At 34.0% G+C, this 251,661-nt stretch overlaps 15 protein-coding genes and 1 long non-coding RNA gene across 26 annotated transcripts; 7 read left to right on the top strand and 9 right to left on the bottom strand.

The window, feature by feature from the left end:
- Nucleotides 1-2,239: 2,239 nt before the first annotated feature.
- On the top strand, nucleotides 2,240-18,093 carry LOC124360763 (prostatic acid phosphatase-like). The gene is made up of 7 exons (XM_046814642.1): nucleotides 2,240-3,325; nucleotides 4,870-4,974; nucleotides 8,906-9,145; nucleotides 9,585-9,812; nucleotides 11,313-11,439; nucleotides 14,140-14,360; nucleotides 17,913-18,093. The coding sequence occupies exons 1-7, from the start codon at nucleotides 3,146-3,148 to the stop codon at nucleotides 18,060-18,062; spliced, it is 1,251 nt and encodes a 416-aa protein (XP_046670598.1). The 5' UTR covers nucleotides 2,240-3,145; the 3' UTR covers nucleotides 18,063-18,093.
- Nucleotides 18,094-27,930: 9,837 nt separating this feature from the next.
- Nucleotides 27,931-53,905, top strand: LOC124360764 (lysosomal acid phosphatase-like). Its single transcript, XM_046814643.1, has 7 exons — nucleotides 27,931-28,432; nucleotides 30,046-30,150; nucleotides 31,316-31,555; nucleotides 31,993-32,220; nucleotides 33,803-33,929; nucleotides 52,103-52,323; nucleotides 53,562-53,905. The coding sequence occupies exons 1-7, from the start codon at nucleotides 28,253-28,255 to the stop codon at nucleotides 53,709-53,711; spliced, it is 1,251 nt and encodes a 416-aa protein (XP_046670599.1). The 5' UTR covers nucleotides 27,931-28,252; the 3' UTR covers nucleotides 53,712-53,905.
- On the bottom strand, nucleotides 37,221-43,063 carry LOC124360765 (1,5-anhydro-D-fructose reductase-like). Its single transcript, XM_046814644.1, has 6 exons — nucleotides 42,906-43,063; nucleotides 40,251-40,418; nucleotides 38,567-38,764; nucleotides 38,192-38,448; nucleotides 37,886-38,045; nucleotides 37,221-37,461 (listed from the first exon to the last, which is right to left on the bottom strand). The coding sequence occupies exons 1-6, from the start codon at nucleotides 42,984-42,986 to the stop codon at nucleotides 37,327-37,329; spliced, it is 999 nt and encodes a 332-aa protein (XP_046670600.1). The 5' UTR covers nucleotides 42,987-43,063; the 3' UTR covers nucleotides 37,221-37,326.
- Nucleotides 53,906-57,125: 3,220 nt separating the features above from the next.
- On the bottom strand, nucleotides 57,126-62,125 carry LOC124360761 (1,5-anhydro-D-fructose reductase-like). Its single transcript, XM_046814641.1, has 6 exons — nucleotides 61,947-62,125; nucleotides 59,502-59,669; nucleotides 58,410-58,607; nucleotides 58,042-58,298; nucleotides 57,729-57,888; nucleotides 57,126-57,367 (listed from the first exon to the last, which is right to left on the bottom strand). Exons 1-6 carry the CDS (start codon nucleotides 62,025-62,027, stop codon nucleotides 57,233-57,235), a joined length of 999 nt encoding a protein of 332 aa, XP_046670597.1. The 5' UTR covers nucleotides 62,028-62,125; the 3' UTR covers nucleotides 57,126-57,232.
- A 2,008-nt stretch (nucleotides 62,126-64,133) lies between these two features.
- Nucleotides 64,134-65,854, top strand: LOC124360760 (testicular acid phosphatase homolog). The gene is made up of 2 exons (XM_046814640.1): nucleotides 64,134-64,431; nucleotides 65,671-65,854. The coding sequence occupies exons 1-2, from the start codon at nucleotides 64,240-64,242 to the stop codon at nucleotides 65,818-65,820; spliced, it is 342 nt and encodes a 113-aa protein (XP_046670596.1). The 5' UTR covers nucleotides 64,134-64,239; the 3' UTR covers nucleotides 65,821-65,854.
- A 3,321-nt stretch (nucleotides 65,855-69,175) lies between these two features.
- On the bottom strand, nucleotides 69,176-74,199 carry LOC124360759 (1,5-anhydro-D-fructose reductase-like). Its single transcript, XM_046814639.1, has 6 exons — nucleotides 74,020-74,199; nucleotides 71,549-71,716; nucleotides 70,457-70,654; nucleotides 70,089-70,345; nucleotides 69,776-69,935; nucleotides 69,176-69,414 (listed from the first exon to the last, which is right to left on the bottom strand). The coding sequence occupies exons 1-6, from the start codon at nucleotides 74,098-74,100 to the stop codon at nucleotides 69,280-69,282; spliced, it is 999 nt and encodes a 332-aa protein (XP_046670595.1). The 5' UTR covers nucleotides 74,101-74,199; the 3' UTR covers nucleotides 69,176-69,279.
- Nucleotides 74,200-74,417: 218 nt separating this feature from the next.
- LOC124361331 (putative acid phosphatase 5) lies at nucleotides 74,418-78,087 on the top strand. The gene is made up of 3 exons (XM_046815379.1): nucleotides 74,418-74,421; nucleotides 76,284-76,504; nucleotides 77,743-78,087. The coding sequence occupies exons 1-3, from the start codon at nucleotides 74,418-74,420 to the stop codon at nucleotides 77,890-77,892; spliced, it is 375 nt and encodes a 124-aa protein (XP_046671335.1). The 3' UTR covers nucleotides 77,893-78,087.
- Nucleotides 78,088-81,022: 2,935 nt separating this feature from the next.
- On the bottom strand, nucleotides 81,023-96,510 carry LOC124360758 (1,5-anhydro-D-fructose reductase-like). 2 transcript variants are annotated; one of them, XM_046814636.1, is made up of 6 exons: nucleotides 96,354-96,510; nucleotides 83,404-83,571; nucleotides 82,310-82,507; nucleotides 81,940-82,196; nucleotides 81,627-81,786; nucleotides 81,023-81,265 (listed from the first exon to the last, which is right to left on the bottom strand). In XM_046814636.1, exons 1-6 carry the CDS (start codon nucleotides 96,432-96,434, stop codon nucleotides 81,131-81,133), a joined length of 999 nt encoding a protein of 332 aa, XP_046670592.1. In that variant the 5' UTR covers nucleotides 96,435-96,510; the 3' UTR covers nucleotides 81,023-81,130. The 2 variants fall into 2 exon arrangements, with proteins under 2 accessions (XP_046670592.1, XP_046670594.1); XM_046814638.1 differs by lacking the exon at nucleotides 96,354-96,510 and adding an exon at nucleotides 86,923-87,045.
- On the top strand, nucleotides 88,080-98,511 carry LOC124360757 (venom acid phosphatase Acph-1-like). 3 transcript variants are annotated; one of them, XM_046814634.1, is made up of 8 exons: nucleotides 88,080-88,138; nucleotides 89,152-89,356; nucleotides 91,360-91,464; nucleotides 92,778-93,017; nucleotides 93,790-94,017; nucleotides 94,514-94,640; nucleotides 97,459-97,679; nucleotides 98,289-98,511. In XM_046814634.1, exons 2-8 carry the CDS (start codon nucleotides 89,177-89,179, stop codon nucleotides 98,436-98,438), a joined length of 1,251 nt encoding a protein of 416 aa, XP_046670590.1. In that variant the 5' UTR covers nucleotides 88,080-88,138; nucleotides 89,152-89,176; the 3' UTR covers nucleotides 98,439-98,511. The 3 variants fall into 3 exon arrangements, with proteins under 3 accessions (XP_046670590.1, XP_046670591.1, XP_046670589.1); XM_046814635.1 differs by lacking the exon at nucleotides 89,152-89,356 and having other exon boundaries at nucleotides 88,108-88,138; XM_046814633.1 differs by lacking the exon at nucleotides 88,080-88,138 and having other exon boundaries at nucleotides 88,978-89,356.
- Nucleotides 98,512-101,170: 2,659 nt separating this feature from the next.
- On the bottom strand, nucleotides 101,171-142,449 carry LOC124360756 (testicular acid phosphatase homolog). Its single transcript, XM_046814632.1, has 7 exons — nucleotides 141,569-142,449; nucleotides 138,270-138,374; nucleotides 135,530-135,769; nucleotides 105,456-105,656; nucleotides 102,652-102,778; nucleotides 101,443-101,666; nucleotides 101,171-101,341 (listed from the first exon to the last, which is right to left on the bottom strand). The coding sequence occupies exons 1-7, from the start codon at nucleotides 141,737-141,739 to the stop codon at nucleotides 101,192-101,194; spliced, it is 1,218 nt and encodes a 405-aa protein (XP_046670588.1). The 5' UTR covers nucleotides 141,740-142,449; the 3' UTR covers nucleotides 101,171-101,191.
- A 3,286-nt stretch (nucleotides 142,450-145,735) lies between these two features.
- Nucleotides 145,736-158,240, bottom strand: LOC124361534 (prostatic acid phosphatase-like). The gene is made up of 7 exons (XM_046815597.1): nucleotides 157,812-158,240; nucleotides 152,916-153,020; nucleotides 151,074-151,313; nucleotides 149,515-149,715; nucleotides 149,291-149,417; nucleotides 147,706-147,927; nucleotides 145,736-145,915 (listed from the first exon to the last, which is right to left on the bottom strand). The coding sequence occupies exons 1-7, from the start codon at nucleotides 157,971-157,973 to the stop codon at nucleotides 145,839-145,841; spliced, it is 1,134 nt and encodes a 377-aa protein (XP_046671553.1). The 5' UTR covers nucleotides 157,974-158,240; the 3' UTR covers nucleotides 145,736-145,838.
- Nucleotides 158,241-162,439: 4,199 nt separating this feature from the next.
- LOC124361533 (lysosomal acid phosphatase-like) lies at nucleotides 162,440-176,000 on the bottom strand. 3 transcript variants are annotated; one of them, XM_046815595.1, is made up of 7 exons: nucleotides 175,675-176,000; nucleotides 174,178-174,282; nucleotides 173,860-174,099; nucleotides 172,335-172,547; nucleotides 169,226-169,352; nucleotides 163,803-163,999; nucleotides 162,440-162,785 (listed from the first exon to the last, which is right to left on the bottom strand). In XM_046815595.1, the coding sequence occupies exons 1-7, from the start codon at nucleotides 175,849-175,851 to the stop codon at nucleotides 162,624-162,626; spliced, it is 1,221 nt and encodes a 406-aa protein (XP_046671551.1). In that variant the 5' UTR covers nucleotides 175,852-176,000; the 3' UTR covers nucleotides 162,440-162,623. The 3 variants fall into 3 exon arrangements, with proteins under 3 accessions (XP_046671551.1, XP_046671550.1, XP_046671552.1); XM_046815594.1 differs by having other exon boundaries at nucleotides 163,803-164,023; nucleotides 175,675-175,997; XM_046815596.1 differs by lacking the exon at nucleotides 163,803-163,999 and having other exon boundaries at nucleotides 162,623-162,785.
- Nucleotides 176,001-183,994: 7,994 nt separating this feature from the next.
- Nucleotides 183,995-194,548, bottom strand: LOC124361532 (prostatic acid phosphatase-like). Of its 4 annotated transcripts, none has more exons than XM_046815590.1 (7): nucleotides 194,215-194,548; nucleotides 189,383-189,487; nucleotides 188,526-188,762; nucleotides 186,435-186,653; nucleotides 185,011-185,137; nucleotides 184,356-184,573; nucleotides 183,995-184,266 (listed from the first exon to the last, which is right to left on the bottom strand). In XM_046815590.1, exons 1-7 carry the CDS (start codon nucleotides 194,413-194,415, stop codon nucleotides 184,114-184,116), a joined length of 1,260 nt encoding a protein of 419 aa, XP_046671546.1. In that variant the 5' UTR covers nucleotides 194,416-194,548; the 3' UTR covers nucleotides 183,995-184,113. The 4 variants fall into 4 exon arrangements, with proteins under 4 accessions (XP_046671546.1, XP_046671549.1, XP_046671548.1 ...); XM_046815593.1 differs by having other exon boundaries at nucleotides 194,211-194,332; XM_046815591.1 differs by having other exon boundaries at nucleotides 184,102-184,276; nucleotides 184,355-184,573.
- Nucleotides 194,549-205,034: 10,486 nt separating this feature from the next.
- On the top strand, nucleotides 205,035-231,688 carry LOC124360754 (ubiquitin-conjugating enzyme E2 J2). Of its 2 annotated transcripts, none has more exons than XM_046814630.1 (6): nucleotides 205,035-205,409; nucleotides 221,599-221,759; nucleotides 223,543-223,668; nucleotides 226,010-226,118; nucleotides 227,897-228,025; nucleotides 231,377-231,688. In XM_046814630.1, the coding sequence occupies exons 1-6, from the start codon at nucleotides 205,407-205,409 to the stop codon at nucleotides 231,608-231,610; spliced, it is 762 nt and encodes a 253-aa protein (XP_046670586.1). In that variant the 5' UTR covers nucleotides 205,035-205,406; the 3' UTR covers nucleotides 231,611-231,688. The 2 variants fall into 2 exon arrangements, with proteins under 2 accessions (XP_046670586.1, XP_046670587.1); XM_046814631.1 differs by having other exon boundaries at nucleotides 205,036-205,379.
- A 327-nt stretch (nucleotides 231,689-232,015) lies between these two features.
- LOC124360755 lies at nucleotides 232,016-236,749 on the bottom strand. Its single transcript, XR_006922273.1, has 2 exons — nucleotides 235,141-236,749; nucleotides 232,016-234,072 (listed from the first exon to the last, which is right to left on the bottom strand). It is a non-coding gene; the product is annotated as an uncharacterized LOC124360755 (long non-coding RNA).
- Nucleotides 236,750-239,893: 3,144 nt separating this feature from the next.
- On the top strand, nucleotides 239,894-251,329 carry LOC124360753 (leucine-rich repeat-containing protein 34-like). 2 transcript variants are annotated; one of them, XM_046814627.1, is made up of 6 exons: nucleotides 239,894-240,148; nucleotides 241,464-241,596; nucleotides 242,922-243,056; nucleotides 247,741-247,970; nucleotides 248,898-249,063; nucleotides 251,078-251,329. In XM_046814627.1, exons 1-6 carry the CDS (start codon nucleotides 240,027-240,029, stop codon nucleotides 251,273-251,275), a joined length of 984 nt encoding a protein of 327 aa, XP_046670583.1. In that variant the 5' UTR covers nucleotides 239,894-240,026; the 3' UTR covers nucleotides 251,276-251,329. The 2 variants fall into 2 exon arrangements, with proteins under 2 accessions (XP_046670583.1, XP_046670584.1); XM_046814628.1 differs by lacking the exons at nucleotides 239,894-240,148; nucleotides 241,464-241,596; nucleotides 242,922-243,056 and adding an exon at nucleotides 245,448-245,675.
- Nucleotides 251,330-251,661: the final 332 nt, after the last annotated feature.

The raw sequence follows: 251,661 nt of genomic DNA, 5'->3' as shown, positions 1-251,661 counted from the left end.
CTGTCAAACGACTTTTATTTACATTAAATTGTATAAATGGCAATAGCCTTATTTTATTTCAATTAACATTGAATCACAAAAAGTACTTGCTCCGCCGGGAGTCGAACCCGGATCTCTCACTTGCCGGGTGAATGTGCTACCATTACACCACAGAGCGCTTACTTTTTCCGATTCAATTATTTTTGTATTTGGCCATATCTGTCACATATGCGTTTAAATAAGCAAACTAACATATGATCTTATTTACGTTAAATTGTATAAATGGCAATAGCCTTATTTAATTTCAATCAACATTGAATCAAAATATATATAAATCAAATAATTCAAGTCCCGGCGGAGCATATTTGTGTGTGTGTGTGTGTGTGTGTGTAAATTATTATTGTTTTATATATATATATATATATATATATATATATATATATATGTGTGTGTGTATAATCGGCTATGTTTTTCACTTTATCAATCAGCTTACAATTTGTTAACATAAAAAATAATATTGTTTTTATTTTAAATTTGCAAATCCGCCTGTTTAAAATGTACAAATGTTAGTTTGATATAATAATTATTCTTTTCGTCTTGTATTTTATAGATTGTATTTTATAGAACCTGAATTTATAGATTTTAAGTAGCATTTCAAAAAAGCTTGTTAAATGTGTGATTCAAGGTATTAAAACTGAATTACACTCAAAAACTTATAATGTCCATATCCCTGTCTGAATTAAGTTATATGAAGTTAAGATTAAACTTATGATACAGTAAAAGAGTTTATAGCTGCCAAGGCATTCCCAACTCTATGAAAACTATATGAAATAAAGAGTGCGGCTGGGACTAAGTGCTCTAAATCCCAAAAATGCGTGGGCCTCACGCCAAAAGTGCATTTGATTATCCCCCCCCCCTCCTAAAAATCACCTGATCCAATCCAAATTGTTTGTATTTGTAACTTTATCCTTGAATAGGATAATATAATCCTACTCTCATATGGCTATGTTTGTAGGACTGATAATAGAGACGGTAACCGGTAGGTAGTACAATTAGGCAATGTTTTCTGTGCGAGCGACCGGTGCTGTACTAGTCATTCACAAAACATTTACCTCGCTTATTTTGTGATTGCACCTTTGCCTCTATGTGACCACCTTTTATTTTAATATAACCAATAGATAACTGAACAGATCAGTAAATATTCCAGTTCTTGCTCCTTGGGTTACGGAAAAAAATACCGAAGCTCTAAGGGAAAGCCTGATGTTTTTGGAAAAAACGACCTACCATTGTTTGGTAAAGTTTGATTTTTTCACATCATTTAGATATAACCAATAAGGTTATTATTTGTAGGTATTCAGTTATTTGAGTACCAAATTAAGAGAGCTGGCTACCGAGCATTTGAGAATTCAATTTTATTATGTGATTAAAGTTGAAACTGTGATATGTTTAAGATCCATAAATTTATTGTAAAAAACTGTAAAAATACAACTGTCTGTGAGTACTAATGGTTTATAATTTATATTCAATGTGGAATTTCTTACGAGAAAGTCTATAGAGAACATAAATTAGAACCAATTATTATTACCCAATAATCGTATTTTTTACAAGTGATTTACGAATGAGGCACTAATATCAAGGTTGCTGTAGTGAATCTTTAATGGATTTCAGACACTTTTATACTTTTGCCCCATCTTAAACAGAGCCTCAGTTGTAGCCTAGAGCTGGCTAGCGATCTTCCTGTTTAGCGCTCAAACGCTATTAATTACACACGACATTATATAAAATAATTAGCATCAGAAGTAACTTACTATTTTTTACTATTCCATCATCTAGCCAACAATTATATGTTAACACAAAACACAAAATAAAATCTTTGTGCTAGTTACCTAATGTAATAGCCTTGACCTATCGATAATGATGATGCTTGCAGATCAGTGGGCCAGGGTTTGAATATAAAGTGATAACAAGAACAGCGGCTTGATTCATATAACTCCATGCAACCGACATAAGCGCAAAGGGTGAGGAATCTACCTTGGGGATGCAAGTTGATGGGTCACCAAGTCAAATTTACTTTTTGGTAAAAATCTCCTTACTTTGAACTCCTAAGATTCATTTCTGCAAACTTCAAATACAATCATAAAGGGTTATGTCGAATGTTTCTTTATTTTCAGATGAGTCTAAAGTTCGGTACACTATTTATTATAACTATTTATTTTATTTATTTGTTCCAAAACCATGAAAATACGTAGCTAAATGCAAGTAAAAGTATAAATATTATAAAAAAACGTACAAGACCGTATTGGATAGCATATTGTTATTTATCTCTTTAAATATGATGAAACTCCACCATATTTTCTGATTTTATGAACCTATACTATATTATGTAAAGTACTATTTGGTCAAGCTATAAAATAATGCTGTTCAGGGGAAAAAAGCTAAACTTATAGAATATTATACCATTTATCTTTCCTTTCATTTCGGTTTAGCAACCAAACAGCTTACTTTCACTAACACTACATTTTCTAACACTTATTATATTTTAAAATTCCGATAATAATTCAACACTGTCTTATAGCATTTATTTACACTTCATTGGAACAAATTCTTTTCATAAAACTCCCTGACCAATTATATTGCCATAATATTATAATGGTTTTTTTTTTAATTAATATTGATGACAAGGCAAAATAATGGTTCTCATTTTGATGAAATTTGTCCCTCATCAAATATAGTAGTATGTGTCCTTTAACACATGTAGCATGGTCAACCAGTCCAATATGAACTGATAAATACAGATACGGTGGTTTTTTTTTTCTAGAATCGTTTACAAAATCAAATTCAATGCGGGCATAAATTTTATCACACACAACATCCTAATTAAACCCATGGATTTCACACCAAATTAATTAGTACAATTTAACAAGCGAAACGACATGACCTTACGATAAAATGAATTCAACCGATAACAAAACAGTATTGTGTTGTCCCTTCAAAGAGTTCTGGTACACGATTACATTTAATGTTTCAATGTAGTTTAAAAGTTTGTACAATACGACTGTGTTACTTTACTTGAACTTTCTGATTGTGTGAGAATTTGTGAGACTTAGTACTTTTGTCTTTCGTGTACACTTGACGTGCCATAAGTGTCAGAGGTGGTGAAGAGACGATGTCGACCTATTTATATTACTTATCCGGTGTAACTCTGGCAGTTCTGGTGATCGTGTATCTCTTTGCTGGTGATCAACAATGCTATTTATATAATATGTCCTGCAGTGCTAATTCTACCCCAACTGGAAACCAGCGGTCTGGATCCAGGACTGTCTCAACGTTGCAGTTTGTCGCTGTTGTAAGTTTTGATCTCTCATGTCTCTACTTAGGTTAAATTGTAGACTAGACAAAGTATTTCTAATTTAAGTAAGGTGCCAAAACTTCAAGCTGTGGTTTAAGAGATCGAAATTCAAAATATGCTCTCTATTCAAAAGTCCATTATTAAAGAACTATTATAGCGTTTAGTGTTATGTCAATTTTCCTTAAAAGAATCGGACTTAACAATATTAATGAACAATATTTTACGTTTATGGTAAAATATTTGTAATTGTAAATTATAATGTTTATTAGCATACACGTAGATTACTTATAATGATCTAATTAGAAGAAACTTAACAGAGTGAATGTAATGTAGTTATCACAAGCAATTAAAACGATGAATACGATTCGACTGTGTTAAAGCCATAAGACTTTACTACTATTACTGTTTATCCCATGTTTTTCATAACACAAGTAACTAAATATGTTCTAGTTTTATATTGTTTATGTAGCTTTGCATTGTACTGTTAATTTCATAGGTTTAAAGAGGATTCCTCTTTTTTTTTGTTCATATTTGAATAAGTTTTCAAAAGGTACAAGCTAATATAAACCTACAAAACAGAAACTTTTCTGATGTGTTCTCTCTTTTGTTATTTATAAATTAAAAAGGACCATATACTGTAAATACTAAAAGAGTGATAAGACAAATCTCTACTGAAACTTATTAGTTTATTTGATTTCCCAATGTTTAATTGAATGTCTTATTTAAAGTTCACGAATAATTGACGATTGTTGGACGTAAGAACTACTGTCTGTCTCGTTCTTCACCAGAAAATTTTTAAATGATATGGTTAAACTTGTAAAAATGTAAACAGTACACGAATCAATTGTAACGAATAATAATAATTTCAATGAAAATTTGACTGTGGCAGAACTCTTTTATATAAATTCCAATAATAAACGGGTATTACGCTAGGTAACCCGATCATTTATATTAGATTACATGAATGTGTAGGTGAGGAGGTCTCATAGGCTACTATTACGGAATTTACAGAGTCCAGGAAATAATGTAGGCTGGAATATCATGGAGGCCCAAAACCTTCCAAATAGTAAAACATCGTAGTAGCCGTTAACATTCAACAATCCAAAATCTTCCATCTTTTGGATTCTAACACAAGAGGTTTTAAACTGCGAGACCATATTGCGCCTCAAACTTCCAAAGAGTAGCGAGGAAATTTTATAAGCCGAGATAATCTGGAATGCTATGAGGTTTAAGTGGCCAGAAGGACCTATATAGAGAGACTTAACTCCAAAAACTTTAAAAGAAAGGATCACTGATAAGCCGAGAGGCTGAATAGATTTTGAGGCTGAAGAAAAGCAAACGCAGATTTCCCTAGAAGCTAAAGCGGTTTTTTTATATTTTCAAAAATTAACATCTTGTTATCTTAAATATTTTAATTTAATTTCTTCACAATGCTTGTGTTGGCATAATTAGATACAATTTTAAATTTTTAAACCGATAATTTATTTTACACTTTTTATTGCATACCTAATATTTTGTAATACTATACACTATTGTTATAGTTTAGCCGACACGGAAGTAGAGCTCCAGTCTTCTCGTACCCCACGAGTGAGTATCAAGTGAACGACAGAAAGGTTTGGCCACACGGAGGAGGTCAACTCACAACGGTAAGTTTATATTTGAGTCAGTTGTAAACTAAGACCTCGTGTTATTCCGCTATTGTTCATTCCTTTCGCCAAAAATTTGGAAAATTATTTTTTTGGCAAGTTAACATTGTTAAGTAACAGGGCGTCAAGAAGTTGTTATATAAGAAATTGGCAAGCAATGTAGGAAACATCAATCAGAAATATACTTGTGACAAAATCCTTTCAGTAACTATGGTTTGATATTTTCATGTTTTAAACGGATGATGCGGAACGGAATAGTTAAGCGGCCAAAAACATGATTTTAACATTTTATAAATTCAGTCTACGGAATATTATTTCTTGTTAGCTTAAACCCAAATTTTTCACAAATTATTTTTGCTTAAGACTTTTCAAATTATTTAAAGGTCAAATAAATGTTATGTTTTTAAGTGTTAACTGACATATTTTCCCACACTTTATCAACAATCTTGGTGAATCCCTATAAAGTTAGTGTTAGTCTTAACCAGTATATTTTCACTTACCTCCTAGACAAATGTTACATATTTACCATTGCGAATAACCGTTTACCATTATCCTAGTTGGAATCCCCACACGTTTGTGTCCACGTTAATATACATATATGTTTATTTTGGCTCAGTCAAACTGTATATATATATACTCGCCTTCGGCTCGCTGGGGGCTACGCCCCCAGGCCCCCATGATGTACGCTTGCAAATTCGGGGATAATGTGATTTGGTGATTGGTAAAATTCGGACATGAGGTCATGCTAGGAAATTCCCGGGGGGGGTGTTTAAATGTTACCCAGGGGTTAAGGCATCAGGAGTTTATCTGGTTATACTAGGAAATTTCCGGGGGGGGCTAATGTTACCGGGGGTTAATGACACATGGGTCTATTTTAGAAGGTGTTGTGTCTGTAAACATAATAAAAATTCACTTTGTCTCTATCTACTATTGACGCTTAGCTAACGTTCAGCCAAATTTCTAATGTGGGGTGTATTCACTCGTTAAACTGGATTAGCGGTATTCGGGGAAAGTTTATGTCTGAACATCAGATTAGGGATCTTGGGGTTAAAAGAAGACCCATTTTTATCGAATTTTCCAGATTTAACCAAAGTTTTGACTTCAAGGGCATTTTGCGGCTTAACCGTTAGAGATACGAGAAAAAGTGACTGGAGCTTTCTTGTCGGAAATTTAATTTTATCTTTCGACTCTGATCTCGGATTTTGATCTACGACCTATGGTTTAGTCGGTACAACGCTTGGGATAAAAATCTGCACTGGTCAGCTGTTGTGTAAACAGATATAGTGTAAATAAATTTAAAACTACCTTTATCCGATTATTAAGTTGATCAGGGGGGTTTAATTTTATCAGGAGTTCATCAACCAGGAAAATTCCCGGGAGGGGGCGGTTTATGTTCTCGGGGGTTAAAGAACGCGTGTACTTTTTCTAGTAAATTTGTGTCTGGGCACGAAGAATTTTTATGGAAATAAAAACGTTGATAAGGGGGTTTAAAATTACTTTAGATATTACCATTCCACGCCAGAGTTTTTTGACAATGAATTAATATTTCATAAAAATTAAATAAAAAAACACTCTGTCCCTATCTACTATTGAAGCTTCACTAACGCTCAGCCAACTCCCGAAGTCACTGAACCTTTTTTGTAGATCACGTGATTTCCTAAATCCCCGTTTAAAAACTTGTTTTTGAGTTACGACCAATACCGTTTAGCCGCTATCAAGCCCGGAATGTAAATTTTTAGGCGAAAATGTCCAATATTTTCACTTAATCACGTTTTGCGGTCAAACTAATGGAAATATAGTAAAAAGTCACTTGACCTTTTTTGTAGGTCATCTTATTTCCTAAATAAAACGTTGGTCTTATTTGACCTCCGACCAAGCCGCTATCGACCCCAAAAACAAAAGTTTCACGTAAAAAGTTACAACAAAATTGTACATAATCACGTTTTTTCGGCCAAACAAATGGAGATAGGGCAAAAAGTCACCGGACCTTTTCTGTAGATCGCGCAATTTTCTAATTTGATGGGTCAATCAGATTTGAGCTACGACCAACGGTTCGGGCGCTATCGGGCTTGAAACATTATTTTTATCGAAAAAATCTCTGGAATTTCAAATGTTCGAGCGTTTTGTCGCTTAACCATGGAAAGATAGAGCAAAAAGTCACTGGACCTTTTTTGTAGTTCACTTCATTCCTGATTATGAATTTTTCGTCAGATCCGAGCTAGCTCTAACGGTTTCGCGCCCGCTATTGGGCTTACAAAAAAATGCCTGCAGGGGTGAAAAATGCGCGAATTTTCTCGAATTTTTTGAGGGGTTTAAAAGTAAAAAAAAGTCCGGTTTTTCAGACTTTTTCCTCCGGGTCATATTGTGAAAGGTACCTGCATGCCAAATTTTCAAGTTTCCAGCACTTCTAGAACTATGTTAGAATTTGTATATATCTGTCAGTGAGTGAGTGAGTCAGTCAGTCAGTTACACATGCGGCTGTATATATTATAGGATATATATACATACTAGCTGTTTTCCCGCGGCTTCGCACGCTTTTTCGTAAGTTTTGCCCGCGTATGAGCATTTCTGGTTGAAGTAAATTATATCTCCAACCCCGATGTAGATTTTACCTTGATGTCACGATCAAGAAAATATGTCAAAAATGTATTGTACATGCATAATGTATTTTTATTACAAAGTGGTCTACCACTCAACCTTTAAGTTCAACCAAAAATTTAGTTTAGACAATTATACATCATAACTTAGCGCCTTCAAATAGTGTTTCACCTTTTAATATACGTATCTATCTCGTAATTGCAGGTTATAATGTGCAGGCGCTTTGAAAACTTTTTCTTCATTTTATTCGTTTATAATTCACGACATAAGAGAATAATTCAGATAATAACTATCCTATCTTCTAAGTTAGACTAAATTACGGATACATGTGAAATTTGATTGAAATTGGTTCAGTCGTTTTGGAGTTTATTGGCAACATACATCGTGACTCAAGATTTTTATATATATAAGATATATATATCATGTGACTCAAGATTACTTTTGTAGAATGACATGTCTGTATACTTGGGAATCATGTTGTCTGTAGAATGATTATAACAAGAAATATACGTAATCAGAATAAAAGTATTGCGTTTCATATTCCTGTATTAAGAAAATGTTCAAACTATAAAAAAACTATTCTGTAGCCTACTAGTTATTTTCAAATTTCGTTTTTTATCATTTACGTTTAGCATGCCTCTTCATAAAAATATGTTTGCGTCTTCGTTTGGTACCTTTTGTCATCGTATTTGTCCCTTGGTGTATCAACAAAATGAAATTTACTTGTTGCATTTTAGCATAGTAATGGTCATAAACACCTATTGGTGTACATTTTTAAACGTATAAATAAATATGCCTTTTAATATATGAAGTTATGTTTATAAAAAAATAACTTATTACTTCTGGGAAACGAACAAATGAAGTGTACCCAAATTGGCAGCACTGCACAAGGGTTTGTGGGAAATTTTGCCTTCATGCAACCGAAATCCATTTCAATTTTGTTAACCCTATTCCGGTCTAGACAAGAAAAATTGTCTCCAGTTTCTTTGGAGCTACAGGCCCACAACCACCTCTAAGCGCTGCCAGCGCATGCGCACGAGCCAATCTCCAGTCCAAGCAAAAGCACGTGGTACAGTCAGAACAAAAATAAGTGACTGCAGGGCGGACTTGTACGTGGATTTCGTAACGGTCGTATTCCGTCGAACCACAAGAGGGCGCTCCTATTTGCGGGTGGTGGGAGGCGAGTTATCTCCCCGCGCCGCGCTTCTTGCTAAATGGTTCGGTCTGTACTAACAGAAATAAAGTCATACGGAATGTATTGTATTTCTACTAAACTCGGTGATGTTTATTTTTTAAAAGTTCAATATATTTATGAATGGAGTTTTGTTCGCAGAGAGGTCGATTCCGAATGTACCAACTGGGTGAAAAGCTTCGCTCTCTGTACAACGGGTTCTTGGATGACCTGTACCACCCAGGGGATATCGTGGTCTACAGCACTCACGTGGATCGATGTTTCGACAGCGCTCAGCTGATCCTGGCTGGTCTCTACCCACCACGAGATTTCCAAGTGTGGAACCGCAACATACCCTGGCAGCCTATCCGTATCTTATACACTAACAAGGACCACGTTTTGGTAATTTCCTAGTAACTAAGCATCGTGATTATATTCATTTATAACATTTTGTATGATACTAATAAGATTATTTATTTATAAAAAATAAATTTAATATAAATCCATAATTTGAAATTACGAAAATATTCTTAAAATTTTATTTTGTTTTGTTCTGCGTTTAATAGTATTAGATTCATACTCAGAATATTGATTGAAAAATATTCGGATCACAGAGTTTAGTATGATTTGCTCATGGAATTGATTATGATAAATACTTCATTTTATACAGTCACGTGATTATTGCAGTATCCATCGTGAACCAGTTTTAAAACTACAATGACTAATTTTTAAACGTTCAAACTAATTACTACAAGATGTGATTATATTTTCAATAACACATTCAATTAATTTACTTAGTTTCTGGAATAAATTTTGTTATTGATATGTATTTGATTTTCAGTTAATACTTTCTATGGCGACAAAATGGTCAAAAATGTGTTCCAAATTTCGCACCGAACAAGAGAAGTCTTTGGCCAGACTAGAACGAGATTTTGGCTCTAATTTGACACGAATGTTGGAATACTCGCTGCCTTACACGTCTCTGGACGCGGGCAGTCTTACGCTGAATACCTCAATCGGTTCAATGTGGATGGACACTTACACTCTGTGGGAGTCGATAGTCAACCCGGTAAGTTGTACAGGTAAAATACCATAAAGGATGTGGCTTTAAACTTAACCGAATACTGAGGCATGATGGGACAGATGCATAGCTTTACAGAAGAAGACGTGTTAAAAGGGCTAGAAGCTTTAACTTCACCTGGTGAAATAAGACCTGGTAAAACTACTTCACTATACTCAATATATGCAAATTTTTAAACTCCCTGGAAATCTGAAAATAGCCCGATAAGTTAAATTTCACCTAAATGTCAATATATTGAAAATAAATCATGTTTTTTTGACCAGACACTCATTTTCTAATCAATCTAGTAAATATAAAAGTACCTGCTGTATATTTAACTGGCTTTTTGGCGTGTAAATTCAACCTAACTCGATTTCTGAATTCATGATTCATTGTGTGCATTAACATCATGAAAAAATATTTATCAGTTGATGTTTGCAGATACCTCCAACCTCTGGGAGCCTAGATAAAATTCAGTTAGAGTTAACGACACCATCAATTTGTGTAGGATAAAAGTATAACAGGTTTTTGGATATATATCATCGTTATATGTTACAGAGATAGATTACTTAATTTAGAATATTAAAATCTAATATTTTCTTTTGCTGTTTAAAATCTTGAAGTTAAATGCATAAGAAATATCAAACCTTTACGTATGGTTGAAAAATGATTCGATTGACAACCAATCAATTCACTTTTTCCCAGGAGGACTCACTTATGTATTAAATAGATATGTCATATAAATCTGGGCACCTTTTGGATGTCCAGAAGCGGCACATCACTAATTGCAAACGTCTAGATATTGTGGTGCAAGGGTAGATCGATATGTTTAGTCTACTGCGGAAGATTATTGATGGATTTGGTGGGACTCCCTAAATTTTAAGAGCTGTTGCTAGCCTATAAGGGCATAAGTGCATGTCTTCCCCTTCCTAATTTCACTGGAGAGGCTGGTTCAAAGCTGGCTTCCCCTTCTTTCGAGGAGGCATGACTGAGATTAATGGAAAAAATCGTTCCTCGTGGACCTTGACAGGAGACGGCTCCTACCCGAACCCTATCCATCCAAAATATCCTGTCACTCAGGAAGCAGCGTAAATGTTCTTTTAAGAACAAGTGAAATTTCTCAACTTGTTTTCACAAGAGAACAAAAAACATTTCACTGTACAAAACAGTTGCACTGAACAGTACATATATCATACACCAGAGACGTTGAAAGACTGGTGAAAACTCGATACCTACTTGTAATAATATATCCTGAAAGGAATATCATCTTTCCCTAAACAATAGTTGTATATAATCCACCGTTTTAGTGTTCACAATGTGAAAAAACGTGGATCCGTTTGATTTTTTATGTCCTCAATATACTTTTACCACAAATTTAATTTAACCCTTATTTTTTTGCAAGCAATGGAACTATCTCAATCAATTTTTACATTAAACCGTTATTTGAACATTTCTAACAATGCAGTCAATACATACTGTCCAGCATGTATATTACTATTTGTTCTACAGAAGATGGAGGGTCTCAAACTCCCATCCTGGGTCTCAGAGATATATCCTCAGCCCATCACCTCCCTCATGATAGAGGCGTTCAAGGCAGGAATATCCGGGTCTGACACCATGCTTAGACTCATGGCAGGTAATATACATTACACTCCACAGTATATAATTGAGGTTTGTTATTGTTTCTATATCACTTTAAAGTGGAATTTTAACATTTTGTGCATTGTATGAGATTATTCTTGTGTCATTAAAGGTTGATTCTCACTGTATTTTCACTATATACATGTGATTAAGACACCAAAAGAAAACAAGACGTTTAGGCATAAAACCACTTGAGTACTGGTAAGGTTATGAAAAACTTTGCCACATTTTCACAATTTATACTTGAAGTACTAAAAATTATTGGATATACTGCCTTGCAATATACATAAGTTGTTTTATATGTAAAAATAAGTGTTGCGACTACGTGTTCTTCAGTCACAGACTAAACTATGTAATAGGGAAGGCGTTAAAAGTATCACAAATGATTCTATTAATTTGAGATTTTAGCCTTATTGGGCAAAATATTTGTATACTAAATACTTTGCCTGGACGACTATGATTACGCGACGTTATTTTCAATATTTCCGAATACAAATTCATTGTTGTTTCGTGAGTGGAGTGGATCTTTAAGAAATACATCATCGGTTTGGATGAAAAAAACTATCAATTAATTGAGGAATACACCATCATTTAATGTTAAATACTGTATAGCATGACGCTAGTCAAATTTCTCGGAACAACAGTCCGAGTAGACGAATTGTGCAATTCCAAATCAAAAGCCATCGAACAAAATAAAAAATTATCAAAATCATGCAATAGCCGGCTAAAGCAAATGTCCTCTTCAATACACTATTGGAAAGTGGTAAAGAACACACCTTCAACAGACTCCTGTCGATTCATCTTCATCGAATGCCAACAAAACAACAGCTCCTAGATCAAAAAATGTTGACTCACAATCGGGAACAGATGGAATGGGGTCAGAACATTGTCATCACATCTACATAAATTATAAATTGCTTAAAGACATTAGAGAACATTATGGTGCAATTCCCAACAGCCTTGACTGTAACTGTAGTACCTTGTTCAACTCAACTATGGTTTTATCAATAAGTGTTAAGTGGTTTACAAATTGTGCAGTTTATTTAGGTAATAATCGAGATAGTATTACACTTATTAGTCTACTGTTGTGATAACAACAAACTATTTCTTCACCTCCGCTGAATAGCTTTTTCTTTGTTTGTCTTACAAATTATCTGATGCCTATTTGTTATGTGGACAAGATTGTAAGTTAAAAATATGTACCCGGCAAACTATATAATAAAAGATAATATTGATGATGACCTTAAACCAGGATTAGGTGGCACATTGTTACTGATTACCTTTGAATACGCTATCGTCTGAAAGAATGCGATAGTAATGTTACTAAACAAGATAAATCTTAGAGGCATAGAATCAGAAGGTTGATAGATTGTCTCATCAAACTCAAGAACCATAAAACGGTACATTTAGTTTTGTCGTCATCTAAGCGTTGGTTTCTATGTTTGGTATTTGGTGCTCAGTTCCAGTTAGAAGCTTTCAATCTTATGTGGACATTATATACTTATTGGTTTGACCGAAGATCAGTGTGTTACTAAGGTATAATTCCAAAGGCTTGCTTAACTGGAGTCTATTCTTCGTTTAAAGCTTGTTATTAATGATAGAAGGTTTTAAAGTACAACAGTATTTCGGACATTTTCTATCATTATGTTACAAAAGGTATAAAACAACGTTTCGAGGATTGCAACTTATCCCCTTTGTCAGGTGGGGGAGGACATTCCACTGTAGCATGTGCTGGTGTGATTGTTATTCTCGTACTCTTGAATTGTGCTCAGGCCTTGTACCTGTGCAGTGACAACGCCTGGACTGGGCTCCAAGCAGCTTTTGGGTATGGTTGAACCCTTTTCTTTCCGTTCTTTATTTTTTATGTATTAATACCTCCCCCACCTGACGAAGAGGATAGATTCCAATCCTCAAAACTTTATGTTATACCTTTTGTAACATATAACGATTAACAAATGTCCGAAACCTTGTTATCCTTTGCAGTTATATAATTCGTTACCCATAGCCTAACTGCCTATTAAAGCTATGCTGTTCTTTGTTAGAGTTCGAGAATATAAGGTTTTATCGCATATGGTCTTGATGATCGCGTGTAATTTTCCAAGGTACTATCAGTTTGTTTACTCGTGTTGGCCTAGGTCAAAATTGGTTACTCTCGTCTTGCTACTTTTCTTCTTGATACGATCAAATCCATTTATGTTTATTTTACGTTTAATTTAAATACAGTTAACTGTCTATTCAAATTTATGTTTTCAAATGTATGCTTTGAAAAGTTTTATCACTATACACTATACTCGTACAGTGTGTTCGTGAACTCTCTTGAAATATTTAGGATAGTAATTCTCATAATATATTTATATATTCTATCATGTAGAGAATACATATATTATCACGTATGAAGAGTATTATAAGCAATGGTTTAGCTCCTATACCGTCTTAATTACTCTAATGAAGAATCAAGATTTGCCAATATAAACCGCGTCAAAAATGTCTGTTATAATTCAAATCTTAAATCGTTTAGTTATACCTATTTGTGGAGAGCCATCTTGAGTGAAAAACGCTGGGCTATAATTTAGACGCTGCGCTAATAGAAAGGTGTACGGGAGCTAAACACAATCACACCTAATTTGGTTTTTAGAATGTTATTCAAACGGTGCATATCACATTAAAATTTAAGCACAAACTTGCTGATTTTTAGGAGAGTTATTTGAGGAAGCGGTACGTTTTATGGAAGCCAGACTGAAAAATGAGACCAGTTTGGCGAGACAACTCTACCTCTACGTCGGCCACGACTTCACAATAGTGGGTCTTCAGCGTATCCTGGGTCTGACAGACACTTGCCACTGGGTGGTGGAGCCTAGCTCCGCCTTGATCCTAGAACTTCATACGGACCCAGCCACACATGGATCCTACATTAAGGTGAGATCTCCACAATATCATCTAGATATGTTGGAATATAATTATACAGAGTCCCATTACGAGTGACCTTTATTTGAAAAGTTCGTTAAAAAGCATCTAAATAAAAATACAGATAGGAAATATGTCTAAAAATGATTAGTTTTCCACCTATGTGTGTTAGTAGGAGACAAAAAACACACCATTTACACTTTCAAGATAATGGAAGTCTAAAACTCCACTTCATTTAGCTAAATGTTTTTACTATATGAGAAATCAATAAAATATTGTAATTTAATAAGAATAGCAATCATAAAAATTGGTTAAAACCTGTATAGTACTGACTGTGTTATTATATGTTGTACTAAATTAAGGCGTTCCATCATTATTGGAAAATCTTGATATTGTTCTACTACAAACTGTACTGATGGTTGCCGAAGGATTAATACACTTCCTGTACTTAGCATCAGTAGAGAGACATGTTACTATTTCACTTTTTAAACAAAAACTATATGTACGCTCTAGTGAAGTAAAACTATTCATCTCCATAACTTTTCAATCTACAAATACCACAAAATAGGAAGATAGTACATTGTACCAACATTGAAAGCTATGCAAATTTTGAATTTAGGTCCATTTTACATTTTGCTAAGTGCAGAGTCTAAAATCAGGCAATGTCACAGATTGGACCCTGGATTCTAAATTCTATATCGGCTCAATACTCGCTTATACTTTACAGATTTTGACTATTTTTGTATCATTCATGTTGTGATTACATTCTACATATTTCAATGTAGAAATATGTATTTCTACATATTTCTACATATAAAAATTCAGATGTATTTTTTTATTATTAATAACCTTTAGTTTCTATAAAATGTTATATATTGAAAGTTGAAATATGTCATCAGTTTTGGAATTGTTGATGTTATTTTGTATAATTACTCACAAATATTGATAATATGAATGAAATTTCAATGGTGCGCCTTAAAGAGATTTAGAAATACAAATATTCTACTATAAAACACGTTAAGGCAGACACACAGAAACTTTCATTTAATTTCGTGAATAAATCCAGAAATACTGGTACCTAACTGTTTATGAGACACCTGTAGATATCAAAGTTAATATAAGTAAGTAAGTAATAATTCCAGATGTCATGAATGAGATTAAATGCCCTAAATTCTTTCTCATGGATCTCGATAGCAGGCAGCTCTACCCCCCCCCCTCTCAAATTTACCCTTGCCGAATATCACTCCGAAAGCAGCGTCAAGGTCCTTATAGGAATATTTGCAGTTTATAGCTTCTAGTTCTAAGTGAACAAAAAAGTAAGTAATGCTTTGTAAGTTACTAGATAAAAAGTGTCTATAAGTATGCAATTCATGAATAACACATTTTTGTTTCACAAAGATGTTCATGACTTACTTTATAGTAATTGTGTTTTTATTAAAACGCCGATTATAAAATAGTGCACAGACGCGTGAACGATTTTTTATCGGAATAAATTATAATGTTTAAATTAAACCGTTCATAAGGTTTTTCGTCTATTATAACAGAGATTTTAAGATATGAATTTCTTCTTATGACACCAAACTCTAATAAGCTGCTAGTAACACTATCAAATATATACGTACGGTTTTGTACACAAGAAGTAATAATGATTAATTATTATATTATAATAGTTTTATGAACATCGATTTCATTAAATTAGTTTCTTAATTGAAAATTGAGTTTTTTATATTTATAGAAAATACAATTCAATGTTTACAAGTAAGAGTGCACTTATTAGCTAGGTATACAAAACTGCACATCCACTGTTCACTGAAAACCGTATTTTAGCCTTATTTTGATGTGAAATCCGTTTTAAATACCTCTTCCCCGGGAAAGCGAATCGCATTAAGATTAACTTCTCAAGATAAACGTTTAGTTTGAGTTACAAGTTCGACAAGTACAAAAAGATCCAAATTATTTATCAGTCAATAATCAACATACATTCTACTGTTAACTTTAAGTTTATAAATTTAATATGATTTGTCTTTTATGTTTTTTTTATAAAAAGACAGAAGTATAAACTTTGTAAAAAGAAACTAGCACTTAGATATACGTAAATAACTTTTCTTCAAAACATTTGTCTGCCATATTGTTTTTTACCGTTTAATTTTAGAGATTGTATTTTTAATTAATATTGGCATTGTTTTGCCGTAGCATGAGAAACTTAAAATTCTAATAATAATATAGTTTCAAGGTGGTGGACAATTAAATTTAAGTTACGAACTTTCAGTTTCAAGAACACTTGTTTAATTGATTTAATGTTGATATACGTTAAACCGCTTAAAACCCAAATAGTGAGATATATAATTCATATGTTTAACTGAAATCAGAAATATTATAATGAAAAGGACAATAAAAAATCATATTTTTATCAAAGATTTTAAAACCTTTATCCTACGATTAGTAGTGCTAAAAATTCTAATAAAAGTGCTACAATGCGTCTGATGATTTTCCATGGCGAAAAGATCTAATTAACAATCATGTAAAAAATCAAATGATAATAAAGATGAACCTACATTGAGTGCATCATAAATCGATTTCTTACCATGATGTCCAGGCATATCACTAACTGCAAATTTCGTTATATGAGAATGGCTACAGTATAATAAGAGTCCAACATTCGAGTGATCGATAAATCGAATCATTAATTAGAACTATTTAAATGTTGTCAGACATGTTTTGTTTAGCCTGTTAAGTAATTGTACCTTCACAAACTTAGTATAATGAACATTGTATTATTTTATATAATTTAAATTCATTTATTTCTAAGACATATAAAACTATAGCTTCACTTTAATACAATCTTAAATGTCTATAACGTAATTTATTTCGCATTATTGTTCTAAGTAATTAAAACAAAGTTAAACCATGTGTGTGTGGTATTTCAGTAATGGCCGCTAGATACAGGATATACTAATGTTTGTCAATACCTATTACAAAGTAACGTGCTGAGATATTACGTTCCTGTGCCCTGTTACCATGGTAGCATACTTTTGTTTGTAAATACCTATTACAAAGTAACGTATTGAGTTTTACATTCCTGTAACCTGTTATCATAGTAGCATACTGTTGTTTGTCAATACCTATTACAAAGTAACGTGTTGGGTTATTACGTTCCTGTAACCTGTTACCGTAGTAGCATGTTAGTATATGAAAAGTTACCTAATTCACTACAATGTAACATAGAGTGTTAAACTAATAAGTTTTATAAACGGGCTACTTCAAATTTGACTACACAAGACAAAATTATTGGGTACTAAGAAGTCCTTATCTACTTTTTGCTATTATGCTATACATACGAACGTATTGAAAATATAAAAGTTGAATTAAACTTAACAAGTGCTCTCGTGATCTGAACTTGAATTTGGGTGTTATCTCGAGATACTTTTCTTTTCCTGCCAGAAGTGCGGGTGGCGCCGAAGGCATAAGTTCAATGGGAGTTCCCTCACCTTCTTGTTCTAAATGAAAAAAAGTCATTTCAATCATATCTGTAGTCTGGAAATACTAAGTGAAGATATTTTACAGGTCCTCTACATAGACGGCATTTCGAAGGACTTGGAACCTGTTGAGCTTGCCATCCCTGGTTGTGACTATCCTTGCAGCCTTTACCAATTGAAGAGCATGACAGAGAAGTATTTTAATGTAACAGACTGGCAAAAAGAATGTGAAAGTTGATGTTCTGTAAATATATTTAATAATTCAAAAAAGTAAACGATCAGTGTATTAATTTACCTTACAAATGCACATTCATCAGGAAATAATTCAGCATAATAAATTAACTAACTTTTAAAAATGTCATCCCTATTATTTTTTATTTTTTCTATATCATAGAAGATCATCATCTTTTCTGACATATTAATACGATATAATATAAAATCTCAATGAAATACAGTTTTCATCAATTATTCAACTAATATTGCAATATTCAATGATAAATATGCAAAGCGACGATATGTCTAATTCCAAATTTATTTACAATACTACTGTGTGGACAATTTGGGAGGGTTTATATTTAAGGACAATTAAAAGACTTTAAAATCAAGAGGAAATTTCAAAATGTACACATTTTATCATCCTAACTTTAATACGGTTAGAATCAATTTGATTGTAATTTCAAAAATATTTACACGTGTAACACTGTGCACAGATTGCTATATAAACACATATTTTTACACTTTATAACTTTTGTGTCATCTTTTGGTTGGGTACAGAAAATATCTGTTGGGGAGTACAAAGTGATTTAACTGCAATTCCTTTTGCAAAAGTTCTATAAAATATCAAATACTATTTTAACATTTTAAATGACAACAAGGATATTTATGTATCTTTATAACATTACCACTCATACTTTTTTTAGATGATATTAAAAACAATATGTTAGTACTTTAGCTTTTTTTTAACCTACCTTTGTCTACCTACGTGTACAATTATTACTTTTATGAAAAGCGGTAACTTCCATGTTGTAGATATTCTTAGATATGTGTTCTCAGCCGAAAAAATTATGAACATGCAAGAAACCACTTTTTTAGGTCTAGAAAAGTGTATAAGGATTTCCGACATTTGCTATCGTCAACGTAAAAAATGTTAAACGCCACGTTTCGAGGATTGAAATCAACTCTTATTAGGGGTTTTTTAGGTGTTAAAAACCTCTAAGACATCAAGAAAGTGGAAAAATAAAAAATATGTGGCAATGGACTTCCACTCACATTTAAAATAATTAAGCTATACCTAATGAAGTGTATTGTAAGGTTGGTTTTGTTTTGTTTAATGTTGTGAAATATATAATGTATTATGAGCGAAGGCTGTTGTGAGAGGATTTAAATAATAGGTTCGATTGGCAATACAACACCCTCAAATGAACCAACACATATTTTATTTGTAATAGCATCTCATTATATTGATTAAAATTTTTAACTAACAATGGATATCATCGCCCGATATTGAACACAAACTTTAATACCAATAATTATGTTTAATATTAAATTATTCATGAAAATTTATGTTTAATTTATTTAACTATAACATTTATTATTAATTTTTGTAGTGTTGCAATAAATATGTGTTCATGAACTACCGTGAGAAAACTTTATTTTAAAATATCTAAACATTTACATAAATTTACATGATTGTGAAACAAATGGGTGACTTTTCCAAATTGAGCACATTTAAATAAAATATATGAAATAAGAAAATATGAATTTCAATATTAAACTATTCATTTGATATCTACACATTATAATCTTTTCTTTTCATTACTTTAGGTACAGGTACCTTGAAACTGTAAATGAGACGTATTAAAATTATTAATGAACCCTGATATACAATACTACGTTCCTAAAATTAAATACAAGATTTTCTTAACTTACATTTTTTTTCACTTGACACTTAAGGCGCCTAAAAGATCTTTCCCCGCACACGAACACAAGCACTGGCACTCCCGAACGTCGCTTTTCGAATTCAGTCCTCGACTTCTTGCCTCCCCTCGTTGTTCCTCATTTCTGATGTTGTTCTCCCCCCAGCTCTCCATGACCACGCCTATGCCGAATCTCTCCATCATAATTGGTGAGTACCAATTTTTCATATCAGCATGGATGTCCCTTACATCGTCCCATGATTTTTAGAAATAAGAATTTCCGCTGCTTAAACAAGCATTTCCTTTTTGTTCATCATCGGTGTCTGGGCGGATGTGCGTATCCACTTACATCCGGAGGATGTTTGTCTCGAATTGTAATACAAGACTTCCTTTCAAACTATCTGTACATTGATTCTATGAATTTTGTTATACTAATAATTACGTATTGGCTTAATGACGATTCTACCTACGAATCGTACTTATTGTCTAATTTAGTTTATCCATTGGGTAGTCACGTTTATGTACTGTAGGCTTCAAGAATATTATTTTGATGTTGTTAATGTGGATTAAGTAGAGGGCTATAAAAAGAAGTAGTGTTAATATAGAAGTCCATGCTAATAAAATGTACAAAATGAGTTCCGTGTTGTTTACTATGTTGTTGTCGTCATGTTTTAGCTGGAAGTGGTGTTATCTTTGTAGATTGTGAACGAAGTAGGTGGGTGTCGATAAGGTCCAGTTTTCATCTAAGATTTCATGGGGGTGTTGGAATTCTTGTATTGTTTCTGATTCGAGGGGTAATATAGTTATAGAGTGAAATTTTGACCAAGAAATGGGTAGAAGATGTGTTATTTGATAGTAGTCAGGGTTTTAGGAACCACTTGGTATTACTGTGTTTATAAGTGTTAATTCTTCGTGGTGTAGTGAACATTCACAGGGTAGGATGATTTCTAGAGTTCTTGTGTTGTTCGGTTTTTGGATGTAGTGATGGGTCTTCTGATGTGAGCATACTACTTTCTGGTTTGTTTGGATGTTTGTTACAAGAAATTTGTTTGGTGAGACTTGTGTTACAAAAGGCATCGGGGTTTCGTTGAAGCAGGTAAATGCGCAGGTAGCTCGGAGAGTAGATAGTGTTGATGTGTTGAGAATGCTGTGTAGACATCTTAAGGACTGATCACTGTTGACTGTTGCCCTGGGAATCAAGCAAAGTGGGAGTGTATTTTGTTACAACCCTTTTCTTCTGAATGGATGGCTGTGGTGAAGTCTTGTGTGCGTATGACGATGGATTTTTCATGTGTAATATAACATAGTTTGTTTTGCAAATGGAGAGGGATGGGTATGTTCTGAAATACCTTATATGTGAGGGTGGATGGTTTTAAGGGAACTTTGATCTTTATAAGGATGTATTGTTGCGTGATAGTGCAGGTAGTGATTTTTAAGTTGTAGTATAAGGATAATTTGGTAATTGGAATAGCTAGGGTTAGGTTTCGTGGTTGTGTGAGGATGGTTAACTTTTTCTGGGTCACTAGTGAGGTTACTTTTGGGTATTAGGAATTCTGGTAATGTGTTAGCAAGGCAACTTCTACGAATTTCCCTCATATTGTCGTGATAATAGTTGTAATATATATAACTCCATGTTTGCTGTGCTAAGGCGTAGTTTGTTTGAGATTGCTGGGTATGGAATTTTTTTATTGATATTAGTTCTATCTGTTCTTCCATGATTTTTAAACTGCTATGAACCTTGTCTGCTAGGATTGATACTCCGTCATTGAAATTCTTTATATTGTTTGTAGTAATTAGGAGGTCTTGGTGGTCGGTGTCCACTGTATCTATAAGTGCATTCGTGTGCTGTGTAATCTCTTTCTCGTTGTCTACCAAGTCATGTATTTGGTGTTCTGTCGCAATGTCACAACACCATTCGAAGAAATCTCCGACGAACGTGAGCGATCTTCTGTTTCTATCTGGTTGTTGTCTTTGGATGAATGGGAGGTGTTCTGCTATCATTTGTTGATGTATGAGGGTTTGTAATGTGGAAAGGTTGTTCTGTATTTTGCAATAGGTTTAGGAGTTGTTGAGGTTTTAGGGCAGAAATTTAGAGAGGGTTCGTTTTTAGGTAAATGTTGCTGTCTGTTGAAAGGAATTTTGTATATGATAGGGATGGAACTGATATAAGGTAGTGTCTGAGGCATTGGAGTAAAGTACGCTCCTGTGATAATTTTTACTGGAGGCTTATTGGGTTCTCCTGTGTTGTGCGTTATGTGCTGGCAAGGGTTGTCAAAATAGGCATGGAAAGTGCTGTCAGTAGTAGTAGGAAGTGCTGTAAAGACTTCATTTGTCTCGTGGATGGTCGGGATCGGTTAGAGTGCTGTAGACTGGTGTCTTGTAGATTAGTGTCTTGTAGACTGGTGTCTCAGGTTGTAGTTGGCTTTTTGGTGTCAAAATTCTAAAACTCAATATCTACAGGTTACATATAAATTTTAGGTTAATATTTTATAATTAATACATATTTACGCCTAAGGTTTTTATTTACAGAAACCTTTTATTGGCCTCTCGATGGTGTGTCGTATTTCCCAAGCTCTATGTAATAATATTTGCTAAGAATCTTAATCTCTAGTGTTCTTAAATAAGGTTCGAAATTATGTTAATTTATTATATTACAAAAAGATACTACGCACCTTTTCTTCTGAGGAATATGTAATATCCCTTCTTTGTGCTTATTTTCCATAGTCATTATTATGAACATAATATATGTTGCCAAATCAAGGCTGTATAGTTTGTTAACAAGCAATATTCCCGTGCTATTACATGCTATGTTAGATATATGTTCTTTCCTTCAATGTTATATTAGCTATGTAATATTTAAACATGTCATATAAGTCATTTACATGTCATACATTGAAGTATTTGTTTACCCTAGAATAGGATTATATAATATAGAACATGAATGTCTTTCTTTGAGATGCATCTCCGGAAAATTGAGTCCTTGTAGGGTATATTAAGTTAACATGGTTATCTACTAACTTAAATAAATATGATATGTGTACATATATTATGATAAAGTGTACATACATAGTACACTTTATCATATTTTATATTCCTTATTACTAGGTGATATATATACATACACATATCCCTCAGGTAAGTCTAATATGTACGTTGTGTCAAGTTAGAGTACGCTTTGTTATTGTAGTAAACGAGTACGTGGGAAACATTACTTGCATACTAAGCTGTCTGAACCACCAGGGCCCTTGGCGATCCAGACCGCTGGCACAAGGCAATGCCCACTAGTCATAGTCACATCACAGTCGGTGTTGTATAGCGTGAGAAATTAGTTGAGTAAGAAGAAAAATTACCTGTCTGGGAGACACACCAGAGTCAGGGTCAAGTCTTACTAGCCAGTCTAAGTACGGTTGCCGTGGGCTACAGACAGAGCCTCGTGTCGTGTAGTGTGTGCTGTGTTAGTGCCCTGTGTTTTGGGATAATCTATACCAATATCTTTGGTACGTGTAACCTATCACTTCACTAATTTACACTAAACTTTACATTAAAGAACAAATTCAGGTGTTTTAATTTTCTAAATTTTTTTATCTCTTTATTCTCTATCGTTTTCCGACACAACATCGAGATTTTTATATACATTTTTATTTCTGTCAGACTTACTTCAGTGACTCTCCAGGATATATAAAGTTATAACGAATCATTCAAACCGTAATCAAGTTAACCGGTCTCTCAACTCCTGGAGTATAATACCTTATTCTTTAAAGCGATTCTTGCATGACTATTTAGTAGCTTTTTACCCTCATATGTTATAATTATTACGAAGATACATCATTGTTTGTGGGTTGCCGTAATCGTAAAGTGCCTTGCTATGTTATTAATACTTTACGGGCATGTCTTCGCAAGCTGAAAGAAATCCCCGTGTAACTTAGCCTATATCCTGTATGTTGACAGTCACGTATTAAATACGTTGACGTAGTATAGCTTATTTATGTTAAGTAGTTGTATTAAGCGTAAATCACGTATCTATACGTGTCTTTCAGTTTACCTTTTCATTCTCTTCAAATTTTACTACAAGGCAGTGAGTGCACAGTAATGTTCATGAGAAATATTGTATATTTTATTCTTGAATATTTTATTATTACTCAAGTCCCTTCATATTTCTCTTATAGAATAATTTCATTCTAGCTACATGTATGGGTTGTTCTGTTAACCTTCCCATGTTGTAAATTTCTACTGCATATGTCACTTCGTTAATTTTTTTTCTTGACGACGAAAGGACCTCTAAATGGTCTTTTGAATTTACTATATTTTTTGTTTGGTCTTTCGGGAAATGGACCAAGACTTCATCGCCGGGGTTTAAATCCAAATGAGTTTTGTCACGGTCAAAGTACTTCGTTTGTGCTTCCTGGGCTTTTTTCATGATTTTCGGCATATCTTTTCATATTTGCTCCAAAATGTCTATATTTTCCAACACCATTTTTTCGGGATTAACCTGTAAATATACAGATATAATCAGATGGTAAGTTAGCTTCGTAACCAAACATGAGATAGTGCGGTGTGTAGCCTGTTGAAATGTTTACAGACGTGTTGTAGGCAAATGTAACTATTTGTACATATTTTGACCAAGTTTGGGGTTTTTCTACAACGTAATGAGATATTGCCTTGATTAGCGTGTGGTTTTATTTTTCAACCGCACCTTGTACTTGTGACATATAAGCAGCGCCTGGCCTTTGTTCAATCCCGAGTGCATTTAGCAACTGTGTAATTACAGAATTCATAAAGTGTGTTCCTCTGTCATGATTAATAATTCTAGGAAATCCAAATTTGCAGAATAGATTTAATAATACTTTTTGCGCTACCGTGTTCACATCTGCATTTCTACAAGGGGTTGCAAATGCCATTCTAGTGCAGGCATCGGTTGCAACTAGGATATATTTGTAACCATTACTTTATGTAATATTACCTACAAAGTCTATTGTTATTCTGTCAAAGGGCGTTATTGAGAGTGTAATAGGTTTTAGTAGGCCGTAATTTTTGTTCGTTTTTGGCCTACGTAGTTGACATTCTTCACAAGTTTTTGTATATTGGAGGATATCACGGTACATATTTGGCCAGTGATATCGTAATTTTATTTTTGAAGCTGTTTTGTAATGTGATAAGTGTCCACCCGTGTAGGGGTTGTCATGGAATATTTTAAATATTTCTTGTGTTTGATTTTGGGGTATAGCCAATAAGTTTCTAGTTTCTTGTCCGTTGAAAGTTTTGAAATATAACAATCCATCTATTTCTTCGTAATGTCTTGAAGCCCGTCTGATTTTTTTATTTACCGCCTCAGGTGATGTCATTGCAAGGCGTATTTGTTTCAAATAACTGTCTTGAGCTTGTAGTAGGGGTATATTTGTCTGTATTAAAGTATTGACAGTTAAACACACGTCCGTGAATTCTTCATCCAAAGGTTGTTCTAAAGTATTTCTGCTTAAGGCGTCTGCTAACACGTTTGTAGCACCACGTTTATGTTTTACTACAATGTCGTAGTCTGTTAATGACAGTGCTAATCTGTTTAATCTAGTGGAAGTGTGCTTAAAATTTGTATAAAACTGTAATGCGGCACAGTCCGTGTAAACTGTTGTTTGTCTACCAAGCGTGAATTCTCTGAAGTAGTTCACAGCATAGGTTAGCGCTAGCATTTTACGTTCAGCATTGCTGTAACGCATTTGGGTATTTGAATATTTTTTAACATGTAATAAATTTGATACATTCTATTATTTTCTTCATATAACTGTACTAACGCTGCTCCGCATCCAATCAAACTGCTATCTACATAAATGTGTGCTTCACTGTTGTCCTTCCAATGTGATAGTAATGGTGGGTTTGTCAAAATTTGTTTGCTTTTTATAAAAGCCTGTTCACATAGATCCGTCCATTTAAATGCTATGTTTTATTTGAATCTTTTATTATCTCAGTAAGAGGTTGTGTTATTTTGGCATAATTTTGGATGAATCTGCGGAAGAATCCTGAGCATCCTAAAAATTGTCTTACTTGCCTTACATAAGTTGGTCTTTTAAGTTCGGTGATAGCTTCTACTGACTGTTTTTGGGGTAAAATGCCCTCCACTGATACCTCGTGTCCTAAAATGTTTGCACTTTTTTGTATTTAGTTTCAAATTAGCTTTTTCTAGTTCCTCTAATATAGTTTCTAGATTATGTAAGTCATTTTCAAATGAGTCACCATATAACAAATTAGGTCATCCACGTAACAGATGACTTTATTATAAAGGTGACGGTTTAATATCACATTCTAGGCTTTACTGAATAATGTGGTTGAAGTTGAAAGTCCCATCGGCAGTCGGCAAAACTGTAAAAGTCTATCGGGTGTTTTTATGGCTAGGATATGCCTATCTTCTTTCCCAACCTCCATGGAATAAAATGCATTTTTAAGGTCTAATTTTTTAAATGTGTGCGCTTTGTTTAAAGAGCTTAAAACCAGGAGTTTAACAGGATGTATGTTTGCAGGAGTTAAATCAATAATTACCTTTGTTGTAAATATGTGTCTGTATTTTTGTAAAACGTCAAGGACATTTTTGTGTTCTTGGAGGGTTAAATATGGTGAGATATCAAATACTATGCCGTCCTTATCTGTCAATATTATTTTTCCTGTATCATTTGTAGTGGGTTGGTGTTTCAGGGTAGGCTGTGGTTCAAGAGTTGGGTAATGTATATGTCCTATCGTAGTATGTGCGGGTATCCTTTTTGGGAAATTTGATGCATTATAAATATTTACAATTGTATCTGTACCATCTTTTCCTTCTGAAAGATATGCATGACATTTCTTTTTTATTCTTAGATTCCTATCTGTTTCGATGGCTGTTCGAGACTCTATACCTTTTAAGGAGCTAATCCTAATGTGCTGATGTGCTGCTATAAATATATCTTGTGGTGCTGTTACCTCTGTTGTTGTGCTGTTGGGTTTTATTCCTGTGTGTTTTTAAAATTCTTGATATCTAACTGCCACTGTTCATTCATAGGTATTACATGTTCAATCTGATATTTGGTATTTTTATTGTTTTATTTTTATAGTTTAACTCCATGCAGTTCTGAAATAGGAATATGTTTCCTACCAATATTGGGCTGTTTAGATCAGGTGTCACATAAAACGTGCCTTCACGTATTACTTTGCCAATTTATATGGCGACTTTTGTCGAACCCAAAACTGTTAATGGTATACAACGTTAGCCGATATCAACGAGGGTATGTTGCTAGTATTTCATTTTGTTTCACAAACTAGGTCTTCTCTAATAATGTTTATGTTACATCCTGTATCTATAATGCAGGGTACTGGATGTCGAGGGTTTGTGGTCAAAGCTATGTTTATTGTTAGGACAGGTATTTTCTTCGTGGTTTTATTTTCGCAATTAAATATGAGTTCATAAATATCCTCTAATAATATTTTTTTTATTTTTTATTGGTTTGTATATCCTGTCTTGCGTTATTTCTTGCAAGTTAGCACAATCTATCATATTCTGTTTCTTCTGTTGCTCTATGTGATTTAAAATCTGTATATCTGTATAGTGTCTATCTCAATGGTTTCTTCCAATCCAGAGTGTGTGTTTACCTCCCCCATTGTACTACAATCTGGGTCCTGTTTTACGTGCGCTACTCCCTTTAATATGCTAGGTTTTATCTGTCGAGTGAAATTTTCTGAGACTGCAAGGTTTCTTGTAAAGCTGGGTTTATTTATATTTGTTGTCCCCTTGGGGATTGGTTTGCTTAGGGTTGGGGTTGGATTGAAAACAGATTAAAGTTTTACGGTGTGTATAGGATTTTGCATAATAGGTTGTTCAATTTCTTGCATCTTCTTTAAGGGTAGGAATTCTTGATTATAATCTATGGCTTTAAATATCTACAAAAATAATGCTTGCCAGGGAATACAAGATTAAAACCGAAACTCCTTGACTGATGACGTTGTTAAAACCTTAAAATGGTGTTTTTATCGATAAGTAAAATTGATGACACAGCAAAATAATAGTTCTCACATTTGATTAGATATGTCCCTTGTTAAATATAGTGTATCACAAGTCGTATGATTAGCCAGTCCAAAATTAACTGATAAGTTGGTTTTTTTTTTTTTTTTTTTTTTTTTTTTTTTTGAGAACTAATTCCACAATAAAATTCAGTCTATACATAACCTGTAGTACACACAACAACCTAATTAATTCCACAGATTTTATACCAAATTAATTAGTATACTTTAACCAGCAAGACGACATGACCTTACGATAAAAATGAATTCAGCCGATAGCATTTAAAAATAAAACAGTATTTTTAATCTCCCCTCTTCAAAGAGATTGAATACAAGTGTATGTTCAATGTTTAAAAGTGGTAAAACATTTTTGACAATTTGACCGTATTAATAATTTTGGCTTTTCTAATTGTGCGAGGATTTCTGGTATTTAGTGTTTTTGTCCTTTGTGTTCATTTGACGTGCCATAAGTGTCAGAGGTGGTGAAGAAGAGACTATGTCGACCTATTTATATTACTTATCCGCTGTAACTCTGGCAGTTCTGATGATCGTGTATCTCTTTGTTGGTGATCAACAGTGCGATTCCTATAATAAACCCTGCAGTGTCAATTCTACCCCAACTAGAAACCAGCGATCAGGATCCAGGACTGTCTCAACGTTGCAGTTTGTCGCTGTTGTAAGTTATAATCTAACATGTCTCTATTTATGTGAAACCGTTGGCTAGACAGTGTATGGTAGGCTAAGTAAGGTGTCAAACTTAAAGTTTTGATTTTTGACCTTAAAATTCAAGATATATTCTTCTCTCAAAATTAATAATTTGAAAACTATTAAAGCATTTAGTGCTGTTCGTCACTTTTCTTTATAAGTATCAGACTCAACACTATTGATGAATAAAGACTTACGTGCATTGGTAAATTAGTTGTCATTTTTAAATTATGATGTTTATTTAAATGAAAACTCAGGTTATTTATTGCATTGTAATTAGAAATTACCTTTACGGAGTAAATGTAATGCTGTTCTCTAGTGCAATAAAAACCATGAATATACATACGATTTGACTGTATTACAGACAAAATAATGAAAAAAATAAACTTAATTTTTATAACACACAAAACTAAACTTTGTATCTTTTATATTGTTTATTTAGCTTCGCATTGTACTGCTATTTTCATTGTTTTAATGGGAATGGCTCTTTTAAACCAGACATCATATCTTTTAAATAACCCCTATAAAAGTAAATGTTTATGTAAAATTTTAAATTTGCAACTTTTCTATAATACTTTCACTACTGTTTTCTTTGGAAATTTCAACAAGCAAATAGATACCAAAAGAATCATAAGGGAAATCTCAACTGAAACTTATTCGTTTATTTTGATTTTCACCTCTCAATTGAGTTCCTTATTTAAAGTTCACAACAAATTGACAATTGTTGGCTTTAATAACTGTTGCCTATCCTTTTCATCACAGACAAATTTTAAATTATATAGTTAAACTTGAAAGACAATAAAGAGTACAAGAAACATAGCGTGAACAGCAATAATTGCAATGGACATTTTAGTGTGGCAGATCTCTTGTATAAAACATTGCTGGTAAACAGGTATTACGCTGGGTGTCCTTTCGATAATTTATATTAGATGACATGAATTTGTAGGTTGGGAGATCTCATAGGCTAATTCAGAAATCCCATAGTCCTGGAAATTGTGTAGGATGGAATACCTTAAAGACCAAAGCCTTCCACTGACTTAAAAAGCCTCCAAAAGGCTAAGGGATCCAGCAAGTTCTCCCAAAACCTGTGCGTTATAAATTTCCAAAACTCTTATGGAGCCGTAAGGAATGTGTAAGCTTTTGTATACCAACACAAGACGTTCTTAGATGCTGACTGCATCCTCTATCATAAACTTCCAATGGGTAGCTAGGAACCTTTATGGGCCGAGATAATCCTGAATCCTGTGTGCTCTAAGTGGCCGAACACACCAAAATAGAGAGACGTAAGTCCGAAAACTTTTAGAAGAAAGAGGTTTCTATAAGCCCGGCATCCCTAATATTTCAGAGGGTGGAGAAACACAATGCAGATTTAGCTAGAGCTATACAGGTCCATAACCTTGACAAATTTAAATCTTGCTATCTTTAAATTTAATTACTCCAAAATAATTGTGTTGGTGTAATTTAGATAACATTTTCAATCTTTAAATAGTTTATTCACATTACGCTTATTATATTTTAATATATGCCCTCTATTTTATATTATATTACATAAATTATATTGTACAGCTATTATAACTGTTATAGTTTAGCCGACACGGAAGTAGAGCTCCCATCCTCTCGTATCCCAAGAGTGATTATCAAATGAACGACACAAAGATTTGGCCACACGGAGCAGGTCAACTCACCACGGTAAGTTTCTATTTCAGTCAGTTGTAAAGTACGAATATGAACTGTAAAGTGTTTGTTCATTTACTTTCGCCTATAATTATGAGAACGATTTTGTTGTCAAGGGAACATTTTTAAGTAAAAGGGCATCAAGAAAGGTGGTAATGAAATTGTCAAGCAATGTATGACACCTCATTAAGCGATACATTTAAGTGCAAAAATCCTCTCAGAAACAATGGTTTTATACTCTCGTGTTTTAAACGCATTGTGCCATAATTAGGTAGCAAAAATGTGATTTAACTCCATAAATTCAGCTTACGGAATATTATTTGTCATTTTCTTAAACCCAAAGTTTTTACAAATAATTAAAAACATTAATTATGGATGCATGCGCACGATCCAATCTCCAGTCCACGCGAAGGCACGTGGTACAGTCAAAACAAGAGTAGAACTGCAGGAGAGATTTGTATTGTCAGTAAATTTCGGATCGGTCTGTACTCGGTCAAGCCGTGAGAGGGGTGTGCTATTTGGGAGTGGGGGGGACCGGTCATTCTCCCCGCCCCGCGCTTCTTACTACATGGTTTGGCCTGTACCTGTAATAAATTCATTCCAGCCGCGAGAGGGGTTTGCTATTTGGGAGTTGGGGGACCGGTCATTTTCCCCTCACCGCGCTTCATGCTAAATGGATCTGTTTGTACTAGCATTAATGAATTCGTGCTACATTTATTTCATTACTAGTATACTCGTATGGCAGCTTTTATTATTTAACAGTACATTATTTAACATTTGAAGATAGCCAATAAAGAAAAAAAGATTCTCCAGTTTCTTAGGAGCTACAGGCCCACAACCACCTCTAAGCGCTGCCAGCGCATGCGCATGCGCACGAGCCAATCTCCAGTCCACGCGAAAACGCGTGGTACAGTCAGAATAAAAATTAGTGACTGCAGGGCGGACTTGTATTGTCAGTTGATTTCGCAGCAGTACTTTTTCGGTCGAGTCACAAGAAGGAATTCCTATTTTCGGTGGTGGGGGGACGGGTCACCTCCACGCGCCGCGCTTCTTGCTAAATGGTTCGGTCTGTACTAACAATAATAAACCCATAAGACATTAATTGTATTGCTGATTTACTATGGTAGTGTTTATTATTTACAAATTCAACATATATTTATAGATGGCTTTGTGTTCGCAGGGAGGTCGAATCCGAATGTACCAGCTGGGTGAAAAGCTTCGCTCACTGTACAACGGGTTCCTGGATGACCTGTACCACCCAGGGGATATCGTGGTCTACAGCACTCGCTTGGAACGATGCTTCACCAGCGCTCAGCTGATTCTGGCCGGCCTCTACCCACCACGAGATTTTCAAGTGTGGAACTGCAACATACCCTGGCAGCCTATCCGTATCTTGTACTCTGACAAGGACCACGTTTTGGTAACTGTGCCAGTAACTGAACGACTTATTAGTCATAAAGATAATATTTTGTATGTTACTAATATCGTTTATTATTTATAAAAAATTAATTAAATATAAGAGCAATCTTTAAGAGTTGGAAAAATCTTCCTAAAATTTGATTTTATTTTCTCTGTGTTTAATATTATGAAATTTGTACTCATAATAAATATTTGCATCGTATTCGCATCACTGATTTTAGTATTATTTGTTCATATAAATTGTTTACGATGATGTGATTATTTTAGTATCCCTCGTGAAACGTTTTGAAAACTACCATGATGTTCAATTGTTATGGTAATTGTTTGGTATAGTAAACTGATTACTATAAGAGATGATCTTTTTTGATAACAATTTAATTTATTTTTTGAGCCACGGAGTTTATATAGGTTTTTATTTATATGTATTTGAATTTTCAGATAATACTTTCTATTTTGCCAAAATATCCAAACATGTGTCCCAAATTTCGCACCGAACAAGAGAAGTCTTTGGCCAGACTGGAACGAGATTTCGGCTCTAATTTGACACGAATGTTGGAATACTCGCTGCCTTACATGTCTCTGGACGCGGGCAGTCATGCGCTGAACACCTCAATCGGTTCAATGTGGATGGACACTTACACTCTGTGGGAGTCGATAGTCAACCCGGTAAGTTGTACAGGTAATACCAACTCGAATACCATAAAGCATGTGGCTTTAACTTGACCGAATGCTGGAGCATGAAGGGACTGATTTATATCTTCACAGAAGAGGACGTGTTAAATAGGGCTGTTAGCTCTAACTTCACCTGGTGAAATAAGGCTTTTATTAACTTTTAGTACTATACTCAAATAGTAACTCTCTCTGGGAATAGGCGAAATTATACTAAAACTTCAATAAACTGAAAAAAATTTGACCAGATACTCATTGCTCTGGAAGTATCTAACCAATCTAGTAAGTATAAAAGTAGCTGCTAATTATTTAAGTGGTTTGTAGGCATTTACCTTCAACGTATCTCGATTGCTGGATCCATATTTCATTACTAATGTATTCATGTAAGGAATAACATAATAGATACATATATTCACCGGATGATTAGCAGATACCTCCAACCTCTGGGAGCCTTCTTCAAATTAAATTACATTATGTAACACCATCAATTTGGGTAGAATGAAAGAATAAAAGGTTTTTGGGCATGTACCATCTTTATGTGTTACAAAGATATATTTCCTCATTTCGAATATTAGAATCTATCCCTTTTCTTAGGGTCAAGAACCTTAAGGTTAAGTACGTGACAAATTAAAAATGAATTAGTCTATGACGATCAACTTGCCATAAACACAATTGAGAAAAATGCACATTAAAAAATGAAGCCTGTACCTAAGGATCAAGAATGATTAGAATAAATACCAACCATATTACTCTTCCCTAGGAGTGTTCACTTCAGTCTGGTTTGTACCATTCCAGTTAAACCTACAATGGATAGAGTAAAATCCTATGTACCGCTTATATTCGGACAAACTTATGGATGTCTCGAAGTGGCACGTCACCAATCGTAGACATCCATATATTGTGGGATGCAGGGTAGATTGATAGGTCTAGTCTACTGCAGGATATGATTGTTGAAGTTGGTGGGGCTCCTTAAATGTTAAGGGTTGTTGCTAGCCTAGACATAAGGGTGTGTTACCCCTGCCTGATTTAACTGTAGAGCCTGGTACAGATCTGGAATTTTCTTTTTCCAAGGAGACTAAGATAAATGCTCAAATTCTCACTCATACATCCTGACAGAAGGCTAACCCCTTACCCATCCAGAATATCCTATCATTCCGAAAGGGGCACAAATGTTCTTTTTAGGGCTAAGGGCAATTTTTCAGATTCTTGTTCTAAGAGAACAAAAATAAACCATGTCACTGTACAAAACACGTGCACCGAACAGTACATACACCACACCCTAGAGAGGACGAGAGATTAGAGAAACCTCGTTACTTCAATGTCATAATATAACCTAAAATGTATCATCTTTCTCTAAATAATATTTTCATATGATCCACCATTTCAGCTTTTACAAATCAATAAATTTAAATACGATTGATTATTTTATGTCATTATACTTTTACCCCGAATGTAATTTAATCCTCATTTTTTGCAAGCAATAGCACTATCTAATCGTTACATTAAACCTTTTTTCAACATTTTTAACAATGCAGTCAATAAATACTGTCTAGCATGTAGATTACTGTTTTTTCTACAGGAGAAGGAGGGTCTCAAACTACCAGCCTGGACCTCAGAGATATATCCTCAGCCCATCACCTCCCTTATCGCAGAGGTGTTCAAGGCTACTATCGCCGGCTCTGACATCATGCTCAGACTGGTGTCAGGTAACACTAAAGTATATAACATCATATTAATGATTGTTTCTATTTCACTATCAACTGGTGTTTTAACATTTTGTGCAAAGACATTGTTTTGGATTAACCTTTTGACAATAGAGATAGATTCTCACTGTATTTTCATTATCAAAATGGAAAAGAGCCCAAGGAAACCAAGACGTTTTTAATAAATCCAGTTAAGTATTGTGATGATTATGTAACATTTTGTAAAGTTTCCATAATTTAACCTTAAAGTAGTGAATCAATGTGATTTACACTGTCTTGCAACATAAATAACTTGTGTAGAACGTTTAAATAAGTTTTGGACATACTAAACGAAGTAAAAGGGAAAGGCATTAAAACGTATAAAAAATATTTAATGATGTATGTGCTTTTAGCCTTACATGTGCATTGGGTACAATATTTTATTTAATCTACTTTCAAATGAGTTAAGTATATATAAATGTATTGATAGTAAAATGTACGAAAATTACATTCTAAATAATGTTATATGTATTGCTGAAATTTCATTGAATATAAATATGACCCATAAAATACGAAATATTCCACTTCAAAATTGAAATAAATATGAAACGTGTTTATGTATGTATAATATTATTGAATTTATTTCCAAAAATTCATATTATTATACTTCAATGAGCCTGGCGATAAGGGCCTGTTATAAAAGGGGGAGCAAAAGCCGTGAAGCGCTTGAGAATCTGAGCGAACCAGTTGTACATGGCCAAGAAAATATGAAATATTGAAACAAAAATATAACAAATTTACCTTGTTTATGGGTTTACTTTCACTCACGAGTTTGAAATTGGAAAATGTAGACATTTATTTTTTTAGTAAGAACAAATTATAAAATAACATAAACAACCACTCTTTTTGTGGTTATGTTCTGTATGTAGGCAATTCGGTAACATTTTTAGACTTGGCTTAGTTAGTAGACTTACCCGTCTAAAAATGTTACCTGAATCACTTTACCAGAACGTTCCTTGTTAAATTGTGCAGGAAAGTTTCGTGGTAAGACGTTTTTCCGTTTCCCTAATCTAAATACAAAACCACTGTTGTTTCGTAAATTAAGTGGGTGGGTCTTTAAAACAGAAATTATCAGGATTTCGGACATTTGCCATCGTTGTAGGTTATAAAAGGTATAACGCAACATTTCGAGGATTGAAATTTATCCTCTTCGTCAGGTGGGGGAGGTATTAGTACATACAAACATAGCGAAACTGACGAATAGGATAGATTTCAATCCTCGAAACATTGTGTTACTTTTTATAACATATAACGATGGCAAATTTTCGAAATCTGGTTATCCTTTCAAACCTTCCATCGTCAATAACAAACTTTAAACTAATAAATAAACAGTTCGGATGAACAAAACATAAAAATAAAATAATTTTGGGTGATAACTTCAGTACTTCATAATTCCATATAAAATCAAAGCATTTAAGGACATAATCAGCAAGGAACCAAATAGTGTGGGCAAGAGATGTCGGGATGGGTCTTCTGGAACTGATTGGTTTGAAATAGTTTAAGTGTTACTGAAACCGTTAGAACTTTCGAAGCGCTGTTGCAAGATGGTGTTGAAAATTCTGGGAGAATAGTAAGAGTGGATTAATTGTAAGAGTCAGTAACAAAAGCCGTCGTCCAAAATCAGATATTATTAAAATCATAAATATCCTGCAAAATAATATGTTCTTTTCGTATTATCTGCGAAAATGGTTAAGAACACACCTTCGACAGACTCATTATTCATTATTATCGATTGACAAAAAAATTATCTCCTAGATCATAAAGTTTTCTTGAGTCACAATCGGGAACCAATGGAATGGAATCAGTCCATCGTCATCACATCTACACAACTTTTAAATTGTTTGCAGACATAGGAGAACTGTATGACGCTACCCACAATAACCTTGACTGTAGTTGTAGTACCTGTCCAACTCAACTACGTTTATATCTATAAGTATTAAGTTGTTTACAGATTCCACAGTTAAAGTAGGTAGCAATCGTAAGTTAGTATCTTATTAGTTAACTGTTGTGATACCATCAAACTATTTTTCACCTCCGCTGAACAGCTAACTCTTTGTGTCCTACGCGTACGCTTTTTGTGGAAAGGATTGCTGGTAAAGAAAGTTCCAACAAAACTATATATAAAGTAACCTTAAACCAGGAATAAGGAACGACGTTTTCGACTGATTACCATTGAAGATTGTTATCGCCTGAAAGAATGCTATTTTAATGTTATTAAATCAAATTAATCTTATCAGCATAGAATCAGAATGTTGATTATTGTGCCATAAAATTCAAAAACCACGAAATGGATCACCATGAATGGTCAGTCTAGTCGTTATCTAAGCTATGGTTTGTACGAGTATCAATGCGTGGCCATGGCACAGTTGCCAAGAGTTTGCGTAACTGGAGTTTTTCTCTACGTGTTTATATATCACCTGTGCTACTTATGGCACTTTTCGGCAACCGGGAAACCTCTTGATATTAGATTTTACTCTTATACTTTTTAAGAGAAATCCATTTGCAAATTGTTATGACCTCTTCGAAAATTTAATTCGTAACCTTTTGGATAGATAACCACAAACATAATCCTACGGTGAAGGTTTTATATTGGAGATAAAAGCAAATACCCACTTATCGATATTTTATAATTGTACTAATTGATCACAGACCGTTATGAACTCCATGACGTTTTATAGTCTTCTTGTTGATAAATAAACTAATGAGGACTACCCAATTAGTAGTGGATATTATGTTATTTGAAAACAAGAAATTAAATCGGCTGCTCGTTATCAGTAAAAAGTTTACTACTTTGACATCACATTCTGTAAGCATTGGCATCAAGCTTCATGCTGATTAACAATGTTGTACTACATTCAGACTTAATGTAGAACTACTACGGTACAATATATTTTGTCCAAGGTTTAAAGAAATATTCCTAATTCACAAACTCTTAACTGCATTGCTATTGAAAGGGATTTATTTTATTTTTAATGACAAATTTCTCAAAATAAAAAACGTACGCAATAAACTACCCCTCTCCACTCCCACAACCGAAATACATGAAAGTATCTGGTTAAACAACTTTATAAGTAATCATTTCTTATAATTACTTCTATTGAATTACTAGTATATTCTCCCAAGTGATATTCTATTGGCTTTCTATCTCAGATAAAACAATTAATTTTTAAAATTTTGTAGAGGGGGGTGTGGAGTTTAATTTTCATTTTGATACCAAGAGGAAGTAATGGGGAGATTAATACGCTATCTACTAAATCAAAGAAAAATGCTTACTTTATTTACAAATGATTAGTGTAATATGAACAAGTTTTTTTTTAAATCAACAAATATAATCAGAACCGTACGTGAAGGGGTTTCCGCCTCAGTTGGGGAACGGGTATTCTGGATGCTTCTGCATTCCTCTCAGAAGATCTCCGCAGAATTTTCTTCCATCTTCTCCTTTGTCCAGAGCATTCAACTCTGCCATCTCCTTGTTGGTCAGCACAAAGTCAAACAACTGCAAAATGTGCCAACCAATTTACTATTCTGTAGTCTCAAGTAAACTATGAAATCTCATTAAAAACTCTTGGAGCAATTGGAAAAATATGTTAAGTGCAGTAAATGTTATGAAAACAACACTTTTTAAATATAATGTATTTCTCGCCTGACAAAGATACCTTCGGTTTGAAAGGTCACGTCCAAAAAGTAAATGATATCGAAAAAATGTTGTTTTCATAAAATTTACTGCAGAATTAAAGCTCAGTAAGACTATCTGTGAACATGGTTTTTATTTTCCTTACTTGTTGATTTTTAAGGTTTAAAGTACTGTCAGAAATTTCCTTTCCAGATAGTACCATACTTTCAGTTATTTTATACCTCTCCTTTGAAAGATATTGTATTTGCGAGTTGTAGGAAACATGGGATATGGTGAATGGACTCACCTGAAAGTTCTGTCGGATACGGTCAGGATTTACACTCTTGGGGATGATGTTGATGCCGGACTGGATGAGAAACCGCAGCAGAACCTGAGCTGTTGTTTTGTTATGAGATTTTGCAATGCGTACCACCACTGGATCCTCTCTTGGATCCTCATCTTTCCCTCTGGAAAAACAAAGCACTTTGTTACATTGACTTTGAGAACACTTTCTTTCCAACATTATCAACTTCATGGAACTTCACATTCAACAATTAATTCTTGTTATCTGCATTACAGTAATTTTAGACAGTGTTCTAAACCAATAACTCACCCTTCTAATGTAACTCCTGCTTTTTTCACAAACGCCACCATACCAGAAGATCCAAGCGGGGCGTAAGCAGTCATGATGATACCATTGTCCTTGCAGTACTTCTGCAGATCCTTCTGCTGCAAGTACACATGTAACTCCACTTGGTTGTTGACTGGTGGAATACGAGATATCTTCTGGATCCTCTCTAGCTGGTTAATGTTGAAGTTGGACACTCCTATAGCTTTTGCTCGGCTTTTGTCTACTTGTTTCTCCATCGCCTGCAAACACCACAAATCAAAGGTTTTTGATGCACGATTTTGAAACACTTGAAACTTTGCTCTCCCTTCCACATAATACTCTACTATCAAATATCGTACGAAGCGAAAATATCTTTACCTTCCAAACAGCAAGAATGTCGGTGGTTGGATCCAATTTAAAGGACCCGTCTTCATTGCGAGGCCTCAGACCTATACCAGACTGTAGGCCGACGGGCATATGTACAAGATACAAATCCACGTATGACAATTGCAATGCTGACAGAGACTGCTTCAGGTAGTCCTCCACCAAATCTTCGCGCATAGCGTTGTTCGGTAACTGGAAAACATATTCGTATATTACAAACTATATAAAAAACAAACAAGAACAAAAGTTTAATGAAGACCAATTTTGACTTGCCTATCTCAAAACCCACAGTTCAGTTCTGGCCTCTAAAAGGGGTATACTTGAATACAGGATCAAAATTGTAAACCCTTAGGTTAAAATTGACACGTTCCTCCGAACCTAGTAGTCAAAGGACACAAAGCCAATGGGGTAGTGAAACGGATACAACGGTTATCGCAAGATAAACGGATCAAGCAACGTCGAGTGTGGTTGCTGCTTGGATGGGTGACCGCTGAACGATCCTGTCCTTGCAAGTACCCCGCATGGCCGGCCGTTGGTAGTGGTTAGGAAGCCACCTTTAAGCCTTTGGTTCCCAAGTCAAGTTTTAGAGAGGTCATGTTAGCCCTAACTTAGCCTTGCAAAATAATATATCTTTACTTCACTTTACTTTTAAGTTCTATACTTAATATATACTATATATAATATACTTTAAAGTTCAATTTATCACTGATGTTCTTATAGTAATTTATTTCACTTCAGTCTCATAATTCAAACACAAATGATATAGGATTGACTAATCCAAACAAACTGATATGTTCTTGCTTCACACTATTTTATCGTGATCATTTCATTATTTACTTTATTTTTATTGCAATATTATTATTTTATTAAAATATGAATAATGTGAGGATAAAAGAATATATCTAGAATCTAGATTCACCATGAAATACTTACTAACTAAGGAAACTATAATACAGTTTAAAACACTGAGAGTGTTTTTAACACAGCAACACAAATGCTGTAAAATGGCCAATCAAAACCAGTTGACTCGATCTTTTTATACTTTATTTTACCGTCATCATTATATTATTTAATGGTTTTATTGCTCAATTACATTTATAAAAAATATGAATAATGTGAAATGAAATATGAATATTTATAAAAGATTATATCCAGAATAACTAAGAAGAATATATAATACAGCTTAAAACTGTAAGAGTGTCGATTGCCGATCGGTCTAAGACGTCAGACTTTAGATCTGAGTTAGAGATAGCGTAGATTCAAATCCATAGACTTTGTCCAAGAGAACTTGCCGAATAAGGCTTAAAAGGGAATGGCTTCTCCTTAAAAAATAATATGTGATGTTTTTCACAACCTGAGAGAACAGTAAGGCTCGCTTGATGTAAAGTGTTTTCAAACCAAAACATCACACAACTGTTATCTTCGTAGTTAATGCTGAAAATATAGTATTAATCCAAGATAAAAGTAAGGCGCTTTTAGGTGCCACTTCATCCAGTAAATATAAAAAAATAGAAATATGAATACGATATTTATAAAATTAAGAAATATTTTATTAAGATTGTCTTTAATATTTTTATAACGGTATGGAATGTGGTATTAATTTGCAGAATTCTCTTTTTCAAAGCAGAATTTTAAAGTTGAACTAACTTGAAAAGGAAGTAAGTATAGTCCTTAGTACCTTGGTAACAATGAAGAGCTCCTCACGCTTGATTTTTCCGCTGTCCAGCCATTTTTTGAGTACGTTCCCGATCATCGCCTCGTTCTCATAGGCAAAGGCCGTGTCGATGTGTCTGTATCCGGCCGTGAGCGCGGCATCCACCGCCGTCTCGATCTCTTCAGGGCTGGCCTATAAGTGTAACAAATCTTGAGGTGATACATGTATTCATTAGATAAATACGCACCAAATGTCAATGCTAATGGCGCAGTGTAATTGGAACGATTATCATCGCAAAATAACCGGATCAAGCTACGTCGAGCGTGGCTGCTGCTTGGATGGGTGACCGCTGAGCAATCCTGTCCTTGCAAGCAGCTCGCCTGCTCGGCCATTGGTGGTGGTTCGGAAGTCACCTTTAAGCCGTTGGTCCTCAGGTTAAGTATTAGATAGGGCTTCTTAGCCCTAACTTCGTCTGGTAAAATAAGACATACTTTACTTTACTTCTTACTAAGTATAAAAATGTACTGTCCAAAACAGCAGTGAATGTCTTCGACATATCTCTTTCTGCTTCTTCGAATGAAAGGTAGTTTTCACATGTGCCTGCCATTTCAGAACATTAAGATGAAGATATATTATCGGTTAGAAACTTAATTTGCACAACACATAGTCAAATTATGTAGCACAAATCCCAATAGCCGCTATATTAAAACTTTTGAGACTAGCTAAGGAACGTATTCAACCAATGAATAAATACTGTTTTATGACCACATTTAGACTAGATATATTACAAATACAAATGTTATAGTTTTAACGAGTTTTATGACATTTTGGTATACTACTCTAAACGTTGTATTCCCGCTATATGGAAAACTTACGAGACTTCACAAACACGTAAAAACAACCACTGTCACAAATGGCCAGAGAATTTATTTTTCTTCTACGACGCGTAATAAAAACCATTCCTTTTCCAGACTTTGAACGGCCGTCTTCTTAAAACCTTAATAAATGAAAAATATGCAACATTAAATATTTTTAACGTATAATTACTGGTGTATATTAGGAAATAACCGTGTGGAAAGTTTGTTTATTTGTATTTGTGATTAATGCTCGCGAACTTGAAACGTTTTACTGTTTGAAACAGGCTAATTGAAACACTCTACGTGCAAATAGTACGTTTGTATCAAGGTTGGTGTAATTCAATTAAATAGAAATAAAAGAAATAGACTGGATCGGGGTTATAGCAAGAATTTAGGCAGGAAAATATTTGGAGGGGAGGGGGTTAATACAACGTGTAATTTCTCAAAATGAAAAGAAAGTAAGACTCCATTTTGTTCCTTAAAAAGTTCTTAACCCGTATCTGTGTTGAGAACGATCTTTCATCAGTGTATGTCAGTAATACTGAATTATTTAAATAATAAGAGTCGTTTACTAAAACAGTAATTGAAATAATTGAAAATTTGGGGGGGGAGTCCGGACCCTCTGGACCCCCTCGCTGGCTACGTCCTTGGACATAGGTTGGCGTCAAGAGAAGCCGGGTCAAAGTGGTATTACCAATTATGTGTGTGTGGGGGGGAAGAGAAATACTGAAGTCATCTATACTAGTGAGCGTCGCGCGCTATTTTTTAAATACTGTAAACTATTCATCTGTTACAATAATGACTATTTCACTCTACAGTAGTAATTTCAATGTAAAAATATGACTCAACTTCTATCAAAAACACTAATACTGCGTCTAAACACATAATTGTCGTAACTAAGGAAAGTTAGAATAATGTTCGTCTGATTCGTATGAGTGTACACATTACAATAAATTATGTACACTTCATCAATACGTAATAGCTAATTTCTATTATTATATTATTCAGTTCTTTTTCAAAAACTTTACCGCTTACAAAAACCCCCTGACCAAGTCAACAAAAACTTTCTCACAAAAAAGCTTTTTATGTTCTGCAATTAAGAAACATTTTGTTACTACGTTTGATAGCTTATTCTAATAAACATAATAAATTAACTATAAATTTTAAAATCCTATATTATTATAACTCTACCCGTGAGTCTATAATTTTAGAATTTTATTATAGTTAACCTAGCACGTTTTACGACAATGCTACTGAAACAAGGTGAGTTAAAACTAAGCGCCAGTTTTGGACTGTATATCAATGAAATTATAACCATCCAGGTGTTTCTTCTGTAATGGCCCTTGAATGCTTATTCTATTTCTTCTTTATAATCTGTGCTAAAAATGAGTAGGAGGGGTAACTCTATAAGTCATCTACGTCCCATATTAAGCTGTTATTGCAATAGAACGTACGAAAGTGCATCTCAATTAATAGCTAATGTAATTCATCAAAACTAATTAGGTTTAGATAGGAGATTTTGGAGTTTCAGATCCACGATAAACTACAAGTAATGAAAACAGTGTGCAACATTACTTGTCATTCCATTTATTATTCGTGATGAAGAAATCAGAAATCTATTACAACAAAAAACTACTGAGTAATTTCTAGTACTTACATTGTAAAACTTATATTCAGAAGCAATTAAAATTTAATATACATATATTTACATCGGTAATAATTGATCATTTTTCCAAAATTGTAAACCTATACTCCATATTTTCATGCTAAAACATACTATATTATTGGAGGGAAATTAAATTGTTACCACGATCACACTTACCAGCCAAGTTCCCAGGCCGACATAAGGCATCTTAATGCTAGCTGCAATTAGAACAGACCTTGCGGTAATAGAACTTGCCATGTTTCACTAAAGTTGCACAATACTCTGAAATGTAAGCAGTAAAACACAACAACACGAGTAGGCACACTATCTGTATAACACTGGCATCAGCCACTCTACTTATAGCAATACTCCCAATATCTTATCTAGAGTGCAAGATAAAGTGGTTTGATTAGTTACTTGACGGTACAATCTATTGCATTGGTATTAATATCAATCTCAGAGCGTCCGGTGTTGTGTTCACTGATAAATCACTTGTCACCGACGAAAATATCGGATATTGTTTCAGAAATATTATTAGCTGATAAAATATAGGAATGGGTAAGTAAATTTATTCTCAGCTTAGATATGGTTGTGTAATAAGAAGTCTTTGCAAATCAAACAAAAAAACTAAACTAGTCATCTACATATTGGATGTCCTTGGAACTAAAGTTAAGTTGTTTACGAGTTACGATGTATGTAATTTATTAAATGCGTATTTTTTCTTGATATAATAGGATTGTTTAATATAACAATGTATAATAATTTATACTGGTTTTATCACGTGATAATAATACACTCCACTGATGCTCCATTAGTGCGCAGAGGCCCTAGAGTTGTAATTCACTAAAAAGGTAAGCCTGAGAAAGTCCATTTGTACTGCTCGAATTCCCAGAATATCTCTAATAAAAAAGAGACCCTTGATACGATAATTCCGATTGCGTCATACGTGTAGTTGAAATACAGTAAATTGTTGATTCAAATTTGTTTTTATATTTTATTACTATACACTACACAGTTTGCTTGTAAACTCTCTTGAAATTTTTACAGTACATGCTCTTATTATATACTTTTACATCCTGTATTTTTTATATTTGTCTTTTATACCCAGCTTATTATCACATATTAAAACATATTATTTATTATTTATAAGCAATTCTTTGCCCGCATATTATTATAATTACTCTAATGAATAATCAAGGTTTTCCATTACAAACCTCATTAAAAATTGTTATTATAATTCAAATCATAAAATTTTCAGATATAATTCCTTGTGGAGAGCCTTCTTGAGTCAACAAATGTTTAGCTGAAACCAAAATATTCTAAGAATTTATTTGTGATTGCATTTTTTTGGCATACTTTCAACGGAAACCCTTGAAAATAGTCATGACAAAAATATGCATAATTTATTATAAGTAATGCTGTACATTTAAACAACAGCAAGATGTTGAAATCTCAAGATCTTGATATTAATAGAAAAGCAAACTCCTAGGGAAGGGCCCGGGATAATCAGGAAAGGTCTGTAAATAAACAAAATATTCTACCGAGTCTACAAGTATTTTACTTCGTTAAATCTGTAAACAATGATTAAGTAAACGTAGGATCACACTTTGTTTTAGACTGTGTTACTTGAACCCCAAACCAGTTAAATATCCTAGACTACCAAACCAGTTAAATATCCTTAGCCTACCATGGTTGCCTCTGTATGATGACATTATTCACGATATCAAATCAAATCATTTCTTTATTGCTTTTAGACAATATATAACATTGTATAGCAGTCGTCATATATTCAAACAGCAAATACTCTACACACTCACACACAGTCAGACTTACATTTCACTCATTCACACTAATTCACACTATCTTTGGATCCAGATTTTAAATTTTGGTAATTTAAGATATTTTTAGATATCCCAGCGACTCATCATAAACTCCTCTAGCGAATAAAATGCTTTTGACACCAACAGGCATTTGAGACGAGTTTTGAATTGGATTTGATTAGTTGCATTTTTTACACTTTCAGGGAGCTTGTTGATTAAGCCGACGCCAACCTGATGCGGTAAATGCTGAGATACCGCCAGTCTATGACTATGGACTCTAAAGTTGTCCCTGGCTCTAGTCTCATACTGATGAAAGTCCCTGCCCCGGACTAAAGTGCACTTCGATTGACAGTACAGGATCACATGAAACATATAGAGACAGGGCAATGTCAGCAAACCCAGCTCCCTAAAAGAGTCCCTACACGACTCTCTGTAATTCAACTTTGCAATAATTCTAATTGCCTTTTTTTTGAAGCCTGAAAAACGCGTTCCATCTTGTGTTTGGCACAGCCTCCCCACAGTCTCAAGCCATACGCAAAGTGCGGATATATGAGACCGAAATATGCCGTCATTAAGACTTCAGGAGAACAGTATTTAGCTAGGCTTCGCAAGGCAAATATGCCAGAAGTAATTCTAGCACATATATTGTTAACGTGGTCGTCCCAGGTCAGACCTTGATCAATGTACATCCCCAGGAATTTCGTGGATCCAGTTTCCTCTAAAAGGACATCGTCCACAAATACAGCAGGTTGCCTTGCAAATTCCCTTGGTCTTAGGCAGAAATTGATGACATTTGATTTTGATTGGTTTGTTTTCAAATTCCTGTCAGTAAAATACTGAATGCATGAAGTCAGTTCCACAAATGATGTGATTTCCAAATCTTGTGTAGTTTTTCCTTTGAAGCAAAGAGTCGTGTCGTCGGCATACTGAATCAGATCACCATGCTGGATCACTGAGTTAAGTCTACAGACGTAAACTAAAAAAAGAATAGGCCCAAGAATAGAACCCTGAGGGACACCGTGGGCTATTTTAATTTTACTAGAGATGACATTCGAAATCTGCACGCATTGATCTCGATTCTTAAGATAAGAAGCAAGCCACGCGTTTGGCAGACCCCGAACGCCACATTTTTGTAACTGGTGCAACAGTGTTTCATGATGCACACAGTCAAATGCTTTGGATAGGTCAAGAAATATGCTGAGCACTTGTTCTCGCCTTTCCAGGCCATCAACAACATTGTTCAAAAGACTGTTTACAGCGTCAATTGTTGATCTTTTTTTCCTGAAGCCAAATTGTTCAGGATTTAGAATTTCATTGCTTTCTAGAAAGCTTTCAAGTCTTTCACAGAAAACCTTTTCAAAAATTTTGCTGAAAACTGGAAGAATTGAAATTGGACGATAATTGCTGGTTTTGCAAGGATCGTCTTTTTTAAAAATTGGTATAACTTTAGCTGTTTTCAGTAGACATGGAAAAGTTGCAGATTCAAATGAAAAATTTATCAATTTTGTGAGTGGCCTCAAAATGTACCTAAAGCAACGTTTGAGTAACCAAACTGACATCCCGTTAGCATCACACGATTTCTTTGAATTTAACCCCTGTACGACACGAGCTAACTCCTCCACACACACAGGGGCCAGAGCCATGGATGCAACCGGTTCCCTAACACCAATTTCATGATATCGAGGTTCTGAAATTGACGAATCAGTTGACGCCACAGAAGAAAAATAATTATTAAACTCGTTGGCAACCTGCAACTGATCGTCAATTACGCGTTCATTAATTTTGATTGATATAGACTCAAGGTTTCGGTCCAAGTTTGATTTTTGTGCCGATTCATTGATTATTTTCCATGCAGTTTTAGAAAAGTTTTCACAATTTCTCAGGGCTCTATTAACGTCATGAGCTTTAGCAGCTTGAATGACTTTTCTATAGACCCTTCGATATGATCTGTAAAATGTTTTAAAATTTTCGTTTTGTGTTTGGACAAATATTGAGTGAAACAATTTGAGTTTATCTCTGGAAATGAGAATCCCTTTAGTTAACCAGGAATTATTTTTGGGTTTAAAATTGTTTTTGGTTTTTTTAAAAGGACACGAAACGTCTAAATAATAAATGAAACGGTCATTGAAAGCTTGATACATGTCATTGACATTCTCAAAGCTGTTCAAAAAGCTCCAGGTTTCGTTTTTTAATAAATTGTTCAAATTGGAAATGTTTTGGAAATTGAAAGCTCTTTTAATTTTAAAAGATGATTTTTGAGTTTCTATTTTACATCCATGTATCACAACCTCCTGCGTGAAGTGATCGGAGACAGCCGTATTCAGAAACAGAGACCGTGACGTTAGGAATGTTTGTAATGACGTTGTCGATGGCAGTACTCGTCATAGCAGTCACTCGTGTTGGGGAGTTCACGGACCAATTTAGATTAAATGAGCTTAAAACATCCCTCCGCCGCTGGGTCAGGGGGTCGGTGGGATCCAAAACGTTGATATTTAGATCGCCAATTATAGTAAATTTCGATGAGTTTAAGAAAAGACAATTTATAAGATTTTCGAGGTTTGTAAAAAAAGATTCGGCACATCCATTGGGTGATCTATACAACCCTACGATTGATATTTTTCCAAGAGTTTTAGATATGATCTTAACACCACTGGCCTCAAAGTTTAGATCGGTAATGTGATTAATTTTGAAATTTTCAAACTTCAATGGTGCTTTCACGAAAATTGCCACACCGCCCCCTTTAAAGTGCGTTCTACAAAAATTTGATGCCAATTCATAATTTTGAATTTTGAAAAAATGTATTGTTTCAGTTCTGAAACCGTGTTCCGAGACAACAAATACATCAGGTTTGAGTTCGTCACACATGAGCATTAGCTCATCTATTTTATTGGTTGCACATTGGGCGTTTTGATGTACCAATATAAACTTTTCAGTTTGTTTTGAATTAGAAAACTTTTGAAATTTTGGCAAATTTTGAGTTGGGTATTTTTCTAAATTTTTAACTGGATCCAAAGTTTCTCCTAACCTTTCTTTAAACAAGTGTCGACAATTGAGTTTTTTTGGTTAGGAGAGCGTCCATTTTCATTTTCCCTTTCAGTGAAGGTTCCTGCTACGGCGTCAGCGTAGGTGTCAAAATTTCCGGGACGAACTATTGGATGATGTGGAGTGTTGTCCGTGCATGGAGTGTCCAGAGAGGGCACTTGAATGGGAGAAAGAGAGCTAGTTGATTGGAAGGGGGTGGAGATTGGTGATGACTGCAGTTTGTTTGGGGATGTTGAATCCGGATTACATTTTATAGGAGAGGGAGGGGATTTAGAGAATGGCAAACGACCCACTTCTACCAGACTTCTCACCAACAGTCCGGCCAGAATCCGCTTGCCCGACAACCTCAGATGCAGACCATGGCGAGTGAACCAGCGCCTTTCTATGCTGTTGATGTTTAGCAGCTGGGCTCCCTCGCATCTGGCACATAGCTCCTCGATATAATGGTTCACGGCGGTGGTTGTCTGGTTCACTATATGGTCGACTGGGAGGTCGTGTCTTTGAGGGATGGTGGCCACAATGACCCGGGATGAGGCGAGGCGGGCGATTATTCGCTGCTCCAGATGTCGGTAAATACTCTGAGACTCACCGTTTGCAATATCATTAGTGCCGGCGAGTATGACACAACAGCTCCCAGGTGGTGGCGGGGCGCCGGACGTAGCATCGAGAAGTCCCGCTAAAGGCTTACAGATCCCACTTACTGTCGTAGGCAGTTTCACACGTTGCTGAACGAGACCGGCCAGATGACGTGCATGGCTGTCCCCCTCGATAATAACGGTCTGGAAGGGTAAATACGTTGTAGGCTGCTCCTCTTGACGATGTTCAACCCCCATCGTATATCCCTCCCGACTAATGGCCTGAGTTGTAGACTTTTTCCGAGGGTTTCTCTTCTTCTTATTCTTTTTCTTCCCTTTCTCCCCTCCATTCCTTGTTTTTGGAGAAGCAGTCTCATCGAATTCAGGTAAGGTGGCCAGGGGTGTAAATTTGTTTTGGGTCTCGATTGGGACATTCTTCATTGGGACGACAGTCCAAGTCTCAGTGCTCTTCCCGCGGTGGCACTCACATCTATCAGCCTCCGCTCTTAAACACAAGTTGTCGGCTTCTAAGACCTGGATAGTATTTCTGAGGCGTGATACAAGACTGTAAGTTTCCACACACCGTGGATCCTGACAGGCATTGGGCACTTGCTCACACTGCACAGCGCGGTCGATCTTGGATACGCATGATGATGGCTCGATCCGCGAAGTATCTGCCACGAAAATCTGATTGGTGAATTGCAGGAGGCGAGTATCTGATTCCACCGAGTGGTCTAGGACATCTTGATATTTTCTTTGAAGATCCGCAATCTGCAACCTCAATCTCATGTTTTCGTCCTCTAATCCTCGTAGAGCCACCGGTGCATGTCCCGCTGATGACGCGAGAGGCGTGGATGACGAGGGAGGTGTGGACGACGCGGCAGGCGTGGACGACGCGGCAGGCGTGGACGACGCGGCAGGCGCGGGCGAGGCAGCAGGCACGGGAGATGTACCAGGTGTGGGAGAAGATGACACACGTGAAGACATAAGGGATCTCATTGTTGACGGGTGAGGTCCAGAATGTTTTTCATTAGAAGAGACAATCGATTCCCTATTTACATCCGTCTTCAGCGTAGCTCCACAAGATCTACCCAAGCAACGCCATATAGTTTCTCCACTTTTTAGTGTATAACTTTCTCTATATTTATAATTATTGTGTATTATGTGAGGTTTGCCGTTTTTTGTTAATTCTATTGAGATACTCATGATTATTTATTTATTTAAATATAGGAAAATTTAAAATTATTAAAAAGTTATGCACACGTCAAGTAAAATAAAATAATACATAAAATAAGCTTTAATATAGTTAATAAAAAGTCGACACAAAAAGATAACTGGTAGTCCTTGGTATCGAACTCGGGTCCTTGAGTTTATCAGTCAGTGAGCGTTCCACTAGACCAAACCTGATTGTAACATTAAGTGCAGACACTTAATGATAAGGTGCGTCCGGCGTGATGTCAACGAGCGTGTGCACCTGTTTGCATGTTTTATACAGCACAATATGTACAGTAGATTTAGAGGTTATAATAAAGTTCAATAAATTAAAGTCTTACCACGCCTAAAATTCTAAACACTGATAAAACACAAACATAGATACACATTTAAAATTCACAACTAAATACATACAAACATTACATTAAATTACAAAACTTTGGTCAATTAAATTAAAATGCCACACGATATAGAGTCGTGTTGGTAGTTTGACAGTGGCGCCGCCAACCGGTATGTGATGTAGTGGTGGGAATAACTGAATGAAAATAACTGGTTAGTTAGGTTATTTTATTTTAACCGATTAGTCGGTTATTTTTGCTGCATCCAGTTAAATTAGTCTATAGACTAATTTTTCTACCGACTAATTTTCTATAAGTTAACTGATTGATTGTGCAGACTTAGTCTATATTTGAATTAATCGGTGATTCTGATCGGTTATTTTAAATTAGTCTTTAGATTAGTTTTTCTACCGACTAATTTTTCTATAAGTTAACTGATTGTGCAGACTTAGTCTGTACTTGAATTAGTCGTTGATTCTGATCGGTTATTTTAAATTAGTCTTTAGATTAGTTTTCTACCGACTAATTTTTCTATAAGTTAACTGGTTGTGCAGACTTAGTCTATATTTGAATTAGTCGTTGATTCTGATCGGTTATTTTAAATTAGTCTTTAGATTAGTTTTTCTACCGACTAATTTTTCTATAAGTTAACTGGTTGTGAAGACTTAGTCTATATTTGAATTAATATTTGATTCTGATCGGTTATTTTAAATTAGTCTTTAGATTAGTTTTTCTACCGAATAATTTTCTGTAAGTTAACTGGTTGTGCAGACAGTCTATACTTGAAATGCTCGTTTATTATAATAAGTTATTTTTATTACTGAAATATCGTTCTTTAGCGATTAACTTTCGGTTAACTTTGGTGATTAGTAATTAAAATAAATTATAATTTTGCAATTTGAACGGTAATTATCTTGTAGTGTTATAAATGATATATGATAATATAACATTTTAAAATGTTATGAGTATAACGTAGGCACAGAAAAAAGTAATAATACAATTACAGAATTTCGTTTTCAATTACGGTTCTGCCAGTGCGGGTTTGCTTGGAATTTTTTGATTGTATATTCAGGTCCGAACTCAGACCGGGTTTTCGTACAATTTCTTCCGGAGCCAGTCACACGTCTATATGAAGGGACTGTGTCTGGTGGGGGGACACGACGGGGCCCGACCGAATATCTTTACCAGGGCTTTGCCAAAGCTAAGTACGGCCGTGAGTAAATTGGCCGCGCCGCGCCGCGTACCTGTCTCAACAGGAATGGTTCATTCCCCCACCACCCCATCCCTTTGACTCTCCATACCTATCAAAGAATATAAATAATCAGTTCAGTTCGCACCTTCTTATCTCCAATAGAAGATCTTCTTTTATCAAACTTTGATGTTTGATTTTTTATAAGACATAAATAAAATAATTGTGTAGGTATTATGGTTAAGGTGTTTCGTGAATAATAGTGTTTTGTTTAAATACAAAAATGAAATGCGTTATATTGAGAGTAAGTTAAGCAGAGCATTAGGCTAATTGTTTAGGTGTAATTGTTATCTGTAAATAAACTCTGAAATTGTGTACTAAAATGTGGATTGAATTTAAAAGGTAATCGGTTATTCATTCGACTAAAATAACCGATTATCGAGAAAAATAACTGACTGGTTAGTCGGTTATAAAATCCATTCGGTTATCCCATCACTAATGTGATGGTATTATTGAGTTTCACGTTCTAATGTAATGCTGCTGTTTGGTTTTTAAATATAGCATACCCGCAGCGTATTGAGAAATTGAAAATGTTCGTATGATTCAGCTACGATTATTTAAATAACTGTACCATGATACTTTTATATGGTAAAGCAACTTATTTTACGAAAATATTAGATCCAATATGAATTTTAAGTTAAGCTGCAGTTAACCTTTCTCTAAGTATAGTATCTGGAATATGATGCTGTCACAGATTTGACTCCTGGAATCTGGAGTCATGTTCGTCTGATGAGGTCCAAAAATGACGTTGACGAAATAGTTTTAACGAACTCTTTGTATTGTTCCGATATCAGAGACACCATTGTCTCAAATTTCTCAATTACACTCATATATGAACCTGATGAGACAGTGAGAATCACCTGAATTATGATATATTTTGTTTTCTAGATGTCTCTAGTAAAGGGACGTAAAGAATTCATTTCTAACTTCATCGTCACCTACTTTTTTTGGATCTGTTCAGACGAAAGTTACTCCAGATTCCAGGATGGAAGTCTGTGACAGCGTCAGACAGACGCTGCACTAAGGGAAAGATGAGACTGAAGCTGATCACATCATTAACACCTAATTTTATGTTTAGTATGTTATTCAACCAATGCATATTAAATCCAAATTTAAGCACATTTCCTTTTATTTTTAGGACAGTTATTTCAGGAAGTGGTCGGTTTGATGGAAGCCAGGCTAAGAAATGAGACTAGTTTAGCGAGTCATTTCTACCTCCATACCGGCCATGACATCACAATAGTGGCAGTTCAGCGTATCCTGGGTCTGACAGACTCTTGCCACTGGGTGGTGGAGCCTAGCTCCGCCTTGATCCTAGAACTTCATACGGACCCAGCCACAAATGGATCCCACATTAAGGTGAGATGTCCAAAAGATCGTCTAGATATTTTTGAATATGATTATAGAGAATCCCATCTAAATAAAAATAGGTATAGAAAATGTATAAAAATCATTAGTGTTATGCCTGTATCTATGTTTGTGTAAGTAGAAAACAAAGAATAAGGCATTTACACTTTCAAGATAATAAAAACCTTAAACACCATTTTATTTCAACTAAACGGTTTTATTAGTATGATAAATTAATAAAATATTTGGATTATAATAATATTGGTGTATGTCTGTATCTCTGTATGTGTAAGTAGAATACAAAGAACACGCTACTTATATTTTATTACTTTCAAGATACTGAAAGTCTTAAACTTTATCGAAAATGAAGGTTTTTAGTAGTGTGTGGTAAACTAATACAGTATGTGAAATATAATCACAATACTATCCATTAAAATATGTTCAAAATTTGTCAAATACGACTTTGATACTACAAGTTTTACCAGATGAAGGCTTTAAAATTATTATTGGAAACTCCTTATAATGTTCTACTAAAAACTGTACTGGCGGCTCGCGACATACATTTGGTACTTAACAGCAGCAGAGAACATTGATATTTCTATTTTGAAACAAATACTATATCTTCACTTCAGTTAAAAACTCCTTAGCTTTTCAAACTACAAACCACACTAAATACCTAAAAAAAATAAAAACACATATTTAAACCAAAGCATAGTATGAGTAATAGTAACCAATAATATGACTAGTTAATACATTCTTGGCAACACTTGGTGCTTTGCGAATTTGAATTTAGGTTTATTTCAATTTCCGCTTAGTGCAACATCTGGAATCTAGCAATCCCAAACACAAATAGGGTGAATCGATAGGATAGTCTACTGTGGATGAAAAATGTCTTAGTGTTAAAGGCTGTTGTTAGCCTAAACATAAAGGAGTATATCCCCTACCCAATTTGTCGAAGAGGCTGGTACAGATCAAGCCTCCCATTATCCTAAGGTGACATGACTGAGATAGACTATACATCCCGCTATCATCTCGATTCACTCATTTGATCCCCCGCCTCAATTGTTCTCGACGAAAGGCGACCCTATCCTACCCATCCTGAAAATCCTATCACCCCGAAAATAAACAAAAATGTCATTTTACGACTAATTGCAATAGGGGGTTTCATCACCTTCTTGTTCTAAATGAACAAAACAGTTATTTGAATCATGTCTGTGGTCTTGAAAGACTAAGTAAAGATTAATTTACAGGTCCTATACATAGACGGTGTGTCGGAGGACTTGGAACCTGTTGAGCTTGCCATCCCTGGTTGTGACTATCCTTGCAGCATTTACCAATTAATGAACATGACGGAGAAGTATTATAATGTAACAGACTGGCATAAAGAATGTGAAATTTAGTGTTTTTTTAAATATATATTATGAGTTTAACAAATCAAAATAATTATTTTATTAATTTACCTTTTTAAATGTATAATGTATCTGGCTATAATAGTTCAGCATTTTCAACCAACTTAAGTTATAACATAAGAAAATTTTATCCGTACTGTTTTCTGCCTTTTTTATGTTTTTAAAAAATAAATGTATTTCTGATATTGGTTCATGATTTGATTAATGGTTCAACTAATATTCCAATATTAAAGAATAAATATGCAAACACGCCATATACAAATTTTAAATATATTTACAAAACTATTTATGCGAACGATTTGAGAGATTTCACATTTAAGAATATTACAAAACTTTAAATGTAATGAGGAACTTTAAAAAGGCTCCCAATTATCATTCTAATTTCCTACCATTAAAAAAACTTTTGGTTGCTATTTAAAAAGTATGTTATAGCATAGTTTTTTTTATCCAAACACACAATTAAATACATACGTGTAACACTATGCACAGATTGCTAAAGAAAAACATTTTTGTCACACTTTATTAAGAATTATAAAGTAAACTAACTAAACAGAAAACATACTATTTTAATATTTGAAAGTGACATCAGAGTTATTTATGTATCTTTATAATATTACCACATGTAACTTTTTCGTCCAAGAAGATTTTAAAAATAAAATATATACTTAATTCAATGAGTTTTTTGGATACCTACCTTTGTCTAATTGAATGTACAGTTATGAGTTTTAAAAGGAGCAGTAACTTACTTCTTACTGATATTCTTAGACATGTGGTTACAGCCAAAGATATTAAAAACACACTAGGTAACAGTGAAACTCCGATATATATGTCGGCAAATTCTAGGAATGTATTAAAGGATTTCGAACGTTTGCCATCTTCACATGTAGTCACAACGTTTAACGCCACGTTTTGAAGATTAAACTCTATCCTCTCTTTCTGGTGTAAAAGCTACCTAAGGCATTAAGAAATTAAAGACCTAAAACAATGTGGCAGTGCCACTCAAATTTAAAATAATTAAACGATATCTGATGAACAGCATGAAGAGAATGATGTTTAGACTTCATGCAATTCGTAATTTCGGGTGTGACGTTATTGTGCTATTTGCTTCTGTGCAAAGGCATCGCTTGGGTTTATGCTTTCCAGTCTATACTTCATGCAGTTCTTCAGGTATCGCTTGATTATTTTAAACTGTGTGGCATACCATTGACAATTTTTTTTATTTATTTAGAGTCTTAATTGATTTTATACCACAGTTTTATACCTGATTTCAAACCCCAGCGTTATACTTTTGTAAAACATAGCAAAGAAAATTGCCAGAAATCCTATTATCTTTCTAAAACTTTAAATCGCCAATAAAAAAGTTTTAACCGTTCTATAACTACCGAATCACTAGCGAATTTAGCTACAGGTCCTGCTTAATAAAACCTTTATAGTTTTTATATTTAAAAATGTATTTTAATTTTATATTACCCATACCAGAATCAACTTGTTACGAGGCTATTCTGGAACGAATTAACTTTAATGAACATCAAAAAGACTTCTTTTGTATAAGTGATCAAACTATCAGATACTCAACAAATAAAGTTCTAAATATCCGTTCACAAAAATATCATTCGGTCCCAGAGGATAGTAATTAACAAACTGAAAGCGGAATGATGTTATGCAATAATTTAAAATGGAAATATGCTAACCTTACTATCCCGTTATGAAACGTATATATATATATATATATATATATATATATATATATATATATATATATATATATATATATATATATATATATACGTTTTTAATTTCTTATATATATTATCTTCTTATTTTGCTTCTATTTTAGTTCATTTTTATTTGAATACATATTTATTATTCGAAATATGTCACACACAAAAATACCATATAAATAAATAATATTTATTTCGCATTTTAAATAATTAGTTCCTTATTGTTTTATTAACCTACATATTACTTGCCATACTATTTATACCTGTCAAAAAATAATGTTTTTAAGGGAAAACAAAATGAAATTGCAACACCTTGTCCAATGAAGTTGTCATAATCGTATAATGGTGTTTTTCTGGAAAGTAATATTGTTTACGCGGTCAAGAACATAGCCAGGAAAATATTTGGCGGGGGACAGTACAGGCAACTGATAATTTCCCGTAGTGGACAAAGAGTAAGGCCCCATTTGTTACTTAAAAAGTTCTTGGCTCGTTTATTAGTTGAGGACGATCTGTCAGCAGTACATTTCAGTAATACTGAATTATTTAAAAAACAATAATAGTTTATTAAAGAGAATATTTTAGGGGGTACATACCCCTTGAAGTCCTCGCTGGCTACATTCTTAGACGCGGCACAATAATAGCACTCATATTTTATGAAATATATCCTTCGTACAACATGAACTGATTAAAAGATACGGTGTTTTTTTCTAGAATCGTTTCCACAATAAAATCAAATCCATGCATAAACTGTATTACACAATAAAGCCTAATTAAATTCTACAGATTTCACACCAAATTAATTAGTAGATTTTAACAAGCGATACGACATGACCTAAGATAAAAACGAGTTCAGCCGATATCACTTGGGAAAAAAACAGTATTTTTAATGTTGTCTCTTCAAAGTGTTTGAATGTACTAGTATGTTTCATGTCTTAAAGAAGTTTTTAAAATTTGACTGTTAATTTATTGATTAATCAGGCTTTTCTGACTGTATGAGGATTTGTGACATTTAGAGTTTTTGTCCTTTGTGCACACCTGACGTGCCATAAGTGTCAGAGGTGGTGAAGAAGAGACGATGTCGACCTATTTATATTACTTATCCGCTGCAACGCTGGCAGTTCTGGTGATCGTGTTTCTCTTTGTTAATATGTTATTTGAAAACAAGAAATTAAATCAGCTGCTCGTTATCGGCAAAAAGCTTAATACTTTGACATCACATTCTGTAAGCATTGGCATCAAGCTTCATGCTGATTAACAATGTTGTACTACATTCAGACTTAATGTAAAACTACTACGGTACAATATATTTTGTCCAAAGTTTAAAGCGGTATTGTAATACTCCTAATTCACAAACCCTTAACTGCATTGCTATTAGATTGAAAGGGATGTATTTTATTTTTAATGACATATTTCTCAAAATAAAATCGTATGCAATAAACTACCCCTCTCCACCCCCACAACCCAGATACATGTAAGTATCTGATTAAACGACTTTATAAGTAGTCATTTTTTATAATTACTTCTGTTGAATACTGATGTATTCTCCCAAATGATATTCTATTGGCTTTCTATCTCAGATAAATCAATTAATTTTTAAAGTTTTGTAGAGGGGGGTATGGAGTTTGTAATTTTCATTTTAATACCAAGAGGAAGTAATGGGGAGATTAATACGCTATCTAGTGAATCAAAGGACAATGCTTACTTTATTTACAAATATGTAGTATAATATGAAAACGTTTTTTAAAATCAACAAATAATATAATCAGAACCGTACGTAAAAGGGTTTTTGCCTCAGTTGGGGAACGGGTATTCTGGATGCTTTTGCATTCCTCTCAGCAGATCTCCGCAGAATTTTCTTCCGTCTTCTCCTTTGTCCAGAGCATTCAACTCGGCCATCTCCTTGTTGGTCAGCACAAAGTCGAACAACTGCAAAATGTGCTTATCAATTTACTATTCTGTAGTCTCAAGTAAACTATGAAATCTCATTAAAAACTCTTGGAGCAATTAGAAAAAAATTTAAAGTGCAGTAAATGTTATGAAAACAACACTTCGGTTGGAAAAATAAATGATATCGATAAAATGTTGTTTTCATAAAATTTACTGCAGAATGAAAGCTCAGTAAGACTATCTGTGAACATGGTTTTTATTTTCCTTACTTGGTGGTTTTTAAGGTTTAAAATAGTGTCAGAAATTACCATACCATACTTTCAGTTATTTTATACCTCTCCTTTGAAAAATATAGTATTTGCGAGATGTAGGAAACACGGTATATGGTGAATGGACTCACCTGAAAGTTCTGGCGGATACGGTCAGGATTGACACTCTTGGGGATGATGTTGATGCCGGACTGGATGAGAAACCGCAGCAGAACCTGAGCTGTTGTTTTGTTATGAGATTTTGCAATGCGTACCACCACTGGATCTGCTCTTGGATCCTCATCTTTCCCTCTGGAAAAGCCAAGCACTTTGTTACATTGACTTTGAGAAAACTTTCTTTCCAACATTATCAATCTTACAACTTCATGGAACATGACGTTCACAAATAGTTTTGGTTATCGGCATTACAGTATTTTTAGACAGTACTCTATACCAATAACTCACCCTTCTAATGTAACTCCTGCTTTTTTCACAAACGCCACCATACCAGAAGATCCAAGCGGGGCGTAAGCAGTCATGATGATTCCATTGTCCTTGCAGTACTTCTGCAGATCCTTCTGTTGCAAGTACACGTGTAACTCTACTTGGTTATTGACTGGTGGAATACGAGATATCTTCTGGATCCTCTCTAGCTGGTTAATGTTGAAGTTGGATACTCCTATAGCTTTTGCTCGGCTTCTGTCTACTTGTTTTTCCATCGCCTGCGAATACCACAAATCAAAGTTTTTTGATGCACGATTTTTAAACACTTTGCTTTCCCTTATACATTATACTCTATTATCAAATATTGTACGAAGCGCAAAAATCTTTACCTTCCAAACAGCAAGAATGTCAGTGGTTTGATCCAATTTAAAGGACCCGTCTTCATTGCGAGGCCTCAGACCTATACCAGACTGTAGGCCCACGGGCATATGTACAAGATACAAATCCACGTATGACAATTGCAATGCTGACAGAGACTGCTTCAGGTAGTCCTCCACCAAATCTTCGCGCATAGCGTTGTTCGGTAGCTGTAAAAAATTCTCTTTTATTGCAAACAATATAAAAAACGAACAAGAAAAATACTCTATTAACACTAACGTTTAATGGATACAAATTGTGACTCGCCGAGTTCAATAACCTGTAGTCAGTCCTGTACACTAAAAGGAGTATACCTAAATACAGGATCAAATTTGCGACCCTTAGGTCAAAATATACACGTTCTTCCGAACCTAGTTAGTTGTCAAAGTTCAATTTTTTACTGCTCAAGTGCATTTATAACACATATGAATAATTTAAAATTAAATATGAATAAATATAAAATATTATATGCAGAATAACTAAGAAGAATATATAATACAGCTCAAAACTGTAATTGTGTCGGTTGCCGAGTGGTCTAAGGCGTCAGACTCTGGATCTGAGTTAAAAGATAGCGTTGGTTAAATCCTGTTGGGACCATCGACTTTTTACTCAATCGACTCTCCTCTTATTCTGTTTTATAGGATCTTCGCACAAACCAGTAGTCCAAGACGATGGGAAGAATAAGGCTTAAAGGGTTTAAATTTTCGATTTTTTCTCCTTAAAAAATAATATTGTAATGTTTTCCACAAATTTATTAAGCTGAGAGATTAGCAAGAATCGCTTGGTGTAAAGTGTTTTCAAGTCAAAACATCACACACTGTTATCTTCATAGTTAATTCTGAAAAATATAGTATTTAGGCACGGTAAAATAAGGCGCTTTTAGGTGCCTATTCATCCAAAAAATAAGAGTATGATATTTTTTAATTAGGGAACATTTTATTAAGAGTTTCTTTAATGTTTTATTTCGCTGTGGAATGTGATATTAATTTCCAGAAGTCTCTTTTTCAGTAAAGAATTTTAAAGTTAAACTAACTTGTAAAGGAAGTAAGTATAGTCCTTAGTACCTTGGTAACAATGAAGAGCTCCTCACGCTTGATTTTACCGCTGTCCAGCCACTTCTTGAGTACGTTCCCGATCATCGCCTCGTTCTCATAGGCAAAGGCCGTGTCGATGTGTCTGTATCCGGCCGTGAGCGCGGCATCCACCGCCGTCTCGATCTCTTCAGAGCTGGCCTATAAGTGTAACAAATCTTGAGGTGATACATGTATTCATTAGATAAATATGCACTAAATGCCAATGCTAATGGCGCAGTGTGATGGGAACGATTATCATCGCAAAATAACCGGATCAAGCTACGTCGAGCGTGGCTGCTGCTTGGATGGGTGACCGCTAAGTAATTCTGCCCTTGCAAGCAGCCCGCCTGCCCGGCCGTTGGTGGTGGTTCGGAAGTCACCTTCAGTCGTTACTCTCAAGGTTAAGTGTTAGAGAGGGCTTCTTAGCCCTAACTTCGCCTGGTAAAATAAGACATACTTTACTTTACTTCTTACTAAGTATAAAAATGGACTGTCCAAAACAGCAGTGAGTGTCTTCGACAAATCTCTTTCTGCTTACTTGAAAGAAAGGTAGTTTTCACATGTTTTCACAAAAAATTAAGATGTAGATTCATTATCGGTTAGAATCTTAAATTGTACTCAAACTATTTTGCCCAAATCTGAATAAAAGCTATCTTAATGTTGAGAGTAACTAACGAAAGTATGCAACCAATGAATAAATACTGTTTTATACCATGTTTAGACTGGCTTTGTTAAAAATACGAATTTTTGTATACTACTCTAAACGTTGTATTCCCACTATATGGAAAACTTACGAGACTTCATAAACACGTAAGAAGAACCACTGTCACAAATGGCCAGAGAATTGATTTTTGTTCTACGATGCGCATTCCTTTTCCAGACTTTGAACGGCCGCCTTTTAGAAACCTTAAGAAATGAAAAATTTTCAACATTAAATATTTTTAACGTATAATTGCTGGTGTATATTAGGAAATAACCGTGTAGAAAGTTTGCTTATTTGTATTTGTGATTAATGCTCCCAAACTTGAAACGTTTTACTGTTTGAAACAGGCTGACTGAAACAATCTACGTGCAAATACTACGTTTGTATCAAGGTTGGTGTAATTCAATTAAATAGAAATAAAATAAATAGACTGGATCGTGGGTATAGCAAGAATGTAGGCAGGAAAATATTTGGAGGGGGGGTTAATACAACGTATAATTTCTCAAAATGAATAGAAAGTTTTTTAAACGCGAACTTTCAAACCGAAACAATTGAAAATTTGGGGGGAGTCCGGACCCTCTGGACCCCCTCGCTGGCTACGTCCTTGGACATAGGTTGGCGTCAAGAGAAGCCGGGTCAAAGTGGTATTACCAATTATGTGTGTGTGGGGGGGAAGAGAAATACTGAAGTCATCTATACTAGTGAGCGTCGCGTGCTATTTTTTAAATACTGTAAACTATTCATCTGTTACAATAATGACTATTTCACTCTACAGTAGTAATTTCAATGTATAAATATGACTCAACTGCTACCAAAAACACTAATACTACGTCTAAACACGTAATTGTCGTAACTAAGGAAAGTTGGAATACCAAATTATGTACGTAATAGCTAATTTCTATTATTATATTATTCAGTTCTTTTTCAAAAACTTTACCGCTTACAAAAACCGCCTGACCAAATCAACAAAAACTTTCTCACAAAAAAGCTTTTTATGTTTTGCAATTAAGAAACATTTTATTACTACATTTCATAGCTTATTCTAATACAATTAAAAAATGAACTATAAATTTTAAAATCCTATATTATTATACCTCTACCCGTGAGTCCATAATTTTAGAATTTTATTATAACTTAACCTAGCACGTTTACGACAACATGCTACTGAAACATGGTGAGTTAAAACTAAGCGCCAGTTTTGGACTGTATATCAATGAAATTATAACCATCCAGGTGTTTCTTCTGTAATGGCCCTTGAATGCTTATTCTATTTCTTCTTTATAATCTGTGCTAAAAATGAGTAGGAGGGGTAACTCTATAAGTCATCTACGTCCCATATTAAGCTGTTATTGCAATAAAACGTACGAAAGTGCATCTCAATTAATAGCTAATGTAATTCATCAAAAATAATTAGGTTTAGATAGGAGATATTGGAGTTTCAGATCCACGATAAACTACAAGTAATGAAAACAGTGTGCAACATTACTTGTCATTTCATTTATTATTCGTGATGAAGAAATCAGAAATCTATTACAACAAAAAACTACTGAGTAATTTCTAGTACTTACATTGTAAAACTTATATTCAGGAGCATTTAAAATTTAATATACATATATTTACAGCGGTAATAATTGATAATTTTTTCAAAATTGTAAACCTATACTCCATATTTTCATGCTAAAACATACTATATTATTGGAGGGAAATTAAATTGTTACCACGATCACACTTACCAGCCAAGTTCCCAGGCCGACATAAGGCATCTTAATGCTAGCTGCAGTTAGAACAGACCTTGCGGTAATAGAACTTGCCATGTTTCACTAAAGTTGCACAATACTCTGAAATGTAAGCAGTAAAACACAACCACACGAGTAGACTGTTGTAGACACACTATCTGTATAACTCTGGCATCTGCCACGCTACTTATAGCAATACTCCCAATATCTTATCTAGAGTGCGAGATAAAGTGGTTTGATTAGTTACTTGATAGATAAACGGTATAATGTATTGCATTGGTATTAATATCAATCTCAGAGCATCCGTCAGGTGTTGTGTTCACTGATAAAGCACTTATCACCGACGAAAATACTGGATATTGTTTCAGAAATATGATTACCTGATAAATATAGGAATGGGTAAGTAAATTTATTCTCAGCTTAGATATGGTTGTGTAATTTGAAGTTTTTTGCAAATGAAACAAAAAACCAAACTAGTTATCCACATACTGTATGTCCTTGGAACTAAAGTTAATTAAATGTGTTGTTTACGAGTTACATTATATGGAATATAATAAATATATACTGTTTTCCATAATATAGGAGGAGTGCTTAATGTAGCAATATATATTAATTTATACTGGTTTTATCACGTGATAATAATGATGCTCCATTAGAGCGCAGAGCCTCTGGTGTTATAATTTACTAAAAAGGTAAACCTGAGAATGTCCATGTGTACTGTGCGAATTCCCAGAATTTCTCCAATAAAAAAGAGACCCTAGATACGATAATTGCGATTGCGTCCTACGTGTAGTTTAAATAAAGTGAATTTTTAATTCGGATTCGTTTTTATATTTTATTACTATACACTACACAGTGTGCTTGTAAACTCTCTTGAAATTTTTACAGTACATGTTCTTATTATATACTTTTACATCCTCTATTTTTTTTGGCTTTTATACCCAGCTTATTATCACACATTAAAGCATATTATTTATAAGCAATTATTTTGCCCGTATATTGTTATAATTACTCTAATGAAGAATCAAGGCTTTCCAGTACAAACCTCATTAAAAATTGTTATTATAATTCTAATCATAAAATTTTCAGATATAATTCCTTGTGGAGAGCCTTCTTGAGTCAACAAATTTTTAGCTGAAACCAAAATATTTCAAGAATTTATTTGTGATTGCATTTTTTGGCATACTTTCTACGGGAAACCGATAGGCCGATGATAATAGTCGTGACAAAAATATGTATAATTTATTATAAGTAATGTTGTATATTTAAACAACAGCAAGATGTTGAAATCTCAAGATCTTGATATTAATAGAAAAGCAAACTCCTAGGGAAGGGCCCGGGATAATCAGGAAAGGTCTGTAAAAAAACAAAATATTCTACCGAGTCTACAAGTATTTTACTCCGTTAAATCTGTAAACAATGATTAAGTAAACGTAGGATCACACTTTGTTTTAGACTGTGTTACTTGAACCCCAAACCAGTTAAATATCCATAGCCTACCAAACCAGTTAAATATCCATAGCTTACCATGGTTGCCTCTGTATGATGACATTATTCACGATATGTGATGGTATTATTGTGTTTTCACCTTCTAATGTAATGCTGCTGTTTGGTTTTGAAATATAGCATACCCGCAGCGTATTGAGAAATTGAAAATGTTCGTATGATTCAGCTACGATTATTTAAATAACTGTACCATGATACTTTTATATGGTAAAGCAACTTATTTTACGAAAATATTAGATCCAATATGAATTTTAAGTTAAGCTGCAGTTAACCTTTCTCTAAGTATAGTATCTGGAATATGATGCTGTCACAGATTTGACTCCTGGAATCTGGAGTCATGTTCGTCTGATGAGGTCCAAAAATGACGTTGACGAAATAGTTTTAACGAACTCTTTGTATTGTTCCGATATCAGAGACACCATTGTCTCAAATTTCTCAATTACACTCATATATGAACCTGATGAGACAGTGAGAATCACCTGAATTACACAATATGTTGTTGTTTCTAGATGTCTCTAGTAAAGGGACGTAAAGAATTAATTTCTAACTTCATCGTCACCTACTTTTTTTGGATCTGTTCAGACGAAAGTTACTCCAGATTCCAGGATGGAAGTCTGTGACAGCGTCAGACGCTGCACTAAGGGAAAGATGAGACTGAAGCTGATCACATCATTAACACCTAATTTTATGTTTAGTATGTTATTCAACCAATGCATATTAAATCCAAATTTAAGCACATTTCCTTTTATTTTTAGGACAGTTATTTCAGGAAGTGGTCGGTTTGATGGAAGCCAGGCTAAAAAATGAGACTAGTTTAGCGAGTCATTTCTACCTCCATACCGGCCATGACATCACAATAGTGGCAGTTCAGCGTATCCTGGGTCTGACAGACTCTTGCCACTGGGTGGTGGAGCCTAGCTCCGCCTTGATCCTAGAACTTCATACGGACCCAGCCACAAATGGATCCCACATTAAGGTGAGATGTCCAAAAGATCGTCTAGATATTTTTGAATATGATTATAGAGAATCCCATCTAAATAAAAATAGGTATAGAAAATGTATAAAAATCATTAGTGTTATGCCTGTATCTATGTTTGTGTAAGTAGAAAACAAAGAATAAGGCATTTACACTTTCAAGATAATAAAAACCTTAAACACCATTTTATTTCAACTAAACGGTTTTATTAGTATGATAAATTAATAAAATATTTGGATTATAATAATATTGGTGTATGTCTGTATCTCTGTATGTGTAAGTAGAATACAAAGAACACGCTACTTATATTTTATTACTTTCAAGATACTGAAAGTCTTAAACTTTATCGAAAATGAAGGTTTTTAGTAGTGTGTGGTAAACTAATAAAATATGTGAAATATTATCACATTAATATCTATTAAAATATGTTCAAAATTTGTCAAATGTTGACTTTGTTACTACATCTTTTACTTAATGAAGGCTTTAAAATTATTATTGGAAACTCCTCGTAATGTTCTACTAAAGAATGTACTGGTGGCTCGCGACATACATTTGGTACTTAAAAACAGCAGACAACATTGATATTTCTATTTTGAAACAAATACTATATCTTCACTTCAGTTAAAAAACTCCTTAGCTTTTCAAACTACAAACCACACTAAATACCTAAAAAAATAAAAACACACATTTAAACCAAAGCATAGTATGAGTAATAGTAACCAATAATATGACTAGTTAATACATTCTTGGCAACACTTGGTGCTTTGCGAATTTGAATTTAGGTTTATTTCAATTTCCGCTTAGTGCAACATCTGGAATCTAGCAATCCCAAACACAAATAGGGTGAATCGATAGGATAGTCTACTGTGGATGAAAAATGTCTTAGTGTTAAAGGCTGTTGTTAGCCTAAACATAAAGGAGTATATCCCCTACCCAATTTGTCGAAGAGGCTGGTACAGATCAAGCCTCCCATTATCCTAAGGTGACATGACTGAGATAGACTATACATCCCGCTATCATCTCGATTCCTTCATTTGATCCCTCGCCTCATTTGTTCTCGACGAAAGGCGACCCTATCCTACCCATCCTGAAAATCCTATCATCCCGAAAATAAACAAAAATGTCATTTTACGACTAATTGCAATAGGGGGTTTCATCACCTTCTTGTTCTAAATGAACAAAACAGTTATTTGAATCAGGTCTGTGGTCTTGAAAGACTAAGTAAAGATTAATTTACAGGTCCTATACATAGACGGTGTGTCGGAGGACTTGGAACCTGTTGAGCTTGCCATCCCTGGTTGTGACTATCCTTGCAGCATTTACCAATTAATGAACATGACGGAGAAGTATTATAATGTAACAGACTGGCATAAAGAATGTGAAATTTAGTGTTTTTTTAAATATATATTATGAGTTTAACAAATCAAAATAATAATTTTATTAATTTACCTTTTTAAATGTATAATGTATCTGGCTATAATAGTTCAGCATATTCAACCAACTTAAGTTATAACATAAGAAAATTTTATCCGTACTGTTTTCTGCCTTTTTTATGTTTAAAAAAAATAAATGTATTTCTGATATTGGTTCATGATTTGATTAATGGTTCAACTAATATTCCAATATTAAAGAATAAATATGGCAAACACGCCATATACAAATTTTAAATATATTTACAAAACTATTTATACAAACGATTTGAGAGATTTCACATTTAAGAATATTACAAAACTTTAAATGTAATGAGGAACTTTAAAAAGGCTCCCAATTATCATTCTAAATTCCTACCATTAAGAAAACTTTTGGTTGCTATTTAAAAAGTATGTTATAGCATAGTTTTTTTTATCCAAACACACAATTAAATACATACGTGTAACACTATGCACAGATTGCTAAAGAAAAACATTTTTGTCACACTTTATTAAGAATTATAAAGTAAACTAACTAAACAGAAAACATACTATTTTAATATTTGAAAGTGACATCAGAGTTATTTATGTATCTTTATAATATTACCACATGTAACTTTTTCGTCCAAGAAGATTTTAAAAATAAAATATATACTTAATTCAATGAGTTTTTTGGATACCTACCTTTGTCTAATTGAATGTACAGTTATGAGTTTTAAAAGGAGCAGTAACTTACTTCTTACTGATATTCTTAGACATGTGGTTACAGCCAAAGAAATAAAGATCACACTAGGTAACAGTGAAACTCCGATATGTCGGCAAAGTCTAGGAAAGTATTAAGAGATTTCGAACGTTTGCCATCGTCATACGTAACAAAAAGTGTAACACCACGTTTTGAGAATTAAACTCTATCCTATCTTTTTGGTGTAAAAACCCCCTAAGGCATTAAAAATTTAAAAACATAAAACAATGTGGCAATGCCACTCAAATTTAAAATAATTAAACGATATATGATGAACTGCATGAAGAGAATGATGTTTAGACTTCATGCAATTCGTCGTTTCGAGTGTGACGTTATTGTGCTATTTGCTTCTGTGCAAAGGAATCGCTTGGGTTTATTGTCTTTAGTTTATACTGCATGCAGTTCTTCAGGTATCGCGTGATTATTTTAAACTGTGTGGCATGCCATTGACAATTTTTTTTAGTTTTTTAGTGTCTTAATTATTAGTCAGTTTTATACCTGATTTCAAACCCCAGTGTTATACTTTTTGTAACATATAGCGATGAAAATTGATAGAAATCCTATTATCTTTTTCAAACTTTCCATCGCCAATAAAAAAATTTAAACCGTTCTAGAAATACCGAATCACTATAGAATTTAGCTACTGATCCTGCTTAATAAAACCTGTATAACTGTTACAGTTAAAATGTATTTAACTTTTATGTTACCCATTCCAGAATCAACTTATTACAAGGCTATTCTGGAACGAATTAACTAATGAACATCAAAAAGACTTCTTTTGTATAAGTGATCAAACTCTCAGATACTCAACAAATATAGTTTCTAAATATCCGTTCACAAAAATATCATTCGGTCCCAGAGGATAGTAATTAACAAACTGAAAGCGGAAAGATGTTATGCAATAATTTAAAATGGAAATATGCTAACCTTACTATCCCGTTATGAAACGTATATATATATATATATATATATATACGTTTTTAATTTCTTATATATATTATCTTCTTATTTTGCTTCTATTTTAGTTCATTTTTATTTGAATACATATTTATTATTCTAAATATGTCACACAAAAAATACCATATAAATAAATAATATTTATTTCGCATTTTAAATAATTAGTTCCTTATTGTTTTATTAACCTACATATTACTTGCCATACTATTTATACCTGTCAAAAAATAATGTTTTTAAGGGAAAACAAAATGAAATTGCAACACCTTGTCCAATGAAGTTGTCATAATCGTATAATGGTGCTTTTCTGGAAAGTAATATTGTTTACGCGGTCAAGAACATAGCCAGGAAAATATTTGGCGGGGGACAGTACAGGCAACTGATAATTTCCCGTAGTGGACAAAGAGTAAGGCCCCATTTGTTACTTAAAAAGTTCTTGGCTCGTTTATTAGTTGAGGACGATCTGTCAGCAGTACATTTCAGTAATACTGAATTATTTAAATAACAATGATAGTTTATTAAAGAGAATATTTTAGGTGGGGGTACATACCCCTTGAAGTCCTCGCTGGCTACATTCTTAGACGCGGCACAATAATAGCACTCATATTTTATGAAATATATCCTTCGTACAACATGAACTGATTAAAAGATACGGTGTTTTTTTCTAGAATCGTTTCCACAATAAAATCAAATCCATGCATAAACTGTATTACACAATAAAGCCTAATTAAATTCTACAGATTTCACACCAAATTAATTAGTAGATTTTAACAAGCGATACGACATGACCTAAGATAAAAACAAGTTCAGCCGATATCACTTGGGAAAAAACAGTATTTTTAATGTTGTCTCTTCAAAGTGTTTGAATGTACTAGTATGTTTCATGTCTTAAAGAAGTTTTTAAAATTTGACTGTTAATTTATTGATTAATCAGGCTTTTCTGACTGTATGAGGATTTGTGACATTTAGTGTTTTTGTCCTTTGTGCACACCTGACGTGCCATAAGTGTCAGAGGTGGTGAAGAAGAGACGATGTCGACCTATTTATATTACTTATCCGCTGCAACGCTGGCAGTTCTGGTGATCGTGTTTCTCTTTGTTAATATGTTATTTGGAAACAAGAAATTAAATCAGCTGCTCGTTATCGGCAAAAAGCTTAATACTTTGACATCACATTCTGTAAGCATTGGCATCAAGCTTCATGCTGATGAACAATGTTGTACTACATTCAGACTTAATGTAAAACTACTACGGTACAATATATTTTGTCCAAAGTTTAAAGCGGTATTGTAATACTCCTAATTCACAAACCCTTAACTGCGTTGCTATTAGATTGAAAGGGATGTATTTTATTTTTAATGACATTTTCTCAAAATAAAATCGTATGCAATAAACTACCCCTCTCCACCCCCACAACCCAGATACATGTAAGTATCTGATTAAACGACTTTATAAGTAGTCATTTTTTATAATTACTTCTGTTGAATACTGATGTATTCTCCCAAATGATATTCTATTGGCTTTCTATCTCAGATAAATCAATTAATTTTTAAAGTTTTGTAGAGGGGGGTATAGAGTTTGTAATTTTCATTTTAATACCAAGAGGAAGTAATGGGGAGATTAATACGCTATCTAGTAAATCAAAGGACAATGCTTACTTTATTTACAAATATGTAGTATAATATGAAAACTTTTTTTTAATTCAACAAATATAATCAGAATCGTACGTAAAAGGGTTTTTGCCTCAGTTGGGGAACGGGTATTCTGGATGCTTCTGCATTCCTCTCAGCAGATCTCCGCAGAATTTTCTTCCGTCTTCTCCTTTGTCCAGAGCATTCAACTCGGCCATCTCCTTGTTGGTCAGCACAAAGTCGAACAACTGCAAAATGTTCCAACCAATTTACTATTCTGTAGTCTCAAGTAAACTATGAAATCTCATTAAAAACTCTTGGAGCAATTAGAAAAAAATTTAAAGTGCAGTAAATGTTATGAAAACAACAATTCGGTTGGAAAAATAAATGATATCGATAAAATGTTGTTTTCATAAAATTTACTGCAGAATGAAAGCTCAGTAAGACTATCTGTGAACATGGTTTTTATTTTCCTTACTTGGTGGTTTTTAAGGTTTAAAATAGTGTCAGAAATTACCATACCATACTTTCAGTTATTTTATACCTCTCCTTTGAAAAATATAGTATTTGCGAGATGTAGGAAACACGGTATATGGTGAATGGACTCACCTGAAAGTTCTGGCGGATACGGTCAGGATTGACACTCTTGGGGATGATGTTGATGCCGGACTGGATGAGAAACCGCAGCAGAACCTGAGCTGTTGTTTTGTTATGAGATTTTGCAATGCGTAACACCACTGGATCTGCTCTTGGATCCTCATCTTTCCCTCTGGAAAAGCAAAGCACTTTGTTACATTGACTTTGAGAAAACTTTCTTTCCAACATTATCAATCTTACAACTTCATGGAACATGACGTTCACAAATAGTTTTGGTTATCGGCATTACAGTATTTTTAGACAGTACTATATACCAATAACTCACCCTTCTAATGTAACTCCTGCTTTTTTCACAAACGCCACCATACCAGAAGATCCAAGCGGGGCGTAAGCAGTCATGATGATTCCATTGTCCTTGCAGTACTTCTGCAGATCCTTCTGTTGCAAGTACACGTGTAACTCTACTTGGTTATTGACTGGTGGAATACGAGATATCTTCTGGATCCTCTCTAGCTGGTTAATGTTGAAGTTGGATACTCCTATAGCTTTTGCTCGGCTTCTGTCTACTTGTTTTTCCATCGCCTGCGAATACCACAAATCAAAGTTTTTTGATGCACGATTTTTAAACACTTTGCTTTCCCTTATACATTATACTCTATTATCAAATATTGTACGAAGCGCAAAAATCTTTACCTTCCAAACAGCAAGAATGTCAGTGGTTTGATCCAATTTAAAGGACCCGTCTTCATTGCGAGGCCTCAGACCTATACCAGACTGTAGGCCCACGGGCATATGTACAAGATACAAATCCACGTATGACAATTGCAATGCTGACAGAGACTGCTTCAGGTAGTCCTCCACCAAATCTTCGCGCATAGCGTTGTTCGGTAGCTGTAAAAAATTCTCTTTTATTGCAAACAATATAAAAAACGAACAAGAAAATACTCTATTAACACTAACGTTTAATGGATACAAATTGTGACTCGCCGAGTTCAATAACCTGTAGTCAGTCCTGTACACTAAAAGGAGTTTACCTAAATACAGGATCAAATTTGCGACCCTTAGGTCAAAATATACACGTTCTTCCGAACCTAGTTACTTGTCAAAGTTCAATTTTTTACTGCTCAAGTGCATTTATAACACATATGAATAATTTAAAATTAAATATGAATAAATATAAAATATTATATGCAGAATAACTAAGAAGAATATATAATACAGCTCAAAACTGTAATTGTATCGGTTGCCGAGTGGTCTAAGGCGTCAGACTCTGGATCTGAGTTAAAAGATAGCGTTGGTTAAGTCCTGTTGGGACCATCGACTTTTTACTCAATCGACTCTCCTCTTATTCTGTTTTATAGGATCTTCGCACAAACCAGTAGTCCAAGACGATGGGAAGAATAAGGCTTAAAGGGTTTAAATTTTCGATTTTTTCTCCTTAAAAAATAATATTGTAATGTTTTCCACAAATTTATTAAGCTGAGAGATTAGCAAGAATCGCTTGGTGTAAAGTGTTTTCAAGTCAAAACATCCCACACTGTTATCTTCATAGTTAATTCTGAAAAATATAGTATTTAAGCACGGTAAAATAAGGCGCTTTTAGGTGCCTATTCATCCAAAAAATAAGAGTATGATATTTTTTAAATTAGGGAACATTTTATTTAGAGTTTCTTTAATGTTTTATTTCGCTGTGGAATGTGATATTAATTTCCAGAAGTCTCTTTTTCAGTAAAGAATTTTAAAGTTAAACTAACTTGTAAAGGAAGTAAGTATAGTCCTTAGTACCTTGGTAACAATGAAGAGCTCCTCACGCTTTATTTTACCGCTGTCCAGCCACTTCTTGAGTACGTTCCCGATCATCGCCTCGTTCTCATAGGCAAAGGCCGTGTCGATGTGTCTGTATCCGGCCGTGAGCGCGGCATCCACCGCCGTCTCGATCTCTTCAGAGCTGGCCTATAAGTGTAACAAATCTTGAGGTGATACATGTATTCATTAGATAAATATGCACTAAATGCCAATGCTAATGGCGCAGTGTGATGGGAACGATTATCATCGCAAAATAACCGGATCAAGCTACGTCGAGCGTGGCTGCTGCTTGGATGGGTGACCGCTAAGTAATTCTGCCCTTGCAAGCAGCCCGCCTGCCCGGCCGTTGGTGGTGGTTCGGAAGTCACCTTCAGTCGTTACTCTCAAGGTTAAGTGTTAGAGAGGGCTTCTTAGCCCTAACTTCGCCTGATAAAATAAGACATACTTTATTTTACTTCTTACTAAGTAAGAAGGACAGTCCATTACAGTCCAACAACTGTAATGGACTGTCCAAAACAGCAGTGAGGGTCTTCGACAAATCTCTTTCTGCTTACTTGAAAGAAAGGTAGTTTTCACATGTTTTCACAAAAAATTAAGATGTAGATTCATTATCGGTTAGAATCTTAATTTGTACTCAAACTATTTTGCCCAAATCTGAATAAAAGCTATCTTAATGTTGAGAGTAACTAACGAAAGTATGCAACCAATGAATAAATACTGTTTTATACCATGTTTAGACTGGCTTTGTTAAAAATACGAATTTTTGTATACTACTCTAAACGTTGTATTCCCACTATATGGAAAACTTACGAGACTTCACAAACACGTAAGAAGAACCACTGTCACAAATGGCCAGAGAATTGATTTTTGTTCTACGATGCGCATTCCTTTTCCAGACTTTGAACGGCCGCCTTTTGAAACCTTAAGAAATGAAAAATTTTCAACATTAAATATTTTTAACGTATAATTGCTGGTGTATATTAAGAAATAACCGTGTAGAAAGTTTGCTTATTTGTATTTGTGATTAATGCTCCCAAACTTGAAACGTTTTACTGTTTGAAACAGGCTAACTGAAACACTCTACGTGTAAATACTACGTTTGTATCAAGGTTGATGTAATTCAATTAAATAGAAATAAAATAAATAGACTGGATCGTGGGTATAGCAAGAATGTAGGCAGGAAAATATTTGGAGGGGGGGGGGTTAATACAACGTATAATTTCTCAAAATAAATAAAAAAAGTTTTTTAAACGCGAACTTTCAAACCGAAACAATTGAAAACTTGGGGGGAGTCCGGACCCTCTGGACCCCCTCGCTGGCTACGTCCTTGGACATAGGTTGGCGTCAAGAGAAGCCGGGTCAAAGTGGTATTACCAATTATGTGTGTGTGGGGGGGGAAGAGAAATACTGAAGTCATCTATACTAGTGAGCATCGCGCGCTATTTTTTAAATACTGTAAACTATTCATCTGTTACAATAATGACTATTTCACTCTACAGGTAGTAATTTCAATGTATAAATATGACTCAACTGCTACCAAAAACACTAATACTACGTCTAAACACGTAATTGTCGTAACTAAGGAAAGTTAGAATACCAAATTATGTACGTAATAGCTAATTTCTATTATTATATTATTCAGTTCTTTTTCAACCGCTTACAAAAACCGCCTGACCAAATCAACAAAAACTTTCTCACAAAAAAGCTTTTTATGTTTTGCAATTAAGAAACATTTTATTACTACATTTCATAGCTTATTCTAATACAATTAAAAAATGAACTATAAATTTTAAAATCCTATATTATTATACCTCTACCCGTGAGTCCATAATTTTAGAATTTTATTATAACTTAACCTAGCACGTTTTACGACAACATGCTACTGAAACATGGTGAGTTAAAACTAAGCGCCAGTTTTGGACTGTATATCATTGAAATTATAACCATCCAGGTGTTTCTTCTGTAATGGCCCTTGAATGCTTATTCTATTTCTTCTTTATAATCTGTGCTAAAAATGAGTAGGAGGGGTAAGTCTATAAGTCATCTACGTCCCATATTAAGCTGTTATTGCAATAGAACGTACGAAAGTGCATCTCAATTAATAGCTAATGTAATTCATCAAAACTAATTAGGTTTAGATAGGAGATATTTGAGGTTCAGATCCACGATAAACTACAAGTAATGAAAACAGTGTGCAACATTACTTGTCATTCATTTATTATTCGTGATGAAGAAGTCAGAAATCGATTCCAACAAAAAACTACTGAGTAATTTCTAGTACTTACATTGTAAAACTTATATTCAGAAGCATTTAAAATTTAATATACATTTATTTACAGCGGTAATAATTGATAATTTTTTCAAAATTGTAAACCTATACTCCATATTTTCATGCTAAAACATACTATATTATTGGAGGGAAATTAAATTGTTACCACGATCACACTTACCAGCCAAGTTCCCAGGCCGACATAAGGCATCTTAATGCTAGCTGCAGTTAGAACAGACCTTGCGGTAATAGAACTTGCCATGTTTCACTAAAGTTGCACAATACTCTGAAATGTAAGCAGTAAAACACAACCACACGAGTAGACTGTTGTAGACACACTATCTGTATAACTCTGGCATCTGCCACGCTACTTATAGCAATACTCCCAATATCTTATCTAGAGTGCGAGATAAAGTGGTTTGATTAGTTACTTGATAGATAAACGGTATAATGTATTGCATTGGTATTAATATCAATCTCAGAGCATCCGTCAGGTGTTGTGTTCACTGATAAAGCACTTATCACCGACGAAAATACTGGATATTGTTTCAGAAATATGATTACCTGATAAATATAGGAATGGGTAAGTAAATTTATTCTCAGCTTAGATATGGTTGTGTAATTTGAAGTTTTTTGCAAATGAAACAAAAAACCAAACTAGTTATCCACATACTGTATGTCCTTGGAACTAAAGTTAATTAAATGTGTTGTTTACGAGTTACATTATATGGAATATAATAAATATATACTGTTTTCCATAATATAGGAGGAGTGCTTAATGTAGCAATATATATATTAATTTATACTGGTTTTATCACGTGATAATAATGATGCTCCATTAGAGCGCAGAGCCTCTGGTGTTATAATTTACTAAAAAGGTAAACCTGAGAATGTCCATGTGTACTGTGCGAATTCCCAGAATTTCTCCAATAAAAAAGAGACCCTAGATACGATAATTGCGATTGCGTCCTACGTGTAGTTTAAATAAAGTGAATTTTTAATTCGGATTCGTTTTTATATTTTATTACTATACACTACGCAGTGTGCTTGTAAACTCTCTTGAAATTTTTACAGTACATGTTCTTATTATATACTTTTACATCCTCTATTTTTTTTGGCTTTTATACCCAGCTTATTATCACACATTAAAGCATATTATTTATAAGCAATTATTTTGCCCGTATATTGTTATAATTACTCTAATGAAGAATCAAGGCTTTCCAGTACAAACCTCATTAAAAATTGTTATTATAATTCTAATCATAAAATTTTCAGATATAATTCCTTGTGGAGAGCCTTCTTGAGTCAACAAATTTTTAGCTGAAACCAAAATATTTCAAGAATTTATTTGTGATTGCATTTTTTGGCATACTTTCTACGGGAAACCGATAGGCCGATGATAATAGTCGTGACAAAAATATGTATAATTTATTATAAGTATTGTTGTATATTTAAACAACAGCAAGATGTTGAAATCTCAAGATCTTGATATTAATAGAAAAGCAAACTCCTAGGGAAGGGCCCGGGATAATCAGGAAAGGTCTGTAAATAAACAAAATATTCTACCGAGTCTACAAGTATTTTACTCCGTTAAATCTGTAAACAATGATTAAGTAAACGTAGGATCACACTTTGTTTTAGACTGTGTTACTTGAACCCCAAACCAGTTAAATATCCATAGCCTACCAAACCAGTTAAATATCCATAGCTTACCATGGTTGCCTCTGTATGATGACATTATTCACGATATGTGATGGTATTATTGTGTTTTCACATTCTAATGTAATGCTGCTGTTTGGTTTTGAAATATAGAATACCCGCAGCGTATTGAGAAATTGAAAATGTTCGTATGATTCAGCTACGATTATTTAAATAACTGTACCATGATACTTTTATATGGTAAAGCAACTTATTTTACGAAAATATTAGATCCAATATGAATTTTAAGTTAAGCTGCAGTTAACCTTTCTCTAAGTATAGTATCTGGAATATGATGCTGTCACAGATTTGACTCCTGGAATCTGGAGTCATGTTCGTCTGATGAGGTCCAAAAATGACGTTGACGAAATAGTTTTAACGAACTCTTTGTATTGTTCCGATATCAGAGACACCATTGTCTCAAATTTCTCAATTACACTCATATATGAACCTGATGAGACAGTGAGAATCACCTGAATTACACAATATGTTGTTTTCTAGATGTCTCTAGTAAAGGGACGTAAAGAATTCATTTCTAACTTCATCGTCACCTACTTTTTTTGGATCTGTTCAGACGAAAGTTACTCCATATTCCAGGATGGAAGTCTGTGACAGCGTCAGACGCTGCACTAAGGGAAAGATGAGACTGAAGCTGATCACATCATTAACACCTAATTTTATGTTTAGTATGTTATTCAACCAATGCATATTAAATCCAAATTTAAGCACATTTCCTTTTATTTTTAGGACAGTTATTTCAGGAAGTGGTCGGTTTGATGGAAGCCAGGCTAAGAAATGAGACTAGTTTAGCGAGTCATTTCTACCTCTACACCGGCCACGACATCACAATAGTGGGTCTTCAGCGTATCCTGGGTCTGTCAGACACTTGCCACTGGGTGGTGGAGCCTAGCTCTGCCTTGATCCTAGAACTTCATACGGACCCAGCCACAAATGGATCCCACATTAAGGTGAGATGTCCAAAAGATCGTCTAGATATTTTTGAATATGATTATAGAGAATCCCATCTAAATAAAAATAGGTATAGAAAATGTATAAAAATCATTAGTGTTATGCCTGTATCTATGTTTGTGTAAGTAGAAAACAAAGAATTAGGCATTTACACTTTCAAGATAATAAAAACCTTAAACACCATTTTATTTCAACTAAACGGTTTTATTAGTATGATAAATTAATAAAATATTTGGATTATAATAATATTGGTGTATGTCTGTATCTCTGTATGTGTAAGTAGAATACAAAGAACACGCTACTTATATTTTATTACTTTCAAGATACTGAAAGTCTTAAACTTTATCGAAAATGAAGGTTTTTAGTAGTGTGTGGTAAACTAATACAGTATGTGAAATATAATCACAATACTATCCATTAAAATATGTTCAAAATTTGGCAAATACGACTTTGATACTACAAGTTTTACCAGATGAAGGCTTTAAAATTATTATTGGAAACTCCTTATAATGTTCTACTAAAAACTGCACTGGCGGCTCGCGACATACATTTGGTACTTAACAGCAGCAGAGAACATTGATATTTCTATTTTGAAACAAATACTATATCTTCACTTCAGTTAAAAACTCCTTAGCTTTTCAAACTACAAACCACACTAATTACCTAAAAAAAATTAAAACACATATTTAAACCAAAGCATAGTATGAGTAATAGTAACCAATAATATGACTAGTTAATACATTCTTGGCAACACTTGGTGCTTTGCGAATTTGAATTTAGGTTTATTTCAATTTCCGCTTAGTGCAACATCTGGAATCTAGCAATCCCAAACACAAATAGGGTGAATCGATAGGATAGTCTACTGTGGATGAAAAATGTCTTAGTGTTAAAGGCTGTTGTTAGCCTAAACATAAAGGAGTATATCCCCTACCCAATTTGTCGAAGAGGCTGGTACAGAGCAAGCCTCCCATTATCCTAAGGTGACATGACTGAGATAGACTATACATCCCGCTATCATCTCGATTCCTTCATTTGATCCCTCGCCTCATTTGTTCTCGACGAAAGGCGACCCTATCCTACCCATCCTGAAAATCCTATCATCCCGAAAATAAACAAAAATGTCATTTTACGACTAATTGCAATAGGGGGTTTCCTCACCTTCTTGTTCTAAATGAACAAAACAGTTATTTGAATCAGGTCTGTGGTCTTGAAAGACTAAGTAAAGATTAATTTACAGGTCCTATACATAGACGGTGTGTCGGAGGACTTGGAACCTGTTGAGCTTGCCATCCCTGGTTGTGACTATCCTTGCAGCATTTACCAATTAATGAACATGACGGAGAAGTATTATAATGTAACAGACTGGCATAAAGAATGTGAAATTTAGTGTTTTTTTTTAATATATATTATGAGTTTAACAAATCAAAATAATTATTTTATTAATTTACCTTTTTAAATGTATAATGTATCTGGCTATAATAGTTCAGCATTTTCAACCAACTTAAGTTATAACATAAGAAAATTTTATCCGTACTGTTTTCTGCCTTTTTTATGTTTTTAAAAAATAAATGTATTTCTGATATTGGTTCATGATTTGATTAATGGTTCAACTAATATTCCAATATTAAAGAATAAATATGCAAACACGCCATATACAAATTTTAAATATATTTACAAAACTATTTATGCGAACGATTTGAGAGATTTCACATTTAAGAATATTACAAAACTTTAAATGTAATGAGGAACTTTAAAAAGGCTCCCAATTATCATTCTAAATTCCTACCATTAAAAACTTGCTATTTAAAAAGTATGTTATAGCATAGTTTTTTTATCCAAATACACAATTAAGTACATACGTGTAACACTATGCACAGATTGCTAAATAAAAACATTTTTGTCACACTTTATTAAGAATTATAAAGTAAACTAACTAAACAGAAAATACTATTTTAATATTTGAAAGTGACATCAGAGTTATTTATGTATCTTTATAATATTACCACATGTAACTTTTTCGTCCAAGAAGATTTTAAAAATAAAATATATTACTTAATTCAATGAGTTTTTTGGATGCCTACTTTTGTGTAATTGAATGTACAGTTATGAGTTTTAAAAGGAGCAGTAACTTACTTCTTACTGATATTCTTAGACATGTGGTTACAGCCAAAGAAATAAAGATCACACTAGGTAACAGTGAAACTCCGATATGTTGGCAAAGTCTAGGAAAGTATTAAGAGATTTCGAACGTTTGCCATCGTCATACGTAACAAAAAGTGTAACACCACGTTTTGAGAATTAAACTCTATCCTATCTTTTTGGTGTAAAAACCCCCTAAGGCATTAAAAATTTAAAAACATAAAACAATGTGGCAATGCCACTCAAATTTAAAATAATTAAACGATATATGATGAACTGCATGAAGAGAATGATGTTTAGACTTCATGCAATTCGTCGTTTCGAGTGTGACGTTATTGTGCTATTTGCTCCTGTGCATAGGAATCGATTGGGTTTATTGTCTTTAATTTAGACTGCATGCAGTACTTCAGGTATCGCGTGATTATTTTAAACTGTGTGGCATGCCATTGACAATTTTTTAGTTTTTTAGTGTCTTAATTATTAGTTTTTTTTTATACCTGATTTCAAACCCTAGTGTTATACTTTTTGTAACATATAGCGATGAAAATTGATAGAAATCCTATTAACTTTTTCAAACTTTCCATCGCCAATAAAAAAGTTTAAAACCGTTCTAGAAATACCGAATCACTATAGAATTTAGCTACTGATCCTGCTTAATAAAACCTGTATAACTGTTACAGTTCAAATGTATTTAACTTTTATGTTACCCATTCCAGAATCAACTTATTACAAGGCTATTCTGGAACGAATTAACTAATGAACATCAAAAAGATTTCTTATTAATATTATCTTCTTATTTTGCTTCTATTTTAGTTCATTTTTATTTGAATACATATTTATTATTCTAAATATGTCACACAAAAAATACCAATTAAATAAATAATATTTATTTCGCATTTTAAATAATTAGTTCCTTATTGTTTTATTAACCTACATATTACTTGCCATACTATATAAATAATGTCAAAAAATAATGTTTTTAAGGGAAAACAAAATGAAATTGCAACACCTTGTCCAATGAAGTTGTCATAATCGTATAATGGTGTTTTTCTGGAAAGTAATATTGTTTACGCGGTCAAGAACATAGCCAGGAAAATATTTGGCGGGGGACAGTACAGGCAACTGATAATTTCCCGTAGTGGACAAAGAGTAAGGCCCCATTTGTTACTTAAAAAGTTCTTGGCTCGTTTATTAGTTGAGGACGATCTGTCAGCAGTACATTTCAGTAATACTGAATTATTTAAAAAACAATAATAGTTTATTAAAGAGAATATTTTAGGGGGTACATACCCCTTGAAGTCCTCGCTGGCTACATTCTTAGACGCGGCACAATAATAGCACTCATATTTTATGAAATATATCCTTCGTACAACATGAACTGATTAAAAGATACGGTGTTTTTTTTCTAGAATCGTTTCCACAATAAAATCAAATCCATGCATAAACTGTATTACACAATAAAGCCTAATTAAATTCTACAGATTTCACACCAAATTAATTAGTAGATTTTAACAAGCGATACGACATGACCTAAGATAAAAACGAGTTCAGCCGATATCACTTGGGAAAAAAACAGTATTTTTAATGTTGTCTCTTCAAAGTGTTTGAATGTACTAGTATGTTTCATGTCTTAAAGAAGTTTTTAAAATATGACTGTTAATTTATTGATTAATCAGGCTTTTCTGACTGTATGAGGATTTGTGACATTTAGAGTTTTTGTCCTTTGTGCACACCTGACGTGCCATAAGTGTCAGAGGTGGTGAAGAAGAGACGATGTCGACCTATTTATATTACTTATCCGCTGCAACGCTGGCAGTTCTGGTGATCGTGTTTCTCTTTGTTAATATGTTATTTGAAAACAAGAAATTAAATCAGCTGCTCGTTATCGGCAAAAAGCTTAATACTTTGACATCACATTCTGTAAGCATTGGCATCAAGCTTCATGCTGATTAACAATGTTGTACTACATTCAGACTTAATGTAAAACTACTACGGTACAATATATTTTGTCCAAAGTTTAAAGCGGTATTGTAATACTCCTAATTCACAAACCCTTAACTGCATTGCTATTAGATTGAAAGAGATGTATTTTATTTTTAATGACATATTTCTCAAAATAAAATCGTATGCAATAAACTACCCCTCTCCACCCCCACAACCCAGATACATGTAAGTATCTGATTAAACGACTTTATAAGTAGTCATTTTTTATAATAACATCTGTTGAATACTGATATATTCTCCCAAATGATATTCTATTGGCTTTCTATCTCAGATAAATCAATTAATTTTTAAAGTTTTGTAGAGGGGGGTATGGAGTTTGTAATTTTCATTTTAATACCAAGAGGAAGTAATGGGGAGATTAATACGCAATCTAGTAAATCAAAGAAAAATGCTTAATTTATTTACAAATATGTAGTATAATATGAAAACTTTTTTTTAAATCAACAAATATAATCAGAACCGTACGTAAAAGGGTTTTTGCCTCAGTTGGGGAACGGGTATTCTGGATGCTTCTGCATTCCTCTCAGCAGATCTCCGCAGAATTTTCTTCCGTCTTTTCCTTTGTCCAGAGCATTCAACTCGGCCATCTCCTTGTTGGTCAGCACAAAGTCGAACAACTGCAAAATGTGCCAATCAATTTACTATTCTGTAGTCTCAAGTAAACTATGAAATCTCATTAAAAACTCTTGGAGCAATTAGAAAAAAATTTAAAGTGCAGTAAATGTTATGAAAACAACACTTCGGTTGGAAAAATAAATGATATCGATAAAATGTTGTTTTCATAAAATTTACTGCAGAATGAAAGCTCAGTAAGACTATCTGTGAACATGGTTTTTATTTTCCTTACTTGGTGGTTTTTAAGGTTTAAAATAGTGTCAGAAATTACCATACCATACTTTCAGTTATTTTATACCTCTCCTTTGAAAAATATAGTATTTGCGAGATGTAGGAAACACGGGATATGGTGAATGGACTCACCTGAAAGTTCTGGCGGATACGGTCAGGATTGACACTCTTGGGGATGATGTTGATGCCGGACTGGATGAGAAACCGCAGCAGAACCTGAGCTGTTGTTTTGTTATGAGATTTTGCAATGCGTATCACCACTGGATCTGCTCTTGGATCCTCATCATTCCCTCTGGAAAAGCAAAGCACTTTGTTACATTGACTTTGAGAAAACTTTCTTTCCAACTTTATCAATCTTACAACTTCATGGAACATGACGTTCACAAATAGTTTTGGTTATCGGCATTACAGTATTTTTAGACAGTACTCTATACCAATAACTCACCCTTCTAATGTAACTCCTACTTTTTTCACAAACGCCACCATACCAGAAGATCCAAGCGGGGCGTAAGCAGTCATGATGATTCCATTGTCCTTGCAGTACTTCTGCAGATCCTTCTGTTGCAAGTACACGTGTAACTCTACTTGGTTATTGACTGGTGGAATACGAGATATCTTCTGGATCCTCTCTAGCTGGTTAATGTTGAAGTTGGATACTCCTATAGCTTTTGCTCGGCTTCTGTCTACTTGTTTTTCCATCGCCTGCGAATACCACAAATCAAAGTTTTTTGATGCACGATTTTTCAAAACACTTTGCTTTCTTTTATACATTATACTCTATTATCAAATATTGTACGAAGCGCAAAAATCTTTACCTTCCAAACAGCAAGAATGTCAGTGGTTTGATCCAATTTAAAGGACCCGTCTTCATTGCGAGGCCTCAGACCTATACCAGACTGTAGGCCCACGGGCATATGTACAAGATACAAATCCACGTATGACAATTGCAATGCTGACAGAGACTGCTTCAGGTAGTCCTCCACCAAATCTTCGCGCATAGCGTTGTTCGGTAGCTGTAAAAAATTCTCTTTTATTGCAAACAATATAAAAAACGAACAAGAAAAATACTCTATTAACACTAACGTTTAATGGATACAAATTGTGACTCGCCGAGTTCAATAACCTGTAGTCAGTCCTGTACACTAAAAGGAGTATACCTAAATACAGGATCAAATTTGCGACCCTTAGGTCAAAATATACACGTTCTTCCGAACCTAGTTAGTTGTCAAAGTTCAATTTTTTACTGCTCAAGTGCATTTATAACACATATGAATATTTTTAAATTAAATATGAATAAATATAAAATATTATATGCAGAATAACTAAGAAGAATATATAATACAGCTCAAAACTGTAAGAGTCTCGGTTGCCGAGCGGTCTAAGGCGTCAGACTCTGGATCTGAGTTAAAAGATAGCGTTAGTTAAATCCTGTTGGGACCATCGACTTTTTACTCAATCGACTCTCCTCTTATTCTGTTTTATAGGATCTTCGCACAAACCAGTAGTCCAAGACGATGGGAAGAATACGGCTTAAAGGGTTTAAATTTTCGATTTTTTCTCCTTAAAAAATAATATTGTAATGTTTTCCACAAATTTATTAAGCTGAGAGATTAGCAAGAATCGCTTGGTGTAAAGTGTTTTCAAGTCAAAACATTACACAACTGTTATCTTCATAGTTAATTCTGAAAAATATAGTATTTAGGCACGGTAAAATAAGGCGCTTTTAGGTGCCATTTCATCCAAAAAATATGAGTAAGATATTTTTTAAATTAGGGAACATTTTATTAAGAGTTCCTTTAATATTTTATTTCGCTGTGGAATGTGATATTAATTTCCAGAAGTCTCTTTTTCAGTAAAGAATTTTAAAGTTAAACTAACTTGTAAAGGAAGTAAGTATAGTCCTTAGTACCTTGGTAACAATGAAGAGCTCCTCACGCTTGATTTTACCGCTGTCCAGCCACTTCTTGAGTACGTTCCCGATCATCGCCTCGTTCTCATAGGTAAAGGCCGTGTCGATGTGTCTGTATCCGGCCGTGAGCGCGGCATCCACCGCCGTCTCGATCTCTTCAGAGCTGGCCTATAAGTGTAACAAATCTTGAGGTTATACATGTATTCATTAGATAAATATGCACTAAATGCCAATGCTAATGGCGCAGTGTGATGGGAACGATTATCATCGCAAAATAACCGGATCAAGCTACGTCGAGCGTGGCTGCTGCTTGGATGGGTGACCGCTAAGTAATTCTGCCCTTGCAAGCAGCCCGCCTGCCCGGCCGTTGGTGGTGGTTCGGAAGTCACCTTCAGTCGTTACTCTCAAGGTTAAGTGTTAGAGAGGGCTTCTTAGCCCTAACTTCGCCTGATAAAATAAGACATACTTTACTTTACTTCTTACTAAGTATAAAAATGGACTGTCCAAAACAGCAGTGAGTGTCTTCGACAAATCTCTTTCTGCTTACTTGAAAGAAAGGTAGTTTTCACATGTTTTCACAAAAAATTAAGATGTAGATTCATTATCGGTTAGAATCTTAATTTTTACTCAAAGTATTTTGCCCGAATCTGAATAAAAGCTATCTTAATGTTGAGAGTAACTAACGAAAGTATGCAACCAATGAATAAATACTGTTTTATACCATGTTTAGACTGGCTTTGTTAAAAATACGAATTTTTGTATACTACTCTAAACGTTGTATTCCCACTATATGGAAAACTTACGAGACTTCACAAACACGTAAGAAGAACCACTGTCACAAATGGCCAGAGAATTGATTTTTGTTCTACGATACGCATTCCTTTTCCAGACTTTGAACGGCCGCCTTTTAGAAACCTTAAGAAATGAAAAATTTTCAACATTAAATATTTTTAACGTATAATTGCTGGTGTATATTAGGAAATAACCGTGTAGAAAGTTTGCTTATTTGTATTTGTGATTAATGCTCCCAAACTTGAAACGTTTTACTGTTTGAAACAGGCTGACCGAAACAATCTACGTGCAAATACTACGTTTGTATCAAGGTTGGTGTAATTCAATTAAATAGAAATAAAATAAATAGACTGGATCGTGGGTATAGCAAGAATGTAGGCAGGAAAATATTTGGAGGGGGGTTAATACAACGTATAATTTCTCAAAATGAACAGAAAGTTTTTTAAACGCGAACTTTCAAACTGAAACAATTGAAAATTTGGGAGGAGTCCGGACCCTCTGGACCCCCTCGCTGGCTACGTCCTTGGACATAGGTTGGCGTCAAGAGAAGCCGGGTCAAAGTGGTATTACAAATTATGTGTGTGTGGGTGGGAAGAGAAATACTGAAGTCATCTATACTAGTGAGCATCGCGCGCTATTTTTTAAATACTGTAAACTATTCATCTGTTACAATAATGACTATTTCACTCTACAGGTAGTAATTTCAATGTATAAATATGACTCAACTGCTACCAAAAACACTAATACTACGTCTAAACACGTAATTGTCGTAACTAAGGAAAGTTAGAATACCAAATTATGTACGTAATAGCTAATTTTCGTTTAAAAGAAGTCATTAAAAGATTAAGTGATCACAATCTAACAGTCAATCCCAGTAAAGTGAAGTTTGCCTATAAGGAAGTGAGCTTTTTAGACCATAAAATAAGTAAAAATCAAATAAAAATAGACTGAACAAACAGTTGCAATTAGGTAATTTGAACCTCCAAAGAATGTTAAACAAGTCAGTCGATTTATAGGAATGGTATCATATTTTTCTAAATACATAAAATATTATACTAAAATAGCTAGTCCATTAAATGAACTCAGAAAAAAGTAAGTAAAATTTAATTGGACATTTGAGTGTAATGACAGTTTTTTGAAGCTAAAATCATGTATAAGTAACCCCCAAGTGCTCAGGATAGCTGATTTTAATAAATCATTTATACTTATGTGTGACGTAAGCGAGATTGGTTTAGGAAGTACCTTACTTCAGGAATTTAATGGAGATAGGTTACCAATAGCTTACTATTCAACGAAATTCACAGACGCAGAGAAATGTGGAAGCATTGTCTGTCATTTTAAGCATGGAAAAGTTTCATTCTTACCTAGACATTCAACCTTTTTTATTAATTACTGACAACAGCACACTTTCTTGGGTGTTAGTTCATTTCAGAAAGCTTGGTAGGTTAGGTAGGTGGGTAGAAAGAATATTAAGCTTGCCATTTAGAGTACAGCATGTGAAAGGAAGTGACAACAAGGTGGCTGATTGTTTATCAAGGATGCATGAAATTGTTCTAGATGAAGCCAATAATAAGAATAAAATTAGTACAGATAATAGTAATAAGAAAAATAAGCAATACAATAAACATAGATGTGTAAATAAGAAGGTAGTTAAAGATGACAAAATTGATGTTATTCAATTAAATGTTATAAAAGATTTCCCATTATCGTTCACTAAAATTGTACAACACCAGAAAAATGATGTAGAAATTCAAGATATTGTGAAAAGTATAGAGAGAAAAGAAAATAGTGATAAGTTTTATTTAAATAAAGGTGTACTTATGTTTAGAATAAGTGATAGAAATATGGGTAAAGTTTGTTTGCCAAAAATGATGATTGAAATGATTTTTAATTATTATCACTCAAGTGTCCTTGGAGGTCATCCAGGTATAAAAAGAACCATTGCAAAAGTCACAGAACATTTTTACAGGCCAAACTTAGTTAATGAAATTAAGAATAAAATTAAGAACTATGCTTTATGTAAAATATCTAAGCCTGCTCAACGTATATACGAGGGCTAATTAATCGCCACTCATGCCAAACAAGCCTTGGAAAAAATATATATTGATATATTTGGTAGCTTAGTTAGAACTAAAGATGGTTATAATAATATTTAAATGAAAGTGTAAATAATTCTCCATTTAAGCTTATGTTTAATCATAGTCCTAACCATGCTTTAAGTAATTTATGGCAAATAAATGGCATGATAGGCAATAAGGTAACACCTCAAGAAATTAGTATAAAAATTCAAAATGCAATAAAGAATGTAAAGAAATCTGTAGAACACAATAGAGGAAGAGTGAGATATTCAGAGGAAAAGGTCAAACACCCATTTAAATTAGGATCAAAGGTATTTTTAAAAACTCACTTTCTCAGTAATAAAGCAAATAAGTTTCAAAATAAGCTTAGTTTAAGGTACACTGGCATTTACTCTGTGATATATTTCTTAAATCCTGTTGTTGTACGTATTTAAAAAATTGGTGAACCACATATTGTGAAAAGAGCACATATTAGTAAGTTAAAACCAGCATAGAATATTGTAGAATCGCTGAATTTCGTTAAGTGTTAACTTAAATAGTTATTGTAAATACAAGGCATCAATCAGTTGTAAATGTAAATATTTGAAGTTAATAGAATTCATAATAATGAATTTAATGTTTTAAAGTGTATTAAATATGTTTGACTCACTGGATGTGAAATAAATTCAAAATTTGGAAATCCACACTTAAAAGCTTTCCTTGTAAGCGAAACACTAACACTAACGAGACAAAACAACAAGCGCCGCGACTATACATACTTTTACGTAATTTGAATCACGGTATCACAAAACAAAACTTTTGATACGACTACTTCCACGGGACGCACTCAACTGAACTGAAAGCTTTCAAGATATTTTCCAGTTTTGGTAAGGTTTTAACCTGCTTACAAAACAAATCCAGTAATTCAAACAAAATGTACATAATAGACTGTAAGATAAAAGTACACGTATAAAACGATAAGAAATTCATTAGAAAGACATCATTGCTGGAAATCATTAGAACGATAATGATGACATTGTAATGACATTAGATTATTTTATAAGGATGATAACAGACTATCTATAAACATCATTGAAATAACGTGGAATAGATAAGGTTGACAGCGATTAATGACTCTATTTAAGTTGTAGTGAATATGCTGTGGAGCTGAGTTGTTATCTGCAGTTAAAACCCATTGCTGCTGCACGGCGGCGGTTCCGGTAGTGGCACGGACATTGTTGTCATTGTTGACTGTTGCCGCGCGCCCTGGCCCGGCCGTACCTCAGTGTCATGGGACAGGTAGAAGGAATGACGAATTGAACTTTTTATGATTTAATAAAATAAAGTTTTAGTTGATAATATCTTCAAATAGATTAAGATATAAAGGGATTATTTACTTTAAGAATTAAGCCTGAAGATAGGAATTAGTTGAATTTTGAGTTTTTATGTGTAAAACAAATATTTATTTGAAAAATGACATGTTGGCAAGTTTGAATATTTTAGAAAATTTTCTTTTTTTTGAGGGAGAGATTTTGTACCGTATATGCGAATAGTTACAATAATACATTGTTTAATAAAAAAAACATGGAAAATTAAACCAAATATTTTTATATTTAATATGCTTAGTTAATAAGACATCCCTGAAGTAGCTTGCATTGGACAAGTTCAGTTCTGTACATTTAAAACAATGGTACTCCATTGTAAGAAACTAAATTTTTGATTGGTTCAGAGGTCTGAAACTTGCTGACCAATAGGAAACCTAGTTGGTTACTTGTCTTGTAATGTTAGAACAAAACTACTGGAGTGCTCTGCTCATTATCTTGTGTAGTTTAGCCTTGTAGGCTCATAGTGAGTAGTCCGGATTGAAAGAAGACCCCAGTTTACGGGTATGTACATTTTATAAGAACTTTGAACCAATCAATTAATTGTTTTTAAATAAAAATTCATATATATCTTTACTGTGTTAGATTTTTAATACCAATAAAATTTCACTAAAATGTTTTAAATAACTAAGAAGTAAATTGTTTTAACAAAGTAATAAAATCTAAACTACATAAACTTCTAATAAGATTTGTAATTTGTTTCTTATTAGAGTTTTCGGTGAACCGGACAAGAAACCAAATAAAAGGTGTAAGTGTTTTAGTTCAGTATATAATAAGTAGAAGTATTTTCTTTTGTTGGATACAACAATTCAAGCTAAAGTCAGGAATATAAAATGGTTTAACTGTTGAAAATTTATGATGAAATGTGCTCTTACTAAAATTATATTAAAAAATGTAAAAATGTATACAACATCAAATTAATTGTCAATTGAAGATTGCAAAAAGATAAATCAAAAATAAAATATTGTTAACATGACAAGACTACAATTTCATTTGACAGAACACAAACTCCATTTAATATTATTATTTATGATACAAAACAAATAATCTGGTTATAATTATTTTTAATGGAGTATCTCCACCAGAGGATACAGTGTATAACTAATAATATACATATTTATTAGAGCAACCATGTTACAGTGCAATATGAACTGATTAAAAGTTACGGTGCTTTTTCTAGAATCGTTTCCACAATAAAATAAAATCCATGCATAAACTGTATTACACAATAAAGCCTAATTAAATTCTACAGATTTCACACCAAATTAATTAGTAGATTTTAACAAGCGAGACGACATGACCTTTAGATAAAAACGAGTTCAGCCGATAACACTTAGGAAAAAACAGTATTGCTAATGTTGTCTCTTCTAAGTGTTTGAATATACTATTATGTTTCATGTCTTAAAGAAGATTTTAGAATTTGACTGTTAATGTATTGATTAATCAGGCTTTTCTGACTGTATGAGGATTTGTGACATTTAGTGTTTTGTCCTTTTGGTACACCTGACGTGCCATAGTGTCAGAGGTGGTGAAGAAGAGACGATGTCGACCTATTTATATTACTTATCCGCTGTAACTCTGGCAGTTCTGGTGATCGTGTATCTCTTTGTTGGTGATCAACAATGCTATTTCTATAATAAGCCCTGCAGTGTCAATTCTACCCCAACTGGAAACCAGCGGCCAGGATCCAGGACTGTCTCAACGTTGCAGTTTGTCGCTGTTGTAAGTTTTGATCTAACATGTCTCCATTTTGGCTAAACCGTAGACTAGACAGTGCATTTAGTAGTCTAAGTAAGATGCAAAACCTCGAACTATGGTATAGGGCAATAAATAATTAGACTTTTATAGTCAGCCGAAAATATACAGACATAAACCTGCTCATATCGGGTGGTATTGTCCCCGTATAGTACATAATTCCATGTAAATAATTGTTGTGACTAACTGGTTTCTGCTCTGAAGAGTGTTTTTTAATATTTATTATGTTTTATAGCTTCAAATTTGAGTCCTTGTAATATTGTCCTTTCTTTTGTATTTAGGACGTTATATTTGTCAGTAAACTATTTATTAGTTGATGTTGTGATATGTTAGTGTAATACGTATGTAGATAGTGTTCTGAAATTTCTTGATAGATTGCAACTAAGAGCCAATATTTTATACAGCAATTTTTATCATAAAAACTACTGGATATAAATTAATTATAATTATCTAAACGTGCGTAGTATTCACTTAGTTATGTTATACCAATTTAAATGTGAAGTTCTTTTTAAAATAAAAAAATGTTTAATCCATCGCTCATTCATTCAGTCAGTATTTATTCTCAACTCAAAAATCCATTATTAAAAACTGTTACAGCGTTTATTGTCATATGAAAATTTTCTCTCGCGCAATCGAAACTATGAATGTACTACATACGATTCGACTGTATTAAAACAATTAAACTTTACTTCTGTTACTTTTTATCCCATTTTTATAACACGCGAAACTAAATGTTTTATACTTTAATATTGTTTATGCAATTTCACAATATATTGCTATTTTCATAGTTTTAACATGAACAACCGTTTTAAACCAAACCTTGTAAATGAATAAGCCTTGAAATCGTAAGTGTTACTATAATATTTTACATAGTGAATTTCCTACATTTTTACTTCAAAATTGAAATAAGCAAATGGATACTAAAAGACTCATAAGACCAATTTCTTTTTAAGTTTATTCCTTTGTTATTATTGTTCACCTCCCAGTTGAATTACATGTTCAAAGTTTACAATGCATTTTCATTGTTTGATTGAAAACTATTTTCTATCCTTTTCTCCTCCACAAAACTTTTAAATCATACGGTTAAACTTGTAAGAAAATAAACAGAACAAAAAGATGGTAACGAACGACAATAATTGTAATGAAAATTCTATTGTGGCAGAACATAAACCACAACTAGAACACTATGATACTCAATACATGGCGTTAACACGCCATATACTATTTCACTAGCCTATATTTTTATTATTTCCAAATTCAGAAATTTATGTGACATTCTCTTCTGCTTCTTAAATTAATGTGTATTTTTGTTGTATTGAGCAACAATAATAAACAGCTATTATGCTCAGGTACCCTTTCGATCATTTATATTAGATTGAAGCTTTCACTAAAGGACCTGGAGGTCAGGAGATATCTCAGGCTACTATTTCGGAATTCCCATAGTCTGGAAAATTGTTTTAGATGGAATATCACAGAGGTCAAAACCTTCTATAGTCTAAAAATTCCTATTTGCCTCTCACGGGCCGAAGAATCCAATCTAAGATTTTCAAAAAAAATTTGTGAGTTAAAAATTGCCAAAACCTACATCGAGACTTAAAGAAGATGTAAGCTTTTGAGCACCACCACAAGAAGTTTTTAAACGCCAAGGACATCATGTGCCTAGCTTTCTGCGCTCTGAATCCTATGAGCTCTAAGTGGCCGTAAACACATATTTTGAAAGATGAAAACTTTTAGAATAAAGGAATTCCCATAATCCGGGAGGCTTTACAGACTAGGGAAAAACAATTTAGATCATTGCAAATGTACATCTTGTTATTTTAAATCTTTTAATTTTACCTTATTATGATGATTGAGTCAGCGTAATTTAGATAAAATGTCCTATGTTTAAATACTTTATTACCATTATGCTTGTTATATTTTATTATATGCATGCTATTTTGTATTATATCGATTATATTGTATTATTCTAGTTTGGCCGACACGGAAGTAGAGGTCCCATCGTCTCGTACCCCACGAGTGAGTATCCAATGAACGACAGAGAGGTTTGGCCGCACGGAGCAGGTCAACTCACCACGGTAAGTTTGTATTTCAGTCAGTTGTAAAGTATGAATTGGTGTTGGTTAATTTATTTCAACTATGATTTTGAGAACGATTTTGTTGAAAAAGGAAACATTGTTAATTAAAAGGACAACAAGAAAGATGGTAAAAAATTGGAAAGTAATGTAGGGAAATCCGCCGAAATTACTCATAAATATACATACGTGACAAAATCCTCTCAGAAACATTTTTTTTGTGTCCACATATACATTTAATTTATTTTTGCTCGTTCAAACTTTAATCGAACATAATATCGAACAAAATTTGACTCGAGATTACTTTTTTTAGTATTTTTAGTACCGGTAGTACTTTTTTCAGTTTTTAACTTTTGCTTGCTTCAATTTGTAAAATTCTCCTTATTAGATTATACATATTTAAAAAATCGTAATTTCCTAGAACAAACGATATTTAAAATTATTAAAGATTTCTGTATAAAGAAAAGGTTTTAACTGTTAAACTGTTAACTGGTTTCAAAACATACAGTGCAATTATTGTTGTTTTAAAATTTCCCTTTTGATATCTTATCTCTAACATGCCTCTTCGTAAACATATTTTTGCCTCTTCGTTTAGTATATTTGTCTTCGTAATTATTGCCTTGATAAAAACAATCTATTTAATATACTTATTAAATAGAAAAACAAAATTATTTTTACTTGCAGCATTTTTATATAATAATAGTAACGAAACTCCTGTACATGCCCCCTTTTCGGAGGTGATTTTAAATATATGAATAAACATATCATAATATATTACGCTAAACTGTTAAGAAAATAATTTATTAACTTTGTAAAACGAGCAAATAAAGCTTATCCAACTAGGCAACACTGCACTAGTTCCCTTCGGGATTTTATCTTCTAACAACCTATTTGAATATTCTTAACATGTTCTATCATTAACCCTATCCCTGCCTAAACAAGAAAAGTTATCTTAATGAGTAAGCCCTACAAGCTCAATTATGTACTTCTAAGCGGGGTCAGCGCATGCACAAGAGCCACCCATCGCTTTCTATCTACGCAAAAGCACGTGGTACATTCAAAACCCCAAGAAGTGACGGGAAGGAACGACTTGTATTGTCAGTGGATTTTGGAGCAGTCTATACTCGGTCGAGCCACAGGAGGGCTTTCCTATTTGCGAGTGGTGGGGGTCAGGTTATTTCCCCGCCCTGCGCTTCTTGCTAAATGGTTCGATCTGTACCAGTAATAAATTCATACGAAATGTATTATGTGTATAGCATTTTTAGTATATATTATTTAACAGTTCAATATATTTATAAATGGATTTGTATTCACAGAGAGGAAGAGTACGAATGTACCAATTAGGTGAAAAGCTTCGCTCTCTGTACAACAGGTTCCTGGATGACCTGTACCACCCAGGGGATATCGTGATCTACAGCACTCACTTTGACCGATGTTTTGACAGCGCTCAGCTGATTCTGGCTGGTCTCTATCCACCACGAGATTTCCAAGTGTGGAACCGCAACATACCCTGGCAACCTATCCGTATCTTGTACACTGACAAGGACCACGTCATGGTAATAATTAAGCATCTTAATTACACCCACAGTTTATATATCTTGTATCTTGTTAATAATGGCAATTATTCACACAAAACCAATTAAAATTTTAAGTAATATAAAATATTTACGAACTTTACTGAAATGCAATTATTCCTCTGTGTTTAATATTGTGTAATTCGTCCTCTGATTAGAATACTCTAATTATATTTTAGTTATTTAGGGTGTGTTTGTATCATATAAATATGGTTTTGTCATATAAAACTGGGAATAAAATATCTTAGACGTTCAACTGTTTATATTTAAAAAGCGTGTATCAATTTAAAAAAACTGGCAGTTGCTTTCAATTGTTAAATTAATTATTATAAGAAGTATTTTTTTATTAATGACATATTTAATTAATTTTAATTTTAATTCAATATATTAGTTTTCATCATTAGGGACAAAGGTGGATTTTTCGGTATGCAATTTGCTTTACGAACGAGGCGACACCTATTAAACTATTAAATAAAGTTTAATTTTTATTACATAATAACTCACCATACTAATCTGTCAACTTTAAATATAAAAAAGCAGCAGTGATTTTTGTATTTACTTCTACTGAAATTATAACAAAGTTTGAGGTTAGCGCACTGCAAAAAACTGGAACCGTGCGCCATCTGATGTTTTAAATCTCTTTTATAGGGTAACGGAAAATAATCAATTAATGGGAACCAACTTAAGTATATAACACAGTTGTTATATTTTTAGAAAGATAAAAACTTCTTACTCAGCTAAATTTTATTTTCAGATTGTATTTTCTATGACGCCAAAATGGTCAAACTGGTGCCCCAAATTTCGAATTGAACAAGAGGAGTCCTTGGTCAGACTTCAACGAGAAATCGGTTCAAATTTGACACGAATGTTGGAATACTCGCTGCCTTACATGTCTCTGGACGCGGGCAGTCATAAGCTGAACACCTCAATCGGTTCAATGTGGATGGACACTTACACTCTGTGGGAGTCGATAGTAAACCCGGTAAGTTTTACAGGTAAAAGCGACTTAATACCATCAGAGATCTGCCTTTAACTTGACTGAATGCCGAGGTATGACGGGACAGATTTATAGCGTTATAGAAGAAGGTATGTTAAATAGGACTCTAAGTTCTAACTTCACCATGTGAAATAAGACGTCCATTACCACTTTTACTATACTCCATATAGGAAAATGTTTACAATCCTTGGGAATCTATAAATAACCCAATCAGTGAAATTACAGTAAAATTTCAATAAATCGATAATATTAATAAACTTTTGACAAGATACTCATTGCTTTGGGAGTCACTAAGCAATGTGGAATATAAAGTTTCTGCTATTCATTTAAGAGGCTTGTAAGCAATAACATTATGAGTACTTATAAACATTTTTTTAAATTTCAATCAATTTAAAGCTTGTTTAAAACGCCTTTTGGTGTCTTGTGTGTTTTATTCTGTTGATGAACTCATCCAGCATGTACACTACTCTCTGTTCTACAGGAGCTGGAGGGTCTCAAAATCCCATCCTGGGTCCCAGAGATATATCCTCAGCCCATCGCCTCCCTCATTGTAGATACGTATAAGGCTGGTATCGCCGGGTCTGACACCATGATCAGACTCATGTCAGGTAATACCCATAACACTCCAAAGTATATAACTCATGTCAGGTAATATCCATAACACTCCAATATATAACTCATATCTGTGAATGTTTCAGTATTACTGCAACTAGTGTTTTACACTTTTGTGCAAAGGGGACAGTCCAAAGACACTGTATGGGATTAATCTTGTGACAATGAAACTGCATTCTCACTGTATTTTGATTATATACATGTGAAAAAGTCAAGACATTTAAGAATAAAACCGCTTAAGTATTGGTAGGGCTATACAAAACCTTGGCAAGTTTGCACAACTTACCCGCGAAGTAATAAGACATTATGATTTATACTGCCTTACAGTTTAAAGTTGTTTAAATGTTAAAATAAGTTTTGCAACCAAGTGTTCTTCAGTGACACACTAAACGATGTAATTGAGAAAGGCATTAATAAATGTAAAAAAATGCAATTCCATGATTTTATTTTATTCTTATATGTGCATTGGGTAAAATATTTTATTCAACCTTCTTCAAATGTTTAAGATATAGAAATGCATGAAAAGAAAATATATGAAACTTATACTCGAAATAATGCTATGTTTATTGTTGAATTTGCATTGGATACTAAATACTTATATCGATTAAAAATACTATATAGCCCATTACTAATTTGAAATAATTATATTACCGGTACCTCTTAATGTACAATACAATTTAATATATTTTCTGTCATTTAGACTATTATGCTTATAGAAAAAGACGACATGACGAGTATAATTGAACTGCTCTCATAAACATTATTAATTCTTCACATAATTGTGGTAACTGAGGACAATTACTTACACATTAGCCTGATTAATATGAGTGTACGCATTACATTAATATTACTTACACTTCAAAAATGGGTAATAGATCTTTTAAATTATACAAACAGCAGCTTTTAGTAATTTTCTGATTTTTATGTAGTTTGAAGAATTTATTTTTTTCTGTGTTTGATCAAAATTGATGAAATATATAAACTTTCTAGTTTCCATTAAAAAACCAAACACATACTTTTAAAACAAAACTATAAATAATATATCTATTTTTGCTTCAACAGTTTTTTATGGTACAGGTACTTCCTTTATATAAGCCATTACAACTATAATTATAAAGTTAGCATTTACAGAATTTATATTATATGTAATTGACATACGTGTTGTAAGAAAAACTTTTACAGCAGATGACTTAATCGGCTTGTCTCATACAATATTTTATAAAGATGCGATATTGGAGAGATGGCGTCTCCGCATGGCTCGTGTCTAATTTATAACCAAAATAATTATTTATTAAAAAACTATAAATTATTATTTTAATCAGTTCTTTTACAACAACTATACCGCTGACAAAAACCTCCTGATCAAATCAACAAAAAACTTTCTCACAGAAGACATTTTTACGTATGTGTTGCAATATTAAGAAACATTTTGTTACTAAATTTCATGTTTTTAGTCAAACAGTTACTAAATTTCATAGCTTATTGTATTATATTGTATATTAATATTGTAGTATTATTAACTATACATTTAAAACGCTATGTTAGTCTATGCTTGTGTACGCGAGTACAACCCTTTTTTACGGCCTAAACTAGAATGCTTTACGACAATGGTAATGAAACACGGCGAATTAAAACTAAGCGTAGGTTTTTGACAGTACTTTAATAAAATCACTTAGAGGGGAATTAGTTTTTAGCATAATTGAACTTACCAGCCAAGTTCCCAGGCCGACATAAGGCATCTTAACGTTAGCTGCGGTTAGAACAGACCTTGCGGTAATAGAGCTGGCCATGTTTCACTAAAGTTGCACAATACTCTGAAATGTAAGCAGTAAAAAAAACAACAACACGAGTAGACACACTATCTGTATACCTCTGGCATCTTCCACGCTACTTATAGCAATATTTAACCTGAAGTGTTAGATAAAGTGGTTTGATTAGTTACTTGAAACGGTACAATGCATTACATTGGTATTAATATCAATCTCAGAGCGTCCGGTGTTGCGTTGACTGATAAAGCACTTGTCACCGACGAAAATATTGGATATTGTTTCAGAAATATAATTAGCTGATAAATATAGAAATGGGCAAGTAAATCAATTTTCAGCTCAGATGTGGTTGTGTAATAGGAATTCTTTGCAAATAAAACAAAAAACCAAACTGGTCACCCACATTTGGAATGTCCTTGAAACTAAAGTTAATTAAGTGTATTATTTACAAGTTACGTTCTATGGAATGTAACAAAAGTCAATTTTTCATTATATAATAGGGTTGTTGGATATAATAGTTTATAATGATTTATACTGTTTTACCAAGTGAAAAGAGTGATGGTCCATTAGTGCATATAGCCTCTAGTGTTGTAATTTACTAAAAAGGGGCACCTGATAAAGTTCCCGAATTTCCCAGAATTTCGGCGTGCCTTGTTGACAATTGGTCGGTCTCCTCTCCTTACTATTTCTCTACGGTCTCCTGATAAGATAAATTCTTCGTCATACAAGTAAATAAACGACGATAATAATTAATTAAAGTGTAATTAATTTTCAATTCTAGTTTGTTTTGAATTATTTTATTACTATAATGTATACAGTGTTTTTTGAATCAGCTTGAAAAATGTTGGCTAGGTATTCTCATAATATATTTTTATATTCAGCATCCTGTATGGTGTAGAGAATACGAACGAGTATTATTATTGTCCGTATACATGATATGAGTTACACTAATAGGAAGGTGAACTGGAGCTAAACACAACATCACGAGTATGTTATTCAAACAACAGACATAACATCAACACTATAGCACAGATATGTTGATTTTTAGGGCAGATATTTCAGGAAGCGGTAGGTTTCATGAAAGCCAGGCTGAAAAATGAGACCAGTTTGGCGAGACAACTCTACCTCTACACCGGCCACGACTTCACAATAGTGGGTCTTCAGCGTATCCTGGGTCTGACAGACACCTGCCACTGGGTGGTGGAGCCTAGCTCTGCCTTGATCCTAGAACTTCATACGGACCCAGCCACACATGGATCCTACATTAAGGTGAGATGTCCACGATATCATCTGGACATTTTTGAATATGATAATGTAGTGTCCTATAACGATTGACATGTATTTTTTAAATCGGTTAAAATCGTTGAAATAAAAAAACATATAAAAAATATATCTGTAAATCTTTTTGCGTCTGTCTTTACGTGTAATTAGTACACAGAGATCACGCCATTTACACTTTCAACATAATGAAAATATATAGCTTAAATAGTTTTGACATGAGAATATGTTTTACAGAACACCTACAAGCAGACAGACACCAACCATAATTTGATTCCCTGAACTAATTTTGGAAAAGACATTCTTATTAGAGACCTGCAGAAATCTCAATAAATTGGAACTCTTTATAAGTGCAATTATTGTATATATAAATATAATTACATTGGCACAGAGCTAGAGCATGCTATTACTCCTCATTTTATCTTAACGGGAGGCGGCCCATACCCATCCTGGAAAACATATTACTCCGAAAGCAAGCGCATAGTTTCCTATGGTTCAAAGGGAAATGGAAGATTTCCTTACATTATTTTCCTAAATGAACAGAAAATTTATTGGAATTATGTCTGTAGCCTAGAAAAACTAATTAAATTTATTTTACAGGTCCTGTACATAGACGGTGTGTCGAAGGACTTGGAACCTGTTGAGCTTGCCATCCCTGGTTGTGACTTTCCTTGCAGCATTTACCAATTAATGAACATGACGGAGAAGTATTATAATGTAACAGACTGGCAAAAAGAATGTGAAAGTTAATGTTTTGTAAATATATTTAATAATTTAACAAAGTAAACAAATCAATGACGAATCCATTTACCGTTCTAATGTATTAAGAGTCTGGCAATAATTCAGCTTATGCAAACCAACGAATGTTATCCCAACTGGTTTCCAGTTTTTCAGTGTCATAAAATATGAACTTATTTTTTCTGGTATATCTATTAATATGATCTAAAAAAGTAACTTAATTAAATATAGATTTGATCAATTTTTCAAACTAATATTCCAATATTAAAGAATAAATCTGCAAAGCCACGATAGTAAAATTCCAAATTAATTCACAAAACTAATGAACGATTACTTTGGGAGGGTTTATATTTAAGAAAAATTACAAGCCATTAAAATCAAAAGGAATTTTCAAAAGGCCTTAATTTATCTTTCTAAATTTCTATTTTGATCGCTATTTTTCTGGTATATCAATATGATATAAAGTAATATCTCAAATTATCTATAGAATATTACCACATACCTTTTTGTTTTGGAAAATTCAAAATAATATAACTGAAATACCGTTTTTTTTAGAAGTACTTTAAAGATTAAATATTATTTTAATGCTTGATAGTGACATAAAGGGTATTTATGTATCTTTAGAATATTACCACATACCTTTTTGGTACAAGACGTTTCTAAAGATAATAAGTGTAGTTTACTTGTTTCTACAACTATGAGTTTTACGAAATAGTAAAGTAGTAATTTACTTGTTGCTGATATTTAGAGACATTATTAATTTCCACCATAGAAATTAAGAAAGTGCTAGAAGACCACTAGAACACTGTTCAAAACCCAATATGACGGCCAGGTATATAAGCTAACATTGGCAGAGCATACCAAATCACTAGCGAATTTGTTCACTGGTCCTTTACAAAACTTCTGGAGATGGATTGTATTTGAATTTTGAAGTTTACTAGTACCACATTCAACACCTTATTACAGGGCTGCTCTGAAACTTCCAATAATAATTAATAAGAAGACTTGTACATAAAGTAACTATGGTGGGATGGATTGGTTCAATTTCAATGTTCAGTTTAGCTCCAGTTCACCTTCCTCTTAGTGCAGCGTCTGAAATCTGAAGTGACTCTCTCAGACTTTCAGATCCTACACTAAGAGGAAAGTGAACTGGAGCTAAACTAAACAATCACAATAAGACTTGTTTTGATTGAGTTGCAAAACTCTTAGCACACGCCTCAACAAATCGAGTGCTAAATTTATTTTCTCAAAAACAACATTCAATTCAGCGGATAGTATGGAAAATCTAAATCCAAAAATTATTTCATGCAATAATTTAAAATAGGAACTTGGTAAACCTTACTATCCCTTTATGAAATTCGTAATATTTATCTTCTCACCTTTCTTCTGTTTTAATCTCTATATTTCAAGAATAAAGAGTTATTATTTTAAACACATTACAAAGCGACATTAAGTACCATATCAATAAATTAAATTTATTTAATTTTATTACAAATGATTAGTTTCTTACTGGAAACACTTTTGCTTCCTCAAAAGACAATCTCATTTAGCATAATATCTTGGTTATGAAAAATATGAGAGACCAAAATGTTAATATTTACCTTTATTTCTATAAAAAATCATAATTATAATTTTCAACGATTGTATTTGTCACTCTTGAATCACTCTTTGAAATTTGTGTTCATTTCTTATAAGCTGCTTATGCTATTACTAATCCATCTTGCTTATCTATTACTAACATCAAATTATTCTTTCAACGGTTTACATTTTTATTTAAAAACAATCTTTTTTACTTAAGTAATACTATATACTTATTTTCTGAAGCGTATTATATTTTAAGCATGATGAGACAGTGTAAATTCCATTGGATGATTGTATAAACTATAATAGAAAAATGTATAATATATAAAAATTTGTGAAATAAAATACTACTGATATTATTATTACACCGAAGTACGAGTATATCATTTAGCATTGACTATTATAAATAGAGAAGAGTATTTCTACATTTCTTTTGATTACTTACCATAAAAAAAAACTAATTTGTTCAGAAATCGTCATTTTTAATGGGTGTTTTAAGTATGATCAAATGTACGAATGTACCCGATGTTTTCGATGTTGCTGTCCACGACGGTGACTAAGCATCAATTCTTTGAATTTTAATACCAGTTCTGATACTTTTCTGGCTGGAAAAGTTGTATAAGACACAAGTTTCGACGTGTTTATCACAATTTATGTAGATATTTTCATATATATATATATATATATATATATATATATATATATATATATATATGATGTAAGTATTCAATTAATGATTACCGGTAAGTAGGTTACTACTTTAGTTAACTGACTTTATTCACGTGACCAAATAAACCAAGAACTTTCAACATTTTTTTAGAATGGCTTGTGCATGTGCAATGGTATCATTGCAAAGCCTACAAAATAAAGTAAAGTAAAGATTTCTTATTTTACAAGGCGAAGTTAGGGCACTTAACCTGGGCACCAACGGCTTAAAGGTGACTTCAGAACCACCACCAATGGCCGGGCAGGTGGACTGCTTGCAAGGACAGGATCGCTTTAGCGGTTACCCATCCAAGCAGCAGCCACGCTCGACGTTGCTTGATCTGGTTATCTTGCGATAACCGTTGTACCCGCTACACTGCGCCATTGGAAGTGTAAAATTAAAGTTAGATCATTACTGACAACTTAACTATTTAAAAGGGAAAATTTTAAGACATATATCTGTAACTAAAAGGCTTTATTCATATTTTACATTCCTGTTCCCAATCTGAGATATTGTAGTATCTCTCAGTGAGGTTTTTGACAAGTTCAAAATCATATGGAGGGTCAAAGTCTGGAATGGTGATTTCCTTCGGTTCCAACTCGGGAGTTGCGCCGTCAATATACATAACCTGAAACATAATTTGTCATTAAAATGAATCAAGAACTTGAACTGCAATCTGACACCAATTTTTAGAAGAGATTCTTCAAAACTATCTATAAAGTTTGTTACCTGGACGTAAGGAAGGAGACTGTGAGGATCTTGGTGGAGCTCAAAAATCAAAGCCGAGCCTGATTCCACGACAAAGGGGGCAGAACCTCGGATCAGTCCAAGAATTCCCAGCATGCCGAGTACTGTATAATCGTGGCCGCAATAAACCACCATCCTCCTGTCTGGGTTCAGTTTACCAAGAGTTTTATCTTGCATAAATGTTATCATTTCCTGGAATAAGCGTCCTGAAACCAGAGTTATTTCTTTTGAAATCACCACCAGAACATCATAAATTGCAAAATAACAATGTTAAATGTCATACTAAATAAAATAGTCCCCACAAAGACTACATCATATGTATGTGGAGACGAGTTCAGTTAACAATCATTGAACGTATTAATCAAGTTAAAACAATGTGATAATAGACAAGAAGTACAGATAATATTCAAATTTGTTTTAAATGCTCGTATAGTAATTTGTCATTAAAAGGATAAGATTTTAACAATCAAATTGTATATTTTATTTTAAAACGTGAACTATGTGAGATTATATCAAATTTTGTTTTCAAATATGTCATCATAAATTTTTTACAAATTTTGTAATTTCGTTATTGAAATTATTAGAGGTTGCTAAAATGGTAGTAACTTATTTCGCCAGGATTTACCAAAATATTTTCTGTTCTTACGGTTTTCATCAAAAAACCCCATCGTATCCACTACTCGGGTAAGGTTCCGATGAAGGCTATAGCCATTTTTAAATAAAATTAAATGAAAAATGCCTACACTATAGAGGTGAATTTCGGACGCATAAGTCTTCTCTGCACTGTATCCACTCATCAGGCACAATATATATCCAGGCAATGGTCACTTTAATATAATGAGGAATGGTAAAAAAATATGTAAGTACATTTTTCAATTATTTAAAAATTTAATTACATTAGTTGAAACTGTAATCTTCAGTAAAAAAATCTGTATAAAGTAACAAAGTTCTCAGTGGATCCAATTATATGTATATTTTTATAATTTTAAAAATTTATTAAAATAATAAATTGATTCGTTTAAATTGAAATGTGTATTTTAAACCCTTGTAACCTATATATATATATATATATATATATATATATATATATATATATATATATACAGCCTTTTCACTTAATTTTAAAATTCCTAAATAATCTTAAAATTTATAAAAACCTATAATCAAAATCAACATTGTTTTATACTTTACCTCCAAATAACCTTATCATTTTATCCGTTGCAATGGAAATCGCAACAAATGTTTTTAACATCACACTCTCCATAGGTTGGCGGTAAAACTTCTTCGTCCACGCAGGTAGAGGAAGCCCTTCGTTTTCCTATTGAAAGTGATCCAATTCATTTCCATTCACTCAAAACTTTCATTTAAATAATACAGGTTCAAATTCGTGCATAAATTGTTTCTAAAACATAATGTACAAAAAAGGTATGCTATATTATAATCAGACCATTTTAAGAAAGTACAATGAAATCTCTAACTCTTAAATAACTTTGCAAAAGGATTAAATAGTTTCAGCTTATAATTTCAGAGAAACCCTCTAATAATAAGAGTAATATACTGTATTCACAAAATAGAACACAAAGGTTTTCTGTACAAGTCAAAACATAAATATAAAAAGTAATTATGCAAAAGAAATAGAACAGAACTGTTTATAATAAAGCATAGAATCTCAATTTTAAAACTAGTACGCTCTTTTAGTAACCTTTAAATTATCCCTACTGCATAATAATCTCGGTCTCAAGACAGAGTTTTTGAAAGGGTTGAGTCTGAAACAGGTAATTTCTATGCCGTGTGTTATAATCATGGATTAAATTTGGAAACAGATCTCTTTTTGATCTGAAACACTCTCTACATTCTTCATCTTGTTTTATTCCCTAAACTAATCTCAACGTTCTATTTTTAAGAGTAATTACTCTACTAAATTTGAAGCTGGAAAATATCCAAAATATTATCCCGTACCTATACTTAGACTCAAATTAACCTTAGGCACCTCAGGACGAACGTACTTAAATTTAGCTGCTACGATAATGTGTCAAATGGGTATTCCATTTCAGGTCGTAATCAAGTTGGACCCTTAAGAAACTGGCGGGAAAAGTGCCATTTATTGGATTACCACCAAATATATAAATATTAGGTCAGTTTTGGGAAGTTTGGAAATAACATTCCACAGTGTTCGTTTGGCAAGATTTAAGAACAGGTTATTGGTACAGAACCAGTCAGATATCATGAACCATATGGCTATGTGTTGTTCTAACATGGTAGGTACTGAAGTGACAGTTATTTAGATTAAGTCTAGTGTCATCCGCGAAAAGAGTTGCCAGTAGGTATGAAGGTTCTGTTGAAGTGACTTCATTGATGGATATGAGAAAAAGTAGGTCTCCAATAATAGGTCCTAAAACACTCCGATCTTAATTACAGATTAATTCTAAAAAATACTCCTGGGAATTGTTGCATTCTTTGTTCAAACTATGATATTTTCATTCTTATCCTTGAATAAGTACTTTTTGTCAAATTGTATCCTACTTTATTCTACTTGGCTGGATATGGCTAACGAGACTCAAATATCCCAATTGTTCAGTAGTTAGCAAAATTTTTACCTGTGAAAAACTTGTAAACTCAGAAGATAGTCATAGGTTATAATTTTAGAATTTCACTACATGATAGTTTAATTCGGTAATTATTGTACTTAATTGTTGAACTAATCATTGCACAACAAAGATATCGGAAGGCTGTTTTATTCGTATAATGAATTGGAAAGTTTATATTTTGTGAATTATCTATAATCTACCTCTTCGTAAATATTTTCTTTTATTTAATCAATCTTTGTCTTATCCTGGATACTCATTGCCAAACGTGTGTGTTAACTATCATTAATAATAATAATAACAGGTTACTAACTGAAATATCAATAAGCAAGGTAGCACACCACATCACGTGCCGTTAAAATGTTTCGCAAAGTTTCAAGATTATAGCTCATTTCATTCTGATATTTAAAGTACGTGTATTATTAGAAAACATGTAAAAGTTTTTGATTGGAAAGTAGTTTTTGTTATGTTATTTAAGATAACTTCCTGAATTCAGAAAAATTATATATTTTTATCACTCCAGTTCATGTGGCATTTATATCCATTTTCCTACATACTTTTGAAGTAGGAATTTAAAGTTAGATAAAATGCAGAATCGTAACAGGATTTACAAGAGTATCATATTTTAATTTTTTTCAGGAAACGACAGTATTTTATACTTTTTTTGTAAAAAATAATTATAAATATGTATTTCCTTGAACTATATTTCTTCAAAAGTCATAAATTAGTAAAATATTTCACTCCATGAAGCTATAAGCCATGTAATTGTGAACAAGAACTTCAAATTTTTATATTCAGACCTTTTAATTTGGGCCTGACTACAAAATTGCCTAAATTTTCTATTTTAAACCCCAGTAATTTCGTGATCAAAAAACCTGTTATGAATTTTCTGCACTCGGAGAAGTTGTCTTAAAGAAGTATAAATTTTACATTAAAACTATATTCCACAACTAATAGTGATTGCACCACTTTAAAATCTCATACGACTGTACACAGTTTGTTTACAAATGTATTTATTCTGCGATTATCTTTCTACCATAGTTACCAATAAGAACAACGTAAAAATGTTCTCTAACGCTCAGCCGAATCCAATGGATTGCCATGTACCATCGCTGAACTCTATGTTTCAGAAAAGCTTCATGTAAGATGTCAAGGCCAGTTCGTTATCGAGATATCATAATAGGTAAGACAGGCAGACATAAATGTAATTTATTCATCCCCTAACGAACAGTCAATAAAATATATATATATATATATATAGACATTTATTCTTTTCAACATGATAATAAATGATAGTTGTTTGTTTGGGCAGAAAACAATTAATTTGCATGATAACACAGGTGGCAACCTCATCTACCAGAATAGTTTTAGAAATATGTTTTAAAGAAGGATTAACGTAACGTCACTTACTGCACAATTGAGCGTATCCCACAAGAGGTACATAGATGTCCTGAGAGCGAGCGGGTCCTCGTAGTTGATCTTTTCACCTGTGTACAGTTCGATACCTTTCAGAATAGGAGCCGCTTCGGACATGTATACTTTGTCGAGTTCCTTGTCAGACCTTTTCCTGTCTTCGTGGAAGGCTGGGCATAGATCTGGGCGGTACATGAGCTGAAACAATTGCAGTTCTTGAGCAAGGTAAAAGGAATTTAACTACCGACAGTGGTCGAGAAATGTTTACGCTATACATAAATCCAATTCACAAAAGAACCCTCTTGCTGCGCATGCGCAGTGAGAAGAAACCGTTGTTATCACACTGCCGTAACGCATCGAATTGGCGCTGCGCCGAATTAATAAGTTTTCATAGCACAATAATTAATACTTATCAAATAATTAAGCTTTCATTTTTCTTTTTTCTGAAGACTTGTTATAACCATTGAGTTTGTTGTAAATGTCCCGAGAATCTAAAGAAACCGTTCGATATTACTCTGCGATGCTAAACAGTTGGTATACGAAAAAAATCCTTTTGGAAAACATGAACGATCGCTACCATAAAACCTCAACAGCCTTAACAACTTGATACAAAAAAATTTATATCAAATTTAATTTTTCTAATATATTTTTATCTTCAATCTGAATTTTGTGGACGTTCGTATTACATGTAGCTAAATATTACGGATTTCATCTTGAAACTTGCAATATCGCCCCATCTCAATTCTTCCCACGTTGAGCAAAGTATTTGAACGATTAATTCACAATAGAATGATTAATTTTCTTAACGAAAATTCCTTACTATCTCCTTCACAATTCGGGTTTCTTAAAGATAAATCAACCACTCACGCGATAAATGATTTCCTTAATACCGCCTTCTCTTCTGTTGACTCTGGCAGTGAGACTGCGGGCATTTTTTGTGATCTTTCCCGTGCCTTTGACACCGTCAATCACCAACGTCTCCTGGACAAGATGGAAATGTACGGTGTTAGAGGCATCCCTCTAGAGTGGTTTCGTTCCTATCTTTCTGGTCGCTCTCAGTTTGTTGAGATCACCAACAAAGGGGGTAGGGGTAGGTCTGCTCTCTTACCGGTCAAGGTTGGTGTGCCGCAAGGCTCAATTCTTGGCCCTCTTTTATTTAATATATACGTGAATGACCTTAACTCATCTGTGAGGGGCCACTTGGTGCAATATGCGGACGACACCAGTGTACTTATTCAGGCTGACACAGCTCAATCTCTTTCCACCGAGCTTGCTTTTTCACTCAAGAGTCTTAGTTCTTGGTTTTCTGCTAACTATTTATTTCTCAATCCTGAAAAAACCTCAATAGTCCACTTTAGACCCCATAAGAATGAGAGTGAGTTAGTTACTCTCCTTGACAATATACCTATCGAGCATTCTTCAACGGTCTGCGTCCTGGGACTCCACATTGATTCCAGATTTGATTGGTCAAATCACATCAGTCATGTCTGTCAAAGACTTGGTGCCAGCATTTACTCCTTAAGGTACCTAACAAGTTTTCTGTCTAGAGATACCGTTAGGCTGGTGTACTTTGGTTACTTTGTGCCCATTTTAACATATGGATTGATTTTCTGGGGGACGGCTTCAGGTAGGTTGATCAGTAGGGTTTTCAAACTGCAGAAGAAGGCTGTTCGACTGATGTGTGGTCTGGGTCATCGTGAGAGCTGTCGGGAGGTTTTCCCTAGGGAACGCCTAATGACATTGCCATCACTTTATATATATTCGGTTGCCACATTTACATTTAAGAACCTTCAATCCTTCCCATCATTTAACCACGTGTATTCTACAAGAAACAGAGATGCTCTAATCATTCCGCAACACCATAATAACACATTTAAAAAATCAATGTCATATATGAGCCCTAAAATCTTTAATGCTTTGCCTTCTAGTATCACAGCGTGCGAGACTGAGACGTCTTTTAAAAACAACTTAAAAAAATACCTAATCAGACAAGCATTCTACTCCATTAACGAACTGGTGAGCGGTGGTCCAGCCTAGTGGACGATATAAATTAGATTGTTTGTAGTTTAAGTTGTACTATTTTATATTTTAAACTGTTTTAACTGATATTTAAATGTGTGATTTTGTATTCTTCTGTCTAGTATTAATCGGTTCTATAATATCTGACCATGTTCCATGCATGTATCATGTCAATGAACAGTAAAGAATTTGATTTGATTTGATTTGATTTAAATTATTGTGGCAAACGAACAGTAGTTATTGAATCTCTAGATAACTAAAGCAGTACGGTTTGGAGTGTCATAATCAAAAAACTAAACTGAAATGAAAACTATGTTATAAGTGTGATATAATCTATAAAAATCTATCAAAATGATGTTGTAAAAATTTAAATTTACGTAAGTTTAAAGTATTGCTGAACCGTTCCTTTTTCATCATGAATTTTTATTATAATTTATAGCGTAAAGCAGTAGGACTTATAGGTTTAAGACATTTGGTAAACATTGCGCCAATGTGGAAGGAGCCTGTTGTTTGTCTTTCAAATCTGGCTATGCCATCAAACGCAAAGTCAATTGGTAATGATCCTGAGGTGGAATCGTGTTTTTCATTCAACTTTGGTTTCGGGCGAACAAATCATTATGTTTCCCTTTCATCATGGACTTATGATTATAATTTATAGCGTAAAGCAGTAGTAGGGTTGCACTGTTAAAAACTAAGACATTTGGTAAACATTGCGCCATGTAGAAGGAGCCTGTTGTTTGTCATTCAACTTTGGTTAAGGAAGTACAAAGTATTACGTTCCCCTTTCAAAAGATGTCTCGTCAATATATCTTGTGTTCCGATAAGAAAGGAACACCGAATGATTGGGGGTGAAGGAGGAGGAGGTATATTTATATAGTGCTCAGCTACACATATAAAAAGCTATCCTTATCAGCAAAAGATACAGTTTGTTGAAGTTAGTAAGTTATAACTAAAACAAACAATGCAATGATTTTGGATCAAATATTTTGTTTACTTCTTCAGTAAATATAACAACCCACAATTCACAATGAGAAATACATTTGTGTGTTGTTGTTTTGGCAAAATCAAAAGTGCAAGAACAACCACAAAAGAGAACGGCTATATCGACACCCAAGTAACAATCACACCAATGTGACCGACAGGTAATGTGATCAATGTGGCAGCTAAAAGCTGATGTTATCTCTCAGTACAGTCGCACGTCACCCCACACATGGGGCGGATTCTAACCTACATCAGGGAGTTCGGGGCCGCCACATCCCTGCATGGAGTAGTCCACGTTGTCGCCACCAACCGACACCCAGTTGAGATGTGAGTGGGCTTCTCAAACTGATTTTTATAAATTTAAAGAGAAAATTATATTCTGTTTTGGCTTCTAGTGGATGTATTTTTGGAATTGCTCAAACAAATAGAAGCTGGCATTGGTATACTTAGTTGATTAATAACAAAATACACTTATTTTCTTAAATTTTCGACGATATATAGTTTATAAAAAGAACGTGTTATTTAAAAAAAACAATCAAAACGTGCGTTACTGATGGAACACTTCTAACTGCGCTTTCCTAATTTTAAGATAATTATTCGCTAAAAATAGCACAAATTGCATCACCCTCGAAATTTACCTTATCGTAAAAATGTTATGCATTATAGTTTTCACAATGATAGATCCCATACGATTAGTAAAAAATTGATTGAATTTTTTTATCTAAATCTAATTTATAAATATCAACTATTTTATTATTTTATGCATTTAACCCTAGTAAATTATGTTTCTATTTCTAAAATATTTAAGGTTATAAATAAACATTATAATAGGTATTTTTAGCAATTACTAATACATTTCACCATTTTAACCCATTAAGTGGTATAAAGCGGCATAAACCACAGCTTAAAGATATTCTCTTTTAACCTTGACCATGAGTAAAAATGTTATTGAAACCATGAAAGACAAAAATTATCCCCAACTAGACCTTCCAGACCGTTACTATGGTGAGGAAAAGTGAAATACAATGCCTAGCATGTCTGGAGATAAATATGTACTCGTAGTGTCATGTTTATTCGCAATTTATTTACGCTATAAGGTACAATGAATTTAATTTTAGTTACTGATCTTTTCAAAAGGTGTTACTGAATTGCGACCTGTTGTGAAATTACGGAAGTTCAATTTATAGATTCATGAGAGTGTCACTAAATCTGAAATCATTATTTTATTCCAATATTCTTTGTCAGAGTGCTGTTATATCTATCAATTTAAAGGTTGTAAATGCGATTGCTTCTGTTGCTTTTGTTTTTAGTTTTGGTTAGCCCTATTTGCACCCCACCCCCTGTACTCCAGGTGACGAATATCAATTTACATTGCATAAGAGATCAACCTTGTTTTCATGAAATCTAGAGATAGACTGTCATCTAAGAAAGGACTTGATCCTCAGCTAGTTATGATGGTGGACAAAATGAGCGGGTATTTAAGGGTTAAAAATATCGTTAAATAGTTTCTGTTATATATATATTTTTTTAATTTGTAAGTTGAGTTTAGCTCCAAGTCACCTTTCTCTTAGTCCAGCGTCTTAGATCTGACATTGTGACAGATTTTACTCCTGAAATCTGGAGTTCTTCTGAAGAGGCCCAACAAGTCAAGAGGTGACGTAGAAGCTGACTATCTTCGCGATTCTGTTGGTTGACAAGTTGAACTCCTGCCTGAGAAGGCAAACTTTTATAAGGTGCCGTTCTGTGTCTTCCAATTCGATAATTATCCCTGCCTCTAGTTTGGTAATAGTGTATATCACTTACCTTCAATAGGATTGCACTTTGTCTTGAAGAAAAAAAATCTCCAAAATATAGAAACAGGATAATTTTAACAGTTTCAGATTTCCTAATTGTGGCCTGGAGGTCTCACTGTGTTGTGCACTTTTCAATTGTGCTGACACTCTGGAAAAATATATATGTTTGCACAACCTCCCCAAACATATACGCCATAGGATAGATGTGAATAGAGTGGTCTATAATAAGACCTTTCATGAGCTCCGCAGTTGGGTAGTATTAGTATAATTGTAATCTATCAATATGTATCCAAGGAATTTCTTTGAGTATATTTCTTCATTTGCAGTTTCGTCCAAAGTGATTTTTTACTAAAAAATAAATCTGTCTGTCACAGATAAAATTTTATTTTGTTAGATTCATTTTAAGATTGATCTCATTAAAATACTGAACTTATTTTTGAATTTAATGAATGTCACTATTTCAAGTTATGTGTTTTAATTATGGATGAAATGAGGAACTGTGTCATTTGCATACTAGACGATTTTGCAAATGTTATCGAGCAATAAGCCAACATTGTTTACGTACAATATAAAAAAGACGTGGCTGAGAATAGACCCCTGAGGAACACCATGTCCCAACCCTGTCCCCGTCGATTGTACATCTGCAATTTGGACATGTTTAGTATCACTAAAATGCAATCGAGTAGCACTCCTCGTATTCCGTAATACTCCAATATGTGAGTTAAAGTAATGCTTACGTCATCAACATATTGTCAATATTTCAATGGTTGCTCTTCATTTTAAAGTACAACTGTTATCATCTGTAACGATTATTATTATTATCCATTATTTTACCAAGATAGTCTGAGTTACTTGATGTAATTGCTAATTATGATGATGACAGTAACAGCGGCTCGCACCTACGCACAGGCTCTGCCTTAGTAGGCACTTACTAACAAATTGTTAATTGTGATAACAATTGGCATAATAAATTTTTATAACTTTTAGTTGTTTTTGGAATAAAAATATTTGAGTTTCAGTAAGATACTATGATCAACACAGCCGAATGCTTCTGACAAGTTTAAAAACAAACAACTTTATCTCTTTGACTTTCAATTTCTATCACTATAATGTCAACTAGACCTACGACAGAATCAATTGTCGACAATTTACTTCGGAACCTGAACTGGTTTGATGATAGCATTTTTCCAAAACTTTACAAGCCGAAAGAGAAACACTGTTTTTAAACTTTGAACTGAAAACAGGCAAACTTGAAATCGGGTGGTAATTCTACATGGATTTGGAATCGCCCTTCTTCAAAATTGGGTAACTTTTGCTGTTTTAAGAGAGAAGGGAGAAGTTCGAGACCGAGACATCAAGTGTGGCCCCAGGAAATGTTTCGAACACTGCTTCAGAAGCCACTTTGACACGTGGTTAAAATCATTTGATTTCTGGAAATCTCATCCTCTGTGACTGGAGCCATAGCTATGGAGGCAGCTAGGCTCCGTTTTAAGGGTAGGGGTGACGCTGATTTAGACTAAGCCCTTGGTCAGTACCAATCTAGAAAAAATGTTTTGAGCTCATCAGTGACTACAGTATCACCGCTGGCTTTTTTACCACCAACATGTCTGTAATTTAATATATTGCTACCTTTGATAACTTGGTAGTCAGTTTCTAGGATTTCGCATAATTTTTTGGAGATTTTAAAGTAAAATATTTTTTAAGTTTTTAAGTGTTTTAGATCATTATACAAACTAAGTATTCTAGAACATTTTAGACGCATTTTCTTAGAATATAACATTTTTAAGTTTGCGGTGGTAGAGTGCTGCATGTTTGCTATGAATATTAACGGCCTTTTCATTGCTAACGGCGTTATTCACTCGTATTTTATGAGGGGAAGGCAACTGTTTGGCGGTGACGAAATACCGTACCACAAAAATTATAAGGGCCCTTCACTATACACGTAGCACAATTTATAAAAATGTCCCAAAATACATAAGAAGTGAGATCTATACGCCTGCTTTCAATATAAAAGTAAAAAATACTTTATTGAACAATGTTTATCCAAGGACAGTATAAATTATGGGAAATAGATGTACTTAAATCAGATGTACTTAATTGTAAATTACTTACTTTACTCATTTCTTAGGTAACTTGAGTCACAGGCTAAAGTTGTAACTATGTGCAATTGTCTAATACTAGTTACGTATTGGACGATTTAAAGATTATTGACTAAAAGAAAAGAAAACGTGGTTCAAACACGTTAAGGTGGTCACTTTTTTATGACAACTCAAATCAAGGCTATGTTTCTTAGAAGATCTTTCAGACTCGTGAAGATCTTTCACTTAGTGAGAGGTTTTTATTGTTCTAAACGTTTTTGAAGGAAAAAAGTCCAAATCAAAATATACATATTTGTCACCTCCAAGGGAATTGTCTCTGTCACTCTTTGGTCAGACAGCCACAGTCATACGCATAGGCAATATTGAATGAATGAATGACCCTTTCTAAGGATCGGTCACTTTATATAGTAATAAGAATACGAATGTCCTACTCATCTTGAACATCATTCATTTTAATATTCATTAATGATTTCACATCGAATGTTTTAAAGGAAAATTATTACTAAATTATTTAAGATGTATATTTATTTATTTAGCAATATTATTATTAATTATTTATATCAATATTTATTTATCAATTATTGTTTCAAGTTTTGAGTTTAATGTTTTAATTAAAGTGTTTTTACTAGGGTATATATATGATATTCCGATTTAGATGTTTTATTAATATTAAATACAAGACTAATTAAAGATTCATATAAGTCTTATGTCTGTGAAATCACCACGTCATTTGTATATGCCATATGGTAACGATAATACACTGTTACACTATTTGCACAATCACTTTACTGATGACTTATCTTGCTCGCGAGTATCACGCAATTGCGTCATGTGACACCTCGTGGTGACGTGATGCTATTGTTATTGACGTCACATATTTAGAATATTCGTTTCAGCTGATATCTCCGGTCAAGTCGGATCGATACTTATAATTATCAATTATATCAATTATCGATATTTATAATTGAACATTTCGATTGTAAAATCAAATTGCAGAAGAAATCAATACGATTCTTCAACTGATCAATAATTTAGAGGAGCAATGTAACTAACTAGACCAGCCTGCACCGAAATAGTCTATTTACATTTGAAGCGTTGTTGCCATATCACTGTCGACCCACCAACTGTTTCCGCTATGACTTAGCTATGGATATTCCCGTATTTTCTGTTTACAATGTTGTCTGCAAATCATATGACTAAAAACGAAAGTGCAGATATTTATTTACGGTAACAACTGATGAAGTTTGCATGTTGCAACAGAGGGTGAGAATGATTAGCACAGAGTAAAACAGAAAAATTAATAAGAATGAATATTTTTTTTTTATTCGTAGCAAAGATTTCATTTCAGCACTATTGCGTTATAGTACCTAAACTAGCTACGAAAAACTGACGACCTTAGTTTCCGGTACTTTTTTTAATTTTATTTGTTCTTTTTAGGGCAAGAAGCTTTCAAGTTGCACCTAATCCTTTGCGCTGCTTTCGAAGTGACAGGATATCCTGAATGGGTAAGGCTGGTAGTAGGAGCCGCCTGCTATCAAGATCCACGAGGAGAAATTTAGGGCACTAAACTCACTGCTCTGAACCAGCCTCTCTAGTCAAAGCAAGCAAGCGGTAGCACACCCTTATGTTAAAACTATCAAGAAACCCCACCACAACTCCAACAGTCACCTCCCACAGTAGACTATTGCTATTTACTCTTGCACCCCAGAATCTCAAAATTTGCGGTTAGTTATGTGACGCTCCTGAACATGCATAGGATTGTCTAGATCTAAGTGACACAACTGCATATTACTGTGCCCAATGGTAGGTTCAACCAGCCAGAAGTGATCCCTGCTGGGTTACATTTTCAGTAACTTAAACATGACGGCAATCTCAAATCTATGTATACCATATCAGTACTAAAAACCACTAATTACTGATAGTGAAGGTGCTCGCCGAATCCGATCTGTTTACCTGGTAGCCGACAGCTGGCAGCACTACTACGCCAGCTCTACAGTAATACTCCTGTTCCAGTTATCTATGGCTGGTAGTGACGGTACTGACAGCACTACTACGCCAACCCTATAGTGATATACCTGTTCCAGTTATCTATGACTGGTGGTGACGGTACTCGCTAGGGCCGCATCTGTCCACCTGATAGCCGACAGCTGACAGCACTACTACGCCAACCCTACAGTGATATACCTGTTCCAGTTATCTATGGCTGGTGGTGACGGTACTCGCTAGGGCCGCCTCTGTCAACCTGATAGCCGACAGCTGACAGCACTACTACGCCAACCCTACAGTGATATACCTGTTCCAGTTATTTATGGCTGGTAGTGACGGTACTCGCTAAGGCCGCCTCTGCCAACCTGATACCCGACAGCTGACAGCACTACTACGCCAACCCTACAGAGATATACCTGTTCCATTTATCTATGGCTGGTAGTGACGGTACTACCTAGGGTCGCCTCTGTCAACCTGATAGCTGACAACACTACTACGCCAACCCTACAGTGATATACCTGTTCCAGTTATTTATGGCTGGTAGTGACGATACTCGCTAAGGCCGCCTCTGTCAACCTGATAGCCGACAGCTGACAGCTCTACTACGCCAACCCTACAGTGATATACCTGTTCCATTTATCTATGGCTGGTAGTGACGCTACTCGCTAGGGCCGCCTCTGTCAACCTGATAGCTGACAGCAGTACTACGCCAACCCTACAGTGATATACCTGTTCCAGTTATTTATGGCTGGTAGTGACGGTACTCGCTAAGGCCGCCTCTGTCAACCTGATAGCCGACAGCTGACAGCTCTACTACGCCAACCTTACAGTGATATACCTGTTCCATTTATCTATGGCTGGTAGGGACGGTACTCGTTAGGGCCGCCTCTGTCAACCTGATAGCCGACAGCTGACAACACTACTACGCCAACCCTACAGTGATATACCTGTTCCAGTTATCTATGGCTGGTGGTGACGGTACTCGCTGGGGCTGCCTCTGTTCACCTGATATCCGACAGCTGGCAGCATTACTACGCCAACCCTACAGTGATATACCTGTTCCATTTATCTATGGCTGGTAGTGACGGTACTCGTTAGGGCCGCCTCTGTTAACCTGCTAGCCGACAGCTGACAGCACTACTACGCCAAACCTACAGTGATATACCTGTTCCAGTTATCTATGGCTGGTGGTGACGGTACTCGCTAGGGCCGATTCTGTCCACCTGATAGCCTACAGCTGGCAGCACTACTATGCCAACCCTACAGTGAAATACCTGTTCCAGTTATCTATGGATGGTGGTGACGGTGCTCGCTATGGCCGCTTCTGTCAACCTGATAGCCTACAGCTGGCAGCACTACTACGCCAACCCTACAGTGATATACCTGTTCCAGTTATCTATGGCTGGTGGTGACGGTACTCGCTGGGGCCGCATCTGTCCACCTGATAGCCTACAACTGACAGCACTACTACGCCAACCCTACAGTGATATACCTGTTCCAGTTATCTATGGCTGGTGGTGACGGTACTCGCTATGGGCCGCATCTGTCCACCTGATAGCCGACAGCTGGCAGCACTACTACGCCAACCCTACAGTGATATACCTGTTCCAGTTATCTATGGCTGGTGGTGACGGTACTTGCTAGGGCCGCATCTGTCCACCTGATAGCCGACAGCTGACAGCACTACTACGCCAACCCTACAGTGATATACCTGTTCCAGTTATCTATGGCTGGTGGTGACGGTACTCGCTAGGGGCCGCATCTGTCCACCTGATAGCCGACAGCTGACAGCACTACTACGCCAAACCCTACAGTGATATACCTGTTCCAGTTTATCTATGGCTGGTGGTGACGGTACTCGCTAGGGCCGCCTCTGTCAACCTGATAGCCGACAGCTGACAGCACTACTACGCCAACCCTACAGTGATATACCTGTTCCAGTTATCTATGGCTGGTAGTGACGGTACTCGCTAAGGCCGCCTCTGTCAACCTGATAGCCGACAGCTGACAGCACTACTACGCCAACCCTACACAGTGATATATACCTGTTCCAGTTATTTATGAGCTGGTAGTGACGGTACTCGCTAAGGCCGCCTCTGTCAACCTGATTACCCGACAGCTGGCAGCACTACTACGCCAACCCTACAGAGATATACCTGTTCAATTTATCTATGGCTGGTAGTGGACGGTACTCCCTAGGGCCGCCTCTGTCAACCTGATAGCTGACAACACTACTACGCCAACCCTACAGTGATATACCTGTTCCAGTTATTTATGGCTGGTAGTGACGATACTCGCTAAGGCCGCCTCTGTCAACGTGATAGCCGTCAGCTGACAGCTCTACTACGCCAACCCTACAGTGATATACCTGTTCCATTTATCTATGGCTGGTAGTGACGCTACTCGCTAGGGCCGCCTCTGTCACCTGATAGCTGACAGCAGTACTACGCCAACCCTACAGTGATATACCTGTTTCCAGTTATTTATGGCTGGTGAGTGACGGGTTTTAAACTCGCTAAGGCCGCCTCTGTCAACCTGATAGCCGACAGCTGACTGCTCTACTACGCCAACCTTACAGTGATATACCTGTTCCATTTATCTATGGCTGGTAGTGACGGTACTCGTTAGGGCCGCCTCTGTCATCAACCTGATAGCCTACAGCTGACACACTACTACGCCAACCCTACAGTGATATACCTGTTCCAGTTATCTATGGCTGGTGGTGACGGTACTACTCGCTGGGGCTGCCTCTGTTCACCTGATATCCGACAGCTGGCAGCATTACTTACGCCAACTCTAACAGTGATATACCTGTTCCATTTATCTATGGGCTGGTAGTGACGGTTTACTCGTTAGGGCCGCCTCTGGTTAACCTGCTAGCCGACAGCTGACAGCACTACTACGCCAAACCTACAGTGATATACTGTTCCAGTTATCTATGGATGGTGGTGACGGTACTCGCTAGGGCCGATTCTGTCCAACCTGATAGCCTACAGCTGGCAGCACTACTATGCCAAACCCTACAGTGAAATACCTGTTCCCAGTTATCTATGGATGGTGGTGACGGTGCTCGCTAGGGCCCGCTTCTGTCAAACCTGATAGCCTACAGCTGGCAGCACTACTACGCTAACCCTACAGTGATATACCTGTTCCAGTTATCTATGGCTGGTGGTGACGGTACTCGCTGGGGGCCGCATTCTGTCCACCTGATAGCCTACAACTGACAGCACTACTACTACGCCAACCCTACAGTGATATACCTGTTCCAGTTATCTATGGCTGGTGGTGACGGTACTCGCTATGGCCGCAAACTGTCCACCTGATATAGCCGACAGCTGGCAGCACTACTACGCCAGACCCTACAGTGATATACCTGTTCCAGTTATCTATGGCTGGTGGTGACGGTACTTGCTAGGGCCGCATCTGTCCACCTGATAGCCGACAGCTGACAGCACTACTACGCCAACCCTACAGTGATATACCTGTTCCAGTTATCTATGGCTGGTAGTAGTGACGGTACTCGCTGGGGCCGCATCTGTCTACCTGATAGCCGACAGCTGACAGCACTACTACGCTAAACCTACAGTGATATATCTGTTCCATTTATCTATGGCTGGTGGTGACGGTACTCGCTAGGGCCGCCTCTGTCAACCTGATAGCCGACAGATGGACAGCACTACTACGCCAAGCCTACAGTGATATACCTGTTCCAGTTTATCTATGGCTAGTAGTGACGGTACTCGCTAAGGCCGCCTCTGTCAACCTGATAGCCGACAGCTGACAGCACTACTACGCCATAACCCTACAGTGATTATACCTGTTCCAGTTATCTATGGCTGGTTAGTGACGGTACTCGCTAGGGCCGCCTCTGTCAACTGATACCCAACAGCTGACAGCACTACTACGCCAACCCTACAGTGATATACCTGTTTCCATTTATCTATGGCTGGTAGTAGTGACGGTACTCGATAGGGCGCCGCCTCTGTCAACCTGATAGCTGACAGCAGTACTACGCCAACCCTACAGTGATATACCTGTTCCAGTTATTTATGGCTGGTAGTGACGGTACTCGCTAAGGCCGCCTCTGTCAACCTGATAGCCGACAGCTGACAGCACTACTACGCCAACCCTACAGTGATATACCTGTTCCAGTTATCTATGGCTGGTGTTGACGGTACTCGCTAGGGCCGCTTCTGTTCCACCTGATAGCCTACAGCTGGCAGCACTACTATGCCAACCCTACAGTGATATACCTGTTCCAGGTAGTTATCTATGGCTGGTGGTGACGGTACTCGCTGGGGCTGCCTCTGTTCACCTGATAGCCGACAGCTGACAGCACTACTACGCCAACCCTACAGTGATATACAGGGCGTGTGGTGGTTTTCCATTTATCTATGGCTGGTAGTGACGGTACTCGTTTTTGCCGCCTCTGTCAACCTGATACCGACAGCTGACAGCACTACTACGCCAACCCTACAGTGATATACCTGTTCCAGTTATCTATGGCTGGTGGTGACGATACTCGCTGGGGCCGCCTCTGTCCACCTGATAGCCGACAGCTGGCAGCACTACTACGCCAATCCTACAGTGATATCTCTGGAGAAGAACTATCGTGTTTGGAGAGTGCCCTTTCCCGCCGTCACCGTCTGCTTGCTAGACCGCCTCAATCGGACTGCCGCCACAGCGGTTATCGACATGTAGGTCTAATGCCTACTCTTTTTTAAGTTATTCTAACGTGTTTTAATATTTTGGGATTAAAGAATAAATTAAAGAGTTAACCTCGATTCCATTTTGTATTGAATGTTATATAATATTGTACTTGTTATTCGTTTATGAACATTTAATATTGTGTTGGTTTAACTCTCTTACATGTTCTGCCGTCACTGTTAAACTTTGTATTCTTGTGTCCTTTAACAAAAATAATTTAAGTGCAGAATTCTAATGATTGTCTTTCTACTTATTTTATCTTGTCAGTATTTCACCAATAAAAGTTTGTATGCTCACAAATATTCGTTTTGCTGCCAGGCTTACCAATTCTGGACCTTTGTTTCTGAGAAGTAATTCTCCCTTTCCTTGTCATAATAAAGATACTGAAATATATGGACCTTGAAGCTGGAAAATCATTGTAAATATGAATTATAGGCATTAATTAATTTTACACACACCATTATTAGTGGACTTTAAGACCTTAATTCTGGCACGATACACGTATCGGGTAATGGCAACCGAAATAATAGTTAGATTGATATTAATCCTAACTTTTTATCACTGCTCTGTTACAAACAACATCGATTTGTAATGCTGCAGGCTATGGGGAGTGAAACCAAAAGAGAAGAAATTCGATTACTACATGCGATTCGTGCAGAATGTAGCGAACTTGACCTACGAAAACCTCCAGGACTTTGAGGAGTTCAGGGACGATCTGGAGTTGTCGACCATTAACATGGCTGCCTTGGCTGACAAGGTAAGTGGTTTGTTTGGTTATAGATTAAGGCTAGCCTGAAAAAGTTCAACCTTCCGGCAATCTGTTCTATACCATCCTTGTAATCAGTGGCAAAACATTGCACAAACTAGAGAGTGGGTTTTTTGTACAAGTGAATGAAAAGAGAGAGGGAAGTTAAATGGCATATGTCAACATTTTTTGCAAATAACTAGTTAAACATTAGGTCTGGCTCAGAAAAGTGACATGTTAATACAAATGTTAAACATACTATTTAGTGCATATCTCAGAACTTGAAAGTCTCCCAAGTTATTCGAAAACATCAACAGAAATTAATTTTGCTCTTCACTTCTGAATACTCTTTGGTCAATATAACTCTTAAATTACACGTCATTGGTGAACATGAACCATGATGATAATAAGAAGAGTTGACTCTACAACAAAAGGAATTAAGTTCTTCACTTGCCAAAATCTGAAATAATTATGCCTTCACTTGATTCCAAAAAGGCGATATCCATGAGCAAGCCTAAATATTTTTAATTATGAATAAATATAGTGCCAATAGGTTGGTGTCTCTACTTTTAAATTACCTATAACTTTGGTTTTGGTTGTCTGAAGTAGATTCTAAAACAATACATTAGCTTCCATAGCTTCTAATTGTCCCAGGTTTTTATTTTTGGCTTATTGTTGTCCAGGAACAACGAACGATCTATTCAAAACGTCGTCCTTGGATGGGTGACTACTACTGGAAGATTCTGACAGAGCATGAATCTTTTGATTCAAGAGTCAACTTTAGACGGTTATAAAATAAGTTATAGAAAGCTTGTTTACATAATTTTGATACAAATGTTTCTTAGTAAAATACTGGTTTTCTTCAGCCTCTTAACTTTTATAAAAGTTCGCAAAAAGACTGTCATTTTATACCCACGTTCAAGTATTCAACACGTTATTACCCAGACTAAAATACAGTCCCAGAGTAAAGTTGTTCCATTTGACCACATAACGTCGTGGTATTATGACCTTGAAAACTATATTGCATTATTTTATAACATCTTCTCTTCGTCATAATCACTAGCCACGATATCTGATCGTCTCTAAGCGTTAATTCAGACATTTTTACTATTTAGGAGAACTATACCAAGGGTCCCTTATGTAAAAAAAATCAACTTCGAAAGTGGAACAATATTTCCAAAGCAAAAGTGCCTCGACGAGTTCAAATACCCAATCGTCTACCCTACGTGTAGTAGTGCAGTCAATATGAATTCCCTTCCTATACTTTCCTCTATTTCTAACTTTCCCCCTGCCGATGTTATTTTCGTTGCATGCAATGTAGAATAATTACAATTCCATACATTTTTGATACAATCTCGATATTACAAAATAAACTAAAAGAAGATATACAATAATAAACCTTTTAACACTTTTTTATATTTTATTGTACAATGCACATTTCGAATTCAATGAATTCATCATCAGTTACTTGTAGGTTAAGGAAAGTGAAGTAAATAAATTATTAAACCAAATTTTCGTGTTTTTAACTACCTTGTGGCTAAATCTTTGTTTTTAACTTTATATGTAATCAATTTATATAGTTTGAAAATCTATCGAACAATAAAGTTTGTGTTATAAAATTTTTGTTACTTAATAGTACATTAGGAATAATTTTGGAACTTTGTAAGTTTCAAAATGTTCTAAAGTTGACAATAGGTCACCTTTTTTGTATGTGTTTCGACATTCATGCATGTGTGGCCGGTGTTATTTAAATGGTCAGTATATTTGGAATTTCACGATGTCTTCAATGCTTTTATATGTTCATTAAATCTAATTTTGAAGAATCAGCCGGATTTTCCAATATGGTGGGTTTGGCAATCATTCTAATTTAATTTGTTATTAAATACAACATTTTAGCCACCAAGGTAGTTAAAAACATATGTCAATTTGGTTTAAATTATTTATTTACTTCATTTACATTAACCTACCAGTACCTGATGATGAATTCATTGAATTCGAAATGTACATGGTATAATAAAATATAAAAAAAGTGTTAAAAGTTTTATTATTGTATATCTGCTTTTAGTTTATTTTGTAATATCGAGATTGTATTAAAAATGTATGGAATTGTAATTATTCTACATTGCATGCAACGAAAATAACAACGGCAGGGGGAAAGTTAGAAAAAGAGGAAAGCATAGGAAGGGAATTCATATTGACTGCACTACTACACGTAGGGTATTTGACCTCGTCTAGGAACTTTTGCTTTGGAAATATTGTCCCACTATCGAAGTTCATTTTGTTGACATAAGGAACCCTTGTTATAGTTCCTGATGATGAACTCATTGAATTCGAAATGTACATTGTACAATAAAATATATAAACAGTGTTGAAGGGTTTATTATTGTATATTTATATCAAGCACTTTTCGAGGCTACATTTCTAATATAAACCGAATGAAAACTTTCTGTTGGCAGGTACAAATAAACCTGACATATAGCTCATACATCTTCAACCCCCGCTACAAACATATGAGGTTCAAGGAAACAATCACAGAGATGGGAATCTGTCATACGTACAGCGGCGTCCTCACAGATTACGTATCTCTCAGGTGACGTCATCATCTTTATTGTCTTCATCTGTAATTGGGTTCCTCTCTCATTTCTAATCTGAGTTTAATATTATTCATGACATATCACACTTTGGTGATATTTTAAGGTAGTGATTATTTCAGATAAAAAATATTAGTTTTAAAATGTGTATAATAGGTTCTCACAAGGACTTGATAACTTGTAACGATTGAATGAGCAGAAACTTATTTTAATGATGTTGACTTATTGCCTACCGTATGTTTCCTCTCTGCGCCAAAAATAGTAGTAGGTAGCTGCAACTTTTGTTAAATGTAAATATTCACTTAGTAATTGTTTTTTGTAAAAGTTAAAAAAACTTGTGAAACTAGAGTTACCGGATGTCCTAAGAATCCCACCCTCCCCCCCCCATATTAACCATTTTATGAACAGAGACGAAAGGATTTACATTGAGGGATATTTATACTAACTGAGGAGGTTTTCGACGTAAGAAAATTTTTGACTCCCCTCCAAATGTATTTTGGGGGTAGGTCAAAATTGTTAAATACGAACCCCTAGAAAGTAACATCTCATTTTACACTTATTATAAAAACAAGAAGAATGGAGCAAAGTAGAGGTCTATAATGTTGCTCTATCAAATTTGGTGGCTAATCAAAGTTTGAAATTTTTTAACCCCCACAGTTTAAATTACATATAAATTTATTGTAAAGCAGACAAAACATTCACTCAGTAATTATTTTGAGAACATAGTACACAAAATCTATAACAAGTCATTATAAGGATAAAAAAAAACATCAACAACTATGATTAACATAGCATTTATTAGGTTTTGTTTTGTCTGACCGAAGCCCATTAGGAAGTCCTGGGAATACCAATAACCTTTCTTATTGCTTACCAGTTAGTATGTGAGACACATTCAGACCACTCTCACACATTAACTAGCCACCAAATTTGATAGAGTGACATTAGAGACATCTATTTGGCGCCTTTCTTTTTCTTTTTACAATACCTTTAAAATGAGGTGTCACTTGCAAGGGGTTCCTTTTTAAAACATTTTGCTTCCCCACAAAACACCCCATTTGGGGGGGGGTGTAAAAAATATTCTTACGTCGAAATCCTCCTCAGTTGGTCATATAAACATCCCCAAAAGTAAATCACTGCATCTCTATTCATAAGAAAGTTAATAGGGCGAGGGGGTCTTTTAAGGCACCCGGTATAAACCTTATCAAAAAGAGTTTATTCAAATTTACTTGCAAGTAATTTACTTTATCTGTTTAAATTACTTAAGCATACTTTATGGATCTTTAAATTAAAATATAATAAGGAAAACATTTATTTTAATCAGGCGTTTTTATGATTTTCCGTCTGTACATCGAATGAAAACTTCATGCATATAGTGAATTGAGGGCATTTTGGATAATATAGGAAAACATTTCTATTAGTACGATTTTACATAGTCAGAGAATACTTGGAAATAGCACTACGCTAAAGATATACTTCCTCTTTTTAGTGTTTTAACCAGCAGCATTAAAATGAACCTACCTATTATGTAAACTGTTCAAAATACCAGTCTGTTTTCACATTCTTATATCATTCATTAAAAATTACGTTTAAAGCCAGGTATTACGAGTTAGCTGTTTAAACTTGTCCCACATTCACAGCTTGATAAAGAGGATAACATTATCTTATCCATATAAAATTATCATCTATCCCACATAACTTATTTTTATAAGTTTCTTGGAAGTGAATTTAAATACTTATTACTTCTTGTAAGATAATTTTTTATATTCTAGCATCCAAACCGCTGAATTTTGTAATGTTTCATGGCACCAAACGTAGCTAACTGTAATATTTTGAAAACTTTTTCAGTAAATATGTCAAGAAAAAGTTCGTGAAAGAGTTTTCACCCCCATACTGCAATTTCTTGAACTCCCTCTGCTATGCTCGAATTGAAGACTTGCCAGGGATTATGAGGGTAAGTATGGACATTCTCGCTTTAATTTCGTGTCAAAATTAATATGGAATCTGTTTAAAATTAACATGAACTGCATAATGGAATATTTTTAGTTATAAGGTGTTGCTATAAAAACTCCTAGTTTTTCTAAAATAACTGCTTATTTTGCTATAAAACTGATAGTTTTTCTATAAAACCTGTAGTTTTGCTATAAAAACTTATATTTTCTGTAAAACTGCTAGTATTGCTATAAAAAATCGACAGTTTTGCTATACAAACTGCTATTTTTACCATAATAACTGCTAGTGTTGTTATACAAACTTATAGTTTTGCTATAATAACTGCTAGTTTGCTATAAAATCTTGCTGAATATTGGGTAGACTTTGTATGCAACATGAGCTTATTGCAATTGTACTGTTGGTAAAACATTTCTTCATAACTTCACCGATCATAAACTACAGAGCTCAAAACCAACCCCTGTTCAAAAGCACACATACTATAATAAGCAGACGTGGAAACAACTGTCCCAAAAAATCCCAAATAAGTTAGTACAAACATTGACGTTATAAATATCTAGTATATGTTTATTGGCCTGGTACACCATTCCATTTCAATGTGGTGGCCGTTCAAATTGTTTTAACCAAAACTCCATTATTTTTGAACCTAGAAAAAAAAAACAATTCTGGAATACTTGTTTCATTTATTAAACATTTTTTAATTAACGATTTTTACCTCATACGGTTTTGGAGATATCGAGTATATGTACAGTAAATCACATAAGAACTTTTATAATACCATGAACTTGCGATAGGAATGCAGAAACATGTTCAAAGTTGGTAAAAATGTATCTTGTTAATATCTCGACTTAGTTCGTTTCCCAGCATTGTACGCCATTTCCTCTTAATATAGCGACCTTTCAAACATTAAGAAGATTCCCAACTCCGTTGTTTAAAAAACTAGAAAAAATATAAAACAGTTCTGCTTTAACATTTCCTAAATATGTTATTGTTAAAACTTTTTTTTGTAACTTTGGTGGTTTTCAAGATGTTGAGTATTTGAAGTTTGTTTTTGACGATAGTAGGATTGCGAAGGAAACATGAATTTTGGATATTTTCCATTATGCAGTGATACAATTCAATCAGTAACACTAAGTTTCGATATCTGCAATCTTATCTCTTCTTCAGGCGAATGACCACACTAATACATGACTACAATGCTGTTAGCAACATATTGTTAACAATCACTTTAAAACAGGATCCACTACTAAAGGGCCCCATACACCTGCGAGTCTGGCTCGCGAGCCTGGCTCGACTCGCCTAGAAATGGACCAAATCCGTCAGTGTATGGACAATAAAGAGCCGAGCCGAGTCAAATTCAGGCGAGCCGAGCCGGATCCGCCACTGCTTGCCGTGCGGCTCGCCTCGGCTCGGCTCGAGTATCAGTTCGCCAGTGTATGGCGCATTACGGATCGGGCTCGTGCCCCCACCATCGAAAAATATCTGTTCATTCCGTTTTTACTACTGTAGGCCAAACGTTACGCACCTCTCGTTCCGCCAAGGGTAAGGGTTTTGTTTGTTTTGAGTTAACATGGCTGACTCCAAGTTATTTATGAGCCCTGATTTTTTAACAAGATTTATTGAAGAGTATCGAAATTTGCCAATAGCATTTATTATGTAGACCGTCCGGTAGCCAGAAAACGGATAGTAGCAGTGAGGCGTTCCTCTGGTGATATAGCGTTTCGTAGTATAGTATCTTTTTTTGTTATAAGCGGTTTAACCTTGTCCAATAACATATTAAAACTTTCAGCTGACATCCTTAAATAGTTCTGATAGTCTTGGCGACTATCATTCCTAACAAAATTCAATAAATTCAAGTGACTAAATCTCTTTCTATTTAGTAACCAATTCTTTGACCATATTACCAGTAGGTGTATGGTGAATAATCAGCGGGTCCGGCTCGCGAGCCAGACTCGCAGGTGTATGGGGCACTTAAGAGACATTTGAACCTTGACGCACAGCTTGCAAAAATATACAGACTACAGCTGTTATTACTTTACACCATCACCAATGTGAAACTATACATATCAGATTTATTCAGTACTATCTGGTATTGTGTTCTCCCTCCCCCTTCGAATGTCAAGTTCTAGTTATGCAACTGGTTCATGTATATTCCACATTCATCAATGGACAATCTACGTTATATTTCAGTCAAAGTAAATTCAAAACGAGACGTCTCACTGGTTTTAGTAACTGGCCAACAGAACTCACCACGAGTAGCTTCCCAGGATGGAATAACTGGATATCCAGGACCGGTACATCACTTAACTGCAAATGTTGAGATATTGGGGTGCAAGGGTAGATAGGTAGAGATGACCTTTGGAGTTTTTTTGAGGCTCCCTAAGTGTTAACGGCTGTTGCTAGTCTAGACACAATAATGTGCTACACCTGCCTATTGTGACTGGAAAGGCTGGTTAAGAGCCGGCTTCCCCTTCTTTCAAGGAGGCATGACTGAGATAAATTACCAAAATACTTTCCTACGGATCTTGACAGAAGGCGATCCCTATCACAAACATTACCCCTCCAGATCGTCGCAAAGGTCCTTTAAGAACTAAGTGCAATTTATCAACTTCTTGTCGTAAGATAAAAAAAGAGTAGCTTTAGGTCACATTATTAGCAGCTCCTAGGTCTGGCCATAGGATCGTACTGTCGACTGAATCCATTTAATCAGACCTCTGCATTTAATCTTATCTGTGCTTCCAGTACTACATCCACAGCCCTTACGAGATTCCAGATCTCTCCTCCAACTACTTCCTGGTAGCTCCCAGCAGGGAGCGCGATACCTCCTTCCGGTTCCTGGAGACCACGGCATCACGTGATCTGCGAGACTTGCTCCCTAGGCAGCGCCACTGTCGCTTCCTGTCCGAGCCCCGTCCTGACATGATCACCCCCGTCTACAGCTACAATCTCTGCCGCATGGACTGTCGCCAGAGGCTGGCTTTCCAAAAGTGTGGCTGTGCACCGTATTTTTACATGCAGCAGAGTACGTTTTGAAGATTGGCTCAATTAATTAAATTATCCTTATTCATCTTTATTGGTTTTTATATCTTTGCAGATACTGCACCGATAGTATTTACATAGTATATAAGTTACATCAACGTAATTAGTACAACACTTCCTGTATTGCTTTTAATGTGGAGCAGCTAAATTAACTTCACTTCCGATATAATTAAGCGAATCCTGAGGACGGTATTGACCAAAATTTATTAATTAGTAATACAACCCTTTTTCCTACGTTCGGTGTTACCACAGACTATAGATATTGTTATAGAACAGAAATATCTATAGTGTGTGGTATTACTCTTTGAGCCCTCTTTGACTTTATGATACACTTTGCTGATGTTCGCTGTAAAAAAAATGAAATCCACTCAAACTCTTAAGTATTTTAAACTTAAATGCGTGTTTAGATGAGAATTTCAATGTCTTACAGTAAAGATTTCAAATTTATTGCAAAACTGTACGTTTTAGTGTATTTACAGCCCAAAATATTTCACTTTACAAGTATTACTTGTCAGAAATATTTGACTTTATTCAAAGAATTTGTGTTCAAATTATTAATATTTTTAACTATAGTTTGTTCGGTACATCTTTTACCCAAATTTTTTTCTAAGTATCAGTTAGTTGTTCGAAATATAGTGGGCCAAAAGCATTAAATGTCCAAAAGATCGTATGTCCAAAATATTGTTTGTCCTAAAAAGGCTGGATTATACCTTCCAGTTGAACCTACCAATGAGTACAGCAAAAACCGATGTGTCACTTAAATCTGGACAACCTTACGGATGTCCAGGAGCGGCACATCACTAACCGCAAATGTCGAGATTCTGTGGTGGCGCAATGGTAATTCAACACGTCTAGTCTACTGCGGTAGTTGGTTGAGTTGGTTCCCTAAATATCAGAGGTTCTTACTAGCCTCAACAAGGGTGTACCACCCCCTGCCTGCTTTGACTGGAGAGGCTGGCTCAGAGCTGGCCTTCCCTTCTTCCGGGGAGACATGACTTTGAGATTAGTGCCCTAATACTTCCTCATGGATCTCGATAGGATGCAACCCCTTCCCCCTAACCTTACCCATCCTGAATATCCTGTCACCCTGGAAGCAGCGCTAAGGTCCTTATATGACTAAGTGAAATTTATAAACGTCTTGTCCTAAGAGAACAAAGCAATTTGTCTTCACTTGATGGAAAACCATAATAAGATATTATACCTTCTGCCTACCGCGTTGTTACACATCTTTTACAACATAAAGCACTAACGCTAATAGTGTAGTTAAAGCAAATTTATATAATCGATCATTCAAAGCCTTTTTCCATGTATAACTCAACACTTCTCTCGCCTGATAAACGCTGTTTCAGAGGACATCCCAGTGTGTACGGTGAGGGGACTTGCTTGTCTGTCCGCTCATGTAGAGCTGATAACAACCCTTATCAAACCTGACGGAAGCAAGTATCCATGTCCGTGCCCACTGCCGTGTAGGAGTATAGAGTACTACGTGGACAAGGACGTGGAAAGAGACTGGTGAGTGCTGGTGGAACCACGTCTCCTAGGATATAGTAGCCAATTTGGGGCTTGGTGAATAATTTAGAAATGCTGTATTCTCAATAGATAATAATAATGAAAATTCTTTGGTAGGATAGAATGGTTACATTGGAGGGTTATATGGTTTCGGACATTTTCCATCGTTATATGTTATATCCTCTTACGTTACTGAATCTGAAATCTGATGCTGTTGCAGACTCCAAAGTGTACGTTGGAAATTGTCCTAAATCCCTAGCATCCTTTCAAACCTTCCATCATCAACAAACTTTCAACAAAGAGTATATTGGAGGGTTTCAGTATAGAATTTAGTGAAATATAGGACCGATTCCTCATGTTACAAATTCAAGAGAGACTCCATGCTCTAAAAAGAGATCGGCCTAAAATATTTCAAACCTAAATCTCAAACTGTTGCAGGGATACTATCATGGGTTTAGGATGTTGATCTATGTGAATGTTGACTTTAGCTCCAGCTCACCTTCCTCTTACGTGCATCGTCTGATATGTGATGATGTTGCAGACTTGACTCCTGAAAACTGGAGTCATGTTCGTCTGAAGGGATCCAAAAACAGTCGGTAACGAAGAACGAAGAAGTTCAAAACAAACCCTCGTATCGACATAGAGACACCCAGACTACAAAAATAGTGCACTACGATGTTGACTGACACAATCCCAAAGTACTATGGAGCAACCGAGTCCTCCACACACAAATTTTGGATCCCTTCAGACGAACATGACCAGATTTCAGGAATCAAGTCTCCAACAGCATCAGATTTCAGATGCTGCACGTAAGAGGAAGGTGAACTGGAGCTAAAGTCAACAATCGCATTGAATCGGCCCTTCCCACCATGGCTGCTTTGTATGTTGACCTATGTTCATAAACTTGGTTAGATATCTAAATACTGTCATTATAACTAGTGTTGATTACACAAATAATACAGTATGCTCATAAATACATCATCAGATTTGGACATGTCTGTAACAGTACAAGGAAGTCCATAACGAGAACTTCCATAGTCAGAAGTAGGAATCAGGATGGATTCTTTCAACGCCCAAGCCTGCTGCGTGAGGAATGTGGTGTCCAAAAAGGTATAATGGAACTCAAATGTCCGACACCTATCAATAGATTAACCCTCTTAACCCTGAGGTAATAAAACCGGAAGTATCAACAACCTTGCTAGGCGTTACCAGCTGGCTATCTCTGCCTCGTACATGGAGAACGAACCAGAAGGCTAACTAGTGGCCCTCACAGGTAAAGAGGATGTAGTGTTGACATTTCTTTGTCCAACCTTTACGTGTTAACATTGTAAACCCACCAGGAAATCCGGCGCAAATCATTCTTATGTGCCATACGAGTCTTTATTAACCTGCTTGGTTAACAATACTTTGCATGCATTAAACTTAGGATGCTTATTACAGCTGGGATCCAATTTATAAGTATTTCCAGATAGAATCATTATAACCTCCGTTATAACATTTAGAGAATAAATATGTTACTTAGTTCACGCAATACATTTTTACGTGACCGTCTCTTTACCAATAACCATTAAATGTACATTCCTTTTTGATTTATTTCTTTAACCTTTTTATCATCCAAAACATTAAAAACTCTATTTGGCTAATGCACTTCCCATATTTTCCCTTTGTTTCTTCAAGTTCAAAATTTTATACCGTATTTCTTGTTTTCTTCTAAATCAATTAACTTCTTGTATTCTTTATGTGCAAATTCTCCAACACCATTCAACTCTTTAAGAACTTCATATTTAAGAAGAAAACAATTTATTTATGAAATTTATTTCTGTAAATATTTGAGAAAAATTATGTATTATACAACTCGATAACTCTAATTGCGTCCTATAACAACTTGGAGATCACCAAATGACTTGAAGAATAACTAGGTTTGTGTGTTTATCCAATGCAAAGACACTCAGATCCTATTACAATACTAGATAGGTATATATTTTTTTGCATTCTATTAAGTACACGAAAAAGAAAGCATTGTAATGATTAAAGAGATGTATTGCTTGGTAAAAATTATTAAACAGTTCTCAACGTTTTAGTCCATAATTTTTTTAACATCATAATACATAATATTGAAAAAAACGAGGCCGATTTTCTCCCACAGATAAATAAAGAGGTAAATTAATTTGCAAATGTTCCGGCCAAATTTTTATTTTTCATGGGTTAAATCTCTTCATGCGATTTTCCTGACCTCTCTATAGTTTAAAGATAATGATGAAAGCCTTATAACAAACGTTGCCGCAAAGAATTTTTTAACGATGATAACAGAACTTGTTTTAAAAGAAATCATTGTTCAAGGTCTTACCCAGTTCCTTGCAACATCAGATTCCGCTGGGCCATTGAAATCTACAGCAAGACAAGAATGCGGCGGGATATAATCTTTGGAATAGAAGATCTCCTAGGCAAGTACCCTGTGTGTCTACTTTCCGGTATGTTTGTATTTAGTATCTCAAAACTATCTAGATTCCTAGCAGACCTACTTATTATCGTTGAGTGCCTTTTAACAGGTAGCTTTTAGTATCCCAGTATTCCAGGGAATTTGACTCACCACTTCCTTGAAATTCATGTATTAACTGTAAATAAAATTAATGTGTTCCTTAATGATTATTCATAGTAACTGGTCAATTTACTTTTGACTACTTATTATGAATATGGTTAGAAATCAAATCTTTTTATTTTTACGCTGAAATCGTTTATATCAGAGATTTAAATTCATAATTATTTTAGATGAAAATCATTTGTCTAGCTGCTAAGTTTTAAAGTAGAATTTTCATTAGATATCTATTTTATTAAGTTATAAAATGAACACAAATTTAATTCAATTCGAATAATCTTTATGGCACCAGTTACAGTTTTTACAAGATGTTGTTTGTGCGATTTTGTTATGGACCATACATAACAAAAATATATTCAAATTTTCTAGATAAATATACAAGGAAACTTGAATTGTTCAATACAACATGGTTTTTTAATGTAAAACATTCGAAATTATAACAATAGTTTGACGTGTTAGCAGACTGTATTAAATATACCAATTTTGAGAAAAATACTGTTAGGCCTCTAGGTTGAAGCCTATGTGTATACATACAGAGTCATATAACTATTTTTAGTTCTGTAAAGTCCCTTTTAGTATCAATGTGATACCACCATAATCACTGGTTGGTATTGCCACTTATATTAACATTTTTGTGCCAAAATATTACTTTCTTGTTGTAAAAACTGTGTGTAGGAAGAAAAAGTGACAAACAATCCAAGTATCCTCCTATGACTTTTGAAAGGTTCAAATTGAAATTAACATTTTTAAGTCTTAGAATGATTAAAACAAGTATTTGTTATTCTTAAGAGTTCATTTACGTGTTTCAGTCTCCTTTGGAGGAACTGCAGCATTTTTCCTTGGCTGCAGCTTCATCACATTTGTTGAGTTGATTTACTTCTTCACATTGCGCCTCTACTGGTTCCTCCACCCTCAAAAAGCGAAGCCGAAAAGAATGATCAGAAGACAAATAACAAGGCCGCAATTGAAAATAAACTACTGGTAATTGAAATAGTGTGTTTTATTGTAGCAAATCTGCACTACTGCAAGTAATCTCGATCCATTTCACAGGAGGTATTGTTTTTCTTAAGCAAGTAATAAATTGGATTTATCTGCAAGTCATACTTTATTTTTAACTGTAAATTTTACTCTTTACCATTAATTACCATTTGGGTTACGTAAACTTGTGATAAAGCAATACTGTATGGTATATCTGTATGGCATGGATTTATTTATTACCATTATTTTAATCTTAAATGCGTATTTCCAGTATACCCATGGACACCAGAAAAGCTAACGGTTTCTTGTCTTTGTTGAATAATTCGATACCTCAACGGTAGTTTCTTCTAATTTACATGGTTTGTGATGTTAAATTTAGCTCTAGTTCTTCTTCCTCTTAGTGCAGCGTCTAGAACCTGACGCTCTCACAGACTTGACTCCTGGAATTTGGAGCCATGATCATCTGGAGAGACCTAAAAAAGTTGGTAACGAAGAAAATCAAATCGTTTTTACCTCTTCAACTAGATTACAATATATTTTGTAGTTGTGTGTTGTTACAATTACAATATATAAGGTGTCTCTCTGATTTCGAAACCTTATTAAGAATTCATTTGAGTTTCTTCGTCGCCACCTTTTTTTTATCTCTCCAAATGAATATGATTCTAGATTTCAGGGGGCAAGTCTGTGACAGCGTCAGATTCCAGACTCTGCACTAAGAGGAAAGTGAACTGGAGCTAAACTCATCATTCACATTGAATCAACACTCTCCACCATAGCTACAATACCTAGTTTCTTTTTTCAGTTTTTTTAGTAGTTTAAAGTAATTAAGCTACTGTGTTTTGCTTGTTCTAGCAAGATTATTCTTATGCGTATAGTTCTCTGACAAGTTCGGCTAGTAGTTATAGGTTAATACGTTGCAATTTATGATTCTATTTCTATTACCATTTCCCGACTGGGAAATTCTTAGATGACTGATGTTACGTATAGTTCTCTGATAAATTCTGTTACTATTTTAGTTTTAATAAGCTATTATTATATAGGTTTTATCATCATCCATCAGAATCACTCATATCCGACAGCTGTTGAGTGGTTCTATTCCCAGTTTCCATTATGGGTATTCCTATCCGACTGATAGTGCAGATAGTTTTTCCGAAAATTCGGGCTATAAGTTTAAGGCTAACAAGCTTTTGTGTGGTTCTATTCACAGTTTCCATTATGGGTATTCCTATCCGACTGATAGTGCAGATAGTTTTTCCGAAAATTCGGGCTATAAGTTTAAGGCTAACAAGCTTTTGTGTGGTTCTATTCACAGTTTCCATTATGGGTATTCCTATCCGACTGATAGTGCAGATAGTTTTTCCGAAAATTCGGGCTATAAGTTTAAGGCTAACAAGCTTTTGTGTGGTTCTATTCCCAGTTTCCATTACGGGTATTCCTATCCGACTGACAGTGCAGATAGTTTCTCTGAAAATTCAAGCTAGGAATTTAAGATTAATAAGGGTTTGTGTAGGTTTTATTCTCAGTATTTTGCAGAGATGTTGTATATTGATTCATCTACAAGTTCGGCTAGTAGTTTAAGATTAATAAGTTACTACACAGCTGTGTATCTCGTATATCCAATTTTCTCCTCCAAGGAAATCTGATACTACAGATTATTATTTATTCTTGCTCTTTCAGTTCGCTGGTAGTATTACTAATGAATCAAGATTGTCAAATGTAGGATGTGTTGTTGTTTGCAGAAATGTAACGGGCATGGTTTGATGATCATTTTTGGAATGATATGACAGTCAAGGTCAAATTCGTTGTAAAGATAATGGTACAGTATATATTAAGGTTTATTTTAAAGCCATCATTACTATAATATGGCAATTTATTTACTAACAACCTCCATGTGTCTGTACTTCATTCAACAATTGATGAAACCTTCTTTTAGTGAAATCTAGATGTCAAGTAAAAGAGCACATTAATATTTAAGTTAGTAGCCTATAGTTACAACAACGAAAAAACTACTCACTGTAGGCTTAATCGATCCCACATTTCCTATCACACTTTTTCTAGATAGGTGTCATTATCTGATAATAAGTACTCGTATATTCTCTGAGGACTCTGAGGTTGGGAAGATTTTATCTTTTTTCTTGGGAGGGGCTTCTTTCTACGTCAATGGAATTTTAGTTGAGAATATTAAATATTTTTAAGTAAATACTGTATCAGCAGATTTCGATTTACCTCCCGGGAATCGAACCCGTGTCGTCTCAGTTAGCGCTGCCTTCGTCCTAAGTTACAGTGAACGTTGACTTCTGACTCGTAATTAACACAATCTAACAATAAATGTGTTAGCCTCTAAACTGATACGTAATCAAACTGTATGGTACTCTACCTACAACTAATATACGCTCCAATGTTTCGTTAATATGATTACAAATCTTAAAAGTAACTTAATTCTCTGTTTATGTTATCTACAGAAATAAATTATCAAAGTTATACCTCTCATGAAATTATGTAGAAACTTAATATTTTTCAGGTCAATAGACAAGCGGATGTCGTAGATTTTCTTACAAGACGATTAATAAATGCTCAAAATGGAAACTAGATATATACACAGTGGAACCACTTTAAAAAAGTTTAATTCGATAGTATAAATGTGTTAGCCTCTAAACTGATTCGTAATTAAACTGTATGGTACTCTAACTACAACTAATGCACGCTCCAATGTTTCATTAATAGTATTACGAATCTTAAAAGTAACTTATTTTTCTTTTTATGTTCTATACAGCAATAAATTATCATAGTTATGTTTCTTATCACATTATGTAGACACATATCATTTTTAAGGTCAATAGACAAGTAGAGGTAATAGATTTTCTTACAAGACAATTTATAAATGCTCAACATGGAAACTAGATATATAAACAGTGGAACCACTTTTAAAAGCTTAGTTTCATAATATAGATTAAATTATGGTAAGATGTTACAAATATAGATAAAAGAACATTCAAAAACACGAAATAATTTTAAAATTTCCCTAATTGATCAAGTTAAAATTACTAACTGTTCTGATTAGAAATCGAAAAATTAATGTACCTGTAAGTTATCGAGGTAAGTGGGAAACACAGGCACAGGATCCCAGAGTATTTTCTTGTTCCACAGTTGGTCACCATGGGACGGATACAGCCCTGCCAGTAACAGCTGAGCACTCATAATCGTCCTGTCTGTCAGAGTGCTGTAGGCCTTGAATTCCTCAGACTTGTAGTTCAGGCTAAGGAATCCATTGTACAGCGAACGGAACTTTGTTCCCAAGTTGAACATCTGAGTTCGACCACGCTGAAAACATTAGGATGAGGTCATAATTTATTTTTAGTTTGTTTCTATACTCTGCCCGTAGAACTAAGGCTCCTAAAAGATTACCAACCGCTCTTCCACACGCACTCAGTCAGCCTCAATCAGTCATCTGCTCTCCTGTCAATCACTTAATGTTTATTGGTCAGTAATAATAATTCTTAATAAATTATTTTAAAACCATAACACGTGTATGAACACTTCTCAAAGCCTTAAAGCTTAAACTACTAACCAAATTAATAAAAGAAACTAGGTATTGTAGCTATGGTGGAAAAGGTTGATTCAGTGTGATTGTTAAGTTAAGCTCCAGTTCACCTTCCTCTTAGTGCAGCGTCTGGAATCTGACGCTGTCACAGACTGAACTCCTTGGATCTGTAGTCATGTTCTCTGGAGAGATAAAAAAGCTGGCGACGAAGAAACTCAAATGAACTCTTTACATCTTGTTCCTCTATAACTAGATTACACTACATTTTGTAGTTTAGGTGTCTCTGATTTCGAAACGATATAAAGAGTTCATTAGAGCTTACCGTCACCGACTTTTTTGGGTTTCACCAGATGAACATGGTTCCAAATTCCAGGAGTCAAGTCTGTAAGACCGTCAGGTTCCAGACTAAGGGGAAGAGCTGCACTAAGAGTAATAGGAACAAGAGCTAAATTCAACATTCATAAATCATATAAATCATGGGCGAATTATATTTCCGACTCCAATGTTGAGTTTGCTTTGTTGCCACAGTCAAGAAAAACTAACAAAAAGAGGTCATTGTCATTTATTCCGGTCTTACTAATTTTTCCATTGATTTTTTCCTTCTTTCCCCATCAAGAATATATATGCATACATACACAAGTGCGAGAACACTACTTCTGTCAAACACACAACTAAGGTAGGCTTTTTACACACACACAAATTTATAGTAACTTTGTCACATACAAGTATTGCAGTACTACCTAAACACTGCATACTTAAATATTTGCTCAAATGCACAGTTTAAAGTAATTTTTTACTAAAACTTTTAATTTTCTTATCTGGAGATTCATTGTACGTCTTGCTCTCCCTTAATGACAAAATAGCTGCCAGTCAGTCTGGTTAGGGAGGCCAGCTTTTTTACTGTGTGTGCTTAAGTGGTGAATTGTTTATAATCCTTCAGGAACACCAGAGTATGGTAAAATATTATAATACTTAATGACTTACTTTACCTAATTTCCTAATTTCTGACCTTATTAAGATTGGACTTTTTTAATTACTTTTGTCTTAAAGAATGTATTTCTTGAAATTTTAATGTAAATCCCTTTTATTTTTATACACCTTTGAAATTCTTAATTTAATTCGAAATACAGCTATGTATGTCAATCTTGATAAAAACAATTATTATGTTTAGATTGAATATGGATTACATCTTATATGGATTGTAAATATATTTATTACCTATAATAATAATTTAGGCAAAGTAAATTATAATAATACAATTATTGTTTAATTTTAGATCCTAATTACAAATAAAACATATTAATAATTATGCGTCTTAATCCTATTTAATACTTTAGGGTTTGTGAAGTGGCTCACATTGTCTAACGCCTAAACGACATCTAAAAATTATATAAAGAGACAAACAACTAAAGAATTATATCGAATAAAAATTCACAACAGACGCTCGCACTGCATTCCACCGCGTAGGGGTTAGACCATACAGTTCATGGGTAGTTTACATAGGCCTAACCTCAGGAAAGGCAAGGACGACTTTAAAAGTAACCACACCAGTTCTGGCCTCTGCTTCAGCCTACGGTAATGATTTCATTGAAGCTAAAGCTCTTCATGACTAGGTACAATGTGTTTACTGTTTACCAGCCTACAATGATTCCAATGAAGAAGCTAAAACACTCTATGGCTAAGTTACAAAGTGTTTACCAACGTACGATGATTTCAATGAAGAAGCTAAAGCACTCTATGGCTAGTGCACCTATGACTATTTGTTTACTAGCCTACGATGATTCCAGTGAAGAAGCAAAATCACTGTATAACAAGGTACAGTGTGTTTACCAGCCCACGATGATTCCATTAATGATTAAAAAAGCAATTTATGGCTAGGTACAACTTGTTCTCTGCCTGTAATTCCAGTCAAGAAACAAAAGCAATCTATGGCTAGGTACAATGTGTTTACCAGCCTATGATAATTCCAGTCAAGAAACAAAAGCAATCTATGGCTAGGTACAATGTGCTTTTCAGCCTATGATAATTCCAGTCAAGAATCAAAAGCAATCTAAGACTAGTTTGCAATGTTTTCACCAGCCTAAGACGATTCCAATGAAGAATCTAAAGCACTCAATGAATATGTGTTTGCCAGCCCACGTCACCTAGGGAGTTCAGGTAGGTAAGACTGGCACCTATACAAGCTACACTTAACAACAAGCTATACACACTATTGGTTATAAAATATACAGTGTTCATTATTATACAAACTCCGTTAGAACTATTCCTTTTCAAACTTACCCGACTGATTTGGAGACGTCCATAAGGCCATGTCCGTGTGTCATTGAGAGGATACGGGTAGCTCGGGAAGTTGCCATACGGTCCTCTGTTGCCATGGCGTGCAAACTGGAACAGAAGAATAGGGCAGACATGGTTAAATTTCGTAGTTATTATCAAAAGAACATATTATAACTAGTATTCATGTTGGTAAACGATCAAACGTTGTTAGAGAAGGGACATTGGGTAATATAGCTAAGGAGACGCAAGTAAATAGCCTCGTGTGCTATAAATAGTTAAGTGTAACAGGATTTCGGACATTTGCCATCGTTATACGTTATAAAGGTATAACACAACGTTTCAAGGATTGAAATCTATCCTCTTCGTCAGGTGAGGAAGGTATTACTACATACAAAATAACGAACAGAAAGAAGTAAATAAGGGAAAGAAAAGGGTTCAAACATACCCAAAAGCTGCTTTGAGTCCAGTCCAGGCGTTGTCACTGCACAGGATGCAAGTCCCGAGCACAAATTACAAGTACGAAGATAACAATCACTTTTGGCTGAACAACGCCTCAACAATGTTGAGGCATGCAACTCAACGCTGATGTACTTTATTATTTTATTGGCGTATTCACTCTACCTTAATCATATTCACGGTCTCAAAATACTGCTTTAAAAGGGAAAGACACTTTTTAGTAAATAATCGTAATTTTTCATGCATAAACATGTACTTTGTTTTTTTTTTTTATGCGGTGTTGTGGTTGGTGACAAGAAGGTTCGTCTGGCTATGCATTTTCCAATTTTTACTTCCTTTAGCCGCTAGCCGCCATTTTGTATTTGTTTATTAAGAAATTATTATCTCTAAAACTTGTAAAGCTAAAGCAACTAAATTTGGCATACGAAATCCATCGATGCATAAGCGAACAAGATCACTTTGTAGAAACCAGGATCAAAAAACAAATGATAACTCTAGACTATACATGTCCGCTCCCGGCTTGTGGAAGCGTATCTTTAAAGTGGTTATGCTCGCTTAAGCGTTGATAGATTTCAATGATAAATGTACCGTTGGAATTTTTTAAATAGAAAAACAGTTGGTATCTATTAAAATTTGTATAAACAATGTGAAACAGCTGATGCCCATCAAAAAAATTTTTGCTGCTCACAGCTTGAGCAAGCGTATCTTTTAAGTGGTTGTGCTCGATTATGCCTTAACGGATTCCTTCGAAACTAGTTCCGTTAGAATTCCAATAAAATTCTCCAAATAGTAGGTATCTAGTAAATTTTATAACTATACCGGTTTTTTTATTAGGCTTTAGCAATTTTCAGTAGACTTCATTTTTTTATATTAAATAAAGTACGGTAACACATGTTTTCTTCTTACCTATTGAAACCTATGTGTCAAAATTGGGTTATTTAGTTTTACTAATTTTAGAAATAATAATGTGTTAAAAAATGAAAATGGCGACTAGCGGCTAAACAAAGTGGAAATTCGGAAAAGTTATTCTTCATTTTTAGCTTAGAATCATACACATAATTTGAAAATATATGGCCAGCCCAACCTTTTTGTTATACCCTGTATATTATAGACTTCAATGCTGACATTGAGAACTTTACAACCATTTTTAAGTAACAGAAAGGACCTGAGAACAGTCATTGAAAATTGCTTACTGACAAAGATTAACAATTAATTAACTAATTAAAACAGTATGCGAGGTATAACACCGAAAAGTGAAATCAACTACATCGTTCGTCCAGTGCCAAGATATCAATACTCTGCACTTGTTGGGATAGTCGAAAGCAAAATATTTGATTACTCGATTATTTCAAATTTTCCGATTTTTAATTATTTTGAGATAACAACTGGAACATTTGGATCAAGATAATCGAAATACATGGAATTATTTTATGATGTTTCTAAATAATCTATGCAGTGTTTAGATATCGCAGTATTATAACTATTATTTTGTGATATTGTTACCACACTTAAATAATAATAATAGATGATTTCATAAGGTGCGTATATAAGATACAATGGAAATAAATTTTCTGACTACAGTCATTTCAATTAAAATATGTACTATATAGTAGTAGTATTAGTATTTTTTTTCTAGGCTGGATTTTTACAGTTATATTAAGAAATACACTTTGACACTTAAGACACTTTGGACACATCGATTGTTTCGAATATGAATGACAAACAGTATTTTACAAAATTTTACGATTATTTACAAATTAAATTATTGAACACATTTGTCTGAAATTATATTTGATATTTTATGTTCTTTTTATAAGAAATACATTTAAAACCCAAGCTGTTTTAATATATTGAGTTATACTTTTAGTAATGTACTATACATATTTTAATAATCTAAGTTTATGTATTAAATACAACATAAATAATAAATAAATATGCATTATATAGACGCCTGTAACTGATATAGATTAAGTTGTTATCTGTTCTTAAATGCTAGAAAAAAATCATGACAAAGAACTAATGTTTGATAGTTCTTTTTATTCGAATAAAAATCTATTGGAATTTTTCTGATTCGTCCATGCCAACACCACTATATGATCACAATAATCGATTATTTCGTTCGATTATTATTTTCCAATTATTTCAAATTATCGAACCAGAAGTTCGATTTTAAAATCAGCTCAACAATTCATCACTTCTGTGAGGATCCTCTATTGTTATAAATACTAACTTTTGCTGTCTTCACCTAGTAATAAAATTTTAAGTGTGTCGTTGCTAAATTTAAGAGTATTTTTTGCTCGGGACTTGCATTCTGTGCAGTGACAACGCCTAGACTGGACTCCAAGCAAATTTTGGATATGTTTGAACCCTTTTTCCCTTCTTTTCTTCTTTTTGTTCTTTAATTTTGTATATACTAATACCTTCCCCACCTGACGAAGAGGATAGTTTCCAATGCTCGAAACGTTGTGTTATACCTCTTATACCTCTTGTAACATGTAACGATGGCAAACGTCTGAAATCCTGTTATACATTAAAATATTAATTTTGTAGTTTTTTATACATCTTTAATGAAATTTCATTGTCACACAAAAAGCAACCATTTTATTAAAAACGGGTTTTTTAGTCATTTTAATCTTATTTTTATGTACTTTACAATCATTTGCTCAAATTTTGGAAATTATGATTAAGGTAAAAAGTTAGCTTATCTAGTGGGAAAACTAGTTGGTGCATGATTAAGAAAACATTTGTGGGTAGCTGAGAATGCCGGAAAATGGCCCAGGCCAGTCCCAGGTACCCTAGGGTCCAGGAGACAGGTTACATCATACAGAGTATAATACTATACTTACAACAGCTACGAACTGCAAAGTCGAGACAGCTCTGGATCCTCTCCTTTCTGCCAGAGTTGGAGGCTCGGGTGACGCGGAGAGGCAATACCTGACAGCCACAAACACGATGATGGCCGCTGGGACAGACACTGACACTGCTAAGAGATAGGGCCGGTACGAATTTGATGCCATTATACACGAACCGTTTTTTTTTCCAATTTAGTACAGTGAAATGGTAAGTGAAAAACACATGTTATTTCATTGAACACTAAAACACAAAACGTTTCACATTTCCTATTTGGAACAACTACCGCTACATTTACAGTAATGTTTACTAAGATTTCCTTACCGGATGTATGTACAACAAAAGTCACCTAGTAATCACTCAGACATGATGAGCTTTACTGAGATAGAGCTAGTTGCTGGGATTATTTAGATAAGGGCATTTGTTTGGGCTTTAATTACCACACCGAGTACTGAACTAGTGAGTTCCTCACGCTGTGATGAATATTTTAGTGCGTTAAATTAAAATTATCTATGCTATCTTTATTATTTATAGAATTTGATCGGTAAACATGACATGCGCAACATTTAAATAAACATTAAATTATTACTATAACATTATTATAACTCAGGAAAGTGTTTTTAAGTTTTAATGGCTTTTCTTTAAGTTGGAGATTAGCATGCTTCGTTTACTCCGTTCAAAAAAATTATAACTATAAGCAACTCAAAATTCTGAAGAGAAATTGCGATTTGTAGTGCTAAAGGCTGAGATTGGGGGATGTAATCCAAAAAGTCTTGTCAAGGTCCAACAAAGAGCTAGGTTAAGGATCGCGGTGAAGTCGCAGAAGGAGTCAACCGCACGTACGGAGACCGTCTGACTAATGAGGTCACGCCTAACAGAGCTCCGACAAAGAAAGGAGCGGTGAACTTTTTGCTTGTGAATGTAAATTAGTCCTTAATTCGAGGCCATCTTGAGTGATTCACGAGATAATGTTGAGGAAGTACCAGCGACAACCAAGTGATGCATTAAGTGATAACTGTTTAATTAATGGTCACTTAAGTAATCATTAGTTTCAAGTACATTCTATAAATAGAAAACGACGCAATTTAGAAGGATTCCATTGTCTTTTCGTAAAACTCTAACTGGAACATTATCGTTTCTATTTGCATGCGTGTAAGTTTTTTTTAGAAATAATTACTTATTTGAAACAGTTCTTTCACTTTAGTTAGAAAAACAGGTAGATTTTGTGACGTGAAATATTGTACATTTATCTTATTTACAAGCAATCGATGTCTCGAAATCTGCTTTAGATACACGAAAAAGGAGGATTCATCACTGAAGCATATTTTTTTAATAAATACGAATCTGCAGCAATCAGTTCTTCCACCTTCTCTCAGAATTGTATACAAGATCGAAATCATACTCGTGTAGATCACGAATTAGTTTAATATTGTATGCATGAATTTCATGCAGTTTCAGTAACCGCTTTGTATTTATGTCTTCCATAACGCACAGCTACATCGACAACCGATTGTCAGGAATTTTCGGTGAAGTCAATCAGTAATTCGATTACCTGTAAAACACCTGAGCGAGGTGCATTTTAACAGAGAATGTGGTTCGGAATTCTTTATTTAACTTTTCAAATGACCGCACGAAGTAGTTGGCAGTGCATTAAATGTACAGGGGGCTGCATGATGACACCTTTGACGCACAAAACAGTAATACAATTTCCACTTTTCCACAATTATGCGAAATGAAAACACGTAAGAAAATAATTAGTTTTAATGTATATATTTATAAATAATTGGAGTAAACAAAATGACAAACTATATATTATGATATGCAAAAATGTAATAGACATTTTTCCAAAAATAAAATCAAGTCAGAATGAAGAAGCTGTTCGTGGTAGTTAATGCAGGTTAATTTAAGCGTTCTCTAGTAGCAAAGGTTTTAAGCTGTAAGAAATATTACTAATACTCAAATCAGAAGTGAATACAGTAAAACATAATACCCACTCTGAGAAATAAGCAAATTCTGGAGCAGCAGCTACAGATAAATCAAAAACACAACTTATTCAAGAGAGATTTTAATCGTAACTGAAATCTCCCAAATGCTCTCTCAGTAGTAGTACCCACCGGATTAAGTTAGATACCTGGCTGAATCTGTGTTATAAAGATAACATGGCTCGTTATCAGTAAGATAAATGAAGCCGCGGGCGCAGGACCCATAACAAGGTTTTTGTCCTTCAAACAGGTTTTTTCGTGTCTTTTTTCTAGTATCACGTCGCTTACTACAGCGTATCACGTGACGTAGGATTGTGAATTTAAGTGTTTTGAGTCTTGTTTTATTGTTTTATTGAATGAACACTAGGTTACAGGATATCTATTGTTGTTAAGTGGTTCTTTGACATTTATTTTAAAGGAATGCGGACAATATTCTTTACTATTCGTTACGAATTTGTAATATCTTCTGAATTTGCTGTCACAGATTCGCCTTTTACTACCGTTTTCAATTTCCATGCCCTTTTACTATCGTTCAATTTTCCAACAATGACACGAATCATATTAAGAGCTGATAGCTATTGTCGCACTATATGGAAAAGTTGTGAAATCCGTTCACAATCATAATGATATTCTGGCCTTTATGTGAGAGGGGGACCATACCATACTTTGGGCATTCATATGCTGGACCCAAGTGTTTTAATAAATTACTCCAGCATCTTATAATTATTCAACACTTAGCAAAGTTTTGCAAGAAGTTTAATATCTGGATACTTGAGCATTACTTTTTGGAATTTCTTAAAGAAGTTGGCAAATAGTGCAAATATTTAATCAATCAGTTTTGATAATCTTTTATAATATTTGTAATACATTATGGTAATTATTTTAAACATGATTAAAACATCGTCCTAATACTGCTCTTTATTTTAATATCTGTAATTGTATTCATCATTTATCCTTCTTAATACTAGTGTGTATTTGTTAAAATTGTAGCTGACGCCACTGAGCTGAATACTTCAGTCATTATGTTACCGGACTTTCAGTTTGTCAATAAGTCTATTGACTATTTGTCTGTTTTGTTTTTGTGCATTTTTTATTTGATGTTTTCTAAATAGCTGCCTCATAACTTGATAAGCAAGTTAGTAGTAGTTTAATTTCTAAGACATTATTACATGTACCTTTTTTAAGGAAGAAATAAATCATTATTTTCATTTAATTTTTATGACACTAATTTATAAATGACGCTAATTCGTTACGCGCTAACATATCCGCGTTTGGAACGTGTAATTTTATGCTAGATAGGCACGTTTAAATCTTCAATAAAAAAATTAAGAAAGTCTCAGTACCATTTCTTACGAATTATGCAGCATAAACCGAAAATAGAAAGTTCGTTTCGTAGTTATGCTGAATTGAAAATCCAACCTACACAAGTGTTTAGTAAGTTTTATATCAAAGATGAAAACTATGTGACGGAAAGTTTCATTCAACGAATTACATCGTTTAACTAGATTCTCGATTCAAAGAAAACATGTACATCATTTCTGATTTTATTTGAGCCTAAATGTGTATATAAATACTTCATCGGTTACTATTAAATGTGTTTAATACACTTATTATTACATAATAATAAATGATACTGTATATCATTTATTTGTTTTGTAGGTTTTTTGGGGTTTATTCTCCCTCGTAAATGTTTATAAATAGTACATACTACAGGAGGCAGACTACGTTTTTAAGTGCAGACTTTTATTTTTCGGCCTATTCTATGTTTTAATTTTATAACGTTTTTACTTTTTCGCTGATCACAATGAATGGGAAATTTAGTCATCAGAATATAAAGTAAAAAAGTCATGAATGTCTTATTTAACCAGGTGAAATTAGGGCTCAGAAGCCCTCGCTAACACTTAACCTGGAGACCAACGGCTTAAAGGTGACTTCCGAACCACCACCAATGGCTGGGCAGACAGGCTGCTTGCAAGGGCAGGATCGCTCAGCGGTCACCCATCCAAGCAGCAGCCACGCTCGACGTTGCTTGACTCGGTTATCTCGCGATAACCACCGTACCCACTACACTACACCATTGCTGCTAAGGTCAATATTCATTACGTTGTCTTCCTCCTACACATTCAAGTATCGTTTTTCAAGGAGCGATAGATGACATCTCTACACAATGATAACGACACATACAAAAAACACATTTACTTAGATAAATTAAGCAATTTGGCATTCTGCTGTATAATCCGTAATGTTGTAGTATTTCTCAGTCAGGTTCAATAAAGTGTTGAGTTCACACGGAGAGTTGCACCCTGGAAAGCTGAGTAGCGTCGGTTCCAAGTCTGTAGAGTGTCCGTCTATGTACAGCACCTGAAACATAACAATAATAATGTCGTTTATCTGAAAAGACAATATAAATATTGTACGACAATCGTCCTAAATCTAACCTAACCATTCTCGCTGACAATGACCCACTCAAACATACATGACCTCATTCAAACTTCTCTCTTACAGTTTACAGGTCCGGCAATACGATTTTGTGAATGTTTGTGCTCTTAATTGTGCCAGCGAGCGATTCATCATAAACTTGTCAACAGAGTAAATTGCCTTTGACACAAAAATGATTTTCAACTGAGCTTTTATTTATTTTTTTTTTTTGTTGTTTAATACCTCCAGGGAGACTGTTGATTAGTCTGACACCAACTTGAGAAGGCAAATTTCTGAAAGCATTAGTTCTGTGTTGTTGGACTCGAAAGTTGTCCCTGCTTCTAGCCTCATGATGGTGCATTTGATCTAGAGTAAAGGATCACCTCGAGAATATAGAGACGTTATGCGTGTTACATACAAATTACACATCTAGTTGTGAACGTAGCAAGTTTATTTATTTCAATTTATTTTCATAATTGCTTAAAGATTTTTTAAACACATTCTTATACTGTAGAAGCCAGTTAAAATTATGGTAAAACAAACTATTTCTCATTTTCAAATTTTGTCTATAGCGATACCAATAGAAGACACCTGTTTAAATCAGCACTCCTAAATCTTTAATATACTGTATTATTTTGCTAATTATAAATTAACATAATTTCTTAGTCTAGTAGTCATTACGTTCTGTCCTACAAGTAACCCCCAAAATTACATCAGTTCAGTGTTTCTAAAATATTTGTATTTGAATTATTTACTTAAAGGCATATTAATGAGCCATTTAATTTACATCAGTCCCACATTTTGTACTATGATTTAAAACGTTCCTTCTTTGTCTTAAACATATGTTATGTAAACTTCAAGTGTGGACATAACTCTACATAAAATCACCTTTTTTTCAAAAACTGTTTGACATACAAGTGAGTAGAATTTTTCAACTCTCTGCCAGATATTCTCAGATGTGATGACATACGTTCAAAATGCAAATGAAAATTGTGCATCTAGTACATTGCAGTTGCAACTCAGAATAGTCCCAGTCTCGTGTGTTTGTTTAAGAAACTGCGTTACTGGTAATTTTCTCTTGATTGCGCGATTTTTATTGGCGATATTATGCAGTTTTTTTGTCTGTTAAACAATAAAGAATATTTGGGTTTGGTAGAAGGAGAAAGATCTATGATCTTTGATATCCAAGACATATCTACGAGTAATTAAATATGATATTTTATCCTTACTGAAACAATCACTGAAACACAGCTACGGCAATTCAATGCGAACAATGAGTCCAATAGCCCTTACCAATAGCGCAGCATCTGAGACCTGATATTGTCTCAGTCTATGTCAAAACGATGCACGGATATAATTAAGAGTTCATCAATGTTGCCGAGAATTCTATTAAATAGTATTGCCAAGACTCTACTTTTCGTTTTTGCTAGATCTTTTCAAGCGGACGTAGACTCTAGATCCAAAAAGTCAAGTTTGTTACAGTGTCAGATCTTAGACGCTGCACTAAGAGTAAGGGTATAGTATAGTTTAAGTTGAAATGTAGTCAAACTAAAATTCGCAATCACTGAAACTTAGTCAGGTGCAACTGACATTCTAGATTCTGGAATGCTAAAGTCCAATCATTTTGCATAATAGGTGAGCTTTTTAGTATTCCTTAAAGAATTCAGTTATAAAGTATAGTTGACACTCCGAGACGCATAACTAAATTTGAAACAAATCTTCAAGCTATTTACCTGAATGTAGTAAATATCCGTTTGGTTGTCTTTGTGTAGCTCGAAGATTAGGGCAGACCTGGTGTTGACAATATTTATCCCAGCATCCCCCTGGTTCAGGATACCCCAGCAGACCCATCAATGTGTGGTCGTGGCCAGAATAATAGTACATTCTTCTGTCAGGACTCAGAGTATTGTTGGCTTTGGACCGCATCAGTCCAACCATCTCCTTGAACAGTTCTCCTGGAACATTGGTTTGTAGACTTTAAATTAAGAATCTTCATTCCCTTAGCATTTTTCCTTTGGATCCAAATGATATATCAGTATTCCTTGATTTTAGGACTTTCATAAATGCCTTAAATATCTATGGATTTAAATCAAGAGAATGTTAAATCTAGAGGAGGACAATTTCTATAGACTTAATCCCTTCAGACACCAAGATCTCTCAGCGACCAAGACCTCCCAATTGCTCAGATTGTCTAGAGACTGAAAGCATTCAGAGGCTGCTACCGTAGGGTGATATCTCCATGAGGCCAAGGAGTTCCATAAGTCGGAGATTCCCGATTTCTGAAAATGTTATGGCTAATAACGTCTAGAACTTTTAGAGACTATAAGCTACCGAAAGCTGGAGATTTGCAAACATCAAAAGTTGAAGCTTAGATATGATAAACGTCGGAAATTTCTACTGGCAGGAAGCTTATAGAGGTTGGCAGATCACCTACCCTTGTTGGACTGATTGGCTCCCAGAAACCATGAGCTTCCAAATTCCACGAGTTCCCAAATACCAAAACCCTGTGGAGATCGTAAGTTGCAGAAGATAGGAAGCTCCTTAATATTTAGTAAAACGAGGTATAGAAGATATTCTAAGCATTATTCCCATACACAGTGATCTGCAGTTCTCAGAGACCTTGTGAAACCAAACACAAGCTGAAAGTATCTAGAGCCTAAATAGACCAGTAGTTGTTTGAAGCTAGAAACAGTAAACATTTACTAAGTTAAAGGGCAGTTTGACCCAGATATTCTGTAAACTTAGACACCAGAGGACTTTTATGGACGAGATGGTTCAGTACCCAGTTTCTTAAACTACGGAAATATAACATAACCGGTTATTCAAAGCGTGATTTTGAATAAGTAGAAGAGCTACATGGCAAGCAAAGGTTGTCTGTCATATGTCAATTTCAATATTGGCTGTGATGAATTATATCTTGCAAGATAGGTTCAAATACTTACTCTTAATTTATACTTATATGAGCAGGTTAAAATGTACGGTAATTTAAAACAATTGTTAATATTACTCCAAACATTTTTGTCCCAAACATATACTTAGTCTTACCATTGATTGCATTAGTAACACAGGAGATATTATTCATGAGTACGAAATGTGCTGTGAGGTCCGAGGGATTATCTCAGTTAGTTCTTAAGTTCAACGCTAGGCTGCGCCACGTGACTTTTTTGTTCAACCTGAGCTACTTGAACCTTCCACTCCACAGATGGCAGCCCGAGCACCCACTTTATCCCTGCCTCAATTTATAGCATTGGATGAGTTATCTGTTGTGTAAATAATGCAACCAAAGGTGTTTCGTTACTTCGTCAGAATTTCTCTCACCTTGTAAGTATCTTATCATGTCGTCCGAACCAATCGTGAATGCTGTGTACAACTTTTCCGCCAGATCTGCCATTGGCTCAGGGTAGAAACTCTTCGTCCAAGCTGGGAGAGAAAGTCCTTCACTGTCCTGTCAGCAGGACAATCAACAACAATGACAATCGTATAAGTCTCTCTCGATGGTCTCAGTGATGTAGGACAACCAAATTCTGCTGATGAATACTCACCACACACGCTAGAGAATCCCAAAGTCTCATCATATCGAATACAAGTGACTGGGGTTCCACGGTCATGCCCGTGTAGGGTTGCATGGAGTTCAAGAGACCTGTCACGTTGGAACCGTATACTTCAAGGAATTTATTCAAGGACTGCTTTTGAGCTAGGTTGAACTTAGGGCACTCAACTTCTGATACTGCAGATGATACCATCTGTAACAAGGAAGTACACAGTAAAATACATGTACTAACATACATTTAGTAGATAACTATAGTGCAGGGAAAAGTGCCTTGTATATTTCAATAGTTAAGGAAATATGTTTGTATATTTATTAGGTGAAACAGTCAATTTGTTTTCTCAATGGCTAAATTATCTAATGTGGTGATGTATTATCACCCTAAAAAGCTTAAATATTTCAGTATTAGCGTATTAGTTTCATTCTCATATAGTATAGCAAAGAGGATGAAATACACAAATTATAGCTATATACCTATTGATAATTCAGAAGAGACAGAAAATTCTTATTTTTCAGGTAAATAGTAGGCTAAATAGTAGATAAATACCATATGGTTGGATTGATGGTGAAACTTTACGTACGTGCCTGACTGAAGGCTAAAAGTTTATTACCAGAGAATCTAAAAAATGTTTAATCCATTCGATACCCTTTCTAATCGATTCCTACAAAAAACCACTGTATCTATATTTTAAATATCATTCTCGATATTCTTTAATTAAAAACCGGCAGGCGATCGATGGGCTACACTATGACTATGATTTTCTTTGTCATACAATAGTTGTGACCGGGCGAATTCAGATCAAAAACTTTTAATCGGATTACTTTTAACTAGGATGGCTATATTTCATGACATCTTGGTTTACGATAGTATATGTTAATAGATTAAAAGTTCTTGTACAACCACACAAGAAAAAATCCTTCAACATATTACATTTAACAAAACAGTGTATCAATGGTTATTCTTGGAGTGCTATGCCTTTATGATTGTTTAGTTCAGGTACAAATTCTTCATTTAGTAGGAATCCATCGTGTTATCGGCTTACGTCATTGTGGGGCGCGCAAACAGGTGAAGCTACTAATTCAATTGTGCAGGCAATAAAATAATAATTATATACCACTATTGTACCTGCTACTTCAGTCATTATATGGGTCCAAAACATTTCCGTCCAGTGCATTCAGAAGGGCGAGAACGATTACAGAGAATTTTCCTGGGGAGATAAGTAACACTATCTAATACTGTTACTCCATCACCATTCCTTCACCGCCACTCCGTCATTTACCAGTAAATATATAACATTTCTTTTTAGAAAAAAAAAGTAAAAAATTAAAGAATGTCTTACTTTACCAGGCGAAGTTAGGGCTAAGAAGCCCTCTCTAACACTTAACCTGGGGACCAACGGCTTAAAGGTGACTTCCGAACCACCATCAATGGCTGGGCAGGCAGGCCGCTTGCAAGGACAGGATCGCTCAGCGGTCACCTATCCAAGCAGCGGCCACGCTCGACGTTGCTTGATCTGGAAAACGGGAAAACAAAAATAATTTTTAATACCTTACCCTTGTCCTATCCAAGTGAGTAGGATAAAGAGGGATGGGCTGCCATAGGATGCTTCCGTCCCAAATTTCAAAGCCTTTTGGAGGAAAGAGCCCCGCTAGGAACATCAACCCACTCTGCAGGGTCCTGTCAATCAGCGTACTAGAAGCTTTGAAATCCTCGGGGAAGTAGAGATCACTCAGGAACCCATTGTACAAGGAGCGGATCTTGGTCCCCAACGCGTACAGTTGATCACGTCCTTTCTGTAAAACACAAGGGTTGAAAGTCAAGGAAAAAACAGATATTTTGTTTTAGTTATGTTATCTATTGGACATATATGTAAATTACATTCCTCATCATCTATCGAGGCGGCTTAATCTGTTCACCTCCAGCAATCCTTCAATACATTTTTATATTTGACTGAAGGTCAAGGCATCCCATCGTCATTCTATCTCATCCTGCTAACCCCCACTTAATGACCTTTACTCCGGAAAATGTGAAGTAGTCTAATGAGTATTTTGCGATCTCTTACCGCCTTCGGTACCTAATCAATGTCAAAGAACAATTTAAGAATGAAAGGTCATAGAATATTTATGTTACTGTCAATCAGTTATTACGTACATAACGTCTGGTTATTATGCATAGTGACCAAATTCACTAGTCAAAGTGATAAATTACTTTAAGCAGTTATACATAATAGCTAACGGAATTTAGCCAAAGTAGTAATAGTCCTAGGAAAATAATCACTTTGACCAGACATTTTGAAGAGTGGGTAACTCAGTTGGTTAAATTAATAACTTCAGGATGGTGGGGAAAGTTACATGACAAGACCACCTTATGAAGTGACCTAACCTAACCTAGCGGTTGGATAGAGTAATAAATAAAGCATGATTAATCACTTTAACCAACTTCAGTCGTATAATATGTATAATGGCTGGATAAAGTGATAGATAGAACATTATGAATCACTTTGACCTGTGCAACTTAATTCTAGAAACATGCAAGTTGGTATATAGCCTCTTGGTTAATCTTCGAGTGCAATACTTTCATAGTACTACAATTGACCTTGAGAAGGCGCATAGAGATATATATATATATATATATATATATATATATTCCGTAACATATTATGGATATAGTACGAATGTAGGTATGTGTATGTATGTATGAATGAGGTCATATATTTAGATGTATGTATGTATAAATGAGGGTCAGAGGTATGTAAATGTATGCATGAATGAGGTCAGAGGTATGTAAATGTATGTATGAATAAGGTCATAGGTATGTGCATGCATGTATTTATGAATGAAGTGATATGTAAATACATGTATGCAAGTATTAATTAGGTCATAGGTATGTACATATATGGATGTATGTATGTATGAATGAGGTCATACGTATGTGCATATATGCTTGTATTTTTGTATGAGGTCAGAGGTAATGTAGATGTATGTATGAATGAGGTTACAGCCATATACAGGTAATTAGGTCATAGGTATGCATGTATGAATAAAGTGAATGAGTCAAAATTAGACCCATATATGCCAGTATTAATTAGGTCATAGGTATGTACATGTATTTATGTATGTATAAATGAGGTCAAAAGTCAGCAAAACTGCCTTTACAAGTCACAGTCAGTTTAGTAAAGATTTTCGTTGGCCCTTCGTACTCCATAGTTTTATTACTCGAAATATAACCTCAGCCAAGGTGTAAGGGTGAATTCAAGCATACCATCTTTAATTTCTTTAGGTAAAATGTTGTGACCAAATCGGGAATGAATTCCGCCTTTTGCTAGTCTGATTGCTTGACTAACAATTGTTAATTACGAGTCATATATGATATAGTATTATAGCATAGAACATTACCACAGTCAACTGGCCAGCACCGAACGGCCAAAAGTTGGTGTCGTTGATGGGGTATGGGTTAGTGGGGAAGGATGAGTAAAACCCTCTGTTCCCATGGCGATTCACCTGAAATATTTACAAAATTAATGAACGAGAAATAAATATAACTTAAATACAGGTACATGATAAACGAAAACAATGCCACTGATTTAATGTTGAATTGAAAGATATATAGATACATTATTTAAAACAGTACTTTTGACAAATGCTGTTTTATGCATTTCCAAATTATGTAAATGTAAATCCACTACAACAATAGAGAAGGTGTACTAAATTCAAAAATATCATTTATTCATAATTTTATAATATTTTAATACACAAAAAGTAATTTTCATTACCTATATTAAGTAATTGGCTGAGCGTTAGCAAAGCTTATCACTCGAGGGACTGAAAAATTTAATATATGACTGTCTGTCTCTCCGGCTGCACGATATCTCTAGAACAAACTTATATAGATAGGCAACACTTCACGCCTGAAAATATCGCAGGATAAAACAAATTGTAAAGAACCTGAGTACTATCATGAGACTAAAACATGTGACATTAATCATATCATATAGCCTAACTAACTCGTATCCCAACAAATACAACACCATGACTCGATGACTTGTGTGTACATTTTGGTTATTTAACACTGCTATGAAAAAGTTAAAAAAAAAACTAAATAAATAACTAAATCCAAATATAAAAAAAAAAAAACATAAATATATTATGTGGCAAGATATCTAGAGGAAGATTTTTCATCTTTAAACTTATGGCTCATGAAACCATCTTTCAAATATAACTTAAAATTATGCCACGTTTTATGATTACATCCGAATGTTTATGATTTAACAGTTTCATTTAAAATTTTGTCAATTTAAGCTCGACTCTGTTATATCGCCTGAGTTGTGGCTGGAGTAATATCACTGTTATTCGACACAGCTAAAACTTTTTAAAATATTATGTATTGAACTTAAAATAATCAATAGCAACGAAGTTGCATGTAGAAACATGTTGATGTTAGATTCAGTGAATTGAGCTTTATAGCGCAAAGGAGCTAAATAATAATATTGTAAGTGACCACAATCTTTTCAGTTTGGCTGCGAATCGATGTTATGATAGTCACCTAAAACTTATATTTTTAGTAGGTAATATAAAATTAAATAATAACAGAGCAGAACTAGCGGAACGGTATTTGGGCAGAGTACGATAAGCGGACCCGGTTTTTATATCGATTATTACAATTATCGATACTTTATATCGAATAAAAAAACTATCAATCGATATCAACTTATATAAAATACTAAATTCAAGTCACGTGTTTCAAGTTAGTATAAATAATTTTAAACATATACGTAATTTCATAAATATTAAATGAACCATAACTATTAATCAAAACGATAAAATTAAGAGAGAAGATAGGAAAAATTACATTATTTACTTATGGTCCAAATTAACTACTTTTGGTTGATTAGATCGATGGGTATAATAATTAAATATCATTTGATAGTTTCGATATATCGCTTATCGTACACTATCCCGGTATTTAACTGTGCTATAAGTATCAAGTGTCACGAGTTAATAATAATAAACCCACTTGAGTAAAATCCAATTCAATTAGTGGCCTAGGCCAGAGAATCCTCCATACCTTTATTCCGAGTAACTAACATCCTCCCTCTCAAACATTTTTTTATATTTAAAGTTTTGGAAATATTCTACATCCGAAGTGGGAATGATGGAAATAAACAATTTCAACCCTACACTCGTGCTGCTACCAACTCTGTTTACATAAGACCAAAAATAAATAAAACTATGATCGGAAAAACTTTTATTTCTATAGGCCCAAAGGTTTTTAACATGTTACCCCACAGTATTAAAAACTCCAAAAACTTAAATTTTTTCAAAAGAGAAGTTAAAAGATGGCTACTAGAAATAGAAGACAAAGGTTTTTTGAGATTCTGCACTGAAGTTTTAATGTTTTTAGGGAACCTGAATGCAATTATTCTTTTGTTTTATATTTTACTCTACTGTATCTTAAACTCTTACTATACAAAAAAATATATTAATTGTATTGTATAATACGTAATTTCTGTGTTTGTACTGATGTTTTGTTGCTAAGTGTGTTTTAGTATTATTATTTATTGCATGTTATTTTATTTAGTTGCGAACACTGCGGTGGACCGCTAGGATTTAAGTTTATTTAGACTGTAAGAGACGTTTTCTTTTTGTCAATTTCGTTTTGTGCTAGCCATCTCTACTTGATTCGATGGCTAGAAATTCCGAGCCAAATCTGTATTGTGTACATAAAACTATGTAAATAATCGAAGGAATAAATTCATATTCTATTCTATTCTAATTGGCTACACTCGTAATTTCGCCGATTATAGTAGGAGTGCTACAGCCATGTACTGAATATTAATGTATTGGCTGTGCGTTAGCGAAGTCTTATCACTCGAGGGGCTGCAAAAATTTCATTTGTCTGTCCGCACGATATGTTGAAAACGAACAGACATAGACTTAAAATTGTGCATGAAGCTTCATTTCTATATGAGGAACACTGAGTTCTATATGGTGCACGCCACACTCCATGTGATTTTGCTGAGCGTTAGCGAATTTTTTTACATTGGTCTTATTGGTAACCATGATAGGTACGAGAAAATAACAGAACAAATACATTTGTGAACAAAATCAGTACATTTATAAGAGAGTTTAACTTGTGAAAGTAACACATGTAACCTAACTATGGCAACACATACAACATCGTTTCATAGTGACTGGTGTGTGTACTATTATTATTTAAACGCTAATATTGAACATTGGGTTATTAATCAGTTCAAAGCGTTATAACTATTTTTGATTAAAACAGCCAAAGGATACTTCTTTACACCCTAAAGTGTTACGGCGCCATATTAGTGACTAAATTGGAATAAATGAAACGAATATTCGATTTAAATTCAATTTATATCGTTTTTCACACGATAGTAACGTAATGATTACTGTGTTTGGTGGGTTCTAACGTAACTACGCTCGAATCAAACATATTAGATACCCGAGTTACCACTAATCACAGTCAACTACAAAACTAACCAGTAGAGCTGCAATAACGGGAGTTAAATTTAAATTTGCTTGTTAAATTCTGCGTTCAGACATATAAACAAACACAAAACTTTACAAACAATAACTGCCAGTTTTAATTTCGATAACAAAATAATATGTACCGGTTTTGACGCTTTTCAAACCAAACTGGAACTTTCATCATTCATAAATCGGAAATTCGCGATGCAATTAAGACCAATTTTTACAAGATAGTTACAAGTATTTTGTTTTTGAGTATGGAAATGTTACGACTGTAGAATTGTATAAAAATTCTTTGTTATTAAACTACCACTTAACATTTATTCTTGACCAGACGGTTCAAAAATTTGGCATTTAGCTCATTATAGAGCTCTTAAATTCCTTTAGCAGTAATGGTCTCAAGAGGGACACTTTTTTACAACAAAGAAACCCGCCTGCAGTAATGTTTGCAAAAGAGAAACAATGTACCAGAAACCAATACGCTTGCAGTAATGTTCTTGTGGAACACTGTGTGCCAAAAAAGAAATTTGCTTGCAGTAATTGTTTAAGAGGGATACTACACATACTGCAGCAATGCTCTCAACAGGGCAACTACACGATATTATAATACATTTACAATATCTTACTAATTATGTGCTAAATATTTTATCTTCATTTGTCTTTTGTCATCTACGTTAATGAATATTTATTTACGTACTAGACTAGTAACACAGAACGTTAGTAACTACAAATTTGATCGGTATTATTTTGTATCAAAATATATTATAAATCATAAAATAACAAGTTTTACTTAAAATGTCATAATAGCTGGGTTATGTTCACATAATGTATATTCTATTAATTTTTTAAAACCACTAGTATCAATAAAACTACTATTATATTCGTAAATTTTATACTATTTAATAGTATTTTTATAGTTCATTATTCAAAAACATTTTGCCTGAAATAAATGTCAATACTTTTTTCAATGCAATTCATAATAGAAATTATTGTATGAACGTTTACGTACAAGTGATGTATAAATATTGCTTCAAACTCGTGTAAAATCTAGCCATACTGACTTTTTTATTAGGCATATTATTTTTTTTATTAAAATGCTACGAATTGTAGTGCAAGTAATTTATGAATACTTGAGGAACAGATGATATTGTTTCCGAGTAATCAAGAAGATAAATTACTGGTGGCCTGATATTCAACTGTATGTGGGGGCTACTGGCATTGTTTTTTTAATTTTAAACACAATTTAAATGCTTATGAGAATAATTTCAGCTATAAAAAAACCAAATGGCTTAAAATATCTATCTTTTTCCTCAACAAACTGCAAAGTGGAATGAAAGAGTGATTTCATTTTTTGTTGAGACAGAATATCAATCGTTTGTATAGAAAACCTCTCTAGACTGTGTGTCTCAGCAATGTAAACATTAAATAGAGTAGAAGCAAATACCAAACCTTGGAGGAGACCATCACGAAGTTGTCTACCATCTAGAAAACTCAAAAAATACTTGATAAAGCAAAAAAGTAATTCCCCAAAACTGTACTTTTTATATACATTCCTATGTGTAATCGGATTTAGCAATTAAAAATTCATTTAAAACTGCATAAATGAATGTGAGCTAGATAAAACTGAGATATGGAGTCCTTTTGGACTCAAAGTTTAGGTCAATGGAATTAATTGATTTTATATAAAAATTCCAGTTTGTAATAGTTAAAACCCATTAGAAAATACAAATAAATCAAAATAAACAGCCTTATAATAGGTTTAATAAAAATGCCTCGATTAAGGTTTATATTTTTACTTACAACAATTAGGAACTGTAATGTCGATGTCGCTCTCGGTCCTGGAGAGTTGGCACCACTGGACTGATCAGCTGATGAGAAGCTTTTCGAAATGAAATAAACAGCCACAACCGCTGCAACAACCACTACTGCCAACACTACTAAACCTGCCCTACACGATATCATGGCTCTTTTGAATTTTTCGAGTAGTTATCAAAGCAGGCCACCCACACAACACCGTTAAAATTGTGGTTCTTAAACCGTTTTGATTCACATATTAATTACAAATTGTATTATCTTAATCTGTAGCACTCGATATGATCCAGAACTTTAATATCTACTCTAAGAGCTGGTAATTCATTTAATCATTTTAGGTTGAAGTAAGACGAATAGTTAATTTCAATCTTGGGTATTTTGCAGTAAGAGTGCACGTGCACAACTGACTTTAATTAAACTAAGATCCAACTAATAAAAGTCACACAATCATTTCGGATGAAGAACGAGTTTGCTTTATTAGTGTATGATAGCGTTTATTGTTACAGCCGATAATAATTGGGGGCTCTTATCTTACACAGTGTAATTGAAAGTTTTAATTGTTAAAGTATTACTGAGCATGATGATTAAGTGTTTCACAATACCCAGGAGGGTTCACTCCTTCTATGGCTGGTTTATACCTTCTATATAAACCTACACTAGATACAGCAAAAGTCAATGTGAAACTTAGCCAAGATGTGGATTCCCAGGAGCGGCTCATCACCAACTGCAAATATCGAGATTCTGGGGTGCAAGGGTAAATCGATAGGTCAAATCTACTGCAGGAGATGACAGTTGAAGTTGGTGGGGCTCCCTTAGTTTTAAAGGCTGTTGCTAGCCTAGGTATAAGGGTGTGCCACCCCCTGTCTGCTTTGACTGGAGAAACTGGTTCAAATCTGGCTTCTCCTTCTTCCAAGGACACATGATTGAGATTAGTGCCCAAAATCCTTTCTCATAGATCCCCAATCTTATCCATCCAGAATATCCTATCACTCCGGAAGCAGCGCAAAGGTCCTTTTAGAACTAATTACAATTTCTCAGCTTCCATTTCCTAAGAGAACAAAAATAAAGTGTTTCACAAAAAACTTGAATTCCATTTATCCATACTCTCTGAGAGATGTACTTCTCTAAATCTGAAATGTTTTCCTCGCGTTTTTTTATTTCTTTGGCATGCCATCCATGCAAATAATTACAGTGGCACAACTGTTTCTGTTATACGTAAAATATACACTATAGTACCATAGAGTTAAATCAATACAAATTATTATAGAGACAAATAAACTGTTGTTTATCGCACTCAAGCCTGAGATATGTTGTTTAAACTTCTCATGATTATAGACGATTGTTTCTTGCCAAAACACTAGTATTCGAATTACTACTTCAAATCTTTTTACAATATTAATACAAATTGTACTAAAACAATTAAACAATTAATTCAGTCCATGTTAAATTTTGTATTACTATCTGATATTTTGCTTTTTCAGTATAATTATTTTAAAAAACGTCTAGTAGTTACGATATTTTAAGGTTCAATGAAATTAAAAACACGAGTAGCAGATTTAGTGTTTTAGTTTTGTATAAATATGTAATAAACTTCGACTGCATTAATATAACATCCCACGGCTAAATTAGTTGACATTCAAATTCATTTTGTTATTCTAAGAAAAACATGTTATCTACTTTAAACAGCTCGAATACCTTTTCCTCTAGGATCAAAAGCAAATGCTTCAAGGGAGAAAATTACAACTAGGGATTTCACAGTGGAATAAAAGTGGTTTTATTTCTTTGTTGACACAGAATATCAATCATCGGTATAGAAACCCTCTCTACACTGTGTTTCTCAGCAATATAAACATTAAAAAGTGTCGAAGCAAATACCAAACCCTGGGGGAGACCACCACGATGTTGCCTACCGCTTAAAAATCCTTTAACAATTTAGTTACTCAATAAAGAGCTTACAGCTGTAATTTTAGTTCTTAATTCCTTACACTCGTCTTTAAGCTGTAATTTTATATTACTCAATCCAAAATTTTTGCGCTAGGACTTAATTTAAAGCATTACGTCATGCTCTGAAACTAGGTGGTTAAGTGAGGAGTTTTGTTTCTTCTATAATTTCTGTTCAAAACTCTTACATCAAAAAAGTTACGTATTTAGTAACAATAAAAAAACATTAAATACTTTATGCGTAAAAAGGGTAAAATAGATAACATAGTACATCTATTTTAAGAACAACAGGATTTCTATAAATAGGAATTAGTTTATCTATTGATTCATATTGCTATAACTTACCTTATCAAACTTTTAGTTGGGCGTTAGTGATACCAGTTAATTCAGAGTATGTTTTCCGTTTGTAACTTATTCAAGTATTATTACAATTTTCTCTACAGATAATCTACCTGTTACTCTAGTATGAATATTTCATGTCTATATTTACTCTCCTACGAGTGGGTGACTCTTATCAATAGTTTCTTATCTATTTAAATTAGAATTATCGTAGTTTGAGAGTATGCTCAAATACGACACATGTAATACTTGTTGGGATAATGTACTAAAGATGATTAAATTCTTTGACATCCGTAATTTATTCTCCTCTTACCATGTTACAGCCTACAGGTTTGCTTGCAGTAATTTTCCAAATGCTGTCTACCCAGGGGTCTGAGGAAAAGTAGTTCGATAAGAATGAAAGTTGTATAAATCATCACAGACGAAAACCTTAGAACGTTAAATGTTGTTTTTCTTCACATTAACGCGACAAATTTTGTATTAAATACAATTTCGAGTGCCAAACAAAATAAAAAAGAATTAAATAAATCATGAATGTCCCCAATCGTCAAGAGGTGAGATACCATAACATGAATCCGAGTTTCACACCATAGCTTTTGTAGTGTCACTTTTGAGCCATTATCTCACAAACATTTTAATTCAGTGGAGAATGCAGTCAAAAGGAATATATTTGTACTTTTGAGTAGATGGCATAAGCTAATCTATTCTTTTCTAGATCATCTCCCTCTTTTGAACCAACAGAATCATAATTACTGCAATCAGATTATAATGCTGGCCTGTTAATTGTAGCCTAATCTACTTCAGAGTTGAGTTTCCTTTGTCTCTCAGCATCTACAGTGCTTTACTTGTAGTGATATTTTTTAAAACTGTTCCTTAAATGGATTTGGAGTAAGCCCTATAAACCGGAATGAGATAGGGTAGTTTTACATTGCTTCACTATCCATCAGCGTTCGGTCCTTATTACTATTCTTTTCCATGTTTATACCGCTTCCTTAAACGCAATGTTTAAAGACCTTCCCTTCACGACACGATGTGGCAGATATAAACTGTCTTCGGATTTTATACACCGTTATCTTAAATTATTATTCTGAAAGTAACTTATTAACCCTTTCAGGGCCAGGACCAAATATGAGATGTTGCAAAATTTTTTCACATATCATATCACCTTGTGACTAGTCAAAAGTGCCAGGCTAAAATTGGCGATTTTGCAGTCTCTTAGATTAAAATTTATAACTTTTCATAAAAATTAGAGAATGACCTAAAAGTTGCACCAAATTACTGGTATAGATATATACTATCAACAAAAAAATATAGATGTAGTTTTAAGTAATTTAAAATTTGAAAAAAATAATGTTTTAATGGATTACATAAAAAAAAATTTATTTTTTTGGTAAATAACTAAAAAATGAAAAATAATTTTACCGTCGGAAGCTATGTTATTATACTGTACATTTAGAAAGGAACAACCATACAAAATTTTGTGTTATTTCTCTCATAAATAAATTTTTTATGACACATTTTGTATAAATACGCATAATTGTACTTCGCAACATTTTATAAATGATAAAGCAACTGACTCTTACACTGCAAGAAACTTAAAATAAATATTCACATTATGGATGTACCGGTAAACAGATGATTGTAGGATCCATAAACAGTTTCAATACAGTTAAAAACACTATTTACCAAGAATTAATTACACAATTTTATTTGAAATTTATTTACACTTTTTCTATTTACAAATATGCTACTTACAATTTCACTCCTGTGAGATCGCAAATTGTCAGTCATTGTAACTACTACACACAATAGCTAAGCAGGTAACTACTAACACTACTAATATTTGCAACCACAAAATAAAATAATGAAGAAGAATCCAGCATAGATCGAGTCAGCTGATAATGTCACGTGACAATTACGAAAGAAAAATGCATAGACCTCCAAAATAAAAATGATATTCATATTAATTATCTAAAAATATACCAGGGAATAAAAAAACATAAAACTTTAATCATTTGACGTCGTATTTTTTTAAGAAAAAGCTTTTCGCGTATGCCACCGACGGCAATATATTGCCGCCTGGCACTTTTCAGACGCGATCTATGGCGGCAATATATTGCCGCCTGGCCCGGGAAGGGTTAAGTGCGATCTTTTTTTCAAGAGATACTAGTACCGTGAGAATAGTACGATATAGAATTACTTGCAACGCGACGGTGGCGTAGTCAAAATTTTACAAAAATACTGAAAATTCAACATTACTGGTGAAGGTAGTGTATTTCAGATATGACTTTTTAGGAGAGAGGAGCATTCCAAAGGGTCAACTTAAAGAGGTATGCTTATCCATAGCTCAGCTTCGTATTTATTTATGTATCATTATAACATTGATGCAATAAATTATCAGTATTTACTACGGTACATATAAAATTACCTAATTTCAGTCAATAAGGTGTGATAAATTCTGGTAAAAAGGGAGTATCCAAAATTTGGCTGATGTAACGCTGTAAATATTTCTAGTTTAATTCAACTTGTTTCTACAATCTGACATTCTCTCTCCCAGTCCGAGATGTTGTAGTATTTCTCGGTGATGTTCAACAACAGATGAAGGTCACAGGGAGAGTCACAGCCGGGGATGTTTATGGATTTAGGCCACAAGTCTGGTGATGTTCCGTCCATGTACAACACCTAAAACATTAAAAAATTTAAGGAGAGTTTATTATGCCAGAAAAGTCTAGATCTGATACACCATCACTAACATTTTACCTGGGAACCTACGTCTTGAAGATTTCCCAAATCAAATGAGAGCAGAATCAATAATCCCATTGTGGTGATAAGGATTCCTCTCACAATTGCAATTAACGGAATAAATTGCCCTTAGAAAAGGATAAAGAGGCTGTGCGAAACGCAATTAACCTTGAGCAGGGATAGCATTCAGAAGTCAGAACCGGTTTTATAGTTTGGGGTTAGGATGGCAGAGCTCTTCTGTTGCTGTAACCGGTTGAATTTCTATCGTTTCATAAGCGCCATTTTAAAACATTATTACTCGCAACCTAATATTCCTATTCTTATAAATATTCCTGCTCAGAACAGACTTGCCTTGCTCCGCACGTGATCTAATTTTAGCTTCAACAAAAAGCAACCCTCTCTCCAAAGCTGAACTAGCAAATAAACTGTATCCGCTTTTATCAAGGATACACTTCCTCGCCAATCAGCTGTTCACTGGAAGTTCGGTCGTTTTTTTTTCGTCCCCTTTCCCTCCATCGCTCCGATTCAGCAAGTCAAAAGTTGAATTACAATTTTACGCCGACTAAATAGATAGACTTGCAAGGACAGGATCACTTAGAGATTACTCTCCCAAAGAGCACCAATCCCCTTGTAACATCGTTAATACATTTGATTAGACAACTTGTATGATTTGCATTAACACTTCCCAGATCATTCAAAGAATATCCCTGAAGAAATTATTGATTAAGCTCATACTGCCGGTGAACCAGAAAAAGAACCCTGGATGGCCTCATCATGTAAGGATGGAAAGCTCATGGATTTCTTTATTAGTGGTGCTAGCAGTGCTTGTTCGTGAACAGTTCATAGTTTTACAAACGCAAGGACTTTTGAAATTCAAGTCTCATCTCATTAGCTTACCAACATTAAATCCAAATCATGAGGAATGTGATAATTAAAATTATATGCATTAAAGCGTACCTGAATGTAAAACCTTCCAGTCATTGGGTCACGATGGAGTTCGTATATAAGCGCAGATCCTGTTTTAACCAGTCCCAAGCTCTCTCTCCTCAGTCCCAGAATAGCTTGCAGACCCAGCACAGTAAAGTCATGCCCAGAGTAATAGTACATACGTCTATTCGGCCTCAGAGTGCCTGTAGTCTTAGACAGCATCAATCCTGCCATCGATTTGAACAGTTCTCCTTAACATTTTAAATGCGTACAATGTATTCAGTATGTCTCAGAAATTTTTTTTAGTATTTAGTCTAGAACATAATAAAAATAATTACTCATATTCTTTCAGTAATATTTTTGTTATTAGTATACAAATCAGCCTATTTCAACTGTCAAAGAAAATATCCACAGAAATATCTAGACTGAACATTAACATAAAATGTATTTTACCTTTATAAAACTGTAATAATCACCTATAATAGTTTGCTCAAAGTGTCCTCCGTTTGTTAGCAATGCACGTTTTCGCACGACGAATCCACTCTTTTCTAACGCGTTTCATAACGTTTGGAGCATTCTTGATAGTTTCTGCCGCCTCTGTAATGCGATTACGTAACTCCTCTATGGTGTTAATTCCGTTTTGAATAAACAATTGACTTCATCCAACCCCATAAGAAAAAAGTCTGCTGGCGTGAGGTCAGGAGAACGTGGTGGCCATTTTACTGGTCCATTTCAACCAATCCCCATTGTCTACCGTATGTATCATTTAAATAGTTTTTTCACATCATTAGAAAAATGTGGAGGTGCTCCGTCCTGCATAAACCATGCATTTATTCTCTTTTGAACAGGAATATCTTCCAAGAGGGTAGGCAGGTTTGTTCTTAAAAAATTTAAGTACGCTACTCCATTAAGTCGATTAGGGAGGAAAAATGGACCAATAAAATATCACCCAGAACACCAAGCCATACATTGACTGAAAATGTATGTTGAAAATGCCTCGTCGCAGTTTCATGTGGGTTGTCGTACGCCCAAGTATGGGTATTTACGAAAATTTACAATTCCATTTCTAGTAAAACAGGATTCATCAGTAACGAGAATACGCCGAAGAAAATACTGATGTCGTAAACAATTTCTTCTTAACCAGCGGCAGAACATCTTCCGTTTATTAAGATCTTGCGGTAATAAGTCTTGAACACGTGTTATATGGAATGGGTACAACTGTGCTTCATTGAAGTGTCCGCCATACGCTTGACTGGCAAATATTTAACTGACGTGATAATCGTCTGGTGCTTGTGGTTGGTGATAATTCTACAGCATTTATTATTGCTTGTTCATTATTATAGTTTCCTTGCGCTACGTTGACGACCAGTATCTATTCGCTTCGGTTTAAAGCTACCAGTTTCTCTAAGTCGTCTCTCCACAGCTTCAAATGTTTTGCGATCAGGTGTTCTTCGATGTGGAAAAGTATCACGATATTCCTGAACTGCAGCTAAATCATTCTTGTTAACTTTGCCGTAAATCAGTATCATGTCCGTATACTCTTCAAACGAATACATACCATTTACATTATCTGCCATTATTTACTAAGATAATTACATACACTTTTATAAAAATATTTAATAAAATATTTTAAAAATAAATATTTAATAAAATACACCTTTATACACTTTTATACACTTGTATAAAATATTTCCAAATAATCACAGGATCTCACAAAATACAATCTTCACACAACGCCACAATACAAAAACCTCCATAAAGGTTATTCAAATATTACTTCATGAACTTAATTGTTGATCAGCTGATATTGCCAACCTTTGCAAAGAAAATATGACGATAAAAAGTGTTGAATAAATAATCAGCTGTTACTCACAACCTAAACATTAGTTAATATTTTTATGCAGATAAGAATATGCATTTTTGTGTGTCTGTTTTATTTTGAAATAAAGCTAAATTTCAATACCTATTATTAATTTTTTTTTCCTAAGTAGTTTTCACATGAATCTTTTCAGAATTAAATGTTCTAACAAATCTGTTTAAGAAAAAAATGACCTTTATTTAACATTTATGGAAGTAATCTTACGTTAAACACAAAAATGTGTTATTTCTTTGCACCAATTCTTGTGTTTTACGTAAGATATCTCTGAAAGTATTGCATTTACAGCTCTGGGACGAATTTTAATAAATTTTTTCAGATATAAAAACATAAAAAAACAATCGTATTTGTATCTTTGTAACTACCTTTACCATTTTTTATACGGCCTGACTTCACCAAGGGTTCTGAAATCCGGGCGAAATCTTTCGCTAGGCGTAACTCGCTAAACGAAGCGTTTCCGGGCATATGGTTATATGAACTTTTTTACTTGTTTTTAGCTATAGAATATAAGCTCTCGAGAGATTGCCGTTTAGTTTTGAATCACCCTGTATATATATATATAATATATATAAATATATATATATATATATATATATATATATATATATATATAAATATATATATATATATATATTTTTTTTGTTTTTTCTTCGTCAGAACAACAAGGCAAACTCTACTATGGTACTGGAAATATCTTAGACCTGAAATATATGACTAGGACTGGACATATACGCTTTTTGACTAAAGTAAGTTTCCGAGACCTGTGTGATCCGAGATTTGTGTTTTCTTGATCGGATTTACAAGGCAGATTGTAGCTGTGACGTTATGTACATAATTAATTAGAACCAGAAATGCTCCTACACGAGCCAAACATGATATAATAATTAAGTTAAAATTAAGTTATTAAACTCTAATACTATTTTACCATGATCTTAATAATATCTACCTGGTGTATACCTACTTACGTTTTAGAATGTTTGTATGACTCCCATCATATTACATCATAATTGCTTTTGTATAAGGACTTCGGTTCTACAAATTGCGTGCGAAGTCGCGGGTAACAGCTAGTCTTAAATAAATGTCTTAGCCAATTGGATTGGCCAGCTCGGTAAGTCAATTTCATTCCAGTATATCGGCTGACAAAACTTTAAAAAACATCACAACACTTTTATTTTTGGAACTATATTAAAAATAATAAGTATTCTGAAATTCTGATAACATTTCCTGAACTTTTTGTAACGAACTATTACTTTTATTTCAAATAGTTTTAGAGATATAGATTACAAATAAACTCAATAAGACATAAATTATAACATTATTTATAAGTTATTATAAAATTTGTCTACTTATTCTGACTGAGCAGGACATACTATTACAGTTACTTTGGAATTGGAAAGATAGAAATGTGCCTAACTTTAAAATTAAACTATAAAGAAACTTACTCAAACTCGATGTAGTATCAGATAATAAAGGTTAACGTACGATAAAATTTAATAATTGTATTACTGAATTTACTAAAACGTACTAAACAATAAATTAGTAGAAAGAGAGTTAGTAAGGGTGATGAGAGGGAGGGTGAGAGTTTAAATTTAAAACATTTACGTGGGTCTTGCACATTCAACGCTGAACTAGAAATTTTTTGTGGCATAAATCGTGGTATAAGAACTTTCTAAAAGCAAAAATTAAACTATATTCAATGATTATACGCCAAATAAATGTTTATCACCATAAAACTAAAAAAACAAGATATTTGTTGTTTTCCAGTATAAAGAGGAAATAAAAGCATAAAACGTGAACATTGCTTTAAATATCAAACATATGGAATCCGTACAAAACACTAAATCTATAAGACTATTTGTATATGAAACCTAATGAAAAGATGGAACTCAAATCACAGGTATACAAAACGAGTAGATGCATAAAGTGCGCTAAAGGATTATTTATATTGTGGCAATTGACATATAATTGGGACAGAAAGAATGCTTTATCTGCCAGTAATACCTTTGTAGTACCTCTTGTAACATACGGTATAGCTTTAAGGGGTAATTTAACCTATAACGTATATTGTACACAGCATTTAACACCAAGAGAAAGTGTTTCCACCGTTTATATCAAAGTCTTATAGAGATTTTTGCTTTGATTATTTAAGAAGTCAACATTACTCTATGTATAATTTTTTTTAAGTACCGTAATTATCATTATGTACTTAATATACTAAATTCTTAAGGAAGTTAAATAAATTCTTGGTTGAGATTTGTTCTATTTTAATGTTATCACTTTAGGGTCACTCCCCTGAAAACAAACAAAATTAAAGCGTTTTTACCACTCAATATGGATTTGCAAGCATTTAAAGCGGGAAGTATAATCAATTTTATAGCCAGGCCCAAAGGAAACCGTTGACGGTTTACATATGATTACAGTATGCATATATGAGTTATAAATCCAGAGATTGATATTTTATTATTTAATTATTTATAATATACAAATTTCTATTTTTAACAAATAATTAAGAACATTTATATAAGTCATTTATAATAACGTAAAGAAACATATATCCTGAACTTCTAACTTCATTACAAGATGGTCCATCTTCAAATACCTACACTCCTCGTGGTAAGATAAGAAGTTCCATTTCCCTGGTTTAATAAAATGTTTGTTAAAAGAGTGACTAAATTAGAGTTGTCAAAATAAAATAAATTATTTTAACAGAAAACTGAGTGCATCACAAGTTTATAATATATATGAAATCGAACAGAAATCGTAATTTCATTCATTTTTTAAAATAGCATTTTGGGAATTCGTCCTAGTACAGATTTTTCATAAAGTCTGTAATACAGCTTCGTAATTATATCGTTATTGAATACATTACATTAAAATTGGAAAATTTTAACGTGGTTATTTTTTAATTTGCTATAATATGCTTAAGTTTGTTTTATAAGGTAAAATAAATTGTTGTTATAAGGTAACACCCGAAATAGAAATTAGTGAATAGGGTGCTATTTGGGTTAAATTTCTATCGTAAAAAATCATATAGAACAAAACTATGGGTTTTGTACTGCGCAATTGTTTATTTATAATATAAATACAATTGTTATTGTAACGATGAACAAAACACGACAATGTGAATAACAAAGAAACAGAAATTACACAGTACACCCTTTTACGTCTTTTATAATCTTTTAGCCTCAATAAGATGCAGCAGGCCATATTATTCTGCTTAAGGATACATTATATAACTTTTAAATCGTTCCTTTATTTCAATTTTCAATTTTGATTTGGATTAAAATTGACAACTGCTATTGTATTAGAATAGCATACACTACTGACACGATCTCTAAGTACGGTGGAATAACCGAGTTTTCTACATACAACGTCTTCCTATTGGGAAGTGTTGATTTAATATGAAGGTCGAGTTTAACTCGAGTTCACCATCTTCTAATGCACTGGAATGTGATACTGTTAGACACTTGACACCTGGAAGCCGGAGGCATTTTCGTCTGAAAAGTCGAGGACGAGAAGCTCAAACCAATATTGAGGTGAGGTAAAATTATGAATAACATTGAGGATATCAACTTACCTTGCAGATACCTGATCTGAGTTTCCGAACCGACTGCAGCTGCTTGGGTATATTTAACAATCAGAGAGGTGATTGGCTGTGGATAGACCTTCTTGGACCAGGCGGGAAGAGGAAGTCCCTCTTCTTTCTGAATCGGAACTAATAGTCGTAAAAATCCAATAGGCAATACAGTACAGAAATTTCCAAAGAAACTTTCTTAACTCTTTAATTTAAAAAAGGTTTTGGATTCATCAAATGCTATGAATTTGTTTTAAAATGTACAAAACTAAACAGCATTGCTCTTGGTCTTGATAGGAATTAGGATCTATAATCCAAAAGCCAAGAACCAGCTTGCATTTTATGAACAAATAACCTGGTTTTTCATGAGATCGATAAGGACAATTCCCCTGAAAAAGCCTTCAGCCGCGCTAGTTTTGGTGGAGGTCAAATTGGAAGAGTGTCAAAAGGGTTAAAAATATGAAATATTAGTTTTCCTCAGATCATATTTTTCTTAGCTTGCCATACTTAAAACAACAGTCGGACACGAAAATAAATCATAAATCAGTGTCGTCTAACTATTTAAAGACCATTAAAGTGGCGACCTTCTGTCTCTTTACATAGTTTTGCCATGGTGATATAAATATTACGTATTATATAATACCCAGGAGAGTTCGCTTCTGTCTGGTTGGTACCTTCCAGATGAACCCACAGTGGGCTCAGCAAAAAACCAAAGCAAAATAGGTTGTTACTTAAATCTGGGAAACTTTATGGGGGTGTCCAGGAGCGGCAGATCACTAATCTCTTCTGGGGAGCAAGGGTAATTCGATAGGTTTAGTTTACTGCGGGAGTTCTTGTTAGACTAGACACAAGGGCATGCCACCCCTCCTTGCTTTGATTGGAGAGGCTGGTTCAGAGCTGTGTTTTCCCTTCTTCCGATGGGAAGTGACTAACATTAATGTCCTAAATTCTTCCTCGTGGATCTTGAAATGAGGTGGCCCCTACTCACAGCCTTAACCATCCAGAATATCCTGTTACTCCAGAAAGAACGCAAAGGTCCTTTTAGGACTGGGTGCAATTTCTAAGCCTTTTGTCATAAGAGAACAAAAAAGGTATTATTTATAATGTCTGAGAACTTGTTGTAAGTGTATTGAGCAAAGAAAAATATAATTGATAAAGAATTGCCGTTTATTATTTTTAACCCTTTCGTTACTCTCTAATTTGAACCCCCGCAGAATCAGCGCGGCTGACGATTATTTTCTTTCTTAGGGGAAATTTCTGTGCCGATTTTTAAAAAACCCTTTCTATGTTCTTAAACAGTGCAAACTGACTCTCGGCTCCTAGGATTTTAATGGCAGTTTAAAATAATGAAACAAGTGACATTATAATGTTCACTGATTATAAAAACACTTTTACTATCTGTTGATTAAGCAAAAAAGGAGGTTTTCAAGACCAGTGGCGCGAAACAGGGAGGGATTTTTGAAATAGTATTAAGTAGTAAATTAATCAGGACCCTAATAATATACATTTAAAATTTCAATACGAATCAGTCCATATGTTTATACGTAATTTAGTAACACATACACGAACACACAGATAAACACCATTAAATTGTTATATAATAGTGTAGATCAGAAGTACTTTTAATAATACGAAAATGTTGTAATCTATCTATATCAGTCACAGAAATGTGACAATAACACTCTAAATCTCTAAGCCGCACTCGATGTTGGCAAGTTCTTTTTTTCAAAATTATTAAATATCTTGTCTTAGAAGTACAATTTTAAGTGATCTGATTTTTTATATTGTACCTGGTCAATTAGAACACTTTAACCGGCGATATACAGGTACTCATACTAAAACTACTGTTAACGTTTTGATGTGTATAAAATTTTGAAATGGTGACTTACTGTATTTTGTTTGCAGTGGTAACGGGAACTTGGAATGATTTTTTTCTCAAAAAGGAGAGACCAATCCCCTATTAATTTATTTTAAAATTAAATAAAAAATCCTTTTATTCCTTTTATTTTGGAATTAGACATTCTCCCTTTTACTCCTCCACAGTCCTATCACAAAATTCTTAAAACGACAACCTTTTGTGAAACGAAACTAAGAATTTATGTGTAAAAAAAAAGGAAACTTGTTTGTTCTCTGGACCAAAAAACTGTATTGATAGTGTATGTTACGTTCTATTATGTTTTATTCGGTCTATTTGACTTACACGACTTAATACTTATAGTGAGTACCATGGTGCAAGATTTTGCTCTGTATGTCTTCAGAATTGAGATGCCCTATATCAATTCTATATTACTTAATATTGGCTTTGTTATTGGACGTGAAGCACGGTTTTTTATTATTCCGTGGAGTAAAATTAAATGTTTGCTAGTTTTTCGGCAATCTTTTCTGTTCATTTCACATTGCACACAGCGCTGAAATGTTGCTTTTCCATGAATCGTTGATTTTGTAACCGTTATTTGGTGTTATGTTGTTTACTGATTTACAAATGTAACATTTGACTCTGATACAGTACGATTGTTGTAATTTTACAATCTTTATTCTACCATGTTACTGATAAACAGTTATTGAATAATATATTCTGCTATATATCAGTGTTTAAGTTTACTAAGAAACAGGAGAAGTCCTTTTGTCCAATAATACGTATTTCGACTCGTTTGCATTTTGCCTTCTTGAAAGTTTTCTTCAGTATTTTTGTTATTTTAACTGAATTTAATAAATGCATAAAAAGGAAACTAAAAACCCTTATTTTACATCTTTAGTGTGCAATAATAACTACTAAAAAATACAAAATATGCAATGAAATAAGTTAATATGTACATATATGTTACATCCAAACTATTTAAGCTTTATATTATAATGACATATTTGTAATTGAAATAAGTATTTTATACTTAATATTTTTATTTTTGAAAGGTGTTTTTACAAATTCATATTAAGAATGTTTTTTGGATATTCCTTACAATTTTAAAGTGTATTTGCTTGTTCTTTTATCTGCAATTTTTCTTCTTTGCCTTTAATATATAACTCACAATTATTACAATCATAAATGTTACATTTCTTTGTGAAATTAATAACATAATCAATTAATAAAACGTGTAATTCATTAGTTACTTACAGGAATGTGCAGAGACTCCCAAATTGAGTAGAGGACAAAGTTTCTATGAGTGGAATTTGTCGTCTTCATGTCGAGGTTATCGAATCCAGTGTAAGGAATGGCATAGTTAAATAATTCAGTCAAGTCTGATTCAAACTCTCGCTCAAACGTTGACAGGAGTTTCATTTTTTCCTCATAATACCTTTGGCATTTTGTCACTGGAGGGGGTACAATCTGTAAAATTATATGTTAAAATTAACAAAAGTAACAAAAACCGATATGACGTTTTCAATTTACTGGACAAAGTACTATAAGGATATTTTTCAGTAGTCTGTTACAAACAACCTGTAAAAACCCACGAGATCAGTATTGACCCTCAACTGGTACTACAGTATATTACTTAACAGCTGAAGATTCTGGGGAACATGGATGAATTTTTGTTCTCTTAGGACAAGAAGCTTTAGAGCATTGCACCTAGTCATATAAGGACCTTTGCGCTGCTTCCGGAATGACAGGATATTCTGGATGTGTAAGGTTGGAGATAGGGAACGCTTCCTGTCGAGATTCACGAGGAAACATTTAGGGCACTAATTTCAAGTCATGTCACCTCGGAAGAAAGGAAAGCTAGCTCTGAACCAGCCTCTCCAGTCAAAACAGGGGGTGGCACATCCTTATGTCTAGGCTGCCAAGTACCTTTGGCACGTAGGGAACGAACACTAACAAATCCACCAGTCATCTCTCGCAGTAGACTAGACCTACCGAATTGCCCTTGCGCCCAAAAATCTCGACATTTGCGGTTCGTGATGTGCTGCTCCTGGGCATCTATAAGGTTGACCAGATTTAGGATCGCAAATGTTTCGTCTCCAAGAAAATTTAGAATTCATTAAACGCCTCTTTGTAGGCAACACGTAGTGTACCCTTTGAGATTCGGCCAAAAAAGGGGAAGCTACTGAAACTAAATGTGTTTTCTTCTTAACAAGAAATTAAAGAATCACTTCATGCAAAAAATTTAAAAATATAACTAAGCAGCAGAAGTGGGAGAACCCCCCCCCCCCCCCCAATTCTTTCAAAAAGTAAGACAGTCGATGTTACGTAGAGCTCAGCTTTGCATCGACACAAACGGGAGAAATGTTGAGAATTTGGTGTAATAATATTTTTACATTCTTTTTCCCATTATGTGGTTATTGTTATTACGAAGGAAACAAAGCTTTTTTAACAAGGAGGCATTTCTCAAATTCTCTACTGTATTTCCTCGGAAACGAAACATTTCCGTCCGCACGTGTATTGGGCAAAAAATGTTTGTATTCACATTCTCTATCAACCCTGGAAAAAATACGCACCTTTATCGAAATCAACCAGTATTATCATGATTTGATTGTTTCTTAGTACTTGTAAAATTATATTACAAACGTTCTACAGATTGAGACGACTTGAGATAACAGTATATATATCATACAAGCGTTAAAATTTGCACTATTATTTAATGGCGAGTCTGATATTTATACCAATATTTATAGCTAATACGAGGACCATTATACGGTTTTACCTCGTAATGATCCAGATAGTTCAGCAGTATCGGTACAGGTTGCCAAAGTAAGTGTTCGTTCCACACTTGGAAACCTGACGGAGAAAACAGTCCCGCCAGAAACACTTGCGCACTTTGCAGGGACCGTGGCTTTGGAGTACTGAGTGCAAGAAAGTCCTCCGGCCGGTAGATAGGATCCAAAAACCCGTTGTACATGGAGCGGATCCGCTTTCCCAACCGGTGCATTTGGAGTCTGCCAAGCTAAAAGTATCAAGAACTATTCAACAGTTTTTGTTGAGCTTATATTTAAAATTTTATTTCATGGCAAGGAGCTAGTACCTGAGTAAGCTCAGCCTCGCCGTAAGGCCAGATACCCTTGTCGTTGCTCTTGTAAGGACTCGTAGGATATGTAAATAAAGGACCTCTGCTACCATGTCGAGTTACCTGAAACATTAAGCAGGAGAAAAAGTAGTCTATTAATTATTTTATTATTTTTTACGATCGGACCACGCAAAGTACAGTCAATGGTATTTCGATGATTTAGCCTTTTTTGTGTCCAAACGTTCTTTATTTTCTGAATGAGCTTTCTTTCTTTCTTCTTATCAGTTAAATACCTTTTGCCTGAAGTTTTCCTACTTAAAATGCCAGTTTCTGTTATTACTGCCAATGTTACGTCTTTTTTAATGTAGCAACCCATTTCATTGAATCCGTTTTAGCTCAGTCTAGAAAACGAAATGTGCCAAAATTTGCCGCAAATTTCAGTCTTCTTTCCCTCAACTTAGAACTTACTCAGCGTATTCCTCTATTTCCTCATTACTTCTGAGACTATAATTTTGTATATCAGTATATTACTGTATCTGGTTTTATCTACTAATCTTCCTTTCTCTTTTTTGAATTTGTTCTATGGCAACTATTCTGTGCAAGACCAAAGTAACAGACTTACACATTATGGTTTAGTGACCCCATTTTGTGTACTTTGAGAGTGATTTTTCATTATAAATTATTTGTTACTCTAAACGCATGTGTCGTCTTTGACGCTGATGTTTTTCAAATCCCGATTATTATATAATTTCACCGACGTATTTCCATTAAGAAACTCTTTTTCATTCTTTTGTGTCAAAGACGTTGGCGCTGATTGAGACAAATCAATAGTTATAAAAGGAACAATACTTACATAACATTTGTGACGTTTCTAACCATATCAAATATGTTTTTATGCAACTTGTGAGATTTCCAATTTAGATCAATAAAAAGATCAAGTCGTTTCAAAAGCATCAGAAAATAATACAAATATATTCCCATAAAGTTTATATGGTTAGAACTTCTAAAAATTATATAACTATTAAATTTCTACTCACATAGCTGCCCAGAAGGGCCACTGGGTGTTGTGCATGTGCTTTACAATATTCTTCTTTTTTAAAGAATCAGCTCCTTCTATTTCATATGTTCTATTTCAAAGCTAGCTTTCTATTTCACTTTTCGGACACTTGCGATCGTTTATAGCAACAAAAACTCAGTACAGTTACATTTTTAGATCTGCAATCTATTTTGTTGCTCAGTTGAATATTATTAGAAAAAAGTAAACAAATCATACAACTGTGTTATTTCCAGTATAAGTCCCCAACTGTATGAATAGACTCTCGAATTACGCCATGACGAGAAACTGTTTCTTAAGATATCTTCAACCCTTTTGTCAACCTCATATTATCAAAAGTTTTACTGTCACCGTTTACTGCTCGTAGAAATAGTAGTGACTGGACATCCAGCATTTCAGTGAAATAGTCATTAACTTTATTACTCCTGTATTACATGAAATACTATGTATACAATACTTACAACAATTACGAACTGCAGTGTTGGTACTGCTCTTGGTCCAGTTGTGTTGGTCACAGTGGGAACAGTCAAACTGTTGAGTCCACGGCGATCAGCTGATCCAATTTCTTGATTTAGGTTGTACACTATTAATGGCACGGCCACAAAAGCAGCGCCAAGCCAAAAGAACTGTGTTGACATTTTGTTAATTTTGGAACGAAATTCGTTGGCTGTGTTACTTTGTAGGGCATTTACTTCATACAACTTACCAAGAGTATAAAAATGAGATAAGATAGATTCTTGTGTCAACACTCATGTTAATTATGTACAGATTAAATTCTATTTGTCAAATAACTTGAATGACAAAAATAGTACAGACCGAGAGATTCCATGTGGTCCTCGGCGCCGTCCTTATCGCATCACGTTCTACTCCAGTTTTCGTACTGCACAGTGGGGCAGAACAGAGACAAAGCTAGTCAAAAATGGGTTTCCAACTTTCACCACTGGTTATTTTCCAGTATAATTTCCTCGGAAAGGTATAGTTCAACTAATAGATAACGCATTGAGAACTACTATCAGTAGTTTCGTAACGACCATATTTCTACGGTTCAATGTTGCGTGTAGTTTTGAAGAGTGTGGTCAAAAAGCTAATTTTTACCTGGATTTTGACTTTATTATTTTTAATATATTTCAATTCAAGCAAACAAAGTCACATATGGGTTCCTGGACGTAAGTACTTACCATTTACATATTAAAATATATGGAGTAGATAACTACTGTCTTGTAAAGGATCATATAAAAACAATTCTTTTCATTTTATATTATCGTGTATGAATTTAGATTAAACAAACTTTTAGTAATGTTCTAAAGCAGTCTATAGGAAAAATCTAAATGTAACATAATCTACCGTTCTTTATCTTTCACAAATTACTTGAAAAAGAAAACCTATTTGGAATTACAAGTCAATTTTCTTGTTTTACGATCAACTGACAAACATTTTATCTTCATTAATAAGGAATTAATGAACATTTTTTTTTAATTCTGATGGACATACGATGAGAAATATAATCACTTAAATCGCATTAAAGAAACCTTTGGACGGAGGAACAGGAAAACAATACTATTAAGATTGATTTTGTCTGATTTCAAAAGCAAAAAAAAACTTGCTACCCTAATTGTATTTCTGTCACTGAAGACTCTGCTGAGATGCCATTGAAAACATTATTAATTATTAGATCATACTAACAGAAGAATCCTCTTCATGCAAACGGAAGATCTCTTAACATTAAATCCTGAACAATGTTGTAATATGACACTAATTTGTAAATGGTGCTGCGATGGTAGCGCTAGGAATGATAATTTCAAGCAGACGTTTGTGAGAGAAGAAAGTGAAGAGCCAGGCATTGAAAGTGAAAAAACGCAAGAAATCAAAAGCAAGAAATCAAGCAACGCATCAAAAGCAAGAAAGTGAAAAAACATGCTTAGGCCTATGTTTTTTTTTTTTTTATTCAATTTATTGCACCTCTTCAAATATTGATTGGATCGCCAGATTCTGGCAACGCTGTTATAGTTTAGAGCAAATCTCGACAATACTCTCTTCGGTTTGATCACATTATACACTTAAAGAAGTTCACGAAACAAACGAAATTACACTCTGTAAAATGAAAAATATTGAAAGAGAAATTGAAACCCTTAACAGCACCACGTACTCAGTTAACGACCAGCTGATTGGGGTATCTCACACAATTTTATTCACAATGGCTGATGGAAAGGTGTGTAATGCTGTTACAGAAACCTTATCAGGTGATGAAATGTTACATCAGTGGAGCCACGTCAAAAGAATTAAACAATTTTCAAAAAATGCTGATGAGACCTGTCACCTCTGAAACATCGCAATTCAGATTGTCACCACTTCACGCGTGGATTATGTTTTTTGAATGTTTAATCCACTTATCTCACAAGCTCAAAATTTAAAATGGCAAGCTTGAAGTGAAGAAGAAAAGAAAAGTGTGCGAGAATGGAAGAAAAACTTGCAAAAGCCGTTCAGAAAAGAGATGGACTTGATAGAAGAAAAAAACAAACCAGGTTATAGCAATACCAACGATAGTAATACCTCTGGGAATCATTTTAAGAGTTCTGCTTTGTCAGCTAGAATCACTGGAATAGACCAGCAAATAATACAACAATTTATAGTTTTTGAAACGTTATCATCTGGCTATAAAATTACCGTTAAAAGTTTTCACAGTGTTAAAACTGATCAGTATTGTGTGATTCTTTATACGTGGTACAACATGCCTACAACAGTTCACAAAGTGTTAATACATGGACCGATAGTCGTTTCTCAAGCATTACTGCCTATTGGACAGCTCAGTGAAGAGGCACAAGAGGCCAAAAAATAAAGAGATAAAGAAGTACAAGGAAGGCTTCTCAAGAAAAGTGTAAAAGAGAAAAAAACCATGGCTGATGTTTTCAACTCCTTATTGATATCTTCAGATCCTGTAATTTCCTCTGTAAGAACACTTCCAAAAAAGGCTAAAAAATTCTAACTATGAAGATTCTGAAGACTAAAACATAGTAAGTGTTATAATATTCTTTACATTTTACCTGAAAACTGCTGTTTTCGGTGGACATCATTACTATAATTTTAAACAGGTTGCATATTTACTTAAGCAATGTTATTTTGTTCGTTTACAAGAGCCATATTCAGGTGTTCCAGGTAAATCAGATTTCAGAAAATTCTGTCAACTAGAATTATACATTATAATAACTACACAGAGCGAAAACATAATTATTGTGACTATGAAAACATATATTTTGCCCCACTTTGCTGGCCGCTGGGTTATACTCCCCTCCTTGCCAGCTGCAGTTCCCCTCTCTCGCATCTAGAGACCACATGGACCATCTGTTTACCGGTACATCCATAATGTGAATATTTATTTTAAGTTTCTTGCAGTGTAAGAGTCAGTTGCTTTATCATTTATAAAATGTTGCGAAGTACAATTATGCGTATTTATGCAAAATGTGTCATAAAAAATTTATTTATGAGAGAAATAACACAAAATTTTGTATGGTTGTTCCTTTCTAAATGTACAATATAATAACATAGCTTCCCACGGTAAAATTATTTTTCCTTTTTTAGTTATTTTCAATAAAAAAAAATAAAAAAAATAATTTTTTTTTATGTAATCCATTAAAACATTATTTTTTTAAATTTTAAATTACTTAAAACTACATCTATATATTTTTTTTATTGATAGTATATATCTATACGAGTAATTTGGTGCAACTTTTAGGTCATTCTCTAATTTTTATGAAAAGTTATAAATTTTAATCTAAGAGACTGCAAAATCACCAATTTTAGCCTGGCACTTTTGACTAGTCACAAGGGGATATGATATGTGAAAAAATTTTGCAACATCTCATATTTGGTCCTGGCCCTGAAAGGGTTAAAGAGATACAGAGACATGGTCGTGTTATAAATGATTTACTTATCATACTTAAACATAGACGCATATTTATTAAAATTGGCTAAAACTCTCCCTACTCGTTGTTTTCACACTATAAATAAATTTTGAAATTCATGGGTGCATTCTTTTTCAGACAATGAAGCTAAATTAAACGTAAAATTTCACAAATTTAAAAGTAAAATTGGCACATTATAATAAACTTCAATATTGAATAGTTAGAAGTTAAGGTTGGTAATTGTAATTCAATTCAAATTAAGTCACACTGTTAACTTGTTACAAAAGTTGTATAAATAGGTCACGAAAATAAATGTACGATAAATAAAGCTTAAAAATGGCTTTCAAAAGTAGAATTTTCGTAAATATTTTACTAAAATATTCAACCTTTTTTCACCATTAAATATGTTAAAATATGTTCATTTTGGATTGTTATTTATTCTACAAGTAATAGAAAACGCAAAATCCTATATTATACGTATTATGTTTAGGATTTTGTATCCTACATTTATTTTTGAGACTTTTTATACCTTAAGTAAGAAAATAATACAATATTTTTGTTTTAATATCCTTGTGTCAAGTTTTCCAAAAACTCAAATGGCTTCCAAATTGTTCAGTGATTTAAACGTTTGTTACATACAATTACCGGCAGTGTAAAAAGTTGGGTTTTTTCTTACTTATTTCTGCACCGCATTCAACAAACTCGTGTATCTTGAAAACGCATTTCTACTCACCTGGCTTCAAAGTAAATATATTACAACACAAAGATACAGAGCAAAGATTACAGATTATTTTTTACCTAACTAATAAAATATATAGATTTCGAAAAATTTTAAAAGTGTTTTATTAATTAACAGAATTGTAATTGTAAGTCACTTGTTGAAAGTAAGTTTTAAATATTTCAAATTACTTTTAAACATTTAGATTCATTGGTATGATTACGAAAATAAAAAATAAATATTGTACTGGAAAATAGTACTCACGATCAAAACTAACAGTATAACAGTACAAAATCTTTATTTTTAAAATCTCAAAATAATAGCCATTAACCGATTTCGTAAGGTTATTAAAAAAAACTAAGTACGCATGTATTTATTAATTTAGAACTCTCAATCTTTGGTATATCATTTTTAAAGAGACGTAAAAAATGCGGTGTAAGAAATATTACTGTTGTTACTTTTTGAATAGGGATAAGTTAAGCAGGGGAAAGTTTAAAATTTAAACAGAAAATTCCTCTATATGTTTGGTTATCACAATCCATAATAACATACAAAATATTTTTTATTATCTCCTATGAAACGTAATCCCTTAATATGTCTTAAATAAAAACATTATGTAACATTAATTACATTTCATACGTCATATTATGTTAACAAAACAAAAATAACTCCATGTACGAAACCCAAAAATACTCCATCACTCAAAGATCCTTGACAACAAGTTCCAGGAGCGAGAGAAACTGAAGTTGCCACTTCATTTTTTTCTTCATTAATGCAAATTCGTAAGAATCTGGCCCTCTTTATGCCAGTTAGTTATGTTGTAGTATTTCTCAGTGATTTTGGCTAGCAGATGGAAGTCACAGGGAGAGTCACAAGCGGGAATATTCACACGTTTAGGTTCCAAGTGTGGCGAAGCTCCGTCTAAGTACAGAACCTAAAGAAACAAAACTGTCGTGAATATTCAATGCATTATTGCTTACTTACTGTATGGAGCTCACGAGTAGAGTACCGGGAGGAATGCGCCCTCCGCCTGTCAGGGCTCCCTGTCAATCACTTTTCATGCATTTCTAAAAACATTGCGTATTTGCGTAACTGCTTAACTCCACCAGAAATATCTCCGGAGGAAAACGATACCTAAATCGGAAAAATACAAGCAAGACAAAAAAAATATAAAACCAAGTTTTGAAACCGAAGATGAAAAGCCTAATACAAAATATCAAAGCAACGTCAAAGCAGGAATAAAACAACACGGTAAAACACAACAGCCGAACAAGAAAGTAAAAAGAAAAGTAAACATTTACTCAGATAGTCATGGTCGGCATAATCTATGCACCTAAACGGAACCTTTCGCCTTGCGCTAGAGTAATCCGAGCGCTTCTATGATTTGATTTGCTTCACTCGAGAAATCCAAGCAAAACCTTTCGCCTTGCGCTAAAGTAATCCAAGCGCTTCTATCATTTGCTCCCCTCGACAAATCCGAGCGGAACCTTTCGTCTTGCGCTGCTCCCTTCTCTCGACCCATACGACGAACCCGTTATGATTGTACCCATTTACAATTAATTAGTCTTGCCTAATGTGCACCAGTATTCAACTCTAATAATAGAGAAATTGTACAGGAGGATGAAGGACTCCCTCTCCCCGACTGGTCATAGAAAATCTACCCGCAGCCATTTAAATTCCTATTTTACAAGTACTACCAAGCGTTATCTGGTGCCTCCGACACTCAGATTAAGTATATGGAAGGTATGAACCTACTCTACTTACATTTTATGGTAAGAAGCCCGTTTAGGAACCCTTATTTGCACTACAATTCTTGGAAAAATAGAATGAAGGCATAGGAAATAAATTAAACCATCTGTTTTGGAGATAATATCCATTTAGAGTTATCAAATCTAAATGAAGGATGGAAAAACAATAATACGAGTGTAAAACAAAATAAAAGGTATTCCACAAAAGGGGAGGGTATGATTTTTACTGGATTAAATGAGCATTAATTAAAGTAATAATTATAATTTAACGAATAATATCGATAAATAATGGTAATGTAAATAATAATTTTACTGTAATCAAAGCTGTAAAGATATTACTATTATTATTAATTAAAAATGTTATTGAGAGAATTAGTGAATGAATAGTATTAGAACACTGTATCTACCATTCGGTTCTAAAATGTACCAACAATTTATTCTCATGTATTTTCTTTTCAGGGGAAATTCAACAGAACCTTGTTATTTGTGGAAGACGTTGTCCTCGAAGTTGAAGACTCCACAACATTTCTAGGAAAATTTACCTTGATCAAGGTCTGACTTGGAATGATTGTATTGCGCATCTTGTCAAAAACATGTTCTCCGGAAGTCTTGCGAATGGCCTATTTTGGCCTTGTTTATTCTCTTATCTTTCATAAAGAATGCATACAAAATTCGCCTTTGGGGAAGCTCAGTTCCCCAATCATTACAAAGCTCAGTTGAAACACATTTTAGTGTAAAATGCGTTTTACTCTGTCGATGAGTTCCTGACATGCCGCTAAGATAATTAGTCTCTGACTGGATCTGACGGTCCTAATAGTACTGAATGAGAGAATCAATGATCACTTATGTATGTTTGAATGTATGTGAGAACGCCTTAGCTATAGGTGTTAAAAAATTATGCTTGCAATACAATGTACATATTGTCAAACTACACTAAAGATTATTATTATTATTATTGTTAAACATGTTAGACATTTGCGGACAGTGATGTGCCGCCCCTGGACATTCGTTCAGATCAAGATATGAGTGATACATCGGCTTTTGCTGCATGCAAATCAGGTTTAACCGAAAGGTATAAATCAGTTAGAAGGGATCCCTCCTAAAGAAAAGAGACAAAAACATCCAACTCCAACTTTTTTATACTAATTCGCTGTAATTTTACAAGTTTTTTTATACAAACTCAGTTATTGACTTATGAGGAAGAAAAGAAAAAACTTTATAACTTGTATTGCTAGTCTATATATTTTCGCTGTACTCTTTCTCCCAATCTTTAATGTTGTAATATTTTTCAGTGATTTTTGCAAATAGCTCAAAGTCCCAGGGAGGGTCGCATACCGGGATATTGAGATTCTTTGGCTCCAATGCCATGATATTCAACATATCAGAGGTACCTAGACTTGTGTAGACTACGAGGAACATCTAAATCCTGTCAAGTAATGTGAGACGTTGTCACTACTAAGGGGCTAAGCTATACTCAACTAGTTCTACTAGTCTTGGAAAATCAACCATTCCATCATATTTCAACATTTCAGAGTTATCTACTTAATACAAACGTTTCTAGCTACAACAAGCCAACTTTAAACATGCAAGTTGAGAATCAAATCGTGAAAATCTTAAGATTTTGTGACCATGTGTTATTACGTGTTGATAAGTTAAATATTAACACCGTGGAAATATCTGCAACTTTCCACTGACTGTGGAGTAATGTACCACGGTAAACAATTGTTTTAGCCCGTACCATTACGATGTTGCAGACAATATGATAAGCCGAATCAATAAAATAAAATAGTGGTCTATTGAGACGAAACAATAGTATTATTGTGATTAATACTGTAGTTTGTTACGGTAATATTACTGATAGTGTTGTTCGCATAGTCTAGCTGTACCACAAAACAATGCCAGCCTTACTGTGACAGGTACGAACAAATTTGCAACAAGCAAAGTTATTTTAGTAAACAGTTCTTTAGTTTAGTTTTTTGAGTTTTTGTTTTCTGAAACCCCCAACTACCAAATTTGGCAAACGGAAACAACAAATGTTTTATTCTATGTGCAAAAATGGTGCCCTCTAAAAAGTTTAACCCACGTGAGTTCTATGTCCCTATTGAGGAAGTTTGAAGGGTCAACATATACATTGGAGAACTACAGCTGTTATACTAAGAATTAAAAACTGTAATGCAAATCACCTACGTCCTCTATTAAGACTACAGTTTATAGTATTACCTCCCTTTGATAGCTAGATATCTTGATCCCAAATCACCCGTCTTTTTTCCTAAGAATCATTGAGTAAAGTTAACAGAGCTTCAAGAATTCGTTTTTTTGACATCCGCAATGAAGCACAATCCGGTTTTGATGAAGACTTATGAAGTTGCACAACGTGTTTCATGTTGGAAATGGGTACACAAAATAAAAACACACCATTTGTGTAGATTTATCAAAAATGTGTAGTGGCAATGCTAACTTCACAGACAAGACAAGCATTCCTTTAATTAAGACATAGTTTGTATGAAAAGTTATTTATTGCTACAAAACATTCAGTTAGTCAATCTCGCATTCACTGTTATAATCTGTGATGTTGTAGTACTTCTCAGTGATGTCCAAGAACACATGAAACTCACATGGAGGGTCACAGCCCGGGATGTTGATGTCCAGAGGCTCCAAATCGGTCGAGGTTCTGTCTATATACAGCACCTAGAACATAGTAAATTATTAAGTAAAGACTTTTTAAAGGAACAAACATGCTTGTTATTAAATTAAAACTATTTTAAATTAAAACTCACTTGGACATAATACTGTCCGGTCTCCGCATCAAGGTGCAGCTCATATATCAATGCCGACCCTGCGTTCGGCAACATGAAGTCCTCTTTATCCAAATCCAGGATACGAAAGAGGCCGTAGAGTGTGCTATCGTGTCCAGAGTGGTAAAAGAGTCGCTTCTCTGAGACAGAACCTTTCCTCCTGATCAACATCTGACGCACCATATCTTGAAACAGAAGTCCTGCAAAATATGGAAAATTCGTACACCTCTGTACTTTAAGAAGCAAATTTGAAATCAATTTAAATGGACCATCTAAATTTTATAAGTAGCGTTTGATTGAAAAAAACATACATAATTCTTTAAGACATCACTTTGTAAAACGATTTCTCTTTTGTTTTTACTGGCATAAAATCCACAGGAGAGGCTGATTAAAGATAAAAACTCTGAGTGGTAGTAAATATTGGAAAGTATAAAATTCTTTCAACAATAATCTATTTTGCAACTCACATATCATTTTCTTTGTGCATGTAGCTGAACAAACCGCTTTGAGCGATGATACACGCGAGATATAAAAGTTTTTGATATTATACGCGTGACGTGGAGTTTTTATAGTTCAACAAAACAAAAGAATGAAGTTCATCACGCCATATTCACTCCCAACTGATTTTGGATACTACCTTGAAAAAGTCTGATTGCCGTGACTGACTCTCCAGAATAAGCCCTGGTCATCTTGGCAACAAGATTCCTTGTGGGTTCTGGATACAAGGGTTTCGTCCACTCGGGCAGAACCAGCCCCTCATTGTCCTACAAATGTTTGAAATAATTATATTTAAAATCGGGAAACTGTTGTTTTTATTCACTTAGATTTGAAACCATGACGGGTTGATTTAGACCATTCAACTTAATTTATCATGTAAATTTAAGGAGTAATAGGGCGTATATTTTGTAGTAGGTCTTCGTACAAAAGTATCAATAAAATCAACTGTAAATATTTAGGCTAAAAACAATAATAGGAAAAATAGCCATGGCTATCATGTCTCTATGAATGGTTTTACATTTTGGAAATGGCTTCAGCAAGAAGAATATGTTCTATTTTTAATTACAAGGAAAAATTTAAAAACAGATTTTTCTTTGTTTAAAGTTTGTTATTGACGATGGAAGGTTTGACAGGTAAAAGGATTTCGGACATTTATGATCGTTATAGTTACAAAAGGTATAGAAAAACGTTTCGAGGATTGGAATCAATCCTCTTCGTCAGTGGGGAAGTATTAGTACATACAAAATTAGAGAACAGAAATGAGAAAACAGAAGGGAAAGAAAAGGTTTTAAATATACTCAAAAGCTGCTTGGAGTTAAGTCCAGGCATTGTCACTTCGGAGAATGGAATTCCCGAGCACAATTCACGAGTGTGAGAAACACAATCACACATCACATCGGCACGAATAAAAGTAGGATACTAACACGAAAATCGATGTCGGCTCTTTCTTCTGTCATCTGAAACAATGGGTCAGGAAGGCGATGGTCAGGAGGAGGAAGGGGTGAAGGCAAGCTGCTTTTGGCCCTATGTTTTTTAGGATAGATTGGGAAGGATAGATGGAGGAGGACGAAGAGGATAGATTCCAATCCTCGAACCGTTGTGTTATACCTTTTGTAACCATAACAAGTTTTCATAATTTTTAATAAAAATATATATTTTTTAAATTAAAAATATAACTTCCTTAAGCCATAAACGAAAAACCTGCCACTTCCTGAAGCCACAACGCGTTTACATGATGTAATAATGTTACATTTTTACTTTCAGCCGTATTTATTTTGACCTTATTACAAAATTGCCATTTCCAATTACAACATTTTCCACCAAAAACATCTGCAATTTCACGCGTCACAAAGCTTTTTCTATTTTTTATTCGGGGATGTTATTTAAAGGGCTATAAATTTAACATGAAAAAATATTTTCTAACCTCAAAATTGGCTGCATCACCTTAATTCCTTTTTTTTACCTAACCAAAAAAGGTTCCAAAATTATGCAACATATTCATCCACACGTCCGCTTTGCTTATGTTATATGAAAAACTCTACGCTTGAATTCTTCATTTCTTACCGCGTGTTTAATGCTCTCCCACAGCATCCACATGGAGTCCAGAAGTGGGGGTGACCCAGATGCGAGCTGATGGTTAAATACATCAATCCCAGATAGATTCTGAGCCAATCGCAATACTGCCCTCGTCTTGGAGCCGTACTGTTCCTGGAAATTCTCCAGACTCTCCTTCTGAGCTTTGTGGAACCGCGGGCAGGCCTGAGATTGTGCAGGGAACACACTCTGCATTCAAAAAAACAGTACTATCACCAGTGTTAAGATTGATTTCTTTTCGGCATATCAACTGTAACCTACAGTATGTTAAAGCATCACGCAAGTAGTAAAATTTACCAAAATTCGTGAAGTCGACTTTAATCATACCTTATGATTTAATTATCACGTTATAGCTTCTTTTAAACATGCTAAGGTTGAGCAATATTTAACTATAATATATGTTTATATCATCTTTACTAAGCCTAAAGTAAACGGCAGAGTTTTTCGGTGTGGAGATGTGGAAATAGTGGTATGTGTCACAACCGTTACTGATGTGTAATAAAGATAATTATAAGTGTGTCAAGACAACTGTGGATTTAGTCAACTAGTACAAGAGATCCTTTTGTTTTACTTTCTGTACGCTTAACCTCTGCGATTCAAGACCAGCTCCTTAAGGAATTATTCAAAAGGATTTTTATGTACTATCTTTTTAAATGCACTCAATTAAGTATCCGTAAATCCTGAAATTTGTTTGTTCCAATTTAACAACTTTGAACAATTTTCTAGGAAATACTTCCGGAAGCCTATCATATTCTTTTAGTTTGATTTTTTATTACTAGTCCGTAAAAGAATAAAGCTAGCGAAAAATTAAAAATGTCGATATTTGATTTTTTGCATGCAAAAATGCTACATTATTTCCTGCAAACAATGATATATTGATCATAATTGTAAACTGTTTATTTTATGATTTATTTTTTATTTTAAAATACGTATACGCTGAAATTCAGCACCGACCTCAACGCCAGGAGGCAATGCTGCAACGTAAATTTAGTATTGTCATAATATATAATAATTCATCTTATCCTATTTCATACCTTCCTCTATGGATTCTCTCTGTATCAACTCTTGTATTTCCTTTGACTAAAGATGATCTGCTTAAGAAATGCCTTCATGGATAAAAACCCGAATGAAAGTCTTAATCATGTAATATGGAATCGATGTCCTTAAAAATTAATATATTAGTTGCTGGTGTCATGGATGCAATAATCTCTTTTAGTGACGGAACAATGAGAAAGCAGCAATTTTTAGATAACAATCTCAATATTGGAAAAACCATACACACAGGATAAATTAAAAGGAGAAAACAGAAAGGGAATGCAGAAGGAGGAGACAACGGCGGCTATGGACCAGAACTGTTCTAAACGTCTCAATCCTAGAAGGCTTAAATGATTTACTGCATCTGCAGTTCAGAATAATCTACCATTTGTAGCAGAAATATTAAGATTGGCCTGATAAAAACCTAGTGATTTTTACAAAAACAATCGATTTAAAAAACACATTCTTAAATCAAATAAAGATATGTTTTAACACGTATCTACAATAACAACTAATGATGCTACTACCCATAGGCAAGGAAGAGCGATCTAATTAAGTACCTATTATATTGAATATGTTTAGTACTTTCAGCTCTAGGCAACGCAACAATTAACGTTAATTTGAAAACCAAATTGACTTTGTTTTTTTTTTTCTTTACAAAGACTCGTAAAACTCACTGTCTCATTAGGTGCACAACTGTCAAGTCTTCCAGGAGTCAAGTCTGAGACAGCGAGATACCAGACGCTGCAATAAAAAGGAAGGTGAACTGGAGCTAAACCCAACATTCAAAAATGACGGATTAAAAACGCTTCCCCATATGGAAAGATTTTAATATCGGTCTATATGTTAACAATGTGTAGTTAGTATTATTTCTCTACAGTTTGTCATTGACGATGGAAGGTTTAAAATGATAATAGGATTTCGGATATTTGCCATACATATGACGTGTCATACATTTTGTAACATATAGCTAGTACTGTTTTAAAATCAACATTATTAAATTATATATTATCATGAATAACTTACATTAGAGTGATCCTTGTCGTTCGGGAAAACTGGAATTGGTTGCCAAAGCACCTTTCTGTCCCACAGGTCGTAGCCCTGGGGTGGATACAGTCCTGCCAGGAACAATGCAGCGCTCATCAGTGTCCGGTCTGTAGTTGTGCTTGTAGCCTTTAGCTCTTTCTTGAAGTTCTGGCTCAGAAACCCGTTGTACAAAAAGCGAACTTTCACTCCCAAATCGTACATTTGAACTTTCCCAATCTGTAACGTGCATCGTTTACAATGACGGCTTGTTTGGATTCCGTTCATCTAGATTGTATTTCAAAGAATGCCATTATCGGCGTGATCTGAGGTCGGGAAAGTACAGATCGTAAACGTCCTGGCCATCAGTGCGGGCTTAGGTAATGAAGAATGAACCTCCACACTTCTGACCAAGAAAGAAAATAATCCCTCGAGATAGCACCCAAGTTCAAGCTCAGATCTCGTGACTGCTTATAAGGCTATCTTTGACTTTAATGCTACTGGTAACGTATTCATGATAACCTAATCTAAATCTACTTATATAGCCTAAAAACAAATTGTAGATAGGGACAGAGTTTGTATCCTTCCTTTTGGGAAGCAGAAAACAAGAACCGATCGTCATAATGAGATGTAATTTTCACACAGTTAGTCAAATGAAGAATGTTCTTTCTAATAATGTAGTTTTTTAGGCACCCGGTAATAAAACTCTCCCAAAAATAGTAGCCGTCGAATAATATCAAAGTACCGACAACAGTTTTAAATTTCTAAACTTGCCGTAGGAAAATTTAAAAAGAAATTAATTTAGTAATATAGTTCAAAGTTTGAACATATACAAGTAATCAAAATATAACAAAACTTACTTGAGTAAGCTGATTGGGTCCATTAGGCCACACTCGAGTATCGTTGACATTATAGAGATAATTATCGTAAGTAACGTAAGGTGCACTGTTTCCATGCTGCGTAAACTGGAAAAAAAAAACATGTGGTTGAATTAATAACCTGATAGAAGATCATTTAAACAACATAGCTTTGTTGTATAATCAAGGAATATGTTTGTATACATATTACTTTGTCGAACAATTATTCAAGGGGGAATTTCGTGGGCCACACAGTAGCTGCCTCTAAGAGATAGTTCATTCATTGAACATCGGGTTACAAGTAGAATTTGACAGCTGTATGTGATGTGTTCGTTTGTGTGTGCGTGTTATCCGACATTCGCATAATATTTTAATACTAGCAGTTACCCATAGCTTCAAATGCAAGTACGTAGGCTTTGCACGTGAATGAGCACTTCTGGTTCGAGTGAATTATATTTCCGACGCCAATGTTGAGTTTTGCTTGTTGCCAGTATCGAGAAAATATTTATTTATCAAAAAGTTTATATTCATAGCCATTGTAGTTAGTTCCGGTCTTACTATCTGTGTCCCATAATTAATTTTGCCTTATTTTCCCGATCAAGGAAATATACAGAATGAATAAAAAGTCAGGGTCCCCTCTATTTTGTTCTAAAGTTTATATAAAGAGATAAATTTTGGTAGTGGTGCAATGTGTAAAGAAAGTTTCATTTGGTAATTGTGAACATTTTCGATGTCCCCTAAAAATGCGGGATTTTGGGGGTAACTCAAATATTACAACCTTAAACACCTCTCAAGTGACCCCTCATTTTGAAGAGCACAAAAAACTTAAAGAATGGTGAAAACCAGAAATAGCTATCTCTTTCCCATATAAATAATATAGGTCGTCCAAATTTTAATAAAGTGTTTTCATTTACATTTTAATTGTTATAAAGTTACCGTCTGTGTGGAAACCGGGTTATTGGTCGTTTGTGTTATGAATCATTTAGGAATGCAATGGGCGAAGGATTCAATGATGATTAGAATATACACTGATAAGAAGTTTATTTACAAAGAGTGACCGGGCTTTCCTGGTTCAAACTACGACTTAGTACAAACAAGTATCTTCTTTGTTTCAATCTCATTAGAACAAGTCATACTTTTAGAATGGTTATTATCCAGTGGTATCAATATTGTGTGGCTACTGTTTCGTGAAGTGTTTAGAGATATGTTCGTGTGTTTTAGTGTTATTACAGTTATTGATTATGAATCGCTTGGTCATTCTTACTTTTAAATATTATTCTCAAATTATTACTGCCTACGAGTAATAATGCTCCGTAGTCTCAACGATAAAGTATAAATGATATCTATTTTCGGGGCTTTGAACAAAAATTATCATGAGGCAGAAAGGCAGTTTAATGCACATCCTAATAGACCTGTGACAAGGAAATACTTAAGAACTCAGTTAAAAAGTTTCGAGTATCTGGATACATTTCAGATGCTCCACGCCTAGGTCGGCCTGCTTTAGGCGAAGACAAACAGTTTGAAATTGTAGCACAATGTATTGAAGATCCGCAGCAGTCCACAAGATTAGTAGCAAATCTTTGCGACGTTTCCCAAGGGTCTGTAGGACGCTTAATGAAGAAAATAACTTTCCCCTTATAACATTCAGCTTATACATGAGTTAAATGAAGACGATCCAGACCGTAGTCTATAAGTTTGTGAGGAAATGGAAACATTAATTTATGCTCATCCATTGTTTGTTCGAAACATTGTGTTCAGTGATGAATACAGTTTTTTATCAATGTGCTGTAAACAAACACAACTGCAGGTACTGAAACACAAAAAATCGCCATGTTTTCCGTGAATTCTGCACCCAATACCCAGAAAAATTAAATGTGTGGGTCGAGACTTTTGGGTATCATATTTGTGGACCATTTTTTATTAATGGGAATTTTAAATGGAGAACTATATTTGAAAATGTTACAAGAACCAATATTTCTGGCAATAACTACTGTTATTAGGGGAAATGAACATGAATTTGAAGACATCGTTCACTTCCTGCAGGATAGTGCTCCAGCACATCACCGTAGTCTTGGGAACTCAACTACGTGATCAGTGGATTGGTAGGCATGGTCTAATAGAATGGCCTGTGTGGCCTTCGGACCTTACACATGAACTTTTTACTATGAGGTCACATTAAATCCATAATTTGCATAACACCAATCGAAAACGTTGAAGATTTAAGAAACAGGATTGATGAAGCCTGCAACTAAATGCCATTTCAGACTTTTCAGAACGTGAGAGAGGAGCTTACCGTACGCTTGTCTAACTGCCAAATAGTAGGTGGCTTTCAGTTTGAACAATTATTGATTTGACTTTGCAACATGATAAGTTATTAAACATATTGTTCTGGTAACTCTAGCTATTATTTTGGATAGCTATTGAGATAGCGATCTCTAGTTGTCACAAATTCTTTACGTTTCTTTTTTTTTTTTTTTTTTTTGCTCTTTAAAATAAGGTGTCACTTGAGAGGGTTTACATTTGAAATTGTTGAGTTGCCCCTAAAATCTCGCATTTTCGATGACAAAAAATTTTAAAATCACCAAATGAAACTTCCTTTCCACATTGCGCCACTACCCAAAGGATATCTCCTTATATAAACTTTAGAACACAATAGAGGGGGGTCCTGACTTTTTATTCACTTGTATTGTAGAGAAGTTATAGCATGACCGGTGACTTCGAGATGCGCCATAGGCAAAGACGGAACTAAAGTGGTGGGGGTGGAGCGGCTCAGTCTGTTTATTTAGCCTTGTGAACTTCGGTCACCAGTCTTCTATACGTGCCGCCCAAAAAACATTCGCTTGTGCCAATTCACGAGTTGCAATACAATTTGTGAATTAATTGCGTTGTGCTCATTACGTTTTAAGTAAAGAGTTTGTGATGGATCGTAATGTAAAAAGTAAAATTGGAGGTAGAAAGGTTATACACGGCCAAACAAGAGAAGTGATTGCAAATGTTTACCATTTTATGAAACGGGAAGCAGAAACCAACACACTTATAAATTTGAAGAAAGTTCAACAGCGTGTCGTAGAGGCAACTGGAATTTCTGAAAGTACGCTGAGACGAATTTTGAAGGAGGAAAAAAATTATAAGTCCAATTGGCAATTCTTTTAGTACGCCCAACAAAGTAAGAAAACGCAAACATACTAAAAGTGATCTGGACAATTTTGATTTGGGTGTAGTTCGAAGAACAATAAATAATTTTCATCGACAACGGGGTTTTGTTATGTTAACTATTGCGTGTGGATCGTTGGCGTTATTGTTATTTTAAGTATACATCATTAAATTAACTTGATACAAGTTGGTAGATAAAACTGAGTTTTTTCTTATTCTACTGTGTATATTGACAAATTAGTTTAACTAGTTTTATATTAATTTTTAATTTAGCAGCTAGGCTATGTCAGTTGAAAATTTTGTAGTGTATAATTGTATCTACTATCGTAAATCCTGAAGCTTACACGGTTAGTATATGATAAATTGAATTTTAATGGCTAACAAAGCGTAACAATTACAATTCTGAACTGTTGTCGTCGTTGGAGATCAAGAATAATATAAATTCCTACCCCTTCCCAATTTATGAGAACCCTTTCTTACCACCAGGTATCTCTACTGCGAACTCATTAAGAAGGGTGAGCTATGAACACAATTTCGGCAGAACATAGTCATTGTTAAGATCACGTACATCCGGTCCCAATATTTCCAAGATTTCCTGTATTGAATTCCCCATCATAAAAGTCCGTCGCCGTAACTACAAAAGAGTCTAGAAATGTTCAAATATTCTCAAGGTCTCCTATACTAAATTGCTCATCATAAAAGACTACCGTGGTAAGAACATAAGGGTCTAGAAATGTTGGCAAACACTACAATATTCGGCTCCCGCCACCACTATGAGCCCTGAGCCGAAAACTCTCAGTAGGGGTAGTAGCACCGTATTCACTCCCCTACTCTAGATTGTGCCCCCACGCGCTCACCTCCTCCACTCCTCACGCGCATCCCACCGGTCATGCTATAACTTCCCTACTATATATACGCATACACAGGTATAAGAAGCTTACTTCTGTCAGAAGACAATTAAGATGGTTTTATAACAGTCATTAAATTTATAGCAAATTAGTAACTTTGCCTTTGATATCTGCCTTACAGTACTGACCAAGCACTTCATACTTAATATTTACTAAAATAAACAGTTAAAAGTACATTTTTAGTAAAAACTTTAATTTTCTTACTTAGATGTTTCTTATTGAAATAAGAATTGTTGCTATTAAGCTCTCTATATGCTTACAAGACTATAAATACAAATTTAAAATAGTGGTTAAATTGATTAAGCATGTTGTTATGCTGTCCTAAAACAGTGTTTGCACAGAACAGTAGATTACGTTCAACAGACTCTTTGAAACTGTACTACTATATAAACAATCGTTTCCTTTTTTTTATTTGCCTTATTTTTCCATGAACTTTTACTATATTTGAATGGTTATTGAGAAAGATCACTATAATTGGTAGAGCCACTCTTGAGTTACAAGTATGATAAAAGGAATGTCGTGGGTCACAGTATCCACCTTTAAGGAACAGTTAATTTAACGGAACATCGGGTTACAAGTACAATTTGACAGATAAGTACGTTTGTACATGCTTGTCATCCTAAATTCGTATATTTAATACCAGCAGTTACCCGTGGCTACCCCGACTTTGTTTTATATATATATATAGATTACACTACGATCATTCTACTCTTTCAGTCTTCGTTGATGTCTAGTAATTGTAAGGACTATGATGCCCAGAAAATACGTACTTACGATTGTAACGAACTGCAGTGAATTTGAGGCTCTAGAACCTATCACGTTAGCACCAGCGAATAAATCTGTTGATATGTGCGAGTCACTATTGTCGAATAACTGGTTGGTGAGAAGATAAACAGACACAAATGTAGATACAGCGATCACTATTGCCAACCCGCATGCGCGACAATTTGTATTTGCTATGAGTTCATTTATCATGTTAAAGTGTTAAGTGTTAAAGTATAAATTATTGAACATTGAAACCAAAACAATGCCAATACTTTTACAGGAAGAAAACTGCACAAGAACTAAGTCAACGTTAGATGGCTCAACGTATTGTGAAAAGCCTCGCAATGAGTGACAAGGTCTAATGAGTTAATGATCTTCAGCTTGTAAACCCCGCTGTTTAGATTAAACATGTTTACCAAGACAAAATCTCTTGTGCATGTTATCTTTGCTTTATACAGCAGCATATTAAAGATTTTTACATACAAAGAAGTTTCAGCTAATTTTCAAGTAATTTCTGGCGAATATAAAGTCGTTGATAAAATATATGATAAACGTTACTTGTAGCTTCGCTTGTCGATTTTTTTTCTCTATGGACAATAACTTGAGAAATTGCACTTTGCGCAAAAAAACTTTTCCTAAAAAGGCCTTTGCGCTGCTTCTGGAGTGATAGGATATTCTGGATGGGTTAAGATTAGGGGTATGAGCCGCCTCCTGTCAAGTTCCATGAGAAAGGATTTTTGGTATTAATCTCAGTCGTGTATCCTTGGAAGAAGGGGAAGTGTTATGAAATGGATTAAAGTTTTAACCAAATTGAAATGGTTTTATTTTATTAATTAGAATTTAATTCACTATTATAAAAGATAAGAAAGCTCTAACAAGGTGGTCAAGATAGTTGCCACGTATTACACATATATAAAATATGTGCAAAATATGACCACAGACTTTTGAGATAGTGTTAACAAATGATCAAACCCTGTTCGTAACCCTTTTCACTACTTATTAGTACAGTGCCATGTATTTTTTTTTTTTTTTCATTTATTGTTTGAAACATAATACATGCATAGACATAGTCAAACAAGCAGTCAATTATAATTATAAATACATATGCATACAATAGCCTATAATACAAGCTAAACAAGCAAATCATTAACATAATACATGAAATAAAATAAAACATGCAATATCGTACATGCAGATGCAAAATAGCACATGCAAATAATTGAGCTTGGATCTAAAATAAATTAATAATGAAGCCTACTTTACCTACACAATTTTGAAGTTCAGGCCAAATCATTTAAAGAATATGGTGCTTTACTTATTAGCCACTTTTTTCAGTCCTGTTTTAAAATTTTGCTCCGTTAATTGTTTCAGATGATTGGGAAGCCTGTTATAAAAAATTGCTCCCTTAATAAAGGGGCTGTTTTCAGTTCGAGAGTAATTTTGCCTCAGTCTGTAAAAATCAGATCTCTGCCTTGTGTTGTGATTGTGTATATTAGAGCCTAACATTGTATAGACTTCATCTTCTTTTACAAGTACAACTACCTGGAAAATATACATAGCATAAATAGTCATTATGTCATACTTAACAAACAAGTCTTTACATGTCCTCCTTGAATCTACCTTAGACATAACTCTTAGTGCCTTCTTTTGAAGGACAAAGATTTTTTCAACATGGCAATTAAAGGTACATCCCCACAACAACAAACCATAAGAGATAAAGGGGTACGCGTATATCACCCCAAAGTACACTCTCCTTAGAGTTACAATATCAAAATAAACAGAAAGACGTCTCAACAAAAATATTCCTGACAGCAATTTGGACCTTACATGATTAATGTGATTTGTCCAGGAAAAACATTTGTCTATGAATAGACCAAGAAACTTAACACAATCATTACTTGTTAATTCAACCCCGTTATCTGATGTGACTGACACATTCAATCCTGCCGAAGTTAAACCAAAAGAAACCATCTCAGTTTTATTACTATTAAGAACTAATTTAAGGTCTTTAAAATAAGACTTTGCAGTATTAACAAAATTCCCAAGAACATCTATCAAACTCTCTAAATTATTAGCCCAGCACATGCCACTTACATCATCAGCATACATTGTCATAAAAACATTTTCAACTCTAGGAAAGTCATTGACATACACTATATACAGGAAAGGACCCAGAATTGAACCCTGAGGGACACCTATATCAATTATTCTAGAGTCAGACTAGAGTAATGCTTGTGGTGGTGACTGCAATTCATAAGCAAATATATAATATTTACTTTATTGCGATTGATTGTTTGTGATGTCTGAAGGTTTTTAGAAAAAGGAAGTGAAATCCTCTTTATATTAAAAACAATATACTGTATTAGATTGTAAATCATAAGCCCCAGTATACTTTTTGGAAACTCGACATAACACTAGGATTAATAAGGATTGGTATAACGTCAATATAAGTCATACGTAAAGATAAACTTACTAATAACATGGTCTCTTAAATAAACATAAAATTAAATCATAGCCGAGTGAGACAATGGGTGAAGTGAATAAAGCTGAGCAAATGCTCTTTCCTCCAAAAAATGAGTACGTACTCCAGTTTCATGTGAATAAAAAGAACTTGCTCAGTGGAGGCTCGGAGCACTTTCTCATGTTGACGACTAGACAATTGACTTGGAGTATCTACTCACCTTTTTAGGTGAATAAAACTAGGCACTTGCTCCAAAATGTGAGCAGGTACTCCAGAAATTACCGATCTACTCATTAGTAGATACAACTTGCTCAAGTAAAGACGTTTCAATCTTGTGATGGCAGAGTTTTTACCTTTTCGTGCTGTAAAACTTTAACAGAGTTGCGTCGGGAATCTCTAGAGCAAGACTACCGAGCTCTTTATCGTTTTAATAAAATGAATGTTGAGTGGATTTAGTGATAATTTTCTTGGGAAAACTTTGAAAGGCGTGGTGGTGCGTTGTCCAATTTGGACAGAAATGCGTACTTTTCTTCGATATGTTGGTGATCCTGGGTTTCCGAGTGGTGTTGCCGAAGATGTTGGTATCGACAGAACTACAGTCACAAAAACCATTTCAGATGTAATGGCAGCGATATTACTGAAGAAAAAACGTATGGATAAAATTTCCTTCTACAAGAGAAGAAATGGAACAACAAGAAGCCAATATTGGCAATCAAAATACAGATTTCCCTTCAGCCATTGGAGCTGTTGACTGCACTCAAATACCTATACGCAAGCCTTCTGACCATGGCGATGAATATATAAATAGAAAGAGGTTTCCAAGTATAAATGTGCAGGCAACTTGTAATTTTGCTGAAGAGTTCACAAGCGTAGATGCTTTCTTGGCCAGGTTCAGTACATGATGCACGAATTTGGAGAAATTCAGATATTTACAGAATTATGAAATTCAATCAAGCTAATGCACTCCTAATTGGAGATTTGGGTTACGGGATAGCTCCCTGGCTTATAAAGCCCTATGAAATCCCAATAACTGCTAGAGAAAGGGCACACACAATCTGTGTTTGGCCCCAAGAAAGAGTAATAATTGAACGTTGTTTTAGTCAGTTGAAACAACGTTTCCAAAATTATGCAAAACAAAATTAGGATTAAAAAACTGAAAATGTTCCATCGATGGTTGTTGTTTTTATCTTCATAATGTAGCAAAAAGAGTAAGTGATGAAGTCTTTGACTTTAACATTGAGGAAAGGCAAAACAATGAAGTTGGCAATGTAGAGAATCGTAACGAAAGAGACATCCGCAATAGAGGACAACAGAGAAGAACCGAAATTTCTTGGCTGATACATGGAGCTCAACAGCTTAAAAAGAATGTACTGTGTAAAATAAAATGTTCTGGTAAAAGAATAAAAAAAATACCTACCTACTTCTAATTCTTAAAAAAAAAACACACAAAAAACAAAAACAATACCAAAAATATCTAAAAAATCTGGGTCATAATGACCGTGTTTACGTGCGTACGACTTTCAATAGAGCCAGTCTTACAGCCCGTAAAGCCAGTGTCTGGGACAGTCGCTCAAGGGTCTTATGTAGGCAGTGTGTACGTATACAACACGACCACAAAGCCTTGTTGTAACACAGTAGGACTTAACCTTTGCTTGTGGCCGTGTTGTATACGCGGTTGTACATTTATTACAGAGTAGTGAACTCTAATCCATCACAGTAAGTTGTTGAATAAGAAGTTCCAATCATAGTTTGTAGTTCCTCTGTTGAAATTCCGTTTTTGCTCAGATTGTGTTGTTTATTGTGGCTGATCGATTTTCTTAGATTCTTCTCCTTTCAATTGTATATCAACCAATGTTTCATCTTTTTTTAAGTACTCAAGCTGCTTAAGTAACACCAAACGTTGTAGCTCAGGCAAGGTCAAATCTTTAGTTTCCTCAGTTTCAATTAATTTAAGTTTTTTCTTTGCTTGTTTAACGTTTGTTCCTGTTACTTTACGTTTGTTCAGCAGTTGAATCTTGCGTTTTTCCTTGTCGATTCTCAGTTGTTTTGTCCGAGCTCGACTAGTTTTCAAAGTTGGTGGAATCCACCGAAGAGTCAAAAGAAACACAGTTTTCATTCTGAGTCTCTTCAGGTCCCCAGTAACAGCACCTGAAAACGTAAAGTTCTTTATTACAACGTAGTTCTGAAAAAAAAAATTAACACAAAGTATACCAGTACAATATGAAGAAAAAATGAGAGTTTATTTATCATGACAACAAGATCAAATAACCGTTATAAAAAGCAAATTATTTTTAAGCAGTTTTAACTGAACTTACCTTTTAAAACGCCACAATAGCCGGGTTGTCGGTGTCACCTTCAATAAAATTAAGTAACTCCTCTTCCCATGGTTCAAGATAACTTTCTTGTTGCCAGTCTTGTTAGTATCTGCCTTTGACTTCACTCTACTCTTCATATTATTGAATTTTTTCAAGATTTGGCTTGAGTCGAGATGCAATCCCAATTCATTATCGATTCGATTTTGAATCTCTTCAATGGCTCTGTTTTCTTTTGTTTTTGATACTTGGTATATTACTCTTTTTCAAAATAACTGGATATTCCCTTTATAATCGAAATAAAAGAAGCCTGGTTTTCAAGTTGTGGATTATTCCCTTTATCACAAGCCATCACTTGTTTTGTTGTAACTCGTGAGACAACTAAAACAACAATGCGAATGTGGGACGCTGAATATTAGCGTTATCTGCTCGATATCTGGACAAGTCTGTCTAGCACAAGATAGGGAAAAGGAACTGTGAGCACTTGCTCCATTTGCCAGAGCAAGTCCTCTGGCCCAATATTGACTTTTTATTCACATCGAATCAGAGCACTTACTCGTGTTAGAAGGAGTTACTCCTCACTACCTGAGCATCTGCTACGGAGCATGTACTCCAACTTTATTCACTTCACCAAATAACTCACCCACACTATAAATGCACCGTTCTAAAAACATGATTTTCATTGTGCTTTCTGAATTTATTGTCATCAGTCTCACACTAGAGAGTATCCGGCAGAGCGTTGAGAAATTGTATTCCGTTGCATGTAAAATTACTTTTAAAAAGGCATTGATGTCTTAACTAATCTCTTATTGAGCTGAAGCTTTCCAAAATATGTTGTGTGTCTTCCTGTTCCAGAAATGAATTGTGTCACGCGATACTAATCTGAAAATTTAGATGTTAGCTATTATATCGGCGATATAAGCATAAGGGCTTATATTTCTATTAACTCTTGCAGTAATTACAAAAAACCCGGTTTGTAAAAAATATAGTCGAGGATTCATAGTTGTATGGAAATTAAAATCTTTTGTCTCAATTGAATATCTTAGATAGACCTATATTAAGCTTTTCGGTCCCATCTTTCTAACGGATACCTTACTTATGTAACTCATGTATTACACTTTCAAAAAGATCAATAATTAAAACAATGTTTTGCGCGATGGCTTTTTAACCACTGTATTAAAAAAAATTAAAAATCATGACAGTGTATAATAAATCGCTACATTTTTCAAGTCTAAACAAAGTTACCTTTATATTCAATTTAAAGTGGACAGGGAATTCATTAACACAATGCAATAAATAAATTGACATATCCTGTTTCATGTATTTTGATTCATAATTATTACAGTTAGGAATGAGGTATTAACTAATTCTTGGAATGAGGTATGTAGAAACAGTTTGTTTTCAATGCGTTGAGTGAGTTATTAATTTAAATTATATTAAATACTTGTGCATTATTTAAAGCACAAATTGACAGATTATACAAGAGTGTTACCGGTGACACCTGCCAAGTTATGTCATTGTCAGCGTTGCCAATCGGGTGGTAATTACCACATTTTGTGGTAATTTAAGGTCTCGGTGGTATTTCAGGTGTGTTAATTTTGCCCGGTGGTAAATTGGTGGTAACTTTAAATTAATTAGGGAAAACAACGAACACTGAGAATTCCGCTTTCAGGTAACCTGATTGATTTCCCATTCAACACATTCAATCGATATAATATTACAATATGTATTCAGATTGTTGTTGTTTTTAATACTCTATGCTAAGATAGAAATTGACGGTTGGCATAGTTAGTCTATGATAACAACAACACCAGGGATATTTAGTCTATGCTGTTAGTAATAGTGTTAGTGTTCTTCTTCTCTTGAATTTTGGTTTCTATTTTCTTATTTCTTCTAGTGAAGTTATTCAGTTGAGATAAGTTGATCAGTTTAATGGATGATAAGATTTCATAGCCGTGTGAGTTGGCTTTAGTTAAGTACGTTTTTCCAAGATACGTAAGATTTCAAGTTTTCTTTATCGTGCATTTTTAATCCGTGGACCTAGAATAGTAAAGTATGTAGTGAAATTGTGTAGACTGTGGCCAAGGTATAGGCTACAAAAATGTAGCAATATTTTTTCTTCTCGGACTAGCCCATTATTTTTATTGTGTTCATGTCATAACTGTTAGTAGTGCTTGGCCAATCTTTTCCCCTTGGACCATTATTTTATAGTGCATATAACTTAAGAACGTAGATCTCTTTTTTGCAATGCTATTTTTCTTCTTGGACTATTATTTTTAGAGTGTAGATGACACTTTTGAGAGCTAGCTTTGCTGCTTTAAGTTCATACAAATCATTTGTTTTGTAAATATGATTAGGGGCCTATAGCTAGGTAACGACCTAGTCCTATTTATGCTTTGTAATACCTACTACTAGCCTATCTGCTCTGCTTCATAATTGTTTTCCCTAAGCTTAACTAAACATCACCTAACTATAGTTAGTGTTGGCCTAACTAATTTTACATTTTCCATTTACAATCCATCTAACTTTGAACTAGCTTTATTGACATGAATCTCTAATTGGACTAACTTAAGTTACTAAGATGGATAAGTTTATTATTAAAGGTAGGCCTAAGCCTAAGAAAGATGAAGATGAGAAAAAAGACAAAGATGATGAAAGTAGACAGAGCAAGTCGTTTGTAGAAAGCTCACATGGTGAATCGAGCAAAAAATCTATTTGGCCTAGTTCAATGTCTCTTGCAATCCCAATGGAGTACGAAGACTTAGGAATAGATCCAGATGATCCAGAACCATTAGGTCAAAGCTCTAGTGAGGAGGACCAGGTTAATATTGCTGCTAGTAGCAAGGAAACTGAGCTTGATACAGACCTAGCCGTACACTCAACTTCAAATACCACCCAACCAAAAACTGCTGCTAGGCCTAAAATTGTGTCTAGGTTTACCCATACTGCCACCATTAGGCCTAGTAAAAAAGAAAGAAAATTCAAATTCAAACTGGTTGAATGACCCCCAGTTCAAAAACTGGCTACAAAAAAAAGTCAAAGAAAGAACCGGACAAGACATGGCATATTGTAGTGTCTGTGATGCAGTCATGGGGGCGCATAAAACAGAGATTGTGCGTCATGGAAAGTCCCTCAAGCACCTAAAATTAATCAAGGAGATAGCCACTAACAAAGACTTAAAAAAAATTGTTCAAAGAACTACAACAGATAAAAGTGTCAAACGAGCAGAATTAAAATTAGCCGGCCTAATTGCAACCAACAACCTGCCCTTTTCGCTGATGATACATTGATTCCGCTGTGCAAATCGGTCTTTCCGGACTCAGAAATTGCTGCTAAACTGTGTATGAAACGCACTAAAACAACAACTGTGATTAAAAAAGCCTTAGGTCCCGCATTCATGGAATTGATTTACCAAAAACTAAGGGCACCAGGATCGTTTTTCTCCTTGATCATGGATGAGACAACGGATCAGGCATCGGTTAATCAATGTGCCCTCACAGTTATCTATATTGATGATGTAACTGGAACGCCAAAAAACTAATTTATTTGACATGTTTGAAGTCAAATCTAGCACTGCTGATGAATTATTCACTGGTATGATGAACTCGCTGAAATCAAAAAATATACCCATTGAAAACTTAGTGGGATTTAGTTTCTGACACATGTAATGTGATGGTGGGGCAGCATCATTCGGTTTTTTCACTTTTGAAAATAGAAATCCCTCACATTGCATGTGTCAAGTGTTCTTGCCACATGATCCACCTGGCGGCAAGTAAAGCATGTATGAAGTTACCAAAGACAGTGGAGGATTTGCTCCGAAATCTTGGGGCTCACTTCAGCAGAAGTTTTGGGAGACAGTCTGCCTTTGTACAGTTCCAAGAGTTTTTTCAAGAGGAAATCCACAAAATACTATCACCAGCAGTAACAAGATGGCTGTCATTAAAATCTTGCGTTGACAGAGTGATTGAACAATTTCAACCGTTGAAGGCCTACCTGCTGACCGCTTCTGTCGAAGACCCGTCAAACACAGTGGATAGCATGTTAGCTGCTATGAACAACCAATTTATCTACTTATACTTGGAGTTTATGTCTTATGTTCTTGGTATGCTAACAGATTTTTTAATGTAATGTTCCAATCCGAAACACCACTTCTCCATAGATTGCGACCAGAGGTTCACAAGATGCTTCAAGATCTGTGTACAAACTACATGGACTTAAAACTACATTAAAAATACACCCCATCATGTCCATTGAGCATTCAAACCCCCGTCATTTCCTGCAATTAGAACAAATATATTTAGGCATTCAGGCAACAGAAACATTTAAATGAATTAAAGAAAAATGCAGAAAAGAAAGATATTGAAGTTTTCTTAAAAAAGTATTTTAAGCTTCTATGTGGAATTGGTCACACAAATCAAATCTAGATTTGATTTTTCTGATGAAGTTTTTGATGTCCTCAGTGTCTTGGAGCCAAAAAGTGCCCAAACCTTCAAAGTAAGGTCTTTGGCTCATGTCAATTAACAGATTTCCCGTTCTGAAGAAAGTTGTTGATGTCCAAAAACTCGACAATCAGTGGAAAAGTCATGCTTTGCTAGACTTCAAAGAGCATAAACTTGATGCAAATGAGTCTGCTATGCAATATTGGAAGGCTGTATTCAGTCTAAAGACAGTCGCTGGAGATGCTATGTTTACAGAAATACAAAAAGTGTTTAACTTACTTTTTATACTGCCATTTTCAAATTCATCTGTCGAACGAATATTCAGTGAACTGAAGCATTGCAAAACCAATGACAGAAACAAATTGAAAACAGAAACAGTCGTTTCATTGATGGGTACAAGGGAAGGAATCCGAAATAGCGGTGGATGTGTTAAATTTGAACCTACCAAGGAAATGCTCACAAGAAATATATGGCAATAAGAAATTAGGCCTTATTATTATTATTTGGCTTTTAAAAAAAACTAAAACTGTGTTAATATAGCCAAATATATTGTGATTCATATTTTGGTCATCAAGTGATATATTGTGAAATAAATTTTGTGTGTATATTATATATATATATATTTATATATAAATAAATATTTGAACCTGAGTTATAGAGTAGGCTAAACACATCATGGTAATGCTAGCCTTCTAAGGTTTTAATTTCAAGACTATGTTTGTGCCTAGCACTTTGCCTGACATTAAAAAAATTGTGGTTAACACATTTAAAAAACAGTGATCTAGTGTAATTTTTTCCATAAAGCTACAAGTTGAGTTAAAGGAAAAAAGTGGATTTTTTAGAACAACACATAACAGTTCATGTGATTTATCATACAAATTTATTAAACTGTACATCAGTAAAACAACCTATTTTTGGAGGTAGGATATCATGAAAGAGTGTTGTAAGTATTTTTGCTTAACCTTGCATGTTTGGTTTTGGTAGGCCTTTCCTAAAATAATACTTTGTAGGCCTATAGTATGTTCAAACCTAAAAGCCTGTGCTTAGCTGGTTGACAGTGAGATTTTAGAAGTCATTTACATATTAATCTTCCTTTACTCCTTCTTTGAATCACAGCAGGATTGCATGATTAATGTCTGCTTTATCAGTTTACAAGTTTCTATTTAAAAACTTTGGCATGGATCCAAGCTCATTGAAAGTTAAATTTGTTTTTCTGAAACTAACTTTTTCATGCAAATTGTCTCTGTAAAAAAGTAAAAAGTTAATTTTTTTTACAATATAAGTTTATGATATTATGCTCTAAAATCAACCATATTCAATGCAATAAAAAATCCTGCTCGTTAAGCCATTTAAGAGTGTCTAACCTAGAAAACCTGGAAAAGTCAGGGAATTTTATATGTTCAGTTTTGGTAGACACCCTGCATTTACAAATATAGACTGTCATACGATGTCGATAACACACTTTAGTAGCCTAAATATACTTTAAAGCAAGGTGGTAATTTGGGCTCATAGGTGGTATTTTTTTCAGGTACTGGTGGGAATTTTCCAAAAGTGGATTGGCAACACTGGTCATTGTTATTCTGATTGAAGTGTCTGCAAGAAAAGAAGTCAACCTTTCTAAAGTGACGTTTCCACTACACTACACCCTATCTCCACATTTGCAAGTTTGGTTATGCACTTCTGAAATTTCCTGGTGTTTCTGATCCTGACAACAGGCTGAAGATATCGCATTTTCTGATTTTTGTTCTTTAGTTAGAGAACATTTCAGTTACAATTAAGATCAATAACGTTCAAGTGATATCGTATTTTATATTGTCCACACATCAAACCGCTTTTCAAGGCCAAGAATAATGTGTAGTTTCTGAAAGTGAAAACATTTAACAATCAGTGCTTTACAAACATTCAATGTATGCCTAGGCCTAGATGCAATGAGCTTATTCTGTAAATGTGTATAAGTCACAGGTAGAACTATAATTTAATTTAAACTGCATGGTTAGACATTTTGGTAGTTTTCAATCCTTTATTAAGTTATTCTTATTTAAATAGATTTGTTTTTGTTTTGGAAGTTGGCTGAAAGTAATGAAATTTAAAAGTATAAGTTGCCTAATTCCAATTGTAAGGTTGTTTTTACTTATATCCTCTATTTTTTACATTGGCCCAAGTTAAATTTGTTTTGTTAATTTTTAAATAATTATTATAAACTACCATTCCCTTTTATTTTATTGAGATATTATCCATAAATACTGAGTTAATTCCAACTAGGCTATTCATCTACGTATAAGCAGCCACCATGGCAATCAAATCAACTATTGATTATAAATATCTAAACTATCAAACAGGCTATAAATCATTTTACCTATAAATATTCATTAATAATAATTGCCAGCTTTTTTATTTTACAGAATAACAATGTAGTTTAGTATAATCTTAAAAACCTATAACATAATTCAGCACTGCAGTATAATAAGCGTCCAAAACTCGAGTGAGCGATAATATCGAACCATCAATTAGAATTAAGGGTAGGGTATGATAAGCGGACCCGGTTTTTTATATCGAAATTGGCAAACGATATTACTTAATCATAACCATCGATATAAGCATTCGATACTGATTAATTATTTTGAATTATTAACTTAAATAGTCTATATCAACAGCTGTAAACACTTAAAAATAATAACGTAGGATAATATTTCAATTTTACGTAATTTTAATTATTAAAAATGGCAGTCAATTTTAGAAAACTAAAAGACATTGATTTGAAAGATGATAAGACAAATAAAATATTGTTTTTGTGGCTTCAACATGTTGGACTCGCACTGAAAACCCCATTATGTGAAATTTGTGGGAAAGAAACAACTGTAACTGTGAGAGGAGCAAATATTGTCGTCTTCAGTTTTGCTAATTTTTGTTATAATAATTTGTTTGATCACTATAAATATTAAATTGATATTTAAATTTAAAGCATATGATTGTTATTGAGGACTATAGACACTTTTATATTGATTGATACTCTAGGATTTGAGATGCGAATATTAGGTATCGAAGACTACATTCTTCTATATCAAAAACCGGGTCCGCTTATCATACCCTACCCAGAATTATTTCAATGCTGGTAGACGTGTTTTTTTACCCTGTTAAAAAAAGTAGGCGGTGCCACGTACTGGACACACATTACACCACCACTGTGGCGGTCACCGGTGACCATGCATGCGATGTGTTAAATAATTGTAAATGCCCAAACTTAGTATAAAGAAAGTAGTATTATTTTATATTATCTAAAATGTATATATTTCTTTGACATATAAAACTATAGCTTCACTATAATACAATCTTTAAAGTCTATAACGTAATTCAGTTTGACTTTATCGTTCCAAAGTAATTGAAACAAAGTTAATCCATGTGCGTGTTATTTGAGTAATGGCCGCTGGAGATGGATATACTGTTGTTTGTCAATATCTGTTACAAAATAACGTGTTGAACTATGACGTTCCATCGTTCTGTTAACGTGGTAGCATCTTGATATACAAAAATTTTATTAACTCATACAATGAAGCCTAGACTGATAAACTAATAAATTTATAAATAAGTTAATTCAAATTTGACTATACAACACATTTATTAGGTATTAGGAAGTCCTTATGTACCATTTGTTATTACGCTATACATACATAAGTATTATAAATATGAAAAGTTAAATATATCCTTAACAAACGCTCACGAGATCTGAGCTTGAATATGGGTACTATCTAGAGCGATGTTTTTCTTGTTTTGCCAGCAGTGTGGGGTGGCGCCGAAGTTGCCACCGAAGCCTGCACTGATGGCCAGGAGCATTTCTGATCAGTATTTTCCCGACTTCAGATCACGTCCCAGATCGTCCCAACTTCTCTGACGTCATCACGTTGTAAAATTTAGGGCGTATTCTAAGAACGGGAAGGTACCGATTGAAAATGCATGCTGGCAAAAAAAAAGAAAAACATTTCTTGTGATAGTACCCAAATTCAAGCTCAGATGGTTATATTTAATTATGGTACTACTAATAACATATTTATGATAACCTAATCTAAACCTATTTTTATCACATAGAGTAGTACTATTTCCATTGATAATATATGCCTCATTACTTACATGAATTGGCCTGGCTGTTACTGGCTACTGAGTGACCCAAAACCAAAAAATCGTTATGAGAACAAATCATTCAGCTCAGCTGTTACTGAAACAACATTATCCCGGGTAATAGGTTACCCTGAATAACCTGTTACTGACACTTTATACCGCAGATATGTAATAGCAGCAACTGAGTAGTTCTGCACATGAGTGAGACTTTAATAAGCGGCCTACACTCGTTATTCGGTTGTTTTTATCGAACAATTCAATGTATTATCCAACTTCGGTATGTAAAATCGTACACAATAAGTTATAAGAAATTAGCGTAACAAGAAGAATCTCGTACATTACAATTTTAAAACGTAAATTGAACACTAACATTACAAAACCAACTGTCCTAGACTTTGATATCAAAGAAACCTTACAATATTTATAACATGCCCAGCTTGATATCAATGAGTAACCGCTTTTGTGAAATGGAGGAAAGAATTCTCTCCATGGGTTACCAGGAGCCAAACTTACATGTTAAAGCCACTTAAACAAATCTTGTCACTTGTTAGAAATGTCTCACATATATTCCTCATATCCATCGCCATTTTCAAAGTCTCAAAATATTAGTTACTTCTTGCTGTTTATTGTCTACATTAAAATCACTATAACTAATGAGTTGAAACCATATGCTAAGTTAAATAAATTGTAATATCGAATTATTCCTTCCGATAAAAACATCAAACCATTCGAAAGAAACAACCGAATAACGAGTGTATGTCACTTATTAAAGTCCACCCTGCACATGTTTTATTTGTGTCAGACAAGTTTATCCTTCAAAATAGTAAAAAGTAAGTAAATGTTTTACTGTTTTGTTTGTTATATTTTATAAATACATATGCTAGATTGGTTTTTATTGACCATAACATTATTACTTTTTATACTGTAATTTGAAATATACCGTAATATGGTATAAGTAGTTGTAGCAAGGACTCTACTTATTCTAACTGATGATTCGATATTATCGATCACTTGATTGTTGGACGCTAATTGTACTATAGCCTAATTCAATTTGAAATGATTTGGTATTTGACTAATGGCCATTGGCCGCAAGTGCAATGGCGATATACATGTGTAATTTGTGTCACATCGTGTCAGCAGACACGTTTATTGTCTATTTATCCTTCAAAATATTAAAAAGTAACTAAATGTTACACTATTTCGTTTGTTCATTTCATAAATATACATAGCTTAGTTTTTTATTCATCATTAAATTATTACTTTTGAGATACTATTTAAAAACAGCCAAACTATACTGCAATTTGAAATACTTATAAGGTCATTAGTTTTCAGTAGTTGTATCGAGATTCGTTACTCATGAATATCGATGATTTTGTCGTAGTGGCCACTTATTATATTGCACCCCAGTCCTATACCCTAGCAATTAAATAAGTCGTAGTAAAAATGAAATTGACACATAAAATGGCTATGGTATGTAGAACCGGTTCTTTTGTATCGATATTAACAAACAATAAATATTGCATAATTACATCTATTGATATAATCAACCAATGCTGATTAAAATTATGACAATAACTTCATCTGTACCTACTGAAAACAAACACAGTTTCAGATTATAAATAATATTTTGATTTAAAAGTAACTTCATCTAAATAAAAGTTATTGATAACTTCAAAAAATCAATCTAATAGCATTAAAAATGATAAAATGTGTTTTCTTTGGTTTCAATCCTTGGTTTTGTTGAGATTTGTTGTATAACCTGTTCTAATTCTGTGTTTTGTGATTAAGGTTTCTTTATTAATTACGTGATTGTTATATTAAATTATTTCTTTTAGTTTCAAACGTACGTATGACTTTTATTTAGTATTTTAGATACATTGATAGATCTATTATTTGAGATCTATTATTTATTATATATATATATATATATATATATATATATATATATATATATATATATATATATATATAGGCTATAGATGATTATAGTAAACTATATAAAAAAACCTAGTCCGCATATGCTGGCCCAGTTTGGACTGTCATGCATAGTTATACACAAGGCTTCCAAATTCTCCGCATCCATTAATCTTCATTATCCTGTTTACTGCAGTGAACGGGGTAATCGCGGGAGTGGCAAAATAGTAATACTAATTCTCTAAAGTTATTCTATCAACTCTAATTCTTTACTATTGAAATTTATTACGAAGTTAAGGTTTTCATTACATTTTTGTGACAAATACAGGTATCAGAAAAGATGAAATAACCCAAAAATAGTCAAAAAGGCAGAGTATGAATAGCAGGCCTGGTTTTTATATTGCATAGTATATTCCTCGATATATAGTATATCAAACAGAAGTATAAACCAACATCACTAAGTATACTTAATACAAAGTGGAAGTCATATGTTTGATATTAAATTAATTCATTTAATAAAGTAACTTCATAAAACTTAAAAAGGGGCTATAACGATAAAACAACACAAAAGGGGCTCACAGGACATGTGAGTTAGTGGTAAAATCTCGGGCAAAGTACGATAAGCGGACCCGGTTTTGTATTGATTACAATCATCAATACTTCATATATTGAATAAAAGAACTATAAACGTATCTAAATAAAGTCACATGTTTCAAATTAATAGAAATAGTTTAAACAATAATGTAATGTCATAAATGATTTAAAAAACCCATAACCATTCATCAATCAAAAAATTAAGACAGGTGATAGGAAAAAGTCATTTAAAAAATAGAAAAAACAACAACAAAACAAACAAATATCTTGAAACCGAGAAAAACTCAGTAAATCATTTTTAAGTGTTGTTCTGTACAGTTTTACAAGTTTAACTATCTTTTTTAATTTAAATGATACACTTAAATGGTGATTTAGTAATTGTTCAAATACATTACTATTGGTTGATTATATCAATGGGTGTAATAATTAAATATCGTTTGATAATTTCATCATAACAAAACCGGGTCCGCTTATCATACTCTACCCAAAATCTCATTATTAAGTATTAAATAAATTAAATGGTGATTTTGTAATTTTTCAAATTCATTACTATTGGTTGATTATATCAATGGGTATAATAATTAAATATCGTTTGATGATTTCACCATAACAAAACCGGGTCCGCTTATCATACTCTACCCAAAATCTCATTATTAAGTATTAAATAAATTGTAACAAGAAAACAGACATATTGAAACGACGATAAACACAGTTTTAATTTAGATGATGTCACTTTTAAATTAAATAACATTTTGTTTACGTTTTGAAAATTGAAGTTTTTCATGTGGTACTACAAATGGTGTTAAATGTTCGGTATGCAATTGTGTCGGTACGGCAAATATATATTCAGTAGGAAATAAATGTCAGATGTAGTTTGCTGTTCCGATGAAATTCTTTTATACTGGCTGATTGTATTGTAGAAGCGAGGGCATACTTTTATACAGTTTTGCTAACATAATCATATTGTGATCGAACTGTTGTATTGTACACCGCTTATAGATTAATAATGTTTTTAAAGAAACAGAAAAGGAAGTGCTATGTTCATACAATAACTATTGGTATAATGCTACTAAATGTAAATAATATGTAGCACCCAATTTTTTTCAGTAAATTATTGTTCAATCATTTTTTTATGCCAACCTATCTTATTATTACCTTTTACTACACAACCTCAGTTCATCGTGATTTTAAACTTACATAAAATTGACACAACAATAATTAAAACACCTGTATCGTAGTCAGAGGTGGATTTGAAGGTTTACCGCCCCTGGGCTATCCACAATTTGCCGAAAACCATGTAGGCTTACCTTGGTACTGCGGTGGGTCAACGCTACGTCGGCAGCAGCGAGACGGCTACGCTAAGCTTGTAATAAAACTGAAATATAATAGGTTGAATTGAAATAATTGACAGTGGTTAAACCTGTCAATTGAAACAGGTTATTGAAGTTACGCTTCTTATATTTGCAGTTATTATTTTTACCATAAAATATGAGATGTCACAACATTTATCAACTGGCAAATTACTAAAAAATCATGATAAGAAAGTCGAAAAAATTCTGTTGGATTAAGGACAGTCAAATTAGAGAAGATATATTTAGGAATTACAATACAATAACTAGACCCTGATTTTAATAATACTTAGATTTAGGATTTAGGTCATCTGAAATTTATATTTTTAACTTATGGAATAATTTATTTTTGACTTTTTTACCAAAATTTGCTGCTCCCTGAATTCTGCCGCCCTGGGCTATAGCCCATTCAGCCCATATGTAAATCCAGCCCTGATCGTAGTATACTATAACTTCAGGTGTATTAATATTAAGATATATACAGAATGATTCAAAATTATTAAGTACTATCTGTAGGTGTTTTTTACAAAATTATATTACCTTATTAATATTAATAACTTTTGAGGTTAGTCCTCTGATTATATAACTACTTTTTTGATTTTATAGCTCCTTTCTTGGATTCTACATGATAATTTAAAAACGAATTTATTTTGTTTTCAGCGTGTCATTTTTATTGTTTTATCATGGCTTAATATGTTATGAATGAGTGTCCAAATTCGAGAAGAATGGTTCATTCAATGGTTATATTTTTTAATTCTCAATGGATTATTCATCTGCTATTTTTGCCACATGAAGTAATTCTTCCTTAAGTTGGTCAACAAATTGGTTCCATAATTTAAATTGTGTTTCTCAAAATTGAATATAACAAATGATTTATGTGTAACTACAAAAGTATTGTTGATTTTTATCATAGCTATTTTTCCATGTGTTTCTGATAGTTCAACTCATTATCGACCCTCTGGATTTCTATTTATTTCTTTATCGTTACTATCTATTAAGATTATTTTTGATTGGTATCAATGGGTTTTTCATTCGTCACCAGCAGTTTGAGCAGACTTGGTTAAACCAAATATGATTAAAAGGTTACTGCATTGAGAATATTATAATTTAAAAATTATAAACATTGAAATAGTTTATTGTATCAAATAAGTTGTCATATTCAAATGACGACAAAACAGTAAAAATACCTTTTTGCTGAATATAAAACAAATGAATCTCAAAAACCGTAATGGATCCTTGACAATAGAAACCGAAAATTTATAAACAGAAGTGTAGTCAGTCAATTTAATTTATCCAAATGAGGTAGATGTAGTATGTACCAGCTATGAAAAGTTAGAAGTTAGTAAAAAGTATTATTTACGCATAACTGAGCTTTGTTAAAGGTATAACCTCCACAGTTTAGTTATGGGTGTCAAGGACATCAGGTCTTGTTTATTGCAAGTGTTACTATGGACAATTTCTGTAGGCCTACATGAAGCAAGTAAAATAGTAAATGTTTTATGTTATCTACCACCATTATGTTAATTATGATTTATGCCTTAACTAATTTAATTTTTATATTTAACTTACCAAACTTAAACTATCCATATTTAACAATTTATATAACATTTTCAATGTGACGTTGCCAATTTTCCCTACTAGTTGTGTAAGAAATTTTATATTAATCATAATGTAGTAATTAAATAATATAATAGATCCATGCAAATTATTTTTAAGTTACAGATTTATGATTCTCATTTAAGACTCACTACATCAAACTTCGGATCAAATACATGAAATATCTCTGACCATTATTTTTTTAGAAGTATTCCACCAAGAAGGTCTTTTCAACTTTATCAATAAATACTTCTGTATTAAAAACCATAGCTACAAAAAGGCACAGTAACAGAAAATACAACTCTTGTGCGCTCAACATGTGGTACCTAAATATCACAGTTGGCATCACTGCAGATCTGGTGACTTATGTCCGACATACAACTACATAAATAGTAACATAAGCTTCCATTCATTTATCCTCGACATATTATGATATTTCTTGTCAGTATGTTTTCTAAAGCGATATGACTTACTTTATATACGACACACCTTACTCATAATAATGCATAAATGTTTTATTTGTTTCTATTCATTTATAATATGCACAATTTTTTCAGTTTATAATGTATGACACAAATTTTTTACATAAAAGAGTCCTAAGGAATGTAGTTTGTTAATACCGATATAGAAATAGAAAGACTTAATTTTACAAGCGCTTGAATTAGATGTGAGCTTGAATTGTGATTTTGATTATTTTGAGGAATATTTTTTGTTTGTTACCAGTAATACGGAGCAGTATCTAAGGAGCTGCCACAGCATACACTGATGGCCTGGGACATTCATACTAAGATCTTCTGAATTGTTGATTTGTTACCGTAATAAAGTATCTCAAGAGATGTTTTTCATTGTCACCAGCAGTACAGGGCACATCAACTGGATTTGTTATAGTCTGTGTCAGCCATGAGTGTATTGAAAGGGATATCAGTGACATCTACTTAAGTTGAATTCCATTATGTTGACTCTACAGGGCTTCCTTATAATTATGTCGTTGTCCGTTCCTCTGTGCGATAACTCTTGTTAGAAGGCTCCTAGAGACTTGAAATTAAGTACCTATATGTGTTCTTATTGGTGCAATAAAAAGTGCTGTCGATTTTGGGATCAAAGGGCAATCCATCCGTCCGTATGCCTGTACATCTGTCCATTTGTGCATTAACTCTTGAAAGAAAAGTTCTAAAAACTCAAAACTTGGTTAACTCTTCCATTTTATTCTTAGAGTTGTATATCAGTTTATTTTCTAGCTGAAAACATTGTAGCTTATGATATGGTTTTATGAGGTGTTTGTTGCAAATAACAATGTTTTTGTAGTTTAGAAATTGGAAATATTATTGTGTTCTATTTGTATGCTTTTCGTCCCGTTCTATTGTTTGTGTCTTATCTTTCTCTGATAGGTTATCTTTGCAGTTTATGGTCAGTGCTACATCAACCAGAATTGTGTACATACAAAAGTGTCTTGTGGTTAAACATAACAACTACCACTAACTCAACTCTAATAATATTACCTAGTTCTGTTAGCTGTAAAAAATGTTTACAGTATTTGTTTTTAAGAAGTTTTAGAAGTTACCAGGAGATTTATAAGTAGGTTATATGGGACAGATTACTATAACAGATGCCCCTAAATAATCGATACCTGGACTATCATTCAGTAACAGACAAACTTAAATAAATAAATTGTATTGTTGACAACTTTAATATTATGTGCAATGGTTTTCAAGTTCATAAAACAAATTTATCTCTCCCATACAACAGATAAAGAAAGAAAGTCCATATCACTGATCAATCTTATCAAACAAATGATTGATTGAACCATTTATAAGACTTTCATCAGGCATTTGAAAAGTAAAATTCTTGCCATGCTGTCTTTATGAAAGACTGCGCAGATGTCAGGTAAAAATCTGTAGAGAGGATTCATTCGAAAATTTTGTGAAATCTTGTTTTCATTTTTATTCTGGATTTTTTTTTTTAGATGAAAATTTAAGTCTGGTCTCCAAAGTTTTAACCCATTAAAACGAAGATTGCTGACGAGATATCTCTCCATGGAGCAACATTTACAGCTTAGCTCATCATAGGTTCTAGCAAGTAAACTTCTATTAATTACTCAACAGATCACATTATTATGTTCCTAATTGAGCTCATACTGGATCTGGCAGCGCTATCTCACTTGTTATTCTCTTATTATTAGATATACAGTCTGTTCCAAAAATATTGCAACTTTTGTTTATTTTTCTAAAATTATTTATTTATTCATCAATCTTAACTTTGTCCCTTTCAAAGTAATCTTCATACACTTATGCCAATGTTTCTTCCAATCCTCAAAGCACTTCAAAAAGTCGTTTTTATGTTATGCTTTCCTTCAATGCCGTCTTTATCTAGTCAATCGTAGCTTAGCGTCTTCCTTTCATAGGCTTCTTCAGTTTCGGGAACAAGAGAAAGTCACAGGGGGCCAGATCTGGGGAATACCGTTGCTGCGGCATCATTAGTGTGTGGTTTTTTTTGCCAAAAAATCATGTACAAGTGATGATATATGAGCAGAGGCGTTATCTTGGTGCAAAAGCCAATTTTTGTTCTTCTATAAATCCAGGCATTTCTAGCGGATTGCTTCATGCAAATTGCACATAAATATCAATTGTTATTTACAGTTCTACCCTGTGGCAAGAACTCATGATGCACCATGCCCCTGTAATCGAAAAAAAAACGTCTGGCACACTGTTTGTTGTTCACATCTTCTCGCCCCTCTCAGAATGTTTTGTACCACCAATAAACGTTGATCCAAGGTTACTTCTCCATAAGCCACAGTCAACATTCGAAATACATCAGCACACTTAATTTAATTTTTAACACAACATTTGATACAATTCTTTGATCCATTTTCGATTATGCACAAATCGAAAACAAGCCAAGACACATGCAAGTAAATCAGCTGTCAACAATTAACTGAAAATTCAAAATGGCCGAACGTGATAGCATATGTCAGAGACATGTGTACCAACATAATGGCACAAAAAAATTAAAAAACTAATATAACGTAACCCGCGGAAATTAGAAAGTCGCAATATTTTTTTGAACAGACCTCGTATATGAATGTATTAGTAATGATTGTATGGTTTTACAGTATGATAACGCTAATATTATGTTTAAAACCAAATTTTACGCCATTTTGTAGGTTTAAGTAAATACTGTGTGTGAGTGGAGTGGTGCTACACACTTTGCAGTTTGGCCACCATGCCACCACAAATAATTCATAACCGCTGGGGCACTCATGCTCAAACAACTTGATACGCAACTTGTTAAATATTAAAAACAATCAATAATTACAGTCACGAGTAATGTGAAGTCAAATATCAATCAGGCTCTGACTTTGACATCTTGGGCGACCCACTAAGGACAGATCATATTACTCCTTTCTAGCTACTAGCTAAGTAAGCATCACTTCATGTCCATCTGGACTCTTTGTTTTCCTTCTAAAGCATGTTCCTTTTTTTTAACATTTGCTTCAATTGCATATATAAAGTATTCTACCACTTATTTCCGTTGTGAGAGGTTAAACATTTTAGAAGACTTGTGAGTTATTTTTTAAACTTTTATGTGGATTTTTTATCACTTTGATGTGATTTGCCTATAATTTTCTGTTTCTTTTGTGAAACCTTTTAACCCTTTAAGGAGTAATGACGTTCTGGAACGTCACTACATCATGTGTTCATAGGAGTAAGGATGTGAAACATAATACACTCCCAAAATAGTAAGAAAAATGTTGTTTTATTTTTTAATGAAAATCAGATATTATTACTATAAAAAGCTAACATTTACTTTTGTTGAGAAAACACAAAGGCTAAAATTAGTTTTTTGTGTGAAAGTGCTCGAAACATGGATGTATACACAGTGGCACACCACACTCTTTACATTCAAATGTTGTATCCTTCCTCTTCTATTCTCTACTTGAGGAATGAGAACAGACGTAGCATCTGTTTTTATTTTTTATTTAAAGTTTCCTTTAGTTCATTTCTGTTTTTATTTATTTACTTACTTACTTACTTACTGCCGGGGCCGTAACAAAATCTCAGTCGATTCTTTGCCTCGTCTATGAGCCTCTTCCACGCCACCCTGTCTTCCGCCAGATCCACAGACCCTCCACACCGGGTCACATCTTCGACCACTTGATCGCACCATCTTATCTTTGGCCTACCCAAAGGGCGCCTTCCTGCCGGTAACCGCCTGCCTGGTAGACCTCTTTTAAACCTTGTGCCCTCCTGTCTCCGATGTACAGTCCTAGCCAGCTAATTCTCTTTGCCTTCACCAACGCCACAATATCAGGATCTTGGTATACATTGCGTAATTCTCTATTTTTTCTGATTCGCCACACCCCTTCATCACATATTGGTCCAAATATTTTTCGGAGAACTTTATTCTCAAAAACAATCAACCGCCCCTCATTTTTCTTCGTTAATGTCCATGTTTCACTTCCATACATTAGGACTGGTTGAATGATTGTTTTATAAATTCTTATTTTGGAGCATTGTGACAACAATCTTTGACGTAAAGAGTTTTTGTACACGCCCCAAGACACCTATTTGCCATTAGCTAATTTGCTTTGTATCTCTATATCCTCCACGTTTTTGCTGTTTATTGTTACACCCAAATATTTAAAACTTTCTACCCAGCCAATCGAGTAGTTATCAATGCTTAAGTTTGCTCTCAACATTTCCAGCATGTCTTCCAAAATGAATAATTTTAGTTTTATCTTCATTTAGCTCTAAGCCTACTGTTTGACATTCTTTAATAAAACTTTTTGTTAGTGTGGAGAGGTCATCCAAACTTTCTGACAAGATCACTACATCATCCGCAAATGCCATTACGTTCAGGTCCACTCCTAATTTAACCCCTCTTTGTAGTCTTTTAACTTTTTGTAATGCCCTCTTCCACAGCCAGGTTGAAGAGAGTGGGAGAAATCCCATCTCCCTGTCTTACTCCAGTGTTGATAAGGAAGTTTTCCGACATTTCTCCATCTATTCTTATTTTGGCCTTTGAGTCACTTATACACATTTTTGACAGTCTTATCAGTTTTTTGCGGGATTCCATGTTTTTTCCATCTTCTTGAATAGAGCATTTCCTATCTATGCTGTCATAAGCTTTCTTGAAGTCTATAAAAATTCCATAGAAGCCTTTGTTGAACTCATAATATTTTGAGATTGCCTGTTTAAGTAGGAAAATTTGATCTATTGTGGACCTGCCTTTCATAAATCCTGATTGCTGTTCATCAATTATTGCTTCAGTATAAGGACTTAATCTTGATAGTAATATTTTTGAAAATATCCTGTAGACGGTGTTCAAAAGAGATATTCCTCTATAATTAGAAACATAATTGTTTATCCCCCTTTTTGTGCAGAGGAATTACCACTGCTTCTCTCCATACCTCCGGTATAATTTCCTCTTCCCATACTTTTGTAATAAGTTTATGTATTTCTTTATCAGGAATTTTCCTCCACTTTTAATAATCTCACTTGTAATTCCGTCTTCACCAGAGCCTTATTGCATTTAAGCTTCGCTACCCCCTACCGCGTCTTCTACTTCTTGCGTAGAGGGTGGCATCACCTCCGGTTGTACATGTTGGTAATTTAATTCATCGTCAACGCTTCTGTTTGTACAGTGGTCCACAATTCAGGAGTTCTTCAAAGTAGTCTTTCCACACTTTAACCCCTGATTTCTTTGTCCATCACTAACTGTCCATTTTTGTCTTTTATGCCATAGCTTTTTGCTGAGACGCCTTGTTTGAAAAAACGGATTGTTTTCTGTAAAAAATCTCTTGCGTTATTTGCTGTTCTGTCATTCTCAGCCTTGGTAAGTTTTCCGTTTAGGAATTCTCTTTTCGCTCGTCTAAGTACCACTCTGGTATTTCTGTTAGCTTCACAGTATTCTGTCCTAAGTCGTTCTGTCATTCTTCTGCCTTCTTCATCCACATTGTTCCTGCTTGCTAACCACCTGTGCTTTATTTCTCTTCTCTTGTTTACGGCTGTCCTGCATATCCTCTGTAAGAGCCAAGGATTCTTCTTCATATTTTCCTTTGTGCCACACACTTCCTTTACTGTTTCAGTGACTATAGTTTGTAAATTTTTCCATGGTTTTCCAATCTTGTCTGACTCAGTCATTTGTGTCTCTTTGCTTTCATCTTCCAATATTTGGAATCTATTACTCAATTTAATTTTAAATTCCCTCTGCACTTCTGGTATTGTTATTTTGTCAGACGCTAATTGTTCTTTCCTAGGTGTTCTCTTTTTATTCACATTTATTCTTTGTCTTAAGCTAATTAAGACTAAATAGTGGTCTGTACCAAATTCTGCGCCTCTGACTGTGCGCACATTTGTAATGCTGCTATAATGTCTATTGTCTACTAATACATGATCAATTTGGTTGCTTGTTTTCCCATCTGGAGAAACCCATGTAGCTTTGTGAATTCTTTTCCTTGGGAACATTGTGCTACATAATTTCATATTTGTTGAACTAGCTAAAGTGAGCAGTCTCAACCCGTTTTCATTTGCTGAATCATGTAAACTCTCCTTTCCAGCTACTTCTGTCCAATAGTTTTCTTTGCCCACTTTTGCATTAGCATCACCCATCACCAACTTCACATCATATTGAGGCAGCTTATTTATCTCTTCCTCTAGCCTGCCATAGAATACATCTTTCTCCTCATCTTCAGCCTCCTCTATAGGAGCATATAAGTTTATTAACGAAAGATTCTTGAATTTCCCCCGCTTAACCTAATATTGCACAGTCTTTCACTAATTGGTGTAAAGCCTATAACTGATTCAGTAATATTTTTCTTCACCGCATATCCTACCCCTCCATAATATCTGCCATCGTCCGTACCACTATAATAAATTGCATATTCTTTGGTATTAATTTTTCCCAGCCAGTGGCCATCTGGTTTCCTGCAATGCAACTATGTCTAAATTATACCTACTTAATTCTTTGGCTAAAATACATCACACCCACCAGGCACCGCTAGTGTTCTGATGTTCCATGTACCCAGTCTCAAATCCTTTGTACGTAGCTTGGTCTTTGCCTTCAGTTCCAGTCCAGTTTCCGAGGCTCCATTTAAACGTTTCGTAACATTTGTTTTTTCCAGAGTGGGTTGTTGGCCCAACGTCCAACCCCCAACCTGGAGGACCAGGAGTTTGTGTAGAGTCTTCTTCTCCTATGACAGTCGCTTTCACACCACAGCTTCCAGACCCTGTCCTGGCCCTGGTTCTTTATCGGGGTACCTTCCCCTAGCCTTGCGGGAGGCCAACCCTATCGTACAAGGCATACGGGCAGTGCTTATTTACTGGCGGCACTTTCTCGCCATGACACAACATTGTCATTGGGATTTGTGGTTTTTGAAAAGTGTGACCCCACCACGAGTCACCCTCGCCACTCCCCTCGTAATGTTGCCGCCTCGGTCCGGGACTGCTTATTTGGGTTGCCCCTTATTCGCAGCTGCCCACCATATCTGATGGGACGTCCACCATCCGCCACCTGTGACCCGTCCAGTACCTGAGGCTCGGTTAATAAATAAATAAATAAATAAAATAAAAAAATAAATAAATAAATTTATTTATTTTTCATTAACATATAGCATTTCTTATTTTATTATTTATACTTTGTACATTCTAGATTTGAACTGGACAGCACGCACAGACTTTGCTCTATGTGCTGTCAATTTTCATGCATTAACATGTACAAGTGTTGGAAATTTGTTTTTGAAAATAAATTTATTTGATTGATTGATTGATCTCTTTTGTGTCTTCCGTGTCTGACCTTCTGGCGTCGGCAGTGGCCGGGGGAAGTGTCTGCCGGTCAGGCGGAGCGGATGTTGGTCTCTGGTAGCGGCTGGCGGTGGCACGACCCTCGGCGCCGCGGCTACCAGCCTTCCTTCTCTTGGAGTGTGATGTGTTTCCAATATTTGTCAGATGAGGTTTAGTCTAAAGTCACAAAACCCACTTTTCTTGTTTTGTTTGATTACAAACATGTTGTATGTATTCAAAACAACAATATCAATCAAGTGGAAAAATAATTTACGGTACCACTACTTTGATTTCCTTGCACTGTCATTGAAAGATATCATCATGTCAGAGCGGTCGACTGCTCCCATATCCTTGAAACTGACTTGAAAACAATAAACAACACTATTTCATCATTGTAGAAGAAACTGCACAAAGTGAATGTTACAGCAGAATGCGACTGTAGAAGTTGTTAGCACCAATTACTGTTGACAGTAGAAATCGCGGGAATCCGTATGCGGAAAAAACCTTTACAGCCGCTCTGTAGTTGAAAGCAGCTGACAGTATTTACGCGGGAAACTGCGCTCAGTTATTTAAGGTTAGGAACAGTGGGTGGATTTCTTCCATAGAGAAAAAACATAAGAGCTAGTACTTGTAATATAAGTCATAATTCATTGACGTTCTAGAACGTCCTTACTATTTTCACATGATTTTTAATATGACGTTCTGGAACGTCAATACTATTTTGTAACAAACACCTATACTCGTTAAAGGGTTAATCGTCTTGCATAAAATTCTCTACTTGGTTCATCGGAAATTACGTCTGACTATTTAACTAACAATGTGTTCTCTATTTTGCAGTTTTATTTAGGAACTGCTGAGACTGCAATGTCCATCAAGAAAATGCCCAACAACAAACATAACAGTGCTACATCCCGATTAAAACAAGATTATATGCGACTGAAGAGAGATCCTGTACCATATGTGGTGGCTGAACCTCTTCCCTCCAACATCTTACAATGGTAAGATCTTGACAATTGTGGATCACTTTTGTCTTAGTGATATCTTTAATACATCAATTAGTTGTTTTTGATCCCTCTGTTAAAAAAAAAATCATTAAAAAAGTAAAATATTCTTCTGAATTCTTAACTCTACAATTTATTGATATACCATCTGCACAATACAAGGTTATTATAGGACACAGCAAATTGTAGTTGCCAAATTAATTAACGTCCAAGTCAAAAACTAGATTCGGAATTTCTCAAAATCTATACAAGTATTCAACAAGTGTGTTTAAATACTACTTTTGACAATAAAAAATTGCAGCTGTTACTTGATAAATGTGTACTTGAGATTAAATTAAAATTGAAATTAAGTCAACATTGGAGTTTAAGTTCCTGCAGCAATTTAGTTTCGTTGTGGCAGGATGGTTTTAGTGTTTTGTATATATTTTTCCTGTCTACTGTATACTTAAAGCAAGTTCACTATGTTAATTTTCCATGTATAAATTTGTCAGTAAAGATACTAAGAGAAGACAATAGGTTCACTCTATGGATAAGATTTTTTCATGCATTGTTATTCTCAGAAACATCAGTAAACATGTCAGGATTCCTTTTTCAGACATTTTTAATGTATCTGCTATCAAAATTTGTATTAGGCTTATCCAAATTTTTCTTTTTGAGAGTTTATAATTTTCTCCTTTATGGAAACTAATTATATCAGGATAGAAAGGGAGTTAGAATGCATATTTTTCTATATTTACACAGAACACAAAACATTTGTTTTTTCTATATTTAGCAGATGTTAACCAAATAAATAACAGCAATTGTTTAGTAGATTATCATCACTTAAAAATAAGTGAACTATGAGTAAATATGGTCGCTCAAATAAACCTGACAATATTTATCAAGCCGCTTACAATGAATTCTTGTAGTAGATATCTCATTATCAGATCCTGATGTTTATGGACTATGAAACCAAAACAAACATCAGCTGATTACTAACAATGATAAATACAAACTTGTTTATGAGGAAGTAAGCAGTGTTTATCGCTCATATAATTGAAGCAACTCCTCTTTTGCTAAAACAACTTTTGAGTTATATGTAACATGGTAATGATCAATATAATTAAATCATTATACGCTTAAAAAATATTTCAAAACACATAATGACTAGAAATCATTGAAAACTAAGTGATTTGAACCAAATCATCTATAGAACTAAACTTTAAAAATAACTAAATAAAAATCCTAAAATATGAATGCAACTGAAAATAACAATAACATTTATATTTTAATTTCCAAGCACTATTTGGTATATTTTTTACTTAGTAATTCATGTTTTATTATTAAATAGTTACTTAGAAAATTATAGATTATATAATGATAATTTATACTCTTATTTTAACTTTGCGGTGAATATGGTATTAATTTAATTTATTTTGACACTGTTTCTTTTCCTAATTCAAAATTACGTATTTTATAATCACTTAAATGTTACCATGTTTTTAACAACTGGCATAGCAAAATAGAGTTATAGCAACAGGATTGTTTCTATTTCCTTTCTTCAAATCATTCCAGATTGGAACTATAGTTTGTGCACACATTATAGAAACAATATTCAAGTATTACTGATTTTAATTGGATACATTTAAACTGGTTACTTTGGCTGTAGTATTATCAGTATAAACATTGTACGGTAATTGATGAGCCTAAAGTCTTGGCCACCCAATAGAAGATGAAGAATTGATGAGTATGTTGAGAACCGCATTCCTTACGTTGAGCTTAAAGTTTTCCGGATGTACAGGCACTACGTGGTGACGGGACCAGAGAACACACCGTACGAAGGTGGCATTTACCATGGAAAGCTGGTTTTCCCACGGGAGTTCCCATTCAAACCTCCATCCATCTACATGATAACTCCCAATGGCAGGTGATGTGTCTTTGTTTTTTATTTGTAGATTTGTCGTTAGTAGAAAAGTAAGGTATTATTCTTAAACTTTAGTAAATCTAACAAGGCAGATGCACATCAGTCTTTGTGTCAACATTAGAGGTACTGCACTTGTACCATACTACAGACTTCTGAACTCTTCTTAGACATTCCCTCATAACTTTGCCATTCACAATAAAGTGACATAACTTATTCATAAAAAATATCACCAAAGTGACAGTCACACTCTTCACCAGCAACCTCTGTCTAGATAATGCTAGGTTGCATATTAAAGATATGAATAATACACATCCAAACAGTTTTAATTTTTCTTGTTAAGTACTTTTTAAGTATTGAAACAAAAAAGGTTAAGCCATTTTGAAGATTGTCTGAAAAACCAAAAAAAGACCAACAATCTAAAACATTTTTATATATGTGTGAAGTATGTCTCTAAAAGTAAGATATATCTCATAATTCTTACAAAAAATGAGGATGTAAAGTGTTTGAGGCTCTTATGGAATATGACCTTTGATCGTATTAGTTAGACAGGAGATAAATCATTCATATGGACGAGGAATGCTGAAGTGGAGGGCAAGATTACATTGTGATCATCTTTGCCCCTTTTTACGAAACGAGCAGAGAAAATGCTACGCCGTTCAGAAAAGCTTTCACAAAATTGTGATGACAGCAATAAATAACGACCAACTGTGAGAAATACGTTGTTTTTTCTGAAAATAAGTGTAAAGTGTGGAAGTTTAATTTCTCAATTATGCTGAGAATAAAATCATATTAATTGTCTTCATATTTATTTCCATGCAATTAAAATTTCTGACACCGCACCGTACTGACCAACAAACTGTCAGGTCTGAAAGTGTCAGCCAATTGACCCCGACGACCATGCTTTGTTGCTATGACAACGTTGCTGATGCGCATATGAACAAAAACGAATACTGAACGTTTTTTAACGCCTGTGTAGTAAAACCTATTTTTATTTATATGTGAATGTGTAAGAAGTATTTTTTAAACGGTCTGTGTACAGTGTGTAGTCTACACTTCGCAATAACTGGGCAGAAAGTGGTCAAGGTAGAGGGCGTGTTTATCTCGATTCATCACAGTCCTATACCGTGTACTGGCACTGCCAGCCTCCCTCAGAAGGCAGTGGCGGGACATCAGTTGTTTAGAGTCGTCCTTCCATCACAAAGCTATGCTGAGCTCATTAACTGCGAAATTCATCCACCATTACTAGACTCAATTGAATTGATACAAAAGTGCATCAATGGTGTCTGGTTACATAGGCTGACAGCCGACGGCCATGGTCAGTCACGTGACTCGAGTCTAATCGATATCAACCTGATGTCGGCCAAATATGATGCCATGCCAAGTCCACCACAAATAGAAAAAAAACATTGTTGCGTATTATATTATTGATAGGATAACAGAATTTCAGACATTTGCCATTGTTATATGTTACAAAAGGTATAACACAACATTTAACGATTTTATAACATTTAATGATGGCAGATGTCTGAAATACTGTTATCCTTTCAAACCTTTCATCGTCAATAACAAACTTTAAACAAAGAAATTATTGATGTTTTGCGTTGCGTTGTTCAGGTAAATGTTAATTTTTGCAAAGAGTGTGCTGGATTACCAAGCGTACCAAACCATAGGATGCCGGATTAATGGAATTTTACTGTAATACAATCTAAGGTACAGTTCAAGTCATTTTAATACTACTGTCGATTCATAACAAAATAAGAAGACAGTTTAGTTTGTTCATAGTCCATATATTAAGTGGATTTTGTGTAACTTACAAATGCAACATGAATAAAGTTTGTGAAAATATTTATAAATAGCTTTGTGTAGATAGATCTTCATACATATTGTATAGCACAATTAATTATGCATGCAGTAATATACACAATGTCAGAGAACCAATACAGTTTTAATTACATTACATTCGGATTCAAACAAGTCCTGAACTTATATCCTAGACTGGTTTTACCGATTCCTTACATAAAGTAATTTTCATAAAAAATCATCATAGTTACTGTGTTAAGTAAAATGGCTTTCACTTTACCCGAAGGTCATTCCAGCGCTTCTTTTAAATTTGCTAACAGAGCCAATGGCTGTACCGCACACTGCATGTTGCATTAGAATATAAAGGAAGTGATGGATACTGTAACTGTAACGTATCAAATTGAGGAGTGATTTTTAGTTTTTATTTGTAAAACTTAAAATTATTGAAGTATAGTTGTTAATTTAATTAAAAAATTTTGTAGCAACTGTGTGAGAGTAAAATATTGTTAAATATGATTATTAATTTGTGAAACATTTATTGCAGGTTCAAGACAAACACTAGGCTATGTCTGTCCATCAGTGACTTCCATCCGGACACATGGAACCCAGCTTGGAGTGTCTCTACCATCCTTACCGGACTTCTCAGTTTCATGGTATGTGTTTTGATATGTTCTCCTCGCAGATAGTGTCCATAGATAACTTTTCTGACATCAAGATTATGTTTAAAACCCACGCACTGCCATGCCATATCAATCTTCACTTACTTTTGTCCATCAGTGACTTCCATCCGGACACATTAAAAGCCGATAATGCATTATCGACTTTTAAAAGGAAAGTGTCGGAGCTGCTTATCAGTCTCAGTGACGAGGAAGTCGAGGCCCTCATTGTGACCGGGTACAACAGGCGGACCTGACCTTGACCCCCTCACCTACCCCTCAGTCATTGCGTCATGTATTGTTGCGTCCGGCTGCCCCTGGAAGGAAATAGTTGTATCCGACAGATATTAGATTGTTATGGTTTGATATATTTTTATTTATTTTTTTATTTTTTATTTTTAGCTTAAAGAGGTGGGTTTGTTGTCATCGTTAACTGATTGCTCCAAAACTATAAACATTAATGTATTGTATTTCTTTTATTGTTTTACTATTTAATTTTTTCTTAATTACAAAATATTCTATCACATATAACTAATTTTTTTTTTCTAAAAATCCGTTCCTATATCGTTGCCATAATGGCTCGGGTCTACGCACAGGCTACTTGCCCATGTAGACCCTATTTTTCCCTGATGGAATAGTATTATTGAATATTTTGCAGCCGTTTTTTTTACCATAGTTAGATGATTATCTATTATGTTAATAATGGATGTAGGATTTATAGTAATATAGATACATTGTACGTGTTATTAATTTGTATTTGGGAAATAAATATTATTCATTCATTCACTTTCTGGACAGGAGTTGCATAGTGTGCGCTGGATAAGTATTGTGTGCCGGATGTTTTGTCAGGTTTTATTTTCAGATAGTGTCCATAGATAACTTTTCTGACATCAAGATTATGTTTAAAACCCACGCACTGCCACGCCATACCAATCTTCACTTACTTTCTGGACAGAAGTTGCATAGTGTGCGCTGGATAAGTATTGTGTGCCGGATGTTTTGTCAGGTTTTATTTTCAGATAGTGTCCATAGATAACTTTTCTGACATCAAGATTATGGTTAAAACTCACGCACTGCCACGCCATACCAATCTTCATATACTTTCTGGACAGAAGTTGCATAGTGTGCAAGCTACCACAGCTGGATGAGTATTGTGTGTGGGATGTTTTGACATCAAGAATATGGCCGGCTCGTCATAAAGACAACCTAGGCGGCTCTTTAAGTTGGAAACTTTCAAGGTGGGGGGGGGATTGAGGATTTTTGTTATATATAACATAAACCAAGTACGAGTTTTGTACTTGAAAGAGGACCAAAGAAACAGAACCAAGAAGTTGTTTTGGTATCTGTTCTGTAAATTACATTGTAAAATATGCATCAAGTTGGTTATGAGGGCAATTCAGTTTACATTGTAAGGCTTAATCACGTCAAACCGAATCATCACATTACTATCTGACGTAAGGTGCTTAGTTTGTATGCGTGTACATCTGGACGCACATTTTGTTGGGGGTTCTGACATCAAGATGGAGTATGATTGAAGCCCTCTCCATTTCTACTCAAAAAATAAGTATTAACTCATTTCTGGCAGTCTTTGTATAAAAATTGTAATATTACTCTCTTATACTTTTTCAGCTCAAAACTATTATACTTATCTGGAATCATTCATAAACAAACATAATAAATGATTCACAGTATAATGTTTGATGAATAATGTATATATAATTAATTAAAAGTTTTTGGCTGTTGTAAATGATTTATTTTGGTGCACATGTTAACAGACAGATAGAAGTCCGACTCTTGGCAGTATTGAAGCCAGCGAGTACGAGAGGAGAAACCTGGCCGTTCAGAGTCTTGCGTTCAACCTGCAGGACACACAGTTCTGTGAACTATTCCCTGATCTTGTAGATGTAAGAAACTGCTTGTCTACTTACTTATACATACATACTTGTTTAAATGACTTACATAGGCTACAGTAGACTTTTGTGTGTAAAGGAAACAGGAGTTTTCCGAACATTTGCAATCGTTCAGTGAAACAAAAAATCAGTAACACTACGTTTCGAGATCTGATTCCTGACATAGGCATGTCACGACGCTCCGGTATGATTTGTTTATTTTAACCTAGTTTGTAATTATGTGTTAGGTTTACCTGAAAATGTCCGGAAAAATCCTGTTTTGTATGTAATTATTTTATTCTAGTTTAGAAATAGAGTTAATCCTCCAGTATGAAGAATCTTGGAGCATTGGAAAAAAAGTTTTACTATCACTGGTAAATAAATAAAAAATTTTCCAATATTTACTTCTTTATTGCAAGGCCTTTCGGAATCAATGATTCCATCATCAGGCACTTCACAAATGAATAAATATTTACATTTTTCTAAATAATGGATATTAAAACAACATATTGTAAAGGATTTGGAAATATGATTAGCCAGTTTAAAATATTTAAACAGAATTACCTTTTAATTTTCTTATAAATTTATTTCTTTTATTTAGAAAGAAAAATGTAAATATTTATTTATTTGTGAAGTGCTTGATGATGGAATCGTTGACTCCGAAAGACCTTGCAATAAAGAAATAAATATTGGAAAATTTGTATTTATTTACCATTTATCCTCCAGTAATTTTAGTAATTTCTTTCCTGTAATTTTTAAAAAGCTTTTTTATCATATTGCAGAAATAACAGTTGTTTTTAATACTTAAATTGGCCCATAAAGTGATTATTTTTCGTCTCTTATAACATAGGTCTGAAAAATCAGCTGGCACGAGATTAAGTTTTTTCATTCCACTAACTTAAAAATTTGCTATTGTTTCAGTGGAATTAAATGCACAAGACATAGCTGTTGTTAGTATTTAAACTTAACAGTATTACTATGCTGAGTTATTATATAATAAAAATTAAATAAACACGCAAGTTTTTATTTTGTTTTCTATATGATATCAACCGTTGTTCACCACACCCAGAAAAGTGTATTTAGCCGCTTAATTGTATTTGTGATCTCGGCTCCACATTGTCCGTAAAACATGATTGTGCCCTGAAAACAACCACTTTTGCTCCTAGTAAAAAAACTACTATCATCTATTATTATCTTATTACAGTAGAGTCCCGTTAATCCGACCTAATTGGGACCGAGCCCTATTCGGATTATGTGATTGTTCGGATTAGCCAGAATTACAGAAAAATACTGTTTTAAACTTGAGAATGGGTCTATTTTGTTATAGAATTATCAACATTGTTTATTAAAACATGTTTTATGACTGTTGCATTGTATTTCTTGACAAATAAACGTGTTTGCGAATACTAAGCACATTTACCGTATTTAGTGTGAGATTTCTATTGTTAAGCAATGTGAGTCATCCAATAAACTCTCTTCAATGCGACAGAAGACAATAACTGAATTTATGTCTTTTAACAATTAATTTTATACTCAATAATAATATCAGTACTGTACGTCCAATTTTTGTTTGATTTCACTTCTTAATACAGTAATATAACTCATACTTAACCTATAAGTTTCAATTTGGTACTGTATTTAACTTCATTATTTATGCACTGTACCGTACACAATTTGTCTTAATAAAATACTGTATGTCTATTTAATTACAGTTTTCTTTGTTTATGTACAAAATGATGCACCCATTTTCATTTTTTAAGTAATTAGTTCCTATAACTGTTCATTATCGTTATAAATAATTCTGGACCTGTTCGGATTAACCGACGTTCGGATTACACGTGTTCGGATTAGCGGGACTCCACTGTATTATTATCTATTATTTTAGATTTTTTTTTATTCATTAATTTTTTTAATTTGGTTACTTTTATTGTGTTTTATTTCATCACTGTTCATTTAATTGATTGACTCGTAATTGTATTTCGGAACAAACGCCCCTTTTCTGTCGCTTGGACGTCCGTACTCATACCAAATGCAGATATTCATGCACTGTAACTTCTTTGTGATTCTCAGTGCACAATTATTATCATATTCAACTTTTACCATTAGAGTACTTTTGAAGTACATTTAGGTTTGCTTTACAAAACTCTTTAATAGGAAATGCAAATGTGTTTTTATTGTAAAATATTCCTTAAATTAAAGTTTGAAATTAATTTAAAATTCAACCAGTCGTTTTCGACTGTTCTCACAGCTGTACAGTAATGTTGTCTGTCATTTTATTGTCTTGAGTTGTGCTCTATTTAGTTGCAATGGTTAAAAATTTAGATTCAGATCAAATCAGAGAGGGTTTAGATAATGAAATAATTTAATTAGAACATACTAGTGATATAGATGTAGTAAATAGACTTCAACAGGAGGCAGCAGTTATCAGATTTGGGTGATTTCACTTATACTACTATTATTGTGATTTCTCAGAAAATACAGATTTAAATCATATACAGTATAACACAATGTGGTATAATAAAATTTAAACAAAACAGCCCGTCACCTTATGGTAAAAACATAACCTGGAAGGTTTATTCTGAAAACATGTATACTTTTTTATATGATAAATGAAATCAGACAAAAATGTGGAGAAACTGATTTCCAAGAGTTTTATTCCTCTTCTAAGTCATATTCTTTTTGTAACAGGCCAGTCTCATAAGTGGTAGGCTAATGTTGTAATACTTACTAAACAATACATTTGAGTTAAATAGTTCAATGTTTTTCTTAGTCAATCGTTGTATGAAGAAAATAACATTATTTATTCTAAGCTAAATTGGAAATTATAAAGAGTAACAAATTAATATATTATGTATCACTAGTAAATTTTAGTGTGCTTTTGTATATTACCCAAAACTGCAATTGTTCTATTATCTATCAAATACACCATAACATCCAACCATACTTACAAAACACCATCGGATGAACAACACCAGTACTAAGCACAATAATTAACAAGCATGGAGTCTTGAAATATGATAACAATTTATGTGTTGTAAAAGAGCTGATCATATCCGGTTCATTGTTATCTGCAAAACATAAATAAGAATGACAGTATTGGTTCTGTGACCTTTTTGGTTGATCGAGAGTGTACACTAAAAAGTTTTAGATCAAATTATGTTAACTGTCACTGTTAGCCAGGTAGCCAGGTATACAGCATAAGTAAAGTTGTGGAAAACCATGTGAACAGATTAAAGTTGGAGCATCTTCATAGTATTAGGATCTAGGCCATCTCCATGATGTTTTAATATTAATGATATATTGGCAACAACAAGGTTTTACAAAATAAATGTGCCATTAAGTAAAGAAGCCATTTTATTGTTGCAGACGATAAAGACAGAACTGGAAAGACGTAAGCAAGCTCAACAGAACTCTAGGAATAGTGATTCTGAGAACCACTGGAACGGAGACCAGGCGAGAATATTGGACGATAACTTCGGACCCAACGACCAGGCCCAGAACCCTTTACAGAGTGTCTTTGCCAACATCTGCATCTTCATTGGTTTTGCCGCTTTCGCGTACACAGTCAAATACGTCCTCCGTAGTATTAGTACTGAATAATCAATCTGAGCTAAATGTTTTGTTGAACGTGTTTTTCTTTCGGCTAAAATAAAGAACAATGTATCAATAGAAAAATAACATTGAATCGGTCACTATAAACTGAAGGTCATGCTTAACGATTGTTGAGCATTCTCAACACACGGCACAATGGGATCAATATTGTTTATGTTATGATCCGCTTGTTTGGCTATTCATATTAAACTTTGATACCAACAACTGTTTATTACTTGTAAGTAAATGTTATATTACTTACATTTATCTGTTGTGCATCTCTAGAAGTTCAGAGCAGCTAAAATAACCAATTGGAATGGAAATATGTCTTTGTTTGTACTTTAAAATATTAACTATAAAGTGTATCATCGGATTCATAGTGATTTGTTTTTAATGTGTTTTTTTAATTGAAAATTGATACAGATTTACATGAAACAAAATGACTAAATTGGGAAAGTATTCAATTGTAACATTCATCTTTAATAATAAATGAGAATTAAAATAAAAAATGTGCCCTCTACTTTGCTTTCCACAATCTTAAATTTAATACAGTTTTCACCTATTAACCCTACCAAAACATTAGTTTTTATGTGGTTACTTTTCTGTGTTTGTTTAGAAATAATTCCTTTGTGGTTCTTAAAGGGGGTCCTAAGTGTGAATACAGTATCATTTTTCGACTCTCGTACTGTTACTTACGAGAGTTACTGTTATTGCTATGTCAGCAGGAAGGTCATGCCACTACTGAGTCTTGTGTAGGTTTCTTTAAAATTACTGTTGCAATTAAGTCTAAAAAATATCCATTGGTTCGTAATTCTCTTTTCTAAGTAAAAATCTCTAACATCGTATCTATCCCAAAAACTGTGCTTTTTATCGACCAGCTTGTGAAGATTAAGGATAAAGTTTGCTGTGATTGATAGAGGCAGCATTCATTTGTTTAAACTTCTTGCAAATGTTCTTTACGTCCTTTATATAACACACTATTATTATAACATCAAATTATGATTCTGGCACCAAAACGTCATTTGATGTCATTAATGATATTCATTATTCATTTCTTATGTGATGTTAATAATCAAAACAGATTGTTTTTTTTTTCTATTTTAAAAATTTCTTTACATAAACAAAGTAGCAAACATATTCTGCTAGGTTGTATATTATAGTGTATATAACAGTAAAAAAATATTTTTCACAGAATCATTCAAATTATTGGAGTGGTAAGGTTGGTCTATACCAAATTAGAAATTGAACTGTAGAAAAATCACTCTTATAAAAAGACGTACAGAAAAGAGATATTAAAGTTATATATTTGCAAAATTATTTTGTGTATGTGTGTAGGGAACAGATAATGAAGACAGATTGTGTGTTGTTCTAGGATTTTATTAACTCATAAATTAGCAAAATAATTTATGGGATTCCAAAACTTTGATGACTGAAATTTTATCAAAATATTTTGTATTTAACGTGCAGTTCAATTTTTTCAATAATCGTATTGAGCTTTTAAGATGAACAGGTAGAACTACAGTAAATACAAATTTTATGTATTTTTATGGATGAAATAATATTTTACAAAGCAAATAAAAAAAATACAAGATTTTTTCACGATCCTTCTTCTTCAACAGATTTGAAATTAAAGAACTCATTATTAAAGCAGTTGGGGTATAAAAAGCTTAGCTAGTCCTATTCATTCAAATGGTTTGTTCTTATTGGCTGTATAATTTATATTATCAAATGTATCAACCTGTTAAAGTTAATAAATTGTGGATATTTTTTAATAATAATAAATATTTAGTTTGTAACATTAGTGTAACATTGTTCAATTCAAATCTAAACCATTTTAAAATAGTTAATCAGTATACAAAAATCATATTTTACAACTATTTGCACTATAAGTATTCATTGTGAAAGAATACTGCAATAAATCAGTGGTGGTATAACCTCCCTGCTGGTACATGTATTGAAGTACTGGTACAAATACAGGTTCCTCCAGTACTTTTGTGTAACATAACAAGCAAAGGTTATGTCCCAAAATGTCTTGGCAGTTATGTAAACACAAAACCAAAGTAAGATGGAGATAAGCCATTGATAATTGGAATGTCTCTTAGATTGCTCAAGACTTAACTCAAACGATTTCAAAATGGCGTTAGGAAATTCTGCCAAAATGGTGCTATCATTTGACATTTCTGCTCCCTCTTGTGTGGTAGCTGTTGTTGCAACGTACATTTGTTTTTCTAGGTGTAAGACTACAATTCTTATTGTTTCTGATTATATGCAGACAGAAATAAGTGATAATAATACCAAATTTGTATACATACGGCCATCTTATGATGAACACCCGATGAAATTACTCACAGTAGCGTAGCTAGGATTTGTCCTTGGGGGGAGAATCTGGTAAAGAGCACACCACACCGGCGGTATGGAAAAAGATTTTAATGAATCTAAATTTGAATAAATAAAATAGCCCTAATTTAACCCTTTTAACCCCGGCCATTATATCAAGTGATGTGCCAGAAATCCCAAGCCATTTTCAGACAAAATGTAAGGGTTTTGTAAAAAATTCATAACTCAGTTATTTTTTAAGATATTTAGGTAATTCTTTTTTTGTTTTACTTCTTTATACATGTAGCTTACAGAAATATACAAATAAAATTATTATTTTGAAAGTAATTCTTTTTACATACATATACATATATAAAAAATACATAAAAATGAAAAAATTTCAAGTTTGATCATGGAAACCATATAGATAAAAAAATATTTGACACAAAAATACCCATTTAATTTATGATATATTTAATCCTTAATAAAAGGAAACAAAAATTATAGGCCTACCTTATTTACAAGGTGAGTAACATCAATTTTTGTAAAGCCGTGTAAATTTTTCTTTTTGCCATTTCTAGGCAAGGCAATGTAACAAGACCTTTGAAATTCACAGTACTTAAAATAAACATAAAACCAAAGTTATTTCTGACAAAATAACTAAAACTTTTCATAATATAAATTTTAAAAAAGTTTTAAAACTATATTTACATCACCTCAAAATGTAAATTTTCAAGATATCTATCACTCAAATCGTCGTCACTAATCACATCCACACCATTTGCAACTAGGTTACTAATTAGTGTATTTTCACTTACGGGAGACTTTGAACGATGTCTTTTACTCATTTTGAAATCAAACAAATAATAAACTAAACTTTAACTGCCGTACTTTACACTGCTTTAACCTAAAACTGTGAAGAAAACGGAATATTCACAACCACGTGATATACAGCTGTCTGCAACAAGCGTGAGCAGTCAGTCGAGACGAACTGCAATTGCTCAGTCACAGACTGTCAAAATACGAAGTCAAACCATTACAAACTAATATATTTCGATGCAAAATATCTTTGTGCACAAGTCTGTGAAATTTCAAAGCATTTGGTGAAATAGGTGGCCAGTAAAGTAATAAAAAGTGCACGTCCGCACTATACGGACGTCGGGAGTTGACGCCATTTTTACGACGTCCGTATAGTACGGACGTCGGGGTTAAAAGGGTTAAACAAAGTATTTCAAACAATTTGAATTGCTGTTATACAAATCTTTTTAACTTTTTTACCCTTGCGGGATTTCTGTCTCCCAAATCTTCTCCCTCTACACTAAGCACACAGGATCCAGCTTTTTTAAAATGGCATTTTGCTGTTTGCAAAAAATGTAACATTTGTGACTGTAATGCATTTGTGTAAGAAATGAACAGAAGTATTATACATTGTAAAGTCTTCCAAAAATCACAGATATTTTACTCAAGAATCTCATTGTAAAGCCTACTAAAATAATCAAACCTTTATTAGTGTTACGTTGACGAAAGTCCAAGAAAAAAACTTTGAAAATGTTTTGAGTAATATATCGTATTTTTGTACGTGTGTAGGAAATCCTTATTTTTATATTTGTGTGAGTAGTTATTAACGGAATCCATTTTGGTGCACTGTCTTGTTTCATTCTCTGTGTTTTGTTACATTCTTTATGAAATATAGCAGTAGTATTGTAAACACTGTATTGTGTCTTAATTTGTAAACATTTGAACATTTCCCTACAAACATTGATTTATGTAATACAACATGAATCAATTACTGTACAGTGATGTTTAACTGATACAACACATGATTTAAATTTAATACATTATGTTCTTCTGCTATTCAAATTTACTTAAAAAAGGAATTTTATCGAAGGCGCTTTTGAATGCATTAAAACCTCTATCAGGTCCTAAACCACTACCACTAAACCAGGTTAGAATAAAGGAACTATCCATACATGATTTTAATAACAGTTTAAATTTTAAAAAGCATTATCCATATGTGACTCCTATTATAAAATTGTTAGGCAGCACAAACATTGATTTACATATGTACTAATCCAAAACAAACTGTTGTCATCATCAGTCCTTTGCAGCACCCTAAAACCTTTGGTTTGCTCCAGTACAATACAAAGAACGTTTACCTGCTCAGTAAATTAGTTCCAGTGCAATACAAAGTAAATTACAAACATTTTCTTTAAAGTTTTTGTTAATTAAAACTGATTTTTGTGCAAGGTCAGATAGGTATATGGCAAAATATGGTACTGTACCTTGTCGAGTATTATCATAAATGATGTATGCAGATTGATTTGAGTGGTTTTCTTCATTTTGCCATCCCAAATAAGGTGTAAAATGCTTCACTTAGCTGAATTAGTTAGCAATTGTGCTGAAGCTGCCTGCTCTAACTTATTCAGGACTCTCCTAAGTTTCCATTACAATAAACGAGAATCGATCGTTAGCAAAAAGCGAAGAATTGAGTTGATAGTTTATAATCTGAAAGTCCATATCTCAGAGCTGTGGAGAAACCATATTGAGTTTATCCGATATGAACAATGTTAAACTTTAAACACGTTTATACCCTTATATGTGGTCTTAGAATTATAAGACCAAAGAAATTATATTTTTTGTCTCATTTTAAAGATATGATAAAAACTCATCTAAACATGTTTTACTCTTTTTCTGAAAAACCAATTTAAATATTTTTAAAGTTTAACCCTCAAAGTGCTGACTATATTCACTTGTGGCGCTACATATTTTTAGACGTTTTGCAAGCATATATTGAAAGTAAATAATAAGTACATAAACATTAACAAAGTGTAACATATTGTGTATACTTTTTTAAGCAAAAGGCTACAGAATAAAAAAAGCAGTTACAATTAATTAAGTACTTAACATTCGACATTAAAAAGCTATTAACTGTCTTTTGAAAACTTTTTTTTTACTTTTTCCTCATTAGTACAGCATTGCCCTTTACTAACACACTCAAATAATAATTCAATATATATATATACACAAAATAAAGACAAATTTATTACAATACAACTTCCACATTTATTTAGAAAAAAACTGCCTGTTAAAAAGCCCTTAAAATCTGGCAAAGTCAAACAGTTACTTCAACAGATAAGTTTTAAGAAGGAATAAATAAAGACGGTATGTGGATAAATTAATAGTGCCATATTTATAGTTTATTACTATATAAAATATATTGAGAAATATCATTAATTATGGATGTTATATTGTTTGTGGTAAATGCTGACAACCTTGTGTAGTGCGATGTCTGCATTTTTAGGGTTAAAAGCGATTGGATGTGTGCTTATTGTATCTTTAAAATGAGACATTCTCCACTATTTTATCACTAAAAGTCATAAACTTATTTAAAGTTTAACATTGTATTTTGTAAATGCGGCTTGCCTTACGTAGTGCTACACATAAATTCTTGGTAATTGTAATAATTATTTAAAACCATAGAAAGTCAAGAAAATAGTTGAAAAACATGACTTACCGTTGTCAAACATTTTACACCCCATTCTACATGCCAAGTAGGAATTTTGGTAATATTTTCAGTCACTTGTAATATTGCCTTGCATATCCCACTAACCGGGTATGAATCTATTAAACAACGGAAGTACCAGAGCCGATGCCAAGAGAGCAGGCTTACCATTGATTTGATCTGAATATAAAATTGCTAGTATGCAATAAACGTGATTAGTTATTTTTTCTTGGGTTCATTTAATTTCAAAAATATAATTAAGGTGTTTTCTCAATTTTATTTACAATTTAAAAATATAATGTTTTGTTATCCGTAATTTTTTATAAACGATAAATAAGCCTAAAAAACCTAATTAAATTAAATACAGTAAAGCAAAAAAATGTTGTGATGTTACTGTAATACATATGATAATTTACATTGTTTCTCATTTTCATTATTGCCTTGTTACAATAAAGAGGTAAAATAACTAATATTGTTAAAAATATATGTTATAAATTCTCTTAAAACTGTATTACTGTATGATTTAAGTATCAAGTGAAATGTATATTAACAATATGTAATTTAAGTTTAAATATATTTCTACTGTAAATAGTTTGTTAAATAATATACGTTTAAAAATACAATGTGTTGTTTATTCTTTTTCGTTGCACTGTGACAAATTTGTTATGTCAGTCTACTTTAACCCTTTGACTGTTATGTAGGCCAAGGTACGTATTATACGAGAAGTGCCGGAAGCCTCTTAGCATATAAGTTCTTTCAGCTGGTTTGCTTACACACACTTTTCGTGTCACCTATTTTCATGGGCGTAATTAGGAGAGAGGCTTAGGAGGCTCAAGCCCCCCTCCTGAAATTGTAAGATAATGAAAATATATACCAGTAGTTTGTTGCTTCAGCTTAAGCACCCAGACTTATGTAAGCTTATCTTCTTCCTGTACTTGCATCCTGGCTTGCATCAGCTGTACAGTCTACCTAAAATATCCTTATTCAGAATTTCATCCAAAACATATTAAACATACCACCTCAATCTAAGATCTAGCAGACTTTCTGGTAGCAATACATATTAAATTGTTGTGATTCAATAACAATTGTAGATCAGTCCGATTGCTGTTTGTGCAAACTTGTATACCAGTAAATATTTCACTTTGAAATATTATTAAGGGTGTGTACAATCTCACGCATAATACACCTTTTTTTCATTTATCAAACACATAATAAATGTGGCATCTGACAATAGGAACACTACTTACTGTCTGTTGATTTCTTCATCTCACAAATTAATATCACAGCTGGTCTCCTGCATTCAACGAAAGTGTTACACTAGAAAACTTAAATTACACACTAAATCTTTGGCACTCTATATCTTTTACTGAAATTTTAATTATACTTGTATAATTATATTTTTTGTATTTGTTGAAATAACGGTACATTTTTTGCATAGGAAAATCAATTTTTAAACTTTTTTACACTTATACTTGTTTTTATTTCTCTTCTGAGCTAGCTTTCTAATTTCTGTTTTTAAAATTTCCAAAAACTTTCCTGTACATAGCTTTTTATAATCATATATGATCTACACTATTGATTTATTATTACTTAGGTACTTGCATTTTGTGCTAAATAAAATTACATGCAACACTAAGTTTAGGTAGTACAATTATTTTTCAATTATGTAAATAATTATGTTTACAAAATAAAAAAATGGTGTCACAGATTATTATAACCATATATGTTGCAAATCTATTTCCACCCGAATTTCACCACAATATAGTTAAATTAAATGTTGTTGGTTAGCACGCAGTAACCATTTCAATTCTAAGCTTTTAGTTCAAAACCTATTTTGTTAAACACAAAAGATTAGTTTCACTGTATTCTCTTGAAATGTAAACCTGTTAGTCCTAATGTGTTGAATTATGTACTGTTATAAACTTGCAACACATAAGCAACTACTGATTATCTTCTGGTACTAACAGTATAATAATGCTGCAGAATTTACAAACATTTGCTAATTTATAAATAAAGACAAGCACTATTTTAGAATACGATTATGAGGTCTTAAAGATGAACAATTTCCTGAGGGAAAATCATCAAGCATCTGTTTTCAGAGGTATTATAATGCACCTTAACCCCCACAGGGTGTCAGCCCCCTTCGAAATAATTTCCTATATACGCCACTGTCTATTTTTTTGTTTCAAGCTGTTTTGTTTAATATAATTTTTTTCTATTAAAAATACTAAAAACTGTTAACTGTATTGTTCAAAGACCTAATACTTCAAGATAAGTACTTTATCATTAAATTTTTAAAGTGTAACTCTGACTTCATTTTGGAAAGATTTTCTAGAATAATTTATCTATATTCTATATTCATTAGGTAAACTAATGTAGATGCTTATAAAAATATTGAATTGTTGATTTTCTATAGGTATTTGGTTCTAAGTATCTGCTGGTTTCATCACTGAGGAGAAATAATTTGGTTATTTATATCATTAGAATGTGTTTGCAGCTGATATAGATAATAATAACATTAACCTACAATTTTGATAGTTCTTTAATTATTTGAAACATTTAAATATTACTAATAGAAACCGTGCATCTTCCTCCCATTATTTAATAATGGATAACAACCGTTACTACCTGGATGATTTATTTCTGTCATGTATGTGTAAAAGGTACCTAGTTCTGCCTGGGACGAAAATACTGATGTTAGTAGGCAAAGAATTATTTTCTCGAATAAGGTAAGTCCTATCTGCACTAATATTTAAACTATTTTTGGTGAACCTGTGTGGAAAACTATAGTGCTTTCTCTGTAGGTCAAAAATTAAATTAAAAAACTATGCACCCACTATCCACTAAAATGGAGCTTCTAGGCTTTTAATGGTTTAAAATTTCCTGCCATTTAAAAATCTTGTAAGAGGTAGGATGTTCTAAGGTAATCAATTTTTCATTCAAATATACAAGAAACGATAACAAAAGGTTGCATCCACTGCAGTTTTCCTAATTTCCGCGATTTGGTGATATATTTTGTGAATAACATAGCAGCTGAGGAGCTTGTCTTATCTTTCTAGTGTCTTCCTATACAAGGTCATTTGCTCACAATTTTTAAACTGGAAGTCTGAACTTTTCATTGGTCACTCTTCAACGAGGTTTTTATTTTGCTAGTTTGTCTTATAATAAATATCTTTAAATAGATACAGGTCTAGTGTGTTATTGTTGACTCCGTGTAGTTAAGAAGTAGCATCTGGAGTTCAAGAAATTAGGCAACTTTGTCAACTGAAATCAAACTAAAAATACTATTCAAGAGGAAACTGCTTAGATGCTTGTAATAACTTTAATGGAAATAGATAACAAGTAGATATCTCTTCATTGGTGGGCTTAATGAAGATCACATGATATGAAGAAGGTACAATTTATACAATTGATCAATAAATACTAGAAGAAGAGAAATATAATCTAGAAGATGATAAAATTATTGAGCTTGTTTAAGAAAGATAGGATTGTGTAGATATCAGTAATACACTAAGAACAAGAAGGAAATGAAGATGTGAAAAAATGCTTGGCATGGATGGCCATTTAGATAGCTCTTTAAGCTACTATGTAGAAATTGTGCTGCAATGAACATTCTGTTTCTTTGCCGTTTGTATATAAAGCTGTTCAAAAAAGGCAAAATTAAAATTACAAAATACAAAGGATCATTAATTTTTATTATTTAGTAACTAACCATTTCATAACTCAATGCTTTTTCAGGCCATATTGTCTAGACTTTATTAAATGCTAGAATGCAAAAGCACCGCTTTTTTCTGATTTCCAAGACGTACTATCATAATTAAATCTAACTAAAATATCTGGAGCTTGTTGCATACACTGTTACAAATGACATATTGATTGAATTACTTTTTAAGCTTTCCAAGTCTAGATACAATCCAACAAACGGAATAATTGCAATTAAAAATGTTTAAAACAACATGTGTAATCAGCTATAAAATAAACATCTTTTCTGTGTAAGGTGCTAGGATGAATATTATTATACTCTTACTTAGTTAATTTTTTAAGGCGGAGAATCGATGATGATGATATTCCGAGAATATGTAGATTTCTGGCTGATCATCCCAAAGTTGTAGCTGCCAACCTGGCATACAACCGAATAACTGACAATGGAATGCCACATCTGATAAGTTTTCTGGAGGTAAAATTAGTTATATAAAGTATTTATATAAGTAAACTTAAGAACCTTTCTAAAAACTTCATCGTTTGTGATACGAAACTCCAATGTTAAGTAGATTGTCTTTTTATATTCCTTTGATAATGTAATTTTCAGAATATAAAAATTACAAGTAATTAGTACGACAAGTAAAAAAAATACAATGTGATTTAATTCTTCCACTCGGCTTGTTTTAAGCAAGGAGTTATTTTCATAAGGGTTCTATGCTTGGCTTTTTTGACTTTTTTGGCGAATTTAACTGATTAGATCTCATTGGCCATATGGCCGGAGGGAAGGTGTAGGATAGGTGGGAATCTTATTTCTAAAAATATACATAAATATAAAATTACTAATTTGAGACACTGACGTACCTAAATATTTATTTTAATGTGAATATAAATGAAGAACAGATATTATGGAGAGTGACGTGAAGATTGGTTTCTAAGATTTGTTGCAAGTCAATACCAACTGGTCAAGTGTACCAATGATTTTGGCTGCTTAGTAGACTACTAGTTCTCAGTGGCAAACTCCATCCTTTCACAACCCCAAGGTGATTTTGACACCTTTGTAGCATTCCATATCGCCCAGAGCCTTAGTTATAGTGTACTTTACAGTAACTATTTAGAAGTAAAAGGTAGAGAAGGAATGTCTTTCACCAGCCAAAGTTAGGGTTAAGAAACCCTCTTTGACACTTAACCTGGATACCAACGACTTAAAGGTGACTTCCGATCCAGCACCAATAGTCAGGAAAGTGGACTGCTTGAAGGATATGATCGCTAAGCGGTTACCCATTCAAGCAGCAGCCACGATGTTGCTTGATTTGGTTATCTTGCATTAAGTACCGTACCCACTATAACGTACCATTGGCAAGAAGGATTTATAGTTTGGAATAAGAAGAAACCCTAACATAAAAGTACAAAATCTTCGTGCATCACAGAACAGCATTGAATAGTGTCAAATAGTTTTACAATTTACAAAAACACCATAAAATAAAAATGTATCATTGTATTTGATTATTAAATTGATCATAATTAATATAACAGTAGTTAATAGGTTTATTAAACAAGAAGACTTTTTTCAAGTTCATTAAAATAATATAACTGGATCGTTTTAAGTATCCTATAGTGTTTAGGCCTCCCCGAGTCATTTAAGATAATGGTGAGGCTCTTATCAGAACTGACTTCAGTACACCCTAACCTCAAACTTTACCACCAAATAAATGTATTACAAGATAATAGTACCTGTCCCAGCCACAAATTCAATTGAATCTGCAAATAATATATTCTTTTGTAACTTTGTATTATTTTCAGACAAATCGATCTTTACTGGAACTAAATTTAATGTGCAATAATATTGGAGAGGATGGTGTTATAAGATTGGCAGAACTAAAAAACTCAACAATTCTAAAATCTCTTCGTCTGAATGGGAACAAAATTGGATGTAAGGTAATTTTAAAAGTTTAAATCCTGTACTTATATTTATTCTTAGGTTATCAATCAGTATTAGGCTTAGTTTTGGATAATAGGTAACTTAAACTTAATCAAGGATGAAGATTTATCACAGGAACATTTTGAGAAGTGTCTTAACTAAACTATAGTTAAATTGAAATTTAAAATTAATATCTACCTCATCTACCTGTAGTTTTGTGACCTTGATTACCAAATACATTTAATACACCATACTGAAGTGCCTTATATAGTTATGAGTAGAATAATTTGGGTTAGAATAATTTGGGTAATCTGACTGAGGTTAAAAGTTTTGAACATTCTTAACATCATTAAGTCCTAGATTAATAATTACAAATTGAACATTTTGGCAGTTTTTAATGATATGTTACTGAAACCATTACAATTAAAAGTTGTTTAATCCTATTTCACTTCATGCAAAGAATTTAAATTATGCAGAGAATTAGTGATTGTTTTAAAAATATCTTATTACATGTATATACCGTTAAATCTTAACTTTTAATATTATGAGGACACAAGTATGGTACCATACAATATTCCAACTTTGCAGGGGTTGAAGTTGGGTTTGAGCCTGCTAATGATGCCAACTGCATCCTGGGTCCACCTGGTATTGTCCTACAAACTAGTGCTGTTGCATAGCTTCTCCAGCACTGATTGTAAGGTTATTGACAATAATGATATTTGTCACTGATTTGCATGGTGTCACTTAAATCTGGATGCAAAATTGTGGATGTCCATGAGCGGCACATCACTAACTGCAGATGTCTACATTCTGGGGTGCAAGGGTAATTCAATAGAACTAGTATACTGCTGGACATGAGTGTTGGAGTTGGTGGGGTTCTTTCGTTGTGTCAGAGGTTCTTGCTAGCCTCAACATAAAGGTGTGCCATCCCTTGCCTGCTTTGACTGGAGAAGCTGGTTCAAAGCTGTCCTCCCCTTCTTTTGAGAGGACAAGACTTAAGATTAGTGCCCTAAGCGGTTCCTACTCCCAACCTTGCCCATCCTGTCTCTCCGGAAGCAGCGCAAAGATCCTTATAAGACTAGGTGCAATTTATAAGCTTCTTGTCCTAAGAGAACAAAAAGAAAGAATTGATGAAGAAATTGGATATCTGAGAGACCGACCTAAACATTGAGTATCCTGTTTACTTCACAACTGTTCTGCGGACCACGAACAAAGATCTGCAGTCTATAACTCTTAACCACATCCTGGATCCAGCTGGCCATGTCCTACAAACTTAATGCTTTGGCACAGTTTCTCCAGCAAACTCTGATTGTAAGATTATTGGTAGTGATGATCTTTGTCACTGATTTGCAGGGTTTGAAGAGCCTGGCAATGATGCTCTCAGTTAACCAGTCGCTGAAACATTTGGATATCGGAGAGACCGACCTAAACATTGAGTCTCTTGTTTACTTCACAACTGTTCTGCGGACCATGAACAAAGATCTGCAGTCTATAAGTCTTAACCACATCCTGGATCCACCTGGCCATGTCCTACAAACTTGATGCTTTGGCACAGTTTCTCCAGCAAACTCTGATTGTAAGATTATTGGTAGTGATGATCTTTGACACTTATTTGCAGGGTTTGAAGAGCCTGGCAATGATGCTCTCAGTTAACCAGTCGCTGAAACATTTGGATATCGGAGAGACCGACCTAAACATTGAGTCTCTTGTTTACTTCACAACTGTTCTGCGGACCATGAACAAAGATCTGCAGTCTATAACTCTTAACCACATCCTGGATCCACCTGGCCATGTCCTACAAACTTGATGCTTTGGCACAGTTTCTCCAGCAAGCTCTGATTGTAAGATTATTGATAGTGATGATCTTTGATACTGATTTGCAGGGTTTGAAGAGCCTGGCAATGATTCTCTCAGTTAACCAGTCGCTGAAACATTTGGATATCGGAGAGACCGACCTAAACATTGAGTCTCTTGTTTACTTCACAACTGTTCTGCGGACCACGAACAAAGATCTGCAGTCTATAAATCTTAATCGCATCCTGGGTCCACCTGGCCATGTCCTACAAACTTGATGCTTTGGCACAGTTTCTCCAGCAAACTCTGATTGTAAGATTATTGGTAGTGATGATCTTTGATACTGATTTGCAGGGTTTGAAGAGCCTGGCAATGATGCTCTCAGTTAACCAGTCGCTGAAACATTTGGATATCGGAGAGACCGACCTAAACATTGAGTCTCTTGTTTACTTCACAACTGTTCTGCGGACTACATGAACAAAGATCTGCAGTCTATAAATCTTAATTGCATCCTGGGTCCACCTGGCCATGTCCTACAAACTGATGCTGTTGCAGAGCTTCTCCAGCAAACTCTGATTGTAAGATTATTGGTAGTGATGATCTTTGATACTGATTTGCAGGGTTTGAAGAGCCTGGCAATGATGCTCTCAGTTAACCAGTCGCTGAAACATTTGGATATCGGAGAGACCGACCTAAACATTGAGTCTCTTGTTTACTTCACAACTGTTCTGCGGACCACGAACAAAGATCTGCAGTCTATAAATCTTAATCGCATCCTGGGTCCACCTGGCCATGTTCTACAAACTGATGCTGTTGCAGAGCTTCTTCAGCAAACTCTTATTGTAAGGTTATTGGTAGTGATGATCTTTGTTACTGGTTTGCAGTCGTTGGAGTACATTTGGTAAAATATATTTTCACTTTTATAATTAGATGCATCAAAAGGTATTTTTACTTTTGTAATTAGATGCATCAAAAGCCAATATCTACCAATATCTTCAGAACTTGTATGGATTTCCTTTTTAAATCTCAGGACTTAAAGATGAAGTAACTCCTATGAATCAATAATTGTTAACATCATATTTTGTTTAGTTATTATATACAACATAAAATTTGTTTATTGCAACCTTCCTCTCTAGAAAAAAACATCCATATATAAAACAAAGTTAACTTATTCACAACTTATGAAATTGGATGTTCACTCATCAAAAAACATGATCAGAATGAAACGTTAGAAAACATCATTTACCATATTATAACTACACAAAGAACCTATAAATATAACTTTACATTATAATATAAAGATTTTTCATAATAAATTAGGTTCTATGAGTAAATAGTTATGTAGCTGTTACAGAATTTCCAGCATACAACTCAGAATTTACTTGTTTGTCAGCAACAAATAAAAATCACAATTTTTAATAATCTTGATGATTACAAAATAACTAATTCCTTTGATTTTATTTGCTACAAAGTATTATAACTTTTTGTAACACACAATAATGAAAAATTTCCAAAATCCTTCTATCCTTTCAAATCATTCATAGTCAATAACAAACTGTAAACAAAGAAATATTAACAATAGGTAAAAATATTAATTCACGCATAACAATAACAGCCAATGATAGTCATAAAAGAAATTGTGGTTTGGTGTCAACACTCAATAAGAATAAATATTGCATATATAAAGTGCATATTTTATATCATTGAATCCCTTGATTATAATTCAAAACCATTATATCAGATTAATAATAAGGAAACATAAATTAATGCATACTCATATCCATGTTTTATGAATTTAAAAATTCTCCCTTTAAGAAATTTGTACGCTTACAAAGTAATGAAATGTTTCTACTCCAGAAGTGGTAACTTGTTAAACTTGGAGAATGTTTTCAAGCAAAAATTAAGAAATATATATATTTATGCAGTACCTCACCGAAAGATGTTTTATACAAAATTCTTTAACTTTATAGGCCCGAAATTATTCAACAAGCTTCCAATGACAATAAGGAAAATAAAGATAAAAAATATGTTTTTAAAAACAGTTAAATATTGGGACTTGATTATGAAAATATTGACTTTTTTGTATTACCAAAATGAGGTTTTTTTGTGGTCTGTTGTCATAAATAGTAGGTGTCGTTATTAATAACGATAGGCAGTACAAAAGTTCAAGCAAGCACACTTCTCCATCATTTTCAGTTTAATTGTTGCGGGAAAGTAAGATGATTTCTCGCAATCATCCGCAATCATCTCGCATTTCTCGCTCCGCTAAGGATTTTCTGTAATATATTTTATTATAATGGAACCCCATTTAACAAGTTTTATACCTTACGGACCCTATTTTGTTTCCTCCTTGTTACATGTTAACGTGTAGTCACTTCAAACTATTTATTTGCAAATAAATCTCGTAATCCTACAAGTAATTAGTTAAGTTTAGCTTTCTTTTTTTCTTATAAAATTTTGCTTTTGTAGAAAAGGCAGCCTGGGTAGTGCTAAACTTTAAGGACATAACATTGGGGGCCAGTTGTTGTATACATGTGTATTCATTGCACAAAAAGGAGAAATTAAACATAAATAAATATGTTAAAGAGTAATAAACATGAAAAATTATTAGCAACAATAATTATAAAGAAAACTAGAGAACAATAAATTTTATTTATGCAACTGGCTTATTTAATGTGGAATTGACGTTGTGGACTTTTAGATGCGTCACCAAAATGCAAATACTACACACTCCCTGACTGCACTTAAGGCTTAAAAAGACTCGTATTTATTCCTTGGAGGATCCAAAAAATCCAGATGCACAGTTACATTTCCAAGACTAGGAAACTGGAACTGCAGACATTTAAAACTCCACAAACATTTCCATAGCTGACATAAAAAGTATTGATATGATCATTATCTGTGTAGGTTAACAAGACACTTACGGAACTTCATCTACAAAAAATCGGTTTTGATGGTCATGACATGGAAATTTTAGTTGAAGGTTTGAAAAAGAACTCGACTCTTCTGTCACTTGATCTTTCTTGCAACAACATTGGGGACTTAGGCATGGAATTTATAGCTGATTTCTTGGGTGGAAAGCCTCCTCTGGCAACACTAAGATTGAGTAGCAACAATATCGGAGATACAGGAGCCAGGTAGAGCAATATTACTTTTGTACCAACCAAGTTGTATTTTAGTTTTGTGTAATTAATTGTTGGAATATTTAAAAAAAATAATATATTTTATGGAAAGCTGGTGGCCTCGCGGACTAAGGCATCGGACTTTGGATTTCAGTTAGAGATAGTGCTGATTCAAATCCTGTCAGTGTCCGTTGCGGTTTTTATTAGTACCATCGGCCTTGTACTGTACAGATTCTCCTAATTATTCTCTTTGATAACATCCTCGCACAGGCCAATGGCTCATGAGGATGGGCAGAGAAAGGCGAAATAGAGGACTAACCTCTTAAAAAAGAAGCAAAATCCCCTCTTAAAATATCCAAATTAATCTAAATTGTTCCAATAAAATTCACAAAGTTGGTGATAAATCTCAATTGGTTTATTGCTCTTAGCCAACAAAAAGCCTAATACCAACCACACTTCACAACTCGTGGGATTTTAATTGCGTCACACGTTTTAAACTCCTATTGTAAAACTACAAGGAGCGACAGTAACCTCTCACTTGTACGGCTGGATAGTCACTGAACTGAGAAATGCTCTGACATACAAATGGCCCCTTACGCTACAGAGCGAAACATAATCTACTTTCTGGATAGCCCTTGTATTTAAAATAAGACTCCTTCCGTGGATAAAAATATTTTTGTAGGCCTAAAATTAGGATGGCCACCAGTACAGCACTCAGCTTTTAAGTATATTATTCATAATTCAATATAAAAGAAATAAATGTTTCAAAAATTTAGAATTTTTTTAGTTTAAAAACCTTATACGAACTACTTGTAGGTATAGTTCAGTTTACCATATAGATATATTTAGCACTCATATTAAATCTTGAAATTAAAAATGTTAACCATGAGCCAACATTACAATACTGCACGCTAATAAAATTCAAATCAATTTGTTTTACAGAACTTTGAGTTTCAAATTTCCATATTCAAAAATTATATACTTGGATATATCGAAAAACAGAATAACTGAGACAGGTGTGCTGGACATCCTAAACTGCTTGAAGAAGGAACACCTGGTTAAAGGTTTATTAATGAGGGGAAACCAAATTGGTGAAAAAGCTGCAAAAGTAAGTGAGCTAACTTGAATGCTGTATCCTGACAGCAAGTTTAATTATAAGTTATTAACAGTTAACCCCCACCTTGCACATAATTTTGTAGGCTTTCCACGTGTATGCCCACTTCTGGTTCAAGTGAATTATATTTCCAACACCAATGGTGTGTTTGCCTAGTTGCCACATTAAAAAAAAAACGTGGTTACAAGAGTTCATCAAAATAAACCTCAGGAAAACAAGAAACTTATATTTGAACTTATAAAAGTACTCAAGTACTGTTGGTCTTACCACCATTAGCAGCAACAGCTGAAAGAACTCTTTCTTGTCTTCGTCTATTGAAGATGTGGTTGTGGTCAACAAACAATGACTCAAATGAGATTGAACCGTCTTGCCAACTTTCCACTATTTCCATAGTGGCTAAATTAATTAAACATATGGTTGTGCTGTCATGAGACAATGTTTACACAGAATATTTGATTACATTTAACAGGCTCTTTCAATTAATAACATTTGTTAGCTGTAATGCAAGTTTAGAGACCAAGAAGGGATTTTTCTTAACTGTAGAGAGCAGTGTAGCATAGCCCAGAATAATTTTGTAAATAATAATAGACCTATATGTTAATCAGAGACCCTAAGATTGTCCATGTAAAATTTCAGTACAATTTGTCCAGTAGCTTTTGAGTAAAATAATACATACACGATGGCCAATGGCACAGTGTAGTGAGTACAATGGTTATCAGAAGATAACTGATTAAGCAACGTAGAGCGTGGCTGCTGCTTGGATGGGTGACCGCTGAGCGATCCTGTCCTTGCAAGCAGCCCGCCTGCCCGGCCATTGGTGGTGGTTCGGTGGTTAAAGCCACCTTTAAGCCGTTGGTCCCCAGGTTGTATTAGAGAGGGCTTCTCAGCCCTAACTTTGACTGGTAAAATAGGACATCTTTACTTTACACACACGCACACACGCATGCAAATGTACGAACTCACAGACAGAGATACCATTAGATTTTTATTAATAGTACAGATTTAAACAACTGAATATGAGAAGGAATTTATATATCATGTTCATGATGCAAAGTTATGCTTATTGGAGCCAGTTTGCCACCCAGGTGCACTTCTAGTATGATGTACATCAAACTATATCGCTCTCTTACTTCCTCCCCTATGTCCTTTGTTATCAATCATTCTTTATTCAATACATGTACATTGATATACAATAAATAGAGTCAGACAACTGAAATCATTAGAAACATACTATTAAGTATTTACACTAACATCTTTACTAACCTACCCCCTGAATTATCTTTTATTAGTAAGAAAATAGGTAAATAGTAACAATATATGGCCTATGTATTTAAATTTTATTTATCAATTCCTCACTAAAAACTCGTCAAAAGAATAAAATTAAAATTTTAACAAATATTCTAAATTTAAAATGTTTTTTGAAAATGTTTGGAGTTTTGATCCTTCCAATTGCCGAATACCAATGATAGCTCTTGGATAGTTTACAAACTTTTGATGAGCGATTGTCCTACAGCAAAGTCTGTGAGAATTGTCCCATGAACCTAAACCGGCCCACTCCTCTTGTCTTGTGAAAGCCAATCACAAAGGAGACTTCACTTTATTAACACAGTCTGTTGTGAGTTGCAGTCTCATTTATTTTTTAATAAAGAAAAATATATTTGGTGATGTTAAAAAATGTTAATTTAAGTAATGTTTGTGAATGTTTTTGATTGTTTACTTTTGATGAATAGTGTTTACTGCTGGAGTGTAAAACAATGATAATGACAATTAACCAATGGTTTTTTGTCAAGTCATCAACAGTGCCGTTTTTACAAACATAAATTTAAAAAATGGCTGAGGCTGGATATGAGATTCTTAGCAAACATTTGAATGACTGTTCTTCACCACTTACAACATAGTGGTTAAAGACCATAGTTTGCCAAAATGGTTAGTATGGTGAGTATTTCGCTTGATTCCTGACGCCCAAATGGAGCACAAATGAATGCTAATCAGCTATTATTCTTTACAGGTGATATTCCGAATGTTACGGTCAGGAGTCCTGAATGACAAAACACTGGATATCCATGTCTTCTGCTCCAAGGAAAAGTACCAGTTCAGCACCACAGAGGCAGTAGATCACATTATGCCCCACTATTACTGCCTCTGTGCTGGAGCAGAGTGTTCCTACTGTCGCCCAAGCACTGTTATGGAGATCAGGAACAAATAAAAGCAAAACTGTTATCCCGGAAATATAAATTTGAAATACAAATTTTGTAATATATCAATGTGTATGTTCCTTTTGAAATCATTAAATTCTGTTCAGTCATTGGCAACTGAGTGGGTAGTATCTCAACCCAGTAGACCAGGTTCAAATCCTGATTCGGGCAAAGAATTTTGCACAAATAATCATTTAAGCCTAGCGTCCATGCATAAAAAATGTTCTGGGAAATAATCAAGAATTATGAGAATGTCGTAAGTCATACAAAACAAAATTGAAATTAAACATGTTTTATGTTGTAAAAATATTTGGTAGGCAATTGACAGAAATCTGTAGACAATATGTTCCTGCTGTATGAACGTCATTGCATCACTCAAGATGACCCCCTGCACAAA

The sequence above is a fragment of the Homalodisca vitripennis genome, chromosome 4 (genome assembly GCF_021130785.1).
Source record: "Homalodisca vitripennis isolate AUS2020 chromosome 4, UT_GWSS_2.1, whole genome shotgun sequence".
NCBI lineage: Eukaryota > Metazoa > Arthropoda > Insecta > Hemiptera > Cicadellidae > Homalodisca > Homalodisca vitripennis.
The sequence above is the reverse complement of the archived record's forward strand: the minus strand, read 5'-3'. Positions and strand labels throughout refer to the sequence as shown.

What these genes read in the sequence shown, in the direction of transcription:
- LOC124360764 (XM_046814643.1), top strand. Translation starts at nt 28,253, where the DNA reads ATGTCGACCTATTTATATTACTTATCCGCTGTAACTCTGGCAGTTCTG. An exon ending in CGTTGCAGTTTGTCGCTGTT is followed by an intron (nt 28,433 to 30,045) that starts GTAAGTTATAAT and finishes TAACTGTTATAG; the next exon opens with TTTAGCCGACACGGAAGTAG. An exon ending in GAGCAGGTCAACTCACCACG is followed by an intron (nt 30,151 to 31,315) that starts GTAAGTTTCTAT and finishes TTGTGTTCGCAG; the next exon opens with GGAGGTCGAATCCGAATGTA.
- LOC124361533 (XM_046815594.1), bottom strand. Translation starts at nt 175,851, where the DNA reads ATGTCAACACAGTTCTTTTGGCTTGGCGCTGCTTTTGTGGCCGTGCCA. An exon ending in GCGAGGCTGAGCTTACTCAG is followed by an intron (nt 174,100 to 174,177) that starts GTACTAGCTCCT and finishes TGATACTTTTAG; the next exon opens with CTTGGCAGACTCCAAATGCA. An exon ending in CTGGAAGGTTTTACATTCAG is followed by an intron (nt 162,786 to 163,802) that starts GTACGCTTTAAT and finishes TTAATGTTTTAG; the next exon opens with GTGTTGTACATGGACGGAAC.
- LOC124360759 (XM_046814639.1), bottom strand. Translation starts at nt 74,100, where the DNA reads ATGGCAAGTTCTATTACCGCAAGGTCTGTTCTAACTGCAGCTAGCATT. An exon ending in ACATTCTTGCTGTTTGGAAG is followed by an intron (nt 70,346 to 70,456) that starts GTAAAGATTTTT and finishes TGGTATTCGCAG; the next exon opens with GCGATGGAAAAACAAGTAGA. An exon ending in GCAGGAGTTACATTAGAAGG is followed by an intron (nt 69,936 to 70,088) that starts GTGAGTTATTGG and finishes TTGCTTTTCCAG; the next exon opens with AGGGAAAGATGAGGATCCAA.
- LOC124360758 (XM_046814636.1), bottom strand. Translation starts at nt 96,434, where the DNA reads ATGGCCAGCTCTATTACCGCAAGGTCTGTTCTAACCGCAGCTAACGTT. An exon ending in ACATTCTTGCTGTTTGGAAG is followed by an intron (nt 82,197 to 82,309) that starts GTAAAGATTTTT and finishes TGGTATTCGCAG; the next exon opens with GCGATGGAAAAACAAGTAGA. An exon ending in GTATCCGCCAGAACTTTCAG is followed by an intron (nt 81,266 to 81,626) that starts GTGAGTCCATTC and finishes CACATTTTGCAG; the next exon opens with TTGTTCGACTTTGTGCTGAC.
- LOC124360757 (XM_046814634.1), top strand. Translation starts at nt 89,177, where the DNA reads ATGTCGACCTATTTATATTACTTATCCGCTGTAACTCTGGCAGTTCTG. An exon ending in CGTTGCAGTTTGTCGCTGTT is followed by an intron (nt 89,357 to 91,359) that starts GTAAGTTTTGAT and finishes GTATTATTCTAG; the next exon opens with TTTGGCCGACACGGAAGTAG. An exon ending in CACATGGATCCTACATTAAG is followed by an intron (nt 97,680 to 98,288) that starts GTGAGATGTCCA and finishes TTTATTTTACAG; the next exon opens with GTCCTGTACATAGACGGTGT.
- LOC124360756 (XM_046814632.1), bottom strand. Translation starts at nt 141,739, where the DNA reads ATGGCATCAAATTCGTACCGGCCCTATCTCTTAGCAGTGTCAGTGTCT. An exon ending in CTTTGCAGTTCGTAGCTGTT is followed by an intron (nt 138,375 to 141,568) that starts GTAAGTATAGTA and finishes CTTCTGTTCCAG; the next exon opens with TTTGCACGCCATGGCAACAG. An exon ending in AATGATAAGGTTATTTGGAG is followed by an intron (nt 101,667 to 102,651) that starts GTAAAGTATAAA and finishes CTCTGGTTTCAG; the next exon opens with GACGCTTATTCCAGGAAATG.
- LOC124360761 (XM_046814641.1), bottom strand. Translation starts at nt 62,027, where the DNA reads ATGGCAAGTTCTATTACCGCAAGGTCTGTTCTAACTGCAGCTAGCATT. An exon ending in AGCTCTTCATTGTTACCAAG is followed by an intron (nt 58,608 to 59,501) that starts GTACTAAGGACT and finishes AATTTTTTACAG; the next exon opens with CTACCGAACAACGCTATGCG. An exon ending in GTATCCGCCAGAACTTTCAG is followed by an intron (nt 57,368 to 57,728) that starts GTGAGTCCATTC and finishes CACATTTTGCAG; the next exon opens with TTGTTCGACTTTGTGCTGAC.
- LOC124360753 (XM_046814627.1), top strand. Translation starts at nt 240,027, where the DNA reads ATGGATAACAACCGTTACTACCTGGATGATTTATTTCTGTCATGTATG. An exon ending in GGAACAAAATTGGATGTAAG is followed by an intron (nt 243,057 to 247,740) that starts GTAATTTTAAAA and finishes TTATCTGTGTAG; the next exon opens with GTTAACAAGACACTTACGGA. An exon ending in TTGGTGAAAAAGCTGCAAAA is followed by an intron (nt 249,064 to 251,077) that starts GTAAGTGAGCTA and finishes TATTCTTTACAG; the next exon opens with GTGATATTCCGAATGTTACG.
- LOC124360760 (XM_046814640.1), top strand. Translation starts at nt 64,240, where the DNA reads ATGGAAGCCAGGCTAAAAAATGAGACTAGTTTAGCGAGTCATTTCTAC. An exon ending in CAAATGGATCCCACATTAAG is followed by an intron (nt 64,432 to 65,670) that starts GTGAGATGTCCA and finishes ATTAATTTACAG; the next exon opens with GTCCTATACATAGACGGTGT.
- LOC124361331 (XM_046815379.1), top strand. An exon ending in CAAATGGATCCCACATTAAG is followed by an intron (nt 76,505 to 77,742) that starts GTGAGATGTCCA and finishes ATTAATTTACAG; the next exon opens with GTCCTATACATAGACGGTGT.
- LOC124360765 (XM_046814644.1), bottom strand. Translation starts at nt 42,986, where the DNA reads ATGGCAAGTTCTATTACCGCAAGGTCTGTTCTAATTGCAGCTAGCATT. An exon ending in ACATTCTTGCTGTTTGGAAG is followed by an intron (nt 38,449 to 38,566) that starts GTAAAGATATTT and finishes TGGTGTTTGCAG; the next exon opens with GCGATGGAGAAACAAGTAGA. An exon ending in GTATCCGACAGAACTTTCAG is followed by an intron (nt 37,462 to 37,885) that starts GTGAGTCCATTC and finishes CACATTTTGCAG; the next exon opens with TTGTTTGACTTTGTGCTGAC.
- LOC124360754 (XM_046814630.1), top strand. An exon ending in ATGATAACTCCCAATGGCAG is followed by an intron (nt 223,669 to 226,009) that starts GTGATGTGTCTT and finishes CATTTATTGCAG; the next exon opens with GTTCAAGACAAACACTAGGC. An exon ending in TATTCCCTGATCTTGTAGAT is followed by an intron (nt 228,026 to 231,376) that starts GTAAGAAACTGC and finishes TTATTGTTGCAG; the next exon opens with ACGATAAAGACAGAACTGGA.
- LOC124360763 (XM_046814642.1), top strand. Translation starts at nt 3,146, where the DNA reads ATGTCGACCTATTTATATTACTTATCCGGTGTAACTCTGGCAGTTCTG. An exon ending in GAGGAGGTCAACTCACAACG is followed by an intron (nt 4,975 to 8,905) that starts GTAAGTTTATAT and finishes TTTTGTTCGCAG; the next exon opens with AGAGGTCGATTCCGAATGTA. An exon ending in CTAACAAGGACCACGTTTTG is followed by an intron (nt 9,146 to 9,584) that starts GTAATTTCCTAG and finishes TTTGATTTTCAG; the next exon opens with TTAATACTTTCTATGGCGAC.
- LOC124361532 (XM_046815590.1), bottom strand. Translation starts at nt 194,415, where the DNA reads ATGATAAATGAACTCATAGCAAATACAAATTGTCGCGCATGCGGGTTG. An exon ending in CACTGCAGTTCGTTACAATC is followed by an intron (nt 189,488 to 194,214) that starts GTAAGTACGTAT and finishes TTTTTTTTCCAG; the next exon opens with TTTACGCAGCATGGAAACAG. An exon ending in CCGGACAGTATTATGTCCAA is followed by an intron (nt 184,267 to 184,355) that starts GTGAGTTTTAAT and finishes ACTATGTTCTAG; the next exon opens with GTGCTGTATATAGACAGAAC.
- LOC124361534 (XM_046815597.1), bottom strand. Translation starts at nt 157,973, where the DNA reads ATGATATCGTGTAGGGCAGGTTTAGTAGTGTTGGCAGTAGTGGTTGTT. An exon ending in CATGATAAGATACTTACAAG is followed by an intron (nt 147,928 to 149,290) that starts GTGAGAGAAATT and finishes CCAATGTTCCAG; the next exon opens with GAGAACTGTTCAAGGAGATG. An exon ending in CGGATATTTACTACATTCAG is followed by an intron (nt 145,916 to 147,705) that starts GTAAATAGCTTG and finishes GTTATGTTTCAG; the next exon opens with GTGCTGTACATAGACGGACA.